Here is a 277,500-nt window from a genome sequence, read left to right as displayed (position 1 = left end):
TCAGAGGCCTTGGCCCCTCCAGCCCTAGAATAGCCCCCTGGCCACCACCCCCAAATTTGCACAGCCCTCCCCGTGGGTAAAGCACTTTTCAAGCATCTTATGTCATTTGATTCTGAGATACAGACTTATTATCCCCATTCCCTAGATGAGAACACTGAGACCCAGAGATGTTGGGCAATTACCCCTACCCAGCCAGCTCCTGAGAAGCCCACCTGCAGTTTGAGCTCAGGTCCCTCTGACATCAGAGGCCACATGATCTCCCAGCCCCACGTTGCCTCTGCTCTGGGGGGCAGAGGAGGATTGCTGGGCTGGGCCCTGAGGCCAGTCGTCATGACCACTGGGAGGAGGGGAGAGAGAGGAGCTTGCAGGCAGCCATGGTAGCCTGTCTCTGGTGTCACATTCAGCACAAGGGAGCCATTATGCTGATTGTCTTCCTTCCTGGGCATAAAGAAAATCGAACCCAAGGTAACAAGTGAGAAGACTGTCTGAAAGACCCCAGGGAGGCCAGTTCCTGGAGGGGGCTTGGAGGCTGGGAGAAGAGCTGCCAGGTGAATAGACAGTTTGGATTCTGTGCTTTAATGGCTGGCTGTGTGATGCCAGGCTCTGGGAGAAGAGAGAGGCTCAGTGCTGCCCAGCGGGCAGGGGCATCTTACAACGACTGTGCTCAGCTGCCCAGTCGCTCGGCCTCCAGGAATCAGCTGAAAGTCGTTGTTTGTCTCTTTCCACCAGCCTGGCCTGATTTGAGACCCACTGAGACAGCCAATTGGATTTGAATTCACTCCCCATGATTGGCTCGTTGTCTCTCCGGGGGATGAGACAATCCACAACCAAAGGCCATCGAAAGAGACAGAAGAAGAAAGGGTGCCTCTTCTTCCTTGGGACAGTGGGATGCCCAGAGCAGCTGTGACTGTCTCGCTTCCAGCCTGAGGACAAATCCATCATGCAGGATTGGGTAGAGCTGATGGGATCGGGGGAAGTGAGGTCAGAGCCTTGACATCCCATCTAGAGCATGCCCTGCTCTGGACTTCTGGGTTATGAGATGACAAATGTCCTTACAGTTGAAACCAGTTTGAATTGAGGCCTCTTATTCCTTAGAGCAAAATCATCCTAAATGGATGCACCAGGAGTCTGGCTCTTATCCTGGAGGCAGTGGAGAACAGGTGGAAAATCCGGTGGTGGATGGATGGGTGGGGGACTGATGTGTTAACACAGGGGTCCCCAACCCCCGGGCCACGGACCGGTACCGGTCCGCGGCCTGTTAGGAACCGGGCCACACAGCAGGAGGTGAGCGGTGGGTGAGCAAGCGAACCCATCACTGGCATTACCGCCTGAACCATCCCCCTGCCCCACCCCATCCGTGGAAAAATTGTCTTCCACGAAACCCGTCCCTGGTGCCAAAAAGGTTGGGGACTGCTGTGTTAACAGATGGACAGACAGCCACTGCCTGGTCAAAAAGCAAGAGGCTGCCATAAAGGATACAGGGTCTTGCAAAGGGGGCTTCGGGAGTTAGGAGCAGGAAGGACTGGCATCTGGAAAGAGCTAGAAGCCACCGGCCCACGCCACCCCCCACCTGGGAAAGAACCTTCACCAGGCATGGGAAGTTCACGCATCCTGCCACTGGGAATGTGCCACAGCCTAGAAGGTCATCAGACATCCAATGTGATAGGGCACCCACCAGAGGCACAATGCCCATCACCTCTCCGCCCACAGACAGCGCTGTGCCTGCCGTGTCAACACGCGGTCATTGGAGAGCATCTTTAATTGAAAACACAACCACGTAATCACAGCCATCACCTCCTAATTCCCTTTACCATTAAACAATGGGAGAATCTCATATCAGAAGCCCAGGAAGCGCCAGTGTGGGGTCTTCAGAGAAGAGAATGGATCAAATTAGGACATTTGATCTTGTGTGTGCTACTCTGATGAGTCACTCAGCCTGAGACTGTCGCCTGCTGTACCCTAAATGTTCATTAAATGTTTGGTGAATTGACCACAGGATGCTCAGGGCATTCACCAGATGTTTGTGTGGAGTTAACCCCAAATCTCTTGGAAGTCTTTGCTGGGGAGTCACGTGGAATCACACACCCCTGGGTTTACATCATGGCTCTGCCATTTCCTGACTGGGTGACCACGAGGCCATCACTTTACTTCTCTGCACCTCGGTTTCCCCAAACACTTTTTTGCAAGGGTTAGATCCTCTTCAGGTAGAGGGGAGGGCCATGGCTTTTTGGAGGAATTGAAGGCAGAGGATTAAAGTGGGGTGGAGGGAGGGGGGACGTGAGGGGAAGAACAAAGCTGGAGGAGGGGACTCTCTGGCTTATAATTAGAAATGAACATTTTTCTATTCTCAGCCTCCTAAAATTTTACTCTCTTCCATAGATTCACTATTACACCTTTGAGTTCAGCTTACATAGATTGTTTTGAAAATGCGTTCCATGTTGGCCCAGCCGAGCTGCAGCCCTCCTGAATCCACATCGTCACAACCTGGAAAAGGTGGTGCTGCAATGGACCCCCAAGGCTTCAGCACACTTGTGCTCAGCTGGCCATGGAGAGAGCCTGCCCATTTACCTCTGACTTCAAACCTTTAAGGCTCAGAGGTCCCTATCTCCTTTCTGAAAAGGGTTCGTGGGTTCATTTTTCCATCAGCTTTCAAATCTACCACAGCATCTCCAGGACCGCAGCCTATGCAGCCAGCATTATAGATTACAGATGAACCCAAGGTGTGGGACTTTCACACACTTGTGGATGGGAAAGCCTGGGAGTGCAGAAATTACATTGGTTCCAGTGGAAACAGAATCTTCCTATCCAAGAAATCCATGCAAAAGATGCCTTTGTTCTAGAACGTTGTCTACATTTCTCCCTCTGACCTGATTGCTCTATAGTTTCCCTTACCCTGTTGTATGTAAATGGTGGTCTGAGATCACTGCCCCTACTAACATATGAAAAATCTTCCCCTTCCACCATAATTCCTGCAGACTTAAGAACAGAACATGATGTGAACACAGAAAAATGAGGGGGCAGAGGGATAGAGAGAGCAGAATCCAACAATAAACCTTTGTTCCACCCTCCCCTGCACACACACACAGCCTCCACCCTGGGGAGGGCCTGGCCAGAGCTGGACAAGATGTCGGGGACCTCACGAAGCAGGCAGGACACCAACCCTTGTGACAGCAGGGAAACTGAGAGAGAGGCCAGCCCTGGGACTGGGCCTGCACCGCAGAGGGGAGGGAAGATGCCACCAACCCCTCCGGAGGTGCTCCTGGGAGGATGCCAGGTCCGTGGGCTCTGGGGGCTTCTAGGACGTACCAGCTAGTGGATGGTTGAGTCTCATATCCCATCTCAGGCCCTGGAAAGTCTGGTCGGAAAGCTCAGGACAAAGTAGTGACTCGTGTTCCTAATAACATGAACGTCACTCACGGTGCCACTGGGTAGGATTTTCTAGGACTAACTACCTGCACCCTGGAAGGTGACATGGAGATGGATGGTCAGAAAAAGAAATATAGATTTCAGTGTCTTTTTAAAGACTGTATGTAAAGAATGCAGGCAGGGGCTTCTGATGAAGATGGAAGTAGAACGTTCCCCTCTGGTTTTGAAAGTACCAGAAATGAATAGCCTCCTGAAGCTCGAAGAATGCTCTGCTGGGTCATATTGATCATCTTTGGGGCCAGAAATTGTTTTGCAGTTGTTCCTGATTGAAAGGTTTTCTATTAATGCCTACTGGCAGGCAGAATAAGAAATATCGAGTACCTAATTGCCTTTGAAATAATTACACCCCCAAATGTAATATCTTAACCAACGCATCATGCAATCGATGTTGTGCTGAACTAGAGAGGTTTGGGAGGCAATGGAAGGTCAGCCCTGGATGGGGGGAGGGGAGCACTAAGGCACTGGGTGATGGGGTTAATGCAGGTCACCTGCAGCTTGAGTCCTGGGTTCCATCTGCAAAGCTGGTGGCTCCCATCTGCAAAGCTGGTTGCTCCCACCAGGGCATTAGAGACACAGAAGCAGGGGCCCTTTGCTGGAGGCAGCTGTGGGGTAAAGGAGAAAGCATTAAACTGGGAGTCAGAGACATGAGCTGGACCAGCCACCATCCTGACCCAGCAACCTGGGGGAAGCTAGTCAACCCCTATGTTTCTGTCTCCTCTTCTGCAAAATGAGATCGACCGAGACCAACCTCAGGGCGGGTTGTGAAAATCCCTTGCAATAACTCACCAATGTAGGTGGAAACGTTTTGTCATCTACAATTCATCCATCCATTTATTTTAAAAATATTTATCTAGCCCCTGCTCTAGACCAGCACTGTTCTAGGTAGTAAGGTGACAGCCATGAATAAAGTAGACCAAATCCCTGCCTTCAGGGACATTAACTCTAGGGAGGTGACTAAGATTCGGTAGCACACTAGTGACGTGTAAGGAGAAAAAACAAATCAGGGAGGGAAGAAGTAACGGGTTGGGCAGAGAGAAATTGGCAACGGCGAGTATAGACGATATTCTCCAGCAGCATAGCTGTGAAAGGAAGGAGCGGAATGGAGTGGCAGACGGAGGGGAAGTGGGGAACAAGAGGAGTTTTGGTTTACAGGGAGAAGCACAGCATGGTACGATGTTGATGAGGGTGAACCCATAGAGAAAGGAAGCCTTGATGTGGGAGGAGGGGAAATTGCTAGAGCAGTGTCTTTAGAGCAAGAGAGATAAGATGAGATCTGGTGCCTGATGGTCCATCCACATTGCATGGAGAGAAGACAAAGATTGTGAAGGCAAAGAAGCAGGTGGGTGGGGAGCTTGTGGACAGTCTCCTAGGTTGCTCTAATTATTTCTTTGAAGCAAGTGCCTGACCATCAGCAGAGAGAGGCGATGGGGCTACAATCTGCCCCTCAGTCCATGCACTGAGCACTTCCAGGGTTTCCTAAGGATGGAGAGGGCTTGCTTCTCAGACAGCGATCCTGACTCCCTTCCCAGTACACCTAGGGATGTAAAAGATGCCACGTGTTTTGCAACATCTCAACTGAGTCGCAGGGGTGAGGACACCTTCCTGCCAACATTATTTCCTCCATCCCAGGTCGCAGACTGGAGCACAGCGCAGCATAGCTGCACCCTTCTTTCTCCTTCTGGTGGGAACCCTGCTCGCACTGCTAATTCGATCCCCTTTAGCACATCACTTTCAGAGCATTGGCGTGGAATATTTTAAGTGACGGTTCTAATTGCCCCTAGCTCAGCCCCCTGAATACTAAACAAAAAAAGCCCTAATGCTCATACGTTCCACAGAGAATTTGAAAAAAGAATAGAAAATGAAATCGCACTTTTTAAAAACCACTCCATGTTATCCTAAAGACACCTTCCATTTGAAATTTCCCTTCAGCCTGAAGACTAGGAGGTGGAGGCTCCGGGAGGGGGTTGGGCCAGGCCTGGAGGGGGAGGAGCCTGAGGGAGGGGCCTTTGGCTTCTGAGAGCCCAGCTCAGGCTTGTCTTCAGATAACGGACTTGGCTCCGATCCACGCTTGATAAAATCGACACCCTTTCGTAAAGATGCTTCAGGGCTGAGAGCTGGAGGACCGCAGAGGAAGATCCATTTCCCACAATGCTCAGCACTGACAGCTTCAGAAGCAGCCCCCGGAACGGGCAGCAGCCAGGGCACCGGCTGGAGAGGCCCAGGCTCGGGGAGGAGGCCTCGCCCTCCCCTGTCTCAGACCCCAGGCCCAGCCGAGAAAGAGGCTTGGGGGGACACACCTCTTCCCATAACTAGCACCGCTGGGGGGCCGAGGGTCCTGTGCCGGCATCTGTGAGCATGGGCCCAGGGCAAGGGCACGGAAGTCCTTTGGGACACGCCTGGCAGGACAGGATGCGGCCAGGTGCTGACCAAGGTCTGAGCGAACACGGCCACCCGAACGCAGCCAGCCTCGATACCAGCAAGTGTCCCCCGATGTCTCCCTACCCTTCGTCCCTATTTTGGCCCTTTGGCAGGTTTAGGCACCAGTGGTCACCCTCCTCCTGGAAGTCTCCTCTCTCCCTCTCTGCCTGGTTCTGCTCCAACAGCTCTGGCCCTTCCCTGTCTTACGGCTCCTCCCCAGCTTGCTTTTTAAAAGATTTCTCCTGCAGCCCCTTCTCTGCTCTCCGGGCAATTCCAGCCACCCTCCTGCTCCTCGTTTATTCAGCCAACAACTATTTGGGCACCCAGTGTGTGCCAGGCTGACAGAGGCGACCAGACACCAGCATGACATTTTCATGGCGGAGGCCGATAGTGAGAAAGAAAACATGTGGATAAGGAAAGCTCCAGTCTCAAAAGTCTAAACTCTTTCCCCAGTTCTCCTCAAGTGGAGAATCTGGGACAGAATGTCAGGACCCCAGGGCCCCAGCCTCACTCAGCTCTGAGACCCTGAGCGAGACACGTAGCCTCTGTGGGCCTCAGTTTCCCCATCTGTAGGATGGCAAAGTTGGAACCTAGTCTCTAGATCAGCCCTGTCCAGCAGACTTTTCTGTGATGACGGGCACACCCTATCCAGCTCTGCCGTCCTATCCAGCTGTCACTAGTCACGTGGGAGTATGGAACACTGAGGAACTGAAATTTTAATTTTATTTAACTTTTATCCATTTAAATCAGCACGTGTGGCTAGCGGCTGCTGTAAGGAACAGCACAACCCTCGCTGCCCTTGACCTTCATCGATAATTTTATGAAAGCTTTAGCCAATATCTCAATAAAGTTATCTACAAATTCTCTGAGTTGATGGACAAAATAAAGAAACAGGACCATCAGAGGTGAAAATAATTCTGACTTTCAAATACCTTGTTTCTCCTTCCCAACACAAAGCCCCCGCCCCCAGGTGAGACCCGGAGGAGAACCCTCGCCCTCATCTGGGCCCACGCTTCTCCACGCCGGCTGTGCGTTCGGATCCGCTGGCGGAGATTTTTTTAAAGTGCGAATAACCGGATCCCACCTCAAACAAATTACGTCAGAATCTCTGGGCCTGGGGCTGGGCATCGGTCATGTTTTTAAAGCTCCCTGGTGGGGAATTCCCTGGCAGTCCAGTGGTTAGGATTCGAGGCTTTCACTGCCGAGGGCGTGGGTTCAATCCCTGGTCAGGGGTGATGTGTGGCCACCGTCTGGTCCCACAGCCCTGCTGAATGGATGGGGACACTGAGGTCAAGAGGAGAGAGCACTTTGTCCAGGTCACACTGCGAGTTCATCTCAAGCCTGAGCTGGACCCCAGCTCCCCAAGCTGCCCGGGCCAGGCAGGCCTTGATGCAGGGCTGGTGGCACCAGACACGGGGACCAGCATGCAGGACCCACAAAGAGGGCCGACCTCCCAAATCCTCCCAGTGGCTGAGCCGTGGCTCCAGATGGGACCCTGTCCTCCCGTGTCCTCTTAATTTCCCATCAGTGGGGTGAGTCCACCAGAGCACACTGACACCCTAAAGCCACCTGCCTTCCCCACTGGAGTACCTCATTAAGACTGGGCCCACGAAGTTGAGAAAGATGACTCCCCCGTTGTCACGTTGTAAGATAAGCAATTTTCTGCTCCTGAGGAAACAGGTTCACATCTAAGCTCATTCCACACACAGAGGGACCCAGCATCACACTGCTCCCCCCACCAGCTTTGCCTGAAGGGAGGGAGGAGGGCGAGGCTGGGGTGGGGAGGTGGGGAAGAGGGGAAGCAGTGTTTGCCAGAGCAAGGACCCCTTCAAGCCGCAGGATGGTCCCCAGCGCAGGGCTGGTTCTGCCCAGCCTCCCAGACCCCTGGGCAGGGCCCGCTCCCTCCGAGCCCCTTGGTCGGGATGAGGATTTTTAGCCAACTTGGGTGCCCAGGTTCCCTTCTGGAGCAGAGAACCAGCCACGTCTCCACCTGACTCAGGGCTTCCTCGGCCTGGGAACCTTGCCCTCACTCTTGACTCCTCCCCGAACCCTTCTGCACACCTGCCGGCACAGCAGTGGGCTCGCACCCAGCTCCTGGTCTGTGCGTGTTTCTTTTGCTAGTTTTGTTTATTTCCAAAGTCGGCCTGGCCTGGTGACCCAGCCACGGCAGACCTGGGCTCAAATCTTGGCTTCCCCACTTAATAGCTGTGTCACATCCTATCTGAGCTTCGACTTCCTCATCTATAAAATGGAACCTGCCTCCCGGGTGGCAGGGGAGGAAAGGGCTAGGTAGGCACAGTCCTAGGCACACAGGAGAGCTCCACAAGTGTCGGTGGCATTCCCTGCTCCCCCCCCCCACCTGCCATCTGCCAACCGTCAGCTTCCCCAGGGCATGGGTCCAGGTGTTATTTTTCTTTGTTTTTCCCCCGAGCATTGCTCAGTGGCTGGTGAAGGGCTGGGGGCGTGGGCATTCTGCAAACACGTGTTCAGTGCATTAAAAACACCCAGAAGGCGAGAACATAGGATGGCCTCCCCTCCTAGCTTCTCCCCCAGGAATCAGAATTTACAACCGTGGTCCTCTCACTAATAAAGCTGACAAACAGAGCATCTTGCAGCCATTTCCTCGGTTACACACACACACACACACACACACACACACACACACACACACACACACACACACACACACAGCATCAAGCACATCCTCTTCAAACAATAGGAGGAAATGAGGTGGGACTGGAACACTGCCGGAATAGTGCGGAATCGTTCAGAAGCCTTGCGTTTAAGATGCTGCTGGTGTGAAGAGGCGGTAGCCCTGGAGCGGGCTGGCTTGACAGCGAAGAAAAACAGGATATGGTGTGTGTGTGTCTGTGTGTGTGTGTGTGTGTGTGTGCCACCTGTGGGATGATCTCCATTCATGGATGCAGATGGAACAAAGGCCATGGCAACCTGGGGTGCTTTCTGACCCCCAGGAGTTCTCCAGGCAGAAGGGGCACCCCCAAAGGACAGGAAGACAGAGTCCAGCTGAGATAGAAGATGTTAGGAATTCTGTAGAAGACACCGGACGCCCAGGACTTGAGAATAATCTCTCGGAAAAGCTGGTTTCCATTTCTCTCACAGAGGAGGCTGGGATTTTGATATGGTCTCTGATGGGGAAAAGGATACAAGGTTTGGGAACTGTTGATTAGTAGAGAAAATCCTGGGATCCTGAATCCTAATCCTTGCCCTGCTATTGCCTTGGTTAAGAGCAAAACCTGCACAGAGAGCTTGGAAAGGGAGTTTATTTTAAGGGTCTGCAGAATTCAGGAATTCAAAGTCTCTGTGTCTCTCTCTGTGTCTGTCTGCATCTCTCTATCTCTGCCCTTTCTAACTCTATCTGTCTCTGTCTCTCTTCCCTGGACCCCATGGTCTCCCTCCTCTCCAGGCCTCTCTTTTCTCTCTTTTTCCATCTGCCACAGTACATGTGATCTTGCAGTTTTAATGGCCACGACGCTCTGACTAGCCTCTGAGTTGCTTGGTCTAGTCCTTCAGTTAGTAAATATCTACAAGGTGCCTACCGTTTGCCAGGTGCTGTGAAGCACCAGGACACAGGACGAGCAGGGCAGGTTGACCCTCATGAGCTGACATTGTTAATCCATTTCTCTAGGGAAATAATTTGATTGGTCAGTGGCCTTGGGTCACTGTCATCCCTGTCCAATCAGCTACAGCAAGAAGTCACGTGACACCAAAACGACTCAGCCCCTATAGACTACATTTCCCAGGCTGCTCTGCAGTGCGTGTGCCCGTGTGTCCCCATTACTTCCTTCCCATCACAGGGATGTGAGTAGAGGGACGTGCACCCTCCCAAGCCTGGCCTTCAAAGGTTTCCATGCTCCATGTGTCCCCCACGCTCTTTCCTCTTCCAGCCCACTGGAATGGAGACAACCCCCAATTAGACCACAGGTTGAAGATGATATTGAAGGTGACTGAGGCACAGGATAGAAGGAGTCAGGATGGAGTCATCACTGGGAAGATTGCTGCTGGGGTATTTGCACAGATTGTTACAGGACCAGGAACAAACTGTAATTGTGTTGAACTGGTGAACTTTAGGGGTTGTTTGTTATAGGAGTAGCATAATCTAACACAATGGGTTCTCAACTTTGTCTTGAGACTAAAATCACATATGGAGCTTATTTGACATCCAGGTGCTTGAACTCTACCTGTATGTGCTGGTTCAGTAGATCAGGTGTGTGACCTGGGTGCGTGCATTGTGAAAAAGCATCCGAGGTGATTCTGATACAAACTCTGCTTACAATCCACTAGCATCTAGACAGAATTTACAGATCTTTATGGAAAATGAGACCCGGAAAGGTCATAGAGCTAGTCAGACTTTGGTCTCCTAATGCCTAATTGGGTCTGTGACAGATCTCCCCGCATCCACAGGTTCCTTGTAACGTTCGTAAACCTCTGATGCCACAGTTGGGACATTAGCAGAGGAGATGTCTCTTTGTTGATCAGGATTGAATGCAACTGAATTGTGTAAATATATTTTGAGAAAACTGTTACCTTATATGGGGTCAAAACAGTCTGTTTATTTGCTTATGTCTTTTCCACTTCCAATGCCCTAGCCCACCTTTGAGACAGCCAAGCTCCCCTTCTCTTTAGAGCAGTGCCTGCGTGTTTACCTGCCTGGTTGGCACCTCTTTTTCACTTATTCGGTGCTCAGGGACCACACACACACAGACCACACACAATACACACCCCCACACACCACATACACACCACACAGGTACACACAAACCACATACACATCACATCACACACACCACACCACACATACACCACACACACACATATATATACACATACCACATACACGCAGACCACACCACACACACACATTCTCACACCCGTCCAGTCTGGTTGGAGAATGTGCATCAACTAAATCAAATATCCAAGTCAGTGAGATTCACCCTCAGATGTGAAGTTTTAAAATTTCAATCACTTTGGTCAAAAACCTCGATTAAAATTTTTATGTGCTTCTTGGATTCTGACATCAGTAGATGGCTACAGTTTTCTTGGTGATTTGATTATCCTATGAGCATGAGTTCATACAGAGAGGCCTGCTTCATCCGTTGTGCCTCTGCGGGGGTCTTTTCTCTGGTCCTCCAGCTGCCGTCCGACGGCCCTGCTCAGGCTGGCAGATGCACTTCTGCCTCAACCTGGGCCTCCCTGGAAGCCCAGGGGCAGAGGGGAGAGACTCAGAGTGAAGACCCTGGTTCCTCAGAGCCTCCTTCCCTCCCATCTGCACACCCAGCTCAGACCTCAGGTTTGTTCTAGACCCGGGTTTGCTCAAAGTCTGATTTCCGGGTTGGTGGAGTATTAAAACACTTACGTGCAGTCCATTAACTTACCCTGGTGGTAGGCTAACTAGTCTTGGTTATACACTAACTTGACCTTGGAGTATACTAACTAGTCCTACTAACACTAACTTAACCTGGTTATACATTAACTAGAACTGATTGTACACTAACTTCCCTGGTTGAAGACTAACTAGTCCTAGTTGAACTCTAACTTGCCCTGGTTGACATACATCTTTGTGCATTGTTTCTCTCATGTCCATCTCCCAAACCAACCCTGAGCTGAGGGATCTGAGCAGACCTCAACCACCTGGGAGTCGGCCCTTCCCGCCTCCACACTGGCTCAGCACCCAGTGGGTCCTGACACCTAGTAGGTGTCTCCTAACACTCATGAACACAGCTCCAGGTCCAGCCCAGGGCAAATACTGCCAGACTCTATGTTAACATTTCTGAAAATACAATCCTAGCTGCAAGCCAGTGAATGCTTAAGAAGAAAACGCCACCTCTGGGAACATTATCTTAGTGAGGGGATTTGGATTCATTAGATTTCAGCATTTACTAAGGGAAAGAGACTTACTTTCAAGGGCTCTGAAGAAAATTCCATTCCATATTTTAAGTCACAGCCTAGATCTTTAATTTCCTAATGGATTTATAACAGAAGAAAAATTACCTCTTAATATGGTATTCTTGCCAGATGCCAAATCTATTCCTACTTTGAGTTTGGTTGTATGGCCTCTTAGCTACCAAGCCCTGGTCTTCCTTTGGCCTCTGAGCTGTGTGCTTTCACAGAAAGCTTCTTCCCCAGAGTGAGCTAATCAGGCAGTGCATGTTCCCTAGACCTCCTGCCAAGGTCCCTGAGGGTGCCTCTCCATCACTCACACACACAGCCAGCAAGTGTCCTGGATGGCAGTAGATGCCAGCCATCAGGGGTTTAGATCCTCCGGAAGGAGACTGAGACCTCCTTGTCCCCGCTCTGGTGAAGGATAAAGAACCAGAGGGAGGCCCATAGGCAGCCTTGGAGGGTGAATTGGATGCAAAGCCCAGAACAGACTTCAAAGCTCTTCTCCTCCACCACTTTTCATCACCCAGCGTTTGCTGGGCATCGTGGCCTGGTCTTACTGGGCGCAGGGTCTAGCCCTGCCTCCCGGCCCTAGGCCCCTTGTGGTGGTGGATGGGGAAGGAGCAGTGGAGAGAGGGTGTTTACCCAGTGCCTTCTCTACGGCCAACACTGTGCCAAGTGCTTTCAGATGCCATCGTTTCTTGTAAGAATGGAATTTGTTCAGCTGTACCCCCAGAGCCACACAACTGGAGAGAAGATTCCCCCAAAGAAAGGGGTATAGCATTCTGAGCAGACCCAAACATAAACACACACTGTATCTTCCTCTCTAAAATATGTTGTGTACAATTCAGAGAGGTGCAAAGGTCACCATGTGGCTTGTGTATTAGTCTGCTCAGGCTGCCATAACAAAATACCATGCCCTGGGGAGCTTAAACATCTGCTGACAGGGTTGGTTTCTGGTGAGAACTCTTCCTAACTGCAGATGTTCACTGTCTCTCTGCGTCCTCACATGGCAGAGAGGGAGCAATCTCTTTGGTGTCCCTTCTTATAAGGGCACTAATCCCATCATGGGGGCTCCACCCTCATGAACTCATCTGACCCTAATTACCTCCCAAAGGCTCTTATCTCCAAATATCACCACAGGGAATAAGGCTTCAGCATAGGAATTGGGAGGGACACAAACATTCAGTCCATAATAACTGGCAAGTGGCGGAACCCAGACCAAGCTCTACATTTCACACTGTGACAGCTCAGTAGTCCCGGGAGAGGCCAAAGTTGGCCCCCCTCCCAGAGAATCCCCTAACCCTCACTCTTGCCCCTATCCAGGCAAGCACAAAACCCCTCTGCTGCTGCTTTCCACAGGTCCTATTTTTAGAAATTTTCATTTTGCTCTCATTCTAAAACATTTGAGCCTTCCTATGCCGGAGCTGGTCACCTGGCCGTCGAGCCCTTGGACTTGGGACCCCAACAAAGGCGAACCGCAAGCACCCCAGCGACCACCCACCTGGAGGCTGAGAGTATTCTTGCCCTACTGTTCTGCCAGGTGGCACCTCTTGATTGCCAGGGAGCACACACACTGCCCTGTCACCAGCCTACCAGCCTTCCCTGGGGCCCTGACGGTGAAGCCTGAGGCACCCTGGCCCCAGGGACTCTGTGTCCTCAGCCAGGCTATCAGAGCTTTCTCTCAGGTAAGTGACCAAGCTGGTAGTGAGCAAGTGAGTCGGGGCCAGGCTGCCTCACCTGCCCCTGAGCCTCACCCCAGGAGACCTGTACAGCAGCAGAGCCGCCTGCAGAGATAAACATTAAGCCTTTGAATGATGTATCCAATCTGCACAGTGTATATTAGCAGACCACAGAGGGAACCTCCCTGGGGGCAAACATCACCCCACCCTACCCCGCTGCTCCAGCCCTGGAATGATGGTCTACCCCAAGGTCCTCAGCCCCTGTGTGACCCTCGAGAGATCCCAGCCCCCCAGCCCCCAGCCTCTCCTCCCCTAGCACTGACCAGCTGTCAGTCCTCCCAGGACATTCTGTCCTCTTCTCTGCTTGGCTGTAGCCACCATTCTGTCCCCTCACCTGGCAGGGCTCTGGGGTCTGTGGATTTAGCAGCAGCTTTGGCCAGAAGTAGTTTGGGGCACTCCTGTGTTCCCTGACATCTGGATGCTAGGCTGGACACTGGCCTCCCCAAGGGCTGGGAGGAAAGGCACTGCAGGGCCCGCCTCAGCACCACGGCCAAGGGGTGGGAACAGTAGGCAAGGCCTGGGGTCCTGGCTGCCCTGAAAGGTCTGGCTGGGAGGGACCAGCGGGCCTTCAGCTCCCAGGTTTGTGAAGGCACAAAACCTAGAGGGGCACTTCTCTCACCCCACTTTTCCCAAGCAGTTGGGAAAACTTGGGGCACCCCCTGTATTTCACCACATCTCACACAACCCCTCCCACCGCTGTGTGACCCCAGATCAGTCATATCCCCTTCTGTGCACCCTCATCGGTAAATTGAGGGCATGGATTAGACTCTCTCCAAGGGTTTTCCAGCACGAACCTTCCAAACATCCAACCCGTGGGGCCCAGCACGTGTGAGAACACAGGCACTTCCTCCTCTGCTTCCACACGTTAATATTTTGCATAGATGTCCCAACAATTATTTTCCCTTTTAACCCTTGGCACTTGAGCGATTTTTCTCTTCACTCCCAAGTCACTCCCGAGGGGAGGCACAGCCGGGATGACCTCCTGGAGAAGAGCCACATTCCATTCCCTCTCGTGGTCCATCCCCACCACTCCCAGCAGAGCCGACTCCGGCCAACACGGCCCATGTATAATTGATGAGCCCCATTCTTTCCGCGTGGAGCCCTGAGACGCCCACGGCCATAATGCAGGATGTTAAAAGCTTCCTGGGAAGCCTTGCTCTGGTTTCCAAGAGGGGTAATTAATGTAATAAAGGGGTTTCCAATTATGATTCTTGCTGTAACTTTGATTTCCCCTGCAAATCCTCTTGAGATGTTTCCAGAAGCACCCAGGCCTTTAGTATCTGTTTCCTCGAAGTAGTTCCATCCACTCACATCTGTTCCTTTCATCACTAAAAAAAGAGGCCGGCGCCGCTGGGGTCCAGGCCTTTGTGCCAGGGCACGAGAAGTTAAGGGGACAGCCGTCACCGAGGAGCAGACTGCACTCGAGGGCCCTGCCTTCGTTCTCTCGGGCGCCCGGCCACCATTTCTCAGCCTCTACTCTCTGCTTTTAAACAGTTGTTCTTGCTCTCCAAAGGAGGACCCGTTTGTAACTAGATTTCCTGATTCCGAGGGTTCTAGAGGGGCAGTGGGGCCGATCCTCACTGTCTGGGAGCTTGGCCCGGAACACAGACCTTAACCCAGTGCCGGCAGCATCCTGGGCCTCCCAGCAGCCTTGAGAAGCAGGCTGTCAGCCCCGCTGCAGTTTACAGGTGTGCCCTCTGAACCCAGAGAGGTTAGGGACCCTGCCTGGTGTCACAGGCATGCGCAGGAATGGCAGGACCTGGACTCAAGCTCTCCTGTTGCTGTCCCCTTTCCCTTCCCCAGAGTCGCCAAGCTCTGCGAGCAGACCCACGCCGTGCTGAGCTCCTCCTTTCCCTGCAGGACACTTGAGAGAGGGGGCTGCTCTCTCCTCACTTCCGGGGCGGAAGCTGGGGCGGGGCTCTGGAGGGCTTTCTCCCTGGAAATAGAAGGATGGAGAAAAGGAGGACTTGACAGCTTCACGCACGCACGCCTGCGCACGCACGCGCACACACAATAGCCCTGGGTTTGAGATGCACAGGAACCTCAGAATCCTAGACTAGCCTGCTGGGGTCGGAGAGACGTTTAAGGGACTTTGGAAAACAGCTCTGCTGTGAGGGAGGCCAGGCCGGGGCGGGGCTGGCCACGGGCAGTGGGGAAGACCGAAGGGGTGCCAAGACATTCATCAGGCTCCAGCCGAGAAGGTGGCAACTCAGGGGAGGGTCCAGGATAGGGCTAAAACCAGGAGCGCTGAGCAGGGAAACTGAGGCAGCCACCCCAGAATGCGGAGCATACTGTCACCTTAGGGTGGGGAAAGGCTGTGTGACTCTGTGTGCAGTTTCCCAGGGCCCGTGGCCAGCACATCAGAAGCCAGGCCAGTAACGCTCTCCCAGCTGCTGCCCCGCTGTCTGGGGGGGGTACTGACGCTGCTGCAGGGAGAGGCCCCAGGGGACCAGCATCAGGAGCGCAGGGGACCAGCGGGGAGAAAGCACCTCTTCCTCTTCGCCTTCCCCTCTTTGGCTTCCCAGTTTCCCTTTCACGCCTCTTCACGCCTCTCCCAGCCTCCCTGTGCTCCCCGGGTTTCAAGCAGAAATTCTCTGTGCCGTTTAGTCCCTGGAGGACTGAAATGAACCCTTAAAATAGGAAATAAGGAGAAGAGATGGGAGGCTGGAAGTCATGAGCAAAGAAGGAGAAGATAAGGATGGACACATAATAGCTCAAAAAATTAAATAAGGAAAAACTCTTTTGAAATAACACCATTGGTAGCATTTTACTCAGCATCTTGGGACTTCCCTGCAGACCCTCGGGCAGAAGCCATTCCTTTCTTTTTTCTGCTGTTACTTTGCCAAATCTCTCCGGAGTCACTGATATTTCTAGTTAGCCTCGAGCTCAAACTTGGAAGTTCCTAGATATTAAACATTAACATGAGCACATGCATTTTTCTTAAAGCAAGAACAAGCTAAAATCGATAATGTGAAATTCAGCTGCCGTGTGATCATTTTTCCTGCCCCATGTGGTTCAAGGGGTTGACGTTTCCATTCATTCACTGCACAAATGTTGATGGCACGCCCACTACATCCCTGGCTTGGTCTTGAAGGTAATGGCACCATTTAAACTTGCTGGAATATTTTTACATATTTTTAACATTAGTAAACTTCCCAAACCACCAGTCAGGTTAATCCCTCCATTTGTCATCTCAGAAGAAAGAGCAAAAGCATTGTTCCAGTAAGAATTACCTGGACGGGGCTCCCCTGGTGGCACAGTGGTTAAGAAGCTGCCTGCCACTTCAGGGACACGGGTTCGAGCCCTGGGCCGGGAAGATCCCACATGCCGCGGAGCAACTAAGTCCGTGTGCCACAACTACTGAGCCTGCACTCTAGAGCCCACTAACCACAACTACTGAAGCTCGTACTCCGCAACAAGAGAAGCCACTGCAAGCCTGTGCACGGCAATAAAGAGTAGCCCCCGCTCGCCACAACTAGAGAAAACCAGCGCACAGCAACAAAGACCCAACGCAGCCAAAAATAAATAAATAAAATAAATAAATTTATTTAAAAAAAAAGAATTGCCTGGACGGAGCCAGGCTGGGAAGAAAGAGGATGGGGCAGTGGTACCTGCAGTTGTCTGGGCAGGGGCAGGGATGGTGGGAGGACAACGTGGTGACCCCCCCCACCCAGCCGGCAGCCCAGCAGTCCTGCCGAGACTGTCGGAATCATGAGGGCCCAGGCACAGGGCACCAGGTGTCCCAGGGAGGATCTGGCTGCTGGGTAGGTGGGCACTGAGTGTCTTACCCTCCAGGTAGCCAAGTGGGGAGCTCTTCTGTGAGCGGAGATACTGCTTCCCCCCACACCTGGGCATTTCCTAGGCCCAATCACAGGGAAAGTCAAGTTCTAAGGCGGGCACTTACCCTTCAACCAGAACTTCATAATCTCAGCAGTACAGGCAGACCTCGACATTGCCTGTTCGGTTCCAGACCACCACAATAAAACAAATATTGCAAAAAAGATATCACATGAATTTTTTTGGTTTCCTACTGCATACAGAAGTTATGTTTACACTATACTATACTATAGTATACTATACTATACTATAGTGTATTAAGTGTGCAATAGCAATATGTCTAAAAAAACCAACGTATGCATCTTGATTTAAAAATACTTTATTGCTAAAAAATGCCAACCGTCATCTGAGCCTTCAGAAATTCTTCATCTTTTTGCTGGTGGAGGGTCTGAAATATTGCGAGAATTACAAAAATGTGACACAGAGACACAAAGTGAGCAAATGCCGTTGGAAAAATGGCACCAGTAGACTTGCCTGATGCAGGGTTGCCACAAACCTTCAGTTTATAAAAAGCGCAATATCTGTGGAACACAATAAAACGAGGTCTGCCTGCGATCACTTTTTAACTCCCTTTTGTAAATTGATGACTGCAAAAAAACATTTTTATTCTACTCTGGGCTTTAAAAGCAAAATAAAGAAAGCACATATTTGACAAATACTGTTTCGTGAAAAGTAAAGCAAGATGGCAGAACTTGAAGAAGAATCACAAGGAGACAGGAAGGGTCCTGGACCAGGAATCGGGGCCTGGCCTCTGCCCTCAGCTCTGCTTCCAACCAGCCAGGGAACCTTAAGAACCTCATTCCATTTTTAGATTTTTCTTTTGCATTTGCTTACATGTAGGTCATACAATTCACTGAGCCCCTTACTCGACGTGTAGCCAGTTCTGACAACCGAGGCACCAGCTGTGACCGAGACCCTGTCCCTGTCTCCTGTCTTCCGCCCCCCCCCCGTCCGCCCCCCATACTGGTTATAGCGCTGAGTTCTATCTGCTACTGTGGAGGGCACGTGTGCTGGGGCGGCAGCCTTGAGGACAGCACCCACAGCTGTCCCGGACCACAGAGAGACTGGGACAGATAAAGCTGGATGCACTGAGGCCAGAGATGGGATCCCTGTGGATTCCAAATACAAAATGACAAGAAGGTGATGTCTGATCTCAGGGCAGTGAGGATGGAGACGAGGGAGCAGGGCTAGACACGTAACTGAATTCTCCGGGCCTTGGTTTCCCCATCAGCGCTGTGGGGTAACTCTGTCTGCCAAGCCCTGACCAGGACACTCAGCTGAAGGACAGTGAAGATCAAAGACGAGAACTGATTTGATACTGTTTGATTCCACTTATACAAGGTATCTAGAACAGTCAAATTCATAGAGTCAGAAAGTACGTTGGTAGATGCCAGGGGGCCGGGGGATGGGGGTGGGTGGGGTGGGGGAATGGGGAGCTAGTGTTTAATGGGAGCAGAGTTTCAGTTTAAGAAGGTGAAAAATTCGGGAGATGGGTGATGGTGAGGGTTGCACAACAATGTGAATGTACTTAGTGCCACTGAACCGTACAGTTAAATATGGTTAAAATAGGATGTTTTATATTATGTGACTTTTACCACAATAAAAAAGCATTAAAAAAAAAAGAACTGATTTGAAAGCTATCAAGTAGCTTGATAGCTCGACACTTGATACTCTACATTGGCCCAGCAATATCGAGCCCCGTGAGGGAGTGAAGATAAAACCCTGACTCTGCGTAGAAGAACAGAATTATGTTTGTTTGACTTTCGCTTATAAAGCCTATTTTATAAAGCTCTTTAAGGAGTCAAAAGCTCTGACTAAATTTAGGCAGAAGAGAAAGGCAGGTTGCAAGCCTCCTAAAGAGATCAGTTGTTCGTGATTGCAAGGTAAAAGGGAGAAAACGTAGAAAAAGTAAGAAAAGGGGCAGTCATAGGCTCTCTTTCGTAATTTTTTAGGAAAACTGCCTCTTGTTATGACCCTGTTGTTCACTTGCTGATTTACCAGTCATGCCCAGGGAGGCCAGAGCCCTGGGGGGCACCCCAGAGCCGGCATGGAGGGCTAAAGTGACCCCCACAAAAGGTGGGCAGTGAAGGTCCCTCCTGCCAGAGAATCCAAACAGATGGGTGCTGCTGACCATGGCTTTTATCCCAGCATCCCAGGGCATTCCTGTGGCCCCAAATGGTTCCTGTAGCCGTCAGGAGACAGCCTGTGCCCAAAGGTGGGTTTTGACTGAGCACCGACAGTTGATAACTAGAGTATTTGAGAAAGTACCTGCTTGATCCTATACATTTGTAATAATTTAACTTCTGTCCTAAATTGTCAATTACTTTCTTTGCTTACAGTAGCTGGAGATTCCTTTTTAATTTTTGTTTTAGCAGAGGAGTGTTCTGTTATTTTCAATATATCATACTTACTGAATCTTATCTGGAAGAAATTAACAGGTTTTTAAGTCTTAGAAACACATACTCACAAGGTGTAGGTAAATATTGGAACAAGACGTTGTCATTGCATATTTTAAAAGCTTGTTTTGCAGACTCCTCCAAAGCATCAGACGCCCAAGCACATCAACACATTCTGACCCATCTGAAGAGGGCTGCATGGAGCAAACTGGCAGCAAATGTCACTTGGACACTGCTAGGAAATGAAGAAACATGGACCTGCGCAGTTAATTCCAAATGCTGTCACTGTTTTGATGACATATCTCAGGGGAGGACATTTTTCTCCCTCTCAGTGTGCAAATCATCCCATTAGTCCTATCAAACTCCCTGAGACAAGGTAGCAAGGGCTCCTGCAATTTAAACAGCTGGATGGCTGGGGAACATCCCCAGAGACTTTGAGTCAGTTGGAAGCAGGGTTTGGATGCTGAGTGATGTCTGCAGGGGCTGTCTCCTTAACAGGCTTGGCTTGTGTCCTGCCGTCCACAAGGAACCCAGCAGATGGGCCCGTGGGCTCACCCACCAGTGGAGTCTGGTCACTGCTCAAATCCATATCCAAGGCCCTGGACCAAGGAGGACCCAGGCCACTCACACCGCGCCCACCTTTGCATCCCAGGGGATGCGGCACACCCCGGCTGTGCACCACTGACTGGAGGCACAACCCCTGGTCTGCTTCCACTCCACACACCAGCCTCTCTGTGCTGAGGCTGCTGGGAGCCTGGACTCTGTTTTGAAAGAGAAAAAAACCCCAGTCTGTCTCCCCTTCTAGATCATGACCCCTCAAGGGGAGGTCTCCCTCACAACCTGAAGCCCATCAACTTGAATAGAGGTCAGCTATTTGCTTTATAAACTTTGGTCCGTCCAGCCAGCTAATAATGTAAGTTTCCAAAGGTCTTTCAACTCTTACACTTGATTTCCTGTACCTAACAGTTAAACACATGTGTGTTGGGCATCTGCAATGTGCCAGGCCCAACACTCAGTCAGGGATACCCAAATGAATGATTCATGGTATCTCCCCTCAAGGAGCTCAGAGTCTAGAGGAAAAGACAGGAGGTGAACAGACTATTTCAAAGTGATGCTCTGCTCAACCGTCTCCTTCTCACTTTTCAAGCCCCAACTTCAAGGCCGCCCCTTCAAAAGGTCTTTCTTCCCTTAGCACCTGATTCAATGCAGGTTTCCCTACTCTATCAAAGCACCTATCATCAACAGCTATAATTTTTACTTATTTGATTTTCACTTATTTATTATTTGTCTCCCCACTAAAATATAAACACAAAAGCAAGAACATTGTCTCTTCAATTGTCCATTTTAATCCTAGTATCCAGCACCTAGTATTTACTCAATAAATACTTCTTAAATGAAGGAACGTATAGTGATATCTCTGACCACTGTGTCACAGCTTGTGGCCCCTCCTGCCTTGGCACCCCTGGGACTGTTTCTGTGCTGTTTTGGTTTTTCCCTCCAGTATATCTTATAATTTCATTCATTTATTTTGTTTATTGCCTGCCTCCTCCTATGAGAATATATATTCCGTAAGAATGGTGATTTTGCCTGTTTTGTTTACTGTTGTTTCCTTGCATCTAGAACAGTACCTATAGTACACACTCAATAAATGTTTTTTCAGTGAATAAATGTCACTGCTATGTGGGAGTTAACGGAGGGTAATTTAGTCCATATGGGCAGGGGGTGGTCACAGAAGGCTTCCTGTAGGATATGACATCTGAGATCAGTCTTAAGTCCTAATGAATTAACTCACCAAAATGGACTCCAGAGGAAATAGAAAACCTGAGCAGTTCTATGACCACTAAGTAAATTGTATTCACTGAAAAACTGCTAGGCCCCAATGGTTTTATAGGAGAATTCTACCAAACTTCTAATCTTATTTAAACTCTTCCAGAGACTAGAAAAGGAGAAACCATTTTGTGAAGCTAGAATAACCTTGATAATAAAACCAGGGAAGGACAGTATGAGAAGGCAAATCACTGGCTAACATTTCTCACAAGTTTACATGCAGAAGTCCTAACAGGATATTAACAATCCAAATCTATCAAAGTCTGTAAAATAATAATGCACAATCATCAAGTTGGGTTTATCCCAGGAATGTAAAGATAGTTTATTAGCAAATTATTGCAATATAGCAAATTTCACTATATTAAGGGATTAAAGAAAAATTATATCATAATCTCATTGAGAACAGAAAAAGGCATTAGATAAAATTTAACACTCATTCATGACAAAAATTCTTAGCAATCTAGAAAAAGACAATAATTTACTTTAACCTGATAGAATAAATTTAAAAATCTATATAAACATCACATTTGACAGTAAAGCACTTAAAAACATTCCTTTTAAAATGATGAATGAGACAAGTCTATGATCACTGCTTTTATTCAACAGAAAAATTTGACTATAAGAGTAAAGGACTGACTTGGATAAATGGTGCTGGGAAAATTGATTATGGAAAAAAATGGATCCCTGCCTCAGATTATATGGAAACAAACATAAATAATAAAAGGAAAAATAGAAGAAGTTGACTAAATTTTAAAAAAAAACTTCTGTTAAACTTCTTTTAACTTCTGTTAAGTTTCTTTTAAAACTTCTGTTAAGATACCATAAACAGAAAAATGCAAACCACAAACAGGGAAAAGATATTTGCTATCTATACCCAAAAATGATTATTATCCAGAATGTATTTTTTAAATTTCTCAAAACATTAAAAAAAAACTATTAGAGGAAAAAAATGAAAGATGAACAGAAGTTACCAACGGGAATTTCACAGAAGGGGGAATGTAGCAATCCGCTTACAATCAGGGAATGCCAAATCAAAACCACAATGGGATTTCATTTCATACCCATTTGTTGTCAAAATCTTTAAAATGTGTCATTAGAAAGTTCAGGCAACCTTGTAGACTGCAGGGAATTTTCTTTATATACCACTGGTGAGCGTATAAACTGCCCCAATAATTTAGCAAATTATTTGGCAATACCTAATAAAACTGAAAATGTGCTTGCCCTGTGATTTGTAATTCCACATCTGTAGGATGCCCTTGAAGAGCTCTTGCCCATGTGCCCAAGCAGATGTGTTTATAGTGTTCATAGCAATAAGGTTTGTAATAACAAACAAAAAAAAAGAAAGAAACCTAAATGTCCTTCAACAAAAGAATGGATGTGAACACACGTATGTGCACACACATGCTAGAATATTGTACAGTACTGAAAATAAATGAACTAAGGCTACATGCATCAACATGAAACATCTCAAAAACATGATATTGGGCACAAATTGCAAGCTATAGGAGAATACAGAGAGAATGACATTTACATGAAGTTTTTAAACATTCTAAGCAACAATGCATATTACTTAGGGATGCGTACATACATTCATGGTAAACATATAAAGATCTTTATAGAAATGATGAAACAGTGAATTCGGAATCGTGGTTACCTGGAGAAGAGAGGAAGAGAGCTAGGATTAGGAAGGGGTACAGAGGCCCTTGACTGTGTTGATTTACTTCATTTCTTAAGCTTGGTAGGATATTCTTTATAACCCTTGGACACAGATGTTTTATTTATTTATTTATTTATTTGTTATTTATGGCTGTGTTGGGTCTTCGTTTCTGTGCAAGGGCTTTCTCTAGTTGTGGCAAGCGGGGGCCACTCTTCATCGCGGTGCGCGGGCCTCTCACTATCGCGGCCTCTCTTGTTGCGGAGCAGAGGCTCCAGACGCGCAGGCTCAGTAGTTGTGGCTCACAGGCCCAGTTGCTCCGTGGCATGTGGGATCTTCCCAGACCAGGGCTCGACCTGTGTCCCCTCCATTGGCAGGCAGATTCTCAACCGCTGTGCCACCAGGGAAGCCCAGATGTTTTATTTTAAAATAAAATTTAAAATTGAGGGGAAAAGGTATGAGCATCAGATGAAGAAGGAAGGAAGGGTATTCTAGGAGGAAGGAAGAGCATGAGAAAAGACGCTGAGGGGTAGTGGGGCAGATAGAGTGGGGAAACCACAAGAAACGTGGTGTTTAAAGCACACGTGGAAAGGGGGTGTTTAAAGTCAAGGCTGCAGATGCTGCAGGAAGGACAGACCATGCGGTAATCATGAGTGCCAGGCTAAGGGAGGCAGGAAATTATCCTGAAAGCTACAGGGAATTATTTAAGGGTATTAAGCAGGTGAGTGATTCAGTCCTCTGAGCATTTTGGAAAGGCCATTCTCATGGCAGCGCAGAGGATGGACTGGAAGGGGTTGCAGTAGAGGAGGGGGACATTCTGGCAGCAAGGGACCTGGTCGGAAGCTGGTGAATGGTCTAGACCAGAAGCGAGGGGGACTCTGGGCTAGAGGCAGTGGTAACGGGGAGAGAGAAGCTGTCTAAATTCTAAGTTTCCAATGCACATTTCAAAAGATTTCTAATGCTCCTGGTGCGCCCACGTGGAAATGACTGCTCAGTATGCGGCTGTGTTAAAGTTCAAAACACAAAGGCTCCAGCCTTCCCATGTGTTACTGGAGACAGCTTAGAGTGGCAGGTTCCAATGAGCTTGGCTGAGCCCTGCTGGCCTCCGACGCCGTAATTACATGTTGATTGGTATTCGGAATGGTCGGTGTGAGCTGCTCACGTTGTCAGGTCATTGCTGATTCTGAGTGATGGCCTCTCTGTTCCATTTCTTCCTAATGAGTGCACACACTTGAGCACTTAACAGAGAGCAGTGGCTTCCCAACACAAATGGTCTTCCAGCAGAACAAAGCACTCTAAGGAATTAGTGATTTCTGGCTTTTATTAACTGGGCTGACAACTCTGGACAAGGAAATTTGAAATTTTGAGTTATTTGCAGATTGGCTCAATTATAATATTATAGTAATTGCAAAGCAAAGTCACAGAATCTCAGATATTTAACATCAAGCCCATGGAGAAAGCAGATCCCACACCCTGTAGTTCAATAGAAGGATTTTAATATAGAGAACTAGTTACAAAGGTGCAGGAAGGGCAGAAAGAACAAAGAGGATGGTGAGTCTCCCCGGAGGTTAGCAGCACCAGGCAGCTGCTACCAACCCTAGAGGAGAGACAAAGGGGAAGGAGGGTGTCCCAGAGCCCAGGAAGGGGCACCAGAGAGGGAAGGGCTGTCCAGTAGAATCGGAACTACAGGAGATGGAGGAGCTGCGGGAAAGGAGATGGCCCCTGAAGCAGAGGGAGAGCGGGGACTAGAAATACCCTGGCTTCTCCTTTCCTCCTGCCCTCCAATCTGCTGCCAGCACCTGCCAATGGCTGGACGTAACCAGAAGCCAATGGCAAGCAAGCCTAGAAAATGTATTTTCCCCCAGGGGCCTGTGATATATAGCCGGGCAGGGAAAAAAGGAGGTGGATGTTAGGGCAAACAGGCCAATGGCTGGAACAGGAGGCAATACTGAGTCAAGACCCATATGCTGAAAGGAGGGAGCCATGCAAAGACCAGGGGAGGAGAATTCCTACCAAAGGAATACAGAGTGGGCAGGGCAGGGATGGCTGCATTGGCTTCCTCGTCATTGTCCGGGCTTGTCACTGGCACTGGTCATCTGGTTGACACCCCTCGTAATTCCCTTTTGCCCAATTGCCCCTTTCCACTCAAGCCTGCCTCTTTGATGCTTTCCAGCAGAGCCAAGTGCTGCCCTTCAGAGAGCTGGGGGGACGCGATGGAGGTGGGGTCTGCTGGGTAGGCTGGTTATACTTCTACGTCTGAGCAAATTCCATGACTCTAGTTATACTTCTCTCCATATATTGACTTTTCACTCTGTGCCAGGAACTGTGCAAAAACTTCAAGTACATTACATCATTTGTTTCTTACATCAACCCCGTGAGGGGGCTTTGTTCCCCCATTTAATAGATGAGGAAGGAGAGGAAGTCACTTGCTCAAAGGTACGCCATCAGTGGCAGAGCTGGGATTCCATTCACTCATTCAATTTGCAAATATTTAATGAATGTCTATCAAGAGCCAGATGGTGGGATTTAAAATGGTGAACAAAACAAGCATAGAATATATAGTGTAATAGGGAAAACAGATATTAAACAAATAACTGCACAATCCCTAGGTAGTTGTGCTTGTGATACATTTGCTGATGAAATTATTTATGCCAATAAAAAAGCATAATATAGTCCAGAACCCTGCTCATGTATTTCTCATGTATAATAATTGATTCTTTTGTTTTCTGTTTTTTGAATTTCTGCTCTTATATTTATCATTTTCTTCTTCTTTTATATTTTTAGGTCTACTTTTTCTAGATGCTTGACTTGAACACTGAACTCATTTATAGCTAAGGCTATAAATTTCCCTCTGAGTGCTGTTTCTGCTACACCCCGCAAATTGTGGTATATTGTTCTTTTATTCTTGTTCAGTTCTAAATATTTTGTCACTTCATGGTGACTTCCTCTGTAATGCATGTGTTATTCAGCAGACCATTTTAAAATTTCCAAACATACTTCTATCTTTTTACTGTTGATTTTACTGTTGATGGTTAGCATTTTTTGACAATGAAGTATTTTTTAATTAAAATATGTACTTTTTTTTAGATATGATACTATTGCACACTTAATAGACTACAGTATAGTATAAACATAACTTTCATATGCACTGGGAAACCAAAAAATTCATGTGACTCGCTTTGTTGTCTATTGGGGTGGTCTGGAAGCAAACCCTCAGTATCTCTGAGGTCTGCTTATGGTAGCTTCCAAATCTCAATTTCTTACCCTAGAGCTTTTTTCTTTTTTTAATTTTTGATGACCCTATTTTTTTTATTTCTACAGTTTCTAATAGTTGCTTTTACGTATTCACTAGCCTTTTATTTTTGCTTATGTTTTGCATATTACTTTTAAAGTTTTTGTCAGACTCATCTGTAAAATTTATTTCATTTGTAATGATTTAATATTCTGCCTACTGAAATCGCTGACTGCAATTCTTAACATCAGATATCTTCATGACTTCTAGATTTCATTTATTTACTTTTTAAGTTTTATTTTGCACACTCATTTTGACTCAGTGGTTTCTCATTTTCTCTTTTATTTGTCTGTGGTTTTCTGTCTCCACTTCTTTCCTCTGTCCAGGGTTCCAAGTTGCTCCCACCAGCCTTCCCCGCTCCCAGTGTAGGATCACATTTTCTGATGGACGTCAAGAGTCCCCACCCCATATGACATCATCACAGATCCAGCCACAGCACCACGGGGGCCTTGGTTCAGGTCCTGGTCATAGACTGACCCCTCGTGCTCTCTCTGGCCTGCTCCCCCAGCTTTCCACACACCTTGGTCCCAGGTGGAGGTCGCCATGTGCTGGTATCAGCTTCCTTCACAGGGGCCCGGAGGCCTGTCCCCACCTGGGTGTGATCAATCCCCCTTCTCACATGGATCACTTTCTATCTAAACTCCAAACTTCCAGACCCAGCAAGCCTGCGCAGCCACTGGTTTGTATTTCTGTTCTCCTTTGGTCTTTGGAGAGATTTACCTTAGTTTTGAGCATGGATATGTTTTTTGATTTCTTACGATAGTCTGCTGTTGCGGCAGAAGTAAAGCCTTCAAGGTATTTGAAACAAAATATTACTGTGCCATCTTGACCTGAAGTCCTTTTCTTTTGTTAAGCATGTTAAAAAAACAATAATAATAAACTCTTATAAGTGGGGGAGGGTGACTTCACAGTATGAAAACATTTACCAGAAAAGTGAGGGTCCCTCTCACCCCAGATCCCCAGTCCCCCTCTGCAGAGGTAACACCCATCAGGAGAGTCTTATGTCCCTTTAGAAACGTCACTCACACATAGATACACCACCAGCCTCTTTTGTGAATCTTCCCCTTTTCAGACTCCAACCTAGATTTTCTCTGAGTGTAGAGAGATGTCTGGAGCCACTCAAAACCAACAATGAGAACGCAACTCTTGCAAAAGCAGTTCTAGAAATGCAGTTTTAAGGTTACTTCTGTTTTGAAGTTTAAAAACAGAAAGAAAGACCAACAGAGAGTTGTTCAACAGGAGAGCTTGGAGAATTTAGCTTCTATAACCTTGAAATGCAGCAAAAGGCAGAGGCCCCAGGTCCAACTTGGACAGAGATTCATTATCCTACTTTGCTCAACTCAGAGGTCTCCAGTAGTTCTTGGACCTTGTGAAGGACACGCTGGGCCCGCCTTAGGTGGGCCATCAGGTTGCCAGGCCCTGTCCTGGGTATTTTCAGATGCCATCTCAGTTAATCACCAGGACATACATCATCTTAGAGAAAAGGGGGAAAATCTTGGGGCAGTTACACTCTAGGGTTCAGGGCCATGCAGGCAGTAAGTGATGGGGCAGGAATGCAAGCTGGAGACGTGGGCAACAAAATCGGTGCATTTCCATCCCACTGCATTGTTCCGACAGCGTAGGGCCAAATTCACCACGGAGCCTGGTGAGGGCGCTCTACGTCTCCACCACCCGCACAGAGTGACGGACCGCTCTGGCCACTGCGTGAAAGGGTCCTCTGCGTCATCCATGTGTGCAGAGCTGGACAGCATTTGTCCACAGGTCCAGATCCAAGATGAGCCGTCGCACAGCTCTAGTTAAGAAGCCGCAGAGAGGCAAGGATGCTCAGGGGAACGGCTGCATTATGCCACATAGTTCCTCTTTGGCTTAGAAATGCCAAAGAGAGCAAACACAGGAGCTGAACTTGTCCATTTTCCATAGATGTTGCTTTTGGTTCATTTCCCCCCATTGTAAACAATGCTGCAGTGAACATCCTCACACGTGCTTCCTTTCTTTGAAAGTTTTTCTAGGGCTTATGTATCCAGAAGAGGATTGCTGGGTGCATAGGATAGGAGCAGAGTTTTCTAGACACTGCCAGATAGCTTTCCAAACCAGTTGTAGCAATTTATTCTTCCACCAGTACAGTGTATGCTCACTATTTTCTCACATCCTTGCTTATGTGAAACTATCTGACTTTTTTTTGCCCATCTGATGGATGAAAAACAGCATCTTATTTAGTTGGCATATTCCCAATTATTAAATGAGGGTGTCTTTTAATATACTTTTGGCCGTTTGTATTTCTTCTGTGAATTTTCTGTACCTACCCTTTGCCTGCTGTTTTTCTACTTTTCTTGGATTTTCAGGATTTCTTCATATAATTTGAATTGCATTCTGTTTAGTATTTTGAAAACATTTTCTCCCATACAGCTGCTTCTCTTAACCTTGTTATTGGTGGCTTTTGCCATGCAGAAGTTTTTATTTTAATGTAATCATAATTTGTAAATAAATCTTTTTCACTTATGGTTTATATCTAAGTAATCATTCCCTATCCCAAGGGTACAACATTATTCTTAAGAGCTATGTTTTCAGAGGTTCACTAGTGTATTCTAGAAATTTAGAAATTCTAATAGCTAGACCAGGGTTGGCAAACTTTTTCTGTAAAGGGCCAGATGGTAAATATCGTAGGCTTTATTGGTCCTCCAGTCTCTTGTAACTACTCAACTCTGCCACTGTAGCCTGAAAGCAGCACTAGACAATAGGTAAATGAATGGGATGGCTGTGTTTCAATAAAACACTATTTACAAAAGCAGGTGGCAAGCCAGATTTGGCCCAGGGACATAGTTAGCTCACCCCTGATCTAGACCATCTAATTCAAGGGTTGGAAAGTTAGCAATTCCTTATGGTCTCTGTAGGTGCCCTACCAAATTTATGTAAGTTTAGGCAATTGTATTTGGAATTACATATGAGAACAGTTATATATGAGACAGACCTGGTTTTATTTCTGAGCCAAAAAAACCCATCTTTTGTGCTTGATACTGATTCTGGCCAGGTGAGTAGGCTAAGTCATGTGCTAATAAAACCGAAGTTGAACGCTTAGTTCTTCTGAAAGTTAAATGGCTTTAGACCAGATACTAGCACACTGCCATCAGTTCAGTGATTGTCTAGGAAAAGTGTGCTTGGGTTCAGACAGGCTGCATAGTTTACAGGGCCCGGTGCAAAATGAAAACACAGAGCTCCTTGTTCAAAAATTAAGACTTTTAAGATCGTGACAGCTGGACATGAAACCAAGCATGAGACCCTTCTAAGCAAAAGATGCTGTGCCCACCCATGAAGCCAACCCTGCTTGGATCATCTGGGGTAGGGGTGGGGGGCTGGTTGAGGCATTGGGTGTCAACCTTTACCACAGACTTTGTAGAAATGGTTCAAAGTTCATGCCGACTGCCTGGCGTATTATTACCAGCATCGACTTAGTCTAAGGATTGGGAGGGTTGGGGACCACTTAGTACCACTGAGTAGTCTCATAAAGCATGCTGCATGCTTGTTTTAAGTTTTAATATATAAGTTTCTGAAACTTTTAATTTTCCCATTTGGCTTTTGGCTGTTTGCGGATTTTGCCTCTGCTGAAATCTGAGGCCCTGAGGTTATCTATTTAAAGCTACCGTCCAAGTTTTGCAGGAAAGGGAGTGTCCAGTGTGGAGGTTTACAGAGGAGAGTTTAAAGAAAAATCTCAGCTCTGATGCAGCCGTCTTTGGAAAGAAAGACACGTACCATCCTTGGAAAGAAACCTCTGGGGTCTGGAAAGTAAGTGGTTTCTGCTTCTGAGGTTTTGTTCTGAAACCCAGAAGGAAATAAATAGCATCACTCCAAAAACACTTCTGCTTGGATGTTTGATCTCAGCCCGGCAGCCACAGCGAGGCAGGCCAGCCCACCCACCCACCCACCCTTTGTGGGGACCTGTCATGGGCTCAGGGTTATTTGTAGCCCTTTGGGGCTGGAGTGACTGTAAAACCAACCAGTGCAACTGCTTCAAATTACAGTAGAGGCCTAGAGAGGGTAAGTGACTTGCCTAAAGGTACACGGCAAATAAGCTGCAGAGCAGAGGGCTGGACCCAGGCCCCCTGCCTCCCCGTCCTCACTCTGCTCTTTCTGCTGCCCCGCTCTGCCCCCTTGGGCCTCTCAACTTGAAATGATCATCTGCTGAAGCAGGTTGTCTTTTTGCGGGGAGCCAAGGCAATGGTCACTGGGCTGCTGGACCACTCTTTTTTTTTTAATATTTATTTATTTATTATATATTTATTTATTTTGGCTGCACCAGGTCTTAGTTGGGAGATCTTCGTTGTGGCATGTGGGATCTTTAGTTGCAGCATACATACGGGATCTAGCTCCCTGACCAGGGATGCAACCTGGGCCTGCTGCTCTGGGAGCATGGAGTCTTACCCACTGGACCGCCAGGGAAGTCCCTGGACCACTCTTTACCCTGCCATTGATGTGCTCTAATAAGGCCACCTGAAGAACACGGAGGGCAGGGGGTGGAGGGGTTGAAGAAACCCTTGTTACTTCCTCTCCCTGCTCGCTTTTCTGTGAGAACCGCCAAGCGTGAAACCTAAACCTGCAGCTCTGGGGTCGTAGGTGAGCAGGCTCCCGCAGAGCGCCTCATCCAGTCGCCCCGCCCAGGTCTGGAAGCCCCGGCCAGCCACCCTGTCACCTGGCTGCTGACACAGTCTGTGACAGGAGCTGACTCCTGCCCGCGGCCCCGCACACCCCTTCAGCCACAGATACCCCAGCTCGTTATCCTTTCAGACCCCTCCCTGGAAGGACACGACCTCCAGGTCTGTCCTTCACCGCGTCACCCCAGCGCCCAGCCCAGCAGAGGAGCTCCATCCGTATTTGACCAAAAAATCATTCTCCACCTGCCCACCCGCTTCCGAGTGGGCCTCAGCCTGTGTCTGTCCTTCTTCACGTGTGATGGCCAGGAGCCAGCCCCCCACTCGGGGTCGTGCCTGATGCCACCGTGTGGGTGCGTGTGTGTGAGGGTGTGTCTGTGTAGTATGTGTATGTGTGTGTCTACCTGTGTGAGAGTGTGTGTGTGTGTCTGTGTGTATATGTGTGTGAGTGTGTGGTGTATGCGTCTGTGTGAGTGTGTATACATGTGTGTTGTGAGTGTTGTGTATGTGCATGCCTGTGAGTGTGTCTGAGTGTGTATGTATATGTGTGTGTTTTGAGTGTTGTGTGTGTGTGTCTGTGAGTGTGTCTGTGACTGTGTCTGTGTGTGTTGTGTATGCGTGTGTCTGTGTCTGTGTGCGTGTGTGTATGTGTGTGCGTGTCTGTGTGTGTATGTGTGTGTGTTGTCTATGTTGTGTATGCGTGTGTCTGTGTGTGTGTATATGTGGGCGAGCATGTGCGTGTGTGTGTGCCTGTACACTCGTGTCTCTGTGTGGGTCTCTGAGTCCTGGTCTGGACATCCTTCAGAGGGAGGGCTGGGTGTGGCCTCTCTGGTGACAGTCACATACGTGTAGAGACTTTGCCTCTGAAGTGCTGAGCACAGAGCTTGGCACCCAGAGGGTGCCCAGCATTATTCAGCCATTACTGTTATCACAAGGCCATGGTTACTTGTAACAAAGTCCCCCTCCCACCCCCCCACACTGGATTAGCCCTTTCCTGTAGGAAGGGAGATTGCAAAGTGGGGATTTGGAGGGTCCTTGCTATGGGCTGAATGTTTGTGTGCCCCCAAATTCATATGTAGAAATTCTAACCCCCAAAGGTGATGATCTTAGCAGGTGGACTTGGGGGAGGTTGGCACCCTCATGATGGGATTAGGGCCCTAATAAAAGAGACCCCACTGTTCCCTTGCCCCTTCCACTGTGTGAGGGAGAACACAGTGAAAAGGCACAGCTATGAACTAGGAAGAGGGCCCTCACCTGAACATGCTGGCACCCTGATCTTGGACTTCCAGCCTCCAGAACCGTGAGCGACAAATTTCTGTTGTTTATAAGCCCCCCAGTCGGTGTTACTGTGTTACAGCAGCCTGAAAGGACAAGGCAGTCGTTTTCCTGCCACTTTGCAGCCAGCAGGGATTCTTGCAAAGCATGTGACACAGAATTCTGTTGGGAGAGAACCCAAACAGCCCAGGGGACGTGGTGCCACCGTCCATACAACCCTGTGAGAAACAATTCTATTTTATAAATGGGGAGAGGAAATTGAATCACTGCCCACAGAGTAAAGGCATAAATAAATATTTTTCATACTGCATTTCATAACTCTGAGGGGTTAAAGGAAAGTTCTTTCAAAGCTTCAGATCACCACCCACAAGCAGGACCATTTTCACACTGGCCAATCATTGAATTGTCCCAACAACACTGCAGGCTAAGTGTTAGAGCCTGTCTTTTAGGTACAGAAAATCCAGAGGAGATCAATGACCCCTCAGAGTCACACAGAGCTAAGCCAGGTCTGTCCCACTCCAAGACCAGGGCTTTCGACACTGGGCCCCAGAGGCCACTGTGGGACCATGGGACTTCCTGACACACCACCCAACAAAATGAAAACAAACTCAGCTGCCCTTGTGTGTGAAGCAATGCACATCCTGCTGTCAAGAGTTACCACCAAATCACTCCAAATTGGGCAATTAGCAGCATGATTTGTGAAATGAGGAACAGGATATGCTCTGACCCCTTGAACTTCTTCCCCACTGACCTCTATGGTTCCAGCTGAGCTTTCGTTTTTTTTAAGATGAGTGGGAGACAATCTCTTACCCCAAAAGTTCAATAGTCGCTACTTCCTGGGGAACCACCTCTACCTGGAGGGTCAAGGTTTCAAAGTGGGATTCCCACAGAAAGAAAACAAGGCAAACAACAAACTGGGAAAAGTAGGTATGACCTTCATCACAAAGGGCTGAGATCCTTAATACACAGAAGTGCTCACGAGATGGACGGCCAGGAGAATAGAGGGCACAGTTATGAGTTGGCAGTTTACAGAAGAAGAGGTACAAGTGGTCAAAAAGCAGGGGGAAAAGTTCAGCCTCAACAGTAAACCATAAAAGCAAATTAAAACACTGGGATGTGATTTTTTTTAGTAGATTGGCCAACATGCTGTCTAGCTCAGGTGGGGAAACAGAGAAATGGACCCTCCATACACTGACATGGGGTATATGAATTTGCACAGTCTATCTGAAGGGCAATCTGGCAGCCTTTAAGATGTATGTAAACTTGAGCCAGTAATTATTTTAAGTCTTTATCCCAAGGGATTTAGTCGAGATGTAGGCAGAGCTGAATATACAAAGATATTCATTGTGTTGATACTTAAAATACTGAAAATTCTGGAAAAAAAAAACACCCCATATGTCCAGCAGTAAATGACTGCTCATGAAAATTACAGTAAATCCATATGAAGGGATATAATGCCGCTGTAGGAAATTCCATGGCAGCAGAGGCTTTGACTCCAAGTCCAGTGTCCTCCCACGAGGGGAGCCTGCCTCTCAGTCTGACCCTGAAGAGCCTTCTCCTTCCTGCGGCTGCGAATCTGCTGGGACGGCAGCAGCCGCCGCTAACACCCATGAAATGATACAAGATGGCACGGGTTCAGATCTTGGAAGAACAGGGAATGTGGGCCAGAATGTTCCATTGGCCTCCAGTTTGAAGCCACATGTTTTCAAATATGAGGCTAATTAAGTAATTGCGTCTTGCATATTTCACCCTTGTTTAATCCATCAGCAGCCCCACCCCTGCCACTTCGAAGAAGGCATGTGGTCCACATGCGGAAGAGCGCAGAGAGAAAGCCCCAAGTCCTGATTCCTGGCAGCTGGCAGCTGTGTGAGCTTGGACCTCTCAGAACCCTAGATTCCTCCTCTGAAACCACCCCTCCCTTGGGGCCTGGCCTATGCAGGGGCTCATCAAGTGGCTGATTGGCCGGTGGCTGGTTTTCCTCTATAGTTTTCCTCACCAGCCATTTTACTCCCCTGGGCTCCCACGGTTTACAGCTGCAATAGGATCCCAGAAAGCTGGGGAAGAATAAAAGTTAAAGCCCAAATATTTGCTGAAATAAGAGGGAAAAACACCACTGCACACACCCGTCATCACTTTGAGTGAGATTCGAAGGGGGATTTTGACCCAGTGACATGGCAACAAGGTTAACCCCCGAATCCCTCCCCAATTCCAACAGTCAGTCAATCGCGGACCATGCTTTTCCTCCTCACAGCCACCTCGTTCTCCAGAGAACCGATCTTTGCCTGGGAGGCTATGCCCTCCCCTAGACCAAGGCCAATGTTGGACGGACTCCTCGGACTGAACGATAGACTGACCTCCTACCTCAAGGTCAGTCCCAACACTGAGATACAATTCCTGCCTCAAAGCTCCCCGCTGCAGGATCAGGCAGAAGCAAGTCTCCAGCAGAGACCACATCCTTGCTTAGCTCTGTGCCCTGTCCCAGCCGCTTCCCTCACTCTTCTCCTGAGAGCTCTTTTCCAATAAAGAACTCGAACAAGCATCTCTATGTCAGGCTCTGCTTCAGAGAACATACACTAAGACCAGCTTTTTTGATTCAACTCTCCTGGCAATTTCTGAACACTTCGTCTGACTGATGTACCGCACTTCTTACCGGTAGTAAGAAGCAGCATTCTGGGAAGGTCTGTTCATTGGCTATAGCGTCCAAGCTGGTCAGAGTGGAAGGAAACCTTAGTTAACATTTAGCTCTGTGTTTCCCAGAGTGAGTTCTAAGGTACATTAATCCTATTGCTAGGTAGGAAAACAAAAGAGATTCTGCCTGCATGTACGTGTATGGAATTCTGGCTTAAAAGTTTAAAAGATCTCTTTATTGCACATAGAGTTTCATATTCAAGTAGGTTCTGGGATCCTAGGGCAGCATTTCTCAACCTCAGCACTATTGACATTTGGGGCATTAAAAAAAGAAACAACAGGCCCAAAATGGAGTCACTTGTGCTAAGCCCACATCACCAAACCAAGACTTAATGTCAAACTTAATTACAGTTTCAACCTCTCCCAGGAGTGGAATTTTAGACCAGTCAGTCTGGAATTAGCTGGTTGGCATAGTGAGGTAATCTGCCTGATAGACCTCTGTCATCCCATAAAGGAAGGTGACTTTGCCACGAACAAACCTCTCTTTGCTAGTAACTTCCTTGTCCTGCCCCTTTCTGCCTATAAGGATCTTTCGTTTTTGTTTTTTTTTTTAATAAATGTACTTATTTATTTATTTATTTATTTATTTATTTATTTATTTATTTATTTTTAGCTGTGTTGGGTCTTCGTTTCTGTGCGAGGGCTTTCTCTAGTTGCGGCAAGTGGGGACCACTCTTCATCGCTGTGCGCAGGCCTCTCACTATTGCGGCCTCTCTTGTTGCGGAGCACAGGCTCCAGACACGCAGGCTCAGTAATTGTGGCTCACGGGCCCAGTTGCTCCGCGGCACGTGGGATCTTCCCAGACCAGGGCTCGAACCCGTGTCCCCTGCATTGGCAGGCAGACTCCCAACCACTGCGCCACCAGGGAAGCCCCGGATCTTTCGTTTTATACAACTCTTCGGAGCTCCTTTCTGTTTACTTGATGGGACCCTGCCTGATTCATGAACTGTTGAATAAAGCCAATAAAATCTTGAAAATGTACTCAGTTGCATTTTGTTTTGTAAGAAGGACTGGGTAAATCTTTGTTGATGGGGCTGACCTGGGCACATAGGATGTTAGCAGCACCCCTGGCCTCCACCTACTAGATGCCAGCAGCAAACCCCACCACCTCCCATTTAGGACAAACAAAAAAATGTCTCCAGACATTGCCAAATGTTCCCTGCGGAACAAAATCAGCCAGATTGAGAACCATTGCCCAGGGGAAAGGTGTCGTCCACTAGGTCCTTTTGTTTTTTCCTTTTGTTTTGTTTTATTATTTAACATCTTGTAGAACTACAGTTCTGCAGAACACAATTTGGGAAAACATCAATGGAAACCAACTTCCATTTTATAGTTGAGGGAACCAAGGTCCTGAGGACGACAGGCTTTACCTACAAAAACCAAGTGAGTCAGTAGCAGATCTCAAATTCAAATCCAAGTCCCTGACCTAAGGCCAGTGCATGCTTGTGTTTCCTCAGACAAATGAAATTTCCTGGGGGCCCTCCCAGATGGCACAGGATGGGGCCCACAGAAAGGACCCAGTGCACCAGGGGCCCTGCTCGGCCATGCCTTTTCCATTTTCCCAGTGACGTGATCCTTTTGATTCATTTCCAGAAACAAAGTTGGCTGGTTTGTTTCTCTGAGGACCTTCCCACAGTTATGGAAGAATCATGGTGAGCAAATGGGAGAGACCCCCATGGGAAAGTTCTGGAATCCAGAGAAAGCAGAGCCACCTGGAGGTATTGATTCCTTTGTCCAGACCCATCTCACGTCACAGCCAGGCCAATCCACAAACACACACCTGTAGTTCTGTATTTCAGCAGAGGAGCATCTCACAAGTTTTCAATTATGAGAAAGCTTTAACTCAAATCCCAGGAGGAAAAACCCCCATTAATTTATTCAGTCCAGCCTCTCTTGCTTCTTGCTAGATTTTGAAAATTGTCGTGCATTGTATTAGTTCCCCCCACCCTAGCTGCCCCGCAACCAAGTCTGTTCTTTTCAAAACCAGCAGGGTTTTCCTTAACCTACCCTTCAAATGAAGTCCCAGGAAAAGCCAGCATCTAATTCATTTCACATGCTAAATTATTACAGTTGAAAGGAAAACTCTCCACTGTGCAACTTTAAAAAACATCTGTGTTTTTCTTTTGACTTTTGGGGATAATTACCCAGCTCATATTGTGACTGTTAATTACTAAGCTAAACTAACCTGCTGAAGGGCTGGGTTCTTTTCAAAGCTTTTCCCTCAGAGCATTCAATCATCTGAAGATGGAAACAGAAAATGTAGCGGCACAGGCAGCTAGCCCCAGGCTCTCCTGGGCTGGGCTGATGTCAGGCCCTGCAGGAACCTCACGCTGGGATCCCCAGATCTGGGGCCGGGGCGGGGACAGGGGATGCGGTGGCGGGGATTTAATGTAACCAAACCGCAGGGTGTGCATTTTTTTTTTCACGAACAAATAATCGCTTTGACTAAGAAGTTTTACTTTTTACAGCAATTAGACCCAACCAGGATTCCAGAAACTTACCAAACTATATTTTATGTTGAACCCAAACCCCAAAACAACGTGTTTATTATTTTCAAATGTTTATTTAAGGCCAGTGATAACGTCATTTAAAGATGAATATCTAGCGAATCCTTCTGAAACGAAACCAAGACTTTCTTTGCTAAAAGTGTGGCATTTGGGCTTCCCTGGTGGCGCAGTGGTTGAGAATCTGCCTGCCAATGCAGGGCACACGGGTTCGCGCCCTGGTCTGGGAGGATCCCATATGCCGCGGAGCAGCTAGGCCCGTGAGCCACAACTACTGAGCCTGCGCGTCTGGAGCCTGTGCTCCACAACAAGAGAGGCCGCGACAGTGAGAGGCCCGCGCACCGCAATGAAGAGTGGCCCCCGCTTGCCGCAACTGGAGAAAGCCCTCGCACAGAAACTAAGACCCAACACAGCCATAAATAAAAATAAATAAATAAATAAATAAATAAATATAGTGTGGCATCTGATCAAAACAAGAGCCTTCATTCACCCACTCTGTTGAGTATGGGTCCCCATCACATAGAAGGTACTGGGGACACAATGGTGACAACACAGGTGCAGTCCCTGCCCTCATAGAGCTCGGAGCCTGGTGGGGGACCTCAGAGAAGAGAGCCGGAGGTGACTGGGAGCCAGGCCGAGAGGTGTTCTGATGGGGTAGGAGGCATCCATGATGCTGGGAGGGGCCTCCTGAGCAGAGTGACATGAGGCTGAGGATGAATAAACTGGATTGTGGGGGCGGATCATAACAACAGGAGAGAGAGAGAGAGAGCCATGGTGAGAGCGCAGCACACAAAGGGCCTTTGCGGAGCATCCAGGGGCAGCTGAGACGGAGAACGGCCCAGACCACCAGGGCCCTGGATGCTGTCCTAATGAGCCAGCCTTTGCCCTGACAGTCTAGGGGAGCCAGTGAAGGCTCTGGCAGAGGGAGGACCAGACAGCAGTTCCACTTGACATCAACACGCTCTCCTAAATGAACTTGACTGGAAACCTCGGATTCAAGCGTGGTGAACCCTGATTCCCACCAGGCTATTTAGGCCCAAGGAAGAGCTAGCCCCACAATGAACCTCTGGGATGCAAAACCGACTCCAGACCCAGAGGGGAGCCCCACACACAGAGGACCCCTGGGCTCTGAAAGCCAGTACCTTCTGGGCATCCCCGCACGCCTGTGCCCCTGGAGGTTCCCCTCTCCTCGGGGCTGGAAGGGGCCACTTGGCCTGGGAACCAGGAAGCACTACTGATTGAAAAGCTGCAAGGAACCACGCACTGTTTAGGAACTTCGCATATGTGATAGCGAAGAAATAAAATAAAATGATGAATGCTCCCAAGCACCCTTTCCTTGTCCAACAAAGAAAACGAATTCTTTTTTGTGTGGCTCAGAAGTCAAACTTTTGCAGGAAATGCAGATGGGAAAGGCTAAGATTGCTAACTCACTAGGCAGATCGGTGGCTGGAGAGGGAAGGTGGGGGAGTGGAGCCAATCCCAGGCTGGGGGCTTGCAGGGAGCTAGATCTGAGAGCACCAGGAAGGGGACGGGCGTGGGAGCGGTTTGCAAAGAGAACTGCTCACATGGGAGTTGGGGGGAGTATGGCTGTGTCCTGTTGGTTTAAATCCCTCTTGTGTGACCCCAAGAAGCCTTTGCAAATGTCTCCTTGACACTCCCGGGGTCTACCTTGTGTTCTTGTGTGCTTTCCATGGGATGCAGGCCCTGGGCTTGCGGGGGGGGCGGGGCGGGGGGCCCAGGCATTGGAGTTACATGGACGCTTCTCATTTAATCCTTACAACAAGCCTGTAAAATAAGTATCCTCAATCCCACAGCTCAGAGAGGGTGGGAAATTGGCCGCCGTTACCCAGCCAGACCGCCAAACAACTGGGGATGAGGCAGGCAAAGCTGTTGACCAGGTAGGGAAATGCAGCAATAAAGGAGCCCCGTGCAAGTGGCTGTGGAGTGAGGAAAGCACAGGCAGGGGACGGGCGCTGCTGGCTTCCCAGCAGGAGGGAGAACACGTGGAAAGGCCGGTCCAGGATGGGCAGCCCAGGCCCCAAGGCCCAGAGAAGATGAGGGCGAGACAGAGGGAGAAAGAGAGATGGTTTCTGGTTGCCCCCCCCACACCAAGCCTGAGCTCAGGTCCCCGGGGGGCTGCACAGACCCCCTCAGAGCTGCCCCCTACTCCCCAGAGCTTCCATCTCCTGATGGGTTGGTGCCCCCAGGGGACAACGCAGCTGTGTTGCGAAACCAAAGCCAGCTCTGAGTTTGCAGGCTAGCAGGTACCCTTCCAGCACTTTCCAGAAAAGCCAGTCGGAGTTTCTGTTGCTTGCAGTTGAGGCGCCCTGAGGCCTCGGCAGTGGAACGACCACCCACCCCCTTGTCAGGCTGCTGCTTTCACTCTTGAAGGATCCCTCACAAGGCCTCTCAGTCCAAACTGGCAAGAGAGAGAAGGGGAAGGCAGAAAACGAGGGGTGGGTGAGAGTCCCTTCAGTGTCTGCCGTGACGGGGCCAGGCGCAGTGGGGTGCTGTCACTGTGTGGGCGGCCTCGCTATCCCCAGAGAGGGGCGTCAGTCCCCTGCTGGTCAGAGGTGGAGCCGCATTCACACCCTGTCCAGCCCCTGCTCTGCCTGCTGCCTTGCACCACTGACACCTGGAGAGGCCCCGGACCGTGAGTTAATTCAGCTCAGGGCTGTTCAGAGGGCCGGTTGTCTGGCTGCAGTCGGGCATCACAGCTCCACCCCCAGGTCAGAAGGACCTGGGAGCCAACATTCAGCAGCCTCCCGCCTTGTGTTGTGGGAATTCTCTCATCTGTCCTCCCAACAGCCTGTGAGGGCAGATTACTGTTCGTGCTTGATGCTCAGAGCCTCAGCGTAATCTGCATGAGGTCACCCAGCTGGGGGTTGGCAGCGCCAGGATTCGGCTCCAAAGGTGCCCTCTTGCCACCACCTCCTTCCCAGTACAGAACAGATACCCCAGGTGCACCCAGCACAGGAGGAGTGTGCTAAGTGCAGTGGTAGTTCAGAGGAGACATGATTCAGCCCATCAGGGAAGGCTTCCTGGAGGAGGTGACATTGATGGATGGGGGAGAATCACAACAGCTGCACACAAGCAGGGCATAGGAATTCCAGAGAGAGGGAAGAAACGGGGTAAAGCAGCTGGCCAGCCCCCGAGCATGGTGGGAACCAGAAGTTGGGCCCCGAGCACATGCCCTGGGGGGGGCCATGGGAAATTGGGGAGAAAGGAGGGGTGGGGCCTGTAGGGGAGCAAAACTTGACACCCCAAAATATCTCTTTGGCATGCAGATTATTTCTAGTTGAAAGCAATCAAGGCCCAAAAGACTCAGGAACTAACTTTGACCTTCCCCCTAACTGCCTAAAAAAATTTGGATAGGAGGCCTGTTTCCAGAATAATCACCAGAGATGTCTGTAGAGAACACGGGCTGGGTGTGGTGGGAGAACAGGGCCTAGAGATCAGCGTCCACTCTGTGTCCGTTGCCTCTGCGGGGCCGGCAAACATTTACCGAACGTGAGCTTTTCCATCCCCAGGTGAATTGCCTTTCTCCCCTTTGAAGTCCCAAACCACTACCCCCAACATCCTATTTTGTCTTTAACTGAAGATGGTATTTAAGGAGATGTTTTCAGCCATTTTGGTGACTTACTCAGTTTTCCTGGGTCTCTCCCATGTATACATGTTATTAAACTTTGGTGTGATTTTCTCCTGTTAATTTTTCTCATGTCGTCAATTTAGTTCTTAGACCTGCCAGGAGGACCTGGTCGGGCAGAGGAAAATTTCTTCCTCCCCAACAGGAGCACACAGAGGGCCTGAAGCAGCTCGGGAGCCACTGAAGGGCGTTGATGGAGAGGGCTGGACCTGCGCAGTGGGAAATCTTCACACACACACACACACACACACACACACACACACACATGCACTCACCCACGTGTGCTTACACCCCCCGACAGTGGCAGGGGCCCTTCTCCCAGAGCGACAGAGGGGGGCCCCCTCTTGAGGACTTGTGCCAACATCACGGCTGCAGCCAGGGACACCTACGGGGCCAGCCCACTGCCCGGAAGGCGACCGCAGCGCAGCCGTGCCTGTGGACCAAGCGGTCACTCAGCTCCCACCAGCCTCTGCTCCTTCCCTCTCTTTCCTCTTCCTAAGGTTTAATTTTCCAGAGGGATCCCCAGTGAGCCACTCCTGCTCCTGCTCCCAGGAGGGCCGGATGCGGATCAGAAGGGAGAAGGGGTGAGGGGGTCCCTCTCTCCCCCAGTGGGGGCACCTCTGGAAGCCCCGCAGCCCCAGCGGCCCTGGCCTGGCTTCCTCACCCCCAGCCCCGTCACCTTTGCGCCAGTTTCCTCACTTCAGACGTTTGCTTTGCAAGCAGAGAGTTTTGCCGACAACCTCCTCCCTTGGCTTGTCTGTTTCCTGTGGGATTTCCGATTCGGGTTAAACTGGAACGTCCAACTCAGTAGCTGAAAACCTTGACAGCTGGAAGAGACGTCTGGTCGACACTTTTACTTCTGTCTGGGGAAAAAAATCCCCAAGCCTACATTCAAATCCTTTTGTCCTCAGGAGTCTGCTCCGTAGGACTGATTTACAGACGCCTGGAGGCTTTAACGAACCCCTCCAGTGTGTGGGGCGCTTTGATTTCAGCCCCCTGTGCTGCAAAGCACAGCCCCTGGGGGATGCCCATCTACATTCCATCTCTGGGCAGTAAGACTCACCCATTTTACAGCAGAGCAGACTGAGGCTAAGAGGGATGACGCAGCAGCTGGAATAACACAAGGCTCAAAGCCTGCCAGTCTGGGTCCGCCCTCTGCCCCACCCTGACCGCCACCCAATGCCCCGGCCCCCCCACCCCGCCCGGTGCCGGGTTCCCTTTCTGGGCAGGAGCAGTGGCCTCTTCGCCCAGGGTTTTTGGCCATGGAGGATGTGTTCTCTGTCCCTGAGGGCCAAAGGCTCATGTTCCGCCCAGCCCTGTGGGACCAGCCATGCTTACTTGGGGCCAGGCTGCAATGAGAGCCCAAGCGTGGCATCCACCCCGTGGGTTGACCCGTAAGAGGGACAGTGACAACCACGGTCACTCCCAGTTGGGGGGCGGGGACAGAGTGGGGCGGGGCTCAAGTCTCCCCGTCACAGTAGGAGCGTCCCCCTGGGACAACACTGCCCCAGTGGGTGCATCTACTCCTGCCCACCAGCGCGCGAGGAGCGTCCTCACCCTGACCCCCCGGAGGAGCCATCCCGGTTGTGTCCATGGCTCTGCCAAGGCACAGACCACCCAGGCTAAGTGTCAGGGGCCAACAGTGTCCATTCCTCCGATATAGGTGACCCGGGGCCCTGCTACCCGGGAGGGTGAGCTGCAGAATGAATGCAGGAGCTGGGCACCCGTGCCACCTCCAACTCTCCTTTTCAGAAGCACTTTCCGCCACTTCTGCTCGTGCCCTCTCTTCACACCTGGGGGGGAATTACAGACCTCCCGCCACATTGCACAGTTGTGAATGCTGTTTCTAAAAATAGAGCCGGGCTCCCGTTTATAGCTCCCCTATTATTATATATGTCCCATATTACATGCTGTTTTACATGCGAGTCAGGAGGGGGCCGTGTCAGAGTGAAGAGACAGCCTGGAGTCCAGGGGGCCAGGAACACACACTTCTGGAAACCCGTGGGACGTGAGGCTGGAGCCGTCCACGCTCCCACGGGGTCCAGCAGGGCTGACTCTATTCTGTGGGGAGGGACCTGCGTGGTCCTGATGGACATGGTTGGGGGTCACGTGGATAAAGTCCTTCTTAATAGTGCCCAGAGGAGCTCTTTAACCAGACCCTTATAAAGCATTACTATAAGTAGCACACGTCATTTAATTTAGTACTTACAGCATCTAGTAGGCACGCCCATCATCCCCATTTCTCAGGTGAGGCTCAGAGGGTGTGACGTGACTTGCTATGCGGCTTGTCTGAAGTGCAGCTGCACCTAAACGCAAGTCCAGTGGCTCCCAATCCCACCAGGTGACCGCCACGTTTGACTTGTGTTGACTGAAAAAAGACACAAGGTGAGAGCTGTGAGTTCCGTTTTATTTAGGGCTTACTGAGGACTATAGCCCGGAGACAGCCTCTCAGATAGCTTGGAGGAATTCCTCCAAAGAGGTGGAGGGGAGGTCAGTAAATATATGATTTTTTTAAAAAATTTTTATTGAGGTACAGTTGATTTACAATGTTCTGTTCATTTCTGCTGTGCAGCAGAGTGACTCAGTTACACATGCATGTATTCTTTTACAAAATATATGGTTTTGGTGAAGGGGATACGTGCAGTCAAGCACACATCTCGGTAGAAGTTTGCTGCTAGTCACGAGGAGCAGATGTCTATGCTTTTCTAGGTATGAGGAGATGCAAGAAATTGGATTCATAAAATTTTCTCTTGAAAATATCTCACCATCTGAAGGCCTGTTCTGCCAGTTTCTCCCAGAGGACAGAGCGCCTCATCCCTGTTCTCCGCCCTGAAGTCCTTTTGGGGCGTGTTGAGGGTTAGCGACTGCAGTAGCTAATGACCTGATCCTCGTAGAACCAGATGGTGAGTGACATTCTTTAGCTGGCACTTGGAACGTGATGCAGTGTCTCCCAAGGGGTCCCAGGGCACAGAAATGTGCAGTGACCGTCGGATACGGTCACCCAGCTTCGGTCACCGCAGGCTTGGCCCAAGTAACCTCCCGGGCTTAAGCTGGTGCAGATACTTCTTTTTGTCATTTTATGGATTCTCTTCCGCACTCCATACTTCTGTGTCCCACACTCCTCATGTCAGAGTGTTGCAGGAAGGGAGACCCGAGAGTGGGGTCTTGTCTAACACTCGGAAATGGATAGTCCGAGGAGACACACGTGCTGACAAAGCAGGAGACTTGATTGGGAAGGGGCGCCTGGGCGGAGAGCGGCAGGGTAAGGGAACCCAGGAGAACTGCTCTGCCACGTGGCTCGCAGTCTCAGGGTTTATGGTGATGGGGTCAGTTTCTGGGTGGTCTCTGGCCATTTTGCTTGGCCCGTATTTGGTCTGACTCAGGGTCCTTCCTGGTGGCCCATCTCTCAGCCAAGACAGATTCTAGTGAGAAGGATTCTGGGAGGTTGGTAGGACATAAGGACTGGCGTCTCCTCTCTCCTTTTGACCTTTCCTGAATTTTTCCATTTGGTGGTAGCTTATTAGTTCCACGTTCCTTACCAGGACCTCCTGTTGTAAGAGAACTCATGCAGGTGCTTGCTATCATGTCTGGCCAGGGCAGATGGTTTTGGTCAGTGGTTCCCCTAACAACTGCAGTAATTTCCTGGCATCCAGTTTGCACACAAAGTTCGAAGACTTCTCAAACGGTGTGTGACGTCGTCCAGGGCCGTGGTTCTCTTTGTCTCTGGCATTCTGGTTCTCCTGGTCTGGTTCCTGCTGCCGCCCAGAACCGTGTGAGGCTGAGCGTAGGTCCCCGTTCCTGGATTCATTGAAAGTCTTCTCTACACCTCATCTCTGCGGTTTTGTTGCCCCTCTTGACTTTCTGACAGTTTGTGAACAATGTCCTTACAAGTCTCCCCTGCACTGACTCCCTGGACTTTGAGATGCTTGTTCTGGATCCACGGACCCAACCCCCGGTCACTGGGACCCCCCCATGCTTCTCTCCCTCTGGGTGGGTTCTATGTCCGCGTGGGAGAGGGAACCACCTTTTCTTTCCAGGATCTCACCTTCTGCTGGGGGAAGAGCCCTGAAACGCTTTAACCTTCTAAAAACCACCTCTGGACACTCGGTGAAATATATTTTCAGTCAACCCGATGACATTTAAGCCGGCAAATTCTTGGCAAGCTGAGCTGCCCCTCCTGGAAGAAGAGTTCTGACAATGTCTCAATCACCGCCTCTCAGCCAGGGAAACCCTGGTGGGGACACATTATGGAAATGAAGCCCACCTTTACGGGTGGCTGGGAGCTAACTCAATAGCCTTGAAATCCTCCTTTTCTCCAGGAGAAAATGCAGTTAGGCAGATTTTGATTACAGATGAAATTCTAAAGTGGTCCTGCAGGCTTTCTCTCCCCTTTTTTAATATATAAGCAAATGAGGGCTCCTCACACCCAGCAGCAGAATAGGGAGAAAGAAGCCCCAGAATTTTAACACGGTCCAGGCTCACGAAGGTCAACGCTGACAGGGGAGAGATGGGAGAATTGGGATTCTTCTGGTGTCTGCCAGTTCATATCCAAATTTCAATCTGGAAACAGCTGACCTTGAGGTGCTTTCAGGAATAAGGAAGCACCAGAACAGAGAAAAGTCTATGTTACCATCACCCAGGCTGCTCTTTGCATCAGGGTGGCGATTTATACACCAAAACCTGCAAACGGGCCCAGTCACCTCACCTGCTCCCACGTGGACTTCCCCAAGCCCTGCCCCACCCCCAGAGAGCCTTCCTCCCTTCTCCCCACTCCCCGCTGGAAGGCAGGGCCAGGGATTAGGCGATTAGTGTGTTCTCTCCCTGCCCCATTCCTGGGGGACTTGACCTTTGGAAGGAATAAAGCACTCATTGAGTACTTACTCTGGGTCTGATTCCTTCCCTGTACAGCCCTAAACACATCACGGACAAAACAACTGGGGCATGCAGGAGTGACCCGGAGAGGTCCACGCCACCAGGAAGCCCGCTGAAGGCTTTGCTGCAAAGGCTCTGTTCTTCCTCCACACCCTGCTGCAAGGCCAGAAGAGACTAAGGGGAGAACGCAACAAAGGAAGGACTCGCTAATGGTGGAACTTCAGGCGCCGTGGCTCTTGTATACAGACAGGCTCAGAGGCAAGAAGGTCAGCCTTGGGCCGCTCAGATGAGCTCAGTTGAATCTGTGGGGCTGGGCCAGGGCTGACCCCTCTGAGGGGCGTGGCGAGACGAGGCTTGTAAAACGAACAACTAACTGCACAGCTGTGCGGTTTGCAAAGCAGGCTCTCCCACCTCATCCCGCTGAACTCTCCTAAGAACATGGAAGGGGAGTTGTCATGTCCACCTTTGGAGATGAGAAAACTCCAGTGCACAGTCAACCATAAATTGGCAGTCGCCACTGGCACTTGCCATCTACCTCTACAAGGATTAAACCATGTGTTGTTGCAGCTGCTGATTTCCAACACCCCCTGAAAGGAGTTCAGGGTGGAGAGCAGAGATGAGGCACTCTGTGCTCTGGGGAAAACTGGCAGAACAAGTCTTCAGATAGTTAGATATTTTCAGGAGCCAATTTTATGAGCCTGATTCTTGTATCTCCTCATATCTAGAAAAGCACTAAAATCCTTCACGGTGACGACTGCTCCTCGTGACTAGCAGAAACCTTCTGCAAAAAAAATATGTGCTCTGGGAGATCAGCTCAGTGCTTTGTGACCAGCTAGAGGGGTGGGATAGGGAGGGTGGGAGGGAGACACGAGAGGGAGGAGATGTGGGGATATATGTATACGTATAGCTGATTCATTTTGTTATACAGCAGCAACTAACACAACATTGTAAAGCAACTATACTCCAATAAAGATGTTTAAAATTAATTAATTAATTAATTACTTTCATTTTAAAAAAAAAGTTATGTGCTCAGTTACATGTATTCCCCCTTCACCAGCATCACATATATACTGACCTTCCCCCCTGCCTCTTTGGAGCAGTTTCTCAGAGCTATCTGAAATGCTGTCTCCCGGGCTGCATTCCTCATTTTGCCCCAATAAAACTTAACTCGCAACTCTCACGTTGTGCATTTTTTTAAGTCAACAGTTATTAGCACAAAGAAAACAATCATTTGATCTGAAAAACTTCATATTCCTCGCCTGCCTCAGCGCACCCCACAAAATTATTTTTTGACTAAAGCTCTCTCGACCATCACTTCCGACCTCATCCGATGATTTATGTTTCCAAAAGCATATTTGAATGTTTACAAGACTGACTGATTTTAACTCCCAAGGATTCAGCACCAGACATCAAAAACTGTGTTTTTATAAAATAGAAGGAGGGGGATGGAAGAGATCCACTTACATTTTAAAGGTTTGTTGTCTTTTTTTCCCTGCAGCCAAGTGGAAAAAGTTGAAGGAATCTGTTAACATATTGATTGCTTTGAGCACTATTTTAAATTAGCTTTCCGTTCCCCTCCATATGTTTTTCCATTAAATTTAAATAAATTAAAATTCACGTTTCTGGAAAAGATATGCTGGGGCCTCCTCAGGATTGGAGATGAGTTTATCAGCCAGGTCCGCGCTGTCAGAAATCCATCAGCGGCGGCCATGCTGATGAGCGCGGGTGGCCGCCCCCAGGGCCTCATGCTCTCTGAGAATACCCTGTGGGACACGGACATCACTGCCAACCTTGGGACCAGCCCGGCTGCTGCCTCTACACGCTGACCCAAACAGGGTTCCTCATCCCACTTGTCAGCTGCTGAGCCCACGGGGCCACAGGACCGCTGTTTCCGGCTGCTCCTGTCACCAAGACGCACAGTGGCCCCTGGGCTCTGCTTGGGCACCTGTTCCTCCTTCCAAGCCCCCACCCCAGGCCTGTGGCAGCCACACCCTCACCCTTATAAAAGCACACAGTCAGGTGAATTGGAATAGTTGAGAAGCAATAACGACTATCTCACCCCTCAAGACTGTTTTCATGACATGTCGGAAGCCCTACTTGGATAAGCTTAGTGTAGGGAGGAAAAATAACTTTCCCTCTACCCTTCTAGGTTCTTGGCTGAGACTCTCCTGTAACAAGAAAGACGGATCAACAGGAGAAGAGCCATCAGAAGTTCGTATGAACATGTATGCCTCCTAATAACATTTCCTCTTCCCAGGAAAACTGAGTCACTCCCTGAAATGGCCCAAGCCATCCCCTTAAATACCATCTCCAGCTAAAGACAAAAGAAGATGTTGGGAGTGGGGGAGCCAGTAGTGGGAGATTATCAGGCAAAGCACAGTAAACAAGGGTGTGTTTGTGGTGCAGATTTCAGTCCATAACTTCTCCATTGATAAATTGCTAGATTTGGTCATTCTCCTCTTCCTGGTCCAGAGAGAAAGACACCCTTACAAATGGAGATTTTTCTTATAAATCTAAATGTCTCTTACAAAAGGGTAACTTCTACTCAGTTACTTCTCCTGTGTCTGCTGTTTCTTGAAAATAATCAGCCAAAAATAATCCTTATGTCAAAATGCTGCTCCCCTTCAGCTTCCTGAGATAAGTGTCCTGCATAAGACAAGGACGGAGCCTGCTGCAGGCTTGACTGTGTCCGAAGATTCATCATGGTCTGTCTGCCCGTCTCTCCCTCTCACCCCTGTTTCTCTTTACAGATGTGGTTCCGCCCTCCCCAGTGCAGGTAAGTAATGGGGTTCAAGGGTTCAATAAGGCTGCTATGAGACAAAGGCCACACCTCCCCCAGGGTCCCTCGTGTGTCCTGGACAGACCAGACCGCTGGCTTCCACAGAATGCCCTGGAACACGGAAACAGTCGTCCAGCCACCTCTGTTGACCTATGTAGATCCCTGGAGCTCGGGAGTGAGAACTTGAATCAAGTCAACAATTGCAGGGACACCTCTGAGGTCATGGTGGGGAGGGGTCCCTAAAAGGATCTGATGAGGAGGGGCACAGTGGTGTCCTGAGAAAACCACCAGAAGTGAAGGGGTTGACCAGTTGGTCAAACTGAGTTGATCAGTAACCCAGAAGAAAGACACAGAGCGAGGTGATCTGACTGTTCCCTGACCCAGTGGTTCCCCCAGCAGGGCCTTGGACTCTGGGAAGAGAAAGTTCTAGCGGAGAGAAATGAACCGCCTCACTAGGAGACAGCAGCCCTGCCGGAGGAACGCCCCTCCAAGAGCTGGTGTCAAGAAGGGTCCAGATGATGAGGCAGAGGAGGAGCCAAGCCCGTGATGCAGACGGGATGGGCAACAGGCATCCGGGGCCGGCGCAGCAGAAGCCTGAGGACAGCAGAGCACAGTGGGCAGCAAGAGGGTGAGAGTGGCAGAGCCTGGAGGAAGAGGGTCTGCAGAGCAGGACCTCAGAGCTCTATTTAGACATAGGGACCCCACCCCACGATGGCAACTCCCGGAAGGAATGGATGGATAGAGGATCCCAGGAAAGACAGGCTCTCCTGTTAATCCAGGATGTGAAATCCACATTGAGATTTGTGGTTTTGCTGCAAATGTGACTCATTTTCACCAGGAGATGAAATTTTTTTCAGACATGCTCAAAATAGTATTTCGGCTTCATCTGGCAATATATCTAGTATAACCAGCATGCATGATTTTTCTAAATATATGGACTGTATTTCTAATGTTTCATTCTTTGGAGTCACACCTAACGAGTGTGAGCGTTCTTGGCAAATGAAAGGAGGTCTCCACCTCCTCTCAGTGCGCCCACGCCCTGCCCAACCCTGGTCCTGCTGGATCGACAGTATTCCAGGAGTTTCACAGACTCGAGAAGGGTGGGGTTTGAGCTCTGGTGTCTCAGTGGGGTACATGGTCCACTCTGCTTGAGGGGGAGGGAGGAAAGAAGGAGGGAAGGAAAGATATAAGTACATGATTTCACCCCCCCCAAAAAAAATTATTTAGAGCATTATATTTAAACCCATGGCTCTAACACAGTGACTATTTTTATTTTTCTAGTTTGCATTTTGGTCCTTTTCTAGCCACATGCTTATTTTACATATATAGCTAAAGCATTACAATCTTTCCACACACAAGTTGTGGGGTTTTTTAATCTTATCATTTCCCTACATTCCCCCATGTATTCATTCAGTAGAATGGCTGAATATACTCCATGGAGTAGAATGCTACAATATAACTAAGCTCTTTTCTTATTTGTCAACATTTCAGTCCTTTCTTTTCCTCTGTTTTGCTTTACTATTAAACACAGTATCAAATGGTAACAGACACCTTTGTGCATGTGACTGTTGCTTCCGCTTGCCTGTTTGCTCAGCAGTAGGTTCCAGATGCCGCAATACACACTCAGATTATGGAAGTCTTCCTGGTTCTCCCCTCATCTCACCGTTTTGCTTTCCAAACATCCTGTACCCATCAATAAGGCTGCAAGCACCAGTGTGTCCATTTCACCTCAGCCTCAGGGTCAAATCAAAACTGTTTAAAACAACACATTCTTAAATAAATCCAAAATGGCATCCCCAGGTTCAACTCTTTAGCAATTTGTTCTTCTCCCATGAAGGATTTTTGTCATCTTTCCGTGAATATCTTTGGGAATCTTGTTGTTTTTACAAATTTGAGTGAGCTCATTAGATATTATTATACTATGTTAATTTTTTCTCAGTCATATTTTAAAAACCATGTTATTTTCATTTTTGGTGTAAGTCTTCTCCCAGTGTGTTATCCCTTAAATGTCTTTTTTCTGGAATTTTCATTATTTGGAAGCTTATATACTATTCAACTCAGTCAACCTCTGTCATGTGACTGTTTCTATTGCTCATGAGGTGAGCAGTTCATCCACAATCTGATAAATATTCTATTTTCTGTTTTGCTAGTTTACCTAAAATTTGGTTTTCCATATTTAATACTTGAATTTGCTTTGGCTTTATTGGGTGTATGGTATTCTGTGCATCCAACCTAATCTTTTACTGCAATTGACTATCCTATCATTCAACACAATTCGGCGAGATCGGGCACATTCAGGGTGGTATGGCCGTAGACTTAACACTATTTGAAAACACTCCTTCCTTAATATTTGCTTTGGAAAGTGGACTTTATCATGTGTTAATATTTTTCATGCCTGGTTTTCTGGGCTGTCCCATCATCAGTCTCCCTTTGTGTGGGAGCCAGCTCTGAGATTTTAATAGCTTTGCTTGATCATCTGCTCTTGGGTTCAGCAGCCTCAGTTCACACACACACACACACGCACCTCACTTTGTTGCTCTTAATTTCAAGAAAATTCTTTGAAATTCTTGCCTATTCTTATTTTTCACATGGAACTTCAAAGCATATTGATTTTAAAATATCTTTGTGGGATTTTGATTGGAATTGTATTTAATCCATGTATTAGCTTGGGGGGGGATAGACATCTATCCAATATTTTATCTTGCCGACCAAGAACATAGCTTATCTGTCTGTCTCATAAACTCCTTTTTAAAATGAGCTGCAATAATTCAGTTCGAAGGGCTGTGTTCTGGTCCCAACTCTGCCTCGATCTGGTGGAAGAATTCTGGACACGTATTCTTTGTCCCCACCCTGGCAATGAGGGGCTTAAACAAGTTAGTTGCTTAGAGAAACAACAACTGCTTGTTTTTCTCTCCTACCCAGGCTCCTCGGGTCAGGTGTAGGTGGACGTCTTCCTTGTTCTATAGAGACACTTGCTTCATTGGTCTCCCTCCCTCTTGGAAGCAGCCCTGCTTGCTGCCGGTTGGTCCCCCTCCCTCTGTCCCTGGAGACCTCCATGCCTGCCACCATCTTCCTGACACCCCGATGCTGCTGTCACTCCAAACTGTTCAGTGTCCGCCTGGCGTGAGCCAGTGTCCGCCTGGGTGAGCCTCCAACACCACAAATTCACACCACCTTCCATCTTTTCCGCCCACTAGCGTACCTGACCCCACTCCATCCTCTCTATGACCTTGGGGAGACCCCCAGACCACTGACCCCTTCATTGTCTCACTATCCAAGTGGTGCCCCCATATTCACTCTCGTTACTCCAGTTAGATGGCAGGTGGGGTCTGCTTTGGGGGAACCTAATTTAAAATACAATCGTCCTCTCACAAACACAGCAAAAGAGCTTTTAACCAACTTCCTCTTAAAGAACTGACCAGAGTAACAAGCTCCGCTTTCCCTCTGTGCCCGCGGTTGCCTGACGTTGTCAACACGAGCGCTCCGCTCTCCTCTGTCCAACTGTGTAGCTACCAAGAGCCAGAGGTGATGGTCCCAAATCTGCACCGGTTTTATGTGTTATTGTAATGATGCGTTTTCTTAAATATGATTTAAGCCAATGAGATGTAAATGTAAAAAAAAGAGAGTTGCTGTTTCGATGAAAACTACGTTGAACACTTGGGTGAGACTCAGTAAAGACAAGTTGCTAAAAAGGCTATCAATCAAATAAGACGCGGGCTGCCATCTGTAAGAGATTGGAGACAACGGTGGAAGGCTGGGAGGAGTCTGAGCCACGTTGCTTCAGAGTATTTAAGTTCTCTTTGCACTTAAACGTCAAATGGGACTGGAAATTGTAGATGGCGCACTGTGAATGCCATAGCCATGGGGGCGGGAGACAGAGGAGAGTTGACACGAGGGAGGGGAGAGCACGGGTCCCCTCTGCTCTTACTTTCCAAACCCCTCAACCTCTCTTCCCAGGATCTGGGTCAGGGAAGGATGCGTCTAGACCCACACCAGTGTCTACGGTAATCCCCTCACTCCCCCACCCTGGAGAATTTTCATCTCCCCTGTGGTTCAGCAAGTAATCATCAAAATCTATCATGAGGCCGTGACCTCAGCAGCTGAAACTTCCAAGCCTGGTTCCTCCTCTCCTGCTGAGGCCGAGGACCCTGAGGTCTGATGTCTGTCTAAACAGGGGGAGAGAGGAAGCGTAAAAGAGAATTTCAGGCGAGCATCCCACCCACCTAGTTAACTTCGCCCCTTCCTCAACTGGGTCTTCTCAACTTCCCCCTAAGATGTGGGCCCCCTGGGCTGCCTCTCGCCTTCTCCGGGTCCTTGGCAGCTCAGCGCCCGGTGCTGGGAGACATTCTCAGCCACAGCCTCCAGTGGGAGGGATGGGGCCTGCCTGTGCCTCGGGGGGTGGTCCGCATCCGTCTGGCACAGTCGTGGGTGCACAGCACCTGCCCCTTAAATATCACGCGGTGAGCCGCCAAGTGAGTAAGGAAGGCCCCGACTGGCTCAGGCCTTCTGTTCTGCGATCCAAACTTCTCCTGCCCTTGTCATCAAGTTTCTCACCGCAGCCAAGGCATGGACTGTAGTTCGTGGGTCCTCTGGCAGCCCTGGAATCTGCAGACAGCAAATCGGGCGCAGAGAGGAGGAAGCAGGTATAGGGAGAGAAGGCAGCGGCCCCGGAGGCCCGGCTTTCTCAGTCTCCTCTGTGTTCTCAGCCTTCAGATTCTGGGACTTGGCCAGCAGGAGGGAACAGCAGAGGGCACAGAGGGCAGGGGCTGCTGGTGAACCTGGTCCCCTGGCGCTACAGGGGCTAAAACAGGCCCGTGGGTGGTCTGGCTCCTGGCCAAGGCCGGGGTGCGTTCCGAAGCCGGAGTGGGGAGACGGGAGCAGGACCTTGCTAAGGGGGACAGGTCTCCAGCATCAGAGGTGTGCAAGCGGCCAGGCCTGTGATGAGAATCTGTCCTGGGCCAGGCTGGGCTAATTCAGTCCCCCCTGGGGGCTGGATGCCTCATTCCCAGCCCGGCAAAGCTGGAGGTGCTCACCTGCAATGGGGAGGCACAGCCCTCCCACTGTGCACCCTCAGCCCAGATGAGGTCTCAAGAGGCTGTCATCTGCCACCTCTGCTCCTTGGGGGTTCACGCATGGTCCAGTTGCTAAGCGCATAGGTTCTTTCTCTTGGGTCTGTCTGCCCACTGGAATGTCAGCTCCATGAGGGCAAAGACCACCTGCCTGTCCTGCATTGTCTTCCAGCCCCACAGCCCAGCAGGGCACCTGGCACTAAGTTTGTGCTCAGGAAACTCCTATCAAAGGCCCCAGGGTCGGGCCGAAGGCCACACCTGGTCCAGGGCAGTCTGTGACTCGGGCTCCAGGATGCCAGCCCACTTCTGAAGGCTGGAGGAACTGACTTTCACTTCCTTTTGGACCTCTATTGGTCCATGTGAAAGCTCTGACTGTTGGACAGAATACACAGCACCCTCGAGCCTGCCGTGTGATGCTTTGAAATTTTCCCAATACTGTCGTAAAAATTAAAAATTCATCTTGTGAAAATAAAAGGCAAGTGTAACTAACAGGGGAAGATTGGCTCAGTTGTCTGAAAGCTGACAAGCTGACAAGAGGCTGGCTCACTGCACCTCTGGAGAACCTTCCCGCCGCCTTTGTGTGGAGGAGCCATCGAGCCTTTTACCTGAAAAGCTCAGATCAATACATTTATTTCTGTCCCACCACCTGCCCTGCCTGGTACAGGCCCCAGCTGAGACCTGGCTTTTTCCTTACCTGTGGGGATGCTTTCAGTACAGTTTGCATGGAGGCAGTCCCTCAAGCCTAATTTTCATTCCAACTTCTCCTTGGTGGACTCCAAATTACAGATTACCGGGCTTGCTTGAAGAGGTTGGAATGTTAAGTCTCCTTGGCTGTGCCCACCCCGTTTAGGAGCTGGAGATAGGACCCCAAATCACATACCCTAAAGGTGATGGTGCACAGGGTAGCTTTGTATAGTTTATGATTTCTACACCAGGGGCAGATTGTATAACTTTGCACTGAAATTCAAGCAGCGCCAATAGTCCTGCAACCCTCCGCATTTCCTCATGTGACCCCATCAGCCTCTCGCTAAAATCATTTTTTGATCCTCACCTGGGAATGTACTGATCATTGAGCAAAGCACATAAATGCACACGCAGAGTGGTTCCACACCCACTGAGACACATGACAATGTACAATCACCCTCAAGACCCTCATGTCCCTCAAATCCCCACACATAAGAGATGAGTGGTAGATTGAATCACTGGGCCCAGTTCTCCACTATGGGATGGCCTCGTGCTGAATAGGGTACACTTCCCTGACCTTTGACCTGGGGCTTGGCCATGACACTTTCTTTGGCCCAGAGGGTGTTGGACCGGACCCAGCCAGCCTGGAGCCTGAGGTGTGCTAGCACAGAGTGGTCTGCTCTCTCTCTCTGGAGATCTGTCAAGAGAAGAACACGTTCCAGGAGCCACTGCCCCTTCAGCCTGGGCCCCAGGATGAGACACATATAGCAGACCACTTGCCCTGGTGACCCTAGTCCAAGTGGATTCATGAGAGGAGGGCACACCTAGCCCCAAACTGCAGCCTGGACCCTAAAGCCCAGACCCAGGAGCCGAAAGTCCAAGGCAGCCCAGCTGAATTGCAGCTAACCTGAAGACCATGAGTAATTGTCATTTTAAGATATTGACCTTTGGAGGGGTTTGTTACACAGCATCATTTTGGCAATCACTGGCTGATGCAATATCCAAGTTCATACAAAGTCTGACAGATGCTCAGATCACACACTGGTGCTCACGTGGAACACACTCACACACACACACCTTTGCAGTGAACATAAAAGGCCACCGTCCCAGGAACTAGGATGATCTCCCCTGCCGGCCTGTGGTCCTCTTTCTCTGATGCTTTCAGAGCCATTATCCGGGCACCTCCTGGTCTTGCAGAGGACAGTTTCGTCTGGAGCATCCCTGCAGCTCAGAACTCTGCAACCTCTATCTTGTCAAGTTGTTCTCACGTCCTTTCCGCCAAGGAAGTGTTGCTTTTGAAGCCCAGGCAGCTTGTTTTCCCCCCATCTTACACCAGTTGTTGAACACCTGTCAGACTTGCGACATCCAATTCTCCCGAAGGGAAAAATTATAGCTGGTTGTCTGCAAACGCATTCACAGAACACGTATCTTTCATGTCCTTGTGTTGGCGGTCCCTCTGATGGGCCTGCTTTTCTAACTCTCATCACAGCTACTCCGCAAGGAGCTGTAAACTGACCTGTCCTTTTACCAGAGGGGAACAGGTGTCCCTGCTCTTGGTCACAGCCAGTGGAAGAAGAAAGTCAGGGTTGGGAAAGGCCCAGCCCCTCCCTCATCGCAGAGCCCAGAGCAGGGGAGCTGGGCCGGGTGGGCAGGCTTCCCAACTTCTTGGTGCAGCGTCTCAAACACACAGGGGCAGCCTCACCTTGGGCAGGCCTTGGAGGGGCCTGAGAAAGCCCGTCAGCCTTAGAGACACCTTCTCTGGCCCCTCCCTGCTAAGGAGGATAGGATGCCATCTGCCCTGGTGACCACATCCCGGTTCTCTCGGGAAGTATTTGTTGACTTGACTTTGTGCCAAGCCCAGGCAGGGGAGACACCCTTGGAAACCAGCCACAAAAATCTGTGTGGTGAGAACAGATGGGTGTACTCCCCACCACCACCCCAGGACGTTCAGGGAGGACCACCCTGGGAGATGATTTTAACCTGAGTCTTAGTGATGAGTAAAGATTTCCAGGCGAATCCTGGGGAAAGGTGTTCCAGGAGAGGAAATGCCATGTGCAAATAGCACGGAGGATGCAAGAATCTGGGGTTCAGGGTGACTTGAGAGCAGGGTGACGGAGAAGGTTATGGGGATGGGGCTTAGGAAGACAGTTGAGACTGCATCATTAAAGTTCCTTTGGAGCCAGACTAATGGGTTTGGACATTTTCCAGTTAGCAACAGGGAACCATGGAAAGATTTTAGAGGCAGGGATAGACTTGCTTTCTCACCGGATCCTCCAGCCATCGGTAGAAGCTGGATCAGAGAGAGGTGGGCCCGGAGCTGGAAGGGTAGCAACAAAGATTTGGGGAAGAGATGGTGAGGGCCCGGCCTGCGTTTTCCCCTCCTTTTAGTCTGGACCCCAACATCTCACTCCCCCAAACCTCACCCTACATTCCGCCCATAGCTCCAGACCACAAACTCCAGATCTACTAGAATCTACTCACTTTCATAGTTAGAGATGATTGAATTCAACAGCATAGTTATTTCAAAAACAAAAACAAACCAACCACAAATATGTGGCAACAGCAATATATTTCATCCTGCCCCTCATTTCCTGAAAAGCCTTCATTACTGTTTCCAAAAATACACACCCAGACTCATTAATGGTCCAGGGAAAATGGAGCTGGGGTCTCCGGTCCCTGGTTCCTCGGCTGAGCAGCATTGTCACCCTGTCCTGGCACTGCTGTGGTGACAGGGAGTCCACTCCAGCGATCTGTGTGCAGGGCACTCGTGCACGGAAGGGCGGAAGGCAGGGGTGGGCTGGTGCTGCAGCTCAGGCCACAGCAGCGGCATTCATGGCCGCTGAGAGATGCTTCCTGGGAGGGGACCCTGCCAGTGATCTTCAAGTTTGCAGCCATCGCTTTGGATTTTATTCCAATTTCTCCTGTGCTTCCTCCTCTTGTGGAGGCCTTTCTGGCCCTAGAGAAGCAGAGGGCCCTTCCACTGCCCGGACAACCAAGAATGGCTCTGTTAATCCCAGTGCCCAGGGGACCCCAGAGCCCTCCCCCAGGCCCGGGAAGTCCTTGTCTCCCCTCAGTGTCCGGAGTCTGTGATTTCTCTCCACTCCCCGCCCCACCCACGGGGAGGTCCTTGTCTCAGGTGGCCTGAATCAACCTAAGAATCTTTCCAGAGCCTGCCTGGGAGGCCTGGGTGAGTCATTCCCATGGGAGGGGATCCTAGGACTGGGGGATGCTGGTAAGGGCATCCTCCAGGTTGGTCCAAGGACGTGTGTCTGCCTTCCCTCCTCTCCCCACAGATTGAGGGCCAAAGCCTTGGTGACGCATAGTACCCCCTTGACCCAGGCCACTGGGTCCTACATCCAGCCTGGCATCCTCTGCCCTCCACCCCGCCACACCTACCCACCGGGGCAGCTCAGCTTGAACATTCTCCTGGCTTGCTCCTGCCTTTTCCTCTTAGTTTTCATGCACTTACTGTGCTCTCCCAGTGCCCACCCTCTACCCCAGGGACACCTGATCTTCAGCGCCCCCTTCCTGTGCATGCGGGCAGAGTCAGCCCCATCTTCATGGGGGCCTCGCTTGTGCCAAGGGGCACCATCATCTAATCACAGCAGCAGCCTTCCTGCAAGCACCATCTCACAACAACCCTCTGGGTTGGATGCATTTATTATCCCCATTTTACAGATGAGGAAACTGAGGTCCAGAGAGGTGAATTCATTCAAAAAGCCACCAGCCAGTAAGTGTTGGGGTTGGGATGCAAACCCATCCCCATGCAGACCATCTGACTGCAGAGTCGGTTTCACTTTGCTCTGTCGTCTCTGGGAGAGCCTGGCCCGAGTGGGCTTGTGTGCAGGTGCCCGCATGCCCCTTGGAGGAGGGGCCCTGATAACTTCTGCTCATGCCTGAAGCAGCACCGGGATACAGCTACACGGCGGGCTGGAGGCGGTAGCCAAGTTGCCCACTGCCCAGCAGAGTGTGAATCGTTGCCAGCTGCTCCAACCACAGCAGAGAGGGCAGTGGAGACGGCCCACCTCCCTACGCCTGCTTCCTGCTGGTCTCCAGGCCTGAGTTTTCTCACTCTATCAACTCCAAACCCCAATGCCCGGAGCAGCAGAGCAAAGATGATTTTGCTCTGGCTGCACACAGTGAGCTCAGCACTCCAGCTCCCACACTGATCGGGAGCCTTTCTCTGCAGTGAGAGGAGGAAACAGGCTTCTGGTTGATGGCTTTAGTCTGCAGTGGCTGTCAGAGGAAGTCAAACAAACATCCTGTCACTGAGAGCACGTCCCCTCCGATAACCCGTGGTCAGGATGCTGTTATAGGGCAGTGGAGTGTAAATCTCGGGCATTACATTTTTATTCCTATCTATGAGCCATAAGTCTGCTTGGTGGTAAGATGCACGGTAGGTTCACCCAGTGTCTGCACTCCTGGTCCAGCAGTCTGAGCGGGCGAGGGCCGAGCCACACTAACCCAGAACAGTTCTCCCCACGCAGGGCTGCTGGGCTGAAGGGGAGAGTCGGGTGCCAACAGGAAGCATGGTGCCAACAGCTGTGGCACCTGGATGGGCAACAGGGCAGGAAGATCCTGTGTTCTCTGGGAGACACCAGCTGCCATGGATTCCCTACAAACTCCCCACGCGCTCTGCCAAACCGACATCTCCATGATGGCGTGCAGGGAATAGGGAACATTTACTGAGCACCTACTGTGTGCTGAGCTCCTTATGTATTTGTGTTATTTAATCCTCACCATAACCAGGGAACTTGTTTCTATTTTACAGAGAGGAAAGCTGAATTCGGGTGGTGCAGTAACCCGATCAAAGCCAGGCAGCCAGTAAGTGATGCTATGGGTTTGACGTGAATTCAGCTGCAAGTAAAAGAGAAATCTAACCAACAGTGGCTGAGAAAATAGAGAACAATTTTTCTCACACTCAACTAAGTCTGGAGGTAGCCAACCACATGTGGCAGGAAGGCTAGAGAAACTCGCAGGGGTGGGAGTTTCTGTGCTTCTAAGCCCGGACTGGACCTGCTTTCCCTGGGATGAAGGGGTCTCTGCCCAAGACCTAAAGTCAGCGCGTTTCATGAGGCGTTGCTGCCCCAGGATGGGCTCCGTGTGAGTCACGCTAAAGGGGAGGACCCGCCAGAAGGGGCAGCCACTGCAGAGCTGAAAGGCTCTCCCTCATGACTCCCTGGGGAGACACTTTCCCACAGCTGCACTTGGAGACCCCATCCATCAGTCAAAGGTGTTTTACATGCAGTGGCCTTGACGTGCCCAGTTCTGCAGGAGCCCCTTCCCAATCTGCTTCCCACACCACTGTGAACGGACCCAGGTTTCCTCCTGGAAGGCTCTAGCTCCCATTCTAGAGTTCATGTTCCTTGGAGGCAGGCATGGAGTCACGCATCTTGCATCACCTCTATAGGCCCTGGGAGGGAGATGTGTATCCAGCAGCCCCAGTAATTGTTGATTTTTCTAGCAGTCTCACCAAAGAGGCAGTTCAGATGGGCTTGCCTGTGGGAAAGCACTAAAGTAATCAGGAGCATAATTTTTCATTACTTTCAAAAAATTCATGTGTAATACAGAGTAATTATTGAAATATTAAAATTAAGGTAAGGAAACGTAATCCTCACTGTTATATTTTGATATATAGCTTTCCAATCTTTTTTTCATATGTATCCAGACACAGATTTTTTTAAAAACAAAACTGAGATACTATTGCCTGTTCTGTTTTGTCTCTTTACAGAAACATAAAATGCATCATAAACATTTTTTCCGTATTAGTCATTGTTCTCTTGCAAAATCATTTTCAGTGACTGGCTAGGGCTCCATTGTACGCATGCTCATAATTTATATCACCCACTCCCAATTGCTGGTTTTCAGTTTATTTTTTAAAACTGTCTCACTATTCTAAACCACACTTGAACACATGTCCTCATAGGTCTATCTCGGAACACATCTTGAATTCTTTTTCTGGCAAATTCCTAGGAGCAAAATTGTTGGGTCAGAGGATAAGTACATTTTAAAGGCTTCAGTAAGTGTTGCCAAATTGCCCTCCAGAAAGATTAGATCAGCTTGTCCTACCAGCAGATGAGAGTGGGAAAGATATCTATTTAAATATTAGCCGTATTCTTGGCTCTTTCCTAGCTTAAAAAAAAAAAAAAATTCCCTCCAGGAGTCCTACAAGGTGAACGAATGTATTCATTTCTTGTGGGTAAATGATTTGTGAAATCAAAACATCGCCTGGAATATTGTAACATCTGAGAATTGTGATGGGGTCGCAGTAAACACTGGGCAGGGAAAGTCAGGCATAAGAGGCAATAGTGTTTCTCCTGCAGACCTGGCCTCCCTTGGGAGGAGATTATAGTTTGTTTTTTGGGAGCATGTCAGTTTGGGGGCCCTGCTGGGGATCTCCCAAGTTTCTATAATGTTGGTCACATTTGTGGGCCAAGCTAGCAGAGGACTGCTCCAGCCCTGTCAATGCACCAAGGCCAGGATCTGCTGATTGGATGGGTCTGGCCAGCAGCAAGGGGGTCTCATTTTGGAACCCGAGGAAGGGACGCCTAAAGATGACAGACAGGGCTGTCCTAGGGTGTGGTGCCCCGGGCAAATATTCTTTTCAGGCTTCTGTCTATGTAAACTATTGGTGAAGATATGGAGAAAAGGGAACCCTTGGGCACTGTTGGCGGCAGTGAAAGTTAGTGCAGCCACTATGGAAAACATAGTATGGAGGTTCTACAAAAAAACTTAAAAATAGAGCTACCATTGATCCATCAATCCCACTTCCAGGTGTATATCCAAAAGACATGAAAACAAGATCTTGAAGAGCTATCTGCCCTCGCATGTTCACTGAGGCATTACTAGCAATAGCCAAGATACGGAAACAACCTATCCATTCATCATTCCAAGATATGGAAACATCCACCCGTCAACACATGAATGGATAAAGAAGATGTGGTGTATATATACAATGGAATATTATTCAGCCATGAGAAAGAAAGAAATCCTGCTACTTGCAACAATATGGATAGAACTTGAGAGCGTTATACTAAGTGAAATAAATCAGACAGAGAAACTATGATATCACTTATATGTGGACTCTAAAAAGGCTCATGGAAACAGAATCTAAAAGGAATTCATAGAAACAGAGAACAGATCGGTGGTGGCAGGGGCTCGAGAAATAGGGAGATGCTAGTCAAAGGCCACAAACTTTCAGTTATAAAGTTTGTTCTAATATACAGCATGATGATTATATTTAATAATACTGTATTAATACTTGAAAAGTGCTGAGAGAGTAGATCTTAAATGTTCTCATCGCAAAAAAGGAAATGGTAATTATGTGACAGAATGGAGGTATTAGCTAATGCTGTGGTAGCAATCATTTTGCAATATACAAACATATCAAAAATCAGTGCATTGTACACCTTAAACTTACACAATGTTATATGCCAATTATATCTCAATAAAGCTAGAAAAAAAAATACCATAGCAGCTAATGGGAACAATCCCCTTGCCAAGTTGCCTTCCTGGAACTGGAGTCCCAGAGTTCCCAGGCAATCCCATATGTGGGAGACCAGAGCTCCTGGAGGCATCTGGTCCACTCGACAAGTGTGTGGTTGGGGAGAGGCAGAGGGTAGAGGGTTGGAGAGATCCTCAAAGGAAAGAAATGGGACTCCAGGTTTTGGGCTCCAGACAACACTGCGGGCCCCAGCTGTTCCAAGCCCTGAAGAGAGATTTAAAATTTTTTGAGCAAAGCACTCCAAAGCTCTGGATCTGGGCAGGGGCCCCACTTGCACAGGTCTAAGGGTGGAACTGGTGATGGAGTTCCCTAGGAGACATGGTGGGTAAGGCAACTGTCCCTTATCTAATGGGGACAGGCACAGGATGCCTCACCCAGGACACTGCTCTCCATGGCTTCATGTCTGGGAGAAGGTGGGGAAAAAAGATAGACACGTGCTCACCGACCCACAGTGCCCAGGGAAGGATACAAATGCCAAGGAGGGGGCGGTTTTAGCCAAGTGTCGTGGGATAGAAGGACCAGGATATTGTAGGCAGGGGAGCATTTGGGGCAGGCCTTCAAGAATGGATAGATTTTCATTCAAAAAGAGACATGCACCCCAATATTCATAGCGGCAGTATTTACAATAGCCAAGACATGGAAGCAACATAAATGTCCATTGACAGATGAATGAATACAGATGATGTGGTATATATATGTATATTTATATATGTATATATATATATTCTATTCTATATGTATATACATATGTATACATGTAGAATATTATGTATAGAATTATTATAATATTACTCAGCCATAAAAAAGAATGAAATAATGCCATTTGCAGCAACATGCATGGACCTAGAGATTATCATTTTAAGTAAGTCAGCAGAGAAAGAAAAATATATGATATCACTTATTTGTGGAACCTAAAAAAAAATGATACAAATGAACTTATTTACAAAACAGACTCACAGGCATAGAAAACAAATTTATGGTTACCAATAGGGATAGCGGTGGGGGAGGGAGATAAATCAGGAGTTCGGGATTAATATAAACACACTACTGTATATAAAACAGATAAACAACAAAGACCTACTGTATAGCACAGGGAACTCTACTCAGTATCTTATAATAACCTATATTGGAAAAGAATCTGAAAAAGAATATATATACATGTATGTATAAATTGAATCACTTTGCTGTACACTTGAAACTAGCACAACATTGTAAATTAACTATATCTTGATTTTTTTTAAAAGGGGGAAAAATGGATAGATTTCGTCAGGTGGAAAGATACGCGAGCATTCCACCTCCATCCATGGAAGACAGTGAGAAGATGGGAGCCTGGAGAAGTGGTCAATCCAGTCTACATGGCTCTGAGGAGCCTGGACTTTCTCTGTGGGCAGTGGGGAGCCAGCGATGATTTTTGAGGAGAGGAGAGGTAAGAGTTGGTTTAAAGTGTTCCCTTGATCCAAGGTAGGATATTCTTGCATAATCCAAGCAGCATAAATTATGATAGAATCCACATTTACTTAAGAGCCGTATTAAAAGTACGAGAGAAAAAGTGACAATATTCTTTTTCTATCGTTCATGAAAATTAGTAACAAACCATGAACAAACCTAAGCTGAGACTGTTTTGTTGGCTTGTTTGTCTGTTTGTTTGTTTGTTGGAGACTATTTTTAAATATATTTTGTCTTCTCCATTTCCAGAGGGAAAATAACCAAAAAGAGATCTCTTCCAGGGCCTATGCCCTTCACCCCAGACTCCAAGGTTATTTTGATCCTTGCTCAAAGATGTCCACATCAGACAGAGACAGCAGATATTGGTTGTGTTGAAGCTGGGACTGGTTCTAAAGCTGTAAATTCCCAAGACCCTTGGGCCAGAGAAAGCAATTAGGAGTTGTGCAGAGTGGGGACGGAGGTGCTGGTGGTTACAGTCAAGAAGAAATCAGATCTCATTTCATCAGAATCACCATCACTTTCCCATTTGTGACTTCCCTGTTGATGCAGACGACTTGAAAGCTCTCTGATGGGAGGAAGTGGGTTCTGCCCATCAGAGGGTCTCTCATCACCCAGGGGTGGGGAAGAGGAGGACACCAGCCATTGGTGCTGCTGCGGGAGGAGAAGTGCACAAACAGCCAAAGGCTGTAACTCTTGGGGCTGACTGAGCAACTAGCCAACTGCTCTACCTGGGACCCTCATCACAATTTCTCCATCATGTGGAGACATTATCTTTCCATGACTTACTGACTCAGGTCTTAAAAATCCCAGAATCTGACACTGGAGGAGCTGGGAAGAGCATAAGAGATCCAAACGATGTAGTCAAGCCCTCTTCCACTCACTCCAATCTACAGATGGGAAAGGCTTTGTCTAAGCTGCCTCCAGAGCTTTTTCTCCTCAGCTGTGACTTATCACCAGGTCCTCACTTTCTGACTTGGCCATAGTGCCGCTGGCTACCACACCCTGTATGCTCCACAATAGACTCTGTGCTAAGGGCACTGCGTGATAACTCTGGAAGGCATATCAGCTTGCCTTTCCTGCACTCAAGGAAACTGAAGCTTAGTAACTGAAGCTCAGAGAGGTTACCCAACTTGCCTGAGATTACACAGCTGATCACTGTCTCGCTGGGATCTGAGCTCTGCTTGGGTGTCCACATGCTTCCACTGCATGATATGTGTCGTTCAGATGGTAGACTCAGCGCAGCAGGTTTCTAGAAATCAGTCACTTTTTCTAGAGGCTGACAATACTACCTTTGTGTCTAACCCTCCTGAGCCATGGGAAACCCATCTCCTTTTGGGTCCCTTGCTGACACAGAAGACAGACAAGTAAACCCCAGCAGCCATGGAATGCTTCCGAGCACAGCTATGCACTCAATCTTGGCCTCCAAGGCTTTGTTGACCCAAACCCTCCATGCCGTCCGTGCCTCTTTCAGCCTGGGTCAGAGCCAATGCCAGCGATCAACGGTGACTCTGCCCTTACACACATAGGCCTCCATTCCACGCCCAGAAGGTGAGAGAGTCTGTAGCCATGAGGACACTGGGTTCTGCCTTCCCTCCCCTGGAATCTGGGGACCCCTTCTCCACCCCTAGAAGCTGGCCATCCTGTCTGATCTCTATCTTTTCCCTGAGGCACCAGATATGCTCACCCTCCTTCCCTGGGCCCCACTCACAGGGGCTTCACTCCTAACCCGGGGCCTGTCCCAACAGCACGGGGGGGAACCAAGCCAAGACAGAGGTTTGACAGTGTGAATTTTGGAGGCAGCCATGTGGGAACTGCTGCTCTGCCAGGTATTGGCTCTGGGGACTTGACCTCCCTGAGTCTGAGTTTGTGTCTCTGACCACAGGAAGCTGTTGTGATGGAGAAATGAAACAACATATGTGATTGTGCGTTGGTCCAGGGCAGGGACCCAATGCTTCATATTCGTTTCCATTAATATGTGTCACGACGGAAACCAAAGAGATTGAATGAAATGATAAATTACCTAGCACAGTTCCTGGTGCCAGCAGACACTCAGCAAACAGAGCCTCCTGTCTTTCTGCCACTGCCTCATTCTTCATTTTGGTTTTGGTGGGTTTTTAAAATTTATTTATTTAATTTATTTATTTTTGGCTGCATCAGGTCTTCGTTGTGGTGCGCGGGCTTCTCATTGCGGTGGCTTCTCTTGTTGAGGAGCACGGGCTCTAGGCGTGCAGGCTCAGTAGTTGTGGCACGTGGGCTCAGCAGTTGTGGCTCCCGGGCTCTTGAGCGCAGGCTCAGTAGTTGTGGCACACGGGCTTAGTTGCTCGGCGGCACGTGGGATCTTCCCGGACCAGGGCTTGAACCCATGTCCCCTGCGTTGGCAGGCAGATTCTTTTTTCTTTTTAAATTTTATTTATTTATTTATTTACTTATGGCTGCGTTGGGTCTTCGTTTCTGTGTGAGGGCTTTCTCTAGTTGCGGCAAGTGGGGGCCACTCTTCATCACGGTGCGCAGGCCTGTCACTATCGCGGCCTCTCTTGTTGCGGAGCACAGGCTCCAGACGCGCAGGCTCAGTAATTGTGGCTCACGGGCCTAGTTGCTCCGTGGCATGTGGGATCTTCCCGGACCAGGGCTCGAACCCGTGTCCCCTGCATTGGCAGGCAGATTCTCAACCGCTGCGCCACCAGGGAAGCCCTTCATTTTGGTTTTTGATTTGGGACAATAGGGTGGAACTGTATGCCAATGACTGCAGCTTGTCTCAGAAGCTGGGGTGGGAGTGGGTGCAGTGGGCGAGGCTGGGCAGGTCAAGGCCAGGCCTCCGGGCTCCCTCAGGCCCCTTGCCCCACTGGGCTTCTGGGCTTCTCGGCTCGGGGTGGCCCTGAGACAGCCAGGCTCAAAGCATGTGAGCAGATGCCGTCGGTGCATGGCATCTGCCAGCCCGTCTCCCGCCCGCACCTGTCCTCTCAGGAGCCTCCCAGGTCTCCCTCCACAACTCGGGCTGCTCTTTAACTAACATCCATTTCATTGATTCCGTAATCTTGCATTCTTATTAAAAATAAAACCCGAGCAGCAGGGTCCCTGAGAAAGGGGAGCTCTAGGTTAGAGGGCAAATTCCTCCTTTCCTGGTTGAGTCTAAGGCTCTCAGGGAGACAGCCGGCGGTTGGGGGGAGCCCGCACGAAAGCTCCCGCATCCAGGAGGGCTGGAGGGGCCGTGCCACTAAGTGGGATCCCATGCGGGGTGATGGCAGGGTTTCAGCCCCTTCCTTGGTGCCAGCTCTGTCTTGTGGCTTGTTTCCCTCTCCCTGCAGACAGCTCTGACAAAAGGCCTTTGTGCTTTAGCCCAGTATGCCCACAGCATAAAACCACTGACCGGCATCAAAATGGTCACCTCACTTGGGCCTTCATCACCTTTCAATTTTCTGAGCAGCTGCCTCCAGCGCGGTGTATTACAGAAGAGGACGGAGCTGCACAGGGCCTCCAAGTGGCTGTCTGCTCAGCCCTGACGTTTGTCGGGGTCGCTCACGGTGAGGTCCACTGTAGCTGTTAACAGCCTTCTTCTAGAACGCAGATGACCGAGGGAGTTCAGAGTACAAGTCTGGGAGTGGAAAGGACCCGGGTTTGCGTGCTGGGTCTGATGTGGGGGGACCCTCACCGTTTTGGCCTCAATTTTGTCATCTGTAAAATGGGGATTATAAGGTAAGAGACAGGGAACCTACCTCATGGGCTGATGTGAAGGTAATGAGAGACTGCATACAAAAGTGCCCAGCCCAGAATGACCATGTCAGTGTGTTTTCTTTCATAATCATGGATACGCTTACTAAGAGTAGTTTTCGAGCAGGACTTGGGAGAAAGCATTCTTTTCCTTCTTGGACTCTAATCAGGAAGTTACTCTTTGGGCTAAAGGGAGATCAGTCCCCGAACCCCAGCCCATCCTCCCACCTCTCACTGGCATCACTTGGGTTCACACAGGAAGGAAGGCATAGCCTGGTGGCGGGCACCTGGCTGGGAGCGATGGCGGAAGACAGACCACAGCCGCCTCTGGGGAAGCAGAGATACTGGTGAAGTTGATGCAATCAGTAACGGGTGCTAATAAGAGAGAATGACCCCCTGCACCCAAGGTGAGGCCCAGGGTCTCGACAGGACAGGGAGGGTTCATTAAACAGCGCAGCCAATTGAGGGCAGGGCCCTGAAGAAAGGGAGGTCTCAGCAGAGCAGTTAAAGCAACAGGGGCATTTCCCATGTGCAGGAAGGTAGTGGAATATCTTAGCTAAGAGCCCACGTTCTACGCGCAGACGGCCGCCATCACATCACAGCTCCACCACCTACCAGCTGGACGACGTGGGGAACCAGCTCAGCCTCTGTACTTTGTCTATGAAAAGAGGATAATAACAGAGCCTTTCTCGCAGGGCCGCCGTCAGGACTTACTGAAGCTCATGTGAAACTCTGGGCACAGCACTGGACACATCAGTAAATGGAGCCATCGGGCACGTCCAATGGAGGTAAGTGGCCATCCACGTCTCTTTCTTCTCTGACGCCAACCTCCTCCCTGGCCGCCCTTCCCAAGCCAATTAATTCTGTCCTCACTCTATATCTCATCCCCAAAAAAGTCTACCTGTGCCACCACCCATCCCCTGTTTCCTCAGCCTCCAGATTGGCACATGAGGGAAATTCTAGAATCTTCACATTCTAACTAGCCATCCAATTCCATTGCCACTGTAATGTGTAAACTTGCCAGGGAGTGTGTAACTTCTACTAGTATACCCCCCGTGACCGAAAACTCACTACCTTCCAGAGCAGTGTGTGGCATCTCTGGAAAGTTCTAGAAAGGTCCATCCCCTGTAGCTTTTGCCCACTGGTTGAAGTCGGTTCAACTGAGCAGCTGCTCTGTGCCAAGCAAGCCCTGGGCTGGGCATTTATTCACAGCAGCTGCCAGGACAGAAGTAGCCTCTGCCTCCATGTTGTTCACGGTCTAGAGCAGAAAGCAGCGCAAAGCAAACCCAAACGCTGCAGACAGTGATGAGAGACGGTAACGGAGGAGGCTGAGGCTATAGAAACAGAAAACTAGGTCTTTCATTAGTCCAGTAAAGAGATGGGGAAGAATATTCTAAGCAGAGGGGACAGCAGAGAAAAGGGCCCAGGAGTGAGGGAACCTGATACATCCAAGGAAGGGCGAGAATTTCCGACTGAGTGACTTCTGAGGAAGGGGCCACAAGAGTAATTCAGGAGAGGCGAGCCAGGTCGTACCTTCCCAGGCCAACTAGGCCTGGTAAGTTGGTGAACTTGGCTGTGGGCCCCAGGAGCCCATGAGGATTGTCAGCGGACTAGTGACCGGATGCAGCCGATTGTGTTTAGAAAGAACTCTGAGCGCAGGAACGGGGCACACAGAGAGCAGCCGTGGCAGCTGGAGAGGAGGTGGGGTGACTCCCCGCCATGCATGGGGGTGCAGGGACCAGGGCAATGGCCCAGGGGAGGGGAGCAGGGGCAGCACCGAGTGACGAACAATAAGGAAGCAGTGTGGGCTACACTCAGCCCAGGAGGCGATTGATTTCCAACTCTCCAGTCGCTGCCACCAGAGCAAGGTTCATTGCTGCTGCACAGACGGGCCTCAGCCTCCACTCTCCAGCAGCAATTCCCACAAAGTCTGCACCCCCTACCTCCCTGTGCGTGGGCCTGGAGCTGCCCTTGGTGACAGTGACAAGGTCTCTCTCCATCCCCTAATTCCGGCATTGCTTCCCAGGCTTTCCAGGTGGAGCTGGCAACTTTAATTGAAAGGATTAGAGGTTGCACAAAGAGCTCTGGGTGCTGTTGGCTTTGCATGCTGGAACCCTTTGGAAAAGGAGCCGGCCGATTCAGGCCTAGTAACTAACAGAGCTTCAGCCTTGTTTTCTGCACAGCAGACCAGATGCCATTCCTCCTGGACCAGGGGTCCACAGAATTGGGCCCTGGTTTTACCCTTGGGACTCTGGTGTGGACCTCGGTGTCCTCATCTGTAAAATGGGATCTCCAGAGTTCCTTCCAGTGTGAATGACCCTACAACTCTCACCTAAGGGAAAGTCAGATGGCTCCTGGATTCCACATCCCCATTCCCTGCCTGGGCCCCAGCAAGTCTTGCAGGGCAGTTGGAGCTCTAAGGGGGAGCAGGAGTGCTCCCAACCCCACAAGCTGACCCTGCACTCAGCCGTGTTCCCCCTACCCTCCACCCCACACCCCATCCCGGACTGATCTATGGCTCTGGGGAATCGGAGCGCGGCTCGCAAAATGCTGCAGTCCCAGACCTGCTGCCACACTCTGAACATCCAGGAAATGGACCGTGACACACGTCATATCACATTTTAATGGTCTGCGGCATCAAAGGCAGAAGGGAGAATCATTCCCGTAGTGGGCGATGGAGTAACTGCTCCTTTCCTGGTGTTGTCCAGTCTTCCAGTTAGATGAACTGGGGTGGCCGTGCAGGGCTGGGAGCAGCAAAGAGACTAGTCGGTTCTGAAGTTAGTCATCGGTTTCCATGAAAACTTCCGGGGTTTTCCTTTATCTGTCAATATGCAGGAATGTCTTAGCCTTTTGATCAGATTCAGCTCATTTTCCTTTCCTGGACTACTTAAAAGCCTACCAGGAGATCACCTTCACACCCTCAGTGCTGCCCGGGCCCAGAATTAATAACCCTCCATGAAACAGAAAATCTCTGATGACTGACATCCAGGGTATGTAAAAGGGGCACCATTAAGTCTCTTAAAATTATAGCTCTTGTGAAGATTCTGGGGCCAGAAGGGTACCCAAAGGCCACCTGCTCCTGGTCCAGAGAGCAGAGCACGCTCACTCACCACCCGAAGGTCAGAGTGGATCAGGGACCAGAGTCCAAGAGATGTCACTGCCCCCCAAGTGCCCTCTTCCTTGGACACCACCACCCTCAAGACCAGACGACCCTTCCAGGTCAAGTCCCTCACAGTGGGGTGCTGGCAAGTGCTTAACAGCCCACTGGCTGGAGGGTCATTGGTCTGTAGCATTTGCCAACTTCTGCGATGTAAATACTCCCACCATGGCCAATCTCAAGGTGCCAGCATGAGGTCCCTGGAGCAGGGCTGGGAAGAGATGCTAGTATCTCACCATTACATGGTAACTTCACATGCAGATGCAAGAGACGTAAATAACCTCAAAAGCATAGATCAGAGTAAAATAATTAGCAAATGATGTTTTGACTATTATTACCTTTAAATAGAATTTAATAGAATTTAATTATGTTTAATTATGTTTATGTAATTTAATTCTTAATAATGACTGGTGTTTAATAATCAGCTCTCAAAATTCCTGAAATTTGACATTGGTTCTCATGAGGCAGTATGGGTTTGCTCCAGTACACCACTGATCCCACAACTGAAAGCCAGTGGCTATATGTCACTTTTATTAGTCTGGCCCCTGATAGGCTCAGCTATAGACAGGCACTGGCTGGAAAGAAGAGCATCTTTCTCCAGCCCAGTTGTTGGCAGAATCTTTTTTTTCTCCTTAATTAACTTAATTGCTCAGCTCAAATGCTATAATCTTTTTTGTTCCCTCCCCCAATGAGATCTGGTCCCTGAACTCTATGTTCAGCTCCCTGCAGGAAGGGAGATTTGGGCACTAACCACTCATTTTTAAGGCATAAGTGGCCTGTTCCATCTGATAAGCACCAGGGTGGTCTTTTGTCAAAAAATGTCTCCATCCCACTGACCTAAGAGAACATGAGGTCTCTAGGTGGCACCTCCAGCTGAGACTCTCTTTGCATGGGGGTGAAAAGAGAACCGTGAGGTACCCTCCCTTAGGATGAGGAAGGGTCTGGAGGATGGAATGGGGCAGGAGTCCCCTGATCCAAGACGGCCTCCGATGAGTCTAGCCTCCTGGTAGTGACACGCTGTGCAGTTCCCTCCCACTCTGAATAGTGTGGAATAGGTATTATGAAAACGGCAGAGGAGAACTTCTGAGACTATGTCAGAGAAGACATCGTGCTTCTGCCTTGCTTTTTCTTGGATCATGCTCTCTGGGAGAAGCCAGCCACCACATCGTAAGGACATTCAAGCAGCCCTATGGAGACGTCCATATAGCGAAGGACTGAAGCCTCCTGCCAACAGCTGGCACTGCCTTGCCAGCAATATGAGTGGATCCCCCAGCAGCACCCTTCAGGGTCCCACACCACATGAAGCTTTGGGGAGGTAAATACAAAATAAGTCAAAGACCCTGCCCTCGAGAGGATGGCTCCACAGGGCTTATGTCAGTTAGGAGTACGATTGCTTAAACAAGATAGACTTTTATGTCTCATAAGTAAATAAGGTCAGAGATGGACAACTAGACCTATCACGACACTCTACCAGGTCAGCGGCCCAGGCTCCTTCTCTCCTGTTACTCTGCCATCATCAGCATGAGATGTCTACCTCTTGGTCCAAGATGGCTGCCTGAGCTCCAACCATTATGTCTCCTTTTATCCAGAAGGAAGGAAGAGGGGAAAAAGAAGGGTACACCCTCTTCCATTAGCAATAGCTAGCAGATGTTGAACACACCCCTTCTGCTTCTCTCCCACAGGCCAGAACTTAAGTCATAGGGCCAGTTTTTCCCCGGGCAGTCTTGTGCCCAGGTAAAACGCAGGGATTCTAGTATTAAGAAAGGAGAGAATGGGTACTGGTGGGCAACAAACAATTTCTTTCCTGGGTGGAGGCCTCACAGTTCTTCAACCAAGAGATACTCCTACCTGATGGTTTCTTTGGTACTCTTGACAGCTCGCTAAAGAGACAGCGTTCTTTCCAAACCCTTCATCTAAAGCGTAGCCCACTCTTATTCTCTGCCTAGCACCCTATTTATGGGTTACTTCTTAATTATCTGTCTCTTCCACTGAATCTTAGAGTCTATGAGGGCAGGGGCCTTGCCTTTCTGGTCTTGCTTTGAATTCCCAACTACTGAATATTTGCTGAGTGAATGAATGGGCCAAGTACAGACCTTTCCACGTGTCCCTGAGTCAATAACAGGTTCACACAGGTGCCTAATCGTAATAGTGGATTAGGAAACCACTATTGAAACATTTGCATGCCTATGGCCTAAGCTGAGACAATTTCCGAGGCACCTGCAAACCCCTTACCCAGAGCCGTGTGCAAAAATGCAGTGCCCACTTCATATTTGCTTTGGCTCAAACACATTCCCTGATTCCGAGGAACCACTGTATCTTGTCAGCCACATAAAAAAATAAATAAATAATAAGCTGGACATTCTAATGAAGAAAATGAAACAACGCAGAAAAGGCAATGGTTTTCAGAGCTCTTTAACTCTACCAGGAAGCCCCAGTCTCTGCCTACACAACACCAAAGCCCCAGGTGAGACATGCAAAGTGTAATCAGTCATGTCAAACAACTGTCTGTGGGTTTTTTGTTTTTGTCAAACTGATTTAGAGGTCACGGAGACGCAGACAACTCAGAGGTTTCTAAAGAGTTGCAAATATAAACCACATTTGAAACAGAGAAAAGGAACCCCTGCTACGTGTCTGTGCAAAGTGCCTGTGGTGGGCAGGGTGAGCAGAAGCTTGGTCCTCCAGCACCACCAACAGAAAAGCGAGCAAATCCCGCAGAAACATGTAGGAACAACTCTTAACCCCAAAGGAAGATGAGCAAAGGAAAGAAAGAAAATTCATGGAAACAGAAAATGTGAAAAATCATTCAACTCCATTAGTCATCAAATAGACTATTTTCATCTTTAAACTGGCAAATTGAGGGGGGTGTTGTTTGTTTGTTTTTTGTTTTTTGGCTGCCTCGGGTCTTAGCTACAGCTCGCAGGATTTTCGTTGAGGCATGCAGGATCTTTCGTTGTGGTGCGTGAGCTTCTCTCTGGTTGCGGTGTGCAGGTTTTCTCTCTAGTTGCGGTGTGCAGGTTTTCTCTCTCTAGTTGTGGCGCGCTGAGTTCCAGAGCACGTGGGCTCTGTAGTTTGCGGCACGCAGGCTCTAGCTGAGGCGCAGGAGCTCAGCAGTTGTGGCACCCGCGGCATGCAGGATCTTAGTTCCCTGACCAGGGATGGAACCCATGTCCCCTGCATTGTAAGGCGGATTCTTTACCACTGGACCACCAGGGAAGTCCCATAAACTGGCAAATATTTTAAAAATAATATTCAGTGCCGACAAATATGTGAGAAGGTGTTCAAAGCACACACTGCTAGTAGAGTGTAAATTTGGACACTTTTCTGGAAAGCAGTTTGGAAACGTGCATCAAAAGCCTCCAGAATATGCACAGCCCATTGATACAATAATTCTACTTTTAATAATTTATTCTAAAAATACTTATTCATTTATTCAACAAATAATTTTTGATTGTCTGCTATCTGCCATTGCTAGATACTAAATATCTGTGGGTGAATAAGAAAGACATATTTCCCACCCCTTGGAGTTTATCATTTATTGAGCAAACAGATAATAAACAAGTAAACAAAGCAGTAAATAAGTAAGTATAAATTATCATGGCTAAGAAGGATGTTGTGCTCAGAGGTGCCATAACAGGGTTACTGATTAGATGCTCACAAAAGTTCTCTCTGAGAGGGTGATATTTAAGCCGAGGTCTGAAGGGAACAAAAGAGACCAGGACAGCTGGAGCCTGGCGATCCAGATGGACGTGAGAAACTGCAGGAGAGGAGTGAGACCCGGGAAGGGAAGCTTGAATGTCAGTTGGACTTTATGCTGCAGACAATGGGGACCATTTGAAAGTTCTTGAGCAGGAGAATAGCAGAATCACTGTTGTATTCGGGAAGCTTGAGCTACGCCTTTTACAAAATCGAAGAGGCAAAGAAGACCAGACTGGAAGTCTGGAAGTTTCCCTGGATGATCATTGGCATCCACGGCCAGAGGTCTATGAGGGGCAGATGGAAGAGGCATTTTGAGGTGGTATCACGTGATTTGAGCATTGACAGCAGTGGATGGCCAGGAAATGGGAGGAGCTATCACCGTGTCTGCAGCCTGGGTTCCTGGGAGAATGGTGGGTCGATGAACAGCAAGAGGACACGGCAGGATGAGAAGGTTTGGGGAGAAAGATGAAGAATCACCATTTGGACCCCTTGAGTCGCAGCCCATGTCCTTCCTTCCTAAGGACCATTCCCCATCGCTCTCCAAACAAGTGGGGCCTTCCTTCCCTCCACCCGCTCAAAACTGAGCATTCACGGTTCAATCCAACAGGAAGACCAAGAATAAAACAGGAAACCAGTTTTCTCTCCCTCCCCACCGTTCCTTGATGTTCAGGATTTCAATGACTAACTTTATCAAGGGCAAATATTTTCCTCAGGAAATCTTTTCTGGTTAATTTTTGCATTGAGAGCCCTCTTCCCGTTCTCCTTTCCCAGATCAGGAAGAGCCACTTATAGAAGTTTACATCAAAGTGTTCTCTTCCTGAGATACTACGGAGTCTCTCAAGGCCTTTTTCAGGAACCCCAGCTTGATTTGGCATTTCCCACAAAGGGTCACCTCATATCTGCTAGCAGTGCTTTCTCAGAATTAACCTCACCAGCAACCAAAGGCTTTTTGGAAAGGATGCTGGTGGTGACTTTCCTAGAGGAAGAGCAGAGGCGGCGGGGGGGGGCCTGGAAGCAGAGGTGGCACCCCGGGACCCTCCCTTCCCCTCCCGAGTCTGTGGAGATGAAGCGCGGCTGCCAGGCCTACCTGCCTGTCTCTGTTTCTCCTCACGTCCAGTGGGTGTTTTACACAATGCTCATTTCTCTGGAAATCTTGTGTGGGCCCGAGGAGGCCATTGGAATATATGCAAGCCCACTTCCGAGAATAGAAATGAAGGAATTGTGTCCAATGGCTGGGTTCCCATTAAGCCCGCCTCGGAAAACAAACACGTCTCCTCGGAACGGAGATACAGGCAGCAACCAAACACAGGCCTCCTCAAGTGCCTCCGCTGTGAGCTGATGGATTCTGAAAAACCCGACTGCGTCAAGTTGGGCCACTTGCAGTAATGAAAACTTTTCCTCATAGAGGAAAATTGTTCTGAATGAACCAACTCAATAACTCAATTTTGAAACTGTTTTCTTAAGTCCTACTGAAACGGGAGGTATGGGGACTGCACAATAAATCCGTTTATGAAAATACAATTTCCTGTCAGCTGTTCTAAATAAGGTCGTTTTCAGACCATTGTATAGTTGGGAGGGGAAATGATTCCCTCTTCCATTTGGAATTTGTTGAGCTTTTTTTTCCTTTTTTCCTGGTGATTTTAAATCTTGTGGATGGATGGAGAGTAAGAAAATGAGATGTTTACAGCGTATTGAGAAACAGGTCTTTAATACTGTGAAACCCTGTCACAAATCCAGGCGACTGCGGAAAGACTTCATTCAACTCCAAATTTCACACCACCTCGTGTCTGCTTCGGAACGGCTAAGGATGCCCATTTAAAGAAAGGAAATCTTTCCACTCCAGCTGCCGAGATAGCTGCAAAGTTTTTAATAGAATTCTTTTCCGCAGAAAGAACTACAGGCTTCCCCTGACAGAAGCCCAGCCAGTGGACACTACTCCAGAGCCACATAAAAAGGAATTGAAATGTACTATTTTCCGGGGAGTACCCTTAAGCAGTGGAACAGCTCTCTTTTCCTTTTCTTTTGCTTTTAATTATGAAACACTTCAAACATATAGAAGAGTATAGAAAAATAATATAACAACTACTTCTCTGCCACCAAGATCAAACATTTGCCGTAATTCAGCTCTCCCTCTCTTTCTCTCTCTCTCTCTCTTTCTCTCTGAAATGACTTAAAACCAGTTAAAGCCACTCATTTCATTTTTCCCCCTTCCCCAGGAATAACCCCTGCCCTGAAATGCCATGAGTCGTTCACATCCTTATTTTAGTCTATTTGCTACGAATGTATGAATCCATATTGTTTTGTTTGTTTTTTAAAGTTCATTTAAATAGTAAGCATTCTGTATGTATCCTCTTGAAACTTACTTTTTTCCTCAAAATTTTATTTTGGACAAAGAGACACACCACGTTCTTGACGAAAGAGACTCATCATCATAAAGATGGCCATTCTGCCTCAGTTAATTTACAGACTTAATGTACTTCCAATTTTAAAAATACCACCAGGCTTTTTCCGGAGCTGAGCAAGTTGATTAAAAAGTTTATACTTAAGAACAAAAAAGCAAAGCTAGCCAGAAGAACCCAGAAAAAGCAGAGCCGTATGGGGGGCAGAGCTACCCACCGTTAACACATACTGTAACGCCTGTAATTAGGAGTCTGGTGTTGGCACAGGAATAAACAGATAGACCGACGAGACCAAAAGAAAATCCAGAAATAGATCCAACTGCATCTGGAAAGTTATTATATGAGAAAGGCAGCTTCACAAATTTGTGTGGAAAGATGTTTTTTTTGTTTTTTTTTTAAATAAGTGGTGTTGAGATAATTGGATCGCCATGTGGAAAAAGTCAAACCTGGAGCTCACACCACCCATTGGGGCAAAATCCAAAAGGGATCAGACGTTTCAATATAAAAACTGAAACCCTAAGGTACTAGAGGAAAATGTGGGTATGAAGGCCTATATAACCTGGGTATGGAAAAAATTTCTTAACCAGAAGCAATAAGGAAAATGACTGTCATACTTGAGCACATTACAATGAAACCCTTTTGCATGGCAAAACCACCACAAGTAAAGTCAAAAGACGTATGATGCTGGGTTGGAGACCCCTAAGGTTCCTGTTTCAGGGCGAGCCTGGATCACCTCTGGATCAATGGGCAGTTGGATTCACTCTCAACACAGGAAGCCACGAACGTGGCATAGCTGAGCGTGTGGGTCCCAGGGTCCAGTTACTGTGTTTGAATCTGGCTCTGCCACTTACTAGTCACGTGACCTTGGGGAAATTGTTTAAACTCCCTGGACCTCAGTTTTCTCATGTATAATAAAGGGATAATACCTGTACCTAGTCCTGGGGTCGTGAGAAGGAATAAATGAGTTTCTATGTATAAAATGCTTAGTACAGTGCCCAGGACATTGTAGAACCTCAATTAATGTTAACTCTCACTTCCCGAGGCCCACAGCTTCTTACAAAACCAAAGCCCAGGCAGCAAGCTGGCTGCAGGGTTTTCCCCCCAGCCTCCCCTTACAAGCTGGGAAACCCAATCCATTCCCCATTTCTAAGCAGCAAGTCTGCTTCCACTCCCCCACCTCACAAACACCTCGTGTGTCTCTTTCTGACCCACAGGAAACAAACTCTTAGCTGCCACTGTCAACAAGCTGAAACTTTTGGACATTTTGATAGGAAAGTCCTTATATTGTTTATTGGTGTTTTCTTTCTCTTTTTAAATTACTGCATCTTGCCATACGTTTCTCTATCTTCTTAGGTTGTTGGGTTTTGGGCTTTGGTTTTGTTTTTTTAACGAATCAGCTTTGGGTTTTGTTGTCCCTTTGGATTATTTCTTTGTTTTATATTTCATTCATTTCTGCCCATCATTCATCATTTCCTTCTACGTTCTTTGGAGCTACTCTGCTTTGTTATTTTTCTACTCTCTTGAGTTGGACTCCTAGATCATTTATTTTTAGTTGTTTTGCATTTAAGGCCATATACTTCTCTCAAACCATTGCTTTAGTCGAATCCCATGTTTTGATGGGTTGTGACAGCCATTGCTGCCACTCGCTGGTACCCGGTGCCTTCCCACCCACAAGAGGACTTTATTTCTTCACTCCCTTTAAATTTAGCCTGGCCACGCAGAAATGTGAGTGTAAGTGACCAGTGCTACTCTTAGGTGGAAGTGTTTATTGCTGATTCAAGACCCTCCAGGGCTCTCCTCCCCAAGCCACAGGGACTGGTGACGTTCCAGACAGTTGATTCTCCATCAGCTTCAGCTCTGAGTGAAGAGGATGTGAAACAGAATGTCTTTCTGGCCAAGGACAGACATGTAACAGAAGGGAGAAACAAACCTTAGGTGTGTAAACCACCAAGACTTGGGGCTTGTTTGTTATCTCAGCATAACCTAGCCTATCCTGGCTGATACACACAGTGTTTTCATTATTGTTCAGTTTCATAATTTCCATTTTAATTTCTTCTTTGACATATGAATTATCCATTAACACTTTTTATTTCAAAGTATATGGAAAGTTTTGATCTTTTATTACATGTGGTCAGAGAACATAATTTCTCTATGATATAATGATTCGGTATCTGTTGAGATGCATTCTGTGGCCCAATATGATCGGTTTGGGTAAATATTAATCATGTGCTTGGAAAAATATGTATTTTCTAATCGGTAGGTAGTGGGGTTCTGTATTTGTTGTTAGATCAATCTGTTCACTGCATGGTTCAACTTTTCTGCAAGCTTGTTATTTTTTTTATTTGCTTGCTCTATCATTTGCTGAGAGAAGCATGTTATAATCTGCTGTGATTGTGGGTTTGTCGATTCTTCTTTGCACTTCAGTCAAGGCATGCTTACTAGCTACTGTGTGTTCCCTCTGGTCTTCAGTCTCAGAACTCTGGGGAAGGGTAACTCTGGGGATCACAAAGTCTCACCCCCAGCAGCTCAAGTCGGCCAGGGAATGTCTTGTTGGAACATTGACTTACGAAAGCTAGGAGCCCTCTCCCTAAATTTGTATATGTGATTTCAGAGGCTTCTCTTTCCCTGCAAGCTTGACATCCCAGAGTGGAAGTTTGGTGATTTCACTTTTGAAACAAAAATGCAAATTTGTAGGCTGACAGATGATATGAGAAACAGAGAAGATGAAGGAAAGGCTCTAAGTCTGGACCATGTGGTCACTACATTGAACTGGGAGGATAGATCCGTGCACAGCGAGCTCATCCTCTCTCCAGTCCAGACTCTGTTGCTAACCTCGGCCTCTTTCTGGGCCTTCCTGGGCACAGACATGGGGTCAGTGTGCATTTGAGCAGCCCCAACCTTGAGAATGGAAAGAAGAATGATGATCCCCTGCTTGGAGGTGGGAACGGGCACAGATAGGTAAGCTTTCCCGGGAACCTGAAGCTGGGGATGCCAGTGGAGTCATGAGGAGCGGAGCACCTACTGTCACGGTCACGGGGAGGGCAATGAGTGCCATGATGGAGGAGGAGGAGGGATCTGAGCAGGCAGTGGGCACGTACCCTGGAGACAGATTGGAGGCAGATGATGCACCAGGATGGGGGCCTCGAATGCCGCTCTGAGAAGGCCACATTTAATCCTAAAGGAAATGGGGTGCCACTGGAAGTTTTGGAAGAGGAGACCCACAGACATACATTAGTGTGGCAGAAAACTAGTGTGGCAGCATCTATAGACCAAACGTGGTACGAATGTGAAGTGGGTGTGTGGACACAGGTGGCTGTCAAGAACGGCTGGCAGGACGTAGTGCCTCCATGGATTTGGGAAGGGAGGGGTGGAGATGGGCATCTGTAGGTGCCTGCCATGTGAGCACGTGTTGTAATTATCAGATCACAGTTACCTTCAGGCTTTTGGCACCCTGCGTAACAGCTTGCCAAGCAACTTATTCCTGAAATTGCATGTGGAGCACATTATTCATATTTTATAGATGAGATGGCTGAAGTAGTAAGAATTTAGCATCAATTTCCTGCATGCAGCAGCTCAATGTAACACTGTACTTAGGAGACCAGGATCTGCGTTTGAAGATCAGCCTTGTAATTGCTTGCTGTGTGACCTTGAGTAACTCACTCAACCTCTCTCAGCTCCTATCTATAAAGACCAAATTGAGATAACATGTGTAAAATGCTCAGCAAGCACCAGACACACAGTAAGCTCACAAAAACTATTAGCTGTTGTTGTTACTATTATTGTTCCCACAATATTATTCATGCTGAACAAAGACTGCACAACCCAGGTCAGAACTTCTGGCTCTGCCACTCATTAACTGCATGTCCTTCAAAAGTACCTGGGCTCCCAGCGCCAGTGTTCTCCCAATGCGTGGGATCCAATCCCCTCCCACCTCACAGTTACTGACGTAATTTGGGGATCACTGAACAGTAGGGGCCGTTTTTCTAATCACCAGAGATGAACTTGTAAAGCTAAATCTAGTTTAACGTCCCAATCCTGATCTCCCTGCAGCCAGCAGCACTGACTGTTTCCACCCCAAGATGGAATCAGAAGCTGATCCTTCAAACAACTTTCCTGTTCGCTCTGCACCGCGAAGAAAATGGATGAATCTTAGACGCAGCCAGGGCTCAGGATTTTGTTGGATGCCAACCTTCCTCCATCAGGGCTCCCTTCTGTTTAAGCTGATGCAGATTCCAGACTTTAAATAGAAATGATAAATTATTGACTACTGTGGGACTGATTCTCAGACTCTCTGCTGACCACCAAATTGCTCTGATCCTCACCCAAGCGAAGATTCCATAAGTCATTAGCATGAGCCCACCAACATCCGTCATGTTAACGATGCGGCTGCAATCACTCCTTGGCGCTAATTACCTTTCCTGACTAATTTTGAATGTGAAATTTTGCTAATGACTGAGACCCACTGTAAAAGCCCCATTTTCTCCAAGCGTTCTGTAATCTATGGCCCCTTCATGCCCACAAAGCAATTATTAACACTGCACCTGACCCTGCCTCCTCACCATGTGTTGGCAGCCTTGAAATAGAGAACTCTTTATTCCAGGATCCTGGACATAAGCATCATTTTATCTAGAGAGTTCCCTGAGAGTGAGTTTCCGGAGAAGCAGAGTCTGCGTGGAAAGATTTCTAACTTGTAAAGACAATCACGAGAAACGTTTAACCCACAGTTCTTCCCTGGCTGGGGGAGAGAAGACCAGGGCTTGCCAGGTGAAAGCACTGTGATTGGCCGTTTCGCACATGTTACCATGTCTTATCCTCCTGTGAGACAGCTGCTAGGAGCCCATTTCACAGATGAAGGAACTAGAGCCTGGAGATTTTAAGTGACCTGCCCAACGTCACACAGCTTGTGAACAGTGAATAGGAAAGATTGGGACTGTGGGGGGCAACCTCCATGTTGGCTCTCAATGACCCCTACCTCCTAGTGCAATCCCCTCCCTGTGAGTGTGGGTGGGACCTGGTGACGCTTTGCTCTGAATAGAATATGGCAAACGTGAGGGGAGCTCATTTCTGAGATTCAGTTCCAGAGCCTGGCTTCACCTTGCTCACTTTCCCTCACTCTCTCACTTGCTCTGAGGGAAGCCAGCTGCCACATAGTGAGCTGCCCTATGGAGTGGTCCACATGGCGAGAAGCTGAGCATAGCCTCTGACCAACAGCCCTCAAGAAAGTGAATCCTGCCAGTGACCATGTAAGTGACCTTGGAAGAACACCCACCCCCAGTGGAGCCTGCAGATGAGACCACAGCCCCAGCTCACATTTTGATTCCAGCCTGTGACAGAGCCCAAACCAGACAACCCAACTAAGTCATGCCCAGATTCTTCCCGCAGAGAAACGGTGAGGTCATGAATCTGGGTGAGTTTACGCCCCTGGGTTTGAGGATGATTTGTTACGCAGTAGTAGATAACAAATACAAGGATCAAACATAGGTTGGAGTGATGCCCAAGGCCTTGTTTGTTGGCTTCTCTCTGTGTGTTTTTTAAATTACAGAAGTAATATTATATTAATATTAATACAATCTTCCGTATTAATTAATTCTTTGTTTAGAAGAATAAGAATAAATTTTTGTTTAGAATTCAAACAGAAAGATATATAAAATTAAAATCAGGGCTTCCCTGGTGGTGCAGTGGTTGAGAGTCTGCCTGTCAATGCAGGGGACACGGGTTCGAGCCCTGGTCTGGGAAGATCCCACATGCCGCGGAGCAACTAGGCCCGTGAGCCACAACTACTGATCCTGCGTGTCTGGAGCCTGTGCTCCGCAACAAGAGGCCACGACAGTAAGAGGCCCGCGCACCGCGATGAAGAGTGGCCCCCACTTGCCGCAACTAGAGAAAGCCCTCGCACAGAAACGAAAACCCAACACACCCAAAAATTAATTAATTAATTAATTAATTTTTTTTAAAAAATTAAAATCAGAAGCTCCTCTTCACCCTTCCCCATACTCCTTATCATCTACTTCCTCTGCAGAGGAACGACTGCTTACAGTTTTGTGTAGCCTTTCTGATCTTTCCTATAAATTTACATATACATACATAATTTTATTATTATGTCATAAACAAGGTCCCCCAAACATACTTTTCTTTGGTTTGCTTTTTTCACTTGATAGTAGACCCTAGAACTCTCTCCTTGTTGCTACACAGAGAGAGCTCTCCCCCATTCTTTTCACGGATTTCAGAACATTGAGGGGGATGGACATTTGTTTCCAATACAACTGCATCAAGTATCCTTGTACATAAATCTCTGTGCGTGTGTATCAGAGTTTCTGTATAAGAGATTCCTAGAAATGGAATTGCTAGGTCAAAAGATACGCATTTTTTAAAGTTTGGCCTGTGCCCTTTCCAGTGCATCATACTACATCCTCAAACAAACAAGCAAAAAACCAAACAAACAAAATCACAGGGTCTCACCATTCCCACTGAGACATATGAGATCAGCACTACATAAATTTCAGAGAGTAAACGTATGGAGGGTTTTGGATTGGGAGCCTCAAGCCCAGAAGACAGTAAAACTCACAGACTCAGGCCCCATCTCTCTTCATAGAGCTTGGAGCATTTTCTTCATTATCTAGCCTCTTGATTTTTTTAGTGGAAAAAACAAATAGAATCCCCAAAAGGAGTGGGCAGAGACCCATGTCAGTTCCGGCAGAATCCAGGCCCAGCTATTCTCAAATTTGCTGTAGAGTCTCAGCCAAGTAACTGGCCCTGCCTGGCCTCAGTTTATCAACGCATTAGGCTGGGTGAGATGGCCTCCAGGTCTCCTTCTGCATGAGTTTATAAGCTGGTTCAGGATAGCTTTGAGGAATCTGCCTTCACTGTCACTGGCTGTGGGCCCTTGGGTGAGTCTCTTTTCCTTCCATGCAGGGAGATAAATTAAAAGCCCCTTTTTTAGGTATACACTTATTAGGCACCTATTGAGCCAGGTACCAGAGTCCCAGAGATGGGCTAACACAATCCCCGCCCCACAGATGCTCAGAGGCCATGGAGGGGGGCAGCCTCCAGCAGTGGGAGGCTGGGAGAATGGGGGCGATGATCCCCACCAAGGCAAGGTGTGGAGGGTGTGGAGTTGGATGCAAAGGCATTGAGCCCTATTTTGAATCCCCTACATCGGCGCACCCCCAAACACAAGGAAGTGTCATCGCCTCAACCAATTCCTTAGTGCCTTCCATTTGAATGTGGAATTAGGATGCTTTGACATTGATTCCAGAAGAGAAGTTCTAGAGTCTGCAGAAGGGGACATTGTTTAATCCACTCAAAATCAACAGCCCAACAGGGAATGAGGTCCAAGGGAACATATGGGCCCCTGGAGAAAACTCAGATTTGTTTTCTGTTGTAGGCAAAACGGGGGTGAGATATTTCCTAATGGAGTTACAAATGCAAAAATCTAAATGGCAACAAAATCATGAAAATAGCATTCTACACAATGGAAAGTAAAGATTTGTGGTTGAGATTTGCTTATGCTTTGCAGAAAACAACCTAAATTTGAAGCATAGTAAGTACTCAACCAGTGAACTTGGTGTCTCTAGATTTGTCCTGCTCAGAGTGTGGTCTGCAGGCCAGCAGCACCAGCACCAGCTGGGAGCTTGTTAGAAATACAGAGTCTCAGGCCCCACCCCAGACCTACCAAGTCAGAATCTGCATTTTAACAAGCTCTCCAGATGATTCATATTAAGGTTTAGTCATGGGTCCTGGTTGACTGGGGTAGGAAGATTTGCATGACTCAGTCAGGGCTTTGGGAACTTTAGAGAACTAGTGACCTGTGACTTCTTAGCTGATTACTCTTTGGAAGTTAGTGACACGTTAGGGTCCTAATTTTTGGACTCAGCCCCTAGGCATTCTGGGATCATTAGCAAGGACTGGGAGGTAATACCAGGAGCTGACCCAGCCGCAAAAGTGGACACAGAGAGTCAATCTACAACATATGGTGGGCATGGCAAGCTCAGGTTTGCTTGGGGCTGGCATCAGTTCTTGAGTTGGAGTTTCCAGACTCTGGGAGAAGGTCCAGCGTTGATCTGGCTGTTGCCTGTGGCTACACCTTCTTTCTTCACCCATGTATAGGAATGAGGAAGAGGGAACAAGTTACTGCAAATCCCTATGCAATGACCACGTGAAGACTCACAGGACACCAAAGCAATCAGGAGGAGCTCATGCTATTGTACCTCCTCTTCTAAGGTCAGAAACCCCTGAAGCCCTATTGGCATCAGCTACAACCAGCAGGAAACACAGTTAGGACTGGAAACACAGACCCTCTCCAAATACAGACACTGGTTGCAACAAAGCAACCAGGAAGAGCTCATTTTATCTCCTCTTTTAAGATCACAAACCCCTGCCTGAAGCCATACTGGCATCAGCTACAACCAGCAGGAAGCCCAGATAGGACTGGAAACACAGACCCTCTCCAAGGTGAAATCCCCCTTCCCTTGTCTTTGTTGGGCAAGACTGATGCCGCTTCTTCCTCCTCTTGCCCTGCAAATTGATTAAAAATGCCCCTTACATACCCAACAAGCTCTGAAATAGGAAACACATTAGTGGCTGCAATTGTCACTTATTCATGCAATTCTGCAAATATTTACGGAAAGGTGGAAGAAATCGTATTAATAGAGGTCATGGCTGTAGCCGCTGCCATACGCTGAGCATTTGCTCTGTGCATTCTTCCTACACTCCTAGTGGTCTTTTAGAATGTGTGTGTGTGTGTGTATGTGTGTGTGTGTGTATTGGGGGGCAGGGTGTGTCTGAATCCTACCACTCAAACCTCAGGTTCCTGCCAAAGACACAACTCATGGGAGAACGCATTGGCAAGGACTCTCGCTGCCAAATGAGTATTGATCTTTTCAACAGCTGGGCAAGCACCTTTTAGCCCCTGGTGCAGAGCTCCTTGGGAAGGATGAGCTAATGCAAGGGATTGAGGCCTGGAATAAGACTCCTACAGGGCACCCCCTCAAGTCTAGAGTGGCCAAGATCGTGGAGCAGACACTGAGTGCGCTCGCTCGGCAGACCCATAGACAGGATGGCAGGCTTGCCCGCCCACCTGGCTGCGGGTGGAGCAGAGCGTGATTGTGACATGGACCACCTTTCAGGAGAATGACCGTGCCTGCCAGTGAAACCCGGAGACAGCCAGAGTCTTCCAAGCAGACCAGCAATTTCTCACCTTAAGGGAGAGAGGAGTATATGGATGGGCAGATTAAAATATGTTGGGATGACAGAAATCCTGGGAAGTGGGAGCCAAGCTGCCCTGTGCTGAGCATGGGGCACCCCGAGTGAGCAAGATGGTCCCTCCCCTCACCTCCCAGAACCCAACGTGTGTGTTGCAGGTACAGACTGTTCAGGCTGGTGACAAAGCTTCCCCAAAAGTCCATGGAAGGTTGAGCAGCTTGAACAGAGGTAAGTGGGCCAAGCACAGGGGTGATGGTCACTCTTTGTGTGTTCTTCTCACATCCTCCTGGGAGGAGAATCCCTGGTGATAGCAGTGATACTGGGGTCTTTCCGCAGGAGGACCAGGAGAGGATACCAGGGTGTTCTGCTTTGCCTGCAAGAAGAAAGACCCTGGGGGCACTGGCTGCTTCCGTAGATATTGGAAGAGCTGGCAGAGCAGGGGAGCTGGGAGACATGGGATGAAGTCCAGAAACACTGTATGAGTTTCCTGGGGCTTCTGGGGAAAAATTGCCACAGGCTTGGCACTTTAAAACAGCAGACATTTATTTTCCTTACAGTTCTGGAGGCCAGAAGGCCAAAATCAGTATCTTCGGGTCAAAAGCAAGGCATGGGCAGGGCTATGTCCCTCCAGAGGCTCCAGGGGTCCCTTGCCTCCTCCGCTGTTGGTGCTGTCACATTCCTTAACTCGTGGCTGCATCACCCCGATCCCTGCCTCCATGGTCACATGGTCCTCTCCTCTACTGTCCTCACATATCCCCAAGTCTCTCTTAGAAGGACACTTGTGATGGCAACTAGGGCCCACACCAATAATCCAGGATAATCTCCGCATCGTTCGATCCTCAACTCAGTCACATGTGTAAAGGAACTTTCTCCAGGTAAGATAACATTTAAAGGTTCCAGGCATTAGGACCTGGATACTAAGAGAACTTTGGGGACCTTTTTCAGCCAACGACAGACACCGATTTTCAGTCAAGAGAAAGAGCTTTCCAGCAGCCAGATGTCCAAGGTCAGAATGGGCTGCTTTAGCGCAGGGAGCCCCTGCGGCAATGCGGTCGGCGACCCACCTGGAGCAAGTTTAGCCCATGGGCTGTAAGTGCCAGAAGAGCTGGAGAATGACGGCCCCCAGGAGCATCTCTCAAGCCACGACTGATGAGATTTGGAGGATAAGTACCCCAGCTTCCACATCCCTCAGTGGGATAACTCTGAGTTGTGTTCTGTATGGATAGAGTTCCTCAGTGGGAATGGGCTCCAAGCTGGGAACCGGCTTCATAGCCCACCTTTCGTGGGCTTCTGGATCTTTCCTCTCTCACCCCCTCCTGGTATTCCCTAAGAGCGCTTCCCAAATAAACTACTTACTAGGATCTGCTTCTGGGGGGATCCCAGTCCAAGACAGTTTGTATAAGAAATGGTCTCAGGAAGGAAACTCTTAGGATGAGATTCCAAAATTGAATCACTTACCAGCCTGATAGCAAAAGGGCATCACTGTGAGTGATCAGATGACCCCTGACGTGCCGTGCATCACGATTGCTAAGACCCTCACTTTAGTGAATGGGGAGAGGGTACCGGTGAAAGAGGATGCACTAGCTAATTGCTAGTCATTAGTATTGTTGTTAATTTATTAATAGTAATTTATGTTATAATTAACTCTAACAATAATTATTAAATATTATATAATAATTGTTAAATATTATAATTATTACTATACAATTATTATAGTAACATACTTTATTATTTTCTTATTTTTCAGTTATTATTATTAATCACTAATAATAATTATTATTGTTAATACAATAGCTCTAACACTGGGGAGGCCGTAGGAACAATGATAATTATAGACTGCCAGCTGTCACCAACTGCCATCAAACCCTGAAGGAAGAAAACGTCAGACTCAGGCCGGCCATCCTGCAGCTCAGGGCATGATGTGAAAGCTCAGTGTCCTTCAGAAGAGTGTTAGGTACCCTCACCTTGGGCAGCCAGGGGTAGAGTGTGCTGAGAAGCAGGCCCAGAATCTGATGGTGGAGAAGGCAGGTTCCTGGCCCCAGCAAGTCTCCCGTGCTAAAGACAGGGCCATGAGAAGGAAGGTGTGAGACCCAGAGACCAGGGCAGGGACCCGGGGGACCCTAAACCTGTACATGACCCTGAACCACGGTGGTCAGCAGAAGGCATACCTCCCCCCACCACCCCTTGCCTGGAGACCACGAAAGGGCCTCACTTGACTCTAATGCCTCATGAGATGATGCTTCCCCTTGTCAGTATAGCCATCTCCCCTCGTGGCTTCTAGCCTGATGACAAAGACCAGGGCTCAGGGGTTCACTGGGGAAGTGCTGACCTGCGCAGGGAGGGGAGGGCTAACTCACCAGGTGCTGCAGGACTTGGCTTCTATGCACCAGACGGACCAGGAGAAAACGTCCAGGGACAGATCAGGAGGGTGCTGGGCCAGGAGGGTGAAATGTAATGCCAAGTAAGGGGGAATTCGTCACATGGGGCACCCTCCCTCCCATGACTCGGGATTTAACACCATGGCAAGGATACCCAGAAACGGTCCTAACAAGCTGCTGCGAGGCTCCTTGAGGCTTGGGGGAAAATTGGAAGATCCCAGAACGAGCTTTACAGAGTGCTAAGGAACGGGTAGAAGGCTCATGGAGGTGAACACGCTAGACTGGATTAATTATGTAAGAAGAGAGAACCACCCCCAGCCGACAATCCCTTCACTAAAGTATTAAGGAATCTTCTAGTGAGGGAAGTACTTCATTCATGAGAGGGTTGTAATGGCAGCCCACCATAGGCCAGGGTGGATGGTACAGATGCTGCTGTAGAACTGGGCTCACTGGTATCAATGGGAATGATTGGATTCCAGCATAGCAGGGACCAGATGGCAGCACATGACCATCAGGAGTAGGATGGATATAATAACACAGTCTGGAGCAAGGCTGGGATGGCCAGCAGGAGACCTTGACCCACAGGGGTTTGTGGCGTTGGCTAATAGACCATCACGTTCCTAGGGACATGATAGACGGGCAGCCAACATGGGTATTGGTCAACTTTTATCGCCAAAAAGATCAAGAGCAGGTGAGCAGAAGACTATCAGTCACTACAAAGGAGAATCTCATCTCTCACCTGGTCTCCAGACCCGAACCGGTTCTCAGGTCCAGAGCCCACTGATGGCAGGAGAGGTGAGGTGTCTGGCAGGTGATGTCAATGCTCCACCCATTACCCCTCACCCTTACCACTCTAGTGGCCACCAGCCAACTTCCAGCTTCTTTTATTCCCCCACGGCTTCCTCCGCCACAGAAGCCTGATCTGTGACCTCCTGATCAGTGTACCAGGGAATCATCGTGGGCAGCTGCAGTGGGAGAAAAACCCGCGAAAATTCAGGGGCCTGGCACATCAGTGAAGTTGCAAGTTCAAGGGCAAATTATTGCACCTTGCAGAAAGAAAGAGGTGCGGTACTCAGCGGGCCTTCTTAGAATCTGGAGCCAGCACATGCTGAACTGGGGGGTCCTGCTCTGGCCCATGTATTGGGTGAGATGGAAGGCTGCCCAGTTTCGCGTGGGGCCCAGGGCAAGAGAAGGCTCTACAGCAGGTTCAGGCTGGGGTTCCAGCAGCTCTGCTACGTGGGCCAGTGCCCTGGCAGATCTTGTGATGCTAGAAGTATCTGTGGTGGATAAGGAAGCAGGATGGAGTCTCTGGAAAGCCTCCTGTTTTAAGTTTCTGTGTGTTTTAAAGAAACTGTGATCAGCCACCACCTTGAAGAATCAGTGACAGATAAAATGGACTTAACAGGAGGCTCAAGAGGATCTGAGCAGTGGAAGGAGGGGACAGCTGGCGCTGTGGGCAGCCTGAACCAGCGTGAGACACAAACGTGCACATATGTACGGAGAGAGAGACGGAACGACAGAGAGATTGAGATTTACTTCAAAGAATTGGCTAGCAAACCATGGGGGCTGGGAAGCCCAAACTTTTCAGGAAAAGCCAGCAGGCTGGAAATGGCAGGAACTGATGCTGCAGGCTTGAGGCAGAATTTCTTCTTCTTCAAGAAACCTCAATTTTTCCCCTTAAGGCCTTCAACCAACTGGAGGAGGCCCACCCAAGTTATCGAGGGGAATCGCCTTTACTCCAAGGCAGCTGTTTATAGATATTAACCACCTACACAAAGCACCTACGCAGCAACGCCTAGTGTTTGGTTGAAAAGGTGGGGGCTGTCGCCTAGCCAAGCTGACACAAAACCAGGTGTCACAGAGCCCCACCCACGCCCGTGACATTCACATCCACACACCAGCAACTGCTAACCTCAAACACCTGGGACTCTCCATCTGCAGGCTTCACGATAAGGCCAATGTAAGTCAGAAGTACAGTAGAGTTAATGCCCCCAGAAGCAGCCCTCAACGGATGAGCACAGAGAACTGGTGGGTGGACCCACCAACCTCCCTGCCTCTCCATTGTGATAACGCTGAGGTGGGTTCTGCACCGTCTCCCAGAGACCCCAGCAGCACTGCCCAGTGAATGTCCACCTGTCAACTCAGCTTGACGTCCATTGATTATTTCCTTCACTTTCTTTCTCACCTCTCCACTCTCCTTTGGTGTTTCCTGGGATCACCTCCCCTATAAGCAAATTGCTCAAATCCTTGCCTTGGGGTCTGCCCCTAACAAGGTATTCTATCCCAGGAGAAGGCTGTGGCCAGGCTAGCTTGAGTTGGGAGGCCAGACATGGCAGTAGTGGGAGTGATGGACCCTTGGGTCTCTTTCAACTTTGAGAGTCTATGAGTCCCCATGCAAATGTGCATCTGAGAGACATGGTCTGTGGGAAGACTTCACTGCCCTTCTGTGGCTCCCAGGAGACCTGGAGACGTTCCACAATCTCAGGACTGTGTAGCTGGCTCCTAACTTCAGCTTGAAGACCTGTTAACCCAACAATGTCTTGGGGCAGTGAAGAAATACCTCTAGAAGGTGGGACGGTCAGGGCTTGGGCTGAAAGAAGGATACTTTATACCTCAGTGGGAGGAAGTTCTGGAAGAACAGGAGTGACTGGATTCTGCCACTACAGTAAAGTACCTCGGGAGGGGTGGTGAGAAGGCACATTCCCACTTCCTCATGCCCTGTGAGAGTTAATGCCTCATCACCCACGGTGAGGCCGCATCCCCAAAAACTTGGTCCTGAAGGCACAGACTATCTGACCTGGAAGAGTCCCAAAGACTTGGGAGACCAGCCCCTGTGATGGTTAATTTTATGTGCACAGGGTACCCAGACATTTGGTCCAACATCATTCTGGCTGTGACTGTGAGGGGGTTTCTAGGTAAGATTTACTTTGAATCAGTAGACTGAGTAAAGCAGATTGCCCTCTCAAATGTGGGTGGGCCTCATCCAATCAGTTGAAGGTCTGACTAGAACAAAAAGGCTGGGGAAGAGGGATCTCCTCCTGCCTGAGTGCTTTAGAGCTGGGACAGTGGTATGTTCTTTCTTGCCTTTGGACCCGAATTGAAACATCAGCTCTTCCTGGGTCTCAGGTCTACCAGCCTTCAGACTGAAACTACACCATCAGCTTTCCTGGGTCCCCAGCTTGCCAACTGCAGACTTTAGGACTTGTCAGTCTCCATAATCCCATGAGCCAAGTCCTTAAATACATACATAATATATATATAATGTACACGCATGCACACACACACCTTATTGGTTCTTTTTCTCTGGAGAACCCTGCCTAATGCAAGCCCTCATTCACATAGGGAGAAACTGACCAGAACCAGGTGTCCTGACTCCCTTGCCAGGACCAGTTGGACTCACCTGCCTGGCCGTTTATTCCAGAGTGAATAACTCAGAATGAAAAGAATTCTGGTCTCTGGTCCAACACGTATGATGTGGCCCCAGGTAAGCCACTGCTTGGTGCCTGAATTTCCTCATCTTCAATGTGAGGATAAAAAATCTTTCCTCTCTCAGAGTTGTAGCAAGGATTAATACACAAGGTTCATCCATGAAAAGACCTCAGCACGGTGCCTGACACATAGGAAGTACACAAACAAATGTTAGATGTTATTTAAGGATTGATGTAGAATGCCACAGAGAACTTCAAAAATACTACCAGGAGCCGTGCTTTTAATTTATAAGGCTTTCTAACCCACAAATATAGCTAGTCCGCCCCTGACAAAATTCATACAATTTTCCAAAAGTTTCAAGATTGATGATTCCCTTGGTCGAAGCCTCAACCAAGTCAGCCGTGGAAACGTGGTCGTCCCAACACTTTCACCCACATCCATGGCCTGGAGCCTTATCATCTGATTTGCTAGCAAGGCCTCTAAAGTAGGAGAGGCTGGGCAGAAAGGGCTGTTTAATTCCCACTTTCCGAGGGGTTGTTATTCAACTCAAGCCCCTTCAGTCTGAGAGTAAATCACAAGCTGCCGTGATCAGCTTCCGTTCGTCGGAGACACATAGATCAGCAGCTGCCAACCTGAGTCCAGCCCCGGCACTGTCCCACGGTCACTCGCACTTGGGAATCAGCAGGTCAGTTTGATTAGTTCTTGAGGTTGTTCCCAATCACGATCCACCCCCCCCAACCCCCCGGATCCCAAACATCTTTAGATTTGCCTCCATGAAAGTCCCAAAGGGATGACCCCCAGTTTGAGATTCACATTCATTAGCTGCCGAGACCCATTGGAGGTCAGCTGCTGGCTGTATGGATGAGCCCATGGTTGCTGTGACATTAATGAATTTCCCTCCTCACCCTCCTGCGTGCATCATCTACCCGGTCGGTAAGCAATCAGGGGTGCAGAGGAAACACTATTGCGGTAAACACCCAGGGTGTATCGTGAATTCTGCCTTCTATCTGGATGAACACACGTTGTAAAATACGTTTTAAAAACAAAACCGTGCAGAACAGGACTGTATCTTTCTGGAGAAGAAGGGAGGTTGAGCTGAAGCTCTCAGGGCCACAGCAGTGAAATCACTGATGGAACCAGGGTGGGACACGAATATGCAGGACTGTGCCATGTGATGACCTGTGGCCAGGTGGATGCTTTGACCTTTGCCCCTTCCCACCCCATCCACAAGGCCAGTTGCAGCCCTGTTTCTGCCCATGGGCCTCTGTGTCTCCCTCTCTGTGTCCCCCTCCTGCTCCTTCCCCTTCCCCTTCTCCATGTTCCCTGCCTCACTATCACCCTGTCTCATAAAATTGCTCACTATTTCCTCATGGATTAACTCAGAAATAACACGAACTATAACATAACCCCGGAAAACGATCCTTAATCGAAACCGTGGCCACTTGCAATGTCAGAAGCTGCAAAGAGTAAAGTTTGAGCCGGATTTTAAAAAACTGATTTATGAAGCAAATCTCCACTGTGAAATTCTAAATGCAAAAGAATTGATCTCTAAGAAAATAATTTCAGCAAAATGGAAATGGAAGCATCAGAAATGGTTTAACTGAGCTGTATAGAAAATTGATAAAGGGATTAAATTTGCTTAAAGGAGTTCCCTGTGGAGTTCTGGTACTTTCTAGATGAAAACTCATCACTGTTGGGTAATTCTGATTAAAATGCTTGCACTCAAAATGTCTTTGGGGTCAAAATGTCCACAGGAGCAGAAGAGTGGAGTCAAAATGTCCCCAGGCCCTGACCAAGGGGTTGGGGTTTTTTTTAGCAACCCCAGCAGAAGCAGGGAATGGGAAAAAGCAGTGTCCCCAAAGGCAGAGTGGCAGGGGGTGGTGATAGTTCTAGAAAAACACTGTGGAGGAGGGAGGGGGAGAGTACCGGGTAGACACACCAAACACGGATCTTGCCTGCTGGTCCCTGCTGAGGCCAGAATGTGGGCTGGTTCCCGCAGGCCGCCCAGCCCAGGGCGAAGCCCAGATCCCTGCAGAGCTGGCTCTGTGCCTGGCCCCCGCCTCCCAGTGCCTGCCTCTTCCATGTGGAGGCCAGAAGCCCCCTACAGAAGCCCCTCCAGCCTCGCTTCAGTGCCTCTGCGAGTCCCAACTGAGATCAGAAAGTACAAGTGCTCAGCAAAATCTGTTTTTTTCTAAAAGGCATTTATCGTTTTGGTCTTTCGGAGCACAAATACAATGCAGCCCAAGGCAGAACTTTAGGAAAACACAGAAAAGCAAGAGGGAAAAACATCAGCTCCAATGCCACAACTAAAGGACGTCCACTGCTGACGGTCTGGGATGTGGGCCCTGCGTGAGCTCTCAGAGAGGGGACAGGCCAACCAGCCTGAGGGCACACAGGGGGTCAGAGAGCCCAGCAGGTGAGAGCGGGGCTCCCAGCCGGTAGGCAGGGTGGGCCGGGGTGGGGGGAGAACTCCTTTCCAGGCCCCGTGTGCTGTGTGGCCCTTAGCGCCACCAGGAGCCGGGGCTTCAGAAGCAGACCAGGTCGCCTGCTGAATCTTCCCCATCATGACCCGCTGAGCCTCATTCCCCTCATGGGGGAAATGAGAGTAATAATCTGACTGCCGTTACTCCCATTTTACAGATGCAGGAAATGAGGCCAGGGAGGTTACCTTACTTGACCAAGATCTCATAGCTGCAAAGTTAATCAAACTGAGATTCACTCCTCAGTTTGTGAGACCCTGGAGCTCTCTTAACCACCTGGTTATACACTGCGGGGGATGAAAAATAAGAAGGCTGCATGTGTCACTGGTCACTGCCAACTGTGGGGCTGCACCTTGAGGTGGGACACCCGACACCCGCACTTGGCCCTCCAGGACTCCCTTGAGAAAAGCACGTGGGACCCTGACCTCCCGACCGGACCCGGTCACCCAGGTCTTCCGATGCCGCTCAGACACGTGTCTTCCCAAATCAGGAAGCCACGCTCCACTGCCTTTAGGAAGCAAAACAAAAACAGCTTCTATTTTTGAAAGGGTATTTTTGTAGAACAATCTCTGGTTTCCTTCAGGAATTTCAGCCCCAAGCCCCCTGGCGATGCGGTTTCTGGAGGGGTTAATGCACATCCTATTGGGCAACCCCCAGGAAGCCGTCTCCTTCCTTCCCTCCACTTCTGAAGAGGCATGCCCCTCACCCAGCAACTTCTCAAGTCCCCAGACTGTCGACTGGAGCCCCTGCCTCCTGCCGTAAGGTCTGGGGATTCAAGGACACAGAGAAGCCGGTGTCTGCCTGCAGGAGCTCACAGCCCATCGTGTGGGGAGAGGTGGGGAGACACAGGGACAGACACCATGTCGCCTGCATTTGCTGGTGATCTGGGTGCTGGGTGCCCGCTGAGGTTTGAGGAGGTGTCTGCCCAGCCCCAGTGGCCCTCAGGCTGCTCACCGGCACCCAAAGCAGAACCGGTGGCCTCCTACCCAGAGCCTCAGAGGAAGCCTCGTAGGGATCCAGGCATTCACAGGGAGCCTGAAGGGACGAGGTCAAGTTCACCACGTGTGAATGGTCCAGGCAGGGGGACAACAGGAGCAAAGACAGAAAACATGAAAGGGCTGGGGATTCGGAGAGCTCTGGGTGGTTTAGCTTGTCTGGAGGGCAGGGGGTTCAGGGTGTGTCTGCTGGAATTGGCAGGACAACATTTGAAAATGTTCAGGGTCATCCCCCATCCCAGCCCTGAACGCCACACTCAGGGGACCTCAGGTCCATCTTGTTAGCCGAGAGCCGTAATGCTGACTGTATGCAGGGCAGCCAGGATTTGCCCACTTTCGTAGCTTCATAATAAGGACAGCTAAACATGTCAAGGGGTTAATTTATGCGAAGCATTCTTCCAAGCTAATAAGTAGCAGAGCCCAGGTTCAAGCCCAGAGAGTCTGTCATCCGAGCCTGTACTCAGAACCCAGGATGGGCTTGTACGGGTGTTCAGGTTGTGCACTGCACGCGGTGCCTTATCTGAGGGGGCGCCATTCGTGTTGTAGACACCGCACACAGAGTACACAGGTGGGTGTGGAGTTCTGGGCATCCTGGCCAGTCTGTGGGGTTGGGGAGGGGGATGAGAGGCCCAGAGCCAGCCTTGTCAGTCCCATCCCAGCCACAGGTGAGGAGCAAGCTGGGACGTGAGAGGACCTGGGGAGACTGATGACGCTGCAGTGACCGCAGCATCCCTGCACTAACGTGGATGAAATGCTGATTAGGTGCTGGGCATTGTGCTAAACACTGTAACTGCTTTAGCGCATTTATTCCTCAATCCTGTGAGGTGCAACCCGCTTTATCCCCACTTCACAGATGAGAAAACTGAAGCTGAGAGATCGGGTTTCTTGCCTAGAGTCGCAAGGTGGTGAGGCTGAGCCAGGGTTCCAGCCCAGGTAGCGTGGGTCCAGGGCGTTCCCCGCCCCCGGCCATCCTCCCTAGATGGAGGTGCTGGAGGGCAGTGGAGGAACCAAGCCTGCCCGGTGTTGATGGGACAAAGCCAGACCAGGCCTCCTTTCTTAAAGGCGCCGAGACTTTGGCTGTATTTTCTTCCTGCCTTTCCTGCTTCAGGGACATTTGACCTTTGACCTGGAAGATTTTGCAGTTGGCAAAAGTGATGATTCATTTCTGCAAACTCCTGGGGTCCAGTGCCAGCCAGGAGCACTCTTGCAAAGTGCAAGGAGTAATTCCAGGGTTTGGCTAAATCTCCCAGCCAGAATATTCCAGAATGTATATGGGTCGAGGGCAGGTGAGGGGCAGATCTGATACAGACAACGCTGTTGACAGAGGAGACACACTCACTCAGCCCCGGGTCAGCGGAGGTGCCCGCGTACTGTGATGGTGAGAGCGCTCCCTGGCCTCCGTGAGCTTCCGTGAGCCAAGACTTGGAGGCGGGATGTGCAAGATAGGCCCAAAGAGCAGTGAAGACACGAGTGACCCACCGGGAGGTGGGCGGGCTGTTGTCAAAGCTTCTGACGGGGGTTTACAATTTCACCCTCCCTCCTTCTGGCGACTGAGAAATCTTGACTATTTTCACATCGCTTGCATCTCCTTATTTGCCACTGTTTCCAGCGCTTAAATTCTCCACCGACACACACACACACAAATGCACTCTCACACTCATACTCCGGGCTTCTGGAGCCCTGTCTGCATACATCAAGTGAAATGAGTACTTTTAATGGGAAAACCTTATTTCCTGGGGTGGGGCCTGGCCCTTGGTCCAGTAAGCGGGGAGTTTAACCACTTTCCCTAAGAGCAAGAGGCAGCAAGGGGGCAGCGCTCCCAGGCTGTCAATGAAGGCAAGTGGTGCTGAATACCTGCTGGGGGAGGGGGTGGAATGTGCCGGGCATCAGACATGCTCTGACTCTCTCCACGCTGCAGTGGGCACCTCCTTTCCCCGCGTGTGTGGGATACTGTCGGAGCAGTGAAGTGCTTAATGCATCACATCATGTGGCCAGGATCAGTCTTCGGAGTTAATGCCACGAGAAGATGGGTGGCCCATGAGGTGGGGAGGGCCTCTCCCTGCCTGCATCCCTCAGACTCTGGGCCTGGTACCTGCTCCACAGAAGAGAGAAGCTGGGTGAGCACAGACTGAGGACCAGAAGACATAGCCCCGGAGCGACTCCCAGCCCGAGCCAGAGCCTCCATGTCTGCAATGGCCGTGGGGATTCCAGCCTCACGCACATGGATGCGTATTTGGAAGAGATGCAGGACGGAATTCCTAGGAGGCTGAGCCTCTTTCCGAGGTCACTGGCTGAGTCAGATGCGGCCAGAAGCAGAGTGTCCCAGAAGTTCACAAGCCACCCTGTGTCCTTTCCTGGGCGTCGGCTCATTTCTGTGGGGCTGAGGCCATTTTGTTTGTTCTAAAGCACAGCACCAATAGCTTCATCTAGAGAGAAATGCGCAGACACAGATAGCTCCGAAAACAGGTCAAACCCGACGCCTGCATCCACAGCACTGTCTTTTCTAGCATTTCCCTCGAAAATTAAATTAGCAGCATATGCAAATGAGCTGAGAGAATTCATTACGTTAATTTATCTAATTTTAGAGGCAAGACTGAAGCAAAAAGCACCTCATTCCCCAATACTTAAGGCCTCACAGAATATTGATTTCTGAGTTTTATTAGCCTTGCACGAAGGCCCTTTTATAGCCCAAAGGCACGCGATTGTCAATTTCCTCATGAATACAAATGTCCCTGCTCCCAGGCCCCAGGATGGTTCTCCAAGGTCATTTCCAGGGGTGACCCGCATGTCAGACCACCCAAAGCTCAGTCTGGGCAGGGATGGGGGAGAGTGCTGGCAGGAGCTGGGCCATCCATCCCAGCAAGATCAATGGCTACAAAAGGCGAGCAGTCTTTGCAAGGGCGTCTGCAGTACTGGGCCGTGGAATTAAGAGTCCGTCACCTACTGAACATCTCCACAGCCAAGGCAGCCAGCGACAGAACTGTGCTCTTGGCTGAGGGAACCCTGCTGAGCAGTGATGGCTTCTTCTTCTCCTACCTCTCAGTGGGCCAGTGTGATGTCTTCAGCATGATACATTCCACCATTAAGAAACCCAGTTTACCCCCCATGTTACTCTGGAGCCAGCTGTGTTAGCAGACCCCGTGGAGGTGGCTAAGGATGAGATTTATCCAGCTCGTGAAAGGCGATTGTCCCCATGGCCAGCCCCTCAAGGCAGCCAGATAGACTTGGACTCTATTTCATATGCGGGACCACAAGGAGCCCTCTCTGCTCCCGAATGCCTATTTGCAGCCATTGAAGCTGGAACCTCCTGCACCCAAGGTCACAAGCCTTCAAGGTCAACATGTGTAGAGCACATGGACCTTGGGGCACAAGCCGCTGCCTTGGAATCCTGGCTGATGGGCAGGACAAGTCATTAGATCTCTCAAAGATTCGAATTCTTCAACTGGAGAATACAGTGATAACACCACCTGGCAGGGCTAATTTGAGGAGTGGCAATAATGTACATGGCCCGGGGTAGGAATGAAATAGAAGTGGCTGCTTATATTACCAGAAACTCTCAGGGCCACAGAGCACGTTTCTGAAGCCGCATGGCAAGTGCGTACTGGGACTTTTAAAGAGAAGCTCTCCGGCTGTCACTCATCCTAGTCTCTGTTGACTGTCCCGGGCTGGAATATGGTGCTGAAATGGATTCTTGTTCAGTGATCATGCACTTCCCTCAACCCCCAGCCCCCAACCAGGACCTGTGCACTTTCCTGCCCCATTTATATTGGGCTTGGCCATATGCCTTGCTTTGGCCAACGGGGTTTAGGTGGAAGGGGCAGGGCTTAAGGGACAGGGCTTAAGCCTCCCTCAAGGAGGGCTGCATGTCCCTCCTGTGTACCTCCACGATGAACTGCACTGTGCTGTTATCTGATCAGCTCCTTCACCGGACGGGAGCTCCGGAGTAGGATTGCCAGATTTGTAGTCCTACAGAGATCACTGCCTGTCCTCAGAGCCAGCCCAGGGCCTGGCACGTAATAGACGCTCTTTCCCTGTTTGCTGAATGAATCAGTCAGTCAGTCAACCAACCAAATAACCAATGAATCAATGAATGAATGAAAAGAAAATGCCATGTGCCAGACACCGTTCTTAGCATTTTGCATATATTGCCTGGTTAAGCAAAGGAATGGTGGCACCAAGACGACGGAGAGGGCCTACCTTTCAGGCTGGCATTGCCCTGACTAGTGAGCTTCCCCTGTGTGACCGTGTGTGGTTCCACAAGCTTTGGGCTCTTGGCCACGGCACCAGCTGTTGGCCCCTCTCCTGTCCTTTCCCCCCTCATGTGTGGACATAGATGCTGACCAGTTGGCAAGTTCCTTGAGGGTGAGAACCCCAATTTATCTGTATTTGAGCCCCCAGGGTGGTCCAGATTTTCGCACAGAGTCAGTACCCATGACTGTTATGAAAAAAGCCCCTAAGGGAAGACAATCTGACTGAGGTGATTTAGACCCTGCCAAGCCCATTCCGCGCAAAGACACAGGTCACCCATCTCTTCAGAATGTACAAACTTAAAAAGAAAAAAAGAAAAGTCTTACTATTCTTTAAAACACACTTTTGGGAAATGTCAGTATCATTTTTCACAGGATTAAAAACTAGGGAAACAGAGATTCGGCATTTGGCAAGGTTCCCCTTGGGTGCTGCTGAGGGACCACTGATCTTCAGGCATGGCTCAGCCACTGCACATCAGAGCAAGCTCAGCTTCCAGACCCAGAGTACCCATTCCCAGATGCAACTGGGGTGTCCATTTTTGGGACGTTTCCCTTTCTGTGAGTGTGGAGGAGAGACCAGTCTCTCCTACCTGCTCACCAACACTATTTCTCCCTCCTGAGCACATAGAAAGACTGCATCTCCCAGTCTCCCTTGCAGGTAGGATGAGTACTTATAACTGGATTCTGGCCAAGGAGATGTCAGAAAAAGTGATCCATATCACTTATAGGGACGACCATAAACTCATGGGCATGGTTGTCCAAGCTCCTCTCCCCTTCCATGGAAACCCTGGAGACCACATGCTGAAAAAAGTAATGTCACAAGATGGAAGGAGCCTAGATCTTGGAGGAGCACTGCTCAACCCACATCAGACTGTGACATGAATAAGAAATAAAATTTTATTGTGTTTAGCCATGAGATTTGGGGTATGTTTGTTATAGCAGCTAGCATAATTTATCCTAACTAAAACAGTACGTCAATATATCTCCTAGTAGGGATGCACTCAAATCCAAGTAACTGAAAAGCCAACCAAAGTGGCATAAATAAATCTAAGGTTGTTTTTCTGCATAACAAGAAGTCTGGGGATAGACAATCCAAGGGTGGATCAGCTGCTCAAACACACAGACTCTATCTTTTTGCTTGGCCATCCTTGGTATGTTGGCTTTTGTCTTCATGCTTATCAACTCATAGTCACAAGAAGGCTGCTGTACCTCTGACATTTTATTTGCATCCCAGGCAGGAAGAAGAGAATAGAGCAAAGGGCTAAAGAGCCATGCTAGCCAAATCTGTCCCATCTACCCAACTTTTACTTACATTTCATTCACCATAACTGCATCACATGCCCACCTCTGACCAATGGTTGGCCAGTGGGAATGATATTATTAAGCCTGCTTTGGTCCAGTGGTGATTCATTTCCCGGGGCTGGGGGTGGGGCTCACACTTCCTGCGGGCAGTGAATCTACGTGACTACCTGAACGAACTGCAGATCTGTCGATGGGAGGAGGAAAGGAGTGAAATGGATGTTGGGTGATCAAGAGTGGCCTCTCCGGTGGCTTGTGTCCTCCCATTCTTCCTTCCTTCTGTCACTTCCCTTTCTCCAGAAAGGGCTGCAGTTAAGAGAGACCGAAGAGATGCCTGGTTGGATCCTTTGGCCTTTAAATCCCTGGTAATAGGCTAGTAGCCAACCAGACAGCAGCATAATTCACACTGAAGGGTAGAGTTTTCCAAGGCCCCAACCCTCTAGGGCATCTCCTTTCTTTTCTAGGATATCACTGATTACCTTAAACTGGCTGTCAGAAATGAGCAGAGCTATTTAAAAATTAGATTTGCTCAACGCTTGAGAAGGGGCAATGAAGCGGCCTTGATCATAGGCTGCCTGCAGGAAGGTGAACTGTCGCCTTACAGATGGAAAGCAGGCTGGCAGTGAGTATCATGAGCCGTAAATGTATTCACACCCTTTGATCTAATGATTCTACTTCTGGGAATCCTTCCTAAGGAAATCATTTGAAAATGGAAAAAGCTTTTTGCACCAAGACATTCCTGGCAGGATTACTTGTAATAATGAAAACCTAGAAACAGCCAAAATAACCAGCCGTTGGAGACCAGACATTGGACTATATATATAAATTCAATATAGAATATATTCTATGAAGTGGAGGTGAAATATATGGATGGATGGATGGATGGATGGATGGATGGATGGATGGATGGGTGATAGGGAGAGAGAAAGAGAGAGAGAAAGAGAGGGAGATTCAACTCAATGAACATATACATTCATTAAAAATGATGACGGCAAAGGGTTTATAACGGGGAAATGTGTTTTGATAAAAGACATGCGTTAAAATAATGGGTACAATATGATTATTAGTGTATGAAAAAGGTTAAAATGAAATACTCCAAAATGGAACCATGAGTGTGAAAGTACAGATGATTTTTTTTTAATTTATTCATTTATTTGTTACTTTATTTTTGGCTGCGTTGGGTCTTAGTTGCTGCGCGCAGGCTTTCTCTAGTTGTGGCGAGTGGGGGCTACTCTTCGTTGCGGTGCGCAGGCTTCTCATGGCGGTGGCTTCTCTTGTTGCAGAGCACGGGCTCTAGGCACGCGGGCTTCAATAGTTGTGGCACGCAGGCTCAGTAGTTGTGGCACACGGACTTAGTTGCTTCGCGGCATGTGGGATCTTCCCGGACCAGGGCTCAAACCCATGTCCCCTGCCTTGGCAGGCGGATTCTTAACAACTGCGCCACCAGGGAAGCCCCAGCACAGAGCATTTTTGTTCCTTCTTTCTACTTATGCATTTTTAAATTTTTTTCTTTTATAAGTATGTACAGTTTTATAATAAAAAATTATTTTAGAAAAATATGAGGGTTGCTAGGTGAGCATGGAAATTGGATGGGGTTAAGGGACAGTTTGTTCAGCTGGGGCAGCATTGGGCGAAATCCCTGCCCGGCTCTGGGCCTCCTCTCTGGTGACCACAATACTAGTTCAGCCAACTTCAGGGTCCTTCTCTCCCGGCCCCTCCCCTGGGAGCCCTGACAGCGCCCCACCCGCAACCCACAAGCTCTCCAGGCTTCAACTGGATGGATTATGACTTTCTACAGGTACCTTCCGTTCTGCTCATCCTGACTCAACTTGGCCGTGCCCCAAGCTCCAAACCCGCCCTAGGGTGGTCCCCCTGCAAACAGAGACTCGCCCTTTTCTGTTGACTTTTGCTCATTCTGTTCTCAAAGGTGGTGGCCTTTGGCCAAACTTGCCCTTAAATGTTAGGACAACTTTTGAAGTCCCCTGGATACCAACTAGGGGAAAAAATCTTAGACTTTCTTTTATTTTCATTCAAATTAGATTGATAAGATTCACCCATCTTTTTATTGCCGGCTGTTATTCAGTTTTAGTGCTCTGTAATATCCCCAGGTGCAAATACACCCACACACAATATATTTATCTATTTCTGTTGACAGGATTTGGGCTGTTTCCAAAGTGTTGATACTAGGAACAGTGCTGCGAAGAATATTCTCGTACATACCTACGAGAAGAATTGCTGGTATGTAACGTTTATGAAGGCTCAACTTTACGAGACAGTGCCAAACTATTTTCCAAAATAGCAATAAAATTCTGAAAGGGAAAAAAAAGTCCAAAAGGATTATACAAACTCTCTGGATTAGCCTCTCAGTTTTTCTGTAAATCTAAAACTGTTCTAAAAAATAAAGGCTTTTAAAAAAATTATAGAGCATAATACCCTTTTTCAAGTTAAAAATGGCTAAAATTTAAAATATTTGGGGGGTTATATGTAGATGTGATAAAATGAAAAGCAAAGGAAAAATAGACACAAGATTGCTAGAGCCTGTTCCCTTGGGAGAGGGAGGAGGGTTCCGGGGGGAGAAGAGCGTGGCAAACGGTCCTTAGTGTCCAGCTTCCTTGTTGGATGATGATGAACTGGTGTTTATCAGATGAGAATAAAGGAAGGCAGGAAGCGAGGGAGGCAAGAGGAAGAGGGTCTTGGGCGGACAGAGCCGGGAGAGCATCATAAACAAGGATTATGTATAATCCAATTCCATACACCTGCGGCCGTTAAACAGCAGGGGGGAAAGAATCTGAAAGGCACTCACACTGGCTTGAGAGAGGAACAGCTTTGTCAGGTGGGCAGCTTGGTGTGTGCTAGAAAGCCAGAGGCCCAAATGCCAGCCCCACTGACCAGGCACGCGGCGTCACCCAAGGTGAGCATCTGCTCCCTGCGCCCCGAGGGGGGTCAGCAGGTCTGCACTCAGCTGCCTGCTTTAGGATCCATCAACCGCCACGTCTATGGTGAGCTCTCTCCAAAGCTCAGCATTCTGATCTGTAAAATGGGGCGAAACACGTAAGACAGTCCATGTGAAATGCTTACTCACAGTAAGCACTCAATCAATATCTATCGTCTCTCCCTCCCCACGCCCGGGTGTGTGTGTGTGTGTGTGTGTGTGTGTGTGTGTGTGTGTGTGTGTGTGTGTGTGTGTGTGTGTGTGTGTGTGTGTGTGTGTGTGTGTGTGCATGTGTTTAGATTCCCAGGTCCCTGTCCTGCTGTCTGTCCAGGACCCCACTCCTCCAGACCAGGATGCAGCCTGCCCTAGCCAGCTGGCTTGAGCCTGGAGCCCTGGCCCCGAGCCGCCAGTGGGGTCTGAGGCGCTGACACCGTCCCTGTCCCACATCTGCACCCACCCCTCTCGGAACAAACCCAGCCCCTCCCTCATTCCTCTCGATTCCACAGCTCCTGAGGATATATTGCTCTGATCTCATCAGCATTTCTCAAGCCCCTTCCCCTGCCTGGCCTGGCCTTCATGGGACCCACATCACCTCTCACCCAGACCTTCATCTCTGCCTGCCACCCCTGCCTCCAGACTGACCTCTTGCTGAGTCCTGAGTCCGACCACATCACACCCCTGCTCGAATCCTGCAGGGGCTCCCATTGTCCCTCTGCAATGCAGCCCTAGTGACTCAGCTGACATTCAAGGCCTTCACCTCCCTCCGGCTCCAGTTGCATCTGGCCTCACTCTACCACGTGCACCCAGGGTTCAGTCCCACCCTCTCCCCAACATGCCCCACTTCCTTACGCCACTGTGGCTTGGGAGATGCTGTTCCCCATGCAGGGAATGCCTTTCTTCCCCTGGAGAGCGCTTAGTTCCCTCCAAGACCCCAGGTGGGGACGAGGGGAGCCTTCCACCTTAGTCCCTGGGTCCCTTTAGTTCAGTGCCCCACCTTCACGTGCCCAGGAGGCCGCCCATACCAAGGGTCTCCTTCCACTGCACTGTGAGCGCCCTGTAGACAGGACGCCCCGGACCCCATCACATCCCAGTGCCACACCCAGAAACTACTCATCAAACAAATGCACTACTTGTTCCTTTAAAGGGTAAAGATGTTTGACTTCCCACTGCAATTATATTTTCCCCTTCCTTTTTCAAAACCTTGCCTTGTCTGGGTGGAGGAAGGACAAGTGGAAAACATCTGTCTGGTGGGTTGACATGGGTAGGGATAAAGGATGGAAAGAAATCTGGTGTCTCCTGTTTACCATGGACGCTGAACTTGGAAAGGAAAAGTGCAGCCACAGCAGGACAGATGAGCGGAGACAGCGGCCCAGCTGGGGCCAGCCCAGGGCTGACCCAGCAGATGGGAACTTGGGGGGACCAGGGGTCTCCAGGCCCCCTGCGTGCTCTGGCCACGATGGGGAAGGGCTGGTCCAGACCAGCTGTTTGCTCAGATACTCTTTCTCTAAAGGACATTCATGACTTTTCCATCTTTCCAAGAGGTGATGGAAAAAGGACCTCTGTCTGTGAGCCCCTGCTGCTTCCCTGAGTACGGGAACCCAGGGGCAATGGCCCTGTTGGTGGACACTGTATGCTTAAAAGAATAATAGAAAGTTCACATAAGGATGGGGCCTGTCCTGAAATTACCTTACAAAGGGAAAGACGATCAAGAAGGAGATGAGGAGCTGAGGGGTCTGGGCCTGAACCTCAAATCACTGATGGGTGCCCATTAGCACTCAAGCTGCTAACACAGCGTATCTTATGAATGGGGTTAGGCCGGTCCTTATGAAATGCTGAGAGAGTGCAGCCAGGAAACCCCAGGGCAGCCTTGGGTCACTCCCCGATTGTATCCTCCAAGTGCCAGCCTACGTGACCCCCCAGTACCAGCCAACATGTGCCCCACCCTCTCCCCCGGTGCCCTCTGGCAAGCAGCTTCCTTCCCTCTCTGACCGTTTAGTGGCCTCCGGGGTCTCCCCGTCTCACAGCTCCATAGAGGGCGGGGCTGAGGAGGACTGAACACCAAGCACCTGCAGTCAACGCCGCCGTTCCACAGGTGGGAAATCAGGGTCCTTACAAGAGGGAGGCAGGAGAGTCAGATTCAGAAAGGAGATGTGAGGACGGAAGCAGAAGCTGGGGTGATGCAGGGCAGCCCCGCTCCTTGTCTGGAGGGTAAGGGGTGCCCTTGCCTGCCCCCCGGCTCCCGAGCGCTGCTGCAAAGTTGTGGGATGAGAATTCTCTCGTCCCACCTCACCTCTGCACCTGCCCTCCTTCAAGTGGGTGTTTTGGAGAAACCAGCCACGTCACAATTTAAGTTCCTTTTCCTGCCCTTGCCTCCTGGAGGACAGACTGCAAGCTCGCCGGTGTGGCCCGGGATCTGCCCTGCTACCCTCCCTGCCCCGACTCGCACCTACACAGCAGCCTGGGCAGGCACCTACCTTCCTGCTACCACGCCCGTGTGAGGGCCTGTCCCGCCCCATCCTCGGGCATGCTGGACCCCTCCGCACCTTGTGCCCCCTTAGCCGCTGTGACTAGGGGTCTCCTCCCACCCCACGGCTCCCACAGGCCCCTGCATGGCAGCCCTCATCCCCCCCAACCCGGGGAGGTCCTGGACAGCTGACCAGCCAATGCCCACCAGGCCACAGTCTCCAGGGGGAAGAGCTGACCCGTCCCTGCCTGGATCCCTGGAGCCTGAAAGCTCCAGGAACTTAGTAGGTGCTTTGAAAGTGTGGTTGAATGAATGACCAGGCAGGGGTCAGGCTCAAACATCCCCACCTGCCACCGTGCCAGAATTCCTCCCGTAAACCCGCAGACGCAAAGAGTGGTCCAGAGGCCCCAGCGGGGAGCTGTTTGAGAACCTCAGCCTCGTCCCAGAACTGCTGAGTCAGAACCGCATTTCAAGAAGATCCAGATGACTCCTGCTCACGGTCAGGACAGAGGAGCTCTGCTGGAGGTGACGGGAGGCGGGGCTGGGACATTCAGTTAGCGGCTCAGAGAGGGGAAGTGGGCCCAAGGCCATACAGCAGAATGTTGCGCGCTGGAACCAGAAACCTGGTCTTCTGGCCCCAAGTCCACTGCACCTGTGGGGGAAATGACCCCAGAGGAAGAGTAGGAGGCTGTCCCGCCCAGGCTCCTTGCCTCCTCTTCCTGCTGGGACCTTCGCTGTGCGCTCGGGGAGCTGGGACCCCCTTTGGGGGTGGGCCAGGGAGGCCAGGGAGGGCCCCGCCTGCCTTCCTGGAGGGGACGGTGTGCAACTAGACCCCCTCTGCTGTTGACTGCTCTCAGGGCCAGAGGGTGGATGGGTGCTGGAGGAGCTTCTGCCAGCAGCACAGGCTGAGCTCCAGAGAATTTCAGGCCAGCGAGACAGCAGAGCCAGGAGCCTTCCCAGGTGGACCTTCCTCCCGTCCACGGAGCCAGGGGATGTGCGCCTGAAGCTTGTTTTCAGGAAAGCCTCCTCAGCCACGGGGCTAGGACAAGAGCTTTCCAGGCCAAACCAGACATCCTCGGGCTCAGCATGATGGTTTCCTTCCAGCTGGGCTGCGACTGTACCGGAAAAAACACACCCATGTTTCCCCCTCACTCGAACACTCACGATACTCCTGACACCAGATGTGTAGGTTTTCCTCACATCAAGCAGTTCTCTGTGACCAGCTGGGGCTGCCATGATTCAATTCCAGCAGTAACCGGATTTAGTCCAGACCCCGCAGGTGAAGGGCTCCGTCCCACAAGACTGCCCCCGCTTCAGAAGCCAGTCCCAAGTCCCAGGTTGTCGCCCATTATAGCTGGTTAGTTCTCCAGACTAACTAGCTATAAATCGGGATTCCCATGACCCCTCCTCAGGTTCAACCATCTGCTACAACTGTTCGAAGAACTCAGGGAAACACTTACGCTTACCAGTTTTTATATGATAAAGGGTATGAGAAAGGAGACAGATGAACATCCAAATGGAAGAGATGTATAAGGCAAGATATGAGGAAAGGGGCAAGGAGCTTCCGCGCCTTCTGGGCACACCTGGCGCACAGCTGCCCCACGTGCTCGGCAGCCCAGAAGCTCTCCAAACCCCGACTGTCGGGAATTTGATGGAGGCTTCACCGCATAGGCATGATCGACCGTTAACTCAAACTCCCTTCCTGGAGAATGGGGGTCGGGGAGCTGCAAATCCCAAGTGTCACAGCTTGGTCTTTCTGGTGACCAGCTCCCATCCTGAAGCCATCCACCAGGAGTCACGTCGTTAGAACAAAAGACACTCTTACCGCCCAGGAAATTCTGAGGGTTTTAGGAGCTCTGTGCCAGGAACCAGAGGCAGAGACCCACGTGTATATTTTCTGTTTTTCCAAAGGAGCATCACTACCTACCTCGACAGAAACCCAGACACCACTGACCCTGGAGATGCCCACCTCCAGCCCTCCGTGTGCCAGAAGAGACTGCAGGGACTGTCCCCACGCCCTCCAACCTTCCCACGGGACTTCAAGGAGCTTGCTGCTCCCAAGCTGAGGGGGCCACTCCACCACCTAACACTCCTGTGCCTTGATTCCCTCATCTGTAAAGTGGGGCTCATAACAGCACCATCCTCCTAGGGAATTATGGGAGAATTAAATGAGACTTTCTTTAATGCTTTGAACGGTACCTGGTATAGTCTGCCCTCCAAAGTGCTACACCTTCCATCACTATGACTATCCACATCATTAGTTCTCTAGTCCCCAAACTGGGATCTTCTCATCCCACGTCACACTCTCCCACGCCCGCCCTCCCTCTGGACCCTGCAGCAGGACCCAGGTCACTGTGCTACCCTGTGGGGTTGCAGCCTCTAAATCAGTCCCCAGATTACCCCCATCCCCTGGTAGCCACGCCCTGGACAGTGGGCTGGTCGTAGTGACTCACTTCCAATGACTAGAATTCACCAGAAGTGATGGGATGTCCCTTCGAGTGTAGGTTATAAAAGGGCCGCAGCTTCTTTCCACTCTCTCGGGTCACTCGCCCTAGGGAAAGCCGGTTGCCACATCCTGGGCCAGCCTCGTGGGGGGGCCTGTGTAAATGATGTCCCCCAAACCCCCATCAGGGCTCGAAATGACTGCAGCCCCAGCCAACACACTGATTGATCCTTGTGAGGATTCCGGACCCACAGAAACCGGGATATAATGAATGTTTGTGAATAGATGTGGCCCTGAGTTTGGGGTACTTTGGTACACAGTAGTTATCTACAGATAAACACTATACCTCGGTGAATTCCTACTCATCGTTCAAGACCCAGGGGAAATGCCACCTCCTCCATGAAGCCTACCAAAGCACTCTGTAATCACTCCACTGTCAGTTTCTACTTTAATGTCAGTTTACAGGACAAGCCTGCTCCCCTAGCGAGACTGTGAACCCCCAGAGGGTAGGGACAGGGCCGTAATCATACCTGAATTCTCTGTGCCCTGTCATTCAGCTGGTCCTCAGTCAGAGTTTATTTTAAAAAAATAATGACAGGCAGCAACCACCACCCAGCAGGCCTCCAACTTGCACACTTAGCCTCTGGCTCAAGGGCTTCTTGGCATGCTCTGTCCAGGATCACATGGCTAGCCGGGGCTTGGGCCCAATCCTCTGTCCTCTCTCCCAGAGGATGCGACAAAGCTTCCCAGCGTCACACCAGGGCACACCTCACCCTCCAACCAAGCCAACACACCACTGGGTGAGAGTGCCCAGGGCCAGGCTCAGAGGGTGGGAAGAAAGGAACTCCTTTCTTCTGCTTCGTGTCTCACTTCTGACACAGTCACCTCCCAAAGACCCCGCCTGCCAACACCATCACCTTTCGGGGTTAGACTTCAACACATGAGGTTTCGGGGTGCGGGGGTAGCATATGACATACACGTTCAGCCCATCCACCGCTCCAAGGCTGGGCAGGGTCCTGAGGCTCCACTCCAGGCTGCTGGACATCCTTTAGGCTTTTCACAGCACAGCTGTCATGAGTTGCATGGTGACCCCAAAAAGACAGTTCACATTCCAGAACCTGTGATGCGACCTTATTTGGAAAAAGGGTCATTGCAGATGTAATTTAAGGATCTCAAGGTGTGATTATCCTCAATTAGGGCAGGACCTAAATCCAATGACAAGAGTCCTTACAAGAGACAGAAGAGGAAACACAGAAGGAAGGCCGTGTGGAGACACAGGCAGAGATGGATGTGATGTGGCCACAAGCCAAGGAGCGCCAGCTGCCACCAGAAGCTGGAAGAGGGGAGGGAGGCTCCGCCCCTCAGGGCCTCCAGAGGGAGCCCGGTCCTGCTGACACCTAGATTTTGGACATCTGGCCTCCAGAACTGTGAGAGAATAAACTTCTCTTTTTGTGGGGGTTTTTTAAGTTCGTGGTAATTTGTTGCAGCAGCCCTAGGACATTAATACAACAGCCTATGTAGAAAAGGATGCTATTCCTGCAGCTCGGGTTCAGAGGCACTGGGGTCGGCAGTACCCGTGGTCCTGTGGTTTCGGGGACCATGTTACTAGCGGGTTGTCTCACATTACTAATGGTTGGTTTTCTCCGTTTGCTTAAAGTGATGGTTTGGAGGAAATGGCAACCGGGCCACACACCCGACCCCAGTCAGAGGGGACAGCTGGATCACAGGCTCTGAGGCTCTGCAGAACTTGGCCAGCGGTGTGTGTGAACGGGTGATGCAGGTGCAGAGACTGTGGGCCCCCTGGGATCCCCGGGACGGAACTCCCCGAGCAGGGCCTCCTCCAGCCGCCCACAGCCTCGGCCATTTCCTGGGGTGTACGAGACCTGCAAAGTTGGGAAGCTAGGAACCTCTGCCCAGGCCGAGGGTGTGTTAGAGGCTGTCAAAGCTCTGAACAGAGGGTGGCCTGCAGAGATCTAGAGGCTAGGACCTGATGGGCAGGGGGCAGTTGGAGGGCAGAGACAGAAGGCAGGAAGACCACGGCTGTTCCGGACAGTAAGCATGGCGAGCGCAAGGCTGAGAGCAAGAATGACCAGGAAAGGAAACTTCTGGATGTGGGAAGAAGGAAAACACTCCCCAACCTGGCACCTGGCAGAGACAGGGAAGCCAGCAGAAGGAACGGTCCCCATTAACCTCACGTGGATGGATGATTTCCACGTGCCATTGACTTTGCCCTCATGTGTCAACAACTGGAGTGATCTTAGGAACCCCAACTTCCTGAGAACTTGAAAACTTCTGAAACTGAGCACCTTGAAATTGCTTCATTCAGCTTCAGCTTTGAAGGGATGACTGGGGGTTTGCTTTGCCTTGTTTTTTGTTTTGTTTTTTTACAGTTGGCCTAGCATTGTTCTCTTCCATTTTAAGAGAAAAGGAGCAGAAATGTCTTGATGTGACGTGTTTATGAATCTGGACTTGGTTTACCCTGGGGTAAGCCAAGGTGGTCCCCACACGGCAGCAACGTCACCAGGCTGCAATCAGTCCTGTGGAGAAGTGTCTCCAGCAGCTTTTGAGATGCAAACTGAGCCTGGACGCTGGTGTCTTGTCAGAGCCAGCTAACCTCTATGACAGCTGAGCAAATATTCTTACAGCTCCCCGGAGGCAAAGATGCAGGCACAGCTCCAGGGATGCTGGGAACCCGCCACGATGGGCTGTTAACTTACCGGTATCATTGTCATGACTTCGCAGCTTCGGGATGATCGCCGTCTCGGGTCTCCAAGGTGTGGATGTGTTTATTCGCGTCGGCTCTGCTCTTCGGTGCTCCCCCACTTACGCTATTGCATTTGGTCATCGTGGCCGTCCTCTAAGGTAAGTGTCATGGCATCACTGTCATCCTCATCGTCACCACTGTCACTGTCGTCCTCTTCGTCCTCACTCCGCAGGCCTGGGAGCCTGAGGCTGGGAGAGGCTGCGACCTTCGCCAGGACGCACAGCAGGCGGTGGGGAGCCAGGACATGAACGCACTTTGGCCAGGTCCCAGCTCTGACTGGACGTACCATATTTCATGCCCAGGGGGAAAGTCGGTAGGTCGTGAAGCCCCCGGATGACCGTCATTCACGTCCTGATGTGTGAGTTTCCTCTGGCTGAGTAGGTACTGTGTATCCAGCAGAGAAGAGTCCCTGATGGATGATGGAACTCACCTGCACAGAAACACAGGGTCAGGTTTGTCGGTCTGTCTAGCTTTTTTCTATCAGTAGTGACACTTGGAGAAAAGTTGGAATTCTGTCAACTTAAACTAACAGTGATTGTTCCAGGATGGTAGAGTTTGGGATGACGTTTTGTTTTCTTTCTTGTGTTTTCTATATGATTTGAGCTCTTTAAAATTAGGATGTGTCCTTTACAAAAACAACAAAATCTTTTTTTAAAATCACCTGGCACAGTTTTGAAAAATAGTTTTCCCGAGCCCTAGTCTGTGTGATTCTGATTCTTTGGGCCTGGGGTTGCGCCAGGGCCGGGACCCAGTTTGCTCATGCGGGCCGCCCACCTGGGGAGCCCCTGGTGTTTCCCAAAACCTCCCTGCTGAAAGTCACCTGGGTGCACAGACAAAGCCCCCAGGCCTCACCCCATCACCCTGGCGAGGCTCATCCTCAGGGCAGGCTGGTCTAGACTCAGAATTCATCTCCCCCTGGGACTTTGGGGAGCTGGTGTCCAGCTCTGCATCCTGGAGGATGACGCAGCCACGAGTCACCCACCAGATTCAAACAAAACCTGAGCTGGAAATAAGGACTGGGTCAGCCTGGCGGCAGCTTCGGCCAGCAGAAGGCCTGCCATGCATCCCTCCTGGAAGCTCGACTTCCTGCTCCCTCGCGTGTGAGGGTTTGTCCCAATGGCATCGTCTCAGGGGCCCTTTGGGGACATTTTCTCTGAAGAACAAATGATATGGGGACGTATGTATACGTATAGCTGATTCACTTTGTTATACAGCAGAAACTAACACACCATTGTAAAGCAATTATACTCCAGTAAAGATGTTAAAAAATAATCATAATAAAAATTTTTTTAAATAATAAAATAAAATAAGAACAAATGAGAACACTTAGGAGACACTAGGACAGAAGGGGCTCAACCAGGGAAAAGATGCTGGGACCCTATTTACAATTAACCTTCTCCATGTAATCCACAGTCACCAGACACTGACTGAGACTACATTGTCATGATTTGAACGACATAGATGAGGCGCGTGGCCAGCCGAGCTTCCCAGCACAAGAGCCAAGGCCAAGGTCCCTTCAGGCTGGGAAAATAAAACATGCAGGCCACAGCCCCCCTTATAGAAGCAAAAGATGGTGAGGTGGCGGGGTGTCTGGGTCCCCTGCCGTGGGAATTGGGGCTGCAGTTTCGGTGGAAGGAGCCAAAGTGAGGAAACCACTGTCAGTCAGGCCCTGATTCCTCATGTGGCTTGGCTGCTGGAGACTGGTTTACCCCAGAACTGCAGACACTGGTCAAAGCGGATGGTGGGGATGGCTAAGGAGCTATCCTGAAACGGCAGTGGCCACAACTCAACAGTGGAAACAAAACCCTCCCTTCTGAAGTGGAGGATTGAAGATTGCTATGGACTGAACTGTGCTCCCCTAAATCCGGGTGTTGAAGCCCTAACTCCCAATATGGGATGGCAATTGGAATGGGGCCTCTGGGATGTAATCAGGTTCAGATGAGGTCATGAGGGTGGGCCCCCCACGGTGGGATTGGTGTCCTTATAAGAAGAGACACCAGGGATCTCTCTCTTCCTTGTGAGGAGAGAGCGAGAAGGTGGGGCTGTCTGAAACCTGGGGAGAGGGCCCTCACCAACATCCCAACCCCGCTGGCACCCTGATCTTGGACTTCCAGCCATTAGAATGATAAGAAATGTCTATCGTTTAAGCCCCCCAGTCTGCGTTATTTTGTTATGGCGGCCAGAGCTAAGACAAAGGTGACCAGAGAACAATTATTGGGATGTTTGACACTTTTCTTTTTAAAAAGCACTGCTGGGACTTCCCTGGCGGTCCAGTGGTTAAGACTCCGCGCTTCCACTGTGGGGGGCATGGGTTCCATCCCTGGCCGGGGAACTAAGATCTCGCATGCCGGGCAGTGCAGCAAATAAATAAAAAATAATAAATAAATTTTAAAAATAAAAAGCACTGCTGTCCAGGAGGTCACCTTATGATCAGGCCTACAAGGAACCACATCAGGTAGAAAATCGTCAGTGGCTGAACACCCCTCCCCACTCCTGAGAGAACTTTCCAGAACCTCCATCTGTGTTGTTGGAGGCACCCCTTCTTCGTGTGTGAACACCCGCAGGCGTCTCTCCCACAAAGCCGGTCGTAACAGGAGAATGTGAACGGAAGGGGTAAGGATGGTTAGGGTGGGTGAGTTAATACGATATTTCATCCTTGGCATCGCCAACTGATTTCTCAGCAAAACCCAGCCAGTTTTTAAGATTTTATGAACTACTGGGGGCTTCTCAGAACATGAGCCCGTGGAAGGGCGTAGGGGAATACTGATATTCAGCCAGAGCCTCTTCATTACCTGACCCTCTCCGAACTGCCTGGGCCGGTCCCACACACCTAACAATGCGCCCCCTTCTTCCCAGTAAACAGCTCTGCATGAGCCTCTGAAAGTTTTTCTGGGTTTGTTTTGGCCACCAAGCCTCCGCTCCGGCACTGAGGCCTCTAGTTGGGTGACCCCGGAGCCCCTGGGTTCCAGCCAGGGCACAGGCCTGGGGTGCAGGACTTAGGGGCACCAGACACTTTGTAATCGAGAAAAGTATTTTAATGCAATATGCTAAAAAATCAAAATGAATGCCAAAAAATGATGAACAAAGTATCAAAAGTTTAAATAAAACCAGGATCCTCCAGGTACAACAAAAGGACATAAATGGTCCACATCCCAGGCCTGGTGAGTGGGCTCAGGGTCAAGCCTCAGAGCCAGGCTCCGGGCCCAGTCAGCCAGTCAGTCAGTCCTCCTTCTCCCGGAGCTCATTCCCAGGAATCAGAGGCTCAGGGTCGCTGCAGGCCACAGCACCAGCCCCCTGAAGCAACCTGAAATGTCAACACTGGGAGCATTCCAGGGGCCGCGCGCCTAGCACTTAAAACATATACGGTGCCAAGCCACTGTGGTTTTGGTTCTTGATTTCCAGCCCATTATCGATTGATACTTTGCACAATTCAATAAAAAATAAATTTCTAGAAAAATGACATACAAAAGACATACAAAATGTAAGCCAACTTTTTAATTATATTTTATTATATATTATATTATTGCATTCAGCGGATAATTACTCGTTCAAATGCCTGTCATGTTCCTAAACGCCTGCTCGCAATCTCTCAGCTTACCTGGTCATTAACAGCCCGTGCCCCAGCTGGTCCTCGGGCCGTGTACTGACAACCACAGACCTGGTTCAGGCCCTGCCTGGCCCAGCTTCCCTTCCAGGAAGCAGGGGGTTCGAGGTTGGCGGTGGGGGGGTGTCCTGGGGCTCAGTGGGGGCCGAAAGTGTTCCCATCTCTATTCACATGCAAGTCAGAAATCACTGGGTTTTCGTTCCTCGAAAGGCCCATCAGCAGTTTGTCCCCAGTGATGGAAGCTGCGTCCCGTGTGCCTCACAAGATCAAGGACACGGAGACTGAGGGCTACAGGGAGTCGCCCCCTCCACCCCATCACCTGTACCATCACCTTCCTCCTTCTCAATCCAGATCCTATTGGCTAATGCCGGAAGCCCTTCCAGGCCGGAGCCCAGATCAGGGGACTCTCTGCCTGCGACCTCGGAGGCTTGGTGTCTCCGCCTTGTCACCCCGCAGTTGGAACAGCTGGACAGCTTCCCCTGGGCTCAGCCTGCCGGGCCAGGGAGGCCCTGAACCTCTCCTTCCCTGAGCAGATGCAAGATGCTCAGCAGCAAAGGTGCCTGGGGCTCCTTTCTAGGAGATCAGATGCCAACGAGGGGTCAGAGATTAATGGGCATAAGAACACTACCACTGCTAGAACAGCCATCTTTCATGGAGGACTTACGTGAACAGGCAATGAGCCAAATGCCTTTAACAATGATCCAAGCTCATCCTTACAACTGTGAGATGGGGGTTATTATCAGGCCCATTTTACAGATGAGGAAATAGAGATGTAGGTGACTTGCCCAAAGGCTCAGAGCATGAGTGACAGAGCTGGAATCCTCCCATGTGACCCCCATGTGGGTCTTGTCTCAGAGCAAAGCCGAGTGGAGCCGGCCAGGGGACACCCAGGTGGGAAAGACAATGTGTGCCTCACCAGGGACACTCTTCTGGTGGCAGCCCCTGTGGTCAGCCCTGGCCCTCTGGTGGCTTCTCTGTCACCGAGGCACCAGCCACCTCAATCCAGCTCCCCTGGGCACCAAAGACCAAGACTTTCCCTTCAATGGGACTATCCCAGACATGAGGGAAAGCTGTGCAAGACAACGTGGGAAAGGCACCGTGGTCGAGTGCGAGCCTGGAACGCAGGCAGAGGAACTCGGACTCTGTCCTGTTTCCCGGGGAAGGGAGGGAGGGGTCATTAGGGCTGTGTCTGCGGCAGCGGGGAGAGACGGAGCGGGAGATGGCACAGCGGGGGTCCAGGTGCGGAGATGCAGCCTGAACCAGGGAGAGCAGGCGCGGAGATGCAGCCTGAACCAGGGAGAGCAGGCGGGGATGGGAGGAGAGGACGGAGGCCCGGCCATCGCAGAGGAGTGGCAGGTCCTGAGGCTGAGGGACAGACAAGTGACAGTCCCCTCTCCAAGGGCCTCACACAGACGTCTCTACCCCTTCAGCCCTTTCCAGGTTGGTTTCCTAAACACCATGGATGTGAAATCACTTTCCAAAACCGCTCTGCCCAGTTCAAATTGCCTGCTGAGGTGGCAACATTCCACCAGGGCATCCGCCAGCAGGGTGACCGGCTACCCACTCACAGAAGTAGCACGAAGGGCCGACATCAAGAACACGCTGGAGTCCAGAATCGGCCCCAAAGAGCGAGGGCTCAGGGGCGAGGACCGCAGCGAGGAACTCCCTCCAGAGAACCCAGCCAGGAGCAGGAGGGGGCCTGTCCTGTGAGTTGCAGGGGGCTGGGGCAGTGCAGCAGGGGTGGCCCAGCCATCCCCTCAGGGCACACACATGGCTTCGTTTTGTAAAACGTGGCTTATATCTTGGGAAAATTACACGAGTCATCATCTAATACGCGGGCTGGGACAGTAAAAATTCAGTCTCCTTTCTGGGACTCAGACTGCCAGACTCAGGCCCCTCCAGGTTTCACAGCAAGTCTCTTAGGTAAGAACGTGCCAGGTGGAGCCTTACTGGGAAATGATCCGGGTGTCCAAAGGCCTCACACATTCTCAGCCATGTGTGGGAGAAACAGAAAAGCCACGGCCAGGACTCGGCAGAGGGGCCGGGCCCAGCACACCCATGCAGAGCGTTTCCAGATGCTTCATGTGATTCTCACTAAAGGTGGGCTGATCAGCCCATTTTATTTATTTATTTATTTATTTTAATAGAAAAGACTCTGATTTTTTTTTATTTATTTATTTAGTTTTGGCTGCATTGGGTCTTTGTTGCTGCATGCAGGCTTTCTCTAGTTGCAGCGAGCGGGGGTTACTCTTCGTTGCAATGCGTGGGCTTCTCATTGTGGTGGCTTCTCTTGTTGCGGAGCATGGGCTCTAGGCGCGCGGGTTTCAGTAGTTGTGGCACGTGGGTCAGTAGTAGTGGCTCGCGGGCTCTAGAACACAGGCTCAGTAGCTGCGGCGCACAGGCTTAGCTGCTCCACGGCATGTGGGATCTTCCCGGACCAGGGCTCAAACCCGTGTTCCCTGCATTGGCAGGTGGATTCTTAACCACTGCGTCACCAGGGAAGCCCTCAGCCCATTTTAAAGATTAGGAAACTGAGGTCCACAGAGATCAGCAATGGGTGACGCAGAGGTAAGAATCAGAGCCAAGATTGAGTTCCAGTTCTTTAAAGGCCTAGAAAATTATTCTCTGCTTTGGAATTGTGTTGTCCACTGCAGACAAAGCACGTTGGCTTTCTCAGAGATCACCTTCTCCTGGAAAGTGTCTCCTTTCAGTTAAAATTGAAATATGAAAGCTTACACAAGCTCTCACATGGCCCAGGTAGAGGGGAGGTTGGTGCTCTGAGAAGCGCCCGTCAGAATCCACAGCAGAGCAGACACCAGCCACGTGTCTTTCATTTGACTGGGCTCTTCCAAGAGGCTCCTCCTGTTGGCACCATGGAGGGCTTGGGACAGCCTGCCTGCTCCCTCCCCACCGGGACCAGCTCCAATGTCCCCTGTGTTTTCTCTGCTGATGAACCAAGGGGAGGCCCTGCCCCACCCCCTTCCCATTCGGGACTAAACAGAAAGGCAAGAGGGAATGAGCAAACGTCACCTCTGAGAGCAGGTGCTGCCTGAGGCCCTGGGGACTCTTGGGAGGTGTCTACCCAGACCTGAAGAGGGAGGGCCAGCGCCTGGCACGTAGTAGACAAAAACGTGTTATAGATGAGAAAAATGCCAGGCAGTGGGAAAGAAAGCCATTCTCAGGTTCCACGTGAGGTGAGTGCCAAGAAGTTTGAAGGAGTGATTCTGAGTGCAGCAAAGAACTAAGATTAATTGGTAAGATAATTCCTAAAATAGAACTGTGCCTTCCAGGACAACAAGGACTTCATGGTAAACTCAGAGACGATCGGGACTTGGAGAGACCTGGATGACCATCTGACCCCCTCCCCCATCCCCGACTTTTGTGGAGAGGCTGTTAGGAGCCTCTGATCACTCCATAGGTGGGTCCAAACTTCCAGATGAAGATGGGAAGGGCTGGCTGAGCTGCAGCTTTGGGTGGGAGAGTGCAGCCGAGATGGGGCTGCTTAAATGCTCCTGCAGAGGAAGGAAAGCAACGGCACAAATGAACTAAGATTGTCCCAGAAGATAGCAGAGATATGCTTCAAGTGCACACCCAGCCTATTATAACCTGCTGATACCAGGTGCAGAGGCTACAGTGATATTTTAAAAAATAATAATTTCCCAGACTGATCACTGTATTCACAAAACCCAGCCAGCTGGCCAGGGCACTGTTCCAATGGAGGAAGGAAAAGTCCTACAGGATGTAGGACAATTTTACCCACTAAGAAACACACAGGAAATGAAAGAGTCTGAACATTGGCTCTGGCCAAGGTGGGACGGGACTCCAGGGCCCTGCAAATGAGAGCGTGGCCTCGGGGGCAGAAGACCTGGGGCTGACGTGGGCTGCCAGTCACTAAGCCTCTATTTCTTCACCTATAGGACTGGGGCAACAGTGCTGCCTTAAACATCGCTTGACTGTGAAGATTAAGTTAGATGAGGTATATAAAAGTGTGCTTTGCAAATTGTAAAGTACCTACGAATAAATATATAAGGCCTTTAAAATAAGAAATGTATCTCTACCCACTCTTAAGGCACCAAGTCTCTCAGAGATAACAATGAAAACTGAAACAAAATACAACACACCAGAAGCAGGGCAAAAACAGAGACTTTATGTCCTTAACCAGAATCCAAGGACCTGAATTTAGTTCGCAGTCTCAGCTTGCCATCTGTGTGACCTTGGGCAAGTCATTTTCCTCATTTATAAAACAAGGAAGTAGGAACTGGAAAACCTCCAGGGTCCCTTCTAAGCCAAAAGTTTTGTGAATCTGTACTCTGTGCTACCTGCATAAGCTTCTGGGGAAAATGCATCAAGTAGTATTTCCTGTGAAATCACCATGAGCTAGCTAAAATTGCTTTACACATTTGCTTTGCAATTTCTTTTCTCCTTCTACCCCATCTCTATCTGCTGGAGTATTGTCTACCATACACCTAGAGGAGCAAAACGATATAATTAATAAGGTTAAATTAATAGGTAGATGCTGACTTTTGTGCCTCACAAGGAGAGAATACACCTTTTTCTCAAAGGTATATTGATGGAGCATTTGCAAAATCTTATACTTACTTGTCCAAAAACATAACTCCTCTAAATTACAAAGAGCAGAAATTGTACAAGCCATTCTCCAAACCACAAAATCCAACAAAAGCTACACTGGAATGCTGAAAGCCTGAAAACCAGAAGTAGGTAGGTAGATAGATAGATAGATAGATAGACAGATAGATAGACAGATAGACAGACAACCCATCTGAAAACTAAAATAGTCTTCCTTTTGGGTTCAGAAAATGAATTATAAATACAACAGAAAATTAGAACATGACTTGTCAAAACTTATCACATACCATCAAAGCTGTGTTTGGAGGTAAATTCATAATATAAAGATGCTTTCATTATTACAATAAAACAACACAGTTTCCACTTCTGGGATGACTGAGAGAGTAACTCCATGGAACCAGCAAAGCTGGCAAAAACTATTTAAAAAAAAAAAAAAAGAACAACCATTTAAAGTCTCTGGGAACTGTCCTAAGGGCATGTGACAAACAAAGAAACATCTGCTCAGCAAAATCTACTAAAACTCAGTAAGAACAGCAAGAGTCTGTGGCATTTCAGCCACAACCTGCTCTCTCCCTCCCCCACTCAAGCTCAGCTTGACAGAAGCTTCCCTCCACATGGGTGTGGCCAAGAAGTCAGGGCTCCCTCACCCTTCAAATCCTAATAAAGGCTTACATATCTCACCAGGAGGGACAGGCCACCAGCATTTCTCATTCCCCCCAACTCCAAGTTGAGAAGGCTAAATTCCTGGTGACTGTGACCGAGAGGTCGGGACAACCTTCCTCCAGGCCACTGTCACGGGACAGAGGCTCTACCCTAGGCCGGGCAGACCCAGAGGACTGGGCGCCCCAACCGCCTCACCACAGCTTGCTCATGGGGCACAGTTTCCAAGAATAGGCAAGCTGAGGAGGCCAGAAACACCCAGAACTAGAGCTCAGAGAGTTGGCACAGGGGAGATTCAATCCATGAGAAAAGAAAGCTCTCTGAAGTGCTCCCAAAGGAAATGACTTTATTTAAAACAGAATGTGAGGAAGTTCATGCCTAAGGGCACTCTTGAAAACAACATCCTCTCTTAGTTAAGAACAATAAGCCAATCCCAAGCTAGATAGTTCACCAGAGAGAACCAGGCAAAGAGACAGACAAGAAGAGCCCTCCTGGGCTCCAAACAAACCTCAAAACTGGCCTCACAATCTACCCCTGCCTGAATTGGGTTTTTTTTTTTCTCATTAAACTTTTTTAATGGGTCTCAAATTCTGTGACAGATTTTTGGTCAAGTTGTTTCCATTAAAATGTACTGATTTTAAAAACTAATAACTTAAAACTGCCACACACAAAACAAATGGTCCACAACACATTCTCCTTTCCTTCTGAAGGTTTTACGATGCATTGTTATCACTAACCCGTCTTTTGCTATTAAACTTAAATGGGCGATTGAGACAAACAGTTCTGAGACCGTTCTTCCACCACTGATTAAGACCGGGGTGGCAGGTATTGGGGATAATATTCATTTAGCCTTCTGAGCTTTCTGAGCAGACTTGGTGACCTTGCCAGCTCCAGCTCCCTTCTTGTTCACTGCTTTGATGACACCTACAGCAACCGTCTGTCTCATGTCACCAACAGCAAAACAGCCCCGAGGAGGATAGTCAGAGAAGCTCTCAACACACATGGGTTTGCCAGGAAGCCATATCAACGATGGCAGCATCACCAGGTTTCAGAATTTGGGGCCATCTTCCAGCTTTTTCCCAGAACGACGATCAGTCTTCTCCTTCAGCTCAGCAAACTTGCAAGCAATGTGAGCTGTGTGACAATCCAGCACAGGTGCATATCCAGCACTGATCTGGCCTGGATGGTTCAAGATAACCACCTGAGCTGTGAAGCCAGCTGCTTCCATCGGTGGGTCATTTTTGCTGTCACCAGCCACATTGCCATGAAGAACATCTTTGACCAGACACGTTCTTGACATTGAAGCCCACATTGTCCCCAGGAAGGGCTTCACTCAAAACTTCACGGTGCGTTTCAACAGATTTCCCTTCAGTTGTCACGTTGACTGGAGCAAAGGTGACCACCATGCCAGGTTTGAGAACACCAGTCTCCACTCAACCCACAGGAACAATGCCAATACCACCAATTTTGTAGACGTCCTGCAGGGGCAAACGCAAGGGCTTGTCAGTTGGGCGAGTTGGTGGCAGGATGCAATCCAGAGCTTCAAGCAGTGTGGTCCCACTGGCATTGCCATCTTTTCGGGTGACTTTCCATCCCTTGAGCCACGGCACGTTAGCACTTGGCTCCAGCATGTTGTCACCATTCCAGCCAGAAATCGGCACAAATGCTGCTGTGTCGGGGTTGTAGCCAATTTTCTTAATGGAGGTGCTGAATTCCTTAACAGTTTCCTCGTATCTCTTCCGGCTGTAGGGTGGCTCAGTGGAATCCGTTTTGTTAACTCCAACAATGAGTTGTTTCACACCCAGAGTGTAGGCCAGAAGGGCATGCTCAGGGGTCTGCCCATTCTTGGAAACATTAGATGAAAAATTCACCAGCACCAGCTTCAAATTCACCAGCACCAGCAGCAACAATCAGCACAGCACAGTCAGCCTGGGATGTGCCTATGATCGTGTTTTTGATGAAGCCTCTGTGTCCTGGGGCATCAGTGATGGTCACATAGTACTTGCTGGTCTCGAATTTCCATAGGGAGATATCACTGGTGATACCACTCTCGCGTTCAGCTTTCAGTTTGTCCAAGACCCAGGCGTACTTGAAGGAGCTCTCTCCCATCTCGGCAGCCTCCTTCTCGAACTTTTCAATGGTTCTCTTGTCGATCCCACCACATTTGTAGATCGGATGGCCAGTAGTGGTAGACTTCCCCGAATCTACCTGTCCAATGACAATGATGTTGATGTGGGTCTTCTCCTTTCCCATTTTTGCTTAGGTTTAGCAGTGGTTTTCACCACACCTGTGTCCTGGTGGCAAACCTGTTGCGAAAAAGCCCCCTGCTTGAATTTAATGGGATCAGGCTGTGGAGCAATCTATGTCCCTGGACATTTTTGAAAACAATAGAGCAATCAGCAGGTGGACTCTCTTACCTCCTGCTGGGCTGGGTGTATTCCCAATTGAAGCAAACAGCTTAACAAAGAAATCCCACTACTGGGCATATACCCTGAGAAAACCATAATTGAAAAAGAGTCATGTACCAAAATGTTCATTGCAGCTCTATTTACAATAGCCAGGACATGGAAGCAACCTAAGTGTCCATCATCGGATGAATGGATAAAGATGTGGCCCATATATACAATGGAATATTACTCAGCCATAAAAAGAAACGAAATTGAGTTATTTGTAGTGAGGTGGATGGAGTTAGAGTCTGTCATACAGAGTGAAGTAAGTCAGAAAGAGAAAAACAAATACAGTATGCTAACACATATATATGGAATCTAAGGAAAAAAGAAAAAAAAAAAAGAAAAAAAAAAAAAGAAGGTCATGAAGAACCTAGTGGCAAGAGGGTAATAAAGACACAGACCTACAAGAGAATGGACTTGAGGATGTGGGGAGGGGGAAGGGTAAGATGTGACAAAGTGAGAGAGTGGCATGGACATATATACACTACCAAACGTGAAATAGATAGTTAGTGGGAAGCAACCGCATAGCACAGGGAGATCAACTTTGTGCTTTGTGACCACCTAGAGGGGTGGGATGGGGAGGGTGGGAGGGAGGGAGACGCAAGAGGGAAGAGATATGGGAACATATGTATATGTATAACTGATTCACTTTGTTATAAAGCAGAAACTAACACACCATTTTAAAGCAATTATACTCCAATAAAGATGTTAAAAAAAAAAAAAAAAAAGAAATCAGAAAAAGACACAATCAAAGACAGCCCTGCTAAGACCACCGTCATCCCAGGGTGGTGGGCTCATGCTCATGCCCAAAGCTGTACCCTCGGAGGATAACGAAGGCTCTAAAATTTTTTTTTTTTTACATCTTTATTGGAGTATAATTGCTTTACAATGTTGTGTTAGTTTCTGCTGTATAACAAAGTGAATCAGCTATATGCATACATATATCCCCATATCCCCTCCCTCTTCAGCCTCCCTCCCACCCTCCCTATCCCATCCCTCTAGGTGGTCACAAAGCAATGAGCTGATCTCCCTGTGCTATGCGGCTGCTTCCCACTAGCTATCTATTTTACATTTGGTAGTGTATATATGTCCATGCTACTCTCTCACCTCGTCCCAGCTTCCCCGTCCCCACCCTCCTTTTCCTCAACTCCATTCTCTACGTCTGCGTCTTTATTCCTGTCCTGCCCCTAGGTTCATCAGAATCTTTATATGTGTGTGTGTGTGTGTGTGTGTGTGTGTGTGTGTGTGTTAGCATACGGTATTTGTTTTTCTCTTTCTGACTTACTTCACTCTGTATGACAGACTCTAACTCCATCCACCTCACTACAAATAACTCAATTTCGTTTCTTTTTACAGCTGAGTAATATTCCATTGTATATATGTAAGGCTTTAAAATTGATTGCGGTGGTGGATGCACAATTCGGGGAATATACTAAAAACCATTGAGCTGTACACTTTATTTTTTTATTTTTAAAAACATTTTATTGGCCTATAGTCGACTTACAATGTTGTGTTAATTTCAGATGTGCAGCAAAGTGATTCAATTATACATATACATATATTCGTTCTTTTTCAGATTCTTTTCCCATATAGGCTAATACAGAATACTGAGTAGAGTTCCCTGTGTTAGAGCTGTGCCCTTTAAATGGATGAACTATATGATAGGTGAATTGCATCTCAACAAAATTGTTAATAAAAAAGGAATACAAAAAGTGAATGACCTCCATATTCATCGCAGTATTATTTCAAAGAATCCAGTCTTAAGAAAGACAATAATGCAATAAAAACAAAACTAAATGACTTGGACAATTGAAAAGATGATGGAATTAATTTTAAAAAATAATTTTTGGACATCTTGCCACTCCTGTTTCTCTTTAAAACAGTCCGGATTTCTACGAAATGGTTTCAAGTGCTCCCTGAAAAACCCTCATTTCTAAAGACCTTCTCTTATTTGACTCTGACTTTGAATGGAAAAGAATTTCCACTGGATGCTCCCAGGAGAGCATCTGTTCCCTCAGAGCCCTGCTGTATCTTATTCCTGTGAGTAATTCCCTATCAAGTGCCCCACAGGTGGGGCTGCCCATCCTGGGTTTTGCAGTTCCACCATCAATATGGCCCACACCCAGATGTGATACAAGTGCAGCTTCCCAGACAGCCTGGGAGAAGCCAGTACTCAGCTCCAAAGGCTTCTGGTCAGATCCCAGCCCTGGGAAAGAACCTCATTTTCCCAAAGATACTTTGGACTAGGTCACCACCCATCACAGTGTGATCAGAGGAATGTGAAACTACCTGCCTGAAGAAGAAATTCTCTCATTCAGGAACCTCAGGTCCATTAGATTCTATCACTTACTAGGCAGGTCATTTGGTCTCTCTGACCCTCAGTCTCCTCATCTGTGCAATGGGTGTACTATTGTAAGGATGAAATAAAATATTGTATGTGAGAGTGCTTGGGACCTACTTCCTTTCTTCCTCAACTGTGGGCCAGGGGCTCACATCACTCTCCTGTCCATTCTTTCGGCTGCCTTTGCTCCTGCTGGGGAGGAAGAAATTTTTCTCTACCCTTCTAGGTTCTTCTGGCAGGTCTAAGAAATAAATTGACATGAGAAAGATTAATAGGAGAAAATCAAACAAAAGTTTAACAACATATATACATGGGAGAGACCCAGGAAAACGGAATAACTCACCAAAATGGCCAAAGTCCTCACTAAAGACAACAGAGGATGTTGGGAGTAGTGGTTTGGGACTTTGAAGGGGAGAAAGGCAATTCACCTGGAGATGGAAAAGCACATGTTTAGTAAATAAATGTTTGCTGGGCCCTGAAGAGACAATGGGACACAGAGTAGACTCTGATCTCTAAGTGTTCCCCTACCACACCTAGTTTGTATTCTCTGCAGACGGCTGGTGATAGCTCTATTCCTGTAATAGGCCCTCTATCTACATTTTTCAGGCGATTAGGGGGGTAGTTCAAAGTTTCTTCCTGAGTCTTTTGGGCGGTGATAATTTTCAGCTTGAAATAATCAACATGCCAGAGACATTTTGGGGTGACAAATTTTGTTCCCTACACTCTAAACAGACTCGATCCCATGCTTAGAGGTGGCCTGGGTTCCAAGGAACCCCAGGGTCTCCAATTAAAGGCTGCTTAGTCTGACAAACTTAAGTTCAACCAAAGGTGAGTGACCCAGAAAGTAACAACCACATCCAATGAAATGGATAGGGACCATCGGGCCCCTGCCTCTTTTGTCTGCCGTCTGGGTTATGGAACCGAACCTAGTAGCCACAGCAGGGCTGGTGAGAGGTGATGGATGCCAGGCGCTGGATGCCCTTGACTAAATCCGATACCCACTGGTGTTTATAAACCCAGCTTCTGGAGATCTTCTCTGAAGGCCAAAACTCTTGGTCGGGTTGGAGGAAAATAATCCAATTGCCAAGACACAGCAACAGTGCCATCATGACTCCCCACATGAACCTGCTTCATCCAGCAGGGCACTGGCACAGCGGACTATTCAGCTGCCACTGCCGGTTCTCTCTGGATTGAGCAACAGAGCACAGAGATCTTCCGAGAGCCCACCCAGCGATGTTGCCCTGGCAAAGCCCCCGCCGCCTGGGGAGAATGTGGGGAGCGGGGAGGACTTGGGAGTCAAGGTGAAATCTTAGAGCAGGGGGACACTCAGGCCACCTCTCCTGCTGCTGATGGCAGGTGGACATGGTGCCCTCAGACCAGGCCACTGGACAAGGTCTAAGACAGCCGCTCTCCCCGGGAGCTCCGCGTCCCATTAGAGGTGCAACAGTTCTGCGGTTAGCCTGATTTTTCTCTCTACACAGCTGTGAAAGGACAGTTTTCCAGGCCCACAGCAGAGCCTGGCACCTCTGCAGAGCCGGGGGCAGAGAAGGGGACTCTGGTGCAAGAGTATTGCTGGGGAAGGTGAGGTCTCAACAGGACGGGAGATCTTCAGCCTTCTGACGCTTCTGATGCTCTGCTCTGGGGCCTGGTCACTGGGGGCTCCTCCCTCCTCTGACTCTGTCATGGATTGAATCATGTCCCCCCAAAAGATATGGTGAAGTCCCAACCCTTGGTACCTGTGAAGGTGACCTTATTTGGAAATAGGGTCTTTGCAGATGGTTCTAGTGAAGTTAAGATGAGCACCGGGGTAGGCCCTTCATCCAATATGATTGGTGTCCTTATAAGAGGAGCAGATTGAACACAGAGACACACAGGGAGAATGCCACGTGACGATGGAGATTGAAGCTGCAGGGAGAAGGCAAGGAAGGATCCTACCCAGAGTCTCAAGGGAGCACAGCCCCTCTGAATCCTAGCCTCTAGGACTCAACACGGGCTCAACACAACTCTCTCATTGGGCTCCAGCATGAACCTCCAAGTCAAGAGATTTCTAGTTATTTCTACTTTTTCAACAGCAGGAAGGAAAAAAACAACTTGGATCTGAAAAGCAGAGGGAGAATTAAGAAACTAAGAGACTGGATTTCTGTTGTCTTAAGCCACCCAGCACACAGGGCTTTGCTGCAGCTAACACGGGCCCCAAATTCTGAAGCCTAATCCCACCCACCACCTCTATCCACATCCCATGGGGACACAGAGACGGGGGTGGGGGGGCGGCGCCTGAGAATCCACGCTGGAGAAGGAAGTCAGCTGTGGGTGAGGGAGGTGGTCCAGGGGTGCGCAGGACAGGAGAGGGTGGGCACGACAGAGAAAGACAAGGGGGTACTGTCTCCTGGCAGAGCAGGGCCCCAGAGAGTGGAATCAGGTAAACAGAGGAAGCCTCAGATCCTTTCTAGCTGTGGACTCCGAAATGGCTGGGCCTAGGATCGAATCGTCTCCCCTCTGCTTTTTTGAAACCCTGGAGTTCCTGCCAACAGAACAAAAAGAAAGCCCCAAACACACCTATTTCCTATCTCAACATATATTTGATAACCCTGCCTTTCCCCAGACTATAAATGACTGCCTCCCCCCAACCCCCTGCCAAGCTCACTCCGGGTTCAACACGACTCTCTCACTGCATCCAGCCTGAACCTCCAAGCCAGGAGAATTCCAGTTACTTCTACTTTTCCAGCAATGGGAAGGAAAAAAACAACTTGGATCTGAAGAGCAGAGGGAGAATTAAGAAAGTGTCTCAGCTCCAGGCATCTTTTTTTTTAACCGCTAACTGGGCAATGAATAATTTATAGCCAAGAATGTTTGTCGGGGGATAAAACTGTTGACAAGTCAAGAAAAACCTCTTAGCAGCCTAACGGAGCAATCCATCTTCAAGAAGCACGTTTCAAATGCATAGTTTGTGAAGACGCTGGTTGAGGTTGTTTCCTTTCTCCTTTTTTTTTTTTTTTTTTCCTTTTTTTATCTATATGGAAATCGGTGGGTGCTGAAATATATTTCACTTCAGCATGAACTGGGGCTGAATGATATCCCAGGCAAGAATTAAATCATCGCTTCATACTGCAAGAAATAAACACCAAGCCAGGCAGAGACCCTCGGCGCCCGCAGGGGAGGAGAGCAGGGACTTCTGGGGAGCTGAACAGAGGCATTGGTACTCCACGCAGGACAGCACGCAAAGCCCAGGCTCAGACTCACCGGAGCAAGGGGGTGATGGATCCGGGAGAATGTTCCTCGGGGAGGGCCCCAAGCAAAGTGGTGGTGATTACACAGCTGAGACCTCCTCGTCTTTGAAGAGCCGGCATCCTCCCCAAGTCCTCCTAGATCTGGGCATCAGGAGGGCACTGTGGTTGGACCGAAGACAGTACGCCAAGAATCCTGACAGCTGCAGGGTCAGTCTTGTGTCAAGCGCCTGCCATGTTCCAGGGCCAAGCTCCTTCTGGAGACCCTGTTGCTCGGTCCTCGTGTTGGCTCTCTGGCTGGTGCTGACTGGGCAGTTGGATCACTGCATGGCCCCCCTCTGCTCCAGCAGGACAACTTGGGAGCCAGAGCTCCAGGAGGACTTGTAACATTGCTAAACATCACACAGGTACAGGATGATAGAACCTGGCCTTGAACCTATGTCTCACCCACATGCTGATTCATCTCCCATGGTCTTATGGAGGCTGACTTGGTTTTCCAGAAATCGGCAGGTGTTAGGATGCCCCCCCACATTCTCACCCCCTCAATGCTCCCGCTACCTGCTTTGGGCCCCTGACTGACCAAGGGTCGAGTGGTTCAGTAGGCTGAGACCCAAGTCTAGACCACAGCCAAGCAGCTCCCCTGGGGACAGGACAGGTGAGGTTGGCACCATTCCTCGTAACTGTATTAATAATCCATTGCTGCGTAACAAATGACCCCACACTCAGCAGCTCTAAAACAACAAGCATTTTCTACCTCACGGTTTCTGTGCACTTGGATCCCAGGGGCAGCTTGTCTGAGGCCTCTTGTTCAGGGCCTCTCACAGGGCTGGAACCGAGGTGTCTGCTGGGGCTGCAGTCATTTCAAGGTTCAACTCTAAGCTCACCGACATGGCTGCTGCCAAGGTTCTGTTTATCACAAGGTGTTGGATTCATGGCCTCAGTTCCTCACTGGCTGTTGGCCGGAGACATCTCTCAGTTCTTGGCTATGTGGACCCCTCCACAGGGCAGCTCACAACGTGGCAGCTGGCTTCCCTCAGAACCAGCAAGAGAGCAAGAGTCACCCATAATGGAAGCCAGAGACTTTTGTAACGTAATCTCCAAGTGACACCCCATCAGGTGTGCCTTATTCTTTCATTAGAAGCAAGTCACTATGTCCAGTCCACAGTAAAGCAGAGGGCATTACATGATGGCACGAATGACCGGGAGGCCGGGATCGTTGGCAGCCATCTTGGAAGCTGCCTACCGCAATAACCAGCTGTATTTGTTATCTAGTGCTGCATAACAAATTAGCCCGAAGCTTCATGGCTTAAAACGGCAATGTTGTTTATCACCTCTCACAGGCTCTGTGGTCAGGAATTCAGGAGCAGCTTGGCTGGACAGTCCTGTCTAGAAGTCTCTCATAGGACTGCAGTCAGATGTCAGCCAGGGCTACAGTCTTCTGAAGGCATGGCTGGGGCTGGAAGGTCCACTTCCAAGTGGCCCACTCACGTGGCTGGCAAGTTGATGCTGCGTGCTGGTGGGAATCCTCAGTCCCTTAGCACATGGGCCTCCCCACGGGGCTGCCTGAATGTCCTCACAGCACGGCGGCTGCCTTCCCAGGGCGTGCAATCCAAGAGATCAAGGCAGAAGCTACAGTGCTTTTATGACCCAGCCTCAGTGTTCAGTCACACGCAATCACTTCAGCGGTGTTCTAGTGGTCACACAGGTCAGCCCTGTTCAGTGACAAAATGGACCACGCAAAGGCTTGAATACCTGGAGACGAGGATCACTGGAGGCCATCTCATAAGTCAACTTCCACATCAACAGGGCAAGCCCACCACAGGGTGGAATCATAGTGCTGCAGCCAGGCGGAAAAGGGTACTGAACCCAAAGCCCAGGCATATCATACTCTCTGTAGTTTTCCTGAACGTGACTGGCTCTCCCGGGCCCACGTCTTTGTGATCTTCCCTCTACTTGTCATGCTTTCTCCCACAGTGAGCTCCTACTTAACCTCCAAAGCCCAATCAAATGTTCCCTCCTCCATGAAGTCTTCTCGATTCCTCACACTACTCCCCTGACCTCCCACGGCATGGCTGTCTCCCCCTCTGTGGGTCCCTACGCAGCTTTTTAAATGCCTTTATTGCCAGCCCATATCTCAGCATCTGTCTGCTTACCCCATGTGCCTGGGATTCCAGGGACCACATACCTTCACCTGTGGATCCTGAGCGTCTGGCCAGCCCACCCATAGTGGGCACTCAGTCGCTGTACGATGGAGCCAATTAAATGACTTGCCACAGCTGCAGCTGGCCAGCTCCAGAGCTGCACTGAGGCCAGAGGCAGGTCTCCTGCCTCCTCGGCCCTGTCCTACAGATAGTGGTGGGGCGCTTTAAACACATGTCCTGGGGTGAGCACCTCCCTGGAGCCCTCCCTCAGGCCCTGCCCTCACCCAGGGCCCCTCGTGAGGACCACCCTGGGCTGCCAGCCCAGCTCCAGGAAGTGGACACTCCACCCTGCTCTTCATCCAGAGCCAATACACGCCACCGGATCCCCACCTGCCTCGCTCCCTGCTGCGGGGTCCATGGTAAACCTTGCCCCCAGTACTCCACCAAAGCTTAGCACAGGCTCTGACCCAGTGGAAGGTCCTCACGGGGTGGGGGCAGAGGGCAGGCGAGGAGTCTAAGACGGGACTGAATGTGATGGATGAGCAAGTTTCAGACCAGAGGCCTTCCCGCTGCCCTGTGGGAAGAACTGCCTTCCTGCTTCCGGGAAGATTCGACCTACTGAATGCACAGATGCTCAGAGAGGTGCACTGCACCTAGGGACGCGATGGTCACCTGAGCAGCTTTGTAACCAGGACAGGGCAGGAGGCTTGGTCCCCTCAGTCCTTCCTTCCTCCCGTTCTTCATCTGATGGAGAGGAAGACTTTCAGCTCAACAACACAGCACGGTTAGCCTGGAGGGCCCATCCATGCGGACTTGTCTGGAGGCTGCTCCCCGCAATGTCCCAGCCTGGGACACAGAGTAGCCCAAGGGGGAGGTAAGACAGAGCCAGAACAGGGTGGGGGAAGAGCTGGGGGGCAGAAAGGAAAAGAGGGCTGGGGCTGGACCAAAAGGACCCCCAAAGGCAGCCCCTTCTAGAGTCAGCAAGCAACCCTTGGGCTCAAGTGTTTTTCCATCACTGGCCCCTTCATGGAGTCTTTCTGCCCCTGCTCCAGCTCTCCACAGGACACCTGGCAGGGTGATGTGATTTGGGGCCCCCAGAGATTTGGGAATCTGTAGATCTGGGGGAATGGCGTCTTGTTTTAATATCTCACTACTCATTTTGATGCAAACCAGGTTTAGAAGCCCCTACTCTGAAGGCAAAGCCACTAACCCCAATTTTCTGATACAATCCCCATTTCATAGAACTTAGCAATGAAGGTAATTTATACAAAAATGGAAATCATTCTGTTTTTCTACCTATTAAGTCCTTGATGCAAATTAATTTACATATTTAAAAATCTGTTGACGAATCTGGTGATCCAGTTTGGGGTCTTGCAATGTTCCACCACTCTACGCCAAGGGTTTCTTGGTTGTTAAAAAAGAAGATGGAGAAGGTTGGCTTCAGAAGGATGTCCAGAATGAACCCTTATAATGGCTTCTTCCAAAATGGATTTACATTGATCCTATCCATTCGTTTCCTCTCATTTCACTTCATGTATAATGGCTTCAGAGTCTGCAGAACAAGCTAGAGAATTAGGCCTGAATATTTGATCTCCCTGAACTCAAGGACCACGTCTGGAGTCCGTGCTGGTCTTGGTCATGTTTCAAGATCTATTACAGTCCTCTCTTCTAGACCAGCCTCTGTGTGACAGCCGTGGTGGGTCTAGGCTTCCTTAACGTTACGCATCTCTCGTTTGGCCCAGTGCCTGGCACACAGGAGGCGCCCAAGAGTAAGTCCCCTCGTGACCCCTGTCAGGGCTCCCTGGACGCCAGCTGCCCATCTACCGTGTGACAGGGCAATGCCTCACCCCTGACAACACATGAAGCCCTCAGAGGAAGGGGCCAGTCACAGCCCTCCCCAGACAGTGAGCCCTGGGAGCTGGCTTGTGTCCCCTCCGTGCAGCACCCCCTGCCCCTGAGGCCCACCTCAGGGGGCTTCAGAGGGGGCTCTGAGGTTTGTGCTCCGAGGTGGCTCAGAGCACAAACACCCCGCACCATCATTCCCTCCAAATCCCCTCAGGTGACAGATACCGCCCAGATGGCAAACGTTGTGCAGCCAAAGACGTCATGACCAGCTACGTATTGTTTCTCAAGGTGGCCCCTGGGAGGAGCGCTCCATCCCTGCCAAGGGCCTCTGGACCACAGGCCTCCCCCATGGGTCGGGGGCCATCAGATTCTGCAGGGGGTTCATCTTCACGGTCATGGCCTAGGGCTGTCCTTGAAAGGTCCATAAAGGAAAGGGCAACCTTGGCGAGAGGGAAAGGCAGGGCAGATCCTCACTGAAGGCATGTCCTTGACCTTCATCTGACCTTCATCCAAGCAGCCGACCTCACCACACAGTCCAAGAGAAACCAGGACCTCAGTCGGTCCTGCTGGCCTTGCCGACCTTGACTGCAGACCACCCAGCCACACGCATCCGTCCCATCCCAGGACGGGCCCAGCCTGTCTGCCTGCCTGTGTCTGTCCCAGAAGTCTCCAGGCCCCTCCAACTGGACCCTTTGCTTCTTAAGATACACTCCGTGTAAGAAGCTTCTACTTTACTGAAGAACACTTGCCATGGTCAGGGGTGCCCGTCACAGAGAACGCGTGGCACAGGCCCGCTGATGGGAAGCAGCCGCCGGGGGCTGCACGTCTCCCCAACCCCCCAGCGCCTCCCCCGTTTAATGTTCTCCCGGGAGTTCATCAAACGAAAACCCTGGTTCTGAGGTGGAAAAGCCTCTTAGGAGGCTAATAGCGAGTGGATAGAGCAATAAATGTAATGATTTAATTCTTCAAGGATGGCTAAACAGGCTGCTGTTTACCAAAGTCTTAGTGGATAATTACTAACAGATAATTACGAAAAGCTGCCGGATTCCAGCTGCCCCAGAAAGGGCCACAGCCCCAATCCGCTCAAGTCACTTTCTGGGAAGGACCCAGGCAAGAGTCGCCACTGCCCTCTCTTCTTGCTCCTTCCCTGGCTCTGCCATCACTGGAAAGCTGCCCTGGGTGATTATCTCCCCAGAGATACACACGATGCCTTTAACCCGGCTCCTCAAGCAGCCTGTTTCCCTGTCCCTCTCCAGTTAGAAGACAGGGGACAGCGGGACATTTGCTATAGGAGCACAGCTCTGGGACAAGCTTTGATGGAGGGGCTCAGGGGGTCCCCTGCGGCTCGAGCCCTCCCTGGCTGTCTGGGAAGGTGGAGGGCACGCTGAGGTTGGCCCTTAGGGACCACTGGTCACCTGACCAAGAAGTTGGTCCCAGAGCCCAAGAAAAGAAAGGAAGAAAGTGTGTAACCCATATAGAAAGTGGGCCTCCTGGGGCCTCCCCTGCTCTCACCCCCAGAGGTCACTACATTTCCCATCCTGTACCTCCTTCCCCAACTCCAAACACACCTCCACCATCCCTCCAAATCCCCTCAGCCACAGGTGCCTCCAGCCCCAGCAGGACAACAGCCCACAAATGATGTCATGACCAGCTATGGTTCCTCAAGCTTGTCCCTGGGAGGAGCTCCCCAGCCTTACCAAGGGCGTTTGGACCAGAGGCCTCACCTGCCTGTCCCTCAGGTCACAGGGCCCATCAGATTCTGCAACACGCTCATGTTCACGGTCATTCTTGGGGCTGTCCAGGTAAAGAAGATGTTCTCTATCGTCATGATCATTGGTCATGGTCACCTTCAAGGTCATGGTTTGGGGCTTTTCCTGCCCTGGGACTAGGTCCTACCTGCAAGTAAAGATATTCTCTGTGGTCATGGCCATTGGTCATGGTCATCTTCAAGGTCATGGCTAGAGGCTGTTCTTGTCCTGGGTGAAGATGTTCTTTATGGTTGTCCAGGCCAGGCCAACAGCTCCATTCTTGCATGTCCTGTAATACCCATTCAAGTGGTCCTTCAGCTGCAGGAACAGGGAGCTCCCTATGCCCAAGTCCACCCATCCTGTGGCAGGCAGTTTCAGGAGGAGGTTTCCCCTACACCAGGCCAAAAGTGGACCCTTGACCTTTGGAGCTAATCCAACAGCCTTAGGGAGCTCAGAACAGTCTTTGCTTTTCCTCTAACAAGACTTCAAACATCAGAAATGCTTCTTCTGTCCCACACAAAGTCTCCTTCATTCCAGGCAGAATGTATGATGCTTTGGCCATTTCTCCAATGCCAGGGGTCCAGGTGCCCTTGCCACCAGGGTCACGCTCTGTGAGCAGACACCAGCTTGCTCTGTCCTTCTGCGGCGTGGTGCCCAGGAGGAGCTGATGGGATCCAACGTGGCCCAGCCACGCACAGAGCTGCAGGAGCACCGCTGCCCACCCCAGGCCCGGCCCAGCTGGCTCCTCCTCCCACGGGCCTCTGTCCTGCTGATGACAATGAGGACGCCGGCTCTCCCGGGGAGCGTTTCAGATGCCAGCGACTGAAGCCTACTCAAATCAGCTCACAAAAAGTGGACTTTAGCCAGAAGTCTGAAAATATGCCAAGGAGCTGAGGGCAGAAAGTGCAAGTATGGAAAATGGTGACCCGAGCCTGGCTGGGACAACTCAGCGGCCTTCTGCAGCCCTGCCCCAGCCCAGCCCGGGGCTGCACGGTTTCTCACCGCTCCTCTCTGATCATTGGACTCTTCGTTCTTCCCTCTCCTCCAGAACCCTTTTCTCTGCACCTGCTCAAACCCTCAAACGTGGCCGCCCTAGCTCCAGGGCCACCATCCAACTGATGAATGTCTCCGGTCCCAGTCCAAAATTCTTGAGGGGAACGAAGCTGATGAGCTCATCTTGCCAAAAGATTGGATCTCCTTGGATCAAGTCTCCTCTCTGGTCCAATCAGCTGTGGCCCAGGAGGGGTGAGTGCCAGTGTTCAAACACGGGGCTTACCCAGGGGTTGCCCTGGGGGAGGGCGTGGGTGAGCAGACCTGCTCCTCCCCCCAGGAATGTCCTATCCATGCTGCCGAAACAGTCCTTCCATCTCTCCAGCCCCCACCCTGTACTCACAGCGGGACCTGATACAGGGCTCGTCCCCTTGCTCCTGAATCTTTTCCTTTTCTAAGATTGTCCCTCTCGTCAACCAGTGGGTCTTATTCTAATTCTAATTCTGGCTTCTAATATAGATGCTCTTCCTCCATCCTCATGCTGTTCAAAATCTGATGCCTGTGTCTCGTGCGTCCCCCTCTAAGCTGCTAACCACCGGCCTAACCCAAGCTGGATGGGCATTGGTGGGGCAACCTTGGGTTCTTGCCTAGGGCTCTGGAGGCTGGAATCCAACCAGCTGGATTGTGGGCAAAGTTCCTGTCTCCGCTGTCCCCACCCTGGCCTCATCCTTCCTGCCACAACCCTGTCCTCTGATAATCACACTGCCCCACACCCCTGACCGAGTCCCAGCCCCAGCACGTCAGGGGTCCCCAGGGGGCAGCTCCAATCCCAGCCCTTAGCTGGAGGCCCCAGCTCCACCCATCCCGAAGACCTGGAGGCCTCAGAGCCTCTCTGTGGGATCTTACCGGATGGCAGAATGAACACACATTTCCACTTGAAGTATTTTGACACCAAACACTGCTGAGCAGGCAGCCTGGGCTCCTCCATCCAGAAGGCAGCCCTGCATGACAGGCTGGGAAGGAGGACTACTTCAGCGTTAGGGACCCCTCATCACAGATGCTCAGCCGTCACAGGGAGATGCGGAGAATCCACCAGATTTTGAGGACGCGCTTCTCTGCCACTCACCTCCACAAAGGCGGGGAGCATCTCACAGATGCACATCCCGGATACACCAAACAGGCAGAAAAATCCTCCCACTAACCTGGGCAGCCCCCAGATTTTAAGAGCCATCTCAGCAGGCTTGGTGGGGCTCGTTTTCAGGATTTCCATTAACATTTTCATGACCACGTGAAAAAAAATTGCATTACTAATTCAGTTTCTAGGGAAAAAAATTCCAACTTGCTTTTCTAACTTAATGGTTTTCCAGGAAGCCAGATAAGACTTCCTGAATCTGGAGGCAGTGGGTAAATCATTACTCAGACCATGCTTAGGAATGTTCTGGTGGTACAGCCGGCTTCCTGCTCAGGAAGAGGGATAGCGGGGATCCGGACCCCTCTGATCACATTTTCCAAAAGTGGCCCTTGTACAGCTCTTTCTTCCAAGGTAATATGTTGTGATGATGGCCATTGGACGATAGTAAATGGCCAGCAGGGGAAGTTGGAGGGGAGCAAGACAGTGGGACGGGAGGGTCGGGTTCACTCCATTCTCCTCTCCCCCAGCCCGAAACTATCTACCTCACCACGCCCTGGAGCCAGGTGGCACGTGGCAGGCACCCCTGGGTCCACCTCTGACCCTGCTGCGCCTTGGGGACAGGTGTCACTCCCACTGCCCTGGCCCCGACAGTGCCCGCCCCAAGCCTGCGTCGTGCACGGCCGAGCACACAGCCAGGAGGGTGGGGTTACCCCCAGGGGCAAACCTCAGGCGGCAGGAGAGGAGCCAGCAGGTGGCTTGGCCCTGCATCATCTTTCCTGTGGACAGTCCACCCCCAGCCTGCAGGTCCCCGTGGAATCGGGCATCATGGCCCCAGCCGTGCCCTCCACTACCCAGGGTTAGCTTTTCCCCTTTTCTGTTCTACTCCCCGCACTCCCCTGACCCATCCTGCTTCCGGGAATCAGCTCCCAGCAAGCTTATCGGCACCCAAATCCTCATCTCGGTCTCTCATGCCGGGAACCCAAACTAAGACACTGTCCCTCTCCCCAACCCCGGGGTCCCACACGAGGTCTGGTGTGGAGTCGACCCCTCACCCCCCCATAAACATCCGCAGGATGAACTCAGGAAGTACCTGCTTTGTGCTTGGCGACATGAAGTTCCCTCCGGGACCGTCACACCAGGAAGCTGTTACATAAACTGGGTTCCCGGATGCCCTGGCCCCTCCCTGCCCACCCTCAGCTGCATCCCAGCCAAGCACCGTCGCCCTCAGCGGCCACCGTGGTGCTGTCCGCGGGCCCCGTGGGGAGGCTCGAGGCCAAAGCCGGCCCTTGTCTCTAGGCCCACAGAGGTCTCCTTACCGAGGCCACCGCCCAGACAGGCATATTCCCGCCTCGCCGGCCCACAGATGGCTCCATGGGGAATGTCGGGGCCATAATTGCTTTCTGCCCAGTGTCTGTCTCGTGTTCAGACACAACTCTCTCGGGGGGTGGCGAAGGACACGTTCACACAGGTCCACATCAGAGGCCCGGACACAGACAGGGGCAACACCCAACCCCCAGTCACCCTCCCAAATGCCTTCCAGAAGAGTCCATTGAAATGAAAAAGCAGGCCTCTCCGGGGACCTGGCAAATTGGAACACAGGAAGCAGAAAGACTGCACAGGAGAAGGGATCCTGCCCAGGGGTCCTAAGCCCAGAGTCCGCCTGCTGGCTCTGCCGGGCAATTCCCCGCCCTCTCCAGGCCTCAATCTGTCTGAGGAAGAAATGAGGGGCTTGACCTCACCTCCACCCAGAGGCCAGCCCAGCTCTGACCATTGTTCCCTGAACCGTGACCCCAGGGCACCAGGTCTGGGAGATGCAGGTGGATGCTCCCTGGAAAAGGTGTTCATTGGTCCAGTACCCTTGGGGGGCCCGGCACACAGGAGCCCCTCTGAGAGACGGTCGTGGCACCACTAAAGGTCCTGAGAAGGCCTGCAATGCAGAGTCCATTAACATGTGGAGCCCAGGGTTTTCCTAATTCACGTGACCGCAAAAAGGCTTTTCTCCAAAGACTCCTACTACTTCTAACACACATATTGAGAGCTGATGACCCAGGCATTTGACACTGTTACCAAGGTTCTTCTGAGGATTCTGTCTCCTTGGGATGTGGGGTCAGATGAATCTGCTCTGATAACAAAGGCCCTGGCGTAGAAAGACAGGTGCTCCAGATGTGTGTCCAGAACAATAGTCTAAGGAACAAAGAAAGGAAACACCTGAAACCTTGAAGGGCTGCTTGTTCCCGTTTGTGATTGAGGGTGCCCAGAGGCGGAGGCACCGGGCATCTCCACCTGGCTGGCCCTCAGCCAGCAGGTCCCTTCTCCCGCCAGCCTCCGTGTGTCCAAAGGTGGAATCGGGGGCCCGGGAAGACTGCCCCAGGCGCCAGCCCAGCTCCGACAATTGCTTCCCCAAACATGACCTCTGGGGGAGAGGGACAGACGTGCTGAACCCACACATCCAGCGTGGATCTTAGCTTTCTGGCCCCAAACCTGCCCCTCCTGGGGGGCCCCATCTCACCGCCATCCCTCGAGTTGCCCCAGACAGAAATAAAATGTCACCCTCCTCCCTAACCAGCCCACCACATTGCCACGTCCAGTCTCCAGCGCCTAGTAACGCTGCCTGGTAAACAGCCCTCAAATCCTTCCTCTCATCTCCATCCCCTCCGTCATTCAGCAGCAAATATTTACAGAGCATCCCCCATGTGTGAGGCCCCCACCTTAATTCTGCCCGACGTCCCCTGTTCAGAGCGTCACAAGAGCCTCCGCAGGTCCTCCTTCCGTGCTGCCCCAGAGCCCCTTTCCAAATGCAGACCTCAGCGGTCCCATGGCCCTCTGGGTCACATCCAAACTCCTCAGCCTCACACGGTCTGACCACGGCTGCCTGCCTTTCCTGCTTCTCTGACACTCACCCTTTCCTTGATGGCAAGATGCTGAAGACCGTGTCCATTGCAAGGCGCTCCGGTGAGGATTAGCCAAGGCAACGCTTGCACAACACAGAACCCGTGTCGCAGGGTGAAGGGAAGCCTGCAGGATATCACGCTTCTGTGTGCGGAAAGAGAGTCTGGCACTCAATCCCCCCATCACACCTCCCCCAGCTCATCCTCTCCCACGCAGACCCCACCTACCTGATGGGAGAAATTAAGCCATTGAAGCTGTTCACCGAAGGAAGGTGGCAAGTTTGCACCCTGAATTCCACCACTGCCAGCTCTGTCCAGGCCTCTCCTCAAGCAAGGCCCAGGATGCCCTCCCTGGTGAGACACAGAGCCACCCCCAGGGCTGGGGACAATACTCCCCTGCGCCCACCCCACAGGGATGGGCTCCGGGACAGGCTGTCACTATGGTATGTCACAGTGTCAGCCTGGAGAGGTTCCCGGGCACTGAGGGCTGTAAACACCCCCTAATCACACTTCTCAGCAGGAGCACCTGCTCCCAGGGGCGCACCCCGCAGGCAGCCTCACCCAGGGCAGCCCCCCGCACCACGAGGGGCTGCTCCGATGCACCGTGGGTGGGGCTGCGGTGAGGCCGGGCAGGGCCTGAGCCCCTCTCACCTCCAGGGCCTTTCCTAGGCCACCCCTCGGTCACCCCTGAAAAGTGCAGCGGAGTCTTATTTCTAGGAAACGATGGTGCACACTTGTACTCCTGGGACCCAGCCTGCTCTGAGCTGCGAGGGGAATGCCACAAACCCTGGACGGGCTCGGGCTACATCTCCATGGTCGTGCAGACCTCCCACCTCTGACCCCCCACCAGTCTGCATCCTCTTCCTTGCTGGGTGGCTCCCTTGTGGTCCACGAGAGCCTCCTATATTTTTCTGGAGCCACAGACTGTACCCATGGGTGACGGCGAACAAGTACACCTCCAGACCTTCCTGCCTTGTCCTTGAGAGGCTGGCTGCCTAACCTACCCCTGCCAGGTCACTCCTTGGGGACGTGGGTCTCACAGGGACAGGCCCAGGGGTCCTGGGTGGGTGTGAGAGGGGGCTGACACGGTGACTGAGCGGAGTGTCCCCCACGGCCTAGAGTGCGTCTCACCCTGGGGAAGGAGTCGTCTAGGGATGGGTAGTTAAGACACATCTGAAAGGCTGCGTAACCTAAAGCTGCAAGTAACAGAAAGTCTGACTCATAGTGGCTTAAAGAAACAGAGGTTTATCGTCTCACAGTAACAAGAAACCTGAAGGGAGGTGGCCCGACACCGGTTCAGTGACTTAAAGCCACCGTGATTTCTTAGCCTTTTGCTCACAGTTACACAATAGCTCTTGTGGGTCCAGGAACAATGAGCACAGCCACAGCAAGAGGAGGAGGGAGTAACACGCCAGCCCAGGCTGCGCGTCATATCTAAGAAATCTTTACCTGGCCCAAGACTGCAAAACTTTCCTCTTGTGTTTCCATCTTGATGTTTCATAAATTGTAGCTTTTACACTTAGGATCACTTTTTTTTTTTTTTTTTTTTTGGAAGTTCTTTTTTTTTTTTTTTTTTTTTTTTTTTTTTAATTTTATTTATTTATTTATTTTTGGCTGTGTTGGGTCTTCGTTTCTGCGCGAGGGCTTTCTTCAATTGCGGCAAGCGGGGGCCACTCTTCATCGCGGCGCGCGAGCCTCTCACTATCGCGGCCTCTCTTGTTGCGGAGCACAGGCTCCAGACGCGCATGCTCAGTAGTTGTGGCTCACGGGCCTAGTTGCTTGGCGGCATGTGGGATCCTCCCAGACCAGGGCTCGAACCCGTGTCCCCTGCATTGGCAGGCAGATTCTCAACCACTGCGCCACCAGGGAAGCCCCAGGATCACTTTTAATATTCTATATGGTACATGGAATGGATTGTGTTTCTTTTCTTTTCTTTTACATATGGATATTTGATTATACCATCAGCATTTGTTGAAAAGACTATCTTTTCTACACTGAGTTGCCTTTTCACCTGTGTTGAAAATCAATTGACAATATAGGTATGGGCCTATTTCTGGATTCTCTATTCTTTTCCATTGACCTTTATGTCTGTTTTTATGCCAATATCACACTGTTCAGATTATTAGAGCTCTATAATAAATCTTTAAATCTGCTAGTGTAAGTTCTCCAAATCTGTTCTTTTTTTTAAGTTGTTTTGGCTATTCTATATAAATTGCATTTCTATATAAATTCCAAATAAGAGTCAACTTATTCATTCCTATGGAAATCCTGCTGAGATTCTTATTGAGTTGAATCTATAGATCAATTTGGGAAGAATTGACATTTCAACAATATTGAGTTTTCCAATCCACAAACATGGTATTGCTTTCTATTTATTTTGGTCACTTAAAATTTCTCTGAACAGTGATTGACAGTTTTCAACATACAGGTCTTTCACATCTTTTGTCAGACTTACCCCATGATCGGCAGAATAATGCCAGTGCCCCAAGATGCCTACATCCTAATCTTCAGAACCTGTGAATATGTTACATTACACGATAAAGGATTTTGCAGATGTGATTAAGTTAAGAATCTTGCAGCGAGGAGGTTATCCTGAATTACCTGTGTGGGCCCAATATCACATATAAGAGGGAGGCAGGAGAGTCAGAGTCAGAAAGATGAAGATGTGACATTGGAAGCAAAGATAGAGATGTAGGACCATGGGCCACAAGGAATGAAGGCAGCCTCTAAAAACTGGAAAGGCAAGGAGCATTCTTTCCTAGAGCATCCAGAAGGACCAGCCCTGATGACACCTTGATTTTAGCCTACTGAGACTAATTTGGGACTCCTGACCTGTAGAACTATAAGATAATAAATTTGTGTTACTTTAAGCCACTAAGTTTGTAGTAATTTGTTACAGTAGCAATAGGAAACAAATACGGATTTTGGTGACAGAAGTGGAGTACTGCTGTTAACAATACTTAAAATTTTTGAAAGTGGCTTTGGAATTGGGCAGTGGAAAAGCAGTGGAAGACTTTTGAGGAGCATTATAGAAAAAGCCTAGAAACATGGATGTTAAAGACCCTACTGGTAAGGACTCAGAAGGAACTGAGGAGTATGGTAGAGAAAACCTATATTGTCTTAGAGAACCCCTAAACATCACAAACAGACTGTTATCTGAAACATGGATGTTAAAAGTGCAGCTGATGGGGGTTCAGAAGAAAATGAGTACTATGTTAATGGAAACTAGAGAAAGGGGATCCTTTCTGCCTATACAGTGGCAGAAAGCTTAGCTAAATTGTGTCCTGTGGTTATGCAGAAAGCAAAGCTTATAAACAAGAAATCTGGCTATTTATTTGAGTAGATTTCTAAGCAAAGTATTTGAAAGGGCAGCCTGGTTTCTCCTTGCTGCTGATATTAAAATGCAAGAGGAAAGAGTGATTGAGGGAAGAAGTGTTAAGCAAAAGGGAGCCAGAACTTGAAGAGCTGGAAAATTATCAGTCTATTCAGATTGCAAAACACACTAAAATTGGCAGGACTTCCCTGGTGGTCCAGTGGTTAAGAATCGGTCTTGCAATGCTGGGGATACCAGTTCAATCCCTGGTCAGGGAACTAAGATCCCACATGCCGCAGGGCAACTAAGCCCACGCACCACAACTAGAGAGCCCGTGTGCCACAACTACAGAGCCTATGTGCTCTGGAGCCCTCGCACCACAACTACTGAGCCTGCACGCCACAACTACTGAGCTTGCGCACCACAGCTAGAGAGAAGCCTGTGCAAAATAAAATAAATAAATATATGTTTAAAAAAAGGAAGTTTAGGGCTTCCCTGGTGGCGCAGTGGTTGAGAATCTGCCTGCCAATGCAGGGGACACGGGTTCGAGCCCTGGTCTGGGAAGATCCCACATGCCACGGAGCAACTAGGCCCGTGAGCCACAATTGCTGAGCCTACGCGTCTGGAGCCCGTGCTCCACAACAAGAGAGGCCGCGATAGTGAGAGGCCCACGCACCGCGATGAAGAGTGGCCCCCACTTGCCACAACTGGAGAAAGACCTCGCACAGAAACGAAGACCCAACACAGCCATAAATAAATAAATAAATAAATTTTTTTTTTAAAAAAAAAAGGAAGCTTAAAAAAAAAAAGACACTAAAATTGGGAAATTTGCTGTCAGGAAAAAAACATGCTCCAGAGAGAAAGGAGGGTATAACTGGACAACCTTTTGCTAGGGCCTTGAATGGAGCAAAACGTCACAGTTCTGTCACACAGAGAGTCCTTTAAAGAGACTCAGTTTGTGACTCATGAATTCCCACAGCCATCTCAGCAGAAGCCAGAAATAGAGATGATATTATCTAGGAAAGACATGTGGAGGAGCCAGGTCTAGCGGAGTAAGTCCCTGTGACGTGCATAGGAGAACCACAAGGTTGTTAAGAATTTTATACCCGCAGAAAGAGCCATCTTAGACTGAAAGGGACAGATAAAGGGCAAAATGAAAGAAGGATGTCAGGCTCCCCAAATTCTGCAGGCAGGAAGCAGACTGATAAAACTCCCCAGCTTCAAACACATGCTACCCTTCATGATAAAGGAAGGATAACTCTGAAGACAGAGCCTTGAGCCCAGACGTTGGAGCCGCAAGACCAAAGGGCAGAGCCGAGAGCTACAGAAAATTATTCCTAGGTCTTGAAACCTGATGGAGTTTGCCCAGTTGGCTTTTGAAATTGCTTGGAACTAGAGATTTCTTCTTTTCCTTTTATTTTCTCCCTTTTGAACAGAAATGTCTTTAATTGGTATCCTATGCTTTTCTCCCTCCTCCCCATTGTATTTAGGGACCAGATACCATGTTTTCTTGTTTCACAGGTCCACAGATGGAGAGAGATTTTTTCCCCCAGGATGGATCACACCCAGAGTCTCACCCACACTTAATTTAGATGACATAGATCATGAGATTTGGAACTTCTGAACTGATGAGATTTACATGAGATTTGGTGCTTTGAGTTGGTGCTATATAGTGTTTGGAACTTTGGTGATATTGAGATGGGGTAAACACATTTTGCATGTGAGATGAACGTGAATCTTTGCGGGTCAAAGAGCAGATGTGGTAGGCAAAATGCTGGCCCCCAAAGATGTCCATGTCCCAATCTCTGAAACCTGCAAATATGTCACCTTACATGGTAAATGGGACTTTGCAGATGTGATTAAGTAAAGGCTCTTGTGATAGGGAGATCATCCTGGTTTATCCACATGGGCTCAATGTAACCGCAAGGATCCTTATAAAAGGGAAGCAGGAAGGTCAGAGTCAGAGATGGAGATGTGATGAAGGAATCAGAGATCAATGTCATGGGAGGCCATGAGCCAAGGAATTGGGCAGCCTCTAAAAGCTGTAAAGGCAAGGAAACGGATTCTTCTCTGGAGCCTCCTGAAATAATGCAGCCCTGCTGATACCTTGATTTTATCCCACTGAGACAAATTTTGAACTTCTAACCTCTGTAACTGGAAAATGAAAAATGTGTCTTGTTTGTTTTAAGGCACTAAGTTTGTGGCAATTTATTACAACAGCAATAGGAAACTAATACAATCCCTAAACGTTTCATATTTTTATCCTATTGTAAATGGAAATTTTTATAGTTCAATTTCCATTTGTTCATTTCTAGTATGTAGGAAAAATGATTTTTATATATTGTTCTTGCATCCTGTAACCTAACTAAACTCAAATATTAATTCTAGTAACTCTTTTTTAGACTCCATTAGACTTTCTACAGACACAAGGATGTTGTTTAAGAATAAACACAGTTTAACTTTTTCCTTTCCAATCAGGATGCCATTTATGCCTTTTCTTGCCTTATTGCACTGGCTAGAACTGACTACTTAACTGGCTACAATGTTGAATGGAAGTGGTGAGAGTGAACATCTTCACTTGTTCTTGAACTCAGGAACGAGAATGTTCTGTCTTTACCACTGAGTATGATGCCAGCTATAGGTTTTCCATAGATGACTTCATCAGGTGAGGAAATTCTTGTCCTAGGTTTCTGAGAGCTTTAATCGAGAACAGATATAGGGGCATTTCCCTGGCACAGTGGTTAAGAATCCACCTGCCAATGCAGGGGACACGGGTTCAAGCCCTGGTCTGGGAAGATCCACATGCCGTGGAGCAACTAAGTCCATGCGCCACAACTACTGAGCCTGCGCTCTAGAGCCCGTGAGCCACAACTACTGAGCCCACCTGCCACAACTACTGAAGCCCGCATGCCTAAAGCCCGTACTCCACAACAAGAGGAGCCACCGCAATGAAGAGTAGCCCCTGCTCACTGCAACTAGAGAAAGCCCGCACACAGCAACGAAGACCCAACGCAGCCATAAATTAATTATTTTTTAAAAAAAAGAACAGATGCAGGATCTTGAATTCTGCTTTTTCTTAATCCATTGATATGATCATGTCTTATTTAACCTATTGGTAGAATGAATTACAATTGTAGATTTTCAACTTTTAAAAACCTTGCATTCCTGGGATAAACCACTTTAGGTCATGATGTGTTATCTTTTTAATATATTGTTGAAATCAGTTTGATAGAATATTGTTAATTTTTGCATGTATGAGGAATATTGGTCTATAGTTTTTTTCCCCGCATTTTTGCTCAAGTTCTGCATTGAGATTCCACATCTTGAGATTCCACAAGATGATGGTAGGCAGCCTCCTAAGACATGACAGATTGAGCTTTTACAAGAGGTCCATAGCAGTCAGGACTCTTCATTCCGAAAAACTTGAAGCTGGAAGAATTGTCACAAGGACTCGCCTTTTGATCCTTCAGTCCAAGTGGAGAAACCCGGAGACCCTTTCCACCAGGGCAGCATCAAGAGCGATTCTAACATTCTTGTAGGCTGGTGGATTTGGACACTTAGAATTTAGATTGAGATAAGTATATCTTGCTTCACAGTAGAAAGAAGTTATTTAAAATACCCTGTGACATCTCCATGTCACACCCTGTCAGTGGCTCTTTCATACAGCCAAACTCATAACAGTTTGAAAGGATGAAAATGTTCACTCATATCTTCCCCCATCCTTCACTCCCTGGCTTTACCTAGAGAGGAAGAGAAAACAAATGCCTGAATAAGTACAGTTATAGTTACTATTTCCTAAAAAAAATTTACTCTCACTTTAGAGCTGTCTCAAAACTTTGCAAAAGAAAGATAATCTCCTTGGCACATAGTAGGAACTCAATAAATACTTGTTAAGCAAATTAGAGAATAGATACATGAGTAAATGAACAAAAGAATCACCTTAAAGATATCCCACTTGGGAGGAGCAAGTGTCAGTTCATAAACTTTCCAAGGGAGCCATGAGTAGGCTCAGGGGATCTGCAACACCCACACCCCACGCCTGATAAAAAACAGCGTGCAAGTGGGGCTATAGGCATACGTGCAGTTTTTTAATTCTCGTTGCGGTCTATGACCCAGAAAAGATTAAGAATCATTTCCTTGAGGCCTTTAAACATGCTGATGAATGAAACATAAACAATATTAATTTGCTTCCCATGGCCAAGTTTCTGGCTTCTAAGGATGGTCGGACTCTCAGGATAGCCTTGGTGTCTGTACAAGAGATCTCCCAATCTCTGAGCCCCGCAGCAGAGCTTCATTTATCGCCTCTCCAAGTGCACACTTAACTTCCCAGGCAGCAGACCCTAATGAAGCAAACCAATTAGGGATCCATTAGAGCCTTGCAGAGGGCCATTAATCCTCCCCACCTCCCGTGCAGGCCAGTGAGAGCACGGGAGGTTTTCCCAAGGAAGGGACTGAGCCTGGAGACAGTCATTTGTTCCCTTCAGAGCAATCCAGCCCCCAGTGGGGTGGGGACAGGGGAGGCTGCTTGTGTCCCTGTAGGATGTCACAGCAGAAGAAGGGGCATGAGGAAGGAAAAGAGGCACACTGCTAGGCCTCCCATCAGCTCTGTTCATCACCCGAGGGGACCCGAGTTTGTTTCTGGAGGGCCATGGAATTTCCTTAGTTTCCATTAAATCCCTGAATTGTTGAGACTGCAAGGAATACACTGGGCTCTGAAAGGAATTAAAAATGTGGACACGTCAATGCAACCTGAAGAACCAAACTGTGTTCTCTTGCAATTAAAAATAAAAGATATGGACCATGGAGATGGGTAAATGGCTTACTGGGACGTGTTCAGATGCCCTGGAAGTCCATTAGCATGAAAAGGCTCCCTCCTTGACCTCCTTACCTTTAACAACCTTATCAGAATCTCTGCTAAGATATCAGGACACACACCCCAAGATAATTCCCTGGAAATAGTCCGGGTATCAGAAAGCTGTCCACACTCCCTGGACTGGCTTCTCTAGAGACAGAGGCTGATCAGAAGGAGGGGTACAGTCAGTGTCCCCTGCTGGAAATTAATCTGTGAGCCGCTCCCCTCTGCTGGGGTGGTGTGTGGAATTGGGGTAAACTTCTGGAAAGCACAAAGGAAATACACATCAAAAGGGACGTGCGTACCGTTTGTACTAGTTATTTATTGCCACATAATAAATCACCTCCAACCTTAGTGGCTTAAAACAGCAAGCATTAACTCACAGCTCCAGTGGGTCAAGGGTCCAGTCATGGCTTGGATAGGTGCTTCTGTCTCAAGGTCCCTCACAAGGCTGCAGTCAAGGTGTCAGCCAAGGCCCCAATCTCATCTGAAGGCTCAAGTGTGGGACAATCCTCTTCTAAGCTCACTTACATTGTTGTTGGAAGGATTCATTTCCTCACCAGACATTGGGTCAAAGGTCTCAGCTCCTCACTGGCCATTGGCTAGAAGCCTCCTTCAGGTCCTTGCCGTGTGGGCCTCACCACGGTGCAGCTCACAACATGGCAGGCTGCTTGGCTCAAAGCAAACAAGCAAGAAGCCTGAGCAAGGTGGAAGTCAGTATTTTGGTACCCTAATCTTGAAAGTCACATCCTATCACTTTCACTGTATTCTGTTCATTAGAAGCAAGTCACTAGGTTTCAGCCCCCTCTCAAGGGGAGGAGGTTACACAGCACAGGGATATCCGGAGGTGGGAATTACTGGGGGCCAATTTACCGACTGCCTACGCACCCTTGAGCCCTATAACTCCACTTGCTGGAAGTTACCCTAAATGAAATAATCAGACAAGTACAAAGATGTACAGTCAACAGTGCTGCTTAAAATAGTGTACAACTAGAATCCGTCTGGGCTGGCTGATTCTGTTACAACATGTTCAAATGACAGAACACTGTGCAGTCACTAAAACACACATAGAAGAACATTTATATACATGAAAAAACATTTGAGATATAATATAAAGTTTAAAAAAGCAGAACACGGGACTTCCCTGGTGGTCCAGTGGCTAAGACTCCACACTCACAATGCAGGGGGCCTGGGTCCGATCCCTGGTCAGGGAACTAGATCCTGCATGCTGCAACTAAGAGCCCGCATGCCGCAACTAAAAGATCCTGAACGTGGAGACGAAGATCTCGCGTGCCACAACTAAGACCCCGTGTAGCCAAATAAATAAATAAATAAATAAATAAATAAATGTTTTTTAAAAAGCAGAATACAAAATCATATGCAATATGATTCCCATATTCAAATATATAGAGGGAAAATAATTAAAGAAACCTCTACTTTTTAACACTTTGAAGTATCTCTGGGTAACAGGACTATGCATGATTTTCATCTCCTTCTTTATACTTCCTTGTGTTTTTATAATTTTCTACAATAAATAGGTATTACTTTTATCATAAGAAAAAAGAATGCTTTTTTAAGATTTAAATTCACTGGGTGCTAACAATGTCACATTTTCCACATCTGCTCTCCTCTACAAAACTGAATGACAGAGGAAGAAAAGAAAGATGTAGCAGACGTAGCCCCCGGAACTTGAACTGGGCCCTGAGGCTGAGAGAGAGGAGACCAGGCCTCAGGCCACTGACAGCTATGCCATGCCACTGTGCACATCTGAACAAGCACCCCTCTGGGAGCTTGGTGAGCCTGGGGGTAATTTGGAAAAAGGTGCCCCCCTCTCTGAACAGACACAGCCCCGATCCAGGGTACACGGCGTGGCCAGCAGAGCGTGGGCCGGATTTCAGCCCCACTCGCCTCCTCAGCCAGGCACCCTCGTTCTTGTCCTGTGGCCTTGCCTACCTGAAGGTGAGAGGCAAGTGGGCAAAACCCCAGCTTCTGGGTGTCGCAAGCCGGCACCTCACTTCTCACAGTTCCCCCCGCCCCACTCCTGCCCTGTGGGCGGCTGTTCATAGGCCAAACGCCACCACTTCCTAGACCTGGCCACACCGGTTAAGTGGTTGCCCCGGGGGCCAAAGAGCCAGGAAGGAGAGCAGGGAGCTCCTGAAGGCTAGTCCCTCACCTCCAGCTCCATCGCTCTCTCCATTCCGAACTGCACTCACCCTCTAGACAATCCTGACGCCCCAAGTCCTGCTGCCGCGGGCCTCACGGGCTCAGCTGCATCTTTCTCCGCAGGGCTTCCCCGACTCCGCCCCTGGCCCGAGCTTCCTCTCCTGCTTCTCACCTCCTCCATCCAGACGACAAATCACAAACGAGCCATCAGAGAGGGGGCCTCGCCGGCCCTGAGTATTTGCTCTGTGCCACTGCAGCTGGGGCTTCACACGTGCTACGTCATCCTCAGCAGGCGTTGTCATCCCAACCTGCCATGAGAAACCTGAGCCTCGGGAAAGGCAATGAACTGTCGCGGGCCACACAGCCAGGAAGGGAGGGACGGGGCTGGGACGCAGGGCTCATCTTACTAGCCCACGCATGATGCCTGTTGATGTTTGTTCCACAGGGAGAAGAGGGAGGAGAGAAACACGGCTATGTGTTAGAAACCCAAGCATTTTATCTGTTAATGACATGTAATAATTCAAAAGCAAGCCTGAGGGCAGAAAATCCCCACTGACCATGTTTCCAGGGACTGGGAGAATCGAAAGGCTAACCCGACCAGCAGGGCACAGACCCCGTGTGGTCTCCAGGCCCGCTGACCTGGATTCTTAGGGACCAGAGACGGGAAAGGTCACCTCCACAGAGGGGGTGGCTCTCGGGACCCAGAGCATCCTGGGAATGACCAGGACACCCACCTGGCTTCTCCAGCCTTGACCTGGTCATGGGAAAAGCTTCCAAACCTCCTGGGGCACAGCCCCGGGTAGCTGAGGGGCCCACGGCCCGGCTGAAGCAGAGGCCCCATCCCACCGGCAGGCAGCCCGCAGGCGGGTGGGTGCTGCAGGGGTTCTGCTCAGAACAGAGAGCCCCCCATCTCAGGACAACGGAAAGAGCCTGACGGTCCAGCATGGAGGGAGGAGGGTCAGCTGCCGCTTTGCACCAGCCTTAGAGATTATTACCTCCCAAATGGGGCCTCCATCCTGGCTTCCCAGCATGCACTGGGCTCAGGAAAAGCATCCCAGCTTATCGGGAGGATGAAGGAGGTGGGAGGGAAGGAGAAAGAAGCAGATTTTTCAGTACGTGTGAGGCGTTTGGTTTACATTATCCCATTTACCTTCCCATAACTCCGGGAAGTGGGCATTCATGTTCTCCCCATTTTCTAGAAGAGGAGGCTGTGAGTGTGAGACACGAAGAAGCTTGCCGGCGGTCACATGGCCAGCGAGAATGGGGTTAGGCACAGGCCTCTGAGGCGAGCTCCGAGCCAGCACGCCTTGGCTCAGAGCATAAGGTGGCGGTCAGCAGGGGAAACGTCCTGTCATCACTGGCTTCGCTGCAGGGAAGCAGGGGACGTGCAAAGCTGCCTGGATCCCCCCTCATTCCGTCTCCACTTCACCCGAGTGGGAGCTGAATCCCAGAGCATCCAATTTCACACAGCCAGTTAGGACGTGGCCATCTCTGTCCTCCAGGTAGGTGACTGAGGCAGGGTGCTGGGATGGTCTGACTCCCCGGTCCCAGTCCCAGCTCCACCAGTAAATGGCAGTGGACTCAGGGCAACCTCTCCCTCTCTCTGCTTCCATTTCCCCACCTGGAAAACTGTGCAGGTTAAAGGAGACATTGCTGCAGCCTGTCGCCTCGGCCTGCCATGATTCTCCTTCCATCTAAAAGGTTGTTGGCTCTGAACCCGATTAGGATAAATCCATTTCAGACAATGTTCATCCCCCGTGGGCTCTGTTCTCCCCCATCCGCCTCCCATTTGCCTGTCGTCACCCGAAGTCACCACTTACTGAATTACCAAGGAGAAGGCCAGCAGGTCAAAAGAGGGGAAATGGCAAAAACCAATCTTAACAAAAAGTATTTGAACTCCCAAAAAAATTTCATCCCTTCCCATTGGCAGATTTTATCATTTTTTATTTAAGCCCCGTGCAGCCAAGCATGTGGACCGGAGCTCGCTTCTGCCCCAGATAGAGAATAACAGGGGCCCTGACCTGGGGATCCCCCAGGAGGGTGGAGCGCCCTCCACAGGCGGTGATGGAGGGCACAGTGCAGAGCTGGTTCCTGCCAGCCCTCCAGGATGCCTGAACACCCGTCACTGGAGGGAGTCTTTTGGGAAATTACATTTAATAACGGCAACAACGACAGCAGCTCTCATTTCTTGAGCGCTCGTCATGTGCCAGAGGCAGAGCTCGGCCCTTACACACCTTGTCTCATTTAACACCCTGCGAGGTGGACACTCTGATTATCTCCAATTGTATAGATGAACAAACCAAGGCGCAGCAAGGATAAGCAACTTGCCAAGACCACATAGGCAGTCGAGAGCAGAGAGGGCTTTAAACCTGGCGTGTCTGACTCTGGTGCGTGCGCTCCTAACCCATTGTCACTGGCCTTTCAGGAGAGGAGTGTGGTTAAGAGTCTCTGGGTTCAGGGGTCCTGTGAAAAATGAACCCATGTATTCATTCAACAATCAGGAAGCTTTGATCATGGACTGGGTAGTAGGTGATACCAAGGAGAAGTTTAGGATGATGGTGACACAGTTATGTAAGGAGAGATCCAGGGTTTTAGAAATGTCCACTGGATTATGTAGTGATGCTGAGACACGGTGTCTGGCATTTGCTATGAAATCCTTCAGGAAACGGAAAACAAACCGGGCAAAAATCTTACTAATTGTTGAATCTGAGTAATGGTTATATGGGGCTCATTGTCTTATTATTTCTACTTCCAAGTATGTTTGAAAACATTCATAAGTATGTATTTTAAAATACATACAGGAGTTCCCTGATGGTCTAGTGGTAAGAATCCAGTGCTTTCACTGCCGTAGCCCAGGTTCAATCCCTGGTCAGGGAACTGAGATCCCGCAAGCTGCACAGCGTGGCCAAAAAAAAAAAAAAAAAATACACACAGAACATCATTCGTCATTAGGGATGTGCAAATCAAAACTACAATGAGAGTGGGCTTCCCTGGTGGCGCAGTGGTTGAGAATCTGCCTGCCAATGCAGGGGACACAGGTTCAAGCCCTGGTCTGGGAAGATCCCACATGCCGCGGAGCAACTAAGCCCATGTGCCACAACTACTGAGCCTGCGCATCTGGAGCCTGTGCTCCGCAACAAGAGAGGCTGCAATAGTGAGAGGCCCGCGCACCGCGATGAAGAGTGGCCCCCGCTCTCCGCAACTAGAGAAAGCCCTCACACAGAAACGAAGACCCAACACAGCCAAAAATAAATAAAATAAATAAATTAATAAAACTACAATGAGAAACCAGCTCACATTCATCAAGATGGCTACTATCCCCAACAAACAAACAAACAAACAAAAAGCAGAAACTAACAAGCGTTAGAGAGGACGTGGAAAAATCCATACCCTTGAACATTGTTGGTGGGAATGTAAAATGTTACAGCTGCTGTGAAAAACAATACAGCAGTTCCTCAAAAATTTAAAAACAGAATTACCATATGATCCAGCAAGCCCACTTCTGGATATATATCCGAAAGATTTGAAAGCAAGTTCTCAAAGAGATATTTGTACACCCATGTTCATAGCAGCATTATTCACTGTAGCTAAATGTGGAAGCAACACATATGTCCATCTATGAATGAATCAATAAACAAAATGTGATATATCCATACAGTGGAACATCATTCAGCCTTTAAAAAGAAGGAAATTCTGATACAGGCTACAACGTGGAAGAACCTTGAGGACAGCATGCTAAATGAAATGAGCCAGTCAAGAAATGAAAAATATCGCTTGTTTCCACTGATACGAGGTACCTAGAGGAGTCAAATTCACAGAGCTCCAGTTTGGGAGGAAGAAAAAGTTCTGGAGTTGAATAATGGTGATGGTTGCCCAGCAATGTGAATGTACTTGATAATACTGAATGGTACACTTAAAAATGGTCCAGATGGTAACTTTTATGTTTTTGTGTAATTTACCACAATTTAAAAAAAGTTTTTAAAACACGCACACACACAAAATGAACCATTTTGCTATGTGCCCATGTGAACGTTCTCCAAAAGCTGTTTGCAGTAGAAAAACAGGCAAATGCAGAACCATGTAGTTAAGTAGATGCATAGGAAAAAATTCTGTAAAGACACGGAATTGTCTTTCTGTGGTTTTCTCTGGGGAGTGAGACAGGGGTGGCTGGGAAGTAGGAAACCTGGACTTTCTATTTTGTAAGTTTTTATGCTATTTGAACTGTTGAAACAAAAACTATTCTATGCATTATTTTGGTAATAAGTTTGATTTTTTTTTTTTTAGTGCAACTACGGTCCCTGGGACAGGAAGTTATCACCAGCCCCAACACGTTAGCAATGACTGTGGGACAGATTTGGCCCTGACCTCTGGCCCTGGAGGAAAGACGGGGATGGCTCTCTCTGTGTTTCTGGGTGAAGGAGAGGGAGGGGGGTTATGAGGGGACTGGGTCTGAGCAGGGAGCCACATGAGGCCTCGTTGGATCCTGCGACTATTTGTGCAAGGAAAGGGCTCTGGATCATGAAATAGGAGCGTGAACAGAGGGGCAGAGGAGCCCCTGGGGCAGCCCCACCCGAGCATCGGGGCAGGTGGGGTGAGATGCAGCCCTGAACCCAGCCCAAGGCCTGTGTGTCAGTCCAAGCCCTGCAGTCTCCAACACCGGGACCCAGGAAGCCCTCAGGCATTTCATTTATAAAATATAAAGGGTCATATCTGCTCTCAGACCACCAGGATAATTTTTTTAAAAAGAATGGATAACAACAGTTAATATTTATCATGCTCAGAATATGCACCAAGCCCTATACTAAGAGCTTTATTTGTATCAGTTCATTTAATCCTTATTAAACAGCACTATGAGGAGAGAGTACCATCATAATCCCTATTTCACAGATGAGAAAACTGAGGCACAGACAGACTGAATGACTTGCCCAAAGTCATTACACAGCTAGTAAGTAGCAAAGTTGACTATGTGTCTGGAATCTGGCCTAACAACCATGTTACAGTGGTGCCTCTCAGTGGTGACTCTATGACTCAGGACTTCACAGGAAAGAAGTGACAGAAACCCAAACAAGCAAGCTCAAACGTAAAAAAAATAAATATAAAAAATATCTTGGATAAAGAAAAGGAAAACTCTAAGGGCCTGCTTCAGGCACAGCTGGATCCAGGTGCTCAAGTGATGTGTGGAATTCGCCTCCCTCCATCTCCCACTCTGCTTTCACCCAGGCAGGCTCTATTCTCAAGCAGACTCCCACATGGGTGGCAAAGAAGTTCCCAGAACTTTAGGCTTAAGTTCCACCAGTCTGGCAACCCACACAGAGCAAGTGATTCCTTCCAATAAAACTCCCAGGTTTGGGTCTCACTGGTTGGGCTCGGGCCACATCCTCATTCCTGAACCAAGCCCTGTGATTTGAGAAAGGCCTGGGTCTGAGTAGAAGAGAGGGGTTCCCCAAAGGAAAATTCAGCCCATTCCTGGAGAATGAATAATGGCCACTGGGCAGGTAGAAATGTCAGTAGTCCCTTCGATGTGAAAGTGCTTAGAATTCTGCCAGGAAGGGTCAGACATGGGAATTATTACTATAGGAGACCACTGTGTGCGTGGCATCTGCCACAAACCCAGGCTGAGACCCCCGAGTCCACAGAGGGGTTGGCAGGACATCACTGTTGGTCTGGCATCACCACACACATTGGCTGGTCTCAGAAGGATCCAGAGAGCAGCACAGGTCTGCGGCCCTGGGGTCTGCGTTCCCTCCCTGGTTCTGCAATCCCTGGCCGTGTGGCCTTGGGAAATTGGCCTCAACTGTGCTCAGCCTCAGTTTCCTCATCTGAAAAATGGGAACTACAAAACCTCATGTACAGGATCGCAGTAAGGACTGCAAGAGAAAAGGATCTGGGTGCCTGGAACCATCCCAGCAAACCTCAGGGGCTCAATCAATGATTTTTTTTTTTAATGTAGGAAATCATTTAATATAAATCTCAGTAATTACTGTAATACATTGGATTTTTAAGTAAAATTTTATTCTGGAATACATTGAGATTTGCTGAAAGGCTGTTTGTCAATACCAAAAAACCAACACTGGTACATTATTATGAGCTAAACTACAGACTCTACTCATATTTCACCAATTCTTTGTTTTAGTTTAATTTTTTTTTTATATTAGGGTATAGTTGATTTACAATTTTGTGTTAGTTTCAGGTGTACAGCAAACTGATTCAGTTATGCATATACATATATCCATTTTTTTTCAGATTCTTTTCCCATACAGGTTATTACAGAATATTGAGTAGCATTCCCTGTGCTATACAGTAGGCCCTTGTTGATCATCTCTTTTGTATATGGTAGTGTGTATATGTTAATCCCAAACTCCTAATTTATCCCTCCCCCCGCATCCTCCCCCCCTGGTAATCATAAGTTTGTTTTCGAAGTCTGTAAGTCTGTTTCTGTTTTGCAAATAAGTACATTTGTTTCATTTTTTTTAGATTCTGCGTATAAGTGATATCATATCAATCAATGACTTTTAAGAGTTCGCCTGCCAGCTGCTGCCCCCACCCCTGGAAGGCCCTTTGGGCATCTGAACTGAGGACCAGAGGACTTCAGGAAAGCAATTCCTCTTTGCTTTAGCTGTTGGCAGACTTTAACGAAAGGAAATTCAATAAAAGCCAATACTGGGACTTTCTTAAATCTTTTCCAAGGCACTTGACCCAGCAGTGGTGCAAATGCAAAGAGCCAGTCCTGCCAAGGCAATGGATGGATGGCAAAGATTAGCTCGAGGGTCCCAGAGGCCCGGGGCCTAGGACACACCTCTGCTCCGGGGTCCCCCCAAGGCTGTTCAGAGATGGGGTGAGGGAGACTCAGCTGCGACTGTAGAAGTACTGTGTCACCTGTAATGCCTCCAAAGAGGTGTGGTTCCCAAAGAGGATGCCACAGGACCCGCAGCCCTTGGGGAGCTAACAGGCACGCACGCGGTGCCTTCTGGATGACTTGAAAATGTTAAGAAAGCCTTCCTTTGTGCAAAATGTGAAATAATGTAAATGTCCCTTTCAAAGGTTTAAAATGTGTCATGAATTCCATAACTGCGAATCTGCTGGCTAAATGAGTCATCAACTGGGCTTTCTGTACTGCCCATGTCCGCGCCACCAGAGCTCCTGCATAATCACGCCCTGCCCTCCATCCACGCTGCGGGAAATCGGCCTTGAATTATTCATGTTGTGGGTGTCACAGTAGCTTAAAGAGTGGATGCTCTTGCTGAAACATAATCACCCTGACTTGGGAACAAGCAGCTGTGCTCAAACCTGCTCTCGGCACGTGCCAGGCACCCCATAAAACGCTGTGGGGAGGGGCAGAGGGAGAGGATGGTTGAAATCAGGGATCCCAGGCCAAATCCAGCCCAATTCCTATCTGGAAATAAAGCTTAATTGGGTCATTGATTTAGGTACTGGTTACGGCTTCTTCCACACGACAGCAGCTGAATGGAGTCGCTGAGACAGAAAGGAACAGCCTGCAAAGCCTCAAATATTTACTACCTGGTCCTTTCCAGAAAAAATGGCTGACTCCTGGTTTAAATAAAGTCAAGCACGCTTCTTTCTCACAGGACTTCTCAGGGGCCTTTAAAGTGTTATTAGACAACGTGAACTGCCACACAAGGGATTTCCCAAACCTATTAGATGGAGAACCTTCTCTTCCCTGGGGCATCGCGCAGGCCTGGGGTCCACGAGCCACACTGGCCACACAGGCCCCACTGTGGCCTGAGCACGGCATCCTGGGACTGCGGTTAGGAGAGGAGGATGTCGTGATGAGTCCCCCCCAGCGTCTGGGTGACCAAGAGGAGTGTTCTGGGATTCCTGAACTTGCCTATCAATCCATCCTGCCTCCCCCGACCATGAACTCGAGGACACCTCTGTCTGTGTCCCCCTAAATGTCAGCTCCACTCACTGTAGCCAGGAGGAAAGTGCAGCCCAAGGCAGGAGAGCGAAGGTCGCCCGCTTGGAATGCTCACAAGCAATGTCCTATGGGAGGAAGCCTAGCTCTCGTGTCAGCCGTCCTGCCCAGGGGTGTTTGCAAAACTGGAACCATTCACAGACAGCAGCCTGCAAACATGAGTCACTGCTCCCTCAAATAAACAAACCCAGACACCAGCTCTCTCCCTGGAGCATTGCCTGTCCCCCCAGGGCCTCAGCCCTGCCTCTCCCAGCCCCCGGGCACTGAGCTGGCAAAGACTGGCAAGTGGAAGCAGCTGCTCCTTCCTCCAGCCTCAGACCTCAGGCACGTCCGGCCACGCACGCCACACCCTGTGCAACCACTGTCCACATCCCCTATGCAGGCCCGGGCAGCGTGGCAGAAGTGCCTACTCGCATCGGGCACAGGATCAGGAAAACCCAACCTCTGCCCCGGAGGGCTCATCAGCCAAGGTGAAAGGAATCATGGAGGAACAGGCAAAGTGCTGTGAAAGAGGGGAAATCCAGGAAGGCTTCCTGGATGGTGTGGCTCCTAAGATGTGCCTGCATAGAGGGTATTGACCAGGGAGACTCCAAGGGCAGAAAGACATACCAGAGAGCGGGATAAACTGCCCAGGGCAGGGAGCAGCAAGCACAGCATTCTGAGGAGTGCTTTGCTCCACGTCTGCTTGAGGGCAGCCTCGTGCACCTGCAAGAGCCTCGGCTGGGCAGCCTGCTTGGGGACGGGGGTGGCAAAGGCCCTGACGGCAGGAGGGGAACTGCTGGCAGCAGGGAGGGCTGTTAGGACCCCTGAGCCGGGCAGCAGCGTGATCAGAAGTGGCTGCTCATGTGCAACTTCACTATTCAACCCCCAGAGGGTGTAAGTAGTCCTAAGGACAGTAAGTGCCCACTGCCGTTTGTGCGCACGCCGTGTGCCCGCGAACGAGAAGCACTGTGTGTGCCGCCTCCTTTTATCCTCACGATGCCTTCATGAGGTGGGTGTGACCCTTATCCCTGCTTTCCTAGAGAAGAGCTTCAGGGAGGTTAACTTGCCCAAGGCCACCCAGCCAGGAAGTGGCAGGGACAGATGTTTGAATCCAGACTCTGGACCGCTCTTCCTTAGCCTCTTCCTGGGAGGGAGAAAGAAGACCCAACACGCTGGGCTGTGAGCTGCGCTCCAGCGCTGTTGCTGACGCATTTCCTCCAGACGGTCCCACCGAACGCTGCGTTAGAGCATCAGGAAGGAGGACCCAGCCAGCCCTGACTGTGGTGGTCTTCCTGGAGCCGCTCCTTGGCCAGACTGGGGGCCTCCAGGAAGCCATGAATGTCAGCCGGTCTCAATCCCCATGGCCTGGCACAGAGCCCGGCACAGAGTAGGCATTCAGCAAATAATTGTTGAATGAACAAATGGTTGAGCAGCTGTTTGTAAATGACTAAAACGCACGCCATGGCAAGCAGCTTTCCTCTTTAATCCACGTTAAAAGACAAAATGAAGCTCTCCAAATACCTGCGTGATCATAATCCGTCTTGAAGTTGAAATATGTTCCCCCAAATTACCCACCATGTCTGATTTCAAAGAACTTGTATTCTTGTAGACTTCAGCTTCAAGATGGAGCATGTCAAATCCTGACAGTCAGGACAAGAGGAGATGTTCAAAAAGACAGCAGCCAACCCCTGCCAGCTCTCTGGGCCCCAGGGAAGACACGGGAGGGGAGACGCTGAGTCTCTCCTCCGGGTTGGTGGGGCTTACACGGTGGCACCAGCTTCTTGGGTTTCCCCATGAGCTGAACATTCTTTCCACTAACCCAGGAATTTGATGCAATAAATCTCATGATTATTGATGGTTCCTCTACTCCAGGTGTGGGCTTATTGGCCAAGGATTAAACATCTTATTCAAGGTGATCTAACTACATTTCTGGAGAGAGAGAAACAGAGGAAGAAGAATGGAGGGCACACAGCCTGTCCCTGGAGGACAGGCTCATGGGGGATTTGGGTTTCAGAAAACAAAAGATCATGTGTTGCCAGAGACCTGCAGCTGCAGGACCCTCGATGGGACCGTTCGGTCCAGCTGTGCTAGTGTGGGTGCGACAGGAAGGGGTTGGGAAACACAGATGAGCCAGTCGGGTGAGGCCCCTGCAGAGCAAGATGGTCTGGGCTCAGGTTCTAGCTCTGCCACTTGCTGGCTCTGTGACCTTGAGAAAGTCACTTAACCTCATGTGTAAAATGGGAATAACAATAAAACCCACCTTGCAATGTTGTTGTGAGGATTATAAGTAATTATACATAAATGGCCATTTTTGTGCCTCCTTTATCATAAAGGCTACTGCCCCATCTCTCCTTCCATCACCTCTGCTGAAGTTTCCTCTTATTAAAGAAGAAAAAAATACATGTACATGTCCAATAATACCTGGGCCAGGGACTTTGTGTAGTGTCTCAGGCTGTCAAAGAGACTTAAGTTGAGCTGGCAGGAACTCTCCACGGAGGACACTCACCTCCACCCTCCAGGGATGTGCTTTGCACTGGAGTTTATTCTAAGCCACGCAGATTCTACTCAGACCACCCATTTTGCCCCCCATTCTGTCAATAAATGTTGGGGGGTTCACACAATGGCCAGGCCCAGTGCTGGGACACAGGGACACTCTGACCTGCTCTCCACCCCCGGGGGCTCACAGCCACGTGGGTTCTGGACGTTGGGACCATCCGGGGGCTGGAACGATGTCCAGGGTCTCAGAGGGCTTTAAGCCCATTCCTGCCAATGGCAATACTTCCTCCACAAAGAGATTGCCATCCAGTCCTAATAAAATCCCTCCAAACCCAGAATTTTAATAAGCAGATAAACAGGTGGTATCGTGCTTCTTTTAAAATACATATAAATAATGCTCCCTGAGCAAAGATGCTATGCATCCCCAATAATCCTGCATCATCCCTCCCCTCCCCCTGAGCCAGCTGGGGCTCTGGGTTCAGCGATCTGGCGGTGTACCTGATGCCATGCCCAGAGCATCTCAAAATACTGACACATCTGCTCCCCATGACAACCTGGGAGAAGGGGGGGCCGTGAGCGCCCTCCTTTTGCGGATGAGGAAACTGAGACATGGAAAAGTGAAGAGACTTGCCCAAGGCCAAGCCAGGCGCTACCCTGACTTCTCTCTCCAGAGGGGCCAGGCTACTGACGCTGGCAAAGAAGAGGTGCACCATACCATGGCCAGAAGGGCCAAGTCCACATCTATCTGCAGAGTCCCTCAGAAAAGGGCGTCTGGCTCTCACGCCTCCCCTCTGTGATCCTGAGTCTATCCTGCTTGACACTGCAGGGTCCTTGCCCCTCAAGAGCTGACTGGGAAAATAGGGTCCGGTGTTCTGGACAGTGAGAGGGTCTGGGGCTTGAAAGGGAACAAGGAACAAGGCCTCCTCCTCTCAGGATACAGGAGTTAGCAAACACCAATACGGGATGCCTAGTGAAATTTGCATTTCAGATAACAAATTTTTAACATAAGTAGTCACATGCAGTATTGGGGATATACTTATACTAAGAAAGTATTCGTAGTTGATCTGAAATGCAAAGGTAACCGTGTGTCCTCTATTTTTGCTGGCAGCCCTACCTCTCATCTCCCACTACTCTCAATAGTGCTGGTGCAAGCTCAGGATGGGGTCTGGGGCCCCAAATCACACCTCTTCCTACTCTAGGTTATGGTGACAGAATATAATCACATAGGGTGATTGGCAGGGATGAAAGTCGTGGCTTTATGAATATCATCATCAGATTGGAGAACGTGCCCTGGATTTGGAGCAGAGTGACCCGGGTTGATGGCGGCTCCCATCCCCGGCGGTGTGACCCAGCCATATCCCTTAATGTCCGAGCCTTGGTTTCCTTTCCTGCAACTTGGGGCTAATAATGAACCTGCCCTACCTGCTCCCAGAACCGCTGGGTGGATGGACCCTCCGTGACATGCACAAGTGCTCCAGTGAAGCTGAAGTCCTAGCGGGTCCTACTGGGTTATAATTTATTCGTGTCACTTTAATAACAATAAATGAACGGGTTGATTCATTTCCTGACTCCGAGGTGCTGCCCTAGCTTTCTCTACCAGCCTAGTTTTCTGCCTGTACACAGAGTTCATGCAAACGCTATATTCTGGAGGTGGTTAAAGAGGAAGCGAAGCCGTAGCAAATTCGATTTATGTTTCTAATTCCATTTGAAACGACTTTGGCAGTAAATAAACCACTCTCTCTGATTCTCTTAAATCAGCATATTTCAGCAGCAAAGTGACATGCTGGAATCAGCAGTGTACTCCATCTCACTCTGTTGGCCCACGTGTGTCCACAGTGAAGGGACACTGAGGTCTGGCCCAGTGCCAGGCTGCCGGCCTCTGCAAGCATCAAGACACTGCCAACCACTTTGGTCCCTGGCTCCGAGGGGCAGTAACTCTCCCCAGAACGAGGCCTGGTGACCTGCTGGGGTCAGCCTCTCTCGTTTCCTCTATGGTTGCAAGGCGCCCAAGGAGGTTTCACTGTGTTGAGTCTGTGAATTGATGTAGGGTGTTCAAGAGGGATGGGGAGGTTTGGGCGGAGATGCCAGCCAAGGCAGGATTCCAGGACTGGCATGCGAACCAAGGGCCCTGCCCTTTAGCCTGAAGCAATTACCCGGGAATTCTTGCTGGGTCAGGGATACTGTGAGTTCATGAGCACAGCTAAGCATTGGGCCCTGGAGTCATCCCGGATCAGCCCCCTACTAATCAGAGAGGCTGGGGAGTGCCTGAGCCCAGGATCCCCATTCACTCGCCTGGGCAATGGGGATGATTCTGTTGTCCACCGCTAAGCTGCCATGAAAATGACCTCATAGCATCTGTCATCCATCACCGACTAAAGCACTTAGCACAGGGCCTGGCAGCTGTCAGCTCAACACAACAGATAGAGAGGGCTTCTTACCAGTGGGCAGACACCCTGGGAGCTCAGAGAAGCTACGCACATGTGCACACACACCCTGACACCTAGAGACCCACAGACACACACACACGCTGACACTCAGAGGGTTTGAGGTGAGGCCCTGGCACGTGGATGTTTAGCAAGCAGCCCAGGTGACTCCAATCACAAGGAAGCCTGAGGCACCACACTAAGGGAAACCGGGGCTCCCCAGCCCTTGGCAGTGTCAGAAACACCTGGAGAGCTTGTTACACTGCAGCTGGGGCCCCAGGGTCTGCATCTCTAACAAGGCGCCAGGCGATACTGAGGCTGCTGGGCAGGGATCTCCCCTTTAGTGGGGGAATTACTGCAACTGTCCAGGGACATGCAGAGCTCTTTGAAGAGAGGCCAGAGGCTGTGATGTTTCGGGGAGGGAAGCAGACATTGGCCACCAGGAGCTCCTCCACCTCCTGGACACCTCCAGCCAGCGTCCACAGGTCCCTCCGATCCAGCAGGTCCAAAATGATCCAGAAGCAGGGGGGCATCTCTCACGCCTCCATCCTCCTCAGCCCTGCCCCTGACTGCTCCCCAAGTGGATCTATTCCAGCAACTATTGCTGTGTGGTCTAAAGCAATCATTTTATTGTATTCATGGATTGAATTCTACAGGCCGGGATTTCAGGCAGGGCATCCGGACAGCTTGTCTCTGCTCCACAGTGTCTGGAGCCGTAGCTGGGAAGACTCAGGACTGGAGTCTGGAATCATCCTGCGGCATCTTCACTCGCATATATGGCAGTTGATGCTAATAGCAGCTGGGGCCTCAGCTGCGTCTGTTGGACAGAACCCAACATGTACACGTGACCTCTTCACGTGGCCTGGGCTTCCTCCCAGCATGGCAGCCTCAGGGCAGTCAGATTTTTCTAGAGATGTCAGGGCTCCCCAGAGAACCTCGCTCTGTTACTTCCACCGCATTCTGGCACCTAGAAGATCAGCCCAATTCAAGGGCAGGGATATCAATGCCAGCTCTCCATGGGAAGAGTGCCATAGAACTCACAGACATGTTTCAAACCCACCCACCAAGTGTCTCCATGGACTTCCCTGGTGGTCCAGTGGTTAGGACTCCGCACTTCCACTGCAGGGGGCAGTTTCGATCCCTGGTCGGGGAACTAAGATCCCGCAAGCAAGCCATGCAGCACGGCCAAAAATAATAAAATAAAATGTGTCTCCAGAAGGCACTCTCTCCTTCACCCCCCAGCCTCCACCTTGGTCTGGGGTCTCCCTGTCTCCCATCAGGGCTTTTTTTTTTTTTTTTTTTTAATTAATTAATTAATTTATTTATTTATTTTTGGCTGTGTTGGGTCTTCATTTCTGTGCAAGGGCTTTCTCTAGTTGCGGCAAGCGGGGGCCACTCTTCATCGCAGTGCGCGGGCCTCTCACTATCGCGGCCTCTCCTGTTGTGGAACACAGGCTCCAGATGCGCAGGCTCAGTAGTTGTGGCTCACGGGCCTAGTTGCTCCGCGGCATGTGGGATCCTCCCAGACCAGGGCTCGAACCTGTGTTCTCTGCATTGGCAGGCAGATTCTCAACCACTGCACCACCAGGGAAGCCCACCATCAGGGCTTTTGAAACATCTTCGTTGTTGGTCTCCCCACCTCCAGCCTTGCCCTCCAGGCCAGCCATCACCAGCAGGGATGTCCGTAACAAAAACAGATCCAGGTGCTTCCTACCTGGTCTCCTCTGGCAGAGCCAGTGGTCTGACTCGCAGCATTCCTTTCTCCCAGCCTCATGGCCTCCCGGTCTCTGCTCTAGTCACGTTGCATTCCAAACCTTCCACTCGTCTTCCTGCTCTGCCACCTTCACACAAGCTGGTTTCTCTACAGGGAAATGCCCCTTCTTCCCCTATGCGGATCCTAGCAAACTCCTATTCATCCTTCAAAACCCAGCTCCAACCTCACATCCTCTGTGATGCCGTCTCCAACCCATTTATGATTATAATTGGGTGCAGACCAAAGATTCCCAGTCTTAGCTGCACATTGGAATCACCCGGGGAGCTTTGACATATATTGATAGCTGGCTGCCACCGCCAGACATTCTGATTTAGTGGACTGGGTGCAGCCTGAGCATGGGGGCTTTTAAAACTCCCCAGAAGATTCTAGGGTGCAGCTAAGGTTAAGAACTGCTTGTATAGACCAATGGCTCACAATATGGCTGCACATGAAAATCATGTGGGGATTTTTAAAAGCATGCCTTTTCCCCAGGGCCCTACCTCAAAGCTATCAAATCAGAACCTATAGGGGTAGGGCCCAGACAACACAATGGGTCCTTTATGAAACCTCCCTAGATGATTATGTAGCCAGGGTGGAGACACACGGGGGGCAGGTTCTAGCTCTCATTCAAAACATGACATCATGGGGCATGCTCAAATCCTCAATCTAATTTTCAATTTATAAGATGATCTTTATCCTAGAAGTGCACAAGGTCACAAGTCTGTTGAGTTTTTATAGAACACATCACGAGGCACTTTCCAATTTTAAAACCAATAAATGAATGCAAAATATGAATAATTTAAATATCAATTTCATGCACATAATAGATCCTCAATAAATATTCATTGAATGAATTAATCAGTCAATCAATCAATACAGTCCTAGTTTTATAGCTGCCCAAAACACTTCTACACCCCTCCCTGAGGGCAGGCCTGGGACCCCAGCCCCCAAGCAAGGACATTTGATGAATGAAGCAATGACTCTGCACACAAAGCAAAAGGGCCCTGAATGTTCATGGCTGTCTCTCTATTTTCTAGGTGTGCCATGAATTACTAGATGAACAGGGGAAATGCAAATATGTCATTTTTGTTGAAAGGATGACAATGTTACAATTTAATTATGGAAAAATTATTGGTTATTGAGCTTTTTTAGAGGCCTAGGGAGAAGCCCAGACATGGCTTTTCAACTTGACAAGAAGCCAAAGGCTCAAAGCCCAGACATGCATGGAGTCAGGTCAGGTGCCCAGCGCTGCTCCGTGCACTGTCCCCCACAATGCGGTGGCTCAGCCTTTCCTAATCAGCCCTCACTGGGGCCGTGGCCTCTGCTCCATGGCTGGTGGAGGGTGGATGGTGGAACCGTGGCCTGTGCAGCTCCCCTGTCTTGTGACCTCAGCTGATTTGGCCCCTTAATGGTAAGAATATTCTTCCCCAAAGCCCCCCACCAGCATGGAGCTGCAGCCCAGTGGTAAAGAGGAAGGGATCTCAATCAGACATCCAGGGTTCCAGTGCCTGGTCCACCACCTATTAGCTGTGTGACTAGGGCAAATCACTGAGCCTCTCTGAGCCCCAGTTTCACCGCCTATACAACAACATCGATGTAGTACCCGCCCCAAAGGTCACTATGAGATGAAGATGGAGTGATGTCTACAGAGCCTGAACACCAGACCTGGTGTGGAAAAAGGGATCGGGATTTGACAGGTGACAGCACAGAGGCTGAGCCCTCAGATTCCAGGCTGCCTCTTAGTCACTGTGCCACTTGGAGCAAGTCGCTTACTGTGGTAAGACTCAGTTTTTGCATCAGTAAAATGGGCCCAAGAGCAGAAATCATCACAAGATCATTGAGATGTGCTAGTGCCATGAAGGACAAATCATGGTCACTGGCTTGTGCTGAACACTCAGTATTAGCTGTCAGAATTATTTCCACTTTTTTAGTACTACGGTTATTAATAACTGCCATTTATTATAATAATAAGGAGCTGACTCTTCTCCCGGCAAGGGTATGGTCATGGTTTGTGTGCTGACAGCACCCCAGAGACTTACCAAAAGCACTCCCCCCACCAACGCAGGCCCCACCAGAACTCTGGTGTAACTGTTTTCCAATCAGGGGAAAAACATGGTTCACAGGAGGTGGACAGAGAGGGGAGTTGCATGTCACAGGCCTGTGTCTGCCCTTGCATAACCTGCCGCCACCAAGGCTGGAGGGAAGGACAAATTCAAGTCCCCATGTGGGATGACAGGTCCTTTTCCCACTTATAACCTGGGCCACCTCAGCAACCAAACATCTCATTGCACCAAGCCTAGAGGGAGAGTGAGAGTTCGCATGCAGCCTCCCTCTGGAACCATCCCAGGCCCCGCCTTCTCCTCCCATGCCCCGGAAGCAACCTGTGGGCCAGGTGGCAACATGTGCCCAGGACAAGGTCTAAGTCAGGGTGACACAGACCAGGCCAGCTCCAGCCCTGCCTGGACACAAGACCTCTTCCCAAATGCACACACGAGTCCTGGTACAGGTAAGAGAAAGGAAGACAGAACATTCTTTGGCAAAGTGTGGCATCCTCAGGACTTCCCTGGCAGTCCAGTAGTTAGGACTCTGCGCTTCCATTGCAAGGCCACGGGTTTGATCCCTGGTCGGGGAACTAAGATCCCGCAAGTCACGTGGTGTGGCCAAAAAAAAATAAAAGTGTGGCATCCTCCACCAACCTGTGTGCACCCAGGTGGCAATGTCCTTGAAAAAAGGCCAGAGGGCCACCTTCTCCCAGTCTACTGTGTGGACAAGATCAGCCTTTATCTGCAGTCAGGACCATGGGACAGTGCAGCTGTTCAGCAAATCATGACTTTCCTGAAGCAGCCAAGGCCAGCTTCCCCAGACCTCCAGGCAGCCATGTGGCATCTCAGAGCACACAACCCAGAAGGAGCACGGGAAGGAGAACAGTTAGCAGCACGTGTCCGAAGACATGGGCTCCATGTGGGCTGAGCATGGCCCGCCGCGGTGACTCTGATGGCCTTGCCTCCCTCTGCCTGTGAGACGTGGATAAGGTAATTAATGCTGGACCCCTCCATGTGCAGTGAAAATAAACGTGCCCGTGCAAACTCTAGAGTGCTGGCGGGAGCTAGTGATCACTGCCGGCCCTCCCGCCGGCCCTGGGGGAGCCCCAGCGGAGGAGGGTAAACTTGAATCTGGGCTCCTGGGAGCAGTAACTCAGAGCAGCTCTCCGAAAATGTGAAATTTCTGCGGTATCTCTGTTTGATCTTCAGAGTTCATGCAGACTCTATGTTTAATTCATAATATCTTTGTTTCAGTAAAATGGTGTTTTAAATTGGTTTCCGTCTGGTAGATTGATGTACCTGGTAAATCGATGCTCCAGAAAGTTGTGACTGGGGAGGTGAACCCCACCCCTGTGCTGCCAGCAAAGGCTGCTCGGCACCGAGAGATGAAACCCCCGGACGCCTCCCAGCAGGCTCATTTGGGTGTCCCTCCCACCCACCCCAGTGCCCTGAGGAGTCAGGGGCTGCCTCTGGCATGTGGTCCCCACAGCCCTACCCCAGATGGGCCTGGCTGCATGGGGGTGAAACTCCGAACAGCTTCTCACTGAATTAACCTGGAACCCTGGCCTCCTGGCCCAGCCTGTGGGAAACAGCTTTGTGACGCTCATCCGGGCACGGGGTCTAGGAGACACTCAAGTCCAGCTCGCCTTCTCCAGAAAAGGAAGCCGAGGTTACCAGGGCTGTGCCACTGCTGCCTCTCCTTGCGGGTGATCCCATTAAGTCTGAGCCACAGCCTGGCTGGGAGCCCGGGAGAGCGAGTCTCATGCGAGGTTATGGGAAAGGGGAGGCTGGCTTCAAGCTGTGGGGAGGGCTCCCCAGTCCTTGTCGCCCCCTCTCCAGGTCCCAGGCCCAGATGCACCGGAAGAACTGCACTGGCCCCCATGGCAGTGGTGCGATGGTGCCTGCTGGGCTGCTGGCAGAAGTCTGAGAGGGCAAGGTTACCCAGAATGCCCTCCTCCTGCTGCTGGTACAACGTCTCCTGTCTTTCAAAAGCTTAGATTTGGGAGCCAGGCAAACTGGGCTCAGATCCCAGCATGTGGCCTTGGGCTTGGCCATCCAGTCTCTGTCTGGGAGGAGCTCAGGGGAAATCACCAGCTCCCTGGATTGGACCCAGGTTCCATCCCTAGTCAGGGAACTAGATCCCACATGCCGCAACTAAAAAGATCCCACGTGCGGCAAACAAGATCCCACGTGCCGCAACTAAGACCCAGCCAAATAAATAAAAATAAATATTTTTTGAAAAGATAATAGTATTCAAATTTCGAGATGGCAGCAAAAGAGCATTAAACCAAGCGCGGGCCCTTCTGAGCCTGCCTCTGCTGTGAAATGGGCAGAACGCGCTTGGGCTTGCCTGCCTGAGGGTGGGGGAGGACCACACGCAAGGGAGGTGGTAGAAATGCGTTGTCAACGGCGACTCCCGAGCCCACTGGGGATGTCATGCCCCCCGGAGAGAGGCAGGCGGGCACCCCGAGCACAGCCAGCATCTGGGCGGAGCTGCAGGAACAGGGGTCTCCGGCCGGGAGCGGGCAGCAGGGAGCTGATTTTGGTTCTAGATGAGCTTGGATGACACAAAATCCATTTCCTTCCGGAGTCTGAACTGTTTTTAGTCACCCAGCGAGCTCGGTGCCGTACCACGTTTCTCCCAGTGGCTGTCAGGCAGTAAACCAAACATCGCTGTCTGCAGCCTGGCTGCGTGTGCCCAGAGGTCAAAAGCAGCTTGCTCTCAGAGCCTCTGCCAACAGAAGGTGGGTTTTGCTGCACGTGCTGGGACCACCAGCCGCCCGCACCTGCAGATCTTGGAACCGGCATCCGACAATGGATGTCTGGTGACAGCTCTTCTGCCCAGCTGTTCCATCCTTGGGCACCCATTTCCCCTGAACGAGCCGGTCCCCTCGCATCAGAGCTCAGCTGAGGAGTGAGGACACAGCGGAGAGCCTTTGCCTGTGTCGGCTGAATCGTCATGTATTCTCACCTAGGAAGGCGATTTCACACTCTCCTCTCTTCTCTCCAGGAAGCAGACAGGCCCCGTGGGCACAGGTGCTGGGCTCAGATGGCACAGCACGGGGGGTCTGAGCTGTGCCACGGATCCGTCCAGCTCAACAGGAGACCGACATCCAGAGGTACCAGGCCCTCCACCCCCAGCCACGGAGCCTGGATCCATCCACGACGCAGGGGGCAGCCACCAAACCTCGGGTACGTTTCCTGAACTGTAAACTGGGAGCTGCAATGACCACACGGGCACCGCACAGCCTCCCAGCCCCCGGGAAAGGGAGTGTCCTGACCCCGCTTCTCGTGGATGCACCTGAGGCTTAGAAAAGTTAAGTGACCAAAATCTTATTGTCTCAGGTTTACACACGGGGAAATCGAGGCTTGGAGAGTTTAAGCAAGCTGAGGTCACCCCCACGTCTGGGGAATGCCTAAGTCCACGTCCAGCCTGGAGTAAGTGTCGGGAACACGTGAGCTCACCCGTGTGACGGGGCATCGTAGCTTTTACTGCGGGACACCAAGGTAGGCGGCTGCCACTCGCTTTAGACACAGAGGGTGTCTCATGGGCCACGGTTATGGAAAAAAGGGCAACTCAGGATGAGGAAGTCCAGCCTGCCCGCCTGCAGTGCCCCCCCACCCCCGTGCCCAGCCAGACTGAGACAATAGAGCCATTCAGTCTGTGTGATGGAGGGAGAGAGGGAGGGGTGGATGAAGCAGATACTACACACCCCTGTGCTGTCCCTCCTTCTCTCCCAGCCCCAGAGCGGGCAGAGCTCAGACTTTGCTCCTCCCTCTACCCTCTCTCGGGAGGTTGGTCGTCCTCTGGGTCCCCAGCCTCCCTGGCTGTGACGCTGGTACCCAGGCCTGCATTTCTACCCTCCAGCTAGAAAGTGGCCTCCAGCCACGCCTCACCTCAGTCTCCACACATCCGGGAGGCATTCTCCCCTCTGCCCTGTCCAGCTCTCCCCCAGCACACACACACACACACACACACACACACACACACACGTCTCTGTTTCTATGTTGGCCCCTCTGACAATTTGATGCCTCCTTCTCCCTCTGGCCCACAAGTTTTGCCCATCCTTCTGTCCCAGACTCTCTCAAGCCTCATGTCCTTCTCTCTCATGATGCCGTAGTCTGGGCTTCAGAATCACAAGCGTCCTAATTCCAGCTCAGGCTTTACACCCCCAGCTCTGAGCCCCAGCTCCCTGTCTGATGATGGTGTATCCTTCCTACATCAGAGGGTGGTAGGGTATGTGTGTAAGTGCTTGGCCTGTTGGGGCCGCAATGGCCTGACTACTCCGAACCTATTCACACCGATGTAAAACCAACCAGTCAACATGCTGGACCTCCCAGGACCCCTCCCACACTGGGGAGAAGACTCTGGGGGAAATGTCAGGATTTACTAGGAATTCTAGAAAAAAAAATAATAAAATGGAGAAAATGTATAAATTATATGAGTCTTAGAATAACTTTCCCCAGTGCTAAAGGAATATATAAATCTTCAGGTTGATGGGGCCCACTGTCCAAGCAGAAATCCAAGCAGAATGACTCTGCGCTAGAGGCAAAGAAACCCTCACGACCTGCAGACGTTCACCACCCCGGTTCTCCCTTCACAGAGAACACCCAGAGCACAGAAGGCAAGAACCAGGGTGAGAAAACAGATTCAAAGAACGGAAGGAACTTCTAAAAGATGAATGTCCTTAGAGAAATTCAAGAAGATAATGTGGCCCTAAAAAGAGAACAGGTTGTGCTTAAAACGGAGCAGTTAGAGATCAAGAAAGAGTTCGTAGACTTATGGTTACCAGGGGGGAAGGCTGGGGGAAGGGATCGTTAGGGAGTTTGGGATTGACATGTACACTCTGCTGTATTTAAAATGGATAACCAACAAGGACCTACTGTATAGCACAGGGAACTCTACTCAGTATTATATAACAACCTAAATGGGAAAAGAATTTGAAAAAGAACAGATACATGTATATGTATAACCGGATCACTTTGCTGTACACCTGAAACTAACACAACATTGTTAATCAACTCTACTCCAATATAAAATTAAAAGTTAAAAAAAAAAAAGTTCTTAGAAATGCCATTGCTAGAACAAAAAAACCTGAAGTTCAGGAAATCTCTCAGAATGTGTATCAAGAAGACAGAGGACAATATGAGAGAAAATATATGAGACGCATAAGATCAACCTAAAAAGATCAACCTATTAAGAATTCTAGGAAAAAATAAAAGGAAGAAAATATATAAATTATACAAATGATAGAATAACATCCCCAAGCACTGAAGGAACATACACATCTTCAGGTCAATAGAACACACCAGGTACCAAGAAGAATGAATGAAAAAAGACCCACTCCCGGACACATTCTCCTGAAAACTGGAACTCCAGGAGGAACAAGAAGATTCTAAAAGCTTCCAGACAAGAAAAACAAATTATCTGCAAAGGAATTATAATCACCTTTGACATGTGACTTCTCATCAGCAACACTGGAAACTAGAAGACAATAGATATCCCAGAGTCCTTATTTTTTTTTTTTTTCCAGAGTCCTTATTAAAGAAATAAAATTCTAAACTTATAATGCTAACTTTTCTTTTAAAAACTAATAAGTGTAGGGACAACATAAATCTTTTGAGACACTTAGAAAATTTACATCCCAAATATTCTTTTTTGAAAAACGTTCTCTCAGGATATTCTCCAGCAAATAAAAAAGTAATCCATGGAATTTTTAAAAATGGGAATCCTAAAACAGAATAGACTTAGCTTTGCATTTGGGGCTCTTCAAAATTCCAATCACGCATGCCAAACTACATAGTCATTAAAAGTTTAGCTTACTGTATTTTATTCCAGCAAAATATCTTTATCTATGGCAAATTCATTTCTCTACCCACCCATATACCGTCTAGATAATATTTCCCAGGTATAACATCAGCCACCAATTCTTTGCTCAGCTAGAAAGGATTGGCTCTCAACCTGGAATATAGACTTCCCTGCATCCCCAGGTCTTCAATAGCTTTTAAAAAATATGTACTTTTTTATTCGGTCATTTCTTAGTATTTCCTCAAGAGAGATAGGCTATTACCATTTTCTACATCCTAATAAATGTGAGACTCAAATTTTATTCATTTTCAATTCCAAACTGTCATATTCATGTACAAAAAGTGGCGCTATCACTGTTCACATGTTGACTTCACTAGGAAAACTATACAAATAGTTAAAATAATGCAAGTTTTATTTCAGTGTCATAAGATTCCTCAAATAGAAAAATCAACTAACTCCAATAATGTTTCCTTTTTTTTTCATCCAAGTCATGGACTCGGAAAAAAGCTTTTGGAAGTTTTCTTTATTAATTGAGCATCATCTGAAACTATTATGAATACTATTGTGCAATTGACATTAAGCTAAATAGTACTTGTTTTTGCAATGATAATACAAATATAGTTTTTGGTGGAGCACACTGTCATGGTAAAAAAAAAAAAATCCTTATTAAATTAAGAAACCTATGAAGCAGAAATTTACTTGGAATTGTTGATGGTACACATATAATTCATATTAGATCCAAATAAGCTGGTATTCTACCAATATAAGTAAAAGCTGTCGTTGCCAACATTTTGTTACAACACTGATGAAGTTTAAAAAAGAAAAAGAAAAAACATGCTTCAGCATGGCTTAATGTGGTTTGTCTCTGCTACCTGCCATCTATCAGATTTTAGAATACTTGGAACTTTTGAAGTCAGTCTCAGTGCCCTACAACAATACTGAACTTTTTTGTAAATGAGTTCTCTAAATTTTGGATGCATGTTGTTCAAAAAAATTAGAAAACCTTGATGATTTAACACTTGGATTTTTAGTTTCTGAAGCTCTGAAAGAATTACATTAATTGAAAACAAAGCTTGCAAATAAAAAGACATTGGAATTTATCCCTAAAAAAGTACGGGGGAAAGGGAATACATTAATTAATGAGAGCTCAATATTGAAATTCTATAAGGGTACTTCAGAATATCTTGACTTGTAAGAAGAATCTTTTGATGGAGCTTCTATTTTTAATTAGAAGAAATTACATTCTGTCCCAGAAGGGCAGGAGATTGAAAAAGCCTACCATCTTGCAGCATCTAAATTTAATGAAGCATTCAAAAGAATCATAAAGACAATTTGATGAGTTTTGTCTTGTAAAAATATTTGCTGAAGAAAACTATTCTGGAAAGAGGCAAAAAGGCAGTACCTGGGAGCCGAAGTCGGCCGAGCGCCGGTGGCAGGGGATTGTGGGAAAAGATGGCGGCCACCGTTCACCCCCTAGTTGTCCGGGTCCTGCCAATGTCACGTCACATGGGGTCACAAGTGATCGTCCCCTACCAGGGTGAGCCATATGATACCATGCACCTTCGCCCCATGGGTGACCTGGGCCAGATTATCCTTCTGGAATGGAAAGGGAGAGACAAGGACTCCATCCTAAGCGCTGTAGAGCACAGCAACGTGGTCATCAATCTTGTTGGGCGAGAATGGGAAACCAAAAACTTTGATTTTTAGGATGTTTTTGTAAAGATTCCCCAAGCAATCGCTCAAGTGTCCAAGCAAGTTGGAGCTGAAAATTTTATTCACGTTTCACATCTGAATGCCGATATTAAAAGCCCTTCTAAATATCTGAGAAATAAGGCTGCTGGAGAGAAAGAAGTGAGAGACACATTTCCAGAAGCTACCATCATAAAGCCATCGAACATCTTTGGAAGAGAGAACAGATTCCTCAATTATTTTGCAAGAATTCAATGGTTTGGTGTTGTCCCTCTTATTTCCTTGGGCAAGAAGACAGTGAAACAACCAATATATATTGTGGATGTCACCAAAGGAATTGTTAATGCAGTTAAGGATCCAGATGGCAGAGGGAAAACTTTTGCCTTTGTTGGGCCCAGTTGGTACGTCCTCTTTGACCTGGTGCAGTACATCTTTGCCATGGCTCACAGGCCCTTCCTGGCATACCCTTTGCCACATTTTGCATATCGATGGCTAGGTCGACTCTTTGAAATGAGTCCGTTTGAGCCCTGGACCACGAGGGATAAAGTGGAGCGAGTTCACATCACAGACATGACCCTGCCTCACCTGCCCGGCTTGGAAGGCCTGGGTATTCAGGCCACGCCCCTGGAGCTCAAGGCCATCGAGGTGCTGCGGCGTCACCGCACTCACCGCTGGCTGTCTTCTGAGATTGAAGATGTGAAGCCGGCCAAGATAGTCCCTGTTTAGTGACCCCTGAGCTGCCCTTGGTTTTTGGTGTCATTCAGGTCACTAGCGACCAGGCCACCTTCGGCAGAGAATCTTGTACATAGTGCATAAGAGCCCCTATTAAAACATCTGAGATCAAAAAAAAAAAAAAGACAGTACCTGGTAAAATAGTTAGGCGGAAAGATTTTCACATTTTAATGCCAAAAAGTAGCATTGAGAACATCCTTCAGTTTTCCCAAGCCCACTAGGTACCCTAACATCTATAGAGAGAATATTTTCCCAATTAAGAATATTATAGTCTATAACAAAGAGTAGATTAAAGGTGTCAATAATTTCAAATTTACTAACCACAAAATATCTCTTTGAAGAATATTTATGGGAAATTTTGTGGAAAAAAAAAATTAAAGTGATGAGGCCATATCAGGAAAAAAACTGAATACCATTGACATTATGTTAGAGACAGACACGCCTTAAGAAACTGATTAAAGTACACTATTCTGCTTTTTTTGTTATTTATATTCAGATAATCAATATAAAGAACTGTTTTGTTTTGGTTTTTAATTTTATTGATTGATTGATTGATTGGCTGTGTTGGGTCTTTGTCACTGTGCGCGAGCTTTCTCTAGTTGCGGCGAGCGGGGGCTACTCTTCGTTGCAGTGCTCGGGCTTCTCATTGCGGTGGCTTCTCCTGTTGTGGAGCACGGGCTCTAGGTGTGTGGGCTTCAGTAGTTGCAGCACGCAGGCTCAGTAGTTGTGGCTCGCAGGCTCTAGAGCACAGGCTCAGTAGTTGTGGCACACAGGCTTAGTTGCTCTGTGGCATGTGGGATCTTCCCGGACCAGGGCTCGAACCCGTGTCCCCTGCATTGGCAGGCAGATTCTTAACCACTGTGCCACCAGGGAAGTCCCTTTAATCATTTTAGAATCTCCTTTCCCCCTCAAGAGCCTTGATTTGGTGTGATCAATAAAATATATGGTCACTCTAGCCAAGAAGGAGGAGGAGGCATACTAGTTCTCTGTTGCTGTGGAACACATTACCCCAAAGCGTAACCGCATGAAACAGCCAAGGGTTATTGTCTCACAGTAGAGAGAGGATACCGTGTGGCTCAAGAATCTAGATGTGGTTCAACTGGACGCTTCTGGGTCAGGGTCCCTGGTGAGGCAGCAGTAAAGCTGTCAGCCAGGCCTACAGTTAGATCTCAAGGCTTGACCTGGGAAGGCTGGGAAATCCGCTTCCAAGCCCACTTGTGTGGCTGTCAGCAGGCTTCAGAAGACGTGCCTGCAGGCTTGCGGTGCAGTTGTGGGCCTGTATTAGTCAGCACGGGCTGCTATAACAAGTACCACAGACTGGCAGCTTATACAACAGTTCTGGAGGCAGGAAGTCTGGGATTGAGGTGCCCGCAGGATTGTTTCTCCTCAGGCCTCTCTCCTTGACTTGTAGTCGGCTGTCTTCTCCCTGTGCCCTCACACAGTCCTCCTTCTGTGTTTTTAGGTCTGCATCCTAATCTCTTCTTCTAAGGATACTGGATCAGTCATATTGGATCAGGGCCCACCCTAAAGGCTTCATTTTAACCTAATTACCTCTTTAAAGACTATCTCCAAATACAGTCATGTTCTGAGGTCCTGAGGGTTAGGACGTCAACACATAAATTTTGAAGGAATGGAATTCAGCCCATGGCAGGGCCTCTCCGCCTGAGGGTCCCCACAGCGTGGAAGCTTGTGATTCAAGATCGGGAAGAGAGACTCAAGACACCAAGACAGAAGCTGCCGTCTTTTATAATTTGATCTCAGAAGTCACATCCCATCTTGTCTGCCATATTCTATTGTTGGAAGAGAATCAGTGAGTCCAGAGGAAGACAGGGTTCACGAGAGCAGGGTCTCAGGAGGCAGCCATCTTGGAGGCGGCCTTCCACAGTCCGTAAGCTTCTCTCTCCAAATCCACCGGAGGGACCTAGACGGAGAGTGGAAACGCTGGCTTTGGAAAGGCAGTTTATCCGCCCTCATCTCTAAGGAGACGGTAGGAAGGAGAGAAAACACGTCAGCCTCTCTGGCTGCCCAGCATGACTAAACGATGGAGGCCCACCGGCAACAGACGTGTCCGCCCAGCCCTCTGGGCTCCTCGGCTGAGGACAGCCGGGCGGCTCCCCAGCAGATTCTGAGCTGGAAGCCGTGCGGGAGGCTGGTTCAGCTCCAGGCGGTGAGCTCAGGGCTCTTCTCCCTCCGTGGCACGTCGTCTCGTGTGTGAAGTCATAACCCGGAGCCTCACCAAGGCCTCCAGCTGTGCAAACCACCTCCACGTGGGCGGCTCCCCCTCTCCGTGGGGTTTCCGCACGCATCCTTCTGTACTCGGCGCCCCGACTCAGCCAGCAGTCTTCATTTGTTCTCTAGATGAGCCCTCCCTCCACCGGCTCAGCCCCTGGTGTTCGCTTAACCATTTCAGGACACACACATCACCCTCATCGCAGACGACGACAGACAACCTGCTTCTCCTTCACGATGTTCACACAGCCGCCCACGCTCACAGCAACCCCGCTGCCTCCCGGGTGGAACCATTTCAAAGTCGTTGTAAAGCGACAGGGTAGGAAACACAGGGCCTGAGGTGACTGAGGACTGTCCCCTCACAGGCAGGCGGGCTGACAGGTAGGAAACCGAGAGTACGGAGCTCCGGGCAAAGACGTCACGGCTGGGGGTGTGGGAACCCCACGCAATCCAGGGTGGCCGGCGTTTAGGGCAGTAGAGGAGGGGAAGGGGGGGAGGGAGGTTGGGGGCTGCTTTGGATAACAAGGAAAAGGGTGCTGAGCGCAGGTCTCCTAGTCTCTCCTGGCAAAGCTCCTGGGAGCAGGACTCAGCGTCCTCTTCATCTCTGCATGCCCCCCCCGCCCGTCACACGCACACACACACACACACACAGACACCCCACATACACACACACCACACACACGTACACACACATGTCAAGCACAGTCACATAGACACAACCCACACACACTCACATGCATACACACACACTCATATACAGTTACAATCTCATACACATACACACGTGTCCACACACATACACCATCGCCCACAAGCATGGACACACAATACACAAGTCACATATACTTGCACGCACATCCACAGTACAGACTCACACTACACATGCATCCACATGTGCTCTCTCTACACATACATCCACATGTGCTCTCTGTCTCTAACAGACACACACACACACGCACACACACACACACACACACACACACACACACACACACCCCACGCAGCCCCACCAGCACCCTCCCAGCCCTGGCATGTGGCTGAGGCTCAGTCAGGGTTGACTGCATTGATGAAACATTAAATCAGGGGAAATTGTGTTGGGGGATCCTTTTTTCCAATTAATCTTTCCAGTTGTTTAACATCAGCTCCTAAGGAATTCGTTGTGTGTGTTCAGAGCCCTAAACTCGTGCTTCTCAAAATCAGAGAAAGATCGGACTTCCCTGGTGGTGCAGTGGTTAAGAATCCGCCTGCCAATGCAGGGGACACGGGTTCGAGCCCTGGTCTGAGAAGATCCCACATGCCGCGAAGCAACTAAGCCCGTGCACCACAACTACTGAGACTGCGCTCTAGAGCCCATGAGCCACAACTACTGAGCCTGCGTGACGCAACTACTGAAGCCCACGTGCCTAGAAGCCTGTGCTCCGCAGCAAGAGAAGCCACCGCAATGAGAAGCCCGCGCACCGCAACGAAGAGTAGCCCCCGCTCACCACAACTAGAGAAAGCCCGCACGCAGCAACGAAGACCCAACGCAACCAAAAAATTAATTAATTAATTAATTTTTTTTAATTAGAGAAAGATCATTTCTCTTTTCCGCAATTGCATCTGAACTGACCATGCTTTAGGAGATTTTTTTCATGAAATATGACTCTTTAAATCAGGCCATGTCTAAGTCTTATACTTTACTCAAGCACTTGGGTGAGGGGGAAATATAAAAGATTCTCTCCAAGCAAAGCACTTCTCCACGTTTGGGGGGATCCTTTTAAGGAAAGGGGAAAGTATTGGGAAAACAGTCCATGGTCCAACATCCACCACTTTACGGGCTGCAGCTTCCAACCACCACCCCAAACGGAGCCCTGGGAATGGCGCACCCCAGGGGTGAAAGCATGGCTGAATTTGTTCAACTATGTTTTCTAAAGAATAACCCCCAAACATGCATTATTTTGTAATAAGTCAAAGGTTATTTTTTCGAGGAGGAAAGAAACAATCCTGTTGACACAGTAGATGCAAAGAACTTAGCACCATGCCTGGCAAGAAGAAAGGGCTCCGTAAATGGTTGTTTTTTGGTTTTTTGGGTTTTTTTGGTTGTTTAGTTGTAAAGATCCCACTGGGAGGGAGCCTGCTTTCTGAGTAATAGACATCCTTGATAATTTGATGCCCCTCCCTGGACCCCCTCAGAACGCTGCTCTGAGACCAGCTCTGTAGGCTGAAGGCTTCAGTCTCAAGTGCGCCCGACGAACCCCACTGAAGAGGGATGCTTTCCACTTACCCCATTCTTAAACCACCACTTCGAGACACGATGACTCCCCAGGAAAATGAGGCCACTTCAGAAATACACAATTCTGGCTTAATATCCGCCTCAATTGCCTGGTGTGTTCCCTTTACGACAAGATCCCCCCAAGCCTGCTATCTCCTATTAGAGTGTTATTCTCTATTTGATTTCCAAATTATTCTTCATGTGTCGCCTTTTACCTTGAGCCATTTTCTCCCCCCAGTGAAATCTTGGCACCCAAAGCAGTTCTCAGAACTAGATTAATTATAAAAGCATATTAATATCATCTGTATAGCAATGAAATTAATTTATTCAATAGATCCAAGAGGAAGTCATCAATTATGCCCGGTGACTGTAGCATTTTGTGTGACAGCATTTACAATTCTTACAAATTTTAATATTTCGTCCAGCAAGAGCTGCCATAAATATCATGTGCTGTGCAGCCTTGATTTATGAATTACGTGGACATTGTAGATGCCACTAGTGTTCAAATACTACACATTTTATTCTTATCAAGTGTGTGTTCCGGGGGCGGGGGTGGCGTTTTATCCTTCTATGAAAAATAAGGATCTCCATTCTCTCAGGGATGACCTCTCCCATCAATAGAGTCTACCCTGGGACATATACAAATTTCTTAGATGTGCTTCTAACCATCCAGGTTAAATTTCCCAAGACATGTTATATACTCAACACAATGGAAATTTAGCTGCACCCTCATGTCAAGATCTGAATATACCTAAGGCTTGCTCAGTCTCAGAATGAGTAAGCATTCAAAGAAGCACAGTGTGGTCTTCACGTGCGCTTCTCAAAGCCCTTTAGAGGAGATCCAGCTCACTATGCAGAGCAATTCTTACCAAACTCCTCCTTCCACCCCGTTCTTCTGCGTCACCCACAAGACCCACAGCTAGCCAGGAATCCTCTCTCACTGTTCCCTAAAACTACCGAAGAAAAGATAGTTGACATATATCGGACAAATAACTTGTATCCCAGCGATATAAGAAATGCCCACGGAGGGAATTCCCTGGCGGTCCAGTGGTTAGGACTCCGAGCTTTCACTGCCTAGGGCGTGGGTTCAATCCCTGGTCGGGGAACTAAGATCCCACAAGCCATGCAGTGCGGCCAAAAAACTAAAATAATAAAAATAAATAAATGCCCACAAAGGAGGAGGCCCAAATGGCCACTAGGCAGGCGAGAAGGGGCCCAGCTTTAGGAGTCCTCAGGGATGTGCAAATTAAAACCACGGTGAAATTAAAACCGAACACACCCACTAGAGTGACTACAATGAAGAAGACAGAAAATGCCAAGTATTGGCGAGGATGCAGAGCAACTGGAACTTTCACACACTGCTGGCTGGAGTGTAAATGGGTACCATTTGGAACGCCTCTTGGCTGTATACAGCAAGCTGAGCATATGCATTCCCTATGACCCAAAAATTCCGCTCCTAGGTAAATACCCAAAAGAAATGAGTCCATATGTTCACCAGAAGTCAGGTACTAGAATATTCGTAGCAGCTCTACTCATAATAGCCCCAAACAGAAAACTACAAAATGTCCGTTAACGGGAGAATGGAATAAGGTTGCCCAATAAAATACAGGACACCCAGTAAAATTTGAATTTCAGATAAACAACAAATAATATTTTAGCATAAGTATGCCCTACACAGTAATATTACCCAAAATGCTCTACTGCTGTGCATGGATGATGTCACAGACATAATGATGAACAAAAGCCTAAGAGAATCCAAACTGGGTATTTCTATTTATATGGTATCCAAAAACAGGCAAACTCACCCCTGCTATTAGAAGTCAGGATGGTGGGGAGATTGGTAGCTCCTGGATGAGGACACAAGAGACATTTGGGGAGCCTGAATGTTCTGTTTCTTGATCTGAAACACAAGAAACAGATGTGTCCACTCTGTGATGATTCATCAAACTGTACACTGTGAGACATGCTCATATCACATTGTATAGTCAACATACTTTATAAGTACGTTTCTTATTCACTTCTTATTCAGGCAGAGATTATAAAAGTTTGTTGCAAGTATCCAGATCAAGATTTGTGTTTCAGAAATTATCAGCGTTCACAATACCTGCAGGGGAAAAAAACCAAACTCGAATATGAGCTCTCTTTACAATTAAAAGAATATTTTTATCATTCTTTTATTTGTTTTGGCTCTGTCACAAATTAAAGTGCTTGGAATGCTGTAAAAAAAAAAATGCTCACAGCAAAAAGTATTTGTTGTTTATCCAAGGTTCTAATTTAACAGAGTATTCTGTCTTTTATCTGACAGCCTTATTCCATCCTCCTGCTAATGGACATTGTGGCCATCAACACATATCATACATGTATTTTATATGTCAATAAAAGTTATTTTAAAAACTTCACAGAACACTGCGATCAATATGGAGCCTCCCATTTTTTTCCCTAAGAATGGAGGAGGGAAATGTCAGGGGGCAAAGCTGGAATTTTTAGTGGGCTGGGAGGGGGTCAGAGTAGAAAACAGGACTGCAAATACTCACGTGGTAATAATTTTTGTAACACGAACATTAATCTTTTAAAGACCAGAGATACGACCCCTATTTCCATCCTGTTAGGATTTAAATTCAAGTTGCCTACTAGGTACCTTCAAACTTCATCTGTTTTTGTAGAAGGAGGACGGGTGGTGATCAGTCAAGCACATTATTTGGGTCCCTTCCCACCTCCCCCCACAATAACAGACCCCTGGCCTCTAAACAGTCATTAAGGAAATGGTGAGGACCCCCAGCAAGGCTGAGAGGGACATTGAGAAGCAGCTCCTCGTTAGATGTACCCATTCAAGTGGAGACAAAAACACAAAGCTGAGAGAGAGGAGTGAAAAGTCGACTGAGACACTAGATCCAGTCCCAAAAGACAGCCCAGGAAAGGCAGTAGAGGGCAGTGGTTAGACTCAGCTCCAACATTCCTGACCACGGGTCCTTGAGAACATCACCAACCATCTGAGCCTTGGTTTTTTCACCTGAAAAAGGGGGATAATGATAGTACCTACCTCACTGGGTTGTCGTAAGAATTGGGTGAGATGATGGGTGGCAGATTATATTATCCCAAAGTGACCACAATGCGTTTCCTGCTCCATACGCTCCTCTAAAACTTGCCACTCCCCCATCAAGGTGGAGTCTAATTCCCTTCTCTTGAATCTGGGGGGAGCAGAGAGCTTGTGACTGGCTTGTGACCAATAGAAGGTAGCAGAAGTGATGCTGAGTAAATTCTGAGGCAAGGTCATACAAGGCAGTTCCCTTTCCCCTTGTTAGCTGGTATACACCCCATCGGAACCCTGGGCCTCCATTAAAGCCCAGCTACCTGGAAGCCACCATGCTGTGGGGAAGCTCAGGCCATGTGGGGAGGCCACACGTGGCTGCTCCAATGGACAGCCCCTGCTGAGATGCCAGCTAACAGACGATATCAACTACCAGAAGTGAGTGAAGACAACTCCAGATGATTCCAGCCCCCATCTTTTAATAATCCAGATCATTAGCCCTTGAGTCTTTCCAGTTGAGGCCCCAGATATCAAAGAGCAGAGACCTGTCATTCCTGCCATGCCCTGTCCAAATCCCTAATTCACATCCATTAGCAAGATAAAATGGTTGTTTTATGCATTTAAGTTTGAGGTGGTTTGTTATAAGCAATAGTAACTAAAACATAATGTCTTGTATCGGTTAGCTCTTGCTGCATAACAAAACACTCCAAATTTAGTGGTTTAAAACAACACACATGGGGCTTCCCTGGTGGCACAGTGGTTAAGAATCTGCCTGCCAATGCAGGGGACGTGGGTTCAAGCCCTGGTCTGGGAAGATCCCACATGCCGCGGAGAAACAAAGCCCATGTGCCACAGCTACCAAGCCTGCACTCTAGAGCCCATGAGCCACAACTACTGAGCCCACATGCCACAACTACTGAAGCCTGCGTGCCTAGAGCCCGTGCTGCACAACAAATCACCGCAATGGGAAGCCCACACACCACAACGAAGAGTAGCCCCTGCTCACCGCAACTAGAGAAAGGCCACGCGCAGCAATGAAGACCCAGTGCAGCCAAAAATCAATAAAATAAATAAATTTTTTTTAATTAAAAAATAAACCCACATTTATTTAGCTCACAATTCTGTGGGTTAGTGGGCAGTTCTGGTGCTTTGGGCAGTATCAGCCAACCTCTCCCGGGCTCACTCGTGTGTCTGTGCTCAGATTGTGGTCGGCTGGTGGCTGATGATCTAAAATGCCTCACCTACATGTCTGGCAGTTGGCTGAATGTCAACCAGGCAGCAGATGTAACTAGGCCATAGGACTCTCATCATCCAGGAGGCTGGCCTATGCTTCTTCACAAGGAGGCAGGGTTCCAGGAGCAGCAAGAGAGGACCAGCCCACTGTGTAGGCTCCTCAAGTTTCTACCTGCAGCATGTTTGCAGATGTTACATTGGCCAAAGCAAGTTCATGGCCAAGTCTAGAGTAAGAATGAAAAGGCACCCCACTCAAATCTGGAACAAGAGAAGGATGCCCACTCTCACCACTTCTCTTCAACATAGTATTGGAAGTCCTACCCTCAGCAATCAGACAAGAAAAAGAAATAAAACGTATCCAAACTGGAAGGGAAGAGGTAAAATTGTCACTATATGCAGATGACATGATACTACGTATAGAAAACCCTAAGGACTCCACACAAAAGCTACTAGATCTAATAAATGAATTCAGCAAAGTAGTAGGATACAAGATTAACATTCAGAAATCGGTTGCATCCTTTACACTAACAATGAAATATCAGAAAGGGAATGTAAAAACAATACCTTTTAAAATCACACCAAAAAAAATTTTTTTAAATACCTAGGAATAAACCTGACCAAGGAAGTGAAAGACTTATACACTGAGAATTATAAAACGTTAATAAAGGAAATAAAAGAGGATTCAAAGAAATGGAAAGATACTCCATGCTCTCGGATTGGAAGAATTAATATTTTTAAAATGGCAATACTACCCAATCAATCTACAGGTTTAATGTGATCCCTATCAAAGTACTCATGACATTTTTCACAGAACTAGAACAAATAATTCAAAAATTTACATGGAACCATAAAAGACCCAGAAGTGCTACAGCAAGCCTGAGAACAAACAAACAAAGCAGGAGGCATAAATCTCCCAGACTTCAGACAATACTACAAAGCTACAGAAATCAAAACAGTGGCGTGTCTCCTTCCTGACTGTCCTCGGTGGTTTGTCTGTGAGAAATGCTGATAGCAATATGTCTTCAGGAAATGCCAAAATTGGGCACCGCGCCCCCCAGTTCAAAGCAACTGCTGTAATGCCAGATGGTCAGTTCAAAGATATCAGCCTATCTGACTACAAAGGAAAATACGTTGTGTTCTTCTTTTACCCTCTTGACTTCACCTTTGTGTGCCCCGCAGAGATCATTGCTTTCAGTGATAGGGCAGAAGAATTTAAGAAACTCAACTTCCAAGTGATTGGTGCTTCTGTGGATTCTCACTTCTGTCACCTGGCATGGATCAACACACCCAAGAAACAAGGAGGACTGGGACCCATGAACATTCTTCCCTTGATATCAGACCCCAAGCGCACCATTGCTCAGAACTATGGGGTCTTTTTTTGTTTTTAATAAATTTATTTATTTATTTGTTTATGGCTGTGTTGGGTCTTCATTGCTGTGCGCGGGCTTTATCTAGTTACGGTGAACGGGGGCTACTCTTCGTTGCGGTGCGTGGGCTTCTCATTGTTGTGGCTTCTCTTGTTGCAGAGCACGGGCTCCAGGCACACAGGCTTCAGCAGTTGTGGCACATGGGCTCAGTGGTTGTGGCTTGTGGGGTCTAGAGCTCAGGCTCAGTAGTTGTGGCACACGGGTTTAGTTGCTCCGCGGCATGTGGGATCTTCCCGGACCAGGGCTCGAACCCGTGTCCCTTGCTTTGGCAGGCAGATTCTTAACCACTGCACCACCAGGGAAGCCCGGACTATGGGGTCTTAATGGCTGATAAAGGCATCTCATTCAGGGGCCTTTTTATTATTGATGATAAAGGTATCCTTCGACAGATCACCATAAATGACCTTCCTGTTGGCCGTTCTGTGGATGAGACCCTGAGACTAGTTCAGGCCCTCCAGTTTAGTGACAAACATGGGGAAGTGTACCCAGCTGGCTGGAAGCCTGGCAGTGATACCATCAAGCCTGATGTCCAGAAGAGCCAAGAATATTTCTCTAAGCAGAAGTGAGCGCTGGGCCATTTTAGGGCCAGGCTGCAGTAGGTGGCCATGAGAGCAAAACCTCTTCTGTACTATTGTCATGCTTAAAACACAAGACCTTACACTCAGCCAAGATGTGGTGTGGGACTGGACAGGCCTTTCCTGCAGGGGTTGGGGAAGCCAGCCTTTCTTCCTCTGGAGGGAATGGCCTGAGCTGTATTATGGGGCAAGCAAACTGATGTGTATAGTAGTAGGGTATCACTTTTGGTCTTTTGTAGTTTTATTAAACTTGAGCTGAGACCTTAAAAAAAAAAAAAAATCAAAACATTGTGGCATTGGTACAAAAATAGGCATACGGATCAATGGAACAGAACAGAGAGCCCAAAAATAAACCCACACACCTACAGTCAATTAACCTTCAACAAAGGAGGCAAGGATATAAAATGGAAAAAAGACAGTCTCTTTACAAGTGGTGCTGGGAAAGTTGGACAGCTGCATGTAAATCAATGAAGTTAGAACACACCTTCACACCATGCACAAAAATAAACTCAAAATGGCTTAAAGACTTAAACATAAGACATGACACCATAAAACTCCTAGAAGAGAGCATAGGCAAAACATTCTCTGACATAAATCGTACCAATGTTTTCTTATGTCAGTCTCCCAAGGCAATAGAAATAAAAACAAAAATAAACAAATGGGACCTAATCAAACTTACAAGCTTTTTCACAGCAAAGGAAACCATAAAAAAAACAAAAAGACAACCTACGGAATGGGAGAAAATATTTGCAAATGACGCGACAGACAAGGGCTTAATCTCCAAAATATACAAATAGCTCATACAACTCAACAACAAAAAAACAAACAACCCAATCGAAAAATGGCCAGAAGACCTTAATAAACATTTCTCCAAAGAAGACATACAGATGGCCAGTAGGCACTGGAAAAGATGCTCAACATCACTAATTATTAGAGAAATGCAAATCAAAACTACGAGGTACCACATCCCACCAGTCAGAATGGCCATCATTAAAAAGTCTACAAATAACAAATGCTGGAGGGGGTGTAGAGCAAAGGGAACCCTCCTACACTGTTGGTGGGAATGTTAAGTTGGTACAGCCACTATGGAAAACAGTACGGAGGTTCCTCAGAAAACTAAAAATAGAATTACCATATGATCCAGCAATCCTACTCCTGGGAATATACCCAGACAAAACTGTAATTCAAAAAGATACATGCACCCTTATGTTCATAGCAGCACTGTTCACAATAGCCAAAACATAGAAACAACCTAAATGTCCATCGACAGATGAATGGATAAAGAAGATGTGGTACATATACACAATGGAATATTACTCAGCCATAAAAAAGTATGAAATAATGCCATTTGCAGCAACATGGATGAAACTACAGATTATCATACTAAGTGAAGTAAGTCAGAAAGAGAAAGACAAATACCATATGATATCACTTATATGTGGAATGTAAAATATGACACAAATGAACTTATCTACAAAACAGAAACAGACTCATAGACATAGAGAACAGACTTGTGGTTGCCAAGGGGGAGGGGAGGAGGGAGAGGGAGTTTGGGGTTGGTAGATGCAAACTAGTATATATAGGATGGATAAACAACAAGGTCCTAATGCAGAGCACAGGGAACTGCACTCAATATCCTGTGATAAACCGTAATGGAAAAGAATACAAAAAAGAATGTCTATATGTGTATAACTGAGTCACTTTGCTGTACAGCAGAGAGTGGCACAACTTTGTAAATCAACTATACATCAATAAAAAAATAAAAATAAAATAATGCAGTAACTTAAAAAAATAAAAAAGAATGAGAGAGCTCCCAAAGTAACATGGCAAGGAGATGTGAATCTGGGGAGGGAAAGAACCATGGTCATTTTTGTAGTCTGCCACGTTCTGACACAGAGACAGCCTCTAGCACGCGTTGGCTGTCCATGTCACATAAAAGACACAGAGTTTGTGCTGCTCTGCAGTCCCCGGACGTAAGCTCAATGTACCTAGAACACAGGGTGTCTGAGAGCGGTGGCTGGGGATGAGGTGGGAGAGACAGGCAAGGAGCTAGGTTCAAAAGGCATTCATCCCTGACTCCTCAGGGACAGACACAGTGGCACAAGGGCAAGAGTTTGGGAGTCAGACACGCCCAGGTTTAATTCCAGCTCTGCCATGAGCCCCTGGGAGGCCCCTTGCTAACCACTAAGGTCCCCATCTTTCATAAGGGATAAAAGCATCTACCTCTTAGTGCTGCGGGGAGGATGAGATGAGGCCAGGTGCCTGGCAAGGAGCATCGTGGTGCCACCGGAAGAGCTGCAGCTTGGCTGTCATCAGGCCCCAGGAAGCTGGCTGAGGTCTCTTCGTGCCCACTGAGTGACAGCGGCTGGAAAGACAGAGCCAGCTGAAAAAGCTCCCCAGCCAAAGCCTTCTCAGAGGCTTGCTCCCCAAACTCCCTGTTATTATGCTACAAAAGACCGGTACAGCTGCTCACCAAGAAATAATTGGTGCCACGCTTGTCTGAGGGTCAACCTGTGCAAACTGCAATCGCTCAGATTCCCACACCTGCCAGCCCAGCAGGTCCAAAAAGTTGTGCTTACGTACGCATTTCTCAAAGGCTCATGCTGGGCGGGGCTGCTGGTGTGACTAGACCTTCCGCAGGGGGCCAGAGCCCGGGCGTGGGCCCAGCTTGCAGGTTAGACATCCAAGGAGGAATGATGCACTTCCCAGGGGCTGCGGCCCAGACTGGGCGCAGGAGGAAGATTGCCCTGCCGCAGGACACTCCCAGGAGCCAGGCTGGGCATGCCAAGGGGTACACATCACACACAAACACACACACTCACCTATCAAACCCCTTACCAAATGGCATGCCACCGTGTCACTCACGCAAAGGTGCCATCTACTCTGGCATTGCTGCCCTAACCATTGCCACGCCAGTTGATTCACCCTCCCAGACAAAGAGAGAGGGAGAGGTGAAGGCATTCCTGGTAGAAAGAGTGACATGTGAAGACACATGGAGTTGCACATGGGCCTGGGACACCACAAAGGTGCAACATTCCATGAATAAAGTGGGAACATTAAAATTAGTCTTGTAGACATTAAGGGGTCAAAGGAACTTTTTAAGCATCAGTGTGATGACCAGGCATGCAGATGGGTTTCAGGACCATCCTCCTGGAGATGGTGGAGGAAGGAGAGACTAGACACAGGTGACCAGTTCAGAGATTTCCATAGCCCAGGGGAGAGCTGCTGCGGGGAAGGAGAGGATGGAACAGACTCAGGGAGCGTTTCCGGGTTGGCTTCAGCAAGCCATGTGACTGAGTAGATGTGGGCATGGGGAGGATGGAGGGCTGGGTTGACTTCATGTTTGGGCAGATGGGGGCCGTTGCCCCAGCCAGAGGGCACAGGGGGAGGAAGGGGTCTGGGAAGAAGCCGGTCTCAGTCTGAAACTGTTCTTTCAGTCTGAGAGGCTTGTCCATCACCTCTCCTGCCCTATGCTCGCCGGGAGGACAGGCAGACTCCACTTCGCATCTCTACAGCTGAGGCTGTGGGGAATGGCCAGCGTCCCCACGGGAATGCTGGAAAGGAAGTCCCCATGGTTACTGATGAACAAGGAGGCCCCGGGCGACAGGGTCAGGGGACCACGATGGAGCCCTGCCAGGGGGCACATCTGACGCTGAGGGTTCACTGTGCCAGAGGAGCCCCTCCACCCACTAAAGATGCCTGTCTCCCCCAGCTTTTGACCCTCCAGGCCTAAGCCCCTGGCACAGCAGACACCTCCAAGTCCTGCCATGTCCCTCCTGCTGTGACCCAAGCCGGTCCCAGGCCCAGACCTCCAGGCCACACACACACTTCCACACCCCATCCCCACAGGTGAGCATGACGCAGAGCTGTGAGAGAGGTTATTTTTGAAACTCATTTGCAAGGTAGATTTCTCATAAATGCCACAAAGCGAAGCAAATTCTATAGATTTTTTTTCAAGGCAATGCAAGAACTATATAAGTTCTCTGAGTACGTGTGTTCACGGCGTCACTTAGCTTTACCTCATGGTCCTGCACATTCAGACTGCAGTCGCCCCGACCCAAAACATCATCAGCTCCAGGAAGCATCCGCCGGCACCCATGGGGCAGGATACATGGGGGTGGGGCTGTCACAGGCATTCTGGGGGGCCCTCTGGTACCCCTGGTAGTGACAGGCTCCAGACCCTTCAAAGAGAAGGGCAGAGTCTGGGGGCTGATTCTCAGCACTTGGACTCAGACCATGGGAAGGGCCACTGTCCGCCTCGGGGTCAACAAACTGGGACTGTCTCACCCAACAGCCCGCTGTTCCTTCCCTGGGCGCCCCATCTCCACGAAAGGTGCCTCCCCCCACATCCAGGGCACAGCCTGCGGGAAGGGAGGGAGGCTTCCCCGCACCACTGCTCCCCTCCACCACTGCCCCTCTTCTGTCTCAGGTTCTGGGATTCCACCCTCTTGAACTTCTCCCCTCCATCCCCCACCTTCCTCCTGGTCTCCCACATCTAACATCTCCTGCTCCAGGCATCCCTGCACGGCGACTGGAGGGGCCTGCCTGAAGCACAGTGTATCTGTCATGCTCTCCCTCATTAGCCCTCTATGGCTCCCATTGCCTACAAAACCAAGCCCACGCTCTTCAGTCTTGCCCGGCCTGGCCCCGCCACTCACACCCCCAGGTCCTCGGACACTTCGCATGGACTTCAGCTCTCAGGTCTTTGCTCAGAGTACGGGGTCCCTTCCCAAGTGGCCTGTCTTCTCCTTTACCCCCTCTGAAATGTCCTCTTCCTGGCCACGTCCTCCCTGAATTCTTCTCTGATCCCGAGGAGTCCTCCCTGCCTCTGGCTCCCCCATGTCCTTGCCTGTGCTCTGAAGGTGCTCACCCACCTTGTGTTACAGCCTCTATGTTTGCCATCTCCTCCTATCCTGTGAACTCCAGAGGGAAGGGAGGCCTTCGGTCTTTATCTCTGAAGCCCCCTTGATTAGTTGAGGCAATGCTAGCTGCTATCACAGATGAGCCCAGAATCTTGGTGACCTAACACAGGAACAATTAACGTCTCACTCGCTCACATCCAATGTCGATGTTCCTGGCCCGGAGGCCTTCCACAGGCTCCTTCAGGGACCCGGGCTCCATCCGCCCTTACAGTCCTCTCTCTAGAGATAGCACATGCGGTTTGAGGGGTTTGTTCCTATTGTGGTGAAAATACACAGAATCAAATGTACCCTCCTAACCATTTTCAAGTGCACAGTCCGGGGCGGGTAACTGTATGCACATTGTTGCACCGTAGTTCTCTAGAACTTCTTCATCTTGCAGAGCTAACAGCACCCATCAGAAGACTCCCTTCCCCGCCCCCAGCACACCCATTTGTTAACCCCGTCAGCTACTGACGTGTGTCACTTCCACTCACATTCTGTTCGCACGAGCTCACTGCGTGGCCACACCCTGGGGGGCTGCAGCCAGGGGGTGGGGAGCAGCTTCCCATAACGGGGCTGCCCTGCGGGAAGGGAGCCCAGCCTTGCACACAGGTGAGGCCGAGACAGGTGTGTGCTGAACTGAGCGTACACAGAGGGTGGAGGAAAGAGAGGCTTCGGGGAGGGAAGGAGGGCGACGGTTCCTGCTAACATCTCTGGGCACCTACTGCCGGTGAAGTGCAGAGCTGGGTGTGGTCACACACGAGAGCCACACGGTGCCGGGGAAAGAGCCAGACAGACTCGGTCCAGATTCCTGGTCTCTGGGCTCGGGGAGCTGATGAACTCGATGATCGCATGAGATGAGATGGGATGTGCAAAGGGCCCGGCACACAGGAAGCACTGTTACGGTTTACCTTACACAATCCTGCAATGGGGAAACCCAGTCTCAAGTCACCTGGGCCACTTGCCCAGTTAATAAGCGGCGGGGCCAGATCTGCACTCACACCGAGGCTGCATCCAGCTCCCCAGGGCGTCCCTGAGATGCCCTGTGACCTCCCAGCTCCGGCCTAAAGAAGATCAGAGAGCCGGTGCCCCGCTCACACCTCATGACCTCCCTCCCCTGACCTCTTGCGGGTAAAGCCCTGTGGTATCTGCCAGATGACGCCAACTCCCTCCACATCCTTTTAAAGGAGCTCCGCCTAACAGTTCTCAATATAAATACTGCAGAGCCTGGGCTGAGATCTGCTCCTTGTCTCCTTGCCCAGCCTCCTTTCACCCAGCCCTGCATGCCAAGCACGTCCACTACTGACTCCATCCAAGACTTATTGCCAGTGGCCCCTCCACGTGTACAGTCGCCCAGCGCCCAACCTGCAGACGCAGCCCTGTCACCTCCCCTGTCAAATCCTCCCTCTTCGGGCTGGTGCAGCAGACGGGCTCACGGAGGAGCATTCAGAAGCGCCGTAGCAAATCTGAGCTCGCGTCGCCAAAGGCCAGCCACACGCCTGGCCACGGAGGTGCCCTGGGGAGATGCACGGGCTGCACGGCTGACGGAAACAGGACCCTCTGAGCTGACCCAGCGTGAAGCCCAGCATCAGCAGGCGTCACCAAGTCCCCGTCCTTCCTGCTGGCAGCTCCCTAAATGCTGTGGATGGTCAAACAGACATTGACATCTCTTCCCCATGCCTGGCACGCAGCAGGCCTTAAGCTTCAGGGAGATGCGGAAGAGGGCAAAAATGTAAAAACCATTCCTTCCTGCTTGGAAAAGGGCCTGCGTTCATGAGAACATTCTTACCTCCCTGGCACAAGGCCACTCATCACAGAGAAATGTTCATGTGTGGTCAGTTTCTGTTACTCCCGGAGCTCGCTTTCAGGTTTGGGGGGCCACGTGGGTCGAGAAGGCGCCTGCCCACCACTCTGCTTCCCAGGCCACGTCTGCGCTGTTTGAGCCTCAGCCAGCGAGGCTGTGAGGCTGGCAGGAGCCACGGGCAGGACGCCTGCCACCCTCGCACCCCCTTCCGGGCCGTGCAGCTTGTGACTGTTTGATGCATCGCCCTCTTTCATCTGCACCGAGGTGCTCAGCCGAGTGAGGGGCAGGTGGAATCACTGGCGCCCCAGCGAGTGTCAGGAGGGAAATAAACCCCGTTGCTCTTCTTCTGCACCCAAGTCGCTGGCAGGCGGGGCCAGCCACTGAGAGGCCCCTGCCCCAGCCTGCACCCACGTGCGTGCCCGGCTGGAATCTCCCCTCTCCCTCTGCCGTCCTGGAATTAAGGCAGGACAGCTGTCATCTCTGGGTTCTCAAATGTAAATCCCAGAAACCTGCCTTCATCCTTCCAGCTGCCTTCATCCTTCTAAACGTGCCGTGTTTTTTCCAGGCTCTGCAAGACCGGGCCCTGTCCAGAGGCTGCTGATGCCCGGGCCGAGGAGGCCTCCAGGACACACCAGGGATTTCAGTCCCAGAGTCAGGGCCCCCTTGGTTCCGTGCTTCTGATGCCCCAAGCCCCACAGCAGAGCCTCCCCCAGGCCCGAGGCCATGGGCACCAGGAGAGAGACTGTCAGCAGCCAGGACCATGGAGAGAGGAGGGACAAAATTCCATCACCTGGGCTGGGGACGAGGGCCAGGACCCAAAGCACAGCAAGACACTGGGCTCCTCGCTGCTCTCCGAGATCCTCGCCTACTCTCTCCTGCCTCTAGGCCTGGCAGAAGCTGCTCCCGCTACCTCGGACACCCCTCCCCTCCTACTTCACATTGCTCTTCGCCATAGGCCTTTCAGGTCTCAGCCTGGGTATCACTTCTTCCAGGCAGCCCTCTCTGACCACTGCCAGACAGGGACAGATGCCCCTCCCTTCTCTCTCTCAGCTCCTTGCATTTCGCGCCCCCCATGCTGCCCCTGTCACCCTGGGAGGGAAGAACCGGTTGGTTTTTCTGTTTCCCTCTCCAGGCTACGAACTCCACAGGGCCAGTCAGGGATGTGGTCAGCCTGTCACAGCCCCTGACTTGCCACCTTCATGAATATCTGCTGCCTGGGAGAAAAGATAAAAAGAATAAAGTGAATGAATGAATGTTGGGCTCACCGATCCTTCCCAAGAACCGGTGTCGCCCAAAACCCCAGATCATGTTGCTCCAGAGGTGAGCCCTGAACACCTGCGTGGCACAAGCTTCTCTCCGGTCCCAGCTGCACTGGCAGTGGGTGGGGCCCGGCCTCAGCCTGACTCCTGGGCTTCCAGACCTTCCAGACCAGTGCCCCACAGAACTGGAGCCTTCCACGACCACTGGCCCCGCTGAAGCTGGCCCTTGCTCAGGCCCAGCCTCTCCTCCGACAGGAGTTGGCTGTGTGCCTGGTGCCCGGGCAGGCTGGCCCTGCTGCCCCCCGGGCCTCATTCATTTATTCCTTCATTCACTCACTCACTCATCATTTAAACCAGTTTGAGCTGGCTGTTTTGGTTCTTGAAATGAAAAGTCTTAACTGATTCTGCCTGAATCAGCCTTCAATGGAGTCAGCCTTCACTCTTTGTGTGGACTCCCAGCTCTGGACTCATTCTCACATTGGTTTGGATCCCAAACAGAAGCCCCGGCAGGCACCAGGTCTCTGCCTGCAGATGAGGCTTAGATGATACAGGGATCATGCCCTGGTGGGGAGCGGGTCTGCAGCCTGCAAGGCCTCAGCTGGACCAGGCACAGTCCTTCCCTTCCCATCACTCACGGCTGGACTCCCCTCTCAGAGAGCAGTTGAGGCCCTCTCCCCCGCCCCCCATCATGAGTCCTCTCACCCCCGACCCCTCCTCTCCACCACGGAGGGCTCGTTGCCACTCATGCATACAGATCATCACTTTTCCGCAGTCGCCACACCCAACAACAGCTGCCCAGGCCTGCCAGCAAGGCTGACTCCATAGAGCCCAGGGCCCCTTGTGGGCTCTCTGACTTTGCCCAGATGGAATCCACAGATTCCAAAACTACTAAGTCAAGTCTGCTGACAGACTATTGGAAATGGTTCAATTTGAGATGAAACAGTAGCCAACCTTCAGGGTTACCATGGGCACTGTTTTCCTCTCTCCTTATACGTCGAGCCAGGCTGAGCAGCTAGGAGGAACATAGGCAGAGCCTTGCCAAAGAGGAAACTGTTCCTCGCTCACGGTCAGGCACAGGAACGCAGGACGCTGCTTCTGCCCAGGATTCAGGCTGGAAACCCTTGAGCAGGACCGCGCTGCAGTGTCAGAGGCCCAGGCTCCCCGGAAGGGCACAGTGACAACCCTAGAAGGATGAGTTGCAACAGCATTTCCTCCTGCAAACCAGTGAGCCTATGCGAGGAACGGTGGGCAGGAGCGCCTCACCAGTTGGAAAGCCCAAAGGGACAGACTCTTCCCATTTGGGGCCATCCAGAGCAAGCTGTTAGAGTCTCGTGTGGCCAAGAATTTGCCAGAACACTTCACTTCGTGCTCCCAGTCTGGAATTCATGCTGGCAAATGTTGTCTGTGGTTAATTAAACGTATTGATAAGATGTGACAGAAGGAGTGCCACGTTCCTCCCATGGTTTAGATATTCCCTCAGGAGCAGAGAGAGGGGAGTCCTGCCAACCCACAGCAACGTTCCATAAAACTAATCACTCTGGTGACTCATAAAATAAGGATCTGACACAAGGGTTGAATATCTGAGCTCCTCAAGGACAGGGACCAAGTCCCACTCGTCTGGTGTTCCCAGTGCCTTCCAGTTCCAGGCTCACAGTTGGGCACACAGAACCCGAGTGAGTGTGGGATCCCTCTGCTATGCCCTGGATTGTTTGGAAGGAAGGATCATACCTACAGAAGATTTCTTATTAGATTATTCAGCACACACAGCCGCATAAATATAACAGAGCATGGATAGAATCTGTGTGCTAGAAACTATAAAAGCTGATGTAAGAAGCCAAAGAAGCCCTAAATAAATCAAGAGACAGCATGGTCGTGAATTGGAAAACTCACAAAGATGTCAATTCTCCCTACATAGATCTACAGATTTAACACAATTCCAATCAAAATCCCAGCATGATTTGGTAGTTATAGACAAACTGATTCTAAATTTTTAATAGATAGGCCAAGAAACTAGCAAAGCCAAAATTTCGAAAAAGAAAATAAAATCGGAGGAGTCACACTACCTGATTTTTAGATTTTCTCAAAAGCGACTGAATCAAGACAGCATGATATTGGTGAAGGGACAGACACATATATCAATGGAACAGAATAGAGCATCTAGAAATAGACTCTCACGAGTACGGCCAATAGACTTTTGACATAGTGCAAAGGCAATTCAATGGATAAAGTATAGTCCTTTCAGCAAATGGTGTTGGAACAACTGGACATCATAGGCAAAAAATAATTTTTTTAAAGCTGATCTAAACATACTCCTTATTAAAAACAAAACAAAACAAAATGGAGTATAGATCTAAATGTAAAACACAAAACTTTTTAAAGAAAACATGGAAGAAAATCTTCATCACCTGAATTAGGTAAGGAGTTTTTAGACATGACACAAAATGCAAAATACATAAAAGAAAATAATGACAACTTGGACTTCATCAAAATTAAGAACTTCTGCTCTTTAACACACACAGGTAAAAGAATGAAAAGACAAGCTGCAGACTAGGAGTAATATGCAAATCTCATATCCAATAAAGAACTTCTATCCAAAACATATCAAAAACTCAAAATCCAACAGTAAGAAAAACAAAATAAAAAATGGGCAAAACCTCGACCAGTCACTTCACCAAAGAAGATATACAGAAGGCAAATATTCAGATGAAAAGGTGTTTAGCATCATTAGCTGTTAGGGAAATGCAAATTAAAACCATGATGAGATACTACTACACACCTATCAAAATGGCAAAAAAAAAAGATACTGACAATACCAAATGCCAGTGAGAGTACAGCAACCAGAAGTCTCATATGTTTCTGATAGGAATACAAAATGGTACAGACACTTTGAAAACAGTTTTGTTTAAAGTTAAACATACATTATCCATCCCAGCAATCTCACTCTTAGATATATATACCCTAGAAAAATGGAAACATACGTTCACACAAAAACCTGTACATGAATGTTCATAGCGTCTTTATTTGTAACAGCCAAAAACTGGAAACAACCCAAATGTTCTTCCACAGGTGAACAGGTAAACTCTAGTGCATCCATATAATGGAACAGTACTCAACGATATTAAAAAAAAAAAATTACTGATACATGCAATAATTTAGACGAATTATAAAGGTATTACACTGTGAAAGACGTCAATATTAAAAGGTTACATTCTCTATGATTCTACTTATATAACATTCTCAAAAACACAAAATTCTAACAAAGACTTTGTTACAAAATTAGTGACAGAGTACAGATAAGTGGTCTCCGGGGGCTTAAGGTAGCAGTGGGGAATCATTACAAAGGGGTAGCATGAAGAAGTATTTTGGGGGTGATAGAACTGTTTTGTATTCTGATTGCAGTGAGGGTTACACAAATCTATATGTGTGTTAAGTTCATATAAATATATCAAAAGTTTGTTTTATTGTGTACTAATTTTTAAATGATTCTAAAAAACTATTATAAATATACTACAAATACTCAAAAGGAAAATAAGAACATGATAAAAAGAAAAATGGAAGATACAAAAAAGAAACAAACTTCCAGAGACAAAAGATAAACTGAATGAGAGTAACACAGATTAAACACTGCAGAAAAAATGGCCAGTAACCTTAAAGACATAACAACAGAAATTATCTAAAGCAAAGCACAGAGAGATAAAACATTGTGAAATAACATCAAATGGTCCAATATGTATGTAATTGGAGCCCCAGACAGAGAGAAGAAAAAATATTTCAAGAAATAATGGCTGAAATTTTTCCAAATTTGATGAAAAATAAACTCACAGATCCAAGCTCAATAAACAGGACAAATATAAAGAAAACCACAGCAAGGCAAAACATAATCAAATTGTTGAGAAGAGGTGAGTAAAGTCTTAAAAGCCATCAGAGAAAATGACACATCATGTACAGAGGAACAAAAATTAAAATGACAGCAGACAATGGAATTATATATTTAAATACTGGGGTGGGGGGGCGTTGTCAACCTAGAATTCTATGTCCAGTGAAATATCTTTCAAAAATGAAGGCAGGGACTTCCCTGGCGGTCCAGTGGTTAAGACTTCACCTTCCAGTGCAAGGGGTGTGGGTTTGATCCCTGGTCAGGGAGCTAAGATCCCACATGCCTCGTGGCCACAAAACCAAAAACATAAAAACAGAAGCAACATTGTAACAAATTTAATAAAGACCTTAAAAATGGTCCACATCAAAAATCTTTTTTAAAAAAATGAAGGCAAAATATACACATGCAATTTTTTTATTTTTTTATTTTTTTATTTTTTGGCCACGTGGCATGAGGGATCTTAATTACCCGACCAGGGGTCGAACCTACGCCCCCTGCAGTGGAAATGCGGAGTCTTAACCACTGGACCACCAGGGAAGTCCCTCTCCAGCACTCAGTTCTTGAGCACTTACTCCGGTACTGGGCAGGCTGCTGTGGGCAACAGGAGAGACAGAAGGACCCCTTCCTGCCTCCAAGACCTTCTGGTCCTCCATCGGATACCATCCTGTGTTCTGGATACCCTGGCATGCACCAAGACTTGCCGGCACAAGGTTTGGGGTGGCTTCTCAGTGGAATGATGGGCCCAGGGTCCCCCTGCCTCACACATCACCTCTGGATGCCAAATGGCAATGATCTCATGACTGGTGTAAACAATGACAGTGACAGCAACATTCAGGGGCCCTCGGGGCCGGCACTGTGTACACACTTCACATGCAACTTCACCTCTAGCCTTGGGCCAACCCTATAAGGTACAATTATCACTCCATTCTTCAGATCAGGAAACTGAGCCTCAGAGACGGGCTGTAACTTGTGCTATGGTGGCTAGGTTGAGACCTGACCTTGGCCTCTGAAGCTGTCCCAATCCCAGGGCCTGGGGACCACATGAAACACACATGCTCTGCCCATGTCATTTCCCATTTTCCCATCAGGAATCTTTGTTCCCCTGTGACCGCAGGCTGGATAATTTTCATGGGAGTTCAGGGTCAAAGGTGGGTCTGCAGAGCTGTGTTTACATCTTGCCTTGTCCTTGTACAGATTACAAAAACAAGACATTTTTACACTGTGACCTGCCACTTTCCCACGTCTTGACCAAGTGTGCTTTCCGCATCAAGTTGTTTACTTTCAAAACATTTCTGTTCCTCTAGGCTCGCTAGTGTAAATGCCCTCCCAAGGCTGCCAGGCTTCCAGGGAGACGCAGGCTGCAGGCCACAGCTGCTCTCCTAAGCCTCCTAAGCCTCCCACTCCTCGGGTCACACCTGGTGGAGGCTGAGGCCACAGCAGCCAGCCCAGAGCAGTGATGCCGTCAGGGCCGCCAGGATGCTCAAAAATCTCATGAGGGTGTCTATGAAGGTCCCATCATGGCCGTGCTGGGTGTGGTCTGAGGCCACCCCAGAATGACCCCTGACCCCTACCACCTTCCCCAGTGCAGATGGTCCAGTCCCCCACTGAGGCCATTGTGGCCAAGTGGCCCACAGTGAATGGATTCAGAGCAACAGGAAGGAAAGCCCACACCTGCCCCCTGCAGGCTTTGAGACAGAGCCAAGTCCAGGGGAGGGGCTGTCCGGGTCTCCAAACTCCACGCCCCAGGTGACAAGCCCTCCGGAGGAGGCAGCCTGGAAAGGCTGCAGGGAGCACGTGCTAGGAGACCTCAGCAAGCCATGCGGTCTCTGAAGCTCCATGTCCTCACCTGAGAACTTAGGACAGTACTAACCCGACACCCCTCACGGCACTGCCAAAATGATCAATGCCTGTTAAATGCTAGCCCTGGTCACCACTAAGGTTAGAAACATGCATGTTGTACAGGGCTCACCAACCCCTGCACCAACCGCTGAATTAATGTAGCTAAATAGTACTTGATGGTCATTAAGAGTCTTCGAATCCAGCTGGAATGACGCAGGAATACCCCACGCTCTGTGTGGCGGATGTGCCCAGAGACAGTGCTCACCAAGCCACGGGGGATGCCCATACCCCTCCCGATCTGGGTCTCCATGGCTTCAAGCTGATCTCAGATCACAGACACATGATTAAAGGGCATCAGTCTGAGCTTGGGGTGAGGACACGAAGCCCGGTGGCTGCCGGGATCAGAGCTTCCCCCGCACTGAGTGTTCTTTAGCACATTTCACCTCCCAAGGGCACTGAGGGTGGGCACCACTGTAAAGTCCAACAGGTGGATGGGGAAATTGAGGCAGCCTCTGTGGCATCCCTTGAGGTAGTCAGAGACCCCACAGGATGTGGCCCAAGGAAGGTGAGGAAGTTCGCCCTGGACCAGAGGCAATGTAGATGCCAAAATGCTCACCAGCTTCGAAGCCTCGACTCAGAAGTCAGGAGCTCGGAGCAGAGGCCGCACCTGTGGGAGCGCTGGAGGTGCCTTGCCCAGGGCGCTGGGGTCAGCACCAAGGGGCTGCACAATCTCCTCCCCTACACCCTCCTTCCTCCACCACAGCCCCCAGCCAGCCTCACCCCAACAGGTAAGTCAGAGAGCAAAGGCACAGGGATTTCATAAAGGCAACACATCCGCATGATGCCAGTGAGAGGTGGCCATCAGCAGGAGAACAGTCTACTTCCTACATGGTCACCTGGAAAAATTAGGAGGAAGGAGCCAAGGCAGGACCAAACACTGCCCCCACCAGGACCCTGGTGGTCCAAGGCATTAAGGAGGGTGGCCCTGAGGACAAGGAGTGCCAGGTGCCCAGCGAGGTGAGCTGTCCTTGGGCAGGTTGGCAACTGATGGGGAACAAGACAAAAAGTGAGACTGGCCAGGAGCCAGGATTTCCTTCTGGCTCGAGCCCACAGGCCTGCCAGACCTTGCGGGTCTGACTCAGGGGGTCACAACCTCCAGAGTCACAGTGTCACCACATCACAGCATTACTAAGTCACAACCTTACCACTGGTGCCTCTCGAGAGTTTTCTGGCTCCAGGTAATGGCAGCTGAGACAATATTTTCAGCAAAGCCATGCACGCCCAGTGACTCTCCAGAATCCCCGCCGCCCACTTAAACATCTCCAGACCCGTGAGGCCGGCGTGTGCTTTAGCAGCTGCAGATGCCCTGCTTGCTGTCAGCATGAAAGCTTTATGTGACTCCCTTGGGGCTTCAACTCTAAACGGTGCCCAGAAATTTTTATAGATCTATTTTTAGAGTCAACTCTGGAAGGAGTTCCTCATCAACAGCTTAGTAAGCACAGCCAGGTCCAGGAGCACAGTGACCTAGAAAGCCTCCAATCCCTCTGCCTTCCTCCACCATCCCACTGGGCAGGACATGTGTTTCCCAACTCACGGACCCCTGCTCCCAGGGATCATTTCCTCTCAAACAAGACAGCCAACAACACCTGGCCTTTGCCCCCAAGGAGGCCTTTGGAGCCAACTCCTTTGCATAAACCCCAAATACTCTCACCCACCAGCAGGTTTCCGGCAGAAGCAGCGGCCTGAGAGTGAGTGCTGTGTACTTTATAATGCCAACACCACCTACTCCATGGCCCTCAAGGCCCGAGGAAGCAGGTTCTCTGTCTGAGTTTCCAGGTGCCCTGGGGGTCAGGGAGCACAAGGAGGGTGGCTCTTGGTGTCAGGCCTGTGTTACAGTTTTGCCTCCTCATCTCCCTCTGTGACCATGGCCGAGTTACTTACCCTCTCTGGGCCTCAGCACCTTCTGAAAATGGGAGGACAGTACCCACCCCTCCAGCAAGCTCAGCCCAGCCTCCAGAAGCTTAGAGACATGTCTTGGCCACACCCTGTCCTGGGCCAGGCTCAGCAGGCCTACAGTAAAGGTTGGTTCCTTACTCCTCAGCACCTTGCCTCAGCACCAGAAAAATGTTGGCGAAAACGGTGCTCATCTTAACAGCCTCAGGAACCCCACCTTCGCTAACACTCATGCCCTGCGAGGCCAGAATCTGCCAGAATGGAGGCTCCAGACAGGGGAGATCAAAGTGCCTGGGAAAACTCTGTCCTCCAGGACCCCTCCCCAGATCGTGTAGAACAAGCAGAGGCCCCGAGTGTGGACTTGGGTCTGTAGGCGCTGGGCCTCACGGAGCAGCAATCTTCTCGGAAAATCCACAAGGCCCCCGGGCCCCTCCCGGCTCTGAGTCCAGAGCACAGCAGTCCCTGGGACATTCAGGGGAAGATGAGTCCTGGGGTCAAAATGCTCGCTGCTGGGAGCCAAAGGAATGAGATGGGCTTTTCTGGGAGAAAAGGACAATCCTAACGGCAGCATTTTTCCAGGACATCCAGGCAGCTTGCAGACCTGGGCCCGGGGCAGGGCCTCTCTGGGCTCTTGCCAGGCTCACTCACTCCACAAAGGTTGATTTTGTCCCAACACCGGGGACTCAGCTGTGAAAAACACCAATGAGACCCCTACCCTCTGGAGCTTAGAGACAGACACAAACCAAACAGACCACCAAATGAGATACTTACAGCTGTGATAAGTGTCCCGAAGGAAACGGAGAGGATGTGCTAAGGAAGAAAATAGCAGAACAGCCTCTCTCGGGGAAGACCTCCCTGGAAAGATGGGGAGCCAGGACCCGCCTGGCTGAGGGCAGGGCCAGAGCTCTTTCAACCACAGAAGCGTGGGTGTGCCAAGGCTCAAGGTGGGATCACAGCTAAGACTGAGCGAGCTCTTACCTACACCAGGCACCGGTCCCCGGCTTCACAGGTGGTGTATTTCTCTCCAAAACCCGAAGCTACTATATTTACACTTCACAGATGGGGAAACTGAGGCACAGACCAGTTAAGTGACTTGCCCAAGATCATGCAACCGGAAGTGGTAGAGCGTGGATTTGAATCTGAGTGATCTGGCTCCACGGGCGGTGCCCACACCTGGTCCCTGTCCAGGGGCACCCTCGGCCCAGGAATGGCTCTGCCGGCCCTTTAGCTCAGCACTGAGGCCAACCGGGCAGCTCAGAGCAGAGCCTGAGCTCTGGAGTCTGAAGACAGAGTTCAACTACTCCTGAAAATTGCTCCTGAGCTCAGGGCACCAAGTGGGGACAAGATCGGACCTTGTACGCTGGCTGCAGAGCCGAGCGGCCGTGTGGCTGGGACGGGGCTGAATCTCTCTTGGGCAGGCAGGACGGCTCCCAACCGCTCAGGTTCACTCCCAGCTCAAACTCTTCCTGGCTGTGTGTCCCAGGACAGGGTACTTAACCTCTCTGTGTCTCAGTTCCCTCATCTGTAAAATGGGGATGATCAATGAAGATCAATTGAGAAATAGCTATAGAATTGCTCTACAAAGGGACATTTTCCCCAAATGTCGCCAATGTGTGCTAAGAAATGTTTATGCATGCCCTTTGTCATTGGCAGGGAAAGGCAAACCGTGGGCTTTTCTAGGGCCCAGAGGACATTCGTGCCACCTGGGTCCCCCTTGGGCATGCACTGCCACCTGTCAGTGGCTGGGACACACACGGCACATTCATAACGGTCCACGCCAGAGACACGGAGAAGAGCTGGATGCTAGCCAGGCACGGGGCCTCGTGGGGTGACCTGGGGACCTGACCCAGTCCTGCTTCTGCAGGGGAGCCACTTCCCCACCCCAGAGCCAGGCTGGGTCTACCTCTGTCCCCGCCACACGCACACACGCGCACACACAGCCTCAGGGGTTGGCTAGGGCAGCGCCAGGGCCACAAGGCAACCACCCAGAACCAGGCCTTGGTAGGCTGCCCTGGACTTCAAAGCTCCTGAGAGCCAGGGTGAGGAGGAGGTCCCAGTCCCAGATAAAGACAGGGATCACCCGCGTGGAAACCACCAGCCTCAGCCAGGGAAGAGGCGGGGCCCAGGGCACAGCTGGCTCTGGGTACCTGGGCCTGTCAGCCTGCAGCCAGCATGGTGCTAAGACAGCTGTCAGCAGCGGTGGCCGGGACAGGCTGCATCCTGACAGCTCCCTCCCCCAGCTCCTCCTGCTCTGGAATTATCTGCCTCCAGGTGGGTGAGGTCCTCACCCCCAGCCTGGCTTTGCCTGCCTCTGGGCCCTGAGGATGGCCCCTCTCCTACCCTCCTCCTGACCTTGAGCATCCCCCAGAAATGCCTAGAAAGCCAATCCGGGCTCCCTACTGGTAACGCACATGTGCAGGACAAATGCGTCTTGCTTGCCCTGTCTGTCCTGACTCCGGGGGGAGGACAGGCTGCTCACAGGCGCTCAGGACAGAAGAGAGGGGAACGCCCCTGCCGCTGCTGCTTCAAGCCAAGAAAATACTTCCTTGTGTCTCTCTGAGCAGGTCCTGCAGAGCCCAGGAATGAGAAGCATGCTAGCTGGTCCCCAGCACCCCTGCAAAGTGATCAGAGGAAATTCAGTCCACAGTCTGTGGGACGCTTACTGCCCCCGTTCTGGAAATTCCTCCTCCTGGGTTTGCAGGGCTTTGCGTCCTCTTTCATCTCCCTCCCCTCCAGCTGCTCCTTCCCAGCCTCTTTTGCAGCCTCTCCAGCACCTGCCCCTTAAATGTTGCGGTTTCCTCATGGTCCACCCTCGACCCTCTACAGAGTGCGCCCTCTCCCTGGGCTGTCTTCACCACCCAGCTTCAGGAACCCCCATCTGTCTCTCCAGCCCCCTCTGGGCTTCGGACCCCATTCACTCCTCAGCTGCCGGCTCCGCTCTGCACTTGGCTCTGGCAATGGCTGGTGGGACCTCCTCTGAAAGACTCGGGAACCACGGACCTACAGACGCCCACTCCCAACGCCCACAGAGATTTCTCCGTCTGAGTCCTTGACCTCCACCCCCAAAAGCAGGCCAGAAAGGGAGGCCTGAGCCTCAAGAAAGGCTGAGAGCCTCACCCCCGAGGTCCTCACCCTCGCCAGGCCACCCACTGTCCCCCTGTTGGTGCCACGGTGGCCTTGGAACCTTCTATTGGTCCTCACCGGGAGCTGTCATTATGCAGCGGTTAAATTCCCAGATCGACAGACTCTCGTCCAAGCACCCACCTGCACACACCCAGGCCTGAGCCACAGACAGCATAAGCCACGAGGGATTTCTGACTCCCTGCTCCCCACTGTGGCGAGGCCTGAAACTCTAGGTGCGCGTCCAGTCTGGGGTCCCGCTGGTGCCCCCCAGCCTCTGGGACAGATGGGACAATCTCCTCTATCCTCACATCTCTCCCTCTCCACCGTCGTGGCTGCCAGATTCACCTTCTAAGGATCCCACGCTATGAGCACCGGATCACCGCTTCTGCATTTACCTCCCTCAAATTCTTTCTGGAATCAACTGATGCCTAAATAACTAAATTTTAAAATGTATTAAGATTACATTTGTCATGTGAATAAGATTACTCAGGCCACTGACCCAGCTACTTACAGGCAAAGATTCTGTTTTTACACATCTATCTATCCACATATTTTTATAGGAATATAGGAATATTTGTAGCTGTCTAGGTAGCTTGCTGGATGGATGGATAGGTGGGTCAATAGGTAGACAGATCTAACTTAACCCACTAGATGTGTTCTGAGAAAGTCATCAGTCAAATGTTTTTCTAAATTGAGCCACATTTTAAATTCATCTCGAAAGAAAGACTCTTGTAAAGCAAGCACACACACTTTAATTTAATGGCTATTTACACTGAGGTTTTCTGATACTGGACACATCTAGGAATGGATTTCAGTTCCCCTGTCTCCAACCTGTGTGCCTTCATCTATCAGACCGGCCTTCTTTAACACTGTGCCCTTTGCTGTCCCAACTGAGGTTAAGACAAAATTCAAAGACTATCTCTTTGGATGAAATTAGTTTTCCACCAGACTCACACCTCCATCAGCTGCTTTGACCTCCCCTCCCCTCCCTACCCTCTCAGGAACCTCACACCATCCTCCACCCCAGTGACTAAAGGCACCGACCTAGCAGCTCAGAGCCTGTCTTCCCCAGGTGGGCAGAGCCACCTCAAAGTTTATACTTTCCACGAGATGGTCATAAGGTCTAATTTTATAATGATGACAACACCTTCCTGCATGCAGGTCTTCTATACAGCAAATACTGTCATATTTGTTACCTCAGGGACTCCTTGCAACTCCCTCCCAGAGATGAGTCTCCATTTTACAGGTGAGAAAACAGACTGAACAAGGGGGAGACATTTACCCTCAGTCAGGTGACAGGTAATCGTTGAACCGGGCTGCGGTCTGGATCTGGCCCTAAAGCCAATGCACGGGCGGACACCCATCCCCTCACATTTCCCGGACAGCCCAAATCTTCGTACTTTGTGGCTAGAGACAGTCCTTTAGCAGGGTCCAGCCCAAGTGAGTCTCCAGGTCAGGCAACAAGGACTTCAGTGCCCTTATCTGGCAGCAATATTCTCAGTGCCACCTCGACCAGGATGTGTCCAGGGGAGCTGGGGCCTCAGAGGATCCAGAGCGGACTGGAGCAGTGAGCTGCAATGGTCTCACACACACACGCACGCACACACACACACACACACACACACACACACACACACTTCAAGGAGAGGCACAAACATGCCAACGAGGAAGAACCAGCTCTGCCATTTTCATGCTGTGTGACCTTGAGCAAATCACTCAACCTCTCTGAGTCTCAGTTTCTACATTTATAAAAACAGAAAAGAATACCAACTCAAGGTTTTATGAGTATTAAATGAGAATTCATGAGAAAGAATTCTGCAAATGACTAAAGTTCATGTAAATCAAAGGGAGTTGTCATTATCACCATTATTACATATTTATTATTTCAGAAGTGTTAATATGATTTTCATTACCATTAGGACACCAGCGTATCTTCCTCAACCAGGTCAGGAAGACCAGGAGATTGTTAAGATGCAGCTGAACAAGCCAAGCCAAGATGAATGGTAGGTAGGCGTGACCAGGAGCAGGTCACCGGACCTAAGAGCAGACCACAGCTGCCTTCCCGATTTGACCGGAGGCCCGGGGGGCCCGTCCTGGGCGAGGGTCACGGACGCCTCAGGTCCTCCTCCCTGGGGCCCAGTCATGCCAAGGGAGCTCCTTCTCCTCCCGCGAGACCGCCCTGGGGGCTAGGAGTCCAGCTCGGTAGCAGTCTTAGTCCCAGGCCGGGTGCCCTCAGCTCCCCTGCCAGCTCACTCCTTCTAGGCCCACGGCTGCCCACCCTCATCCAGTTCCCCTTCTGGGTCAGGCGGCTGCTGGGCCTGGGGTCGGGACTGCCAGGAGCTCAAGACTCCCAGCACCGCACCCATCATTCAGACAGCTGCGGTTAGTCCTCTAAGCCCAAGCCCTGGGGTTTGGACGGCGCTGGCCAGCTGAGGCCACATCCAGTCTCAGCTGACCCTCAGAGGTAGGTAAAGCGCTGCCCCCCCAAAGCCCCACGCCCTCAGCGCAGCCTCCTGCAGGCTCCCCTGCGTGGGCACCCTCCGACCACGCAGGTGTGTTTAGAGGTACAGGAGGGAGGCCCTCCCAGCACCCTGGACCACAGGGTACTCGTCCTCTGGGCTGCAAACCATATGCCAGCCCCTAAAGCTCCTTGGGGCAGCCAGAGACCAGCTGAGGCACAGGAGGCTCCAGGCCTCACGCAGGGTGAGACTCGGAGTCACAGATGTCCCCCGGAGCAGGAGTCCCCATTTGCCCCACTGCGTCCCCAGCAAGTGGTCTCAGGTTCCCTGCAGCCTGGAGAAACCAGGTCAGCCGCAGGCCCACCCAACTCTCCCCCACCGCCGCCAACACTCCAGCCCCAGGAAGGAAAATCCTTTTCCCTGTGCTCCTGAGCTCTGCTGAGACAGGCAAATTATCAAAGAATTGCTGAGGACAGTGGAAGGAAACCTAATCCCAGGGCTTAGTGAGAGAGCAGGCCTCGCATTCTATGAGTCTCCTCCCACCTAGCTCCTGGGGTCCCTGCCATTGTTCCAGGTCTTTCTTAACTCTTTCTTCCCTTTCTTTGCTAAACCAAGCAAAGATGCAAAGATTGGAGCCCTCCCTGAGCCAGTAGAGGGACTAACCTCCACAACATGGCAGTGCAGGCCACTGGGCACGCCTGGGGCCACGGCCACAAGCACTGCAAGCCCAGAGCACCGTGGGAATTGGGAGTCCCTGGGGGCAGTGCTCGGTGACTGACAGGGGTGGGCATGTAAAGCCCCGGCAGCCTCGCTCTTTGGGTGGGGTATCTCAGGCTGAGTCTCCCAAAGACTCCCCAGCAGCAACTTCCTTCCCAGCTCAAGTCTCCACTCCTGTTGGTTTGGTCTGGGATGGTCTCCCAGATATGCAACCTTCCTCCAATCCTGGTCTCAGGATCTGCTTCTCGGAGGCAGGGGAGGAGGGGGAATGGGGGAGGACAAACCAGGACAGAGGGCGGAGGCTCAGAGGTTGGAAGAGGAAGGACTCACTCAAAGAAGTGTTGCTCTACAGTAGAGAGAGAAGGGCGGTGGGAAGGAATAAGGATCTCAGGGCACCTGCATGTCATTTAATTCTCACTCTGGTCCTTTGGGGTAGCTGTTATTATGCCCATTTCCCAGATGCAGAAACTGAGGCTCAGACATGCCCCAGGTCCCCAACCAGGAATAGGTGGAGCTGGGATTCAAACCTGGTCTCCTGGGATTAAGGCCAGGTCCCTGGCCCTGGACCACGGTGCTTCCAGGCAGGGGATGCAGAGCTAGAAGAAATAGCGTGTCCCCCAGAAGTGGAGCATGAAGGCAGTACAGTCCCATCAGGTCCATGACATTGATGAGAAGGTGGTTAACGGGCAGGACGGTCAGCGTTCTGTCCTGGCCCCTCCTCGGGACAGGCCCCCACGTGGCTCATCGGCCCAGGAACACAGACAGCCCAGCCCCTTCCCTACACCGAACAGCCCCTTATCTCAAACTGCCCAGTGCTCAGCTTTCGCTTTAAAGCCCAGCTAATCAGAAGTATATTTTATTTTCTCAGGGGAGGCAGCTATGGGATAAAAGTCAGAAGTGTAAACTCTGGTGGTGGAAGAATCATCGCATTGCTTTTCATTAATATTTTTACAGTGAAGTTTTTATGGCTTTCCAAAAACACACAGAAGAATAAGGCTCGTCGCTCTCATTATTGGTGATGACTGGGGTAGAGTTCAAAAGGCTAAGGCACTGCTGAAACAACCTCTAGTGAGGCGGGGCGGGGCGGGGGCGGGGGAAGGCGGATGCTCACCACCAAGCACCACATCCACCGCAGGACCAGAGAAAGCATCTCTCCAAGAAAGGACCAGGGGGAGGAGAGAGGTCGGCACATGGGACCTTCAAGTTCTTCCATGTGCACAATGAGTCGGGGGGGTGGGGTATTGTGAATGAATGAATGAACGAACTGATTCCACAAAAACCTTCTGTTTGGCCAAGGAAATCAAAATAATTGAATTGAATTAAATTAAATTTAAAATAATTAAATTATTTAATTTAAAATAATTAAAATAATGCGGCCCATTAATAAGGTAGAATACAATAGAGCCATAAACTTAATGTTTGGGAGAATATTTAACAATAATGGGAAAGTATCCCCTTCTATTATTAAGTGAAAAGCAAATGATAAAGCAGCGTGTAGATGGGACTTCCCTGGTGGTCCAGTGGTTAAGACTCCACGCTTCCACTGCAGGGGGCGTGGGTTCGATCCCTGGTTGGGGAACTAAGATCCCACATGCCTCGTGGTGCGGCAAAAAAAAAAAAAAAGCGTGTAGAGTAGGATCCAAGCTTTATCTTCAAGATACAGCATGTACATATATAAAATATGTGGAAATGCAATGTAAGGACATGCAAAATGGCAGGGTAATACACAGTTTGTAATTTCTTCTTTATCTTTCTCTGTATTTTCTAGTTTTCAATATGACTATGTGTTACTTCAGAAATCAGGGAGAGAAAAGGTTCTAGTAACAATAAGACCAAATATCATAAAGTAATTGACAGCTTGACTTCTTTGCATGAAACGCAGACCAGATTTATGGGAGCCCGTCTGGGCACGGAGGCTGGGGGGTGGCTCCTGAGATCCTCATGGACCCCGAGGAGGGAAAGGGAGAGGAGACCTGGGCAGACTGGGCATCAGTCTCACATCCTGCTTCTACCAGGCAGCCCTGCTTTACTGGGCTCAGCATGGATTTTACTCCACTGATCAACGTGCCAAGAAATGGCACTTCGTATTTTTTAAAAGCAAATTTAACCTGACCTTATATTCCCGCCCTATGCTCCCACCCTTGGGGTGATGGCAAATTCACTCCGTCATTATATTAGGGCCCCTTCTCAGACTAGGTTGCTAGATTTAGCAAATAAAAATACAGGATGCCCAGATTAAATAAACAAACAAACAAAAAATTAGCATAAGTATATCCCATGAAATATTTGATATACTTATCTCAAAATATTATTCATTTTTTATCTGAAATGCAAATTTAACTGGGTGTCTTTTGTTTTTTCTGACAACCCTATCTCTGTCTCCTAAGGGTTCTGCAAAGGCCCAAGGACGGTACATACAGCAGAATAGGTGGGGAGGCCCCAGGCCTCTGAGTTGCGGGTTCACCAGGGGCAGGGAGCTTTCCTGTCCCCATACTAAATGGGGCAGGGCAGGGGAGGACATTTTTGCCAAGACTAAGCACCTGGTGACCAGGGTTAGTAGTTGGTCACCCCCCCGCAAAGACTTGCCACCTCTCAGGACACTACGGGCATGGGGCCTAGGTGCCCACTGCTATCAGGACCCCATAAGCCATCCCTGTATGAGTCAGGGGTCTGGCAGGAGACCACTGGCCCATCAAAGAGACCATTTACAAAGCCATGGACCATGTGTAGAGAAACCAGTGCAGACCCAGGGCTACCGATGGTATGAGGGGAGGCAGTCCCTTCCAGAAGCTGGGCACAGAGACTGGGAAAGGGGCTGCTGAACAGACACTGAGACCCTCAGAGACCCCTGAGGGAGACATCCAGGAATAAGCACCCAGCCTCTCCTCCCTCCCACATCTCCTGCTGGTGCTTCCCGCCGGCCAAACCAACTGGAAGCCAGTGAGCCCATTGAGGCAGTCCCTGAGGGTCCCCTTCCAGGGGCCCAGAGCAGATGGGAAGAGCACAGAGGGCAAATGGAGGGCACGCAGCACAGTGCCCCTCAGTGGAAAGGACTCTCCCAGCCCCTCCTCTCACGGTCGCCACCCTTCATCCCGGGCCTCCCTCTGGGAGAACCCCCCCAGTCCCTTCAATGAGCTAAACAAAAGGCCAGGGACAGGCATGGTCCTCAGGCAACAAGTGGCCCGAAGCAAGAGGACACAGCAGCCTGAGGCCCTCTAGAACAGGGGAGGGAAAATGCAAGAGCACGAAACACTGATTAATATCTCATCTGTCTTGATCACACCTGCTTTGTGTTGGACTCCCATCTAAATCCCGCTTCAAAACAGTTTTGCAGCTGAAAGAATAAAGAAGCAAAAACCAGGTCTATAAGCAAACCAGACAAACAAATGCACCAACTCAGAACAAAAACTCCAACCCCCGGAAACATACGTGTAAACTAAAGCACACTGACAACGTGTCTTTAGTATGGACATTAATCAGCCAGGCTGAGACAGACCCCACTCCACAGAGGATGACTCCCTGGTCTTCTGACCCAGGGGTTTATTTTCACAAGGCAATCAGCAAATTCCACTTTCCCTGGCCTCAATAATTGGTTCAGGAATGGGTACCCAAGCCAATCAAAATCAACGAGGCCTCTTCTTCCATAAGAAAGCAATTAGAAGAGTCTCAACCTTTCCCTCTAGACACGAATAAGGAAGGATGTAGCTAAAGGAGCTTTGGCACCCATTCTGTGCCTAGGAGGAAAGAATCTGCCTGAAAATATGCTAACATCGAGGAAGCAGAGACAAGAAAGGAAGAGAGAGAAGCTAGGTCCTGGTTACATCATTTGAGACCTGGATCAAACCATTCCTGACACAGTTGAGTTACAGGCACCAATAAAATCCCATGTTTTTCTGAAGGCAGTCTGGGTTAGGCTTTCTGATACAAGCTGGATTCCTAAACAGCATGCAGCATATTAAGAACCAGGAGCACCATTCCTGCTTCTTTCAGGGCCATGTAAGGAGAAAGCAGCCAGCTTCCTCCATCCAGTTGGGAATCAAAGTGTCAGCCTCTGCTAAAGGGAAAGGAATAGACAACCAGGAAAGTGGACTCAGCACAGGCGCAGCAGGGCAGCCCGCTACTTTGCCAAAGGTGTCAAGTCTGCTCAGCCCCTTTTGGGACAGCACAGTGGTTACCAGCAGGGACCCAGGGCCAACTGGCTCTGCCTCCTGGGCTTGATGCCAGCTCTACCCCTAGCCAGCTGGCCACCTTGGGCAACTTTCTTAACTGCTCTGGGCCTCAGCCTCTGTACATGAGGATAAAAACAGTGCCAACAACATGGGCTGTTGTGAAGACTACGAGGTAATATCTGTAAAGTCCTTAGGACAGTGCTTGGCACAGAACTGGCCTCACTGAGAGATTGTCGCTGCTACTATTGTCGTTGTTGTTATTAATACCTAAGCCCGCCCTGGATGAGTTTCACTCTGGAGGTTTGTCATCCTCCAGACTCCTCCTTACATGTGGAAGAATCCTGTGGCCTGTGCTGCATGTGCCCCCTCTCCCTGCAGACTCCACCCTGCCTGACCCTGAACCTGACCTGGTAGGCCGCCCTGGGCCCCACCTGATGGTCCAGGCTCATGCAGACTCAGTGTCTGCAGCCCTTCCCCAAGCCTGGGCTGTGCAGATTTTCTGTTGCAAGTGACAGAAAATCCTCCACAAACTGGGTAATGGGGGAGGTGACTTCACTGTCAGGATTCAGGGCTTCTGAGAGGCCATCAGCGCACCCGCTCACACCTCCTCTCCCGGCCTTGCTCACCTCTACGTTGGTTATATCTTCTGGTACATCGTTTTCAAATTAAAAACAACTTTTTTTAAAAGTCTAAAAGGTTTCTTTAATCACTATAAAAATTGGAGTTGGGCTCCCCTGGTGGTGCAGTGGTTGAGAATCCGCCTGCCAATGCAGGGGACACGGGTTCGAGCCCTGGTCTGGGAAGATCCCACATGCCGCGGAGCAACTGGGCCCGTGAGCCACAACTACTGAGCCTGCGCGTCTGGAGCCTGTGCTCCGCAACAAGAGAGGCCACGACAGTGAGAGGCCCGCACACCATGATGAAGAGTGGCCCCCGCTTGCCTCAACTAGAGGAAGCCCTCGCACAGAGGCGAAGACCCAAAACAGCCAAAATTAAATTAATTAATTAATTAATTAAAAATTAGAGTTAATAAGGATAGGGGAAATATAATCATTCAGAATACAGAATACTGAATAGCTGAAATTACCCCCCAACAAGTGAATAATAATGAACATAACACATGGAAAAATTCATGGATTGTGGCTAATGTCATTCTTAGAGGAAAATTCAAACCATTTCTTTTTTCTATTTCTTGGCTGAGCTGTGTGGCATGGGGGATATCTCAGTTCCCCAAACAGGGATCGAAACCGCGCCCCCTGCAGTGGAAGCGCGGTGTCTTAACCACTGGACCGCTAGGGAAGTCCCTTTTTTTTTTTTTTCTATTTTTCAAAACCTTTACTATATTAATTAGAAAAAAAGAAAAAAGGAAAACAAATGAGTGTAGCTCACAGGATTAGAAAAAGAACAACAGTCAATTCAAGGTAACAAGAAGGACCTAAGAAAATAAATAACAGGCAGAATTTTAAAAAAATTCAAAAATCGAGAACAAAACAGAAATGATGAGCACAATCAAAATACCAATATATAAAATACAAAATGAAAACAGGGAACAACTCAGATACAACAAATATTGTATTTGATATTAAATATTTAAAGGATATTATTCACAACCACAAGCCAATACTTTAAAACAGATTAAATGGAAATATTTCTGGAAAACAAATATAAGTGCCAAAACGGGCTCAAGAGGAAATAGAAAAGTTGACTAGATCAATAGCCACGAAAGAAAGTCAAAACCCAAGAGAACCAACAGACAGACTATTAGAAAAAATGGGAGAGGGCCACAGAAAGAGAGACAGAGGTATCTGAGAAGAGGCATAACGGTAAACTGGGAAGCAGACTCTTGAGTTCATAGCTGGCCTGTGGTTTTTGCATCTCATCAAGGAGCTCCTCCTCGTACAGGTGGCATTTTTCTGAAGTTGTTCATTGAGACTTCCCAGCATTCCTGCAGATATAATAGCCATGTGGCTGACAGGGTTTTCGTGCTCCGGCCAGGTGTCAGGCCTGTGCCTCTGAATTGAGAGAGCCAAGTTCAAGACATTGGTCCACCAGAGACCTCCCGGCTCCATGTAATATCAAATGGCGAAACCTCTCCCAGAGATCTCCATCTCAACGCTAAGACGTTGAGCTCCACTCAATGACCAGCAAGCTACAGTGCTGGACACCCTATGCCAAACAACTAACAAGACAGGAACACAACCCCACCCATTAGCAGAGATGCTGCCTAAAATCATAATAAGGTCACAGAAACCCCAAAACACACACTGGACGTGGTCCTGCCCACCAGAAACACAAGATCCAGCCTCATCCACCAGAACACAGGCACCAGTCCCCTCCACCAGGAAGCCTACACAAACCACTGAACCAACCTTACCCACTGGAAGCAGACACCAAAAACAACGGGAAATATGAACCTGCAGCCTGCGAATAGGAGATCCCAAACACAGTAAGTTAAGCAAAATGAGAAGACAGAGAAACACACAACAGATGAAGGAGCAAGGTAAAAACCCACCAGACCAAACAAATGAAGAGGAAATAGGCAGTCTACCTGAAAAAGATTTCAGAGTAATGATAGTAAAGATGATCCAAAATCTTGGAAGTAGAATGGAGAAAATACAAGAAACGTTTAAGAAGGACCTAGAAGAACTAAAGAGCAAACAAACAATGATGAACAATACAATAAATGAAATTTAGAATTCTCTAGAAGGAATCAATAGCAGAATACCAGAGGCAGAAGAACGGATAAGTGACATGGAAGATAAAGTAGTGGAAATAACTACCACAGATCAGAATAAAGAAAAAAGAATGAAAAGAACTGAGGACAGTCTCAGACCTCTGGGACAACATTAAACACACCAACATTCGAATTCCCAGGAGAAGAAGAGAAAAAGAAAGGGTCTGAGAAAATATTTGAAGAGATTATAGTTGAAAACTTCCCTAACATGGGAAAGGAAATAGTCAGTCAAGCCCAGGAAGTGCAGAGAGTCCCATACAGGATAAAGCCAAGGAGAAACACGCCAAGACACATATTAATCAAACTATCAAAAATTAGATGCAAAGAAAACATATTAAAAGCAGCAAGGGAAAAGCAACAAATAACATACAAGGGAATCCCCATAACAGCTGGTCTTTCAGCACAAACTCTGCAAGCCAGAAGGGAGTGGCAGGACATATTTAAAGTGATGAAAGGGAAAAAGCTACAACCAAGATTACTCTACCCAGCAAGGATCTCATTCAGATTTGATGGAGAAATTAAAACCTTTACAGACAAGCAAAAGTTAAGACAATTCAGCACCACCAAACCAGCTTTACAACAAATGCTAAAGGAACTTCTTTAGGCAGAAAACACAAGAGAAGGAAAAGACCTACAATAACAAACCCAAAACAATTAAGAAAATGGTAATTTGAACATACATATCGATAACTACCTTAAATGTAAATGGATTAAATGTTCCAACCAAAAGACATAGACTGGGAGAGGGGCAAGATGGCGGAAGAGTAAGACGCGGAGATCACCTTCCTTCCCACAGATACAGTAGAAACACATCTACACGTGGAACTGCTCCTACAGAACACCTACTGAACGCTGGCAGAAGACGTCAGACCTCCCAAAAGGCAAGAAAATCCCCACGTACTAGGGTAGGGCAAAAGAAAAAAAAAAAATAACAGAGACAAAAGAATAGGGACGGGACCTGCGCCAGTGAGAGGGAGCCGCGAAGGAGGAAAGGCTTCCACACGCTAGGAAGCCCCTTCATGGGCAGAGACTGCGGGTGGCAGAGGGGGGAAGCTTCGGAGCCACGGAGGAGAGCGCAGCCACAGGGGTGCGGAGGGCAAAGCGGAGAGATTCCCGCATGGAGGATCGGTGCTGAGCAGCACTCACCAGCCCGAGAGGCTTGTCTGCTCACCCGCCGGGGTGGGCGGGTCTGGGAGCTGAGGCTCGGGCTTCGGTGCTAGCCGGGAGGGAGTCCGGGAAAAAGCCTGCAGCTGCTGAAGAGGCAAGAGACTTTTTCTTCCCTCTTTGTTTCCTGGTGCGCGAGGAGAGGGGATTCAGAGCGCCGCCTTAACGAACTCCAGAGACGGGCGCGAGCCGCGGCTATCAGCGTGGATCCCACAGCAACAGGGGCGCAGAGGGAAAAACGGAGAGATTCCCGCACAGAGGCTTGGCGCCGAGCAGCACTCACCAGCCCAAGAGGCTTGTCTGCTCACCCGCCAGGGCGGGCGGGGGCTGGGAGCCGAGGCTCAGGCTTCGATCGGATCACAGGGAGAGGACTGGGGCTGGCGGCATGACACAGCCTGAGGGGGGCTAGTGCACCACAGCTAGCCGGGAGGGAGCCCGAGAAAAAGTCTGCAGCTGCCCAAGAGGCAAGAGACTTTTTCTTGCCTCTTTGTTTCGCAGCATGCAAGGAGAGGGTATTCAGAGCGCCGCCTAAACGAACTCCAGAGACTGGCGCGAGCCGCGGCTATCAGCGCAGACCCCAGAGGCGGGCAGGAGACGCTAGGGCTGCTGCTGCCGCCACCAAAAAGCCTGTGTGCGAGCACAGGTCACTCTCCACACTGCCCCTCCCGGGAGCCGGTGCAGCTCGCCGCTGCCGGGCTCCCATGGTCCGGGGACAACTTCCCCGGGAGAACGCACGGCGCGCCTCGGGCTGCTGCAACGTCACACCGGCCTCTGCCACTGCAGGCTCGCCCCGCCTCCTCCGTACCGCTCCCTCCCCCCGCCTGAGTGAGCCAGAGCCCCCGAAGCAGCTGCTCCTTTAACCCCGTTCTGTCTGGGCGGGGAACGGACGCCCTCAGGTGACCTACATGCAGAGGCGGGTCCAAATCCAAAGCTGAACCCCGGGAGCTGTACGAACAAAGAAGAGAAAGGGAAATCTCTCCCAGCAGCCTCAGAAGCAGCGGATTAAAGTTCCACAACTTGATGTGCCTGCATCTGTTGAATACCTGAATAGACAACGAATCATCCCAAATTCAAGAGGTGGACTTTGGGAGCAGGATATATTAATTTTTCCCCTTTTTCTTTTTTTGTGAGTGGATATGTGTATGCCTCTCGGTGAGATTTTGTCTGTATAGCTTTGCTTTCACCATTAGTCCTAGGGTTAGGTCTGTCCATTTTTGTTTTTTTTTTTTCCTAATAAATATTTTCTTAATAATTTTTTCCTTATTTTCTATTTTTAGAAATTAAAAAAAAAATTTTAATAAGTTTTTTCATATTTTTTATTTAAAAAAATTAAAAATTTTTTTTCTTAATAAATTTTTTTCTTAATAATTTTTTTCCTTATTTTTTATTATAAAAAATTAATAAATCTATCTTTAAAAATTAAAAAAAAATTTTTTCTGAATACATTTACTCTTAATAATTTTTTTTCTTATTTCTTATTATAATAGCTTTATTTTATTTTATTTTATCCTCTTTCTTTCTTTCTTTCTATTTTTTTTCTCCCTTATACTCTGAGCTGTGTGGATGAAAGGCTCTTGGTGCTCCAGCCAGGCATCAGGGCTGTGCCTCTGAGGTGGGAGAGCCAACTTCAGGACACTGGTCCACAAGAGACCTCCCAGCTCCACGTAATACCAAACGGTGAAAATCTCTCAGAGATCTCCATCTCAACATCAAGACCCAGCTTCACTCAACGACCAGCAAGCTACAGTGCTGGACACCCTATGCCAAACAACTAGCAAGACAGGAACATAGCCCCATCCATTAGCAGAGAGGCTGCCTAAAATCATAATAAGGCCACAGACACCCCAAAACACACCACCAGACGTGGACGTGCCCACCAGAAAGACAAGATCCAACCTCATCCAACAGAACACAGGCACTAGTCCCCTCCACCAGGAAGTCTACACAACCCGCTGAACCAACCTTAGCCACTGGGGACAGATACCAAAAACAACGGGAACTACGAACCTGCAGCCTGTGAAAAGGAGACCCCAAACACAGTAAGATAAGCAAAATGAGAAGACAAAAAAACACACAGCAGGTGAAGGAGCAGGGTCAAAACACACCAGACCTAACAAATGAAGAGGAAATAGGCAATCTACCTGAAAAAGAATTCAGAATAATGATAGTAAAGATGATCCAACATCTTGGAAATAGAATAGACAAAATGCAAGAAACATTTAACAAGGATGTAGAAGAACTAAAGAGGAACCAAGCAATGATGAAAAACACAATAAATGAAATTAAAAATACTCTAGACGGGATCAATAGCAGAATAACTGAGGCAGAAGAACGGATAAGTGACCTGGAAGATAAAATAGTGGAAATAACTACTGCAGAGCAGAATAAAGAAAAAAGAATGAAAAGAACTGAGGACAGTCTCAGAGACCTCTGGGACAACATTAAACGCACCAACATTCGAATTATAGGGGTCCCAGAAGAAGAAGAGAAAAAGAAAGGGACTGAGAAAATATTTGAAGAGATTATAGTTGAAAACTTCCCTAATATGGGAAAGGAAATAGTTAATCAAGTCCTGGAAGCACAGAGAGTCCCATTCAGGATAAATCCAAGGAGAAACACGCCAAGACACATATTAATCAAACTATCCAAAATTAAATATAAAGAAAACATATTAAAAGCAGCAAAGGAAAAACAACAAATAACACACAAGGGAATCCCCATAAGGTTAACAGCTGACCTTTCAGCAGAAACTCTGCAAGCCAGAAGGGAGTGGCAGGATATACTTAAAGTGATGAAGGAGAAAAACCTACAACCAAGGTTACTCTACCCAGCAAGGATCTCATTCAGATTTGATGGAGAAATTAAAACCTTTACAGACAAGCAAAAGCTGAGAGAGTTCAGCACCACCAAACCAGCTTTACAACAAATGCTAAAGGAACTTCTCTAGGCAAGAAACACAAGAGAAGGAAAACACCTACAACAACAAACCCAAAACATTTAAGAAAATGGGAATAGGAACATACATATCGATAATTACCTTGAATGTAAATGGATTAAATGCTCCCACCAAAAGACACAGACTGGCTGAATGGATACAAAAACAAGACCCATATATATGCTGTCTACAAGCGACCCACTTCAGACCTAGAGACACATACAGACTGAAAGTGAGGGGATGGAAAAAGATATTCCATGCAAATGGAAATCAAAAGAAAGCTGGAGTAGCAATTCTCATATCAGACAAAATAGACTTTAAAATAAAGACTATTACAAGAGACAAAGAAGGACACTATATAATGATCAAGGGATTGATCCAAGAGGAAGATATAACAATTGTAAATATTTATGCACCCAACATAGGAGCACCTCAATACATAAGGCAAATACTAACAGCCATAAAAGGGGATATCGACAGCAACACAATCATAGTAGGGGACTTTAACACCCCACTTTCACCAATGGACGGATCATCCAAAATGAAAATAAATAAGGAAACACAAGCTTTAAATGATACATTAAACAAGATGGACTTAATTGATATTTATAGGACATTCCACCCAAAAACAACAGAATACACATTTTTCTCAAGTGCTCATGGAACATTCTCCAGGATAGATCATATATTGGGTCACAAATCAAGCCTTGGTAAATTTAAGAAAATTGAAATCATATCAAGTATCTTTTCTGACCATAACGCTATGAGACTAGATATCAATAACAGGAAAAGATCTGTAAAAAATACAAACACATGGAGGCTACACAATACACTACTTAATAACGAAGTGATCATTGAAGAAATCAAAGGGGAAATCAAAAAATACCTAGAAACAAATGACAATGGAGACACGACGACCCAAAACCTATGGGATGCAGCAAAAGCAGTTCTAAGAGGGAAGTTTATAGCAATACAAGCCTACATCAAGAAACAGGAAACATCTCGAATAAACAACCTAACCTTGCACCTAAAGCAATTAGAGAAGGAAGAGCAAAAAAACCCCAAAGCTAGCAGAAGGAAAGAAATCATAAAGATCAGATCAGAAATAAATGAAAAAGAAATGAAGGAAACAATAGCAAAAATCAATGAAACTAAAAGCTGGTTCTTCGAGAAGATAAACAAAATTGACAAACCATTAGCCAGACTCATCAAGAGAAAAAGGGGGAAGACTCAAATCAATAGAATTAGAAATGAAAAAGGAGAAGTAACCACTGACACTGCAGAAATACAAACGATCATGAGAGATTACTACAAGCAACTCTATGCCAATAAAATGGACAACTTGGAAGAAATGGACAGATTCTTAGAAATGCACAACCTACCGAGACTGAACCAGGAAGAAATAGAAAATATGAACAGACCAATCACAAGCACTGAAATTGAAACTGTGATTAAAAATCTTCCAACAAACAAAAGCCCAGGACCAGATGGCTTCACTGGCGAATTCTATCAAACATTTAGAGAAGAGCTAACACCTATCCTTCTCAAACTCTTCCAAAATATTGCAGAGGGAGGAACACTCCCCAACTCATTCTACGAGGCCACCATCACCCTGATACCAAAACCAGACAAAGATGTCACAAAGAAAGAAAACTACAGGCCAAAATCACTGATGAACATAGATGCAAAAATCCTCAACAAAATACTAGCAAACAGAATCCAACAGCACATTAAAAGGATTATACACCATGATCAAGTGGGGTTTATTCCAAGAATGCAAGGATTCTTCAATATACGCAAATCAATCAATGTGATACATCATATTAACAAACTGAAGGAGAAAAACCATATGATCATCTCAATAGATGCAGAGAAAGCTTTCGACAAAATACAACACCCATTTATGATAAAAGCCCTGCAGAAAGTAGGCATAGAGGGAACTTTCCTCAACATAATAAAGGCCATATATGACAAACCCACAGCCAACATTGTCCTCAATGGTGAAAAACTGAAACCATTTCCACTAAGATCAGGAACAAGACAAGGTTGCCCACTCTCACCACTATTATTCAACATAGTTTTGGAAGTTTCAGCCACAGCAATCAGAGAAGAAAAAGAAATAAAAAGAATCCAAATCGGAAAAGAAGAAGTAAAGCTGTCACTGTTTGCAGATGACATGATACTATACATAGAGAATCCTAAAACTGCCACTAGAAAACTACTAGAGCTAATCAATGAATTTGGTAAAGTAGCAGGATACAAAATTAATGCACAGAAATCTCTTGCATTCCTATATACTAATGATGAAAAATCTGAAAGTGAAATTAAGAAAACACTCCCGTTTACCATTGAAACAAAAAGAATAAAATATCTAGGAATAAACCTACCTAAGGAGACAAAAGACCTGTATGCAGAAAATTATAGGACACTGATGAAAGAAATAAAAGATGATACAAATAGATGGAGAGATATACCATGTTCTTGGATTGGAAGAATCAACATTGTGAAAATGACTATACTACCCAAAGCAATCTACAGATTCAATGCAATCCCTATCAAACTACCACAGGCATTTTTCACAGAACTAGAACAAAAAATTTCACAATTTGTATGGAGACACAAAAGTCCCCGAATAGCCAAAGCAATCTTGAGAACGAAAAATGGAGCTGGAGGAATCAGGCTCCCTGACTTCAGACTATATTACAAAGCTACAGTAATCAAGACAATTTGGTACTGGCACCAAAACAGAAATATAGAATCAATGGAACAGGATAGAAAGCCCAGAGATAAACCCACACACATATGGTCACCTTATCTTCGATAAAGGAGGCAAGCATATACAGTGGAGAAAAGACAGCCTCTTCAATAAGTGGTGCTGGGAAAATTGGACAGGTACATGTAAAAGTATGAAATTAGAACACTCCCTGACACCATGCACAAAAATAAACTCAAAATGGATTAAAGACCTAAGTGTAAGGGCAGACACTATCAAACTCTTAGAGGAAAACATAGGCAGAACACTCTATGACATACATCACAGCAAGATTCTTTTTGACCCAGCTCCCAGAGAAATGGAAATAAGAACACAAATAAACAAGTGGGACCTAATGAAACTTAAAAGCTTTTGCACAGCAAAGGAAACCATAAACAAGACCAAAAGACAACCCTCAGAATGGGAGAAAATATTTGCAAATGAAGCAACTGACAAAGGATTAATCTCCAAGATTTACAAGCAGCTCATGCAGCTCAATAACAAAAAAACGAACAACCCAATCCAAAAATGGGCAGAAGACCTAAATAGACATTTCTCCAAAGAAGATATACAGATGGCCTACAGACACATGAAAGAATGCTCAACATCATTAATCATTAGAGAAATGCAAATCAAAACTACAATGAGATATCATCTCACACTGGTCAGAATGGCCATCATCAAAAAGTCTAGAAACAATAAATGCTGGAGAGGGTGTGGAGGAAAGGGAACACTCTTGCACTGTTGGTGGGAATGTAAATTGATACAGCCACTATGGAGAACAGTATGGAGGTTCCTTAAAAAACTAAAAATAGAACTACCATACGACCCAGCAATCCCAATACTGGGCATATACCCTGAGAAAACCATAGGTCAAAAAGAGTCATGTACCAAAATATTCATTGCAGCTCTATTTACAATAGCCAGGACATGGAAGCAACCTAAATGTCCATCGACAGATGAATGGATAAAGAAGATGTGGCACATATATACAATGGAATATTACTCAGCCATAAAAAGAAATGAAATGGAGGTATTTGTAATGAGGTGGATGGAGTTAGAGTCTGTCATACAGAGTGAAGTAAGTCAGAAAGAGAAAAACAAATACAGTATGCTAACACATATATACGGAATCTAAGGGGGGAAAAAAAAAAAAAAAAGGCCATGAAGAACCTAGTGGCAAGATGGGAATAAAGACACAGACCTACTAGAGAATGGACTTGAGGATATGGGGAGGGGGTGTGGTGAGATGTAACAGGGTAAGAGAGTGTCATGGACATATATACACTACCAAATGTAAAATAGATAACTAGTGGTAAGCAGCCGCATAGCACAGGGAGATCAGCTCGGTGCTTTGTGACCACCTAGAGGGGTGGGATGGGGAGGGTGGGAGGGAGGGAGATGCAAGAGGGAAGAGAAATGGGAACATATTGTATATGTATAACTGATTCACTTTGTTATAAAGCAGAAGCTAACACACCATTGTAAGGCAATTATACTTCAATAAAGATGTTTAAAAAAAAAAAAAAATGGATTGAAGACCTAAATGTTAAGCCAGACACTATCAAACTCTTAGAGGAAAACATAGGCAGAACACTCTATGACATAAATCGCAGCAAGATCCTTTTTGACCCAGCTCCTAGAGAAATGGAAATAAGAACACAAATAAACAAATGGGACCTAATGAAACTTAAAAGCTTTTGCACAGCAAAGGAAACCATAAACAAGACCAAAAGACAACCATCAGAATGGGAGAAAATATTTGCAAATGAAGCAACTGACAAAGGATTAATCTCCAAGATTTACAAGCAGCTCATGCAGCTCAATAACAAAAAAACAAACAACCCAATCCAAAAATGGGCAGAAGACCTAAACAGACATTTCTCCAAAGAAGATATACAGATGGCCAACAGACACATGAAAGAATGCTCAATCCTTAATCATCAGAGAAATGCAAGTCAAAACTACAATGAGGTATCATCTCACACCAGTCAGAATGGCCATCATCAAAAAATCTAGAAACAATAAATGCTGGAGAGGGTGTGGAGAAAAGGGAACACTCTTGCACTGTTGGTGGGAATGTAAATTGATACAGCCACTATGGAGAACAGTATGGAGGTTCCTTAAAAAACTAAAAATAGAACTACCATACGACCCAGCAATCCCACTACTGGGCATATACCCTGAGAAAACCATAATTCAAAAAGAGTCATGTACCAAAATGTTCATTGCAGCTCTATTTACAATAGCCAGGACATGGAAGCAACCAAAGTGTCCATCATCGGATGAATGGATAAAGAAGATGTGGCACATATATACAATGGACTATTACTCAGCCATAAAAAGAATGAAATGGAGGTATTTGTAATGAGGTGGATGGAGTTAGAGTCTGTCATACAGAGTGAAGTAAGTCAGAAAGAGAAAAACAAATACAGTATGCTAACACATATATATGGAATCTAAGGAAAAAAAAAAAAAAGACATGAAGAACCTACTGGCAAGATGGGAATAAGGACACAGACCTACTAAAGAATGGACTTGAGGATATGGGGAGGGGGAGGGGTGAGATGTGACAGGGTGAGAAAGTATCATGGACATATATACACTACCAAATGTAAAATAGATAGCTAGTGGGAAGCAGCCGCATAGCACAGGGAGATCAGCTCGGTGCTTTGTGACCACCTAGAGGGGTGGGATAGGGAGGGTGGGAGGGAGGGAGATGCAACAGGGAAGAGATATGGGAACATATGTATATGTATAACTGATTCACTTTGTTTTAAAGCAGAAACTAACACACCATTGTAAAGCAATTATACTTCAATAAAGATGTTAAAAAATAAAAAAAAAGACATAGACTGGCTGAATGGATACGAAAACAAGACCCATATATATGCTGTCCACAAGAGACCCACTTCAGACCTAGGAACACATACAGACTGAAAGGGAGGGGATGGAAAAGGATATTCCATGCAAATGGAAATCAAAAGAAGGCTGGAGTTGCAATTCTCATATCAGACAAAATAGACTTTAAAATAAAGACTATTACAAGAGACCAAGAAGGATACTACATAATGATCAAGGGATCAATCCAAGAAGAAGATATAGCAATTGTAAATATTTATGCACCCAACATAGGAGCACCTCAATACATAAGGCAAATGCTAACAACCATAAAAGGGGAAATCAACAGCAACACAACCATAGTAGGGGACTTTAACACCCCAACACTTTAACACTTTTTATAAAACAGAAACTAACACACCATTGTAAAGCAATTATACTCCAATAAAGAGGTTAAAAAAAAAAAAAAAAGAAGAAATGGGAGAGTTCAGTACAGCTGCCAGATACATAATCAACATATAGAAAGCAGCAGTGTTTCTCTGTTCCAGCCAAAACTAGCTGGAAAAATGTAGCCAAAATATATTAGCATTTATCATAGCAATAAAAAATAGAAAGCATCTATGAATTAGCCTATTAGAGAATGAACAAAATCTCTATGGAGAAAATTTTGAATCTAGTAAAGGCACAAAAGGATATGTGAGGAAATAGGGAACTGTGTCCCATTCATGGATGGCACAACTTCACATCACCAAGGTTGATTCTCCTCAAGCTCATCTGAAAATTAACGATAATCCAATCAAAGTCACAGCAACACATTTTGAGGAACTTTACGGGTTGACTTGAAAATTCATATGAAAAATAAAGATTCATGAATGGCTAAAGATCAAAGATGTGGTACTGGCAAGGGAACAGATGAGACAATCAAAGAAACAGAATAGAAATTCCAGAATCATACCAAAATCATGTCAATGGCATCAAAACTCAGAGAGGAAAAGATGAATTATTTAGGAAATGATGCTGGAGATATTAACCTGCCATGTGAGGAAGATTTGGGCTCCTACCACATACAGACTATACTCCACATGGAGAGCCCTGGGTCCAGCATTCCTTCAGCACCTTGACTCACTGGCTGCATTTATCACCTAAATATCATGTTGCCTATTTGACAGTCATTAGTATGGGAATCACAGTGCGTCTTATAATTTCAACATACATTTGCGATTTTTTTTTTGTTTTGGCCACGCAGCATGTGGGATCTTAGTTCCCGACCAGGGATTGAACCCACGCCCCCTGCACTGAAAGCGTGGAGTCTTAACCACTGGACCACCAGGGAAGTCCCCATTTGTGGTATTTTTTAACGTTTAATGCATATTAAGCCGTTACGCAATCCAAACTTTTCCTGCAAGGAACAGCGGTTGAAAGAAGCAAGTTCTAAATGAAAAGCAGATTCTTGAAATCCTCACACTGAATTAAGGAAGCAAATAATCAGGCTGCTTCAAAGGGAAGATAAGCTAGTGGAGCATTCGGCTGCTCAAAATGCAGAGGTAAACAACCCAAGATGAACAACTGCCATTGGTGCCAACACATTAGAATCCGGGAAGGAAGAAACAAAGGAAGTATAAGAAAACTATTTGCCCTGGAGATTTACTTCCTCTAGAACTAGTGATAGTTTAGATTCTCAGTACAGGTTATGAAGAAAGAAAATAAACACTAAAGCTCTTTAGATGCAACCATCAATGGTATTTGGAAAGTCTTCATATTGTACATAAAGACAAGACTATAAGAATGATAAATATTATATATATAATATCACGTGATAATATAATACAATATAATATGGACACACATACATATTCCAAATAGTTTAAAGCCTGAAATATTAGCTTTAAATTCTAAAGCTAATTTTTTAAAAAAGAAAAAAAGCTTCATGGTCTCAACGTTGGCAACAGTTTCTTAAACAAGATGCCGAAATAATGAACTATGTGAAAAAAAATGACAGATTCAACTTCATCAAAATTAAAGATTTCTGTTCAATAAAGAATACCACCGACAAACTGAACAGATGAGTGACAGACTGGGGGAACTTTTTCTTCAAAGTCTGAAACTGATAAAAATTATTATGTAAATTATACAAGTAAGTCCTACAAATCAGCGAGTGAGACAGAGTCAGCCCCTCAGGAAAATGAGCGAAGTATAAGCAGATGGTTAACAGGGGGGAGACAGCGTCTGCTGAGGAAATGAGGAGACCTCTGCCAGAGACTCGGGAACAAAGGAGACATCACCTCCAGCCATCTGATTCTCCAAAAACAGAAGGTCAAGTGACAGCAAGGGCAGCTGTGAGCTTGCAGAAATGGGGCCCCGTCCAGCTGGGAGGCCAGGCTGCTGCAGGACGGTGGACAGCCAGGCAGTGTGTACCCGCCCACCATGCAGCAGCCCAGGACAGGCGTGGGGCTCCTGCAGATGCATCCCAGAGACATGCCGCAGGGCCACCAGGAGACATGGAGAAGGGCTTTCAGCACAGCATTATTCTCATCACAAAGAGGGGTAGGGCCCATTGCTCAGGAATGGAAAAGGGGTGTGTGTGTGTGTGTGTGTGTGTGACAGACAGAGAGACAGAGAGAGAGACAGAGTTGGCTCAGGCTTCTATAACAGAACACCAAAGACTGGGCAGCTCATAAAACAACAGACATGTACCTCTCACAGTCCTGGAGGCTGGGAAGTCCAAGATCAAGGTGACAGCAGATTCACGGTCGAGTGAAAGCCCACTTCCCACTATTTTCTGGGTGTGACCTCACATGGCAGAAGGCATGATGGAGCTCTCTGGGGTCCCTTTTACAAGGGCACTAATCCCATTCATGAGGGCTCCACCCTCATGATCTAGTCACCTCCCAAAGACCCACCTCCAAATACCATCACCTTGGGCATTAGAATTTTAAGATGTGAGGGTTTTTCTTTGCCAGGGGTGGGGGGGGTCCACAAACATTCAGCCTATAGCATAAGTATACTCACATAATGAAAATTCCATACAGCCATGTAATGTACTGAACCAGACTTACGTATAGCAACAAGAACCGATCTCAAAAACTTAATGTCTGGCAAAAAAAAAAAAAAAAAAAAAGTAAGAAAGACAATGAGATTTACGGGCCAATAGTATTTATGGAGATTTTAAAACACATGCAAAATGGCACTCTATCTATTTCAAAGAGTCACTTATATTTAAATAAATGTATAATGTATTGAAAGGGGATTGGGAGGATGTAAATTAAATGCACTAAAGTGGGTAGTATTGGGAGGAGGGAAATAGGAGTGAGGAGGGAAGATGAAAGGGGGAAATAATAAAGGAAATGAAACCAAGCACAGCCTGGCATAGGCCACCGGCAAAGCGAGCCAAGACCTCAGCTGGGTTCTGGGACACGTCAGTACTGGACATGTGTACGAGGACGGTGCCGGGGGCCTTTCTCCACCACAGGAATGGGGTCTGCAGAGGGACAGAGGAAGTCTGGATCTTACTTGAAGTCAGGTACAAGTTGCAGGACCTTCCTAGCCACCCCCTTCCATCCTTCTCCCCTCCGCCAGCCCCAGGCCAGCACCCTCGGCCTTTCCTCACCAATCACAGCTCAGACCCCAGGGCCCCTGCTTCAGCCGAGAGCACCTGCATTCTCTAACCACCTCTGAGGCCTCTGCCCTCTGGCCCAGCCACCCAACCCTCTACCCCTCAGCCAGAGATGCCAACCCAAGTGAGGAGACAGAGGCCGGAAGGTGAGCTAACTTCCAAGACCACGACGGCGGTCCCTGAACTGGGGGCCAGGGGTTCTGGGCTCTGCCCATGCCGCCTCGCAGCAAAGCCCCCAAAGAGTCCAGCACACACTGAGGGTGGGTCCTGGACACCTCTGGGGCCACAGAGTCCAAGAAAGATGGCCCAGATAACACCCTGGTGACAGCCAGTCTCAGCTGCTGTCTGAACACTGCTGAGTGTTTTTTCTTGGTAATTAGATGTCAGCCTTGATAACTGTAGAGAATAGGAATGACTGTCCTCTATTTCACAGATTCCCAAGGGCGCTTAGACGGGGAGGGATGGACATAGACCCCCTGCAGCAGTAGCAGCAGCAACAAAACGCCAGAACCTTGTGGAAGGGGACACTGTCAGGGGGTGGCACTGGTTTACCATCCCTGCGATTATTAACTTTTTGAGGATGACAGTCTGAACAGTGAGGGCCTTCGGACAGGGGCGGAGTACCTCCCAGGGCACACCTGCTGAGGAAGCGCCCGTGAATCCATGGCAGAAAGACGGGAATGATGGATGGAAGGGAGGGAGGGAGGGAAGGATAATAAATGGATGGAAGGAATGATGGATGGAAGGAAGGAAGGAGGAGCGATCACACAGGAGTACAAACAAACCCGGTCTCGAAGGCACACCCCCTGAGCAAGGCCCTTTGACAACACACTATGTTTCACGCACGTGTCTGGTTATGAAATAAACCCATTTCATCAAAATATGGAGTGAGCCGAGCACAAGCCCTAGGCTGACGGGGCAGGATGAGTGAGGATGCAGACTAGGACCTGAGCTCAGAGGAGACAGGAACGGACATGGCCGAGGGTCGTCGGCGCTCTCGGCTGTGTCCACAGGAGACAGGAGCAAGGGGGTCACATTAGAAAGACCATCACCAGGAAGAAGTGAGAGAGTGGGAGGGAGGGCTGGGTGCCCGGAGCTGGTCGCCTGGCGTGGAGAGGCCAGCACATGGGTGTCCGGCGGCCTCCCCATCGCTCCCCTTTGCTGGCCCCTCCCCATCTCCCTGACCACTTAAAGATCCAAGTGTCAGGGGACTTAGTCCTTGGTCCTCTTCTCTTCTCCCTCCACACTCAATCTTGTCAATTTCATTCAGTTTCAAGACTTTAATGACATCTGTATATCGAAAATTCCCAGCCTGGATCTCTTTCCTGAACTCGTGTATCCAGCTGCCTACTCAACACATTTCTGCTTGGATGTCTAAGAGATATCGACGGCAGATAGAGACTGATGCATAACAAGCAGCCCAAAAGAGCAATGTCTTGTTTCCCATGATTCTTTTGGTCAGGAACTTGGGCAGGGCTCATCTGGGTGGTTCTTCCGTCCCATGGGATGTCAGCTGGAGTCACTTCCACGGCCACATTCATCTGGGAACTCACTTGGGGCTGGGATGTGGAAGAAGGTCCTTCTCACAGGTCTGGAAGTTGGTGTTGCTTGTCGGCCAGCTGTCCATGGGCTTCTCCTCCAGGAGTCTCTCCCAGCCTCCTTACAGCACAGCAACTGGGTTCCCAGAGAGCAGAACCAGAAGCTGCTGGGCCTCTTCAACGTGAGGCCAGGAACGGACACAGCATCATTTCCCCACACTCTACTGATCAAAGCAAGTTACAAAACCGGCCCTAATTCCAGGACGGGGAAGGGGGAGAGAAATAATGGCCAAGTGGCATGGGGGACAGAAGGGAAAGTCTCTTGGGAGACTTTCTACCAGGACAAGCCAGAGCCCCTGGATGACATCTACTCCATCACAAAACCTGATGGCTGCATCCTAAGAATATATCCAGAATCTCACCGCTTCCCTCCAGCACCACTGCTCCCAGCCTCACCTGAGTCACCAGCATCTTTATCCTATTTCCCCACCAGCCTCCTGAGTGGTCTCCCTGTTTCTACCCTTGGACTCTCTTCCCAACAGCAGCCAAGTTGACCTTTCTGTACTTTAGGTCGGATAATGTCACTCTTCTGTCCAACCCTTCCTGTGCCTCCCTAGTCCTCTCAGGGGGGAGCCAAAGCTCTCACAGTGGCCCCCCGGGGCCCTACGCTCTCCGCAGGCCCCATGCGCACTCTGGCATCACTGCTCAGACTTGGTCTCTGACTGCTGTGCCCCTCCCTCACTCCCCTCCAGCCAGCCCGGCCTTTCGTCTGGAGAGCGCCCTGCAGCCCACAAAGCACCCTCTTAGCCGGGAGCAGCTACATAATTTGCAGGGCTCAGTGCAAAATGAAAATACAGGCCCTTGTTCCAAATGACTAAGAATTTTAAGACAGCAACAGGAGAGCATGAAGCCAAGGGCAAGGAAAAGGGGTAAAAGGTATTAAACAATGTAAATCAGAGCCCTTGGCCCTGGGAGCCCAAAAGTCCCGCCAGGACTCAGGGCACAGCCCAGTAAGACTGGAGATGGGCGGCGGCACAGAGGCCCTAATTAGGGGCTTACACAAAACCTGTGAGTCAGGCCACCGCAAGCCCCAGCCCCACGTCAGGACAGACTTAATGGCCTGGGCTGGAGTCACCACCAACATAAAGTATCTTGTTCCCAGCAACTTTTACAAGGTGTTTATGGTCCCAGACAACATCAGGCTAATACTCGGCTTATGGGGCAGCTGCCCAGACAATGAGGGCAAAGAGGCGGGTCAGCACAGGGCCCTGGGATGATGGGCAGCAGGGCCAGGGGAACTGAGGCCCATTCACCCCCTCTGCAGGACTGGGGCCCCCACTTTGTTATCTTGCAGCCTCCCTCCCACTGCTCAGCCCTGCGAGGGACCTTCACCTCCACACACTGTGGGGGAGGCACACAGCATCGTAACCAGATTCCTGGGGTCTGGGAAGCCCACCATCACCGGTGTTTAAATGTAGCCCCAGTAAACACAAAAACCACTGGGGGCAGGGCCTCTGAGTCACTGCCCCCCAACAGCATCAAGGTCCCTGGGAATATCTTGGGTTCCCACAGCCCACCCCATTGCTTCAATCAGCCCACATGCTTCACAGCAATTAATCTGATATTCCATTTTTTCTAATCAAAGATTGCCATAACCAGCCTGGATGGGAGGGGACTTTGGGGGAGAATGGATACATGTATATATACACGGCTGAGTCGCTCTGCTGTGCACCTGAAACCATCACAACATTGTTAATCGGCTATACTTCAACATAAAATAAAAAGTTAAAAAAAATAAATAAAAGATGGCCATAACAAGGGTCCAGTGTGCAGGAGCTAAGCCCTCACACTGATGTGATTCCAGCCAAAAGCAGAGGGAATTTGTACCTGGGTTCCTCTGTCTCAAGTAACTGTGGGATTTCCATGCTTTCCTTGTATGTAGCTACCATTTACTGAGAACTTAACATGTGCAAGACTCGAGGGAAGGGCTTCACATGAATGGTCTCATTCAGGCCTCACAACATCTTGGGAAGTAAGCTTGTCATCCTCCAACCCGTGTCACGGGTAAGGAATCAGGTTCAGAATAGCCTGAAAACATATACTGGTAAGTGACAGGCCTGGAATTCCAACCCGGATCTGCAGAGGGTAACACTGGAATCCTTCCATCTCCCTGTCCAGGTTCACCCCTCCTGAGAGGCAACCATGGTTCCAACATTGGGAAGGAGCAGCCAAAGAGAGCTTCCTGGAGGAGGTGATATCCAAGTTGGGCTTAGAATGATGAGTAGGGTTTGGCTAACAGAGAGGAACAAAGAGAAGAGGGAGCATGCGTAGGGCCCCGAGCACAGCAGGCAAGAACCAGAGGCATCCCGGCACCTCAGTGCACGTCCTTGGAGGGTCTAAGCTTTGAGGTTCTGCCCTGTTGTTATTAGTAACGGCTACCACATAGCCAACACTTACTATGTGCTTTATAGAAAAATGACTACTTTCCCCAGAAGACTGAGACCCAGGGACATTAAGAAACTCACGGACTGTGTGATCTCAGGTGAATCATGGAGCCAGGTCCACAACGCAGGTTCCATTTGCAGACAGAATCTACACACTCAGGACAGTGTCCTGAGCAGAGAGCCTGTTTTGACAGGGGCTCACGGGAGCTGACAGGAACAGTGTTGGCATTGCAAGGGGGAGACCCTGGTTCCACTCTCAGCTCTGGCACTCACTTCTCAATCCTGGGCAATGACTTCACCTCTGGGCATCTCCATGAAAGGGGGCCCACAACCCCCTCTCCTTCTGCCTCCCAGGGCAGTGGAAGGATTAGAGCAGCCAGACCATGGAAACGATTTTCTGGCTATGATAGGCCAAATTACAGCCCCAAGGTTCTTCAATCCTATTCCCCAGAATGGTGAATTTGTCCCTTTCCATGGTAAAAGGGACTTTACAGATGCAATTAATAGTCTAGAGATGGGAGATTATCCTGGATTATCCGATGGGGTAAATGAAATCACAAAGGTCCTTATCAGAGGGAGGCAGGAGGGTCACAGTCAGAGAAGGAATGACAGGAGCAGAGGTCAGAGTGACAGGCTTTGAAAACAGGGGAAAAAGAGCCACCATCCAAGGGATGCAGGCAGCCTCGAGGAGCTGGAAAGGGCAAGGTAATGGATGTCCCCCTAGAACCTCCAGTAAGGAATCAGCCTGCCAGCACCTAGCTTTTAACACACTGAGGTCCCCTTCAGTCTTCTGAACTACAAAACTGTAACTTAATAAATCTGTGTTGTGTTAAGCCACCGAGTTTGTGGTAATTTGTTACAGCAGCAAGAAGAAAATGATACACCGGATCTCATACCCCACTCACTCGGGAGTGATTCCAGCTCGGACTCTGCACCCAGAAAATTTTACACAAGTGTCTCTTTTGGTCAGAAAAAAATGATTCCAACTGCTGTTCCTTGAGTTAGAAAACAGGCTTCAGATAATTCCATTCTACTTCCCATGGAGAGTTAAAATAAAAAATTTTTTAAAGGAGCTGAAAGATATGTAATTACATTAAACAGCACCAGTGTCTTCCTACTGCCCCCAAATGAAATACATTTTCTTCTCCAAGGGTGATTCTGAGGTGTTTTCTGACAAAACCAGACCTGTTTGGATGGTGTCTGCTGCCTGTCACCAAGTAAGCTCCTCTGCCCGTGGATACCACGGCCAGACTGAAATAACAGTGCTGAGAAAAGGCACATTTCTGACCAAGCAGAGGCCCTGGCAGAGTTGGAGGGGTGGAGGTTTTAGGCAGGGAGATTTCCAAGAGCTATGAATATAACAAGTCAACTTTGTGGGCAGGGGGATATGGCCATAATTTATTAATAAGCCTAATGAAAATGCACGGGAGTGGGGGGAAGGCAGAGCCACAGAGACGCTGCCCCAACTCCCACACAATACAAAACAGAATCGGTGGATGGTCCTGGACCAGGGTGGGCATCGGTCCTTCGCTGTGGAGTCTGCCTTCCTCCACCCTGGCCCAAGCAGAGATGGACTGGGTCAGCAGAGCCCAGACAGTTCTGACTGCATCCTGCCGCCCACCAACCCTGCCATGGAAGAGAGGCCAAAACAGGAGGACCAAAGACGGACCAGAGGACCCGAGCTTCTAGTCTCTGCCGGGAGCCCAGGAGAGTTGCTGCCCATCTCTGGGCCTCAGATTCCCCAGCCAGAGCCAGAGCCTGCTGGACTAGAGGACCCATTCTGAGGGTCCCGGCCTCCTCATCCAGCTCCTCAAGCTCAAGTCTGGCTCCATCTTCAACTTCTCTCTCCCACTGCCTTCCCAGATGTGGCCCAGCTCCAGCCAGAGCATCTGCCAAATTCTAAAAAAAGAAGCTCCTTTGCCATTGCTCCCTAATCTCCCAGAGGTCTCCTGGAACTTGACCTCATTTCTTGATATTATAGGGCCAATGGGTCATCTATTCTTAACTCTCTCCTTCCCTGAGCTTAGCTCCCCTTTCTCTTTTCTTTTCAGATCTCTACCCTCCATCTTGGTTTAGGACCCCAAAGACAGCCCAGAGAGAAGGACTTGGATGCAGGTGGTTTATTTTGGAGGTGGTCCCAGGAAGCACAGGGAAGATATGGGGAAAGCCAGAGTGCTATGAGTTGAATTATGTCCCCCAAAACGATATGTTGAAGTCCTAATCCCTGGTATCTATAAATGTGACCTTATTTGGAAATGGGGTATTTGTAATGAAGGGAAAAGGTCTTTACATGTAATTTAGTTGTAAGTTAAGAGGAGGACACACTGCAATAAGATGCGCCCTTAATCCCATATGACAGGAGTCCTTAGAAGGAGAAGAGATGCAGAGACAGACACACACAGAAAGAAGAATACCATGTGAAGGCACAGACACACACGTGAAGACAGAGGCAGAGATTACAATGATGCAGCTGCAAGCCAAGGAACACCAAGCATTACCACCAGCCGCCAAAAACCAGAAGAGAAAGCTTGCCTGACACCTTGAATTTGGACTTCTGCCCACCAGAACTGTAAGAAAATAAGTTTCTGTTGTCCTAAGCCACCCAGTTTGTGATAGCTTGTTACAGTACCCATAGGAGACCAAATATATATATAGCATATATATATAAAACACATATATATTTAGATAATTCTTTTTGGCCACTCAGCATCTCTGTATGCCCCTTCCTGACTTCATGTAGTTGGAGGGAGGCAGGGACCCCATCCCATTACAGAGGCTGAAATGCCAGAGACCTGCCTTCCCAGCCTCCCTTGCAGCCAGGGGAACAGGCATCTGATAAGGGTTCTGCCAGTTAGGTACACATGGGAGCCAGTGACAGAAAGAGTCTGAGGCTGTGTGGACGCCATGCTGGGGAGGTTGGGGGCAGCAGAGATACCCACATGTTCTAGAGGCTTCCAGGGTTCTATTCAAGCAGCAATGGCCAGCTCATTCACTCTGGGGTCACCAGCACGCGTGGAGGTGTCAGTTCCCACTGGAGGTCTCACGTGTCTCCCTGGGGCAGCTCTGCCCATTGATTTTGAACATTTTTTCTGGCTGCACAGCCTCCAAACCTAGTTGTCTGACCCGTACAGAGCTGTGTGCTGCTCGATACCCTTCAATACATTTGTTTTGCCTTAATGAGCAGAATTAGCTTCAGCTGCTTGCAGCTGAGCTCCATGGTTGATGCAATTTCATGCACACAGTTCTTCTGACTTTTGCTTGCGGCCCCTCTGGCTCTAGGATTCTGGTGGGAGGCTTTGGGAGTGGGCGGGGACTGATCCCTGCAGGCTAGGTGCTGTCGTAAGCATTCTATGTGCTTTCTTATTTATGACAACTCTGTTTCATGGACAAGATTATTGCTCAGTTTTAGAAATGAGGTGACTGAGGCTCAGAGAAGGTTTGCAACTTGCCAAAGGCAGCACAGCTCGAAAGGATGGAAGCAGGATGTGCTCGGGGTTTGTCTGACTCTAAATCCTCGGCTGTTCTGCCATGAAACCCCCTTGGGAGTGAGGGGTAACTTCCGGCTGGGAGTCCTACCTAAAAATAATTTCCCCTGCTGGTACCTGGATACTTCCTGTGTAACACCGTGAGATGTCACACCAGAAGCACATTCTAAATTATTTTGGGCCCTGCATCATGCGGGTTACATTTTAAGATCATCGGGTTGGCTGCATTGAGGACACTTTCTAAGCAAATACAAGTTGCACGTACCTATGAGGAAAGGTCCTGTGTGGGAAAAGAAGTCCCATGAGTGGAGCATCTCCTAGTCCGGGGACTTGGAGAAGCAAATCACCCCCTTGCTCAACAAAGCAGCAGCCTGGGCACTGACAGACACTCCGATGGCACTGCTGGGTCCCTTCCTGGGGCAAGGTCAGGGTGACAAAGGGAAGACTGGTGCAAATAGGCTGAGTTCACCGAGCTCCCGTCAGGACTGAGACGGGGAAGAGCCTTTGGGGTTTCAGCAACTATGTCAGAAGGGGGTGGGGTTGGGGTGTGGGTGCAGGAAGCTCAGGCCAAGGCAGTGGCTCCAAGGACTCAGCACGGTTCTGGAACTTTCATTTGGGAGCTGGACTTGTTACTCCGTTCCTGGAGTGTCCAGCGTGAAACTCTTCAATGAAAGGCCTGTGGGAAAGTGGAGGCCTGTGCCACTTGCTACAGCTGGTCTGGCAGAAGAGGGACCCTGAAGGGAGAAGGCCGGCATACTGAGATGCTAAAGGCATTGGTGAAGAAGGGGGGCCCTGGGTGGGTAGAGGTAGGGGGTACACTGGGGCCTGAAAAGTTGGGTGCTGTGGGGCTTAGCAGCCTGAAGACTTGTGTATTCCCCTAGGGGGCTGCCCATTTCCTGGGCCAGTGGAAGGCAGGCAGCTCTGAGATCGGAGAGCTCTGGGTAGAGCGGAGACAGCTGGTCTCTGCTCGTGCTCTGTCACCCACTAGCGGTGAGACCAGGAACAAGTCAGCACCCATTGGCTGGCTCCTCCCCTCCTCTAACCTGGAACACGGCAAAGACTGACCCCAAGCAACACACTGAGTTTCTTAACTGGGGGCAAACATCCTATTATCTCCTGTGTTAACACTGTTATCAGTATTAGTTCCTCGTCCTCCCTAGGGCTCACCTTCCTGAAACAGTCCAGTTTCTTCCTCCTGAAAGGGAAATTGAGAGGCCACTTCCTATAACAAGACGGATCGCATGTGATCCGAGCTCATGTGACCTAACGGGTAGAAAATGGAAAGTGAGACCCCAGCCTTTCTCCCCCTACCGGTTATTCCACGTGATGTTACAGACTTGTGAACCTGGGTATAAAAGTTTGTTTGTTTGTTTGTTTGTTTTTATTCCCCGTGCTCCAGCCCCCATCCACTCTTGAGGGTTTGGAGGTGGGTGTCTTTCCCAGCCCCCCAACCCCTGCAAAGGTTCTTCACAGAGGCTACACCTGAGTTTTCTCTCAAGCACAAAGCCCCTAGAGACCAACCCTGGCAGCCTGTGGCTCCGCCCCCCTCTCTGGGAAGACTATGGCTCCGCCCCCCAAGGCTGTGGCCCCGCCCCCTCTCTGGGAAGACTGTGACTCTGCCCCTCTCTCTGGGGTGGCTCTGGCTCTCCTGGGACAGAGAAGGGGCTCCCTGCCAGGCTGTGTGCTTATCTCAGAGGGCCTGGCAGCTGGCACCAAGTAGCACCCCAATGCTGTGCCCTCTTTTGAGGTGAAGACCACACGTGGGGGGGGGCCTCTAGTCTCTAGGACCTCCCCTCACGACTGCCTTTCCTTTCTGAGCTCTTTTCTCCCTGTTCTTCCTCCTCAGCACCACCCTCCTCCCTTTTCCTGAGTCTGATGAGTGTTCACGGCGATTGGCCCAAGGCCCAGCTCTGGCTCTGGGAGCTGACAGTTCTGAGGAAGTGGAGAAGCGGGGCGGCGGGGGGTAAGAAGACGGTGTTGGGGAGCATCCTACCTCTCCGGCTTCCTTCCTGAAGAGGCTGGAGACTCCCAGCCAGAGAAGGAGAACGTCCTCGCCGGCAGACCGTGGGCCCCTCGTGGCCAGTGCTGAGCGGGCATCGGGCAGGCGTGATGTTGGCCTGCTAGTTTCCCAGGCCTCTGCTTCTGCATCTTTAAAGTGAACACAAGAATTATATGATAAATACAAATACATGATTTATTATCATAAAATTACATGATTATCAGTACATATCATATACATATATATTATACGTATATGATAGGGATTTGTCGTTGCCCAGCTGTGGGAGCTGATTAAACCGTCTCTGGGAAGCTGTCCCTTCTCCATCTGGTGCCACAGCCTGAAGTCGGCCATCAGGAAGGGAAGGTGGACGTGAGGTGGGGAAGGTCAAGGAAAACAGAATGAGCAGAGCCCACAGGATGGACCAGAACAAGCTTGGATGATGGGGGTGTCCTGCACTCTGGTGCCCTTCATCACAGAGCTAAACACGCCCCGGGCCCAGAAGTCGCAGAGGCTGAAGGAGGAGACCTGGCAGCCCCTGCCAGCCAGGTGAGCCTAGAGGTGAGCAATGATGTTTGTGAGCGGCCAGGGTGCCTTGCACTCCAGTCTCCCAGATGGAAAGGAATACGGCTGCTACTTCATGTCCGCCTTCAAAATCTCATGCAAAGCATCGCTTGCAGCTTTAGTTCCATGAACCTGGAACGATGTAGGGAAGGCCATTCCAGCTAACGCATCCACCCCACACAGATGTCCGCTACCCTCGGAGACCTCAGGTCACCTGGGACACTGTGGCACTGCCCTAATGGACAAGGGTGACCAGAAGTGGGCCACAGGGACACTCTGCCCCAGGGTGGAGGCTAGCTCTCCAGGCTAGATGCCCCCTTTCCTCAAGATAGGTTTTCTTTAGAGACATAATGAACCTACCCCAAGCCTAGAACCATATTAGGGCTACATTGAGCCCCCCAACAGTTCTCCCCAACTTGTAATCTTGGGCATCTGGGATTGGGGACTTGGTGTCCAGCCTCCTCCCAGAGGTCCCTGTCTCCCTATATGCCTCCTCTCCGGGAGGCTCCAGATTCATGCCCCAGCTGGGTGCCAGCCTGCCCTACATCTGCATAACTAAGGGAGACCATGGATGGGACTCTTCAGGTAAACACAGCAAATGAACTTCTGCCTTCCCAGATGCTGTGTTACCTACGGTGTTGCAGTTTTGGAAAGAAGAGTTATGTGGGTGTATAGACAGAAAACCTATAAGGAAAGGTGCCGACACATCATCAGGAGCTCCCTCTGGGAGGTGGGAGTATGGACGATTCTTCCGCCCTCCTGGGGTGTTTTTTCTTTTTTCCTATATTGTTTTTCAATGAGCATATACGACCTTTATAACAAAAAAGAACAAATACAACATAGTCAGGTTTTCCCTCCCTCGTCCACTCAGAGGAGATCCACTTACTTAACAGGTGAAACCGCCAGGGAGAGCTCGGGGCAGAGCTGAGCCACACGCATGCATGCCGCCTGCCTGGCATCGAAGAAACATTCCATGGCCAAGCAAGGCCGCTTAGCCTTTCAGACACCGAGGGCATAACTGAAGCATGAAACTAACCAGGCTTAGTCATCCATCTCTGGTCTCCTCGACAGTTTGCCAACTGTCAGCAGAAATCACAGGGTAGGGAGCTGGCGGCGGACCCGTATGATAACGCAGGCGAGATTTGCCAAGGCGCAAGAAGAGAGGGACTTGCCCCCTTTAAGTATCAAACATCCCAGCAGCTGTGTGTAATCAGCTCCCTGGCCACTCCAAGGGTGGTAGGAGTCCTAGCCCAACACAAAGACTGTCTCAGAGGAAAGCAAGTTGATGAGAAAGCCTTGCAGAAAGCGACGGGCCCTCCCAAGGAGCCAGATACTCAGTCAAAAGCATCTCTGGTTTGATGCAGCTTCCCTCCCGGTCCCTTCAATTCCAAATCACCACCTGGGAGAGCAGTGCTGGACCACCTCACTTCATGGATACGGAGCCACATGTGAACGTGCACCCGACGGTCGGGGACCAAACTTGGTTTCCTATAGCTCAGAGCACGTGCTCCACTCTAAGGGCCAGAGAAGCAGCAGGTACCCAGGAAGGCTGATGATTTAGTATCTTCTGATTGGTATTCTTGATATATGTGTTCACGTCTATTTGTTGAGTGCAGGGAAGGAACCAACACTTACTACACTGTGTGCAAAATAGAGAACGTCTTTGCATGTGACTTTCCAACCCAGACACTACCTTGGAGGCAGCTGAAAGGCTGCTCACTTCTCTCTAACTCCCAAACCCAAGTTTACATTTTGCCAGTTAGGTTTGTTTTCTGGGACGCTGTTGTGCCCTCTAGATGCGTGGCCTGGGCAGTTGTCAGCTGGTGTGCCCTTTAATCAGCTCTGCCTGCTCTGTGGCCAAGAGGAAGCACCCACATCCCACCAGCAAGCCTATGGGCCTGACCCCCTTTCCTTCACCAAGCACACTCCTGCCCAGGCTACAGGGCCCCATTTAAATGCCACCTTCTCCATGCACCTGCCCCAGCACCCCAGCTGCTCCAGTTCCCTCTGATGCCCCAGCTCCTCCGTGCTCCTCTCCTGACATCACAGCTCCTCCAGGCACCTGCCCTGACGCTGCAGCTCCTCCCCTGACACTTCCAGCTCCTCTACGCTCCTTCCTCTATGTTCCTTCCCTCTGTGCTCCTCTATGCCCCAGCTCCTCTTCCATCCTGACTTGCATGGTTTATTTTTGGCCACACCATGCAGCATGGGGGATCCTAGTTCCCCGACCAGGGATCGAACCTGCGCCTCCTGCATTGGAAGCACGGAGTCTCAACCACTGGACCGCCAGGGAAGTCCCCTGACTTGCGTGCATTTTATTGTTTTGGTCTCTCCCTCCCCATGACCGTGAGATGCCATCTGTCTTCTCGTAGTCCTTGCCCGCTGGCCCCTGGCACTGTTCCTGGCACTGTAAAAGCACCCTACAAACTCTGGTTGAAAGTGAAATCGTTGATGAATTTCTTAAATTAATCCAACTCAAGCTTTTCTTGGCAGTTGTCTGTAAATTGACTCAAGGTGCCCGGCTGGGGCGGCGGCAGGTGTGCAGAGGAAATCAAGGGATCCAGCCTCTCCCCTTCCTCTAAAAACCTTCCAGACTCTGATTCTTCTGTTTTTCCTTCGCACGTGTACATGCTCGGGGGAGCAGATTTCCGAGCCTGGATAAACATGCCTTTGCTTGTGAACATCAATGTTGTAAGCACCATAAATCACTAGAAACAAGAGACACCTCTCGCGGTGGAGGGCGGGAACTGCTTTCCCAAGCACTATCGGAAAGGCAGCGACACCCATAACGCCACCCGTCAGAGCCCACAGGGAAATCAAAGCTCTTTCTACTGAGGATCCTGTTTAATTGATGCACTGCATTCACTAGGGATTAGGGCTGTGATGAATGCAGACCGGAGAGACCTGAAGACACTGCGGGTCACACGGCCAGCGGTGTCAGAGCAGGACAGGCACCCAAGGGTGAAGATCAGCCCCACCTGAGATCACAACTGCAGGCGGCAACACACGCCCCACCCTCCCAGCAACCCCCAAGCCTGTCACTCTCTCTGTGTCCTTCAAAGAACCAGAAGCCTAATCCGCCGTCTACCCCTGCTGGGCACCTCTAAGCAGAACAGATAAACGGTGCAAAGCAAAGGGGAGCGTCCTGGCCTCTGGGGGCTGCTTTCTGTGGTACCCGGCTCAGCATCCCCTGCCTCGCTCACAGTGGGTACTCAGTAAAGTCTGCCGAATGATGGATTCTAAACTCCCAGCGCTGGCAGTGGGTCAGCAACAGAACACATAATCACAACCGCATGGTCTGATTCAGTCCCAGGAAAAGAAATGTGTCAGCAGCTGTCGGGCATGAAATCATTCATTATTCAGTGGGTGGACGATGCTTCTCTGCATCTCATCACTGACCAAAACTTCTGGGTCTGATCATCGAAACTTTGTTCCAAGGGATCTCAACCCAGCTGCGGCATCAGAGGCACCTGGAAGTCTGTTACAAAGATGCATGCGGTGGACCCACCCAGACTGGGTACGGGTGCCATAAAGGCTCCTCCCGTGTGTCTCGAGAAGCCTCCAAAGACAGAGGACCACTGGGTTTGCAGAAGAGCTGTGGGGTGGGGGTGAGGGGACACTCCCCCAGCTGCCACTGGAATCTTCTGGAGTTGATGCTGGGCACTTCATAGAATCTCTTTTCAGAATCTCAGCTTCCTCATCTGTAAAACAGATGTAATAAAACCCTGTGCCCCTCTAACCACATAGGCCCACCAAGGTACAGGGACCCACTCTGCTGACCTTATAAAGCAGCTACCTGCGAGAATATTATTTATGTTAACAAGCATGGCTTTGCTCCATGACACTCAGATTCGAGAAACATCCCATTTGACAATTTTTCTACATAAAATTAAACCTAGCTGAGGCCCATGACAAACCCAGACCTGGCCACCTAGCCTGCCCAGCCCAGGTCAGACCTGGCTGAGTGCCGCAGTCCCGACTCAGGTACGTCCCATGAACAGCTGAGTTAGCTGGACGCTGTAATCCCAGCCCACACCTCACGCACGCAGCAAGCCCCCTCTAGCCAGCCCGTGGTATCGCTGGCCATCACCCTGCGACCCTGCGATCCTGATAAGGGACAGACACAGTTCAAGGTGTTTGAGCTTTGGAAAACCTACCTTACTTTTCCTCTCCCAAACCTCAGCCCCCAGCACCTGGTCTCTGGGCTAGATTGCTCCCCACTTGACAGTAAAACATTGCCACTCAGCATTCAAACTCAGGAGGGCTGGGGTTTTTTCCAACACCTCACTCACCAGGGTTGACCAGACCCCCAAAATTAGTAGCACTGGGCCCTCCTTCTGCCCCCCAAAGACTCAGCTGTGCATGAACCCAGGGCCACAGCAGAGAGGCCCTGTCCTTGGTCCGCTGTGGACCACTCACCCCCACTGTACCTTTGCTACACTGACTGTGAGCTTGGCCATGGGGCCTACAGCTGCTGCTCCTGGTATCCAGCCCCCTGCCCACCGCCAACATCCACGCAGCCACTCTCCCATCTGGGGGGGTTATCGGGGCACCAATGTCTGTCAATCCCAGAAACCAAACCCCAGCCCTTCCCCCAAGGCACACGAGGCCTCCCTCCCCAGTGCCCACAAAGCCTCCCCCTCCGTAGACCCAAAGAAAGGCTGAGGGGGCCTGTCTTTAGGGCGGCCCTGGACATACAAAGAAACTGTTCATCTGCCTCCTGGCCCAAGGAAGCCAACTCGGAACACAGAGCCGAAAAGAGGGGCCGACAGAGCGGAAATCAACCTTTTCATTATTTACAGTCTCCCATAGCACTAAGATCAAGTCCAGCTTTATATCTCAGCAAAGCCACTGGCCATATCGGCACCCATGTCAGCCAGATAAAGCACAGCTCACATTTTAAGCTTGGGCTGGCAGGAGGGGGTGGTGGGGAGAGGATGCCTTGAGTCGATGCACCACTTGAAAACTTCACTCTCGCTTTTTCTTGTGTGTTTACTTTGTCCAGACTTCCACTTCTATGGTGGACACCCCCCCATGGGTCACACCCTTGTCTAAATCCCCGAGTACAGACAGAACCTGTAATTTGCTTCTGGTCAGTAGAATAGCCACAGGTATGGGCTAGTCACTCAGCTGATTCACCTGATTACATCACATTGTATGAGACGCCGTCATTACATCACATTGTATGAGACGCCGTCTTAGCAGACTGGAGAGGGAGACCCTCCTCTGGCCTTGAGGAAGTGAGCCGCCAGACTGTGTGAGGGGCCGTGTGGGTGCTGCGTGGCAAGGTACTGCAGGCCTCCAGGAGCCAAGAGCAACCCCCGGCCCACTGTCGGCAAGAAAGCAAGACCTCAGTCCTACAACCGGCAGGAGCTGAATTCTGTCAACAACCCCATTTTCTTGGAGGAGGCCGCCCCCCCCCCCCCAGGTCTTGAAAGGGACACAGCCCAGGTGACACCTGATCTACAGCCTGGGACACCCTGAGCAGAGGACCCAGATAAGCCCTCCCAGAGTCTAGACCCACAGAAATTGTGAGATAATCAATGCATGTGTTTTAATCTGCTAATTTTGTGGTAATTTGTTACTTGGCAATACAAAACAAATTCAATTCTTTCCTATTTCATCATGTTGAGTGGAATACGTCAAGTAGCACACGAGGGTCTGGGTGTAAAAGGGAGCAGACACAAACCAGGACCCTTTGCTCTGATCCCCAACTCCAGAAAGTTGAAAGTTCAAAGATCTGGGTTCAAGTTCAGCTCCTGCTGCTAACCTGTTGTGTGTCTTGAGCAAGTGTCAGCTGCCTGGTGCTCTTTAGGGTCTTCTAGCTCTGAAATCCGGAGTCTCTAGTTTCAAGAGTAAGATCTTAGGGTTAAGGAGGTCACAGTTACTTCCAGATTCTCTCATCTTCAATTCCATCCGCCCACAGAGCCTTCATTCAAAACCAGAGCACAGGGACTTCCCTGGTGGTCCAGTGGGTAAGACTCCACGGTCCCGATGCAGGAGGCCTGGGTTCGATCCCTGGTTGGGGAACTAGGTCCCGCATGCCACAACTAAGAAGCCCGCATGCTGCAACTAAAGATCCCGAGTGCCACAACTAAGACCCAGCACAGCCAAAATAAATAAATAAATATTTTTAAAAAGAAAGAAAGAAACCAGAGCAGAGGGTAGGGGGACAAAGGCAGAAGTCAGCTTCCCCAGAGACTTGGACACCTGGGGGGCTTTCCTGGGCTCCATCCGGCCTCCCAGCCCCCACTCAAGTTCCCTCTCCTGCCTCAAGCTGGAATGGAAAACCTATCAGGCCTCAAGAGACGGCCTAAGAAACAGCAACCTGTTTTTCAATCCAAATTATGAAATGCTCTGGGAACAATCTGCTAGCTAAGCAAACCTTTCCCATTTTTTTCCTGTCTGAGCACATTGTTCTGAGCCTGGAGAGAGGACAATGGAAATCGCAGCTCTCCTTCACTCCCATCAAGGAATAATTCACACAGGAATTCACTGCGCCCGTGGCTTCTGGGCAGGGGTCTGCCCAGGAGGATGAGAAGCCTATGGCAGGGACGTCCCCAAGACTCCCTGGCTGACCCCATCAGCAATGCGGCAGGGAGGGGCTGAGGCTTGGGGTGCAGCTGTGCAGTCAGGGAGCACCAAAGACCAAGTGCTGCCAGGGCCGCCCCAGCTATCTGAGCCAGGAGCCCCATCCACGGTCCATCCATCGCTGCCCCACACCCGGCCACTGAGCCACCCATGCCACGGACCCGAGTGTATGGCAGAGAGTCACCCAGGACTCCTCGGCCCTGTTTGATCCACTCACACTCTTACCTCTGGCAGAACTACCATGCCCCTGCTCACACCCCACTCAGTCCCGCCCTTGGGATCCATTAACCGTACTCCTAACAAGTCCTGAACGAGTGCCCTTGGCATAGAGAGTGGGCACAAAGCCAGGTCACCCCGAATGACCCACCAGAGGCCCACCAAAAGTCATTCAGGCCATTTTTAAGCAAACAGGTTGGTGCTGTGACAGGAAGAGCAGCATCTCCAGAAGGGTCGAGAGATGACTCTCGGCTGCCACCACTGCCACCTGGGACAACAGAAGTGGGTATGGGTGCATGGGTGGGCATCCCCCAAGAGAGGTGGGCCCCTTTCCCAGGAAGCCCAGGACCCTCCCTGGACCTGTCTTCATGCTGTCCATCAGTACTTGCAGGGGATTCTCCCCTACCTCCGCTATCCAGAGCCCTGGGTGGCCCTGAAGTGCGTCCCACGTGCAGTGAGGCCACATGGAGTGGTAACCAAGAGGTTATTGGCACTGTGGCTCCCGACCAGGCTGCACCCTGAAATCAACATCACGTGCCCAGGCTCCATCCACCCCCAGAAGGCGGAATCATAGGGAAAGGCCCAGCCCCAGCACAGTGTGACCTTGGGCAAGTCGTTATGCTCCTGGAGCCTCAGTTTTCTCATCTGTGAAGTGGGCATAATACAGCACCATTCTGCTATGAGATGAAATGACAGAATCTGGTGCTTCCCAACCTCTCTCGACAGAGCACACGGAGAACGTGGAAATATTTGCACAGCCCACTGAGTAAAGGAACAAGCTGCTTGCAGGATTCCTCTTGACCCTGAGCCTCACCAGCCACCCCAGGGCTGAAAGGGCCCCCACCTCACAGACAGCAGGATGCTGAGGGGCAGCGTGCCGAAGGCCTGATCCCCGACAAGCACCAGACAGGGGTCTGCGCTGTGTAAGCCCCCCACCCAGTGCAGGATTTTCTTGTCTCATCAGGGCGGTCTGGGACAGGGCTGGCACATCACCATTTTTTAACCAGCGCCTTGCACAGTTCTGGAGCAGCAGGTGTGCAGGGCCAGGTTTGGACTTTCAGTTCTAGCTCATCAGAGCCAGCAGGCTCTTCCCCAACGGGGTCACTCACTCCCCCACCCATCCCACCCTTTCCTGCAGCCCACCCACTGCTAGGGTCCTCCCCACCTAATTAGCAGGCAAATCCCGTTCTGGGAGAACTGAATGGGTCCCTTCTGCTCCCGGCATCCCTCACAGTGTCCCTTTGTGGCCGGCCATCCTCCTGACCAGGCCAAACTGGGTCCTCAGCTGTTCACTCTCCATGCAATTCTGACTCCGCCTCCTGGCTCCCACCGTCAAAGCCGTGATGGGGCAGTGTGTGGCCTCCTGCGGGGCCGCAGTTTCCTCTGGGAAAGCGGCTGCCCACGGGGGGCGCCTGGTGCCACACATGGACCTTGGGCTGGCTGTCTGCAGGGGCGTCAGGAGCCACGACTCCACGCTCTCTGGAGGTGATAAGCGCAAACAGCCCAGGCCTGGGAGACGGAGCTCTGACCAGCGGGGCCGAGCACAGCTCCTGCCACCCAGTGCTCCCCGCGCCCCCCTCTGCAACCCAGGGAGGCAGGGCCCCCCTCCTTGAGGCAGCCCAAAGAAGGCTCCACTGAGGCGCACATCCCTCCAGACGGGGCACCGTCCCTCCCCACCTCAGCAGAGAGCCCTGGTTATGATAAAGGGCAAGCTGGAAGAGCCCCTCCAGAGAGGGCCAGGCTGCGGCGGGGTGGGGCCGGGCTGGGCCCCAAGCAGCAGCAACAAGGAGGGGCATGGGAGCCAGGGGAGGGAGCTACCACCCCCCAGCCCTGGCCTCTAGAACTGGCTGAACCCAGACCCACCCGAGCTCCGCTTACCAAACCAGCCCCAGTCTCTCAGGCTGGAGCGCTCAGGGTCACTGTGGTCATGAGGGCGGGGTCTGGAGTTTCAGTTACTTCCACAGCGTGGATGGGGCTGTCTGGGCACCAGGCTCCATGGGGGTGAAGCCTCACCTGCCACCTGAAGACTCTACAAGCTGTCTGGCGTCCCTCGGACTCGGCCTGTGAACTACCAACTTTGCAGGGTTGCTATGGGGATTAATGAACTGAAGCATGAACTGGTCCTCAATTGGGAAGGAAGGATATGATGGCTGTCACTATTCACGCATCAAGTTAAGCCCCGTGGGAAGAGGCAGGCACCAGGCAAGTGAACCCAGGTCACACCCCAGGCCTTGAGCAAGTGAACTCACTTCCTGGGAGCAATGACACCTCCTAAGTGAAACATCAACTCAGGGTCCTGCCCAATGTTCCCCACGGAAACCACTAAAATCCCTCACTCTCCACAGAGCCTTGCAGGTTAATGAGTCTGGGGTGGGTACCGCCCACAGCCCACTACCCTGGCACCTCCCTTCCCAGTGCTGGGGGCCGATGGGGTCCACAACCAGACCCCAGGAGAAGTGTTCCCAGGGGGGTTCCTTGTGCCACCCAGACCTATAGCAACCACCTGTCAGAGCAGAGTCCTGGGCACCTGGACGTTTATGAGGTCTCAGGTAACGCCAGCACCCTCTGGAGTTTGCAAACTCCCAGAGGACAAGGTCAGGGGGCAGAAGAGGAGACAGGCAGGACCAAGGACCCAACACTGCCCCATCAGCACCCTGCTCCCAATTCCTAAATGAGGACAACGAGACTGCAGAGGTTGCAGAACTGGACCAGAGTTACAGAGCTGGCGACTAGCCTGGAAAGACGCAGGAGCAAGGAGGGGGAGTCGAGGTGGGCCACTCCCTCCCACCTCCCACCTCCCGCCAAGGAAGACTTCAGTTGGGTCCAGCTCTGGGCCCAGGCACTGGCCTTGCCCCTGGCACTCACACAACCCAGGGCTGCCAGACCTCGCCGGCGGGCAGGACTGTCAGTATGTCAGTGCCCAGGTGCCAGTGTCATCCAGCCACAGCCAGGTGAGCACCGGGCCCCACATCCTCACACTCGTTGCACAACTCCCCTCCCCCAACCACCGGGGCGACTACTACTAACCCCACCTCCTCTCCCCCCTCTCCCCCTCCTTCCACTCCCCTCCCCGCCCTCCAGTCCAAAGCCCCTGTCCTTGCAGGACCTCAAGCTGCAAATCCCTCGGAGGCCACGGCAGCCGTCCAAGGAGCTTCCAGGAGGTCCCGGGAGGCCCTTCCCACGGGGTCAGAGCGCCCCCTGCCCCCTGCCGGGTGGACTCACAGGCGACCATCACTTGTCAGGTCGGCCACGAGACTCTTTAAAACTCACCATCCCGGAGCGGTGGTTGCTTCTCCCGCTGCCCTGCACAGTGAACTGAAAGGGGCTCCAGAGGTGGGCAGCGGACGGCGCCTGGGCTCTCAGAGGCTGCAAGCGATTCACAGACCCCAGTGTAGGCGACAGAGGGCTGAACCGGGGCCCCACGCAGCAGCGCCCGTCTCTGCCGGGAGTGGCCGTGGGAGGTCTGTGTCTACACTTCCGATTTTCCTACCAGGAGCACATTTAATAATGAAACAACTTTTGCAAAAGTACACTGCATTCGGCGCGCGGGACGCGGCTGTGCGGCGCGGAGGCCCAGGACCATCAGCCTCTCGGGGCGCAGGGCCCGCCCCGCCCCGGCCGTCAGAGCCTCCCGGCCCCTGCGCACGCGCGGCGTCCCGCTCTCCGTTCGGACACCGGGACCAAAGCTTTGCGGACAGCGCCCCCTGCCGTCCCAAGGCGGCCTGCGCCTGCGAGCGGCCGCCGCCAAACCAGACTCCCAGTTACTCCTGGTTATGCTGAGTTGCCCTGGAGGGGCTCGAACTTGGAGGCGAGGGGACCGCCCTTTCCTCCACCCAGAGCCTGAAGCCCCTTGTCCGCGCCCGAGGAACTGACTTTGGGGGAAACTAAGTCACTAGAGGATATAGGGAATGCATAAAACGCGGTGGCTGTCTTGGGCCATACCTGTATGAAATGTAATTCCTGGGGTCACAGACCCCAGCTCCACTGTGGGGTCAGGAGGCGTGCTGGGGGACCACCTGAGCCGTGTGCTCAATGGCTGGGGGTTTAGGCCAGCCGGATGAGTCCCAGGGCCCACCTCCAGACACCAACTCCGCCAGGACCACTCTTTAAGAAATATTGTCTTAATTTGACCCCCTCATTTCATAAAGGACAGACAGGCAGTGACTTGCCTAAGATCACACAGCTCCTCAGAGGGAAGTGCAAAACGGAAGCTCTGGCAGCATGTCTACCACCCCACCTCCATCCCACAGTTAGAGAAACCAGGAGGCTGTCACCAGGTTCAGGCCCAGCTCTGCTACCACTGCTGTGTGCACTGTAGCAAGTCCCTTCTCCTCTCCAAGTCTCCCAGGTCTGTGTTCTAGCATGAAATGATGGGCAGTGGCCATCCCCTCCATGATTCTAGAATTCCTGGAGCAGAGGCAGACCCTCACCCAGGTTTGAGCTCCTAGGTCACCATGTGAGGTCCTGCAGCTTTGTGTGCTCTTTGCGTGTGTACTTTTAAATTGCTCCCAGGAGTAATTACTTCCAGATCCTTAATAAGTACATGGCTCGGCCCTCAGGAACCACTAAATTTAAGTGCTTTGTGATAAAAAGGAAGTCAGAAGAAATTGAGGACTGGCAGAACTTAGTAGCGTCCTCCACTTTCTATCTCAGAGAGGAATATGCACCCCGATGGCCTGGGGGGAAGGCCACCAAGATCAGAAGGAACCCAGGCCCTCCACGGCCCATGTGTGCAGGAGCCAGAGTCATAAACAGTCCAGTGCAACAGGATGCTTTGAGCCAGGTTCTGCCTTACTCCCATTTATCTTTAGCTACCATCTGCTCTGCACTTAAGTATCGTGATACAAATTATAAAAACCGTACTGGCTCAGATATTTCATTAACGATTTGAGGGACTGGACCAATGCATCGAGGGAGAGATCTCATTTCCAAGGTAATCAAAATAAAGGCTGGGGAGCTAATAAACTCCTCTAAGCTATTATACATGCAGGGAACAGTAGAGTTAAGTCCTGAAGTAGATTTTAAAGAGTTTTTCCTAAAAGGACTAAGCTTCTTTTGCGTACCTATCATTCATTTGAACGGCTCCTGCTTGTATTTTTCAGAATCCATCCCCCAAGTTAGAAACGAATTGAAATGCTTTTACACACACCCGGGGCCCCTCAGCCATGCTCCTGAGCCAAGTGGAGGAGCTGTCCCCTGCGCCCCCAGCTGCTGGAGCACCTGTACTACCTCTTGCCTCCCTGCAGAAGCCTGGTCCAGCCCACCCAGGGCTCCAGGGTTCCACCGCTTACTATTCCAATGACCCAAGACAAGTTTGTCTCTCTAAGCCTTGGTTTCCTCGTCTGTAAAATAATGGGGATATTAGTACCTGTGATGAAACCTAACACATTTGGAATAGCACCTAGCACATACTGTTCAATGCTATTTCTTGGAACCACTGCCTCTCCTCTGGGGCTAGCCACGTGGTACATAATATTTTTCAAATAAATGTACTCATAATAGGGAAGAACAAATCTGACCCCATGCTGGATGTTTCTTTAAACTATGCATTCTATTGCTTTTGCTACAAGTGAAGAATGTTGCCTATATCCTGAGATAGACAGGATAGCTCACTGTCAAGGCTCTGACCTTTGAAAGTATATAACGCTTTCATTCACATAGAGATAAAAAGTTGCAGAACGGAGAATAACGTTTTTCTTGTTAGAGGTTTACAGGAACATCGTGACCTGACCTAGGTGGAGGGCTGCAAGAACAAAGGATTCCGACACCAAGAAGTCTGCAGCAACCAGCCACGCCCCCTCCCTTTCTAGTATAAAAGCAGCCTGAACTCTAGCTTCTCTTATACTGAAAGGGAAGCGGGTGTGGTGAGATGCTTCTTTGGGACACTAGTCCACAATCTTCTCTCTCTGCTGGCTTTCCAAATAAAGTCGCTCTTCCTTGCCCCATCAATTCCTCTCTCCATTTATTGGCCTGTTGTGCAGCGAGCAGCACGAGCTTGGACTCGGTAACATACTGACTAAAAAGCCCCATGAGGTCAAGGACCACGTCTGTCTCTTTCACCAGTGGACCCTAGTGCAAGCCCAGTGCATGGAATAGCAGGTTTAGTGAATGACACCCTGCTTTACAGTCAATATCCACTCGTGCGTCCACATTCAATACCCACTTTGCAAAGGCTGCATGCCAGACTCCCCTAGGGAGCATTTAATATCCTGAGATTCTGATGGAATTTATTTGAGGTGAGGCCTGGACATTGATATTAATTTTTAAGCGCTCCAGATGACCCTGACAGGCAGCCAGTGTTGAGAAACAGATCTAAACCTACAAGTGGTTCCCACGTGGTGTGTCCCCTTCCTGTCAGGAGAAAGCTGGGATCTTTAAATTCCTAGTGCCTGAAACACACTGTAATTTCACCTTTGTAATTCCTCCTCATGTATTATCCTGGGTAAATCAGACATCTTGTCCCAACCTCGGTTTTCTTATGTGTGCAATGATTCATTTAGATGAGGTGTCCGAGATGGTCGGAATCCAAAGAACAAGTCATCGTTGGAGTTTGTTATGGGCTGAATTATGTCACCCTCCCACACTCTTACGGTGAAGTACTAACCCCCAGAACCTCAGGATGTGACTGCATTTGGAGATCAGGTCTTCAAATTGATTATGAAGCTAAAATGAGGTCATTAGGGTGGGCCCTAATCCAATATGACTGGTGTCCTTATAAGAGGTTAGGACACAGACACACAGATCATGTGAGAGGTCTCAGAAGAAACCAACTCTGCAGTCACCTTGATCTCAGAATTCTAGCCTCCAGAATTGTGAGAAAATAAACTTGTGTCATTAAAGACACCCACTCTGTGGTGCTTTGTTATGGCAGCCCTAGCAAATTAACACAGGGTTTGTGTGTATATACAAAATAGCTCCTGGATTATCTTTCTTTGGATGACTCTAACCCAGGGCCTGTATCTGGGCATCCCGTTCTCACTGTGGGTCCTCTACTTTGGGCCACTCTTCTCCTTCAGGGCCCACAGTCCCCTCTCCCCTGCTCTGGCTGTCACCCTTCCAGAGGTCCTCCCCCGACCTGAATTTGTGTGCTGGGGCCTCCTGCTAATGACCATATGCCATAAGGTAGCATCTGTACCACAAAGGTGAGCGTCTCATTCACGGATCTAGAGCTCTGCCCGGTGCTGTGCCAGGGCTGTGCCTACACCATCTTAGTCCTCAGACCTCTCCTGAAAGGCAGGTATTATCCCACCTCCTCAAATGAGGAGTGAGGCTCTAAGATGTGGCAATAGCTCTGACATTCCACACCAGGTCCAATTCCAAAGCCTCTACCTCCTCCCTGCCTCCCCACCACCCAGGCTCCCCTGCTTCATCCCCGGGGGGACTCGGAGGAGTGAGGGCCTACCTGCCTTGTTCGCTGTCCACACACCCACAGCCCCAAACATGGCTGGCAAACCAGTAAGCATGGGCTTCCCTGGTGGCGCAGTGGTTAAGAATCCGCCTGCCAATGCAGGGGACACGGGTTGGAGCCCTGGTCCGGGAAGATCCCACATGCCACGGAACAACTAAGCCCGTGCGCCACAACTACTGAGTCTGTGCTCTAGAGCCCGCGAGCCACAATTACTGAGCCCGCATGCCACAACTACTGAAGCCCGCGCGCCTAGAGCCCGTGCTCCGCAACAAGAGAAGCCACTGCAATGAGAAGCCCGCGCACCACAAGGAAGAGTAGCCCCCACTCGCCGCAACTAGAGAAAGCCCGCGTGCAGCCACGAAGACCCAACACAGCCAAAAATAAGTAAGTAAAATAAATAAATTTAAAAAGAAAAAACAGTAAGCATACACTGGGTGAGCAGCTGTGCAGCTGGTGGGCTTTCCTAACTCATTTGGGATCATCCTACTTCCCCACTTCACTCCCTCCCCTCAGGGATCCCACTGCTGACCAATTAAAAGCCCCAGCTGCTTGCCCAGGATTCCAGACTCGCCAACACCCTTGGCCACCTTATTGCACCCCAGGTTCTAACTCTGCTTTCCTACAGGGCCTTCCTCAAACCATTAAGGCCCTCAAAGAATTTAGCAGGAAGCTTGCTGATTTGTTAAATTCACCTCGCCTTTAGGCCTTCTCTGATGGGTGAGAACTGCTGAATGCAAATTAAACTTACTCCTGATAATGATCTTGTGCCTTAAGGCAGCATCAGCACCTGCATCTCCTGGGAGCTTACAGGAGAGGAGGAGGAATCTCCGGTCACCCACACACACTGAATCAGAATCTGCATTTAGGTGAGATTCCTAAGACAGGTTCTCAGCCCTGAGTGCACACCAGAATCACCTGGGGAGCTTGAAAGTTACTGATGCCTGGTGACACCCCCGAGATTCCGGTCTGGATTAAGGCCTGAGAAACCCCTGGTGATTCTAATGTGCACAAGGTGATGTCATTGGCAGCAGCATCAACCTTAATAACCCGTCCTACAGTCCCAACCAGGGCTGAGAACCGGCAGCCTCTGACGTCTTATGAGTGACCTCACGTTCAGGGGCCGGGCAGGCCTAAGCCAGAACCTCCCACCCAGACCAGTAAGTGTTGCCACTGGTATAAGCAGACCCTCCTGTAACCCCTGGCTCACAAATCTGGTCACTAACTCCCATGCTGCTACGAGGTGACTCGTTAGAACCTGGTGGGGGCAGGGAGCTGCGCGGCACTATTCATTAAGTTGTTCCCTTCGACACAGCGATCCACCTCTAGGGATCTACTCCACAGAGACACTCACACGTAAGATACGAAGTGGTCACGACCAGCTATTTGAAGAGTGAATAAGTGTTCGTAACATATGGAAATCACACCATCACGCTGTACACCTTAGACTTATACAGTGATGTATGTCTAATGTATTATTTCTCAATAAAACTGGAAAAAATGCTATTAAAATTCTGTTCCACTTCTAAAAGAGAAAACAAGTGAAAAACTGGAGACAACTCAAATGTTTCCTGATATGAAATTATAATATACCCACTTAAGATAAAATAGTATAGTCATTAGAGTGTGAAATAAAATTCATATTTTATGGCAAGACAAGAAAAATTTAAACAAATTCTCTCTGCCCTTTGGCCTCCTCTCTCCCCTCTACTGTGCATTGTGTATCTGCATTAAGCAGCAACCAAACCTCCCCATCGGCAAAAATAACTGCTCAACCATAAAGAGCAATATTTTCTAGCACCACCAAGACAACCCCTTAAAGATAACATACGCTTTTTTCGGGTGGGGGGGAGCAGCGCACCACTCAGCACGCGGGATCTTAGTTCCCGACCAGGGATGGAACCCAAGCCCCATGCAGTGGAAGGGCAGAGTCTTAATCACCGGACCGCCAGGGAAGTCCTGCATTCCTTCTTAATCTTGTAAGGGGCCAAAATGACCCATGACCCACTACTCGCCAGATCGTGTAAGCTGTCAGTAATACATCATCTAGTGTACAGCCTTGTCTCAAAAAACTTATGTAAAACTGTTCTGACTACTTTTTTCTTTTTTAAATTCATTTATTATTTATTTTTGGCTGTGTTTTGGTCCTCGTTGCTGCATGCCGGCTTTCTCTAGTTGCAGCGAGCGGGGGTTACTCTTCTTTGCGGTGTGTGGGATTCTCATTGTGGTGGCTTCTCTTGCTGCAGAGCATGGGCTCTAGGTGCTCAGGCTTCAGTAGTTGTGGCACGCAGGCTCAGTAGTTGTGGCACGCAGGCTCAGTAATTGTGGCTCACGGGCTCTAGAGCGCAGGCTCAGTAGTTGTGGCGCATGGGCTTAGTTGCTCCGCAGCATGCGGGATCTTCCCAGACCAGGGCTCGAACCCGTGTCCCCTGCATTGGCAGGCGGATTCTTAACCACTGCGCCACCAGGGAAGTCCCTGTTTTGACTTCTAACAGGCTGTGAAACAGTTCTCAGAGCTTTCTGAGAGGTTGTTCCCGCGTTATAATCCTTAATTTGGCTCGAATAAAATTTTCCGTTTCTTTCTTAGATAGACTGATTAATTTTTTCATCAAAAAGAGAATGACATAAACTTATAACTACTGACATAGAAAAGCATCCAAAATACTCTGTTCAGGTAAAAACAAACAAACAAAGAAACAGAAACAATACCATGCAAAACAAGGATACTTTAATAAAAATGGTAAATATAGTACTAAAAGAGATTTTTATAGTTTGTTTTTCTAGAGATTACCAAAGAAACCAAAATGTTCTTAGAAAACACATGAAATAAATCAGGTAAGAACATTCTCAGAGGGCTTTAAAATGTAAGGTAATTGATAACACTGCAGTAATCACACACTGTTCCCAACGTAGACATTTTAAATATGAGCTTTATTTTAAATTTAAAGAAACACTGAAAATAAACACTTTATACAAATTATATCAAACACTTAAAACATAATCAGGAATGTTAAACAATAATTCTTAATTCAAAGTAATGACATTCATAGAATACATCTTGGTGCTAGCCAATACGGTGTTTACTTAAATCTAGTATTTTATATAAGCTTAACCATTAATCCTTCCTAAATTCAATGACTATGACTCAACTTTATGAGGTTAAGCTAATCTTCTATGCAATACTCTCCTATAACTTTTTCCAAATACAATTTATACCAGCAAGGAAATTATTAAAACATATATAAATTATGCTGAGGGGCTTGATTAAAAGGCTGTCTATATAGATGCATCTCACCTTAGAAAGCGCGCACACGCGCACACACACACACACACACACACACACACACACACAAACACACACTTAATCGAATATAAGATGCCAGGACATTCTCTTATTTACGTTACACAGCAAACTGCACGTTTATAAATGTCATTCTATTATGTATGAACTGAAAAACATATTTTTTAAAAAGCCCTTGACATGGGGGAGTGGAATATGCCTGCATTAAGTGCAGAAACGCAGAGCTTTATGAACTGCCTGTCTCCAGCTGGCTCCCAGGCACCACTGAAAACTGTCACCCTCAGAAAGACAAGATGGTCTTGTTAATGATTTCCACGGCCTCCAGAATCTCATCCTCCTTGATCACAAGTGGAGGTGCAAACCTGATGATATCACCGTGGGTTGGCTTGGCCAGAAGTCCATTATCTCGAAGTCGCAGGCACACCTTCCAAGCATCATAATCTAAAGAAAAACCGTCAAACTTGTATGCTGATCCAAGATAAACGTTGAAACATTCCCTTGCAGCGTGCATGGGCAAGGGCAGCCTGGCAAAACAGAATTCCCAGTACCTAACTCAAGAAACGCAGCTCTGAGTTGCAAGCTTGCTTTGTTCTTACTCTTAAAAACGAAGTTATTTTTCAGCAGTGGTCTGAATGGTATGATTAGACATGGTTTTTGTTAGTTCTTCGTAAGTGAAAAAGACCTAGCAAAAAACTTACATGCTAAGGCAGATGTAATTAATTACACGAGGAACCAATACAAAAAGAACTGGGGTATGACACAGATAACTAACTGGCATAGAATAAGCAATACTCAAAACGCAGTGAACACTACACATTCCTAACCTGGATTTGCTTTCTGAGCTGGCAGAACTAGACTCTCATCATTTTGACTCTCACGACCCTCAACCCCGGCTGCATCAGAATCACCGAAAGGGCCGCGGCCAGTGTCTGGGCCCCACTCCAGACCCATCAAATCCATATCTCTGCAGTGAGGCTAGGCTTGGATTAATTTGTTAAAAAGCTCCCCAGATGATTCTAAAATGCAGTCAAGGTTAAAATCACTGCTTTAAAAGGAAGGGTTAGGGCAAGAAAATCCAGCAAGGAACGCTTAAGGATTAGAAATGATGTGTTAGACACTAAACACTCAGTTAAGTGGCAGCTGGGGTTATTTTTATTATCAACATCATCATCATCATTCCTATTATCACTCCTGCTCCTACTACCTCTACTGATATGCAAAGTACGAAAGTGAGTGAGGAAAGGAGAGCGAAGAGGAAACGGGACTGCAAAGTGCTCTGTGCAGACTTCCTAACAGAAAATAAACTGAAATCTCCAAGAACTGCATAAATAACCTAAGGCAGAATAACAAATGACTTAAAGAAAGGAAAATAGGTGAAATTAGTTATATGTGCCTTCACGTAGGAAAGAGCTATATTTTTAAGACCATTAATATAAATCAGGTAATAAGAGTATTAGGCAGAGCTTAAAAGACTTGGTCAATAGGAGGCCAGTCAACAGTTTCAAACAGAGGAAACCAACGACCAGATAAAATACCAAACGTGTTTTGAGCTCTTCCTATAACAGTAATATCTTGTAAAATATTTTGTCTCCGTACCTTTGGTTTCTCTAATAACAATAGCATTTAATAATCCTTTTCCTCTTACAGCCGTTACAATATCAGAAGGTAGCTTCATGAGTTCATTTCTCAAGATGACACCCATTTTCTCTGCATTTTCAGCAAGGTTTTCTTCTTCCAAAACCTATGTTTGAAGAGAAATTACACAAATGTTAAGACTGCCTTTTCTTTTACGTTATTCTTTGGAGGGGAATGTGGACTATAAGCACAGGGAGAACGTGATCAGATAAAGACCAGAGCGGGGCTTCCCTGGTGGCGCAGTGGTTGAGAATCTGTCTGCTAATGCAGGGGACACGGGTTCGAGCCCTGGTCTGGGAAGTTCCCACATGCCGCGGAGCAACTAAGCCCGTGCTCCACAACTACTGAGCCTGCGCGTCTGGAGCCTGTGCTCCGCAACAAGAGAGGCCGCGATAGTGAGAGGCCCGCGCACCGCGATGAAGAGTGGCCCCCGCTTGCCACAACTAGAGAAAACCCTCGTACAGAAACGAAGACCCAACACAGCCATAAATAAATAAATAGATAAATAGATAAATAAATAGATAGATAGATAGATAGATAGACCAGAGTAACTTAACTTTCATTTTTATTTTGCAAAGCCTATACCAGTTTGATTTCTAATCATCTGACATACGCTAGCTCAGACAGAGCCTTGCTTTAGTAAACCCATAATCAATCTGATTCTGTGGCAAAATAAGGATTAAAATTTGTTTAATGCAACTGATATATTTTCTTCTTAGGTGAATAAATCAATGGACTAAATATACTTTAACTTTTTAACTGCAATAGAGTTCCCTTTGTTTTTTTCCCTAAAAAGTCCATCCTCAGAGATAATAATTTTATGCCTTTTGTAGGCACTTGAGGAATAAGTCTAAAAGCATTCAAATCCACACTTGAACAACAACAAAAACAAAAAGCCACATGTGCTAAGCCAGAGGCTTCACAGGCCAGGCCCGGTCACAGAGTGAGAGTTCTGTGTGGACAGGCCAGGGCCTACGGGCCAAAAGCCCCAGGAGACTGCAAACCTGGGAAGCCCCCGGAGGATTCCCGTCTACTAGGCCAAGGTTAAATTACTTTTTGAGAATGCCTTGCCCCTAAACCCTTTCCTCTATACTTCATGTTCTGTAATACTCGGCAATCTTATTACATTTCTTATCACACCAGTGGGCTCAAACCTAAAAGGCACTTCAATGCTACCTCGAGGACTAGCTACTGCAGAGCTGCAATCAGTTTTTACCTCCAGGGCCGCGATGGCCACTCGGCAGCCCAGTGGATTGCCACCGTACGTTGAACCATGTTCCCCTGGTTTAATGGTCAGCATTATTTCATCGTCACACAACACTGCGGATACCTGAAAGACAGACACTTCAGCGCTGACCCAGTCTTTTCTCAGATGAACTCTTCTTATTCTTACCAGGAACACAAATATTTATGAAGCTGATACTAAATTTGACATAAACTTTCCACCAACAAGTGCTACACATCTGCCACCTTAACTAGCAGTGACAAACTGAGTGATGCCCTAACACGTTCCAAGCACATCAGGCCACACTTCAATGGCACAGAATAGCATTTTGGAACTAAAAGAAGAAAGCTATTTCTGCAGTGATATACTTTAGAATTCTTTCCCCTCTCAAGGTGAAATGCTTTGTTTAACTGTTTAGAAAACAATGTTCTGCACTATATATTCAGAGCCCTTTAGTCCATACCAACTGTTGGCTCTGAATAGCAAACCCAAGAAAAGAATTACAGTTAAACATTAATTTTTTCCAATCTCTACATTAATCAGTCATGGTTTTAAACAATTAGTAAGAGTATGTCTCTGAACCATGGGAAAAAGCATAAAGGTCTACAGGAGTACTTTTGGGATAAAATGTTTCCATCCAAAACAAATGCAGCAGAGCAAATCCCAAGGCACACTCAATTCTTCAGTTAAAATAACTAAGTGGGTCACCCCATGGAACTCTGAAATGTTTTTATTACATGTATTCCAGGTGACCTATATATATATCACACTAAGTAAAACCAAACCATCAGAAAGGCACTATTGCCACAGTCGGCTAATGCAAAAATATCTTAAGGATTCATGAGAATAGGGAAGAGAAAGGGAGGCTGAACATTGGACTTACAGGGTATAAACCACCAGAAAGTGCCTTTCCTAGAAGGACCATATCAGGTCTGACATTTTCGTGATCAACAGCCAGCCATCTACCAGTTCTGGCCAACCCTGTCTGTATTTCATCAGCAATAAACAGAACCTATTGGAAAATAACAAAACAGCATTAATTATCATTTTCATTTCCATAGGGAAATAGTGATCTTTATTTTACTCTTCCCTGCACAAATCTATCATTCTGACATCCCCTCAGATTTGTGAAAACATTTTAATGACCCACACAACTTCAAGAGTGTCCTGTGAAAACCCTGTAGACACACAGTTATTCCCTGTGTCAGGCCACTCAGTCCCCAGAGGCCCATCTGCACTGTTCTACAAAGGGGTGAGGCACTTAGGCAAAGGGTTTTGTGGGGGGTTTCTGAACAAAACTACTCTCTGGGAATAAATTCCCTTGTTTATTCCACAACATTTATTAGTAAAGAGGGAGAGAGAGCTTAAATTCTGGAGCAAAGGGATACGACAGAGGGTTTGAGAAGGATCAGAGTACAGGTTGCCGGAGCAGAGAGGAAGGAACCGTGCTTAGGGCCCAGAAGTCTGCAGCTCTGCCAGGGCCCAGCCAGTATTAAGTCAGCTTCTTTGCAGCCTGCTGCTAGAAAGTTCTATCACCACTAGAAATTTCTGCAGCTCTTAGAATGAAGTCTCCCTCTAGTGGAGAGGTAATGTAATCTTCGCATTTATCCTACTGGCCAAACCCTAAGAGAGGCAGGCAGGTGGGCAGGTGCGCAGGTGGCTGACCTGGTGCTGGGTGCAGAGCTCTCGCACGCCCACAAGGTACCCTGGATCTGGAACAACAACGCCTGCTTCACCCTGAATTGGTTCCACCATGAACGCGGCAACGTTTGGGTCCTGAAGTGCACGCTACAAAAACAGCATGAAAATGTTTTCAGTAACTTCCTTTCAAACCTATGTGGAAATCTGAAATCACATAATGCGCATATTTTCCCACTAAGAATAAGTGTGCAAATAAAGTTTTCACACTAACTTATATTCTGGCTTCAAAGTATAACTTTTTTTTTTTAAAGTTTTATTGATTGATTGATTGATTGATTGCTATGCTGGGTCTTCGTTTCTGTGCTAGGGCTTTCTCTAGTTGTGGCAAGCGGGGGCCACTCTTCATCGCGGTGCGCGGGCCTCTCACTATCGTGGCCTCTCTTGTTGCAGAGTACAGGCTCCAGACGCGCAGGCTCAGTAGTTGTGGCTCACGGGTCTAGTTGCTCCGCGGCATGTGGGATCTTCCCAGACCAGGGCGCGAACCCGTGTCCCCTGCATTAGCAGGCAGATTCTCAACCACTGCGCCACCAGGGAAGCCCCCAAAGTATAACTTTTCTGACTGACATTCAATTACCAAAAGCTCTAAATACGTCAGCTTTAAGCTACTCCATCCTTTATTTTCTAATATATACTTAAATGTACTGTAAATAAAAGCTAATGAGGGACTTCCCTGGTGGCACAGTGGTTAAGAATCCGCCTGCCAATGCAGGGGACACGGGTTGGAGCCCTGGTCCGGGAAGATCCCACATGCTGCGGAGCAACTAAGCCCATGCGCCACAGCTACAGAGCCTGCGCTCTAGAGCCCGTGAGCCACAACTACTGAGCCCACGTGCCACAACTACTGAAGCCTGTGCGCCTAGAGCCCATGCTCAGCAACAAGAGAAGCCACTGCAATGAGAAGCCCATGCACCGCAACGAAGAGTAGCCCCTGCTCGCCACAACTAGAGAAAGCCTGCACGCAGCAACAAAGACCCAACACAGCCAAAAATAAATAAATAAATAAATAAATTTATAAAATTTAAAAAATAATAATAATGAAAGTGGTTTTTTAAAAAGCCATTAAAGGGAATTCCCTGGTGGTCCAGGGGTTAAGACTCTTTGCTTCCACTGCAGGGGGGCACAGGTTTGATCCCTGGTCAGGGAAATAAGATCCCACAAGCCACGCAGCCAAAAAAAAAAAAAAAAAAAATTAAATAGATACATTAAAAGTGTATCTTTTTACTGTACAATTCTTCCACTGCATAATTTTAAAAAGCTGGCTGAATGGCTGAAAACTGCTTATTTTGTCTATTAAAGTAATTAACGGGTAATACCCAAGTTAATACTTATGCAGGAGATAAATCTAAAGTGGTTAGTTTGTTGTCAGGATTAGACCACAGAACCTGGTTTCCCCATGTTGGAAACTTGGAAACTAACTGACCATTACAGAGAACAAGTGTGACTCTAACTCTAATACAACAGATTCTCAGTACAATCATATATCTGTTTTTAATTCATACATTCAACAAATTTAAGTTCTATTTACTATGAACTAAAGCACCATGATGCTAAATGAAGTACCTCAAGAGCAGGCAGATCATTATATGGAATGATTTCGAAACCTGGCATAAATGGTCCAAAACCATCGTAACTGGTTGGGTCTGTGGAACTGGAGATAGCAGACAATGTTCTACCCCAAAAGTTTCCAGCTAGAAAGAAGAAATAAACAGTCATTATTTCAATCAAACCCCCCAATGTAATAAGCACTGTTCCGCCCAAAATGCCCTAAGAATCTTGATTTTCAAAAAAGCAAGGGTTTGCTTTAGAGAGCCTCCAGTGAGCTCATTTGTTTAAACAAAATCTGATACTAAACACCCTGGTTCATATGACTGAGATCTGGCCTTGCAATTACTATTTTAGGCACTTCTCTACTGAGCCTCGGAAGTGTAATATATAGCCCCTAAGGATAGGTATTTGTCTTTTCTTTCAGTAATCCCAAACCCTAACAAGTGAAGCATTCAATGCATGTTTTTCTAGAGATGGCTTTTCTAGACACATTTATTATAGCGATATGAGAAAGAGACTACCCTTCATAGAGAATTGGCAGTTTTCCTTTTAAAAATCCAACACTACAGGCTATTCAATAGAATGAATTTTAAATTTCATTTGGATAGAATATCCTCAAGCAGTCCGAACACTTTCAATTTGCCTTCCTTGCTGTTATAAGTTGTTATGTGCTAAAAGACAGACATCTGCCCCTGTTCAGGAACAATTTTTACCCATTAATTTATTTCATTAATAATTTGAGGACTGATTAATAATGTCAGGCACTGTTCTAGGTGTCAGGGGTAGAATGACGACTGGCAAGCTCCCTGCCCTCAAGGAGCTTCTATGCTAATAGGGAAGAAACACCTCAACGTAAACTAGTGAAGCAAATGCACAACATAAGTGCGATGTGGTTAAACCCAAGGAAGAAAAGAAACAGTAGAATAAGAGAGGCTTGGAGGGTCTCCCACGTGTTGTGTTTTGTTTTGTTTTTTAGTATCTTCCCACCACTTCTGCCAGCAGCAACTCAAATAACCCAGTACTGAATTATTCTAAGTTGGCTTCAAAGCATCCATAAATACTACCCTTGCAAAGCCTCTCTCAGCTATGAGTACTACGAATAATCCCCACTTGCCTTGTCCACAAGCAACAGCATATTGATTCTGCCCAGACTTAAGACAAAACGCACACTACACTAGACCATAAGCCTATTTGCTCTCCTGCATCGGCCTCAGGAGTCTCACGCCCCGCAGCTTACCCTGCAGTATAAGGGACGTGCAGCTGGGGACAGTCTTCTGTCTCCACCCACTGTCTCACCAGCTTCTTTCAACACCTGGGTGAAACACCTTTGCACCCTGTGCTAATGTGAGAGAGACTGGACACAGTCTGTAAGAACGAAATCACCAGGAATGCCATTTTTGTTTGCAAGAGACAGCTTTGTTGTCCTACAACTAAGGCACAAGATTCCAAAATGGCAGACCACAGAGACTTCGGAAACAGGAATCTGTCACCCCCACCCCCAAACACCAACTACGGCTGGCCATTAGATGAACTCTGGATTCTGTTATATTATGGGGTTTATAAAATTTAACTGCGTGTATCCCCAAGGCAAAATATTTAATGATTTCAACCATCACAAAAATGAATCTTGACCATGTGCAGTGACAAACTTACCCATACTTTATGTTTTAAACAATTAAAATCAGAGCTTTAAAAAAAAGTCAGAACCTATCCATTGACCATCATTATCAAGATCCCCAAAGTCAGTCTATATGGATAATCTGGATTAACTGCTGGTCTCCCCAATCAGAATTCAAGTCATTCCTCTCAACCATTCACGGAAATATACCCAGGGCAACTCCAGCCCTCCTCTTCCAGCAGCTTCTAATGACATGATACAGTAATCCTCAAATACTAAGATTCAATCATCGGATCATACCTAGGACACGGCCCCACCTGAACACAACCCAACGTCAACAACCTCACAAAAGTGCTCCATCAGCAAGGCCGTCTAATTAACCAGAAAACTGCTATGAAAAAAATCAGATAAGCAGATGGGAAACAAATCATACAGTCACTCATTTTAGGGAGGGAGGAGTAGGGAGTTATTTCGGAGAGAAAAATCCCACATATGAAGAAATACTTGGAAATAAACCCAAGAAAAGGAAATCCTTCCATTTTTATGAAACATTCAACAATTAACATACATGAAGCAAACACATCTGAAATATTTCATCAGTAAATTAAAATGGTAACTGATATTGAACGTTTCGATCACAGCAGTTAATGGTGAATTTCACATACCTGCAAAAACAATCTTTGCTTTGTATTTCGGGATCCCCTTCACGGTATATCCCCATCTACGAGCAAGTTTGCAAGCAGTCTCTCCAGCCTCCACTCCTACCAAAAGAGAACATCTCTCAGTTTTAAAAAATGTTTTAAACTATCGGAAAATTATAAGATTTTCTCGGCTATTTAACAAAAAAAAAAAAGAAAGTATTTACCTGTATTCATGGGAAGAACTTTGTGGTAGTTGAAAAGTTTGGTGACATACTCTTCGTATTCACCGAGCACATTGTTGTAGAAGGCCCTAGATGTTAAGGTCAATTTGTCCGCCTGACTTTTCAAAGCATTCACAATCTTTGGATGACAATGCCCTTGGTTGACAGCACTGTAGGCACTCAGAAAGTCAAAATATTTTCTGCCTTCTAAATCCCATACATAAATACCTAAAATATATAAGGAAAATAACTCCAGAAAAATGACTACATTACATAAAGTTCAAAGACTAAGACTGCTAGCCAGGGACTTCCCTGGAGGTCCAGTGGTTAAGACTCTGCGCTTCCACTGCAGGGGGCACGGGTTAGATTCCTGGTCGGGGAACAAAAAAAAAAAAAAAAAGACTAAGACTGCTAGCCAGCCCTCTGAATATCTACATATGAACCTTTAGTTAACATAGAATTGTGGTTAAGGCATGTTTTAGCTCAAGCATAATAAACTTTGGTTTATAAGGAATTATATTGTATCTGCCCAGCTTCAAATTACACACTTAACAAAACCAGCATAACAAGGAACTTCCCTGGTGGCACAGTGGTTAAGACTCCGAGCTCCCAATGCAGGGGGCCGGGGCTCAATCCCTGGTCAGGGAACTTGATCCCACACGCATGCCACAATTAAGAGTTCCCATGCCACAACTAAGTAAGCCCACGAGCTGCAACTAAGGAGCCCGCCTGCTGCAACAAAGACCCGGCACAACCAAATTAATTAATTAAATAAATAAATATAAAAACAAAAAAACACCATTAAAAAAAAAAACCGCATAACAAGAAGAGATTTTATAACTCTGGAGTGAAACCTTTATTCCTGGAAAACTGGAACCTTTATTCCTGGAAAACTGAAGTTTGGAATTTAAAGCTGGAATTTAAAGGAAGAAGTTATGCATAACATAAAAATCACAATTGGTTGACTGTAAAAACCAACAGAATGGGAAAAAATATTTCCAAATCATATATCTATCTAATAAGGATCTAGTATCCAGAACTCCTACAACTCAACAACAAGACATACAACCCAATTAAAAAATGGGCAAAGAACCTGAACGGACATTTCTCCAAAGAAGGTATACAAATGACCAACAAGCACATGAAAAGATGCTGAATATCATCAGTCATTAGAGAAATGCAAACCAAAACCACAATGATAGCATTTTACGCCCACTAGGATGGTTATTTTCTTAAAAAGGAAAACAAGAATAATTGACAAGGATGTGGAGAAATTGAAACTCTCATATATCACTAGTTGGAATGTAAATGGTGCAAGAGCTGTTGAAAACAGTTTGGTGGTTCCTCAACAAGTTAAACATAAACTACCATATGACCCAGCAATCCCACTCCTAGGAAGAAGGGGAAAAAAAAAGAAGTGGAAGACAGGTGTTCAAACAGAAATGTGTACACCAATGCTCACAGCAGCAGTATTCGAAATAGCCAAAAGGTGGAAACAACCCAAACATTCATCAACTGATGAATGGACAAACATGTGGTGTATCCATAAAATGAATATAATTCAACCATAAATAGCAATGAAGTACTAATGCATGCTACAACATGGATAAACCTTGAAAACATTGTGCTAAGTGAAAGAAGCCAGACACAAGAGGTCACATATTGTCTGATTCCATTCATATGAAATATCCAGAATAGGCAAATCCATAGAAACAGAGAACAGATTAGTAGCTGCCAGGTTCTAGGGGAAGGAAGGAATGGGGAGTGACTGTTTAATGTGTATGGGGTTTCCTTTTGGGATAATAAAAAAACTTCTAGGACGAGCTAGAGGTGATAGTTGTACAACGTTGTACATGTACTTAATGCCACTGAACTGCATGGTTAAAATGGTAAATTTTATGTCATGTACATTTTACAACAATTTTTTTAAGTTGATCATAGATATTAAAATGTATTAGGGGCTTAACACCTAATTTTTACCATGTACTTAACATACTGTGGTAGGTGCTTTTGTCCCTTATCTCATCAAAAACCCCCTATGAGTGTTACCATCCCTGTAGTACAGAGTAGGTGCTTAGATTATAACTAGCCCCAGCTGGCACACATCAACCAGGACTCGAACCCAGGCAGTCAGATTCTAGACTGCACTCCGCTACTGTAAGTAAAGAATACTTTTGCAAACCAAACTGCTTCCAATTTTGTAATACATAAACCTAGATTTTCATTTGTTCAGAAGGAGCTTTATCTATACTACAGTACTGGTCCCAAGTAAAAAATACAGGCAAATAATTAAAATGTTTAATACTCTTATGCATCATCTTCTGGCCAAAAGCTAAGTAATAAACTTTGGCTTTATTTGGTTATGGTTGTTATTTCAAAATGTGGATTAAACCACCATTTGGCAACAATCAGTAATCATTTATTCAGGTAAGAATCATTAATGGATGCTAAAAGTGGGAGCAAAAATTTGATGAGTAACAGGATATTTGCAGTCTCAAATCATGTCTCCACAAGACATTTAAAAGGGAAAAATAGAACTTTACAATGGAGAAGCCTGGCAGACACTACCTGACCAGTCAACCCCAAATTGAGGTTTATACTAAAAATTATTGGCCTGTACTCTTCAAAAATATCAAGGTCAAGAAAACAAAGACTGAGGAATTGTTCTGGATTAGACTAAACAGACCTGAAAACTGAATGCAACCCAGGATCTGAGATTTTCTTTTGCTACTCAGGACAACCAGTGAAGTCTGGATCAGGGCTGTAGATTAGAGAATAGTGCTATGTCAATGTTCATTTCCTGATCTTGATAATTACACTCTGTTATGTAAGAGAAAGTCCTTGTGTTTCAGGAAAGGCACACTAAGTATTTAGGGGTAAGGAGGCATCATGTCCGCAACTTCCTCTCAAACAAGTTCAAGGAAAAAAAATGTATTGCGTATGTGTGTCTGGAGAGAAAAAGAAGATTAAGCAAATGTGGTAAAACGGTTAGCGCTTGGGAAATCTGGGTGAAGAGTAAAAGAAAAATTTAGATACTACTGTTGCAGCTTTTAAGTCTAAAATTATGCCAAAATAAAAGTTAAAGGAAAAAATGACAGCAATATTCCAGTACTTTCTTTATGTATCATACATTCCCTCCTGGCAAGGCCCATCATGACTCTGCAGTCCCCATAGTACCTAACACAGCAAGCACCAGACACTCAAAAATGTTGAATTAACCGTATCTGCAATATAGAAATTAAATGCATCTGGAAAAATGTATAGTGAGAAAATATAAAAGCAACTTCTACAAAAATGTAAAGCAAGTAAAAGGGGCGGGGGTGGGAAGGGTTGGAACATACCTTTCCCTCTCTCCAGGGCTACAGGTAAAGGGTGGTAGTTGTGGGCACCATATTTAGATTCCCGTTCAAAAATGTAATCAGAGGATGGAGGGCCTTGGACTGTTTTTTTAGTTGCAACCGATGTAGCAGAAGCCACTGAAGAATGAACTCCACGAAGGACAGCAACAGTCTGCAAACGTGCTAGTTTGGAAAACATGATGTCCTTCAAGTAGGAATATCACCAACCTGTCCAAAGAAAAGAGAAGGCGTAGAGAATAAGAACCTCCCAAGAGCAGACAGATGTCAACTCATGAACTATGTGTTGAACATTTACCAAAGAATCAGAAAAATAAAGAGACAACTAAGGTGATAACTGTAAATGGAAAGTAACCTTTAAAAATTGTATTTAGGTCTTCCCTGGTGGCGCAGTGGTTGAGAGTCTGCCTGCCAATGCAGGGGACACGGGTTCGAGCCCTGGTCTGGGAGGATCCCACATACCGCAGAGCAACTAGGCCCGTGAGCCACAACTACTGAGCCTGCGCGTCTGGAGCCTGTGCTCCGCAACAAGAGAGGCCGCGATAGTGAGAGGCCCGCGCACCGCGATGAAGAGTGGCCCCCGCTCGCCGCAACTGGAGAAAGCCCTCGCACAGAAACGAAGACCCAACACACCCAAAAATAAATAAATAAATTTATTTTTTAAAAAAATGCTAGCCCTTACAGTTTAAAAAAAAATTGTATTTAAATTTTTAATTAAAAAACTAAAATAAAATGAAAAAACAAAAAAGAGAACTAAGACAACCACTGTCTTTGGGGAGCTTGAAGGCCAACAAAGGGAACAAGTATATGAACATTGACATTAAACCCCAACAAGTGGGATGTGCACAAAGTGCTCCGGGCTAGAAGTCTAAGAGAACAAGCAAGAACGATAAAAAGCAGAAGGGCTTTTACTTTTCACGAACACCCTTCTGTACCACCTGACGGTCTCTGGGGCAGTCAGGCAAGGCTGAACAGCACAGGGCCTAAAGAGCTGAACAACCATTCAAAAGGTATTTATGCGGGGGTGTAAGACTCTCTCAGCTGGATCGCAGATTAGAGCCCAGAGGCGGCAGAGACCAAATCAGAGAAGTCGGCTGCCCAGGGGGTAGTCATGGGGGAGGCGACAGAGGGACTGAGAACTACTTTGCATATCTACTTGGCCCTTGTGTAAAGAGTGAGAAAATTAGGGAAGAATTTGGTTTCTACAAAGATAACAGGGACCATCCTAAAGCAAAAACAATAGGGGTGGGGAGGAAAAAGTGATTTCTTGGGGGATGGGAAAGGCTTTTTAAGTTTAAAGACAGAAACTACAAAAGGTAAAATCAGTTATTTAGCCACAATTATCTAAAATTTCTATAGGTCAAAATTATCATAAACAAAGGTGAAAGGTAAAAAGATGGGGAAAAAAGTTTTTTCATTTATAACAAATAGCCTTTGAAGAGCTTTTACAGTTAAGTGAAACAGACCAAAAACAAAACAAAACATATGAGATGAAAAGGTACAACTCCCAAGAGAAACCATCTACTCTGCTAGGATGGCTGTTTCTATAAAATTAATCCCCAGAAAAAACTGCACCACAAAAGCAACTATTTAAATGAGAAAAAGGCAATTAGGAGCTAGAGAACATCAAACTGTTGATACAACGAGCTAAAAAGTTTAGTAATAAATCCTAAATATCACTGAGCAAACTGGCATTTATTCAAATCTATTTATATATTATTTCAGCTGCATAGCTTCTCTCATCCCACCAGCACCAGCCCTAGAAGCAGCCCTCACCACAGTGCTTCACACGGCTACGTAACCATTAATAGTCATAATAAGCCATGAAGTACAGACTGAGCCACAGAAGAAACTAAGAATAACAAGGAAATTGGGGGAAATACAGAGCAATGATGTCGGGGGAGGGGGGAATGTTTTTTAAAGATACATTCAAGATGAGTGGAAAGTTGCCAAACACTAGGCATACTTAATATGTCTATACTTATTTTTTAAAAAGACTAGTTAACTCATGTTTCAACAGAACTCTATTAATGACACGTCAGACCAAGCAATATCTCCCAGCACTCAGTCTGAGCTGCCCAATTAGCAAAACCTAATACTTGGAGTTTGGCTTGCTTCCCTTTCAACTTGGCACTACCCAGTAAATCCAGTATGTTCAGGAATCTGCTACACAAAATTCAGCACTCTGGTTTGCCAAGACCCACCAGCTAACCCTTCTTCCCACAGTTCAGATTAGAATACAGATTTTTAACCTGAGATCCAGGGACGGTCTTCAGAGGGTCCAATAACTACTGAAATAAAGTGCAGAATTATATGCATAAGTGCATTTTTTTAAGAAGAAGGTCCCTAATTTCCACCAGATTTTATTTAAAAGAATTATGTATTAACAACAAAAATGTTACATAAGAATCATTACACTGGAGATAGCCGCTAGCAAAAATACAAAAATTCTAGTTACACTACACAGAACTTCCCCAAAATACTAAGTCTAAAACATTGATTTTAAGTCTATTTCTTGAGTAGAGACTCAGTAAGAATTAATGCTCTGTTTGACCAACTAAAAAGTTAAAACAACACATTAATTTTTGCCTTGATCAAATTAGCAGTAATACACAGAGCTACTTAGATATACTTTAAACTGAAACACTTTCTGAAAAGAACCGTAACCATAATAAAAGCCTTAGAAATGTTTGTGCTCTAAGACCACTAATTTCACTCTCAAGATTCTATCCTAAAGAAACACTCAGGAACGTAGCAAAACATTCATACATAAAAGATGCTTGGGGCTTCCCTGGTGGCGCAGTGGTTGAGAATCTGCCTGCTAATGCAGGGGACACCGGTTCGAGCCCTGGTCTGGGAAGATCCCACATGCCGCGGAGCAACTAGGCCCGTGAGCCACAATTACTGAGCCTGCGCGTCTGGAGCCTGTGCTCCGCAACAAGAGAGGCCACGATAGTGAGAGGCCCGCGCACCGCAATGAAGAGTGGTCCCCGCTTGCCGCAACTACAGAAAGCCTTAGCACAGACACGAAGACCCAACATAGCAATCAACCAATCAATCAATCAATCTTTAAAAAAAAAAAAAAAAAGATGCTCAACTATATGAGAACGGCTCAACATAATCACATACATAATATATTGTCATTTAAAATCACTAGTTTTTAATGACATGGAGAGATGTTTTAGGATATGTTTAAGTGAAGAAAATAAAATCATGTTCAACTCTACAAAAAATACTATACACAAGGAAGTTCACTGTGGTTACCTTTCTACTGTTCTATATTTTTCATGTTTCCTAATGATCAAGAATTACATTTATAATCACACAACACTGTAAATCAACTATATTCAATAAAAAAAAGAATCATATTTATTATCAGAAAAAGTTATTAAAAATGAAACTGAATGTCTGCCTAGGTTGTCACATTAGACAAAGAGAAAGCTTAGCAACAAAGAAAACCAAAGTAAGAGAAAAAGAAAGAGTTTTGAGAAGCTTTGAGAAAACAGATTGCGAAGGTGGCCAAACAGCTCAGCTGGGAGTAGTGAAAAGAAAGGCATAAGTCACTACCCCTGGAAGTGCAGCCTGGATGGATTACAGCAATTAGGTCTTAAATGTCGTCTCTTTCTAGGGGGCAGGGTCAAATTCTAAAATAAAAACTATTCTCTATGATTTTGCTATCAAGGTCTACAGCTCTGTGACTTCATTAGAACCTGGCAGAGAGGTACTAAAAAAATTTTTTTTTAATTAAAAAAGAGAGAGGTATTAAAAAAATACTAAAAACTCTCTAAACAGCATCTTCTAAGTTAATTAACAGGTTGACACAATATTGTGAGTGAAAGGAATCTTTGAAATTATCTAAATTCAACATTTTCATTTTACACATTTGCTCAGCTCATTCGCAAAAGAAATGGGACAAAATATCCATTTATATGCCAAGTTCAGGCAGTCTTATTAAAATATAACTACACTGTGAACTTCCCTGGTGGCGCAATGGTTGAGAATCCGCCTGCCAATGTAGGGGACACAGGTTCGAGCCCTGGTCCGGGAGGATCCCACATGCCGCGGAGCCACTGGGCCCGTGCACCACAACTACTGAGCCTGCGCTCTAAAATCCGCGAGCCACAACACAACTACCGAGCCTGCACGTCACAACTACTGAGCCTGCGCTCTAGAGCCCACGAGCCACAACTGTTGAGCCCACGTGCCACAGCTACTGAAGCCTGCATGCCTGGAGCCCGTGCTCTGCAACAAGAGAAGCCACCATAAAGAGAAGAATGCGTACGGCATAGAAAAGTAGCCCCTGCTCGCTGCAACTAGAGAAAGCCCGCGCACAGCAATGAAGACCCAACGCAGCCAGAAATAAAATAAATAAAAATAAATAAATTTTAAAAATATATATATATTATATATATATATAATATATATATATATAAAACTACAACTTACTAACAAAAGAGTAACATCCAAAACATTACTAATACTCGTGCTTAATTAAGGTTTTTAAGGTGAACTCTGAATATTTAATTCGAGGGGTCCTGTTGTCCGATGCATCAGATGCACTAGGGCCCTGTAGGCACATTTCTATTCAAAACCTTCTGGGTTCAAGTTACTGTGCCTGGCACAACACAAGAAATACTAGAACAGAATTAAGGAGGGCTTAAACCAGCCAACATCAACAATTTCCCCTTCCAGAAAGGCCTGGAAAACCAGGAGAGGAGAGAGTAAGCTCCTCAGCGTTTGGAGATTAGGATGTAAATTCTAGCTGAGGCTATTAAGAGTAACTATTTGGATGATTTTGTCAATTTTTTTTTTAGCTTCAATGTCCCCATTTGCAAAATGAAGTTGAAGCCATTCAAGGCCATTACTGAGGATTAAATGAGATCGTTTTAGAGCACGAAACTTAGCACAAAATAGCCACTCAGTTAGTTCCCTCTTAAATTCATAAGGGAGTTAGCCAATTTCTGCAATATAAAAAAAAAACAGTGCCAGGGTTTCTTTTTTAAACTGCAGCTTTTGTTCTTCTAAAAAATTTTTTCTATTGAAAAAAAAAATTATAAACACAAGAAAATGATCTACAGTTCCATATTTAGGAGGTAACCATTAACTTTTAACATTTTTCTATGCATAAAAACTATACACATTGGCTTTTCACCCTTCCCTAGGGAATTTACCACATTAGACCTTCTGAAGGCTCCCAGGACCCTTGCACAGATTTTTGTCACAGGCCCTAACACTTCAGGACACTTGTTTTCACACCTGTCCCCTTACTAGAATCCTACTACGCTCCTTAAAAGGACAGTAATAAAATTCGCTTTGCATCCCCAGAACCTAGCCCAGGTTTGGGGATTCCTTGTCTGTCAAATAAACAAGGTCATTCCTAAACAGACTTAGGACTTGCGAGGGAGTCAAGGCAGTGACAAATAGCAAGGCCATCCAGAGAGATGATTAAATCACCCACTCCTAACAGACAGAGCTGAGTCTAACTCTAACAGGAGGCTAGCATGACATCAACAAGAATGATCTTTCCATCAGGAGTTCACTTCATTAGATCATTTCACTCCAGGCTGTGCATTTAACTTAGGCCCACACTCGGGTCCTGGAGAAGAGGACAAATTGTTATTGACAGCAAAAATTTTAACACTGAATGTTTTCAGTAATACAATTAACAAGGTCCTTCTTCAAGCTACTATTGGCCAATCTAATCCATCCTATCTATACTAGAACATACCTAAAATAGAATTCCATAAAATGCTGCATTTTGAAGAGTTAATTTAGCATACACTTATGAAATACTATTTTTTTATATCACTCTAAAAGAAAAACCAGCATTAAATTCATCAAAAAGCCACTTAAAATATTCCACTTGAGGAATAAATTTGGTTTTACTACATTTGTCAAATATTTACCTTTCTTGAGGCAACCATTCAAAAGTACACTCCTTTTTGGAAAGTTCTGCCAACAAAAGTTTTTTGGCCTTTTTTTTTTTTTTTTTTTTTTACATAATCTGGCTCAAAGTCAGCTTAAGTGCGCCACCGGCAAACACCTTAAGCATTACTACTGAAAAAGGATTGGCTCCATTAGATCATTCCCTCCACACACCTCCAAAATCCACTCATCACTATTTTTAAATGTAGATTTCACCCATCCCCAGGAACTCAGGAAAGGGCATCAAATATGCCCACAAGTAACTGTAATAAAGGCAGAGAGTGGGGGTGGAAATACAAATATAGCCTCTTTGAGGAAAAAAACGTCTTTTCAAGAATGTTTACCATTCAAAGTTATACTGAAAAAAAAAAAAAAAAGTTATACTGGGTTTGGGACTTCCCTGGTGGCGCAGCGGTTAAGAATCCGCCTGCTGATGCAGGGGACACCGGTTCGCTCCCTGGTCCGGGAAGATCCCACATGCCCGTGTGCCACAACTACTGAGCCTGTGTGCCACAACTACTGAAGCCCACGCACCTAGAGCCCGTGCTCCGCAACAAGAGAAGCCACCGCAATGAGAAGCCTGCACACCACAATGAAGAGTAGCCCCTACTCGCCGCAACTAGAGAAAGCCGGTGTGCAGCAACAAGGACCCAATGCAGCCAAAAATAAATAACTTTATTTTTTTTTTAAGTTATACTGGGTTTTTTGGGGAGCAGATTCAAAACTTATCTTGAACACCATGGAAAAACTGCAAACCCAAAACAATAAGCTTTATTATTTAAATCTTGTTCTTATTAAAAGATTTTATGTTCCTACTTGGACCTTTTTCATAATCAGGAACTAGATTCTCTGAAGACGGTACCAGGATGTTTTAATGAAAGAAGTCTGTTGTTTCTTTCAGATGAGTAAGATGAAGAATTTGGATTACATACCTAAAGAACAGCTCCAAATTCAAATTGAGAGAACTAGTTTACCTACAGAAACTCTTACTCTTAGAAATCCGAAGATTCAGAATTGAGAACCTGGAGTTTAGTCATTTCTTAAAGCCACTTCATTCCAAAGTCACTCCTCCGTCTTTTCCGCCTTAATTTATCACCTTATCAAAGAGGTAAAACTGAACACCAAGAAGGTAAGAGATACAGTGAGAAAGGGAGGAGGCTGTGGGTCACGGAGCACAAGTGTCCCAATGAAATCAACCAGAATTTATGCTCAGCGCTGTTGGCAAAGAAACTCGAGGGAGGAAGTCTTCGTGCTGAAAGCCCTGTTGACCCCAATCCCCTGACACCATGCAATTAAACCTGCACGTTACTGTAAGGTAAGGCTCTACTTCTGACTTTTTTATTTGGACAAAGGCTGGAAGGGAAAAGAAGATAGGTTGGGGGAGGGGAGAGATGGGCAGGTAGGCTGCAGGGCCAAGGAGCTGCCCGGAAGGACTCGAACCCAGTCTCGATAGTCGGCGCCGCCCCCGGAGGCAAAAATTTACCGTTTACTGAGCAGTCCCGCGTGTCCAGAATGCGCTCTCCTGGCCGACGTCAGGAACACAGCGTGCTCGCGGGGCCCACAGCCCCGGTCCCACGCGCCGGCGCCCTAAAGGCTTCCTCCCCGGAAACCCGGAGGCGCCCGAGAGGCTCAGGGTCAAGGCGCAGAAACCCCGGGGCCCCTGGGGCCGCGGCACGGGTTCGTGAACTGCGGGCCGGGAGAGCAGAGCGCCCGCCCCCATGGGCCGCGCGCCGAGGGGCCGGCCCGGCTCCGCCCGCTCGGGCAGGCGGAGGTGCCACATCTACAGCCTCTCTCTCCCTGCCTCCCTCGCCCGCTGCTCCCTGCCGGGATGCGCCGCGCCCCTGCCCGCCCGGATTGCGTGCGGGCCGGCTGCTCTCCGACCCGCGATACCCCAGTGCCCACCGCCGGCAGCGCAAACCTGCTGCGGAGGCGGAGCCTGCCTGCCGGTCAAGGCCCAGCACGCCCCCTCAGCCGGCTCCCTCCAAACCCGGGACCGGAGCCGCCCACGCCAGCCCCCCGAACCGCCGTGGCCCGGGGCGCCGGGAACCCACCCGAGCCCCGGCCCCGCGGCGCCTGCGCGGATACCTGGCGATACCTCGGAGGTCAGCCCGGTACACGCGGCGTCAACTGAGCAACTGCGGCGATGGCGACACGTCACAGACCTTAAGATGAGGCTTCTGCCCCGCCCCCGGGACGCCCTCGCTTCCCATTGGCTGGCGGCGGAGGGCTGAGCACCAATCGCCGTGGGCCCGCCCTCCGCCCCGCCGCTGCGCATCCCAGACTCCTACTGGGACCGCAGGTTCGAGCCCCTCCCGCGCCCTCAGGGCCGAGCTGTTCCGGGCCGCCATCGGCTCAGTGCGTTCGGGCGCCTGCCTAGAGAGTGCCTTTCCCTCGGTCGCTCTCTGCCCTCCCTTTGTTGGCGGGAAAACAAGGTCCGAAGGGATGAAACGTTGGTTGGGCCCCCGCCTCGCGGGGCTGGACGGCAGGCTGGACTTCCAGCCCTGCGTTCCCCGGCCGCGCTCCCAGGCCTTTGCCTCGCAGAGCCTTACGTGTGCGCCGCGCCAGCCCATCCCGGCCCCAGGCAAAGTCGCGCCCACCATGTTCTTGAACCCTGGTGTGCTGTAGTGCTGTTGCGCTTCTGAACCCATCTGCGTAAGTCATCACTGCAGTGGAAAACACACTGTCCACCTCCTCGTGGTTGCTGGCAGATACTGAAAGGATGGCAACACACTCTGTAAGTTTGTCTGCGGCGCCCTCCACAACCCGTTAGAAACGCAGAACTGAGAATGGATAGGCCAGTATAACCTCATTTTAGAATCATGAGGGAGGGCGTCCCTGGTGGTGCAGTGGTTACGAATTCGCCTGCCAATACAAGGGACATGGGTTCAAACCCTGGTCGGGAAAAATCCCACCTACCTCGAAACAACTAAGCCCACATGCTACAACTACTGAGCCTGTGCTCAAGAGCCCGTGCTCCGCAGCAAGAGAAGCCACAGCAATGAAAAGTCCGTGGGCACCACAAGGAAGAGGAGCCTCTGCTTGCCTGAAGACCCAATGCAGCCAAAAATAAATAAATTCATTTTTTAAAAAAAAGAATCATAAGGGACCTGGACACCGTGAAGTCTACACCATTTTAAAAAATTTTTTTAACTTTATTTATTTTAAATTTTTTTTTGATCTATTTATTTTTGGCTGTGTTGGGTCTTTGCTGCTGCCCGCGGGCTTTCTCTAGTTGCGGCGAGCGCACAGGCTTCTCATTGCGGTGGCTTCTCTTGTTGCGGAGCACGGGCTCTAAGCGCGCGGGCTTCAGTAGTTGTGGCACGTGGGCTCAGTAGTTGTGGCTTGCGGGCTCTAGAGTGCAGGCTCAGTAGTTGTGGTGCATGGTCTGAGTTGCTCCGCGGCATGTGGGATCTTCCCAGACCAGGGCTCGAACCCGTGTCCCCTGCATTGGCAGGTGGATTCTTAACCACTGCGCCACCAGGGAAGCCCCAGTCTGCAGCATTTTTGTTAAATATTGGAAACAGAGCTGGGAGTGAGAAAACGACTTACCCAGGGTTATCCCACAGGTGAGGGGCAGCCCAGTCCTGTGTGCCACCCCCCTTCTCTGAGGGTGATCACAGACAGCTGCAGGGACAGGACCGCACGTCAACGCGGTGTTCCATTAGACCGCCCTGATCAGTCAGGGTCCCAACTGGGAACAGGTGGCACACTCCAAAATGGAAAATTGAGGTGTATTTGTTACAGGAATCATTTAAGTGTAAACCACAAGAGGTAGAGAAGTAACCTGGGGCTAGTGCACCAGGGAAGACCATTGTCAACCCTAGGCTTAAAGGGAGCTGTTTCCAGAGCCCAAAGACAAAAAGAAAGGAGAGGCCAGCTGCCTGGGCAATGGTCATCAGTGACCTCCAGGAAGGGGAGCTGGGGTGAGGAGGATCCTGACCTCCCACCTCCTGCCAGGGTTCTCTATGGACTGAGCCCATTAGGAAGCCAGAGACCTAAGGAGCCCTATGAGGGCAGTCCTTGCAGGGCAGCCTCCTGGGACGAAGGCAGGGTAGGGAAGGGTGGGGAGTAGATGGGGTAGGAGGACAAATGGAACTCATTCAACACAGAGAACCAGCTAAGATAAGCCTTAGCCAAGTAGAAAGGAAAGTCAAAGCTATATGGTAAGGGCTGGAAAATGTGTGGGTACAAGGCCAAGCTGTAAACATCAGAGCCCATGTCTACAGATGTCCAGAGCAACACACCAAAAGGGATTCAGTCCTCTGTGGCTCCATCTGCCTGAGACCAAGGTCAGTTATTCTGATTGTTATGGCCATGCCCTCTCTAGAGCTCATTGAGAGTAGGACTTTGCCTTTTAGTTTTTTGATGTGCCTCCATAACCCTGAATACAATGTGATTAATTTCTTGGAAGTTAGGTCTTTGTGCTCACAGGATCAGAGAGGAATTGTTTCTCCATGGTCCGGCCTTACAAATCTGGGCAGGTGTGTCAAACCAAGCCCAGCTCTTGGAACACTTACAGAGAGCCCAGGAATCCCCAGTCTGGCCTTGGCAAGTAGGAACAGGTGCTTCTGAATTCATGAAGGGGACATGACACCCAAGATCTGAGTAACATCAAAATGTGTTGCAATGCCTGTTGGACTTACAGATAAGGTGCTCTTTAACTAAAACCTTTTCATAGGCCAGAAACTGCTGAGAATGTCTGGGTTTTATCTATTCTCTCTTATCAGAAAAACGGAGGTACAGAGAGCATGAAATACTTTATGGTTTTCCTAGCTGGTTGAAAAATAACTAGAAGTTGTTTTTCAGCTTAATGTGCCCTTGGAGACCTAGACTTGAAAGCAGCTTGTTTTCAAACAAGAAACAGAGCTGCTCGGTTTGTATGCATTTTATTTATAGTCTAGAAACACGTAAGGACAGAGCATACATTACAAAGATTTTTGAGCCTCTAAAACTACTTATAGATTCAAGTTATTAACTATATGGGAACGATAAAACTGGATGATATAAAGACTGACCCCATCACAGATATCCAACATCTAAATTAATTTATTTAGTTCATTCAACAAATGTTCCTTGAGTGCCTACGTGCCTGACCCTGCAAGGGTTTTCACATCAGGCAAGAGTATGTGGGTCTCTTCAGGAGGAGGGAGAAGTTCAGGAAATGCTCCTTCAACAGGTGTGAACTGAAGTCTTGCAACTTTGACCATCTGAAAAACTG

At 48.9% G+C, this 277,500-nt stretch overlaps 3 protein-coding genes, 1 long non-coding RNA gene and 2 pseudogenes across 9 annotated transcripts; 2 read left to right on the top strand and 4 right to left on the bottom strand.

Moving 5' to 3' along the window:
• Window positions 1-98,053: 98,053 nt before the first annotated feature.
• LOC309642617 lies at window positions 98,054-116,000 on the bottom strand. Its single transcript, XR_014253293.1, has 3 exons — window positions 112,191-116,000; window positions 108,959-111,622; window positions 98,054-103,619 (listed from the first exon to the last, which is right to left on the bottom strand). It is a non-coding gene; the product is annotated as an uncharacterized lncRNA (long non-coding RNA).
• A 4,591-nt stretch (window positions 116,001-120,591) lies between these two features.
• On the bottom strand, window positions 120,592-122,328 carry LOC309642602 (elongation factor 1-alpha 1 pseudogene; annotated as a pseudogene). Its single transcript has one exon. The product of its transcript is annotated as an elongation factor 1-alpha 1 pseudogene (transcript).
• On the bottom strand, window positions 120,592-247,252 carry LOC309642612 (uncharacterized protein). Its single transcript, XM_082424354.1, has 7 exons — window positions 246,980-247,252; window positions 236,333-236,487; window positions 138,815-138,947; window positions 137,982-138,098; window positions 125,178-125,262; window positions 124,952-125,075; window positions 120,592-122,349 (listed from the first exon to the last, which is right to left on the bottom strand). Exons 1-7 carry the CDS (start codon window positions 246,980-246,982, stop codon window positions 122,322-122,324), a joined length of 645 nt encoding a protein of 214 aa, XP_082280480.1. The 5' UTR covers window positions 246,983-247,252; the 3' UTR covers window positions 120,592-122,321.
• Window positions 171,299-174,540, top strand: LOC309642611 (NADH dehydrogenase [ubiquinone] 1 alpha subcomplex subunit 9, mitochondrial pseudogene; annotated as a pseudogene). The gene has a single exon. The product of its transcript is annotated as an NADH dehydrogenase [ubiquinone] 1 alpha subcomplex subunit 9, mitochondrial pseudogene (transcript).
• LOC309642615 (peroxiredoxin-1-like) lies at window positions 180,378-184,991 on the top strand. The gene is made up of 2 exons (XM_082424357.1): window positions 180,378-184,100; window positions 184,475-184,991. The coding sequence occupies exons 1-2, from the start codon at window positions 183,747-183,749 to the stop codon at window positions 184,721-184,723; spliced, it is 603 nt and encodes a 200-aa protein (XP_082280483.1). The 5' UTR covers window positions 180,378-183,746; the 3' UTR covers window positions 184,724-184,991.
• Window positions 247,253-254,026: 6,774 nt separating the features above from the next.
• Window positions 254,027-274,479, bottom strand: OAT (ornithine aminotransferase). Of its 4 annotated transcripts, none has more exons than XM_082424341.1 (10): window positions 274,368-274,479; window positions 266,343-266,567; window positions 263,005-263,229; window positions 262,805-262,900; window positions 260,537-260,664; window positions 258,941-259,063; window positions 258,159-258,287; window positions 257,267-257,380; window positions 256,012-256,156; window positions 254,027-254,856 (listed from the first exon to the last, which is right to left on the bottom strand). In XM_082424341.1, exons 2-10 carry the CDS (start codon window positions 266,536-266,538, stop codon window positions 254,696-254,698), a joined length of 1,317 nt encoding a protein of 438 aa, XP_082280467.1. In that variant the 5' UTR covers window positions 266,539-266,567; window positions 274,368-274,479; the 3' UTR covers window positions 254,027-254,695. The 4 variants fall into 4 exon arrangements, with proteins under 4 accessions (XP_082280467.1, XP_082280470.1, XP_082280469.1 ...); XM_082424344.1 differs by having other exon boundaries at window positions 274,378-274,444; XM_082424343.1 differs by lacking the exon at window positions 274,368-274,479 and adding an exon at window positions 274,334-274,357.
• Window positions 274,480-277,500: the final 3,021 nt, after the last annotated feature.

The sequence above is a fragment of the Balaenoptera physalus genome, assembly GCF_965194825.1.
Source record: "Balaenoptera physalus genome assembly, chromosome: 14".
Classification (NCBI taxonomy): Eukaryota; Metazoa; Chordata; class Mammalia; order Artiodactyla; family Balaenopteridae; genus Balaenoptera; species Balaenoptera physalus.
The sequence above is the reverse complement of the archived record's forward strand: the minus strand, read 5'-3'. Positions and strand labels throughout refer to the sequence as shown.

What these genes read in the sequence shown, in the direction of transcription:
- OAT (XM_082424341.1), bottom strand. Translation starts at nt 266,538, where the DNA reads ATGTTTTCCAAACTAGCACGTTTGCAGACTGTTGCTGTCCTTCGTGGA. An exon ending in TTTCTGGTGGTTTATACCCT is followed by an intron (nt 257,381 to 258,158) that starts GTAAGTCCAATG and finishes TCTGTCTTTCAG; the next exon opens with GTATCCGCAGTGTTGTGTGA. An exon ending in TGGCCATCGCGGCCCTGGAG is followed by an intron (nt 256,157 to 257,266) that starts GTAAAAACTGAT and finishes CTTCAAACATAG; the next exon opens with GTTTTGGAAGAAGAAAACCT.
- LOC309642615 (XM_082424357.1), top strand. Translation starts at nt 183,747, where the DNA reads ATGTCTTCAGGAAATGCCAAAATTGGGCACCGCGCCCCCCAGTTCAAA. An exon ending in CCATTGCTCAGAACTATGGG is followed by an intron (nt 184,101 to 184,474) that starts GTCTTTTTTTGT and finishes CCGGACTATGGG; the next exon opens with GTCTTAATGGCTGATAAAGG.
- LOC309642612 (XM_082424354.1), bottom strand. An exon ending in GAATCCTCAGAAGAACCTTG is followed by an intron (nt 125,263 to 137,981) that starts GTAACAGTGTCA and finishes TTCCATCTCCAG; the next exon opens with GTGAATTGCCTTTCTCCCCT. An exon ending in ACAGTTGAGGAAGAAAGGAA is followed by an intron (nt 122,350 to 124,951) that starts GTAGGTCCCAAG and finishes TTTTCGCAACAG; the next exon opens with GTTTGCCACCAGGACACAGG.